This window comes from Nomascus leucogenys, chromosome 17 (genome assembly GCF_006542625.1).
Source record: "Nomascus leucogenys isolate Asia chromosome 17, Asia_NLE_v1, whole genome shotgun sequence".
NCBI lineage: Eukaryota > Metazoa > Chordata > Mammalia > Primates > Hylobatidae > Nomascus > Nomascus leucogenys.
The window spans coordinates 69,896,006-70,172,314 of record NC_044397.1 but is presented as its reverse complement, the minus strand read 5'-3'; the positions used below and the strand labels follow the sequence as shown (position 1 = coordinate 70,172,314).

Here is a 276,309-nt window from a genome sequence, read left to right as displayed (position 1 = left end):
CCATTTCCCAGTGCCTCTCACCATTCCTCAGTGCCCGATGCCCTCTCTTCCCTGGACATGCACTGCAACCTCCGCCTCCTGGGTTCAAGCGATTCTCTTGCCTCAGCCTCCCAAGTAGCTGTGATTACAGGCGTGCACAGCCACACCCAGCTAATGTTTGTATTTTTAGTAGAGACGGGGTTTCACCATGTTGGCCAGGCTGGTCTCGAACTCCTGACCTCAGCTGATCCACCCGCTTCGGCCTCCCAAAGTGCTGGGATTACAGGCGTGAGCCTTACCACACTGTTTTAATTGTCCACTTATTTGTCTGATTTCTTTGTCAGACTGTAAGCTTCTTGAGCCTGTAATGGGGTGAGGAAAGTGGAATTGGGCTGAGAGAAGTTGAACTTCAGTCCAATCCAACAGGGAATTCTGGGGCTAGGATGCCCCTTCAAACTCATTGCAAGTTGCAGTAAGGATCTCAAACCTTTGACATTCACATCAACTCACATCAACCTATTATCAGTGCTGACTGCTTCCAATGAGTGAGAGTAACCTCGGGAAGGCAGCTCCCTTCAACCGAGAGCAATTGCCAAAGAGGGACTCAGTTGGGAGCCCTCAGCCACCAACACCCCTGTCATGCTGAGGGGAGGCGGGCTTCAGACCTGAAGGAGGAATCCGGGTGGCCACCACAGCATCTGCTACCAATACCTTTAGTGGCTCAGGGCCACCAGATACACCATAGGTGCCTATTAAATCTTTGTTGATTAATGATTGATTACGTGATTAAATGAATTAATTAAATCACAGAAAACAAGTTTAATTACGTTAAATGACTCAAGATTCAGGACCTTAAAGATGGGCAAATGTTTTATTTAGAAATAAAAAACTAGTGAAGGTTCTTGAGCAAAACACTAATGGATTTTAAACAGGATTTGAGGAACATTTTGCAAGTAGATATGAGGGAGTAAATTTGTGACATGTGGGTGGTGGGGATGGCTGAGATGACAGCAAGAATGTGGACAGGGGGAGAAATCCTAGGGACTGGGAGGCTGCTGCTTTAACAGGAAGGATGAGGTATGGCACGCCTGTAATACAGTGTTTAGAGCATGACAGGACAAACATGAGACCAGCTGAAAGGTTAACTCTTTGGAAAATATGTATGATTCTGCTTGACCTCATTAATATTAATAGGTTCAAGGAAAGATTTGCCCATTTTGAATATATTAAGTATAGATTAGATGTAAATTCCTTGAAGGCAATACTACATCCCCAGTGCCTAGGGCAGTAGCTGCACACACGACATGCATAGTACATTTGTTGAATAAGTAAGTGAATCAAATCTTGATTGACAGAACTCTAATACAGATTCCTAAAGATTAGGAAACAGATTGGTGTAAGTCTAGACCTTCAAAGTATTCACTGTACATTTCTAAACTATAGTTACTTTAGAGTAATCTTGCAGATATATTTTAAAACTAAGAAATTTAGTTGTTTTACTTACCAATCAGGCATTAATTCCATTCACCTCCCCTAGTACCATGAATCATGGTTTGTTCTTAGGAAATGAACCTTAAGGAAATAGCTGGAAACATTTCATTGCCGTGGCAAGATGACCTGAAGCACACTCTGCTCAGCAACGCTGGAGTGGGTGAATTCCCTGCTTTTACTTTTGCCAGCCAAGAAGCTCCCTGTTGCTACAGTATCCAGTTTCCAGTTTGTAGCAGGCAACAGATTAGGGAGGAGTCTCTGGTAAGGAGTCTTTTGCTTTTAAAAGAAAACTAACTGACATGAATTCTAGCACCTGATTTTTGCACCTGGACTATGAACATTGTGTCTGGAGGAGTCAAGGCTGCTCTGGCAAGAGCTGAAGTATAAAGTGCAGTGAAATTGTGCTCCAGCGTTGGCGTCTTGCTTGCAGAGCCGTGTACACCATGCTAGGTTTCTAGCAGCTTTGGGAGGAATATGCCATGTGTGTTCTGTGCAGTCTCAGGAGGAATCAAAATAAGTGATTCCCAGTTGCCACTGGCCCTGAGTTAATGAGAGAATTGGAGGATAGAAGATTAAAAAAAAAAAAAGAGCTTATTCCCATCCTTTCTGGCCTGCCCAAAATGGCTTCTTTTATGGATGCAATGGACAAAAGAGGAAGTGGCATCAGCTAAGCACACAGCCCAAAATTCCATGGTTGGTCCATGGACTTCCACCTATGTTTTGAGGTGGGGGTGACTGGGGTTGGGGGGGGTGGGTAATGATGTTAATGATATTTTAGGGCCAGTGCTTTTCTTCATCCTGAGCCTCTCTCAATACTCAATTGTTCAATGTGTCGAAGTTGGAGAGAGTTAAGTTGGGCCTCTGGATTCCCCTAAAGAGATACCACAATAATACCCTCCAGTGATTGTTTCAAATGATGTGTCTTGCTTTGTGTGATCAGCATTTAGTCACACTTGGATCTTCAACAGCCTTGAGAGCTAGTTGGAACAGCCCAATTTATGCTTATCATAGCACTGCAATTCACACGCAGACTTGATGTTTGTTCTCCTTTCCTCATCTCTCATGATGAAAAAAAAAAAAAAACCACAACTAGGACTGTAAGAACTGACACACAATTCCTTCAAAGTTCTAATCTGCAATATTATTTTCTTCATGAGAATTAGACTTGCATGGAGAATCTGATGTTAGTTACTTTACATAACATAGACAACCATGTAATACAAGATTCGGCCCTCCATAGCAATCCTGGACAGCTAGAGAATGCTTGGCTATCTTTGAAGCCCACTCCATCCAAAGTGGGTGAACAATGAAATGATGGGATGCTAAACTTCCACTGTTCAGTGTGTTAAATGCAAACGTCCAAAAAAAATTGGTTTGCCTCCAACCTTATGTATTCTGAGTTTCTTTTCTTCTGTGATTATTTTGGACAAATGCATGCATTCCAGAAACCACTGAGCAAATAAGATGATTAAAGGAGAAAGAATATAGTGAGACCAGGGGACCAAGGACCTTAACAAAGGCAGCCTAGGGAATGAAGACATGATGGAGGGAGAGTAGGAAAGCTAAGGGATGGGCAGCTCATTGGAAGCTGGAGGCAGAGGTGACACTGATGTTTGGAGTCCCTCATGTGGCTGGGTATGATGCCTCGGGGAAACTTCTCTGGAGCCCCAGAACAGGCCACTGCTGAACCTCAAGCCTGCATCATCCTTTCACCTAGTTTATTTATTGGGATTCCAGGCACAATTTTATTTTAAAGATGGCAATGCTGCTATTTAAAAAAAAGGCAAGCAAAATATAAGCTTGCTTAAGATGCACTTTATCAACTCCTGTCTCTAGAGAATGAGTTTCAGGTGAGGTCTTTGTCTGCATTTCTAGCCAGAGGACCGTGATGCACATGGATCTTGACCACACCTTGCAAAATGCTGGCCTGAAAGGTGGTTTAAGGGTCATTACTCCAAAGGAATCAGTTCTGAGTGTTTGGAGGTCACACTTCCCACTAACTTAAGGGTTGTTTTTTTTGTTTTGTATATGTGTTTTTATAGATATGGAGTCTCACTATGTTGCCCAGGCTGGCCTCAAAATCCTGGGCTCAAGCAATCCTCCTGCCTCAGCCTCCCAGAGTACTGAAATTATAGGCATGAGCCACTGCACCTGGCAAGGGTTTTTCAATTTTTTTTTTACTTTTTCTCCTGTTTTACATTTTTTGAGGACAAATATTTTCTCATATTCCTCTATTAGGAATATTTAATAATCTATACACTCGTGGACACATTCAGAAAAAGTAAACAAAATTTTAAGGTATCATGGGAAAAAAATAGAGTCATATTTCCAGTTTATACTTCATCCCTTTTTTTTCTTTTTTTTTTTTTTTTTTTCGAGACAGAGTCTCACTCTGTTGCCCTGGCTGGAGTGCAGTGGTGCGATCTTGGCTCACTGAAACCTCTGCCTCCCAGGTTCAAGCGATTCTCTTGCCTCAGCCTCCTGAGTAGCTGGGATTACAGGCGCCTAGCACCATGCCTGTTTAACTTTTTTTGTATTTTTATAGAAATGGGGTTTCACTATATTGGCCAGGCTGGTCATGAACTCCTGACCTCATGATCTGCCCACCTCAGCCTCCCAAAGTGCTGAGATTACAGGCATCAGCCACTGTGCCCAGCCCCCCTTTTTTTTAGAGTCATATTTTGGAGGAATAGGTATTGAACGTCCATCGTAATTCTTTTTTAGTAGTTTAAGATGAATCTTGGAAACAAGTCTTAAAAATGTTGCCAAGAGAATGAGGTAGGTAACAATAGGACATGTACTATTTATAAAACTTTATTAAGAGGTTACACAGATACATTATTTTGGGATCTGTGGAGTTAGACTATTTCAGAGCTGGTGTCATCTAACCTTTTTTTTGGAACCTGAAAGTGGGGGGCAAAAGGAGTAATGACACTGCTCAGTGGATACCCATAGGCCGCTGCCTCTCATCCCTGCAGCTCTGGCAACATTACAATTACCTGGGAGGCTCTGAGAAATGCTGGTGCCCAGATGTCACTCCAGGAGAATGCAATCAGAAAAGGGTGGCATCTGTACCTTTTAGAAGTTTCTCAGGTGATTCTGCCAAGCGGAGAGCCTGAGACCCACAGCTTTAGGGAAAAGAGAAATGACCTCTTTGCTCATTCCTTATGATATGACAGATTTTTGACATATATTAATTTATTTTTACCCAGGGTCTGTACAATAAAAGGAAAAGATAATGAGGTAACAAGTAATGCAGAATGTCTCTCTGATCACAGGTCAAAATGTGGAAGTGGGTTTCCCACATCAAAGGTGGGATTTCGTTCCTGGCACTGGTCTCTATTTGAGCTCCTCTTTTGTAGCCTTTACAACAATTAGATTAGCTCATGAATGCTAATTTATCCCACTGGGCACAGTAGATATACAGTATTGGCTGGAAAATGATTTGAAACTTTAACCTGGGATGCCAGAGGTTTGCCTCCCAGACCCCAGCTTGTCTCCTCTGCTTGGTCCCAGCTTGACTGCAGTGCAGGCAACCTGAGCAGGACTCACCCCATCTCCCCTCTCCCTGGAAGAGAAACAGAAAGAGCGTGAAGATGATGGATGGAGGAAGGGAGATGTGAATCAAGGTGCAAGACTGAGAGCTGGCGAAGTCATGAAATATCTTGGAGAAAATCTCCTCAAATCCCCTTTTTTCCTGGAGTTACTCAAGCACAAGATGCATTTCTGGAGCCAGCCAAGAAAGAGGCCCATGGAATTTTAAGAGTCAAGAAAACAAAAGAAATCCAGGCTTATCCAGCCTATAGATTTGTGTATGGGTATGATGCAAGGCAGTAATGATACATTTGTTCTTTATGCCCCCAAATAAGAAGACTGATACACAATCAAGGAAAACCCCCAGAAAAGGGATAAGCCTTACCATAGCAAATAGAAAGAGCCCTACAAAACTAGCCTTTACCAAGTTCTAGGGATTGTCTAAGGATACCACATGTACTGCCTCGTTTAATTCTCACAGGAGCCTACAAGATGCATCCTTTCATTATCCTCAATTTGTAGGAGAAAGAACTCAGAGAGGCTGAGGAAACTTGCTCAAGGTTATATCACTAGTTAGGGGTGGAGCTGGGGTATGAACTCAGGCCACTGTTCCTAACCCTTGACACTACACTGTCTTGTGAGGTGGACAATTCATAAAAGATAACAACATGAGTTTTTTTCCCTTAAAAGCTAAAAATTTCTTCCTTGAAAATAAAGATGCTAAGAGCCCACCCTAAGAATCACAACCCATCCTAAGAAAGTATGTTCAGTGCAATTGAGTGTGGCAGATTATGGGGATTAACTTGAATTCTCTTTATATATTACAAAGTAAGTCATTAGCAGACTTTGGAACTCTGTTGTAGTAACAAATGGCTTACACCCCAGCCCACTGCAACACCCCAGTGTGCTGTGATACCACCATGGCTGGGAACAATTGGCCTGGAAAATAGACCTAGGCAGAAAGATATTTATGTAACTGAGTTGAAGAAGGTAGCTGGAAGGTGCATGAAGCTAGACATTGGCAGTGTGTGTCAGGTGCTCCAGCTTAGGGCCTTCCTGGAAAATGGGCAGGAAAAATAGATGGTGACAAAGCAAACACATCAGTGTTGTGAGTGAGTCTGCAGAGATAAGTTCTGGGGCGTTCTGCTGCCTGCCAAGACTACATAAGTCCCAGGAGCCACGGCATTTGTTGCATAAGATTAAATCACTCCAAGCTGAGAATTTCCCCCTTTAAAGGAACAAATGGCAAGGCACCGGGGAAAGAATGAGCCAACTCTTCTAGGACATGTGTGCCTCCACTTAGGCATTTTGGTCCCCTGACCCTCCAAGACATTGATGTGACTTTGGCCAAGTCACTGGTTGTTACCATAGGGGGATGAAATACATGTTTCCCTAAATCCCTTCCAACTCAAAAAATATGGAATACTTTCAATAAAATGAGATTGGCACAAAATTCTGATTCCCTTTGAGAATGTCTAGCTCTGATTGCTATATTTTCACTGCATATTTTCCTTTGGCCTTCAATCATCTCCCAGTAATTTACCCCCAAATCTTTGTTATTTCCAATGAATAGACTTTTCATAGAGCCCTACTGCATCTCTGGTCCACAGACACTAAGACATACATTAGCATTATTAAATTGTAAGCCAAAGACATATCTGTGTATCTAAATACTGTGTTTGCATACTTTACCTGATCATTATGTACTTTTTCCCCATTCCATTACCACCTAAAATGCATTTTGTGATATTTCATTAAAGAGGAATAATTATATTAGAGAAGTTTGTTTTCAGACATCAACATGCGCCTTTGGGTTACATTTCAAATTATCAAGATGGACTTAAAAGAGATAACACCATTTAGTGTGCTAATTTTCACAAGATTCTCAAAGTGTGCCAGAGCTCTAGGTGCTTTTGCTGTTTAAGAAATGTGACTAAAAACTTCCACTCCTAAAGCTTAGCATGCACTGACTACCTACTACGGATTGGGCTTGATATTAAGGATAGAGAAGAACAAGACAAGTCTAGTAGAGCAGGAAAGTGTGTGTGTAAATACGTTGTAGCCGCCACCCTCTGGAGTGGTTCTCCATTTCACCAAGAATCCCTTAGGCCCTCCCCAGCAGCACTCTTTCCCCTTCTATGCCCAGGAACCTGCAGCACAATTGTATTATGTGACATAGCCCTGAATGGATACTGGCCCCTGCACAACCAGGCAACATTGTCTCTCCCAAGAATTCGGACCTATAACTAAGAGTTTTAATTTAGCCTGGGCAAGCCTGGTGAATGACAGACTCAAAACTGAAGATTATGGAGCAGCCACTTCTGCTTGTCATGTTGGCTGAGAAGTAGAAATATAGAAATAATCAGTGTGCAGAGTAGAGTGCAGCAGACAGTGAGAAACAAGGATGGGGGAGGGAGAGAGAATGGATAATTAGATGACTGAATGAATCCTGGAGAGCCTTGCTTCCCACCAGCTGTTGGTTCCAGACCCTCCAGCCACATTCCAACACCCCAGTGCTTGAGGCCCCCTACATTTCCTTTTTTTGTTGTTTAAGCCTTGATTTTTTTTTCTTTGCAACCAAGAGTTCCAACTAATAAATGAGTGTAATAATTTGTTATTGGTATGATAATGGTAGTGGGTACAGAACAAATTTTAACCTATCTTATTTATACAAATAGAGTACAGATGTCAATTGTACTTAATGTTAAATAGGCCAATGACAACTCATTTTTGTTCTCAAATCCTTTCCACTATAAACATTTATGCACAGCAACATTTGCAAGACATTGAGCCTTGGCAGTGAGTGTAACAAGACGCATAGCAATGGTGGGCAACCTTATTTTGATCAAGAGCAAATTAGGAAAAAGCAAAAATTACTTACAGGCTATATTTCTCTCTCATTCAAAATGGCTTTATTGTTGATCTTATGGGGAAAATTGTATTTTTGCAACTCAGGTGATTTATTTATTGAAGAGAAGAATGCCAACAAGAAAACTTGTTAGGCCTCTGAAAGATTGTAACATGTTCCAGTTTAAGAATTTGTAACTCCAGACAGCTCTAATTGTCCATCTCTTATGTTTGGACTGCACCTTAATTTTCACCACATGAGTTCATCTGCATTAGCCCCAAGTATCCTTCCATCCCCCGCACCAAAAAAAATCTGGCCCATGAGGTATTATTATCCTCATTTAGAGGATATGAATAAATTAAGGCTCTGTTTCAAAGCAAGTCTGTAAATTCTTTAACATTCTTCCCATCAAGAAGAGAGACCTATCTCCTGCCCTGGAACGTGGGCAGCACTTTCGACTGTCTGCATACATATAATATGGTGGAAGTGACACTGCTTGACTTGTGAAGCTGGATCACAATGGGTGATTGACTTCCACCAGCCCATCTCCGGGGACAGGTGACTTCATGTAAGAAGTCCAGCTACCCTGACAGAGAGTCCACATGGAGGGAGCACGCTGTAATAGACAGAGGTGCCTGAGGAGCCCCGGCTGTTCCAGCCGCCAGCTATTTAGGTCTTCCCAAGTCAGGCACCAGAGAGTATAAATGGAAAGGCCTTCAAGAGAACTCTAGCCCCATCCATTGTCTGACTGACACTGCATGAGGACCAAAAACTGCCTAGCTGAGCCCCATCAACCCCTAAAGAAGTGAAAGATAGTAATGACAAATGCTTGCTGTTGTTTTATAGCACTAAGTTCTGAGTGGTTTGTTGTGCTGCAGGCTCCAAGAGAAGTAACTTTCTGAGATTACTCAGAAATTTCTTAGTGGAACTGGGGCTAGAATCAATTCGCTGCATTTAATGCAGTATATCAGACAACTGTGTTGGGCACTGGGGACCAGAGATGAATTAAGACACAGCCCAGGCCCTCCCCTGGTCTGAGCTTCCTCTTTCCACCTTCATATTCATGGCAGCTCCTTCTTGCTGGGAGTGGCAGGATAGAGGAGCCCTAGGGCTGCTGGCTTCTGGAAGGAACTGGCTCCAGGGCACCCTGGCTATTCAGCTGCTCCATGCTGTGTGCAGGTGGCTCTGGCACCAAGAGGTGGCACCAAACCTGCTGCCAGCCTTGGCTTTCTCACCAGTCCTGCTCTGATGAGTTGACAGGCTGTGTTTGGAATTGAGCATGGCGGTATTACAAAGGCAAGTGGGTACCACACAACCTGCCTGCAGTGTTGCTTTGTTCTGATGAATTACATCCAGTCCCTCGATTCATATTTGGCTGGATTGTCAGGAAAAATATGTGTTCTGGGTGCCAGCTGATCTTTTCATCTAGCTTCTGTCCTCAGGTAAACATTCCTGTTAAAATTCTAAATTTTCATCTGCTTCCTCTAAAGAGATTGGTAAAAAGGCATAAAACACCTAAGAATCAGTGTTACTTGTAATGAGCCCAGGGCTGCTGCAGGGGGCACCATATACATAGAATACCAGGTGAGTGGGGTCCCCAGGGCTGAAGTATTATGCTCTAGGCCAGAAAAAGGTTATTTTTTTTTATTCCTGGGATACAGATAATGTATTTTCACATAACATCCACATGTTTCATGAATTAAGCCAACAAATATTTACCAAGTATCCTTTAAATCGTTTAGTATTTAAAGTATCATTTTTTCAAAAAAAAAAAATATGAGGGCCAACTTATTTTTGCCTGTCATGAAATCAAAGGCCAATTAAATAATCACTTCCAAATTTATATTTCTGTTTTATAGGTTTTCTTTATTCAAGGCATTCTTGTACACTAAAGGGCAGGAAAAGGAGAGGGAGAGGGAAAGGGAGAAGAGGAAGAAGGAGGAAGGTGTGTGTGTTGGGAGTAGGGAGAAGTTTTGCAAATGGTAAACCTGGGTTATTATTTCACTTTTGGTTAAAAAAAAAAGTTGCATCAAATTAAGCAGTAAGCAATCATGAAGCAGGCAGTGACATGCATAGAGCAGATTTTCCTAAATCATCTTCCCCAGAACACCAATTCGCTAAGATGTTAATAAGCATTTTCCAAATAAAGACTTTCATTTTTCAGATAAATTCAGGACTGGCTGTATCTCCACTCCTGGTGAGTGACAATTCATTTTAGCATGTTAAAGGCTCGGAAAATGCTAGGGTAAAATCAAAATGAAACACAAAACAAGAAGCTTGATTGACTTCCTTTAGCCTGGCACCCTCCAGATGCTGGACCTCTGTTATTGAAGTCGCTAAGGAACAGAGCCCATGGCACATGTGGAAAATCCTCTGCTGGATGAGGTGACTGTGGGATGGTCTCTGCTGGCTCCCTGCTAGGTCAGAGTGGAGCACTGGAGAAACACCAAACTCTTACTCAGGAGGGAAAAGGTCTGTTTCTCTGGCATCCTGCCTTTTTGGTAGGGAGAAAAACTTCCAGTTTGAGTCTGAGGTGAAAATCTCTTTCCCCTTGCATCAAAGTCATGGAAACCCTGATGTGCTGTTACACCATTCAACATTCCCATCCCTGCAGTGCCTCAGCCTTTTGCAGTTTGCCCTCCTCATGCCCTTTCCTGGATCATGACCTTCTTCCAGCTGCCATTCCATTTTCACAGTCATTTCCATGCCCCCTTTGGCTAACTCACTGCTCCCTCAAAAGGAGATGCCCAGGTCAAAAAGCAGAGCTTTGCCCCACATCCTTCCTGGAGCCTAGAGGCTCCTGCCGAGTCCAGAGGGAGCAGCGAGCATGCCAGGGAAGGGCCCCTGCTAGGGACTCCTTCTGCTGTGAACATTTGGGTCCTGTTCCTGTGCTTTCCCACACCTCTCCCAGATGCTGCCGCAACCTTTACATGAATGCTCAGCCTCAGTTTCCTCCTGTCTCAAATGTCCTTATTTCAGGGTTGGGATAAAGAGTAAAAAAATATGTTTAGAGTATTAAGCATAGTGCCTGCCTGCAATAGGTGCTCAAGAAATGGCCGTTACTGATCATCACTATTCTTGCCTTATCTTCCCAAAGCGTCTCCATACTGAGGATACAAATGAGGTCAGGCTAACAGGACCAATTTAAATCTCACTGACTGCTTGGCCTCATTTGCACCTGCAGACCTTCACACCTCCTCCACCTGTAAGCTCCAGGCCAGTATTTCTGGGACTCTCCAGAGGGTGTCTCATGGGTGTGTAAGAACAAGCCCACTCTCTGTGCCACGCAAGCCTGCCCATGGCTCACTTGTCACCAGAATGCCCGCCACCAGCTGTCACAGCTCCACGGGGTGCAGGAGTGAGGCCCTGGCTCCACCTGGCACAGCAACTCCATGTTGGAGGTTATGGCCTGTGGGCCACCCGTCTGCTCTTCTGTCCTAAGAACAGACTGTGCTATGGTCTCTGAGCAGCCAGCTTTTTGTGTTACTGGCTGTTGGACGGGGGCCAAGTAGGGCTCTCTGAGACCTCCCATGTTAGAATTTACTGACAGAGTTTTTCTTTTTGGAATTCTCACCTTCTTCCTCCTTAGGAAAGGAGCTGGGCTGGGGACGGGGTGAGTCATTTCCTCCACAGGGAGCTTGGAGTCTCTGCTGTCTTCACCACTGAAGGCTTTGTTGTCAGGTCCAGCGTCTTGCCCTGGCACTGCCCCACCTGGCAGCTGTTCTCCCCTGGTGGTCTATTCCGTTCCTTACAAGCAGCCAGCCCCCATAGTGGGCCCAGACGGAGTCCTCTTCCGAGAGGCTCTTCTGCCTGTGCAAAGGGGCCACCGCCAGGCCCAGCCCTCAGTGCGCTGGTCTCAGTCTACATGACCCCACCATGGTGCTGCCCTATGGGAGCAAACTCTCCTGCATCTCCATCCTCCTCACAGCACTAGCCACTGTGGCGACCACGGGTCCCACCTGGTCCTGCTGGTGACTCCCTGCCACCATTGCCAGGACACAGCTCTTTCTGGCCCAGAGTGACAATTCTGGCAAATTTAACTTGATATTGGCTATCCAAGGACAAGTATATGGTGAGCACTAAGCGCCAGGCATTGTATCTAGCTTCTGGCTCTCATAGATTTGCTAGGATTCCCCTGTAATGGCGGAGGTGGTGACAGGAGCTTACTCTTCCCTGGGCAGGAGCCAGGCTGCAAACCCAAGTCTGGCTGAATCAAAAGTCCAGGCTTCCTAGAGACTCACTGTCTCTTTGTTCCTTACTGGAATCTTTGCTCTTATCCTCACACCTGTGCCACGCAAAGCCCCTCAGGAGCTAGGCTGGTCATGACTGGACCCCACACAGTCTGCCCAGCATGCTCCTCCCCATTGCCTCTAAGCTGGCCAGGACCCTGGGGGCCTTTCCCCATGCACTACCCTGACACCTTTCTGGGATACTGTAGTAACTATCCACAGCGCCTCCTGGAGTGTGTCTCTTCATCCTGAGGTCTAAAGTCCCGATAATCTCCCCCAGTGAACCTGCACTTTCTCTGAGAGGCCAGGTCCTCTGAGGACATAGGTCCCCTGGTGACTGCCTTGCCATTACTGGACCTTCTCAGATGAGTATGCAGACCACATCCCATGATCCCCAAGGAGCATTAGCCCAGAAGAAGCACCTGATCAATCCCTGCCAATTTACGCTAAAAGCTACCATAAAAAAAACAAAAAACCCTCATCAGGATGACCTCCTATAACACAAAACCTTGCCCTCATCAGAACTCTCTATAGGTCTCAAAGGTGACAGTATGAAGCACTGCTGGAAATTCCCACTCTCCTAGCATCCTATTTATTATCACATAGCTGCCTCCCAGGGGTAGAACCACTGGGAAATGTGTATGAACAGCACTCATCAACCATCACGTTTTTATTTGGCATTAGCTCCAAGCCCAGTGAAGTGCTAGGTACAGACTGAGCTTCATTTAAATAATAGAAAGCATGGTCCTGTAAATAATTTGAAATTAACCAGGGAGATACACTTATACTGGAGAATTGAAGAACAGCTACAAGTACGCACTGGAAGTAGGAAAGTTCTACAGCTTCCCTGGCTTCCTCCCACTCTCAGCCCTGCAAGCTCACCCCAGCCGAGCAGCCCACTGACTGCACCTCAAACGTGCCAAGCGACTCCTGCCTCAGGGGCTTCTCCTGGTTATTCCTGTGTCCTGGAAAAACCTTCTCCCAGACCTTCCCAATGCTCTCTCTCTCACTTCCATCCATTCTCTGCTTCAATTCCCCTTCGCAGAGAGGCCTCCCCGGTCACTGTCTCTAAAACAGTTCCTCCTCTTACTCTTCTTACTTTGCTTTAGTGTTTCTTCATAGCGCTTGTCACTACCAAATATCCCACTTGTTATTTACTTGTTTCTTTGTGTATTAACTACATATATATTTCAGTTGAAAGGTCTGTTCAAAACTTTGATCCTTTTTGAAATTTCTTTGTTTTTTATTGTTGCATTTTAGAGTTTTTGAGTTTATTCTGTTTTGTTTACTGTAGTATCTCCAGAGTCTGGAATAGCACCTGGCACAAAGGAAGCTATTTCCTGAGGAAATGAGGGAATAAATGAAGGGATGGATAAATGAATGAATGAATGAATGAGACAGACTGTACCTCGTGGTAGGATTTATATAAAATGAGAATAATATAAAAATAATGCAATTTTATATTTGCATATCACTCATTCCATATATGTGACTGTGAGTTGTATCCCATCTGTGTGGTGTGTGTCTGTGGGTATGTATGTGTGAGTGGTGAGTTTGTGCGTTCTGTTTAAGTGGATCTAGCCAATTGACCACTGTGCAGGAGGAAGAACTCAGACCTTGGAGTCAGAGGAATCTGGCTTCACATCCCTGCTCAGTCACTTGTTAACTATATGATAGTAAGTATGTTTCTCGACTTTGCAAACCCAGGTTTATTCACGTTAACATGGGGATAAAAGTACCTCTTTCATAGATTTGTTATGGGGGTGAAATGAGACAACATACAACATACTTAAAACACCTTACAAATGAGAAATGCTTCGAAAAAACTATTTTTGATATGATGCTTTTCTTTTGATTTCTTAATTTTTAATTTACATAAGGTAATATTCACTGATTTTAGTGTATAGTTGTATGATTTTGGATCCCAATCAAGTTTTTTTTTTTTTTTTTTTTTTGGAGACAGAGTCTCGCTTTGTCGCCCAGGCTGGAGTGCAGTGGCGCAATCTCTGCTCACTGCAAGCTCCGCCTCCTGGGTTCACACCATTCTCCTGCCTCAGCCTCCCGAGTAGCTGGGACTACGGGTGCCTGCCACCACGCCCGGCTAATTTTTTGTATTTTTAGTAGAGACCGGATTTCACCGTGTTAGCCAGGATGGTCTCGATATCCTGACCTCATGATCTGCCCACCTCGGCCTCCCAAAGTGCTGGGATTACAGGCGTGAGCAACCACGCCTGGCCCTCAATCAAGTTTTATGACCCCAAAGTGTTCCTTCTAACTCCCCCCCATTTGGGGCAACTTCTCTCACTCCAAACTCTTGGCAACCACTGATTTCTTCTTCTTTCCTGTAGTTTTTCCTTTTCCAGGGTAGCGTGTAAATGGATTACCATATGTAGCTTTTTGAGCCTAGCTTCTTAAATTTAGCATAATGAATTTGAGAATCTTCCATGTTGCATGTATCAATAGTTTGTTCCTTTTTATGGCTGAATTTGCTTATTCATTGTGTATCCATTCACTAAAGGACATTTAAGTTGTTTCCAGCTTTGGTTGATTATGGATAAAGCTGCTATATTACATTTGCATAATGGTTTTATATGAACTTAAGTTTTCATTTTTTTGGATAAATACCTTAAAATGAGATTGCTGGATCAGATCGTAAGTGTGTATTTAAGTTTCATATAAGAAACTACCAAACTGTTTTTCAAATGTTACAGTGGCCTGAATCTCACTAATATATTGTACTGTCATATTTTGTTTAAATTTTAGCCTTCCTAATTGGCAGGTAGTGGTTTCAGTTTGTATTTCCCTGATGACTAATGATGTTGACTGTCTTTTCATGTGCTTACTTGCCATACATATGTATTTTAGTTGAAGTGTCTGTTCAAAATTTTGATTCTTTTAAAAATTTCCTTGTGTTTTTATTGTTGCATTTTAGAGTTCTTTTTATATTCTGGATACAAGTCTTTTGTCCTATATGTAATTCACAGATGGTTTTTTCCTAGTCTGTGGCTTTTCTTTGCATTATTTTGACAATGTCATTTGCAAAGCAAATTCTTAATTTTTATTGAATTCTAATTTACCAATTTTTTTCCTTGAAAGTATTGTTTTGGTGTTATTTATATGAGAATTTTTGCCTAATTTAGGGATGTAATAAATTTCTCCTATATTTCCTTTAAAAGTTTATAGTTTTACATTTTATACTTAGCTCTATGATTCATTTTTAGTTAATTTTGTTAAAAAGACTATCCTTTCTCCACTGAAATATCTTTGTATGTTTTTAGAAATTCAGTTGACCATATTTATATAGGTCTATTTCTGGACTTTATTTTATTTGATTGACTTAGGTGTTCATCCTTTTGCCAATATCACACTTGATTACACTAACTTGAAATAAAATGGTATGAGTTTTCCAACTTTGCTCTTTTTCAAATTTGTTTTGCTATTCTCATTCTTTTTCTTTACCCTATACACTTTAGAATCAGCTTGCCAATATGTACAAATAATTCTGTGGAGATTTTGATTATAATTGCATTGAACCTATAGATAAATTCGGGGAGAATTGACATCTTATGAATATCCCATAAACACAGTATATCTTCCCATTTATTTGACCCTTCTTTGGGATTTTTTTTTAAATCAGGGTTTATAACATATAGATCCTGCTGATATTACATTTACTCTTAATATTTTATTTTATGGCGCTATTATAAATGGCATAATGTAAAATTTCAATATAAATTATTTATTGGTAGTATATAGAAATACTTTTTTTTTTTTTGAGATGGAGTCTTGCTCTGTTGCCCAGGCTGGAGTGCAGTGGCATGATCTTGGCTCACTACAACCTCTGCCTCCTGGGTTCAGGTGATTCTCGTGCTCTAGCCTCCCGAGTATCTGGGATTACAGTTGTGTGCCAGCATGCCTGGCTAAGTTTTTCTGTTTTTAATAGAGATGGGGTTTCACAATATTAGCCAGGCTGGTCTCGAACTCCTGACCTCAAGTGATCTGCCTGCCTCAGCCTCCCAAAGTGATGGGATTATAGGTGTGAGCCACCATGCCTGGCCAAAATTAATTTTTATATATTGATCTTTTTAGTTAATTATGATTATCAGCTCTAGGGCTTTCTTAGAGATTCCTTGGAATTTTCTACATCATGCCTTTTATTTCTTTTTCTGGCCTTATTGCACTGGCTAGACCTTCCAGAACAATGTTGTAAAAAAGTGGTAAGAGCAAAAATCTTTGTCTTGTTTCCTATTTTAGGAGAATGCAGTCTTTTTCGATTAAGTGTGAAATCAACTATACAGTTTTTTCTACATGCCCTTTATCAGTTTAAAAAAAAATTTCCTTCCATTATTAGTTTGCTGAGAATTTGTATCATGAATAGTTATTGAAAATTTCAAATGTGTTTTCTGTGTCTATTGAAGCAATCATGGTTTTCCTTCTTAACCTATTAATATGGTTAATTATATTGATTGACTTTCAAATGTCGAACCAGCCTTACATTCCCAAGACAAATCCTGCTTAGTCATGGTACATTATCCTATGTAAATATTGCTGGAATAGATTCACTAAAATTTTGTTCAGAATTATTTCACCTATGTTCATAAGGGATATTGGTCTGGTTTTAATGCTGGTCTAACTCTAGCCTAATAAAATGGATTGTGAAGTATTTCCTTCTTTTCTATTTTTAAGGAAAGATTATATAGATTTGTTACTTCTTCCTTAAATGTTTGGGAGAATTACTCAGTAAAACCATCTGGACGTGGAGTTTTCTTTTTTGAAGTATTTTAACTACAAATTCAATTTCTCTAATAGATATGAGACAAATCAAGTTATCTAATTTCTTCACCAAGCTTTGGTAGTTTGTATCTTTCAAGGAATTAGTCCATTTAATTCCTGATTTAACCCTGATTTAAACACAGATTTGTGGTAATAGTCATTTGTTTTTCTGTAGTGATATCCACTCTTCCATTCCTGATATTGATAGCTTTTGTCTTCCCTCTCTCTCTCCTTCTTGCTTAGTATAGCTAGAGATTTATGCATTTTATCGATATTTTCATTGGCTTTGTCTACTGTTTTTCTGCTTTCATTTTCATTGACTTTTGTTTTTATTTTTGTTAATTCATTTTCTCTGCTTTGGATTTAGTTTGTTCTTTTTTTCTTTGTTTTTTTTTTTGTTGTTGTTGTTTGTTTGTTTGTTTTATGGGGTTTCATTCTTAGCGTCCAGGCTGGAGTGCAATGGCACAATCTTGGCTCACTGCAATCTCCGCCTCCCAGGTTCAATAGATTCTTCTGCCTCAGCCTCCCAAGTAGCTGGGATTACAAGCGCCTGCCATCACGTCCAGCTAAATTTTTGTATTTTTAGTAGAGAAGGGGTTTCACCATGTTGGCCTGGCTGGTCTCAAACTCCTGACCTCAGGTGATCCACCCGCCTCAGCCTCCCAAAGTTCTGGGATTACAGGCGTGAACCACCGCTCTCAGCTATTTGTTCTTTTTTTCTAATATCTCACTGTGGAAGCTTAAGTTATTGATTTGAGACTTTCTTTTCTAATATGAGCATTTAGTGCTATAATTTTCTTCTCTCTAAGCAATTCCACAATTTTTTAAAAATTGTATTTTTATTATTAATTATTTAAAAATATTTTATTATTTCCCTTGAAACTTATTTGACCAATGGGTTATTTAGAACTATGTTGTTTAACACAGTTAAATTGTGTTGTTTAACTTCCAAATGTTTAGAAGATATTTTCTAGATATCCTTGATTTTTTATTTTTTTCTTTAACCATTTATGGTCATACATATTATTAACATATTTGGTATGATTTCAATTATTTAAAAATTGTTAAGGTTTATTTAATGGTTCAGAACGTGTCCTCTATAGGTACTTGAAAAGAACATGTTTTGCTGTTTTGGAGTGGGTTGGCACCTGTTAATGGTTTTTCCCTTGACTACTGGTCACATTTTCCTGGTTCTTTGTATGTTAAGTAGTTTCAGATTGTATTTTAGACAATCTGATATTATGCTGTGAGACTCTGAGTCCTGTTAAAATTCTCTAGAGAATATTGATTTTCCATAATGACCACCCTGTTATGCAGTTCCACACAACTGGAGAGACAAAGAGAACGAAAACAAAAATTTTCCCCCATCCACTTGGGGTGATAGGGAACTCTTTTGAAGATCCTCTGACCAGAGAGACAGTGGTTTGTTTGTTTGCTTTCTCAGTGTTTTAGGTGCTCATGCCACAACTGCTGCAGAGAAGCTCTGGACTGTGGCCACTCCTCGCTTAGAGATAGGAAAAAAGAGGGGAAAAAGAGAAAAAAAAAAAAAAAAAGCCTTGGAATATATTCTACACTTTTCAGCTTACAGAGGTCTCTGTATCTGTTTGGTTCAACAAAGGAGATTTCTCTGAGTTTTGACATCTGCTCCTACTACTCAGTTCCATAATTAGGGCCACTTTCATTTCAAAGCAGTGAGATAAAAAAGCAAAAATAACTCAGGATTCTCATCCTAATACTGGTTTTTCTTCAAGTTTTGACTTTCAAACTATCTTCTGGTGTTTACTTTTCAGAGTCCTTAAATAGTTGCTTTCTGTATTCATTTTTAGCTGTAATCTGTGAGAGAGACAGACTATAGAGGGCTGACTTTATCTTGGCAGTTGCAGTAATATTTAACATCTAATAATTATTGAATTCCATGTACAACTCGCATCTCCTATCCTACCCTCTTTAGGAGGGCTTTTAAGAATGCTGCATAGTGGGAATTTTAGAGACATTGTGGGATGACTTCTGTTTTCACTGGGAGAGGTGGGAACAGCTTTGTTAGGTAAGCAATTTCTGGCATCTACTTGGGACTCATTTGCATATTGGTAGCTCCAACTTCACACAAATCATATTGATCCAGTATCCCATTTTTATGTTCACACTCTGGAAACATGTACTACTACTGCCACCAATATCTGCAATACTTAGTGTAATTGCTGGTTTATATGTCTGTCTCCTCCTTGAGGTTTCTTAAGGACAGAGAATGTTCTCTCCCTTCAGAGCTCCTAGCACAGATTCTGGCACATAGAAGGAACATAATAATTTTTTTTAATTTTGTGACCTTGCTTTGAAATTGACTTTCATATTCTTGGAATGAGGGATAGCATTTTTCTTGTCTTAAACAAGTATGATAAAAATACCCCACACATCTCTGAGAACCATCTTGTAATTGCGGCCTTCTCATGCCTCAGAAAGGTAAACACTACACACAAGAGTATCATGGAGTGGCCACACTGTGTCTTCTCTGCTTCAGAGATAGGTAAATCAAGGCACGGGAAAGTCGGGTGTCTTTGTATTCAACCTCAGATTATTAAGCACCTCAAAGAAACTGAAATGGAGAATCTGTGTCAACTCTTTCTTAGAATGGCAGTTCTGATCTCAGTTTCCTTCAGCTGCATAATAGAATACACAACTCAGTATCTATTTACACATCACTGCTTTTTCTTTTTGCATTAAGACATTATTTTAGAATAGGTTTTCTGACTTCCTCTGTGTCTCTGACTGCATTAACTACCAAAAGCACGGCTGAGCCACACTTCACTGACATCATTGTGCCCCCACCTCGAATCATTTTCATCCTATTGTGAAGCAAAAGCCTTAAAAATGCTCTTTAGTTTTTTTTTTTTATTATTTTTAAAGGGCATTTACATCCAGCCATTTTATGAGTGCAGTCAAGGCAATTTCATGTTATTTTCCAAGAATTTTACACACTTGGAGAGCCTGGCAAAATGCATTCGAGATGTTTGAGCAAGAGGTCCCATCAGTCGTTCACCTGCATGTTTTAAATTGAGTGCATGCCCTGTCCGGCTGAACGCTCCATTCATCGAATTGCCTGGAACAGCTCCATGGCCCTCAGGAGCCTCATGCACATCTCACACTGTTGCAAAATTGCCTTCAGACAGGATTCTGATTTCCATCAGAGAATTTTAAATTCCAGCTAATGGAATGCTTTGAAGGCATGTGCCACAGACTTCTGCTCAGTGCAAGCCTGTATGTGAACAAATCTAGCAGAGACTCCAGAGCCTGGACAGCAGAAAGCTGCACTTCCTCAAGAGGACGCAGGATCCTCTCACTTTCCCAGTTATCCTACAGCTGACTAGTCAGCTGAGGGATTCACCTGGAGTCTGTATCTCCCCACTAGCTTCTTTCTGTGGGAAGAGAAAGAACAGGATCCTGCTGGAAGCCAGGAGTTCCTGGGTTTAATTAATGGCCTTTTGGCTTGCTTCCCTTGCCCTCTGCACCGTGTGCATTGGTGGACACTGGTCCCCATCCCTGAGGTTCAGTCCTGCCCTGGATTCCAGGTCTACACCAAGCTCGAGAAGGTTTTGGATGAGAAGAGCTAAGTAATTTGCTTGGTCAACAATTTTTGAAACAATGCTTGAGATAACCTTTGGAATCTGGGTTCTTCAACTGCAGAGTTTCTGTCTTACTTTTCTCTTGCAGGAGGGTCAGTGCTTTTATTCCCAGTGAGCTATTCCTTGTTCTTCATGTCCTCTACCACCTAGTCCCAAATATACAATGAGAACTCCTGGATCTCTTAGTTTCTAGGTGTCCAGTTCTACTTCTCCTTAAATTAATGACTTCCATCCAGGGCACAGTGGTTTTGTTTGATTGTATCAATGGATCAGACAGGCCCAAATCTAATTGCAAGTTTTGCCCCTGTCTAGTTGGAGGGCTTTAAGAAAGGTACTTGACATCTCTGAGACCCGATTTTCTCATCTGCAAAACAGTTTTACTAAGATGTCCTAAAGATTAAATTACATAATATATAAAGAGACTAGCAAACAGTAAGCCTGTAAATGATGGCTATTATTATTATTTTTAGTAGTATTTGACTATCCATTTCCTCCATGACTGTTGCCCAGGTTTCCAACGCTCTTCAGACTTATTTTTCTTTGATCACACATCAGTGAGTCCATGGCTAAATTAGTCTATCTTTGGCTCAACTCTCACATTCAGATATATTCTACGCTTTCACCTGAACTTGGGGATCCTCCATAGATCACTGGTCCTACCTCAATTATTTTTCCTGCTTGTTCTGTGCAGGACAGAACAAGCAGGCTTGTTCTGTGCTTATTTGTCCTTCTACTTCCTGAGCCCCTAATTTATTCATGTGAAAAAGCAAAATTGCACAATGTAAATTCTATGAGAACAGCTTCACTCTAAGGTAAATTATAATGTCTTGTATTATTCAGGAAATGACTGGATGTTGATGGTCACATATATCATCTACTAAAATGATAGAATTAATGTTTTAGACACTCTAGAAATAGTTTGTTCTATTTTTCTCTACTTGACTGATGATCTCTTGGGATCAGAACAGATATTCACGATATTAAAACTATAGTAAATGGTTATGTGGTTGTAACCAATGACAAATAATTTTTTCTCTTTGAATCTGACATCCTCCACATCTACTCTCTGGGATGGAAATGTCTTTAGTGATACTGCCAAAAGAAGCATCAGAGACAGATTAGATAGAGAGGACCTTTCCCTGAATTTTAAGAGGAAGACTCTAATATGGTTTGACTTTGTGTCCCCATTGAAATCTCATGTTGAATTGTAATCCTCAGGTGTCAAGGGAAGAACCTGGTGGGAGGTGATTGGATCTTTGTGGGGGTTTCCCCCATGCCATTCTCATGATAGTTGTCACAAGAGCTGATAGTTTTAAAGTGTGGTACTTCTTGACGCTCGCTCTCGCTCTCTCGCTCTGTCTCTCTCTCTCTCACTCTCTGTCTCTCTCTCTCTCACTCTCTGTCTCTCTCTCTCACTCTCTGTCTCTCTCTCTCACTCTCTGTCTCTCTCTTGCTTCTCTCTCTCCTGTCTCTCTCTCTTGCTGTCTCTCTCTCTCTTACTGTCTCTCTCTCTCTCTCTGTTGCCTGCCACATGTAAGATGTGCCTTGCTTCCCCTTCACCTTCTACCACGATTTTAAGTTTCCTGAGGCCTCCCCAGCCATGCAGAACTATGAGTCAATTAAACCTCCTTTCTTTATAAATACTCAGTCTCTGGTGGTATTCTTCATAGCAGTGTGAAAACAGACTAATACAGAGAATTGGTACCGAGGTAGTGGGGTACTGCTATAAAGATAACTTGAGAATGTGGAAGCAACTTTGGAACTGGATAACAGGCAGAGGTTGGAACAGTTTGGAAGGTTCAGACGAAGACAGGAGGATGAATGAAAGTTTGGAACTTCCTAGAGACTTGTTGAATTGTTTTGACCAGAATGCTGATAGTCATATAGACAATGAAGTCCAGGCTGAGATGGTCTCAGATGGAAATGAGGAACCTATTGGGAGCTGGAGTAAAGGTCACTCTTACTATGCTTTAGCAAAGAGACTGGCAGCATTTTGCACCTGCTCCAGAGATCTGTGGAACTTTGAACTTAAGAGAGATGATTTAGGATATCTGGTGGAAGAAATTTCTAAGCAGCAAAGCATTCAAGAGGTAATCTGGTTGATTCTGAAAGCATTCAGTTACATGTGCTCACAAAGAGATGGTTTGAAATTGGAACTTACATTTAAAAGGGAAGCAGAGCATAAAGATTTGGAAAATGTACAGCCCGACTATTTTTCTGGGAAGAAATTCAAGCCAGCTGCATAAATTTGCATAAGTAACAAGGAGCCAAATGTTAATCACCAAGACAATGGGGGAAATGTCTCCAGGGCATTTCAGAGATCTTCAAGGTAGCCCCTCCCATCACAGGCCCAAAAGCCTAGGAGGGAAAATGTTCTCAGGGCCCTGGGCCCTGCTGCTCTATGCAGCCTTGGGACATGGTGTCCTGCATCCCAGCCACTCCAGCTCCAGCTGTGGCTAAGAGGGGCCAAGGTACAGCTCAGGCCATTGCTTCAGAGAATGCAAGCCCCAAAACCTTGGCAGCTTCCACATGATGTTGGGCCTGTGAGTATTCAGAAGACAAGAGTTGAGCTTTTAGAACCTCCATCTGGATTTCAGAGGATGTATGGAAAAGCCTGGATGTCTAGGCAGAAGTCTGCTAGAGGAGTGGAGCCCTCATAGAGAACCTCTGTTAGGCAGTACAGAAGGGAAATGTGGGGTTGGAGCTCCCATACAGAGTCTCCACTGAGGTACTGCCTTGTGGAGCTGTGAGAAAAGGGCTGCCATCCTCCATACCCCAGAAAGGTAGATCCACTAACAGCTTACACCTTGTACCTGAAAAAGCCACAGGCATTCAATGCCAGCCCATGAAAGCAGCTGTAGGGGCTGTATCCTGCCAAGCCACAGGGGTGGAGCTGCCCAAGGCCATGGGAACCCACCCCTTGCATCAGTGTGCCCTGGGTGTGAGACGTGGAGTCAAAGGAGATCATTTTGGAGCTTTAAGATTTAATGACTGCCTGGCTGGATTTTAGATTTTCATGTGGCCTGTGGGCCCTTTGTTTTGGCCAATTTCTCCCATTTGGATGGGAATACTTACCCAATGCCTGTACCACTATTACATCTTTTTTTTTTCTTTTTGAGATGGAGTCTCCCTCTGTCACCCAGGCTGGAGTGCACTGGTGCGATCTCGGTTCTCTGCAACCTCTAACTCCCACATTCAAGCAGTTCTCCTGCCTCAGCCTCCTGAGTAGCTGGGACTATAAGTGCCAGCCACCACACCCAGCTAATTTTTGTATCTTTAGTAGAGATGGGGTTTCACCATGTTGGGTAGGCTGGTCTTGAACTCCTGACCTCAGGTGATCCACCTGCCTCGGCCTCCCAAAGTGCTGGGATTACAGGTGTGAGCCACTGCACCTGGCCCCCTATTGTATCTTGGAAGTAACTAACTTGCTTTTGATTTTACAGACTCATAGGTAGAAGGAACTTGCCTTGTCTTAGATGAGACTCTGGACTTGGACTTTCAAGTTAATACTGGAATGAGTTAAGACTTTAAGACTGTTGGGAAGGAATGGTTGGTTTTGAAATGTGAAAGGGACATGAAATTTTGGAGGGGCCAGGGGTGAAATAATATGGTTTGTCTCTGTGTCCCCACCAAAATCTCATTTCGAATTGTAATCCTCAGGTGTCAAGGGAGGAACCTGGTGGGAAGTGATTGGATCATGGAGGTAGTTTCCCCCATGCTGTTCTCATGATAGTGAGTGAGTTCTCATGAGAGCTGATGGTTTTAAAGTGTGGCACTTCCTGGTTCATTCTCTCTCTCTCTCTCTCTCTCTCTCTCTCTCTGTCTCACCTGCTGTCATGTAAGATGTGCCTTGTCTTCCACCATGATTGTGAATTTCCTGAGGCCCCCCCAGCCATGCAGATCTGTGAGTCAATTAAACCTCCTTTCTTTATAAATTACCCAGTCTCTGGTGATATTCTTTATATCAGTGTGAAAACAGACTAATACAGACTCCTTCCCTGGACACTAGAACCATGATGGCATTGGGGATGGAGTTATTAATGCATAATAGCAGAAAGCTCTTTACCTCAACATTATAAATATAATAAAGGTATAGTTAACAATGATTGTACACACATTGTAGATTCCATTACAGTATTAAATTGAGCAATAGTGTTTGCAGCAAACTATGGGCATTATTCTTTAATTTCCCCTCCCATTAAATTATTCTTTTACTTCCCCTCCCATTAAAGGAGAGGTTGGTCTCTTTTCAGGTAAGGATTGCTCATCTCTTTCTTCTGCATGCCTCATGCCATGCATGCCCCATGCAGGTGTAAGCTAGATGGCATTCTGTATGTCAGGACCATTTTTCATTACTGCAAAATACTCTAAGTTTTAAAGAAAAGAATTTCTATCATGTGCATTGCTATAAGGCTTTTTATTCCAACATATGGTATTAAATAGGAGTTATGTACTCAATTGTGAATTTATATGAAAAGGAGATTAGGACACAACAGGCATAGAGGAAAGATCTTGTGAAGACACAGGGAGAAAACAGTCATCTGCAAATCGAGAGGAAAGATCCCAGAAGAAACTAACCCTGCTGATAGATACCTTGATCTCCAACACCTGTCTGTGGTACTTGGTGATGGCAGCCCTAGCAAACTAATATAATTGTGATGAAACACAGAGGCCCAAGAGTGGCCTTTGTGTTTCATTTCAGTGCTCTGTGTTCTGGCCAATTGTCTGTCATCTTCCTTTGTGCGTGAATGAGTCCCCTGTGGGCAAAAGCAGAGGCCACCCTTGGGGGCATACCTAAATGGGTGGCAGGCAGCCAGCCACTATCTGTTATCTACCCAACCACCACCTATGTCCTTTTCCCTCCACATCCCTCCTCTTTCACCATCCCTCCCCTCCTACTCACCTTCTTCAGGTAGCAGGAGTGGGAGGTAGGAAAAAGCAATAGACTTATTAATATTAAAGATCCAAGCTGCAAACCTTTGCCTCTGATTAGCTTTTTGGTTTCAGACTCTTTCTCTAGGCAAAATTTTCTCAAAATTATCTACAAAAACAGGAATTCAGAGAAACATTTACAAACTCTAAAAGTAGACAGATACCACCACCTTCCCCATCCTCCACCCAACCAGGCTGTGACAGTAGGTAAAATCTATATACCTAACACCAATTCCCTTGATGGCATTTGGATCCATTTCCAATTGAGAAGCAGTCATCTATCCTTTTTCATTAGCTTCGCCTTCACTGGTGAGAAGTTGGTGGGAAGTAAAGACTCTGGAGGCCTGGAGTTGTTGGGTTTTAAAATTTTATGCCTGGTGGGTAAGTCCACTCTAGTAAATGTGAAGTTATTTTTAAACTTAAAGCCATAATACCACTACATTATAGTAACCAGCTATTTTGCAGTATAACCTACATTCATTCATGTATTGTTTGTATGAATGTTCTGTTTCCAGCATAATGGCTTTTAAAAATTAAAGATATAAATTAGCTATTATTAGAGAAACAGCACAATAGTAAAACTCCCCTAAATTGGCATAAGAAAATATTAATAATAGACTCTAGAGGGGACAGACCGTCTCTAAAGAATAAACAAACCATTGAGTAGAGAACAGAAATCCCACCCAACTGGTTAGTGCTCTATGCTGATCTTCAAACAATGGGTTCCTGGGTCTTAGCAATAACAACAAAAACAACTCACCACTAACCCAGTGCTTACTGAATCTCATATGCTTTACATGTATTACTTTATTTTTTTCTTCCAAATGTCACTTTTGAAGATGATACCTTTAATATTTCCACTTTACAGATGATGAAATTTTAAAATGTTATATAAATTGCCCTGCTAGTAAATGGTAGAGCAGGGATTCAAACCCAGCCTTAATACATATACTATTATTTTGATCCCCAGAGCACTCAATATAGTGTTGGGTACTTTAAAAAGAATTAAGAAAATGTTGAGCCATATGGGGGATGATTCAGCCATATTGTAGGGACAGAAAACAGTAAAAGTTACCCAAATACCCTATCTTTACAATTTCTCTATGTTTTAACCATTTATTTTCCACATGATTCTTTTGTGCAATGTTTGCTGAGCATCTACTATGTTCCAGGTACTGTGTTGGGTGGAAAACAGGAATAAATAATATACAAACCCTTTTATTAAGTAATTCAGAGTTCAATGAAAGACTTCAAAGGAAAACAGATCATTTTTAAATGATCGAACTATGTGACAGGTGGAGTGGCATTAGCAGATCACAGAGGGGATGGTCAGGACTGGCTGCTGGCAGGAGGGAACACCTGAGCAGGTGAGAGGCAGGGGTGTAGGAGGAAGACAGGTAAGACATTAACAGGCAAGGGTACAGTGTGAGCACTGGCAGGAAAAAGAGTTGCTGGAAATTTCCAGCAGTTCATTGTTGCTGAAGCAAAAGGTGTGATGCCCGGCGGGTCCCTGATCCTGGAGTGGAGGAGGGATGCAAAGCATGGAGACCCTTTTAAGGAACCAGATGAGGGAGAGAGATTGAACAAATAGGAGAGGTGGGTGGGTGAGAGAGAGAAGAGCCACTGAGATCATCACAACTCAAACAAAACTAAAACAAGTGTAGTGCATGTCCTTGAGTTCTCTTGCTTTCTCCCATTTCCCATGAAAACATGTGCAAACTAGCACCTTAACACTTTTTGTAATTTCATGACAAATGCTATCATATTTCATAGCCAGCAGATGGCACTAAGAATACATAAAATGAACATTTTGCACACCGTCACTTTTTTTTTTTTTCTTGAGACGGAGTCTCACTCTGTTGCCCATTCTGGAGTGCAGTGGCACAATCATGTCTCTCTGCATCCTGGGCTCCAGCGATCCTCCTGCCTCAGCCTCCTGAGTAGTTGGGACCACAGGCGCCTACCTTCTACTTATTTTAAAAGAGTTCAATCTAGTCTCTACTGTTCTCAAGGGACTTTTCTCCATACTAGGAACTCTAAAATTTGACAATGGTCTGGATCCCTGAGATAGGAAAGGCATCTTATAGGTACAGGGTCCTGTCTTCTGCCAGGGTCTACTGTGCTCTAGTCTCAGAGGGATTTCATCAGGGGATCAATGAATAAGGTCTTGGTGGTGCCATCTCTGTGTAGTGAGGAAAACTTATGTAAAACTGGAGCAGGATTGGGTGGGTAAAGCCTTCAGCTGTGAGGCCTGTTGACATCTATGAAAGAGGAAGAAAGCAGGAGAGCCTCCAGCTGCAAAGGACAGTTGACCAGGGCGTGGCTTGCTTAGTGAGCAGCTTCAGAGCAAAGATTGCCTGATGAAGCAGTTCAGCATTGGGCCGAAACAGCCAGGCCCTACAGTACCCTTCTTATCTGGTTTGGCTCTGTCCCCACCCAAAATCTCATCTTGAATTGTAATCCCCATAATCCCCACAAGTCAAGGGAGAGACCAGGTGGACTTAATTGAATCATGGGGGTGTTTTCTCCCATGCTGTTCTCGTGATAGTGAGTTCTCACGAGAGCTGATGATTTTGTAAGTGTTTGATAGTTTCTCCTGCGTTCATTTCTCCTTCCTGCCACCTTGTGAAGAAGGTGGCTTGCTTTCCCTTCACCTTCTGCCATGATTGTAAGTTTCCTCAGGCCTCCCCAGCCATGCTGAACTGTGAGTCAATTAAACCTCTTTCCTTTATAAATTACCCAGTCTTGGGTATTCCCTTATAGCAATGTGAGAACAGACTAGTGTATCTTCCTTGCTTGGTCATTGGCTGGGGGTTACCCAGGAAGAATGTGACCCAGCGTGAATGCCGTGCAGATGCTGATGGTGCTGCAGTTGAATAGCACAATAAGGAAGTCAATATCTATTTTAATCTCAGGCAAGCATACTAAGGAAGTCAGTAGCTGCAAAAGCTCCTCAAAAAATTATTCTAAGTCAAATATAAATAATCTTATTTGCTCTTTTGGATTATGAATACATCATAGCTTTTTTATTAACATCCAATTCAAAGTTGGCCTATTGTCTGGTGGTATTAAAATGGATCACATGTGTAGCCCTTAATAATGCACATTGAAATGGAACACCTTGCTTGATCCTCATAATTCTATGAGGTAGTTATTATCACCTATGTACAGATAAAGAAACACATCCTGAGAGATGTGAATTTTAACGTAATTTCTATGAATGACATCTTTTTTTCAAAATCCTATGAAACAATCTGGTAATTTTTAAGAAGCTGTACCACTCTTTCCTTACACCATATACAAAAATCAACTCAAGATGGATGAAAGATTTGAATGTAAAACTTAAAACTATCAAAACCCTAGAAGAAAACAAGAAAGGCCATGGACATAGGCCTTGGCAAAGACTTCATGATGAAGATGCCAAGAGCAATTGCAGCAAAAACAAAAATTGACAAATGGGATTTAATAAAACTAAAGAGCTTTTGCACAGTAAAGGAAACTTAGCAGAGTAAACACACAACCTACAGAGTGGGGGAAAACACCTGCAAGCTATGCATCTGACAAAGGTCTAATATCCAGCACCTATAAGGAACTTAAATCAACAAGCAGAAACAAACAACCTCATTATAAATGGGCAAAAAGTGTGAACAGACACTTCTCAAAAGAAGACATGCATGTAGGCAAAAAGCATATGAAAAGATGTTCACCATCACTAATCATTAGAGAAATGGAAATCAAAACCACAGTAAGATACCATCTCACACCAGTCAGAATGGCTATGATGAAACAGTAAAAAAAAAGAAAAAAAAGATGCTGGTGAAGTTGTGGAGAAAAGAGAACACTTATACACTGCTGGTGGAAATGTAAACCAGTTTGGCCACTGTGGAAAGCAGTTTGGAGATTTTTCAAAGAATTTAAAACAGAGCTATCATTCAACCCAGCAATCCCATTACTGGATATATACCCAAAGAAATATAAATTGTTCTACCATAAAAACACATATACACGTATGTTCACTGCAGCATTATTCACAATAGCAAAGACATGAAATCAACCTAAATGCCCATCAATGGCAGAATGGATAAAGAAAATGTGGTACATATATACCATGGAATACTATACAGCCATATAAAAAGAATGAGATCATGTCCTCTGTAGCAGCACGGATGGAGCTGGAGGCCAGTTTCCTAAGTGAACTAACACAGAACAGAAAACCAAATACTGTATGTGCTCCCTGTAAGTGGGAGCTAAACATTGAGCACACATGGACAAAAAGAAGGGAATAATAGGCACCAGGGCCTACTTGAGGGTGGAGGGTGGGAGGAGAGCGAGGACTGAGAAAATACCTATCAGGTACTATGCTTATTACCTGGGTGACAAAATAATCTGTACACCAAACCCCATGACATGCAATTTACCTATATAACAAACCTGCAAATGTATTCTAGCACCTAAAATAGAAGTTGGAAGGAAAAAAATACATTGCACAAATGGAAACAATAAAATCTACAATTTGAACATACATTTGAATAGCTGGACATGTCATCAGAACAACTCTTGATGCTTATTTATGCACCCAGAGTTACCTAAAGAGAACAGGAGGTTTAAGAACCACTGATGCGGAATCGAAGCCCTACTTTGAAGAGTATAAATATATAAGCATTATATACATATATAAACACACATTTTAAAGAATTATAAAATGAACACTTGTATACTCAACACCAAGAAATTGAATATTAACATTGAAGCACCCAGGGCTTCTCCTGTCTTGCAGTATTTCCTAGAAGTGATCACCAGCCTATGTTTTGAATTAACTATGCCTATACTTTTGCTGTTTTGTCACACTATATCTTGTATAATATTGTTGTCTTGTTTGCTTTTAGGACCTATGTAAATGGCATATATACTGACAGGCATACATATCCCCTTTGATGACTTATTTGTTATCTTTAACAGTCTATTTGACATTGGTTCCTGCTGATGCTTGTGACTGTAGATCACATTCACTCCTTTACAATATTACATTTTATGGAAATATTCATTTTATCCATTTTGTTGGTGGGCCTTTGAGTTGTTTTCAGGTTTTTTTTCTCAGGTACAAATAATGCTTCCATGAAGATTCTTCTAATTGGTTTCCTTGGTATATTTGTACCAACATTTCTTTAGGGTGAAACTATAAATTGCGGAGACTACATAATTTAAAACTTATTAGGTAATAACAACTTATCTTCTAAAGTGGCTGTACCAATTTACACTCCTCCTATAATTTCATGAGAATTCTTGTGGCATCCTGTCCTCACCAATTCTTTTTTTTCCCATTTATAAATATTTATTTAAAAATTTTTTTATCAAAAAGTAAGTTTCATTGGCATCTAAAAACAAAATTCACCCAACACTGAAACATACTTCAATATTTATGTTATTGTTTTCTTGTTTCTTTTTTACTCACTGTAGTGTGAGGAACAAATCACAAACATTTACTTTAGAGAAACAGAGACCACAGTGTAGATTTTATAAAATCACTTTTTAAAATCTCTGTATTGAGCTCCACAAATACCTAGAGCCAGTCTGTGCATAAAATGTCACACTATTGTCTAAACCTTAAAACTCTGCATCAGCCTAAAGATACGGGTAAGATATACCTCCACTTGCTCTTTTGAAATATATTTATTACCTTATCCAACCTAATGATAGTTAACTAAAAAATTCTTTTTTTATTATTAAAAGTTTTATGGTACGTGTGCACAACGTGCAGGTTTGTTACATATGTATACATGTGCCATGTTAGCGTGCTGCACCCGTTAACTCTTCCTCACCAATTCTTATCCGACATGTAAATGTTACCATGTGGGTTTAATCTGTATTTCCCTATTTTCTTCTAAGACTTTAAACATTTTACTTTCATTTAAGTCCTTGACCCTTTTAAATTTGACTTTTGTGCATGAAGTTATATATATATACCTGTCCTTTTGAAAAAGTCCTTATATTTCTCATATTAAGAATTTTCAAAGATTTTGCTTTCCCCTTGTCTCAATCCCCATCCTTTAGGAAGAGACTCAATGAATTAAAGAATATGAACTCATACAGAGCTTCAGAGATGTACACTTTCTAAAGAATATGGTGAGTTTTTCTGGACATAGAACAAATACAAATGAAAATAATAACAAATACTATTTTGGGCCTCACAAATTAGCAAAATATATTCTTAATAAGGCTAATTAATCCCAGTGAGAGTGTTGTAAAATGAGCATTGTTATACACTCTAACTTTTGGTGGTGCATACAATCCAAAAGGTGCACACATACCTTTGCAAAGGTAATTTGAGGCTAACTGCATTGAAGGTTTTAAGGGTGTCCACAATTTTTTTAAGGAAATTTAACTTTATGAAATGTATCCTATGGAAAAACTTTAAAATCATAAAGTATGCACTAAGATGTTCATTGCAGTGTCTGTATGTATATCTTAACCACTTTTGAGCTACTGCTGTTTTTGCTACTATGTGTATATATATAATTGTCCCCTTCTTTAAAATGTCCTTTTTTCTTCAAAACTAATTTTTCTATGAGTTTGTCCTTCATATATAATAGAAACATGTAATGTATAAAAATATAAATATAATTTTATTATTAAAGTACTCAGATTTTTGCTGTCTATCAGCAGCAAAGTGGTAGAACACAGATATTATTTGTTGAAGCTGTGCATTAGCTTTTGACAACTGGATGAAGCAGATGAAGGAATTGTTGCAGCTTGTGTGCACCTCACTTCTAGCCATAGTTTCAGATTAGTGTGCAAACATAGGATCCTAGAAACTATGGAAAAATCTTCACTGAATTAGGTGGAAGTCTTCTCATGTTTCAAAGGAATATAAAATATATACAGGCAAGAATTCAGTAGAAAAATTTGTATAAGAACAAGCTGCAGCCCAGTACTCCTATTTGTTGACATCAAATAAAGGTGAGACTATTTGGAATTCTGAAATGAGCTAACCTCACTCTGTAATTTGATATTACTGAAATGGTTATTAGTGAGCTGTAGCAGGGGCGGGGGCGGTGCAGAAAAAACTAGTGTTTGTTGAGTGCCTTTATGTGCTAGGTACTTCAAAACATTGTTTCACTAATCCTCATAATGACCCTGCCAAGTAGGTAGTGTGAGTTCTGCTTTACAGGTGAAGAAATCTCATGGAGTTAAGTAACATGACCAACCATAGCATGGTGCCTGACATACAGTAAGTGCTTAATGAATACCTTTTGAATAGATGGTAGGTACCTAACTAATGGAAGAAGCAGTATTCAAACTTAGATCCATCTCATTGCATAGCTCACACTATTTCCATCATAGTATATTGCCTTCTGTGTAAGACTATACAGAATCATTTTTAAATGGCTAAGAAAGAGCACTGCCAATGTAAACATGGCTAGTAAGCCCAGCAACCTATGATTTCTCTCTTTGTATGAGAACAATTTCAATTTCAAAATGTATGCATTGTGAAGGATGAGAAAAGACAGAAAACAGGATCTTCAAGGGCTTTACGGTTACTTAACACAGATAGTACATGAAAATAACATAAATATATATGAAAACATCATATGTGTATGGAAAATTTTATTAATACAGCTCATCCATTTTTTGTTGAGTTCTACTGACTTTTTAAAATTTATTTTACTTAAAGTTCTGGGATACATGTGCAGAACATGCAGGTTTGTTACATAGGTATACATGTGCCATGGTGGTTTGCTGCACCTATCAACCCATCATTTAGGGTTTAAGTCCCACATGCATTAGGTATTTGTCCTAATGCTCTCCCACCCCTTGCCCCCCACCCCCAGCCCCCACCAACAGGCCCTGGTATGTGATGTTCCCCTCTCTGTGTCCACGTGTTCTCATTGTTCAACTGCCACTTATGAGTGAGAACATGTGGTGTTTGGTTTTCTGTTCTTGTGTTAGTTTGCTGAGAACAATGGCTTCCAGCTTCATCCATGTCCCTGCAAAGGACATGAACTCATCCTTTTTTGTGGCTGCATAGTATTCCATGGTGTGTATGTGACACATTTTCTTTATCCAGTCTATCATTGATGGGTATTTGGGTTAGTTGCAAGTCTTTGCTACTGTAACGTCATCTGAAATGTGTTACTTTAATTTTATGAATGTTAGGTGTTATGTATCTTTTCCTTTTTTGCCCCACACATCACTGAAACAGATTATTTGAAAATGCTAAAATAAGTAAAATGTGCGGCATGCTTTCTTAGATGATTTGTCTCCAGTACCAAAATAATTTACAAATACAAAAGTTAGAAATAATTTTATTAGTTTTTTAATGCATAAATCCAAACATATATTTGTACTGAATATTTTATTAGCTAATACAGTACCATTTTAAAAATTCTACCAACTTATTTAAAATATTTCCTGTAAAAACATCATCCAAAATATACTTTGAGAATTTTTATGAATGTTAGGTGTTATGTCTCTTTTCTTTGACGCTTTCTTTTTTTATCCTGTGCTTACACCAAAAACAAATTATTTGAAAATGCTAAAATGTGGCATGTTTTCGTAGCTGTTTTGTATTCTGTTATAAAATATTTTACAACTTTGAAAGTTGAAAAATAACTTTATTGGTTTTGCTGCATATAACTGCCTGTCTACTATAAGAGAACTAATCTATAAAATTAAGGCATTTTGTTATTTCAAGTATAGAGGGGCAAGAATATAATGGAATTATAAAAACCCCAAGATGACTCATTTAAAGTAGATGCACATTAAAATACTATAGATCTGGCATATTTCATATTTTTAAAGCAGACAAAAAGAATGTTTATCTTTGCATTTGGCAAGAGTATCTTCAAGATAACTACCACTTTTCAAAGCACTATTGTTGGGTAGGTTTAATTAGGGGAGAGGACTTAGAAAACATGACTTTCCTCATCCAAAACCAAAAATAAATGAGGACTTAAAAATATATTATTTAAGAAGATAGTGGCCAGAAATAAAGACCATGACCAACAAGCTTTGGGGCCATCAAGATGAAAAGACCTTTGCTTTATTCAAGATCTAGGATCTGAAAATCTCACTTCATAAATTTAACTGAATTTTCTTTTCTGATTATGTTTAACCCCAAAATTTGGTTGTATACCATAGCAGTTTCTATTTTACTTGGATGTTAATAGAAAAACCACTGGAATCTAAAGAGAGATGAATAACCTCTTGAGCTTAGATGGAGAACTAACCAGTGGCAAATATGTATCTAGTGGGGTAAATACATCTCAAGAGATTCAAAACACTACAAAACAAGGTGTTTTTAAAAACACTTCAACTTGAAATTATAAAAAAAGTATTAAAAGGTATTAGAGATCTTTCTTAAGGGCTGGTAAAATAAAAACACTTTAAAAGACGCACTGTTATAATTTCCTCACAGAGGTAAAGCAGTTGTGACCAGTATCAGCATCTTAAGGATGTCATTTCAGAGCTTGCATTATTCTGCCCTAAGTGGTTCAAAGAGTTTGAGCAGGTACACTCTGGTACTAGAGAAAATCTGAAGCAATTCACCTAGTTGGATGAAAAAGGACTTATGTACCATTGATTTATTAAAATTCATTATTCTTTTATATACATTTCTCTTTAAAATTCTGAAATGAACATTTGTTTATGCAGTATGACATGAATGATTTAATAATTTATATGACAAGCTTAATAGGGCTGACATTCAATGAACAGAAAAGTAATTTACCTTTTAGTAATCAGAAAAACTTTCAATCCATTTTTATCTTATTTTTAAGTGTCTGTCATTAAAGCTTGTGATTTTTATTAATGTAAATAAGCCAAAGGGTGATTGTTTTTGACACACGGCATTGTGCCATAGTGTAATGGGTAGTTTCCTTCTCAGTTAACCTTCAATACTCTGTACACACTATTCTGAAATACTGTGGTGAAGTAAGGCCTGGCATCTTCTAGCAGGACGCTACATAAGGGAGGGTTAGCTGCATTGGAAGGGTCTTCCACATCCCAGATTTCAAGCATACTGCAACCAGGCCTGAAAAAAGATAGACATATATATCCATATTAGAAATGTATTCCTGTCTAGAGAAAATAGGTACATAACACAACATCTAGATTTTTCAGAGACAAATTTATTTAATAAGAAATATTTTTAAAGCGTCATTTCAAAAAACAATTTCAATGTTTAAAAATTTAAAAAATAGAATGAAATTAAGTATGTTGCATTTTCACATCTCATTTAACCAAATGAAAGACATATCCTAATAATAAAGCTTCAATATACATTCATAAATATATATGTAAAAGCACACTTTCAAGATGAAACAAACATATACTTTCCAAGTGCCATCACCATCTAAACATAAGGCCCATTTGTAGTAAAATAAGACAAATTAAAACCTAATCGAATTCCTGATGAATTTCATATTTTTTAGCATAAACTGCCTTGGATTAGCATGAAATGATCCAAGGCAGGGACGGGAGACTCTTATGGCAATTTGTTTTCTTCAATGCTTTCCCATTTTGGGTGGCTCAATGACTGGGCTAAATGAGACACTATTCCTCCCTAGAGAGTAATCCTGCATGACAGTCATTAAAGGGAAGGAGTCAGACAAAATTGATTTCTAATGTTTTAACATCTATATTGAAGTATAAGTTATACACAATAAAAATTTCACCTATTTTATGTGTAAAGTTTGCCAGGTATGGGCAAATGTGTATAGATGTGTAAGCACTACCACAATCGTTAATACAGAAAATTTCCATCAACCCCACAAGTTTCCTGTGCCCTTTTGCAATCTACCATCTTCCCCAAACATGGCCTCAGGCAACTACTGTGCTTTCTGCACTATAGTTTTGCTTTTCCTAGAATTTCATATAAATATATTATGTAGTCTTTTCATTTTTGGCTTCTTTACCATAGCATGTTTTTAATATTCACATCTGAGCTGTAGTTCCTACAACTTCTGTTGTGGTTCAGTAGTTCCTTCCTTTTTGTTGCTAAATAATATTTCATTGTATATAGAGAACACAATTTGTTTATCCACTTGCAAGTTAATGAACATTTGAGATGTTTTGAGTTTTTGGTGACCATGAACAATGCCACTATAAACATTCATGGACAAGGCTCTTTTTGGACATATGTTATCATTTCTCTTAGGGAAACACCTAGGAGTGGAATTGCTGGGTTGCATAGTTATGTATGATTAAGTGTGGATTTATCTTTATAAGCAAGTTCAAAACTGTTTTCCAGAGTAGATGCACCATTTTCCATTTCCACCAACAATGCATGAGAGTTTAAGTTGTATCAGTTTTTGTAATTTTAATCATTATAGTATGGTTATGGATGATTCAAAATATCTTCTTTTTTTTATTATACTTTAGGTTTTAGGGTACATGTGCACAATATGCAGGTTTGTTACATATGTATCCATGTGCCATGTTGATTTCCTGCACCCATTAGCTTGTCATTTAGCATTAGGTATATCTCCTAATGCTGTCCGTCCCCACTCCCCCAACCCCACAACAGTCCCCAGAGTGTGATGTTCCCCTTCCTGTGTCCATGAGTTCCCATTGTTCAATTCCCACCTATGAGTGAGAACATGCGGTGTTTGGTTTTTTGTCCTTGCAATAGTTTACTGAGAATGATGTTTTCCAGTTTCATCCATGTCCCTACAAAGGACACGAACTCATCATTTTTTATGGCTGCATAGTATTCCATGGTGTATATGTGCCACATTTTCTTAATCCAGTCTGTCGTTGTTGGACATTTGGGTTGGTTCCAAGTCTTTGCTATTGTGAATAGTGCCGCAATAAACATACGTGTGCATGTGTCTTTATGGCAGCATGATTTATAGTCCTTTGGGTATATACCCAGTAATGGGATGGCTGGGTCAAATGGTATTTCTAGTTCTAGATCCCTGAGGAATCGCCACACTGACTTCCACAATGGTTGAACTAGTTTACAGTCCCAACAACAGTGTAAAAGTGTTCCTATTTCTCCACATCCTCTCCAGCACCTGTTGTTTCCTGATTTTTTAATGATGGCCATTCTAACTGGTGTGAGATGATATCTCATCGTGGTTTTGATTTGCATTTCTCTGATGGCCAGTGATGATGAGCATTTTTTCATGTGTCTTTTGGCTGCATAAATGTCTTCTTTTGAGAAGTGTCTGTTCATGTCCTTTGCCCACTTTTTGATGGGGTTGTTTGTTTTTTTCTTGTAAATTTGTTTGAGTTCATTGTAGATTCTGGATATTAGCCCTTTGTCAGATGAGTAGGTTGCAAAAGTTTTCTCCCATTCTGTAGGTTGCCTGTTCACTCTGATGGTAGTTTCTTTTGCTGTGCAGAAGCTCTTTAGTTTAATTAGATCCCATTTGTCAATTTTGGCTTTTGTTGCCATTGCTTTTGGTGTTTTAGACATGAAGTCCTTGCCCACGCCTATGTCCTGAATGGTATTGCCTAGGTTTTCTTGTAGGATTTTAATGGTTTTAGGTCTAACATTTAAGTCTTTAATCCATCTTGAATTAATTTTTGTATAAGGTGTAAGGAAGGGATCCAGTTTCAGCTTTCTACATATGGCTAGCCAGTTTTCCCACCACCATTTATTAAATAGGGAATCCTTTCCGCATTTCTTGTTTTTGTCAGGTTTGTCAAAGATCAGATAGTTGTAGATATGCAGCATCATTTCTGAGGGCTCTGTTCTGTTCCATTGATCTATGTCTCTGTTGTGGTACCAGTACCATGCTGTTTTGGTTACTGTAGCCTTGTAGTATAGTTTGAAGTCAGGTAGCATGATGCCTCCAGCTTTGTTCTTTTGGCTTAGGATTGACTTGGCGATGCAGGCTCTTTTTTGGTTCCATATGAACTTTAAAGTAGTTTTTTCCAATTCTGTGAAGAAAGTCATTGGTAGCTTGATGGGGATGGCATTGAATCTATAAATTACCTTGGGCAGTATGGCCATTTTCACGATATTGATTCTTCCAACCCATGAGCATGGAATGTTCTTCCATTTGTTTGTATCCTCTTTTATTTCATTGAGCAGTGGTTTGTAGTTCTCCTTGAAGAGGTCCTTCACATCCCTTGTAAGTTGGATTCCTAGGTATTTTATTCTCTTTGAAGCAATTGTGAATGGGAGTTCACTCATGATTTGGCTCTCTGTTTGTCTGTGATTAGTGTACAAGAATGCTTGTGATTTTTGTACATTGATTTTGTATCCTGAGACTTTGCTGAAGTTGCTAATCAGCTGAAGGAGATTTTGAGCTGAGACAGTGGGGTTTTCTAGATATACAATCATGTCATCTGTAAACAGGGACAATTTGACTCCCTCTTTTCCTAATTGAATACCCTTTATTTCCTTCTTCTGCCTGATTGCTGTGGCCAGAACTTCCAGCACTATGTTGAATAGGAGTGGTGAGAGAGGGCATCCCTGTCTTCTGCCAGTTTTCAGAGGGAATGCTTCCAGTTTTTGCCCATTCAGTATATTGGCTGTGGGTTTGTCATAGATAGCCCTTATTATTTTGAGATACGTCCCATCAATACCTAATTTATTGAGAGTTTTTAGCATGAAGGGTTGTTGAATTTTTTCAAAGGCCTTTTCTGCATCTATTGAGATAATCATGTGGTTTTTGTCTTTGGTTCTGTTTATATGCTGGATTACATTTATTGATTTGCGTATGTTGAACCAGCCTTGCATCCCAGGGATGAAGCCCACTTGATCATAGTGGATAAGCTTTTTGATGTGCTGCTGGATTCGGTTTGCCAGTATTTTATTGAGGATTTTTGCATCAATGTTCATCAAGGATATTGGTCTGAAAATCTCTTTTTTGGTTATGTCTCTGCCAGGCTTTGGTATCAGGACAATGCTGGCTTCATAAAATGTGTTAGGGAGGATTCCCTCTTTTTCTATCGATTGGAATAGTTTCAGAAGGAATGGTACCAGTTCCTCCTTGTACCTCTGATAGAATTTGGCTGTGAATCCATCAGGTCCTGGACTCTTTTTGGTTGGTAAGCTATTGATTATTGCCACAATTTCAGAACCTGTTTTTGGTCTATTCAGAGATTCAACTTCTTCCTGATTTAGTCTTGGAAGGGTGTATTTGTCGAGAAATTTATCCATTTCTTCTAGATTTTCTAGTTTATTTGCATAGAGGTGTTTGTAGTATTCTCTGATGTATTTGTATTTCTGTGGGATCGGTGGTGATATCCCCTTTTTCATTTTTTATTGCATCTGTTTGATTCTTCTCTCTTTTCTTCATTAGTCTTGCTAGCAGTCTATCAATTTTGTTGATCTTTTCAAAAAACCAGCTCCTGGATTCATTAATTTTTTGAAGGGTTTTTTGTGTCTCAATTTCCTTCAGTTCTGCTCTGATTTTAGTTATTTCTAGCCTTCTGCTAGCTTTTGAATGTGTTTGCTCTTGCTTTTCTAGTTCTTTTAATTGTGATGTTAGGGTGTCAATTTTGGATCTTTCCTGCTTTCTCTTGTGGGCATTTAGTGCTATAAATTTCCCTCTACACACTGCTTTGAACGTGTCCCAGAGATTCTAGTATGTTGTGTCTTTGTTCTCGTTGGTTTCAAAGAACATCTTTATTTCTGCCTTCATTTCATTATGTACCCAATAGTCATTCAGGAGCAGGTTGTTCAGTTTCCATGTAGTTGAGCGGTTTTGAGTGAGTTTCTTAATCCTGAGTTCTAGTTTGATTGCACTGTCATCTGAGAGACAGTTTGTTATAATTTCTGTTCTTTTACATTTGCTGAGGAGAGCTTTACTTCCAACTATGTGGTCAATTTTGGAATAGGTGTGGTGCGGTGCTGAAAAAAAATGTATATTCTGTTGATTTGGGGTGGTGAGTTCTGTAGATGTCTATTAGGTCCACTTTGTGCAGAGCTGAGTTCAATTCCTGGATATCCTTGTGAACTTTCTGTCACATTGATCTGTCTAATGTTGACAGTGGGGTGTTAAAATCTCCCATTATTATTGTGTGGGAGTTTAAGTCCCTTTGTAGGTCACTCAGGACTTGCTTTATGAATCTGGGTGCTCCTGTGTTGGGTGCATATATATTTAGGATAGTTAGCTCTTCTTGTTGAATTGATCCCTTTACCATTATGTAATGGCCTTCTTTGTCCCTTTTAATCTTTGTTGGTTTAAGTCTATTTTATCAGAGACTAGGATTGCAACCCCGGCCTTCTTTTGTTTTCCATTTGCTTGATAGATCTTCCTCCATCCCTTTATTTTGAGTCTATGTGTGTCTCTGCATGTGAGATGGGTTTCCTAAATACAGCACACTGATGGGTCCTGACTCCTTATCCAGTTTGCCAGTCTGTGTCTTTTAATTGGAGCCTTTAGCCCATTTACATTTAACGTTAATATTGTTATGTGTGAATCTGATCCTGTCATTATGATGTTAGTTGGTTATTTTGCTAGTTAGTTGATGCAGTCTCTTCCTAGCCTCGATGGTCTTTACAATTTGGCATGTTTTTGCAGTGGCTCATACCGGTTGTTCCTTTCCATGTTTAGTGCTTCCTTCAGGAGCTCTTTTAGGGCAGGCCTGGTGGTGACAAAATCACTCAGCATTTGCTTGTCTGTAAAGGATTTTATCTCTCCTTCACTTATGAAGCTTAGTTTGGCTGGATAGGAAATTCTGGGTTGAAAATTCTTTTCTTTAAGAATGTTGAATATCGGCCCCCACTCTCTTCTGGCTTGTAGAGTTTCTGCCGAGAGATCAGCTGTTAGTCTGATGGGCTTCCCTTTGTGGGTAACCCGACCTTTCTCTCTGGCTGCCCTTAACATTTTTTCCTTCATTTCAACTTTGGTGAATCTGACAATTATGTGTCTTGGAGTTGCTCTTCTCGAGGAGTATCTTTGTGGCGTTCTCTGTATTTCCTGAATCTGAATGTTGGCCTGCCTTGCCAGATTGGGGAAGTTCTCCTGGATAATATCTTGCAGAGTGTTTTCCAACTTGGTTCCATTCTCCCCGTCATTTTCAGGTACACCAATCAGACGTAGGTTTGGTCTTTTCACATAGTCCCAAATTTCTTGGAGGCTTTGTTCATTTCTTTTTATTCTTTTTTCTCTAAACTTCCCTTCTCGCTTCATTTCATTCATTTCGTCTTCCATCAGCGATACCCTTTCTTCCAGTTGATCGCGTCTGCTACTGAGTCTTCTGCAATCTTTGCGTAGTTCTCAAAACTTGGCTTTCAGCTCCATCAGCTCCTTTAAGCCCTTCTCTCCATTGGTTATCCTAGTTATCCATTCTTCTAATTTTTTTTCAAAGTTTTTAACTTCTTTGCTATTGTTTTGAATTTCCTCCCATAGCTCAGAGTAGTTTGATCATCTGAAGCCTTCTCTCAACTCGTCAAAGTCATCCTCCATCCAGCTTTGTTCCATTGCTGGTGAGGAACTGCGTTCCTTTGGAGGAGGAGAGGTGCTCTGCTTTTTAGAGTTTCCAGTTTTTCTGCTCTGTTTTTTCCCCATCTTTGTGGTTTTATCTACTTTTGGTCTTTGATGATGGTGATGTACAGATGGGTTTTTGGTGTGGATGTCCTTTCTGTTTGTTAGTTTTCCTTCTACCAGACAGGACCCTCAGCTGCAGGTCTGTCGGAGTTTGCTAGAGGTCCACTCCAGACCCTGTTTGGCTGAGTGTCAGCAGCGGTGGCTGCAGAACAGTGGCGGCTGCAGAACAGCGGATTTTCGTGAGACCACAAATTCAGCTGTCTGATAGTTTTTCTGGAAGTTTTGTCTCAGAGAGTACCCGGCCGAGTGAGGTGTCAGTCTGTCCCTACTGGGGGGGTGCCTCCCAGTTAGGCTGCTCAACAGTGAGGGACCCACTTTAGGAGGCAGTCTGTCCGTTCTCAGATCTCCAGCTGTGTGCTGGGAGAACCACTACTCTCTTCAAAGCTGTCAGTCAGACAGGGACATTTAAGTCTGTGGAGGTTCCTGCTGACTTTTTGTTTGTCTGTGCCCTGCCCCCAGAGGTGGAGCCCACAGAGGCAGGCAGGCCTCCTTGAGCTGTGGTGGGCTCCACCCAGTTCGAGCTTCCTGGCTGCTTTGTTTACCTAAGCAAGCCTGGACAATGGCAGGCACCCCTCCCCCAGCCTCGCTGCCACCTTGCAGCTTGATCTCAGACTGCTGTGCTAGCAAGCAGCGAGACTCCATGGGCATAGGACCCTCCGAGCCAGGTGCGGGACACAATCTCCTAGTGTGCCGACTTCCAGGCCCGTTGGAAAAGCGCAGTATTAGGGTGGGACTGACCCGATATTCCAGGTGCCGTCTGTTACCCCTTTCTTTGACTAGGAAAGGGAACTCCCTGACCCCTTGCGCTTCCCAAGTGAGGCAATGCCTTGCCCTGCTTCGGCTCGCACACAGTGCGCTTCACCGACTGTCCTGCACCCACTGTTTGGCACTCCCTAGTAAGATGAAACCGGTACCTCAAACAGAAATGCAAAAATCACCCGTCTTCTGTGTCACTCGGGCTGGGAGCTGGAGACCAGAGCTGTTCCTGTTCAGCCATCTTGGCTCCACCCCCAAAATATCTTCTTTGGTGAAATTTCTATTCAAATATTTTGCCAAATTTTGTGTTGTTTCTTATTGAGGTGTGAGAGTTCTTTGTATATTCTGGGTAAAAGTCTGCCAGATTTTTTTAGCAGATGTATTAAGGCATAATTGGTCAATAATTACTCAATAAGCTGCACATATTTAGTATCCACTTGGATACATGTTAACATAGGTATACACCTGTAAAACAGCAGCCACAATAAAAATCATGAACATATCCATCTCTCCCAAAAGTTTACTTCTGCCGTTTAGTAATCCTAATTATTGCATGCTTTCTTTTTTGTCTGGCTTCTTGTCCTCGGTAGAATTATTTTGAGATCCATCCATATTGCTGTATCAATAGTTCGTTCATTTTTATTAGTGAGTAGTATTTACATTGTTTGGATATTCTAATAGTGTGTTTATACATTCATCTGTTGATAAATAAGTGGATTGTTTCCAGTTTGGGGCCAATACAGAAAATAAAGTGCTATGAACATTTGTGTACAATTACTGGGATGGATTATGCTTTCTTTTATTTTAATAAATATAGTAGTTGTATGTTTAACTTTTTATAAAATTGCTAAACTGTCTTGCAGAGTGGTTGTACCATAGTACTTTTGTACCACTGGTGTATGAGAGTTCTAAGTCCTCCATAGTGTCAGCAACACTTGGCAGTTTTTTTTTTTTTCAATTATAGCTATTTTATTAAGTGTTTAGTTACATCTCACTGTAATTTTCATTTGCATTTCACAAATCACTAGTAACATCAAGCATCTTTTTGTGTGATTATTTGCCGTCTGTCCTTTTGTCTTTTTCTTTTTTTTTTTTTTCTGAGACAAGGTCTTGCTCTTTCGCAAAGGCTGGAGTGCAATGGCAGAATCTCGGCTCACTGCAACTTCTGCCTCCTGGGTTCAAGTAATTATCCTGCTTCAGCCTCCTGAGTAGCTGGGATTATATGCGCCCACCATCATGCCTGGCTAACTTTTTGTATTTTTAGTAGAGATGGGGGTTAGCCATGTTGGCCAGGCTGATCTCGAACTTGTGACCTCAGGTGATCCACACGCCTCAGCTTCCCAAAATCCTGGGATTACAGGTGTGAGCCAACCACTGCACCCGGCCTATTTTGTCCATTTTTAATTGGGTTGTTTTCTTATTATTGGGTTTTGAGTTTTTTATACATCTAGAGAAAGTCCTTTATCAGACATAGGCTTTGAAAATATTTTCTCCCAGACTGTGGTTTATCTTTTAATTCTTCCTAACACTGTTTATAAAAAAGCAGAGGTTTACAGTTTTAATGAAGTCCTATTTATCAATGTGTTCTCTTGTGGATCATGATTATGTTACTGTGTCTGAGAAATCTTAGCCTAATCCAAGGTTACAATAATTTTCTTCCATATTTTCTTCCAGAAATTTTATATTCTTGGATTCTTAGTAGCAAGTTACCTTCTACTCCTAGTTTGCGGAGGGTTTTTAATCAGTTATGGATACTGAATTGTGTCAAATACTTTTTCCTGAATGTACTGAGACTATGATGCGGTCTTTCTTTTTCAGTTTGTTACTATGGTGAATTCACCTGATTGGTTTTCAAATAGTGAGACAACTTTGCATTCCTGGGATAAACTCCACTTGCACATTATGTATTGTCTTTCTTTAATATATTGCTGGATTCATTTGTAGCAATTTTACTTAAAAATTTCACATATGTGTTCATGATAAATTTTTATTGGTTGTTTCCTTTTATTGTAATGTTTCTCTCATGTTGGTATCAGGATAATGCTGACCTCACAGAACCAGGTGGGAAGTAATCCCTCCTTTTGAATTTTCTGGAATAGTTTGTAGAATTGGAATTATTTCCAGTGAAGATATCTGTCTTAAAGTTTTCTTTGTGACGATTCTTTTTACTACAAATATAATTTTATTAAGAGACATAAGGTCATTCATAATAAGGTAATAGATATAAGATTTTCTATTTCTTAAGTGAGCTTTGATTTTGCATCTTTCAAGGAACTTGTCCATTTTATCTATTTTGTCCTACTTAGTGGAATAAATTTGTTCCTAAAACTCCCTCATTATCCTTTCCATTTCTTCAGATCCTGTAGTGATAAAATCTTTCTTATTCTTGATATTAGTAATTTCTGTCCTCAATCTTTTAGTTTGGGTAGGAGTTTATCAATTTTATTAATCTTCTCAAGAATCAGTGTTTGGTTTTATTGACTTTTCCCTGTTTTGGGGGGAAGATACACACTTATTTTGATTCTAATCTTTATGCTTTGTTTTCTTCTCCTTACTTTGGAGTTTACTTGTTCTTTTTTTCTAGTTCCTTAAGGTGAAGCTCAGTGACTGATATGAGGCCTTTCTTCTTTTTCTATTATAGGCATTCGACATAAAAACAAATCTCTCTACTGCTGTATCTGCATCCCACAAATGGCAGGATGGTGTTCTCATTTTCCCTTAGGTCAACATACGTTGAAACTAACCCTCCTTTTTTTTCTTCTTGACCATGGATTATCTGGAAGTGTATTACTTAGTTTCTAAACATTTGAGGGAATTTCCATTTAGAATTCTGTTACTGATTTCTAATTTAATTTCATTGTAGTCAGAGATTGTACTTTACATGATATAAAGTAAAATTTTAAATGTGTCAATACTTGCTTGGTGGCCTACAAAATGGTCTTTTTTGATAAATAGTCTGTGTGTGCTTGAATGTCTATTTCGCTCTTTTAGGGTGGTGTGTACTGTAAATATCAGTTAGGTCATACTGGTTGATGGCGTCATTCAAGTCTTCCGTATTCTTGCCAAATTTCTTTTTATTTGTTATACAAATTATTTAGAGAAGGCTATTAAAATTTCTAACTATACTGTAGATTTGTCTATTTTTTCCTAAAGTTCTATCAGTTGTGTTTCATATTTTTGAAGCTCTGTTATCTAAGTGCATAAATATTCAGGGATGCTACATCCTCTTCAAAAATAAATCCATTCTTCATTTAAAAATCCTTGTTTTTTTATTATTATTATGAAGTTTTAGGGTACATGTGCACAATGTGCAGGTTTGTTACATATGTATCCATGTGCCATGTTGGTGTGCTGCACCCATTAAATCCTCATTTAGCATTAGGTATATCTCCTAATGCTGTCCCTCCCCCCGCCCCCCACCCCACAACAGTCCCCGGAGAGTGATGTTCCCCTTCCTGTGTCCATGTGTTCTCATTGTTCAATTACCACCTATGAGTGAGAACATGCGGTGTTTGGTTTTTTGTCCTTGCAATAGTTTACTGAGAATGATGGTTTCCAGTTTCATCCATGTCCCTACAAAGGACATGAACTCATCATTTTTTATGGCTGCATAGTATTCCATGGTGTATATGTGCCACATTTTCTTAATCCAGTCTATCGTTGCTGGACATTTGGGTTGGTTCCAAGTCTTTGCTATTGTGAATAGTGCTGCAATAAACATACCTGTGCATGTCTTTATAGCAGCATGATTTATAGTCCTTTGGGTATATACCCAGTAATGGGATGGCTGGGTCAAATGGTATTTCTAGTTCTAGATCCCTGAGGAATCGCCACACTGACTTCCACAATGGTTGAACTAGTTTACAGTCCCACCAACAGTGTAAAAGTGTTCCTATTTCTCCACATCCTCTCCAGCACCTGTTGTTTCCTGACTTTTTAATGATCCCCATTCTAACTGTTGTGAGATGGTATCTCATTGTGGTTTTGATTTGCATTTCTCTGATGGCCAGTGATGATGAGCATTGTTTCATGTGATTTTTGGCTGCATAAATGTCTTCTTTTGAGAAGTGTCTGTTCATGTCCTTTGCCCACTTTTTGATGGGGTTTGTTTTTTTCTTGTAAATTTGTTTGAGTTCATTGTAGATTCTGGATATTAGCCCTTTGTCAGATGAGTAGGTTGCGAAAATTTTCTCCCATTTTGTAGGTTGCCTGTTCACTCTGATGGTAGTTTCTTTTGCTGTGCAGAAGCTCCTTAGTTTAATTAGATCCCATTTGTCAATTTTGGCTTTTGTTGCCATTGCTTTTGGTGTTTTAGACATGAAGTCCTTGCCCACGCCTATGTCCTGAATGGTATTGCCTAGGTTTTCTTCTAGGGTTTTTATGGTTTTAGGTCTAACATGTAAGTCTTTAATCCATCTTGAATTAATTTTTTTATAAGGTGTAATGAAGGGATCCAGTTTCAGTTTTCTACAAATGGCTAGCCAGTTTTCCCACCACCATTTATTAAATAAGGAATCTTTATCCCATTGCTTGTTTTTGTCAGGTTTGTCAAAGACCAGATAGTTGTAGATATGCAGCATCATTTCTGAGGGCTCTGTTCTGTTCCATTGATCTATATCTCTGTTGTGGTACCAGTACCATGCTGTTTTGGTTACTGTAGCCTTGTAGTATAGTTTGAAGTCAGGTAGCGTGATGCCTCCAGCTTTGTTCTTTTGGCTTAAGATTGACTTGGCGATGCAGGCTCTTTTTTGGTTCCATATGAACTTTAAAGTAGTTTTTTCCAATTCTGTGAAGAAAGTCATTGGTAGCTTGATGGGGATGGCATTGAATCTATAAATTACCTTGGGAAGTATGGCCATTTTCACGATATTGATTCTTCCAACCCATGAGCATGGAATGTTCTTCTATTTGTTTGTATCCTCTTTTATTTCATTGAGCAGTGGTTCGTAGTTCTCCTTGAAGAGGTCCTTCACGTCTCTTGTAAGTTCGATTCCTAGGTATTTTATTCTCTTTGAAGCAATTGTGAATGGGAGTTCACTCATGATTTGGCTCTCTGTTTGTCTGTGATTGGTGTACAAGAATGCTTGTGATTTTTGTACATTGATTTTGTATCCTGAGACTTTGCTGAAGTTACTTATCAGCTTAAGGAGATTTTGAGCTGAGACAATGGGGTTTTCTAGATATACAATCATGTCATCTGCAAACAGGGACAATTTGACTTCCTCTTTTCCTAACTGAATACCCTTTATTTCCTTCTCCTGCCTGATTGCCCTGGCCAGAACTTCCAGCACTATGTTGAATAGGAGTGGTGAGAGAGGGCATCCCTGTCTTGTGCCAGTTTTCAAAGGGAATGCTTCCAGTTTTTGCCCATTCAGTATGATATTGGCTGTGGGTTTGTCATAGATAGCCTTTATTATTTTAAGATACGTCCCATCAATACCTAATTTATTGAGAGTTTTTAGCATGAAGGGTTGTTGAATTTTGTCAAAGGCCTTTTCTGCATCTATTGAGATAATCATGTGGTTTTTGTCTTTGGTTCTGTTTATATGCTGGATTACATTTATTGATTTGCGTATGTTGAACCAGCCTTGCATCCCAGGAATGAAGCCCACTTGATCATGGTGGATAAGCTTTTTGATGTGCTGCTGGATTCGGTTTGCCAGTATTTTATTGAGGATTTTTGCATCAATGTTCATCAAGGATATTGGTCTGAAATTCTCTTTTTTGGTTGTGTCTCTGCCATGCTTTGGTATCAGGATGATGCTGGCCTCATAAAATGTGTTAGGGAGGATTCCCTCTTTTTCTATTGATTGGAATAGTTTCAGAAGGAATAGTATCAGTTCCTCCTTGTACCTCTGGTAGAATTTGGCTGTGAATCCATCATATCCTGGACTCTTTTTGGTTGGTAAGCTATTGACTATTGCCATAATTTCAGAGCCTGGTATTGGTCTATTCAGAGATTCAACTTCTTCCCGGTTTAGTCTTGGGAGGGTGTATTTGTCGAGAAATTTATCAATTTCTTCTAGATTTTCTAGTTTATTTGCATAGAGGTGTTTGTAGTATTCTCTGATGGTAGATTGTATTTCTGTGGGATCGGTGGTGATATCCCCTTTAACATTTTTTATTGCATCTATTTGATTCTTCTCTCTTTTCTTCTTTATTCGTCTTGCTAACAGTCTATCAATTTTGTTGATATTTTCAAAAAACCAGCTCCTGGATTCATTAATTTTTTGAAGGGGTTTTTGTGTCTCTATTTCCTTCAGTTCTGCTCTGATTTTAGTTATTTCTTGCCTTCTGCTAGCTTTTGAATGTGTTTGCTCTTGCTTTTCTAGTTCTTTTAATTGTGATATTAGGGTGTCAATTTTGGATCTTTCCTGCTTTCTCTTGTGGGCATTTAGTGCTATAAATTTCCCTCTACACACTGCTTTGAATGTGTCCCAGAGATTCTGGTATGTTGTGTCTTTGTTCTCGTTGGCTTCAAAGAAGATCTTTATTTCTGCCTTCATTTCGTTATGTACCCAGTAGTCATTCAGGAGCAGGTTGTTCAGTTTCCATGTAGTTGAGCGGTTTTGAGTTAGTTTCTTAATCCTGAGTCCTAGTTTGATTGCACTGTGGTCTGACAGACAGTTTGTTATAATTTCTGTTCTTTTACATTTGCTGAGGAGGGCTTTACTTCCAACTATGTGGTCAATTTTGGAATAGGTGTGGTGTGGTGCTTAAAAATGTATATTCTGTTGATTTGGGGTGAAGAGTTCTGTAGATGTCTATTAGGTCCACATGGTGCAGAGCTGAGTTCAATTCCTGGGAATCCTTGTTAACTTTCTGTCTCATTGATCTGTCTAATGTTGACAGTGGGGTGTTAAAATCTCCCATTATTGCAAAAACTGGAAGCATTCCCTCTGAAAACTGGCACAAGACAGGGATGCCCTCTCTCACCACTCCTATTCAACATAGTGCTGGAAGTTCTGGCCACAGCAATCAGGCAGGAGAAGGAAATAAAAGGTATTCAATTAGGAAAAGAGGAAGTCAATTGTCCTGTTTGCAGATGACATGATGTATATCTAGAAAACCCATTGTCTCAGCCCAAAATCTCCTTAAGCTGATTAGCAACTTCAGCGAAGTCTCAGGATACAAAATTAATGTACAAAAATCACAAGCATTCTTGTACACCAATAACAGACAAACAGAGAGCCAAATCATGAGTGAACTCCCATTCACAATTGCTTCAAAGAGAATAAAATACCTAGGAATCCAACTTACAAGGGATGTGAAGGACCTCTTCAAGGAGAACTACAAACCACTGCTCAATGAAATAAAAGAGGATACAAACAAATGGAAGAACATTCCATGCTCATGGGTTGGAAGAATCAATATCGTGAAAATGGCCATATTGCCCAAGGTAATTTATAGATTCAATGCCATCCCCATCAAGCTACCAATGACTTTCTTCACAGAATTGGAAAAAACTACTTTAAAGTTCATATGGAACCAAAAAAGAGCCCGCATCGCCAAGTCAATCCTAAGCCAAAAGAACAAAGCTGGAGGCATCACGCTACCTGACTTTAAACTATACTACAAGGCTACAGTAACCAAAACAGCATGGTACTGGTACCACAACAGAGACATAGATCAATGGAACAGAACAGAGCCCTCAGAAATGATGCCGCATAGCTACAACTATCTGATCTTTGACAAACCTGACAAAAACAAGAAATGGGGAAAGGATTCCCTATTTAATAAATGGTGCTGGGAAAACTGGCTAGCCATATGTAGAAAGCTGCAACTGGATCCCTTCCTTACACCTTACACAAAAATTAATTCAAGATGGATTAAAGACTTATATGTTAGACCTAAAACCATTAAAATCCTACAAGAAAACCTAGGCGATACCATTCAGGACATAGGCGTGGGCAAGGACTTCATGTCTAAAACACCAAAAGCAATGGCAACAAAAGCCAAAATCGACAAATGGGATCTCATTAAACTAAAGAGCTTCTGCACAGCAAAAGAAACTATCATCAGAATGAACAGGCAACCTACAGAATGGGAGAAAATTTTTGCAACCTACTCATCTGACAAAGGGCTAATATCCAGAATCTACAATGAACTCAAACAAATTTACAAGAAAAAAACAAACAACCCCATCAAAAAGTGGGCAGAGGACATGAACAGACACTTCTCAAAAGATGACATTTATGCAGCCAGAAAACACATGAAGAAATGCTCATCATCACTGGCCATCAGAGAAATGCAAATCAAAACCACAGTGAGATACCATCTCACACCAGTTAGAATGGCCATCATTAAAAAATCAGGAAACAACAGGTGCTGGAGAGGATGTGGAGAAATAGGAACACTTTTACACTGTTGGTGGGACTGTAAACTAGTTCAACCATTGTGGAAGTCAGTGTGGCGATTCCTCAGGGATCTCGAACTAGAAATACCATTTGACCCAGCCATCCCATTACTGGGTATATACCCAAAGGACTATAAATCATGCTGCTATAAAGACACATGCACACGTATGTTTATTGCGGCACTATTCACAATAGCAAAGAGTTGGAACCAACCCAAATGTCCAACAACGATAGACTGGATTAAGAAATGTGGCATATATACACCATGGAATACTATGCAGCCATAAAAATGATGAGTTCGTGTCCTTGTAGGACATGGATGAAACTGGAAACATCATTCTCAGTAAACTATCGCAAAAAAAAACAAACACCGCATGTTCTCACTCATAGTGGAATTGAACAATGAGAATCATGACACAGAAGGGAACATCACAATCGGGACTGTTGTGGGTGGGGGAGGGGGAGGACAGCATTGGGAGATACACTATTGCTAAATGACGAGTTAATGGTGCAGAAATCAACATGGACATGATACATATGTAACAAACCTGCACATTGTGCACATGTACCCTAAAACCCTAAAGTATAATAATAAAAAAATAAATAAATAAATAAAAAAAAAAAAAAAAAAATAAAATCTCCCATTATTATTGTGTGGGAGTCTAAGTCTGTTTGTAGGTCACTCAGGACTTGCTTTATGAATCTGGGTGCTCCTGTATTGGGTGCATATATATTTAGGATAGTTAGCTCTTCTTTTTGAATGGATCCCTTTACCATTATGTAATGGCCTTCTTTGTCTCTTTTGATCTTTGTTGGTTTAAAGTCTGTTTTATCAGAGACTAGGATTGCAACCCCTGCCTTCTTTTGTTTTCCATTTGCTTGGTAGATCTTCCTCCATCCCTTTATTTTGAGTCTATGTGTGTCTCTGCATGTGAGATGGGTTTCCTAAATACAGCACACTGATGAGTCTTGACTCCTTATCCAATTTGCCAGTCTCTGTCTTTTAACTGGAGCATTTAGCCCGTTTACATTTAAAGTTAATATTGTTATGTGTGAATTTGATCCTGTCATTACAATGTCAGCTGGTTATTTTGCTTGTTAGTTGATGTAGTTTCTTCTTAGCCTCAATGGTCTTTACAATTTGGCATGTTTTTGCAGGGGCTGGTACCAGTTGTTCCTTTCCATGTTTAGTGCTTCCTTCAGGAGCTCTTTTAGGGCAGGCCTGGTGGTGACAAAATCTCTCAGCATTTGCTTGTCTGTAAAGGATTTTATTTCTCCTTCACTTATGAAGCTTAGTTTGGCTGGATATGAAATTCTGGGTTGAAAATTCTTTTCTTTAAGAATGTTGAATATCGGCCCCCACTCTCTTCTGGCTTGTAGAGTTTCTACCGAGAGATCTGCTGTTAGTCTGATGGTCTTCCCTTTGTGGGTAGCCTGACCTTTCTCTCTGGCTGCTCTTAACATTTTTTTCCTTCATTTCCACTTTGGTGAATCTGACAATTATGTGTCTTGGGGTTGCTCTTCTCCAGGAATATCTTTGTGGCGTTCTCTGTATTTCCTGAATCTGAATGTTGGCCTGCCTTGCTAGATTGGGGAAGTTCTCCTGGATAATATCTTGCAGAGTGTTTTCCAACTTGGTTCCATTCTCCCTGTCACTTTCAGACGTAGGTTTTGTCTTTTCACATAGTCCCATATTTCTTGGAGGCTTTGTTACTTTCTTTTTATTCTTTTTTCTCTAGACTTCCCTTCTCGCTTCATTTCATTCATTTCATCTTCCATCACTGATACCCTTTCTTCCAGTTGATCGCATCAGCTACTGAGGCTTCTGTATTCTTCACATAGTTCTCAAAACTTGGCTTTCAGCTCCATCAGCTCCTTTAAGAACTTCTCTGCATTGGTCATTTTAGTTATACATTTGTCTAATTTTTTTTCAAAGTTTTTAACTTCTTTGCCTTTGGTTTCAATTTCTCCTGTAGCTCAGAGTAGTTTGATTGTCTGAAGCCTTCTTCTCTCAACTTGTCAAAGTCATTCTCTGTCCAGCTTTGTTCCGTTGCTGGTGAGGAACTGCATTCCTTTGGAGGAGGAGAGGCGCTCTGCTTTTTAGAGTTTCCAGTTTTTCTGCTCTGTTTTCTCCCCATCTTTGTAGTTTTTTCTACTTTTGGTCTTTGATGATGATGATGTACAGATGGGTTTTTGGTGTGGGTGTCCTTTCTGTTTGTTAGTTTTCCTTCTAACAGACAGGACCCTCAGCTGAAGATCTGTTGGAGTTTGCTAGAGGTCCACTCCAGACCCTGTTTGCCTGGGTCTCAGCAGCAGTGGCTGCAGTACAGCAGATTTTCATGAACCACAAATTCAGCTGTCTGATCGTTCCTCTGGAAGTTTTGTCTCAGAGGAGTACCTGGCCGAGTGAGATGTCAGTCTGTCCCTACTGGCGGGTGCCTCCCAGTTAGGCTGCTCTGGGGTCAGGGACCTGCTTTAGGAGGCAGTCTGCCCGTTCTCAGATCTCCAGCTGCGTGCTGGGAGAACCACTACTCTCTTCAAAGCTGTCAGACAGGGACATTTAAGTCTGCAGAGGTTACTGCTGACATTTTGTTTGTCTGTGCCCTGCCAAGGTGGAGCCTACAGAGGCAGGCTGGCCTCTTCGAGCTGTGGTGGGCTCCACCCAGTTTGAGCTTCCTGGCTGCTTTGTTTACCTAAGCAAGCCTGGGCAATGGTGGGCGCCCCTCCCCCAGCCTCACTGCCACCTTGCAGTTTGATCTCAGACTGCTGTGCTAGCAATCAGCGAGACTCCATGAGCGTAGGACCCTTCGAGCCAGGTGCAGGACACAATCTCCTAGTGTGCCATTTTCCAAGCCCATTGGAAAAGCACAGCATTAGGGTGGGAGTGACCCGATTTTCCAGTTGCCTTCTGTCACCCCTTTCTTTGACTAGGAGAGGAAACTCCCTGACCCCTTCTGCTTACGGAGTGAGACAATGCCTCGCCCTGCTTCAGCTCGGCTTGTGCACGGTGCGCTAAACTGACTGTCCTGCACCCACTGTTTGGCACTCCCTAGTGAGATGAACCCGGTACCTCAGATGGAAATGCATTAATCACCGGTCTTCTGCGTCACTCACGCTGGGAGCTGTAGACTGTAGCTGTTCCTATTCGGCCATCTTGGCTCCACACCAAAAATCCTTGTTTAACCTTGATAATATTCTTAGCATTCAAATGTACTTTGATGTTATTACAGCCACACCAGCTTTCACTGACTAGTAGTAGCCTCACATGTCCTTTTCCTATCTGTTAACTTTTAAACTCTTTGTCTCTTTATATTTAAATAAATTTCTGGAAAGTAGCCTATAGTAGGGTCTTGCTTTGCTATGCAATCTGACAATTATTTTCATTTGTGGCGTTCAGAGCTATATTCGTTTCCTATTGCTGCTATAACAAATTACCACAAACAGTTGCTTAAAGCAATATATATTTATTCTCTTTCAAATTTTGGAGCTCATAAGTCTAAAATCACGGTATTGGCAGGACTCCAATCCTTCAGGAGGCTCTAGAAGAAAATCCACTTCCTTGCCTTTTCCAGCCCTAGAAGCTGGCCTCATTCCTTGGCTTGTGGCCTTATATCACTCCAACTTCTGCTTCCACCATCACATCACCTTTTTGATCTCTTACTCATTTGCCTCCTCCTTATAAAGACTTTGTGATTACATTTGTCCTACCTGGATAATAAGGATAATCTCCACATCTCATGAGCATTAATTTAATCACCTTTGCAAATTTCCTTTTTCCATGTGAGTAACATAATTCACAATTTCTGGGAATTAGGACATGGCCATCGTGGGGGGCTCATTATTCAGCCTACCACAAGTCCATTTACACTTAATGTGATAATTGATATGGTTAGATTTAAGTCTGTCATCTCGGTGTTTTCTCTTTGTTCCATCTGATCTTCATCTCCCTTTTCCACTTCTTGTGCCTTATTTTGGATTGAGTGATTTTTATAATTCCATTTTAATCTTGTCTGTTGCCTTTTGGGTTCCATCAATTTTTGCTTCATATATTTTGAAATTTTCTTTTAAGTTCATGTGCACTCAAATCGTTATATCTTTCTCCCGTACTGAACTATTTTGCATTATAAAACATAGTCATTTCTAGTAATATTCTTTGTCTTAACATCTATCTTCTCTAATATTTATATATTTTTCACTTCAGCTTTTCTAATGTTTACTCACATGATATCTTTTCCATTATTGTTCCTTCAGCCAATATACATATCTGTATTTAAAATGCACCTCTTGCAGGCAGTCCATAGATAGGTTTTGCTCTTGTATTCAGTTTGCCGCCTTTTGTTTGGAAGAATTTAGTCCTCTTTCACTTTGAAATTACTGATATGGTTTGATATAGGCTTCCTATTGTGCTCTTTTGTTTTTTTTTTAAAAAACTTTTTATTTCAAGACATTTGGAGATCCACATTAAGTGAGAGATAATGCAAGTAGCTCTTGTACAGTCTTTGGATCGTGTCTTCCACCATGGTAATATCTTGAACATTTGTATAATATCACAGCCAGATAATTCACACTGATAGAACGGTGATAGCATTTCCATAACCACAGAGATCCCTTGTACAGCCACACATACTATACTTCCCCCACATTCCCACCCCACCCTAACCCCTCACAACCACAAATCATCCATATCTATAATTTTGTCATTTGAAGACAGTTATACAAATGGAATCATACAGTATGTAACCTTTGGGGATTGTCTTTTCTTCATTCAAACAATTCTCTGGAGATTCATGCAGGATCTTGAGTGTATCAATAGTTTGATCCTATTGCTGAGCAGTATTCCACGGTATGAATAGATCACTATTATTTAATCATTCACCTTGCAAAAAACATCTGGGTTGTTTCAGGTTTAGGCTATTACAAATAAAGCTGCTATAGACATTTTTCTACAGAATTTTGTGTGAACACAACTTTCCACCTTTCTGGGAAAAAATGCCCAATACAATTGCTGGGTCTTAAGTTAGTTATATGTTTAGGTTTTTTTCCCCTTTTAGTTTTAGTTGACAAGTAATACTTGTACATATTTATGGAGTATAGAGGGATATTTCAGTGCATAATTACAATGTGTAATGATCAAATCAGGGTAACTAGGATATCCGTCACCGCAAATGTTTACCATCTGTTTGTGCTGGGAACATTCAAAATCCTCTGTTCTGGCTTTCTTGACATATAACGATAAATTACTGTTAACTAATATTCACTCTACAGTGCCAGAGAGCACTATAACTTATTCCTTCTATTTATCTGTAGTTTTGTATCTCTTAACCAACCTCTCCTTATCTTCTTCTCCTCCCTACCCTTCCCACTCAGACTCTAATTACCACAATTCTACTCTACTTCTATGAGCTACTTCTTTGAGCTTCCACATGAGTGACAACATGCACTATTCATCTTTCTGTGGCTGACTTATTTCACTTAATGTATCCAGGTTCATCCATGTCTAGGCTTGCCATTATGCTCTTTTTTTCCCCACTGTTTATTTTTTGAGTGGTTTTGATAGGGAAGACAACAAGCATCTTTAACATATCATGATTTACTTACCATTTAAATTGGGTTATTTCTAGTAAATCATACATTTCCACAGTTTACTCAATTTTTGTGCTATTGTCATGTATATTTATGTCATAAACTAAAAAATATAATGGTATCACCTTTGCCTTAAATAATGTCTTTTAAAGATTTTCAGAGAAGAAAAACATATAGTGATTAATATCCACATATTTACCATTTTCAGTGCATTTCAATATTTCTTGTATATCTGAGTTACCATCTGGCATCATTTCTCATCAGCTGATAGAACTTCTTGTCCATCTTGAAGTATAAATCTGTTTCCAACAAATTATCTTAGATTTTGTTGATCTGAAAAATGTATTTTTGGCCTCCATTTTAAAAAGATAGTTTCATTAAATATAGAATTGTTGATTTTTCTCTTCAGCACTTTGAATTATCATTCCAGTGTCTGATAATTTCCACTATTTATGTTGGGAAGTCAGATGTTTATATAGCATATCATTTTTTTCTCTTATTTTCAAGATTTTCTCTTAATCTTTGATTTTACCATTTTGACTATAATGTGCCTTGCTTTGGTTTTCTTTGGGCTTCACCCAGTTGGATTTGTTGAGCTTAGCAGATCTCTAAGTTAGTAGCTTTTATCAAACTTGAGAAATTTTTGGACAACATTTCTTCAATATTTTTTCTGTCATGTTCTTTTTTTCATTACACCTAATACTAAAATTATGCCTGTGTTGAACTACTTAATGTTACATAGGTCTGTGACTTTGGTTATTTTTCAATCTTTTTGGCTCCTGTTCTTTTGATTAACTATTCTCTCTTGATCTATCTTCAAATTCACTGCATTTTCTGTTCAAATGTTCTGTTTTCATCTCAAAATTGTTGTTGAGTGCATTTAAATAATTTTCATTTCATTTATTATACTTTTCAGCTCTAGAATTTCCATGGGGGCTGGAGTGTTTCTATTTCTCTGCTGAGATTCCATAGCTCTTCACTCATGGATACCATGTTTTCTTTTAATTCGTTGAATACATTTTTCTTAAGCCTTTGAATGTATTTGTAATAGTGGCTTTGCAGTCTTTGGCTGCTAAATCCAACATCTGGACCTACTTGAATCGGTTTCTATTAACTTATTTTTTTCAGAGTGTTGGTCATACTTTCTCATTTTAGTTTGCATCTCTGAAACCTTTTGCACATTGTAAATGATATTTTGAAGTGACTGTAGAACCTGTTTTGTTCTTCTGATTGCCAATGTGTCATTCTAGGAGACAATTAATGTGCCTGAATTTTCTGTCATGTGCAGCAGCTAACATCTGTGCTTAGGAGCCTAAACAAAGGCCTCATAAGATCAATTACACATCTTAGAATTTTATGATTTTTAGAGATTCAAAACTCAGAAATTAAAAAATTTTAATTAGGAATGTTTTCCTTATGTCATTTTGGGTTTTGTCACTTTTAAGTCTTACAAATCCAATGTAATTCAGCTATAATACAGAATGCCAATATCTCATTTTGTTGTAAATTCAAATCCATATTTCAGATATCTAATAAAAATTTTCATAAATATTTCAAAAATTATTAAAAAAGCTAAGTGGAAGATGTTAAATTGAAAAATCAGGATATTAAATATACTATAATGTTTGGAATTAAATTCTACTTCATTGATAGTATAGTTTTACTTCTCTAGATGAAATAATTTAAACTAAGGTACCAGGATAATATTTTAATAAATTTAAAATAAAAATTCTTAAAGAATCAGGACTACTGTAATAAAGTGAAACATTTGTTGCTTAAAAATATACCATATCAGATGGCATATGGTTAATACTCACTTAGTTCTCACAACACACCATGCCTCTTCTAAAACATAATAATTCACATGTAACTCCAACAATTTATCTCTTACTTCTTTGGCAGATTTTCGACTATATGTAGAATAAACTATTTTTGTCCGAGCCCTTTAAAGTTAAACAATAGTTTAAAAGATTTTAAAATAAATGATAATAGAATAGACTAAAAAAATCTTACTAGCATATTGAAATCTTAATAGTCACTGGATGGAACACTGATATACATGACTCAAAACAGCATCAATTATTTTGGGGATGGCAGTTTCCACATTCCTACTTATATTTTGAATGTAATAAAACTTATAGCAATTTAATTTTGCATATACTGCTCATTACTGTATAAGATAGTCTAAAGTTGTACTGGGTAGCAGAGAGCAGCTTAGGATATACAATTTTCTTCTCATAATTCACACAGTTTTCAGAGAATATATTCTGACAGAGACTGAATGTAGTGAAAACACATCTTTCAATGCTTAATTTCATCTAAAGAAGCTCTGACAAACACATGAATTGAAATTGAGTGTATCAAGTAGAACACTTAGACAATGGGCATCCAGGGTGTCAGAACAGGTAGGAAAAGCACCTTCACAGAATCTTGAGAAATGGGGATGGTCACTAAAATATGGTACAATAGGTGATTTGACCATAGTCGGAGTTCTTACAAAATCCTAACAAACTATCACTTATGCATTGGATGTTGCTTAGAATTTCAAGCATATGGGATGCTCAGTCACCACAGTGGTTTCCATGCCAGTTCACTGCAGTAGAAGAGAGAGAGCATCAGGTACATTTCTAAGGTGTCTGACTCCAAGCCCTGGCTCCTAGGCAGCAGACCTAAAACTTTTAAATAATTTAAACATTTGCCTCTAACAATAGGCCAAAAATCCACTTTTAAAAACGATTACCCTGACAACTACTAGAATAGCCAAAATAATTTTTTAAATCAGCCATTTAAGGAAAGCAAAACTTTTAGACATCAATGGAAACTAGAGTTCTCATAATCGGCTAGCAAAAATACTCTACATTTTCATGAAAGCATGTAATATATAATAGCAACTTTCATGTACTTTTTCTACCTGTCACAAAAAGCTAGTCATTGGCCACCAGTAAGATCTAGAAATCATTTCTTAAATCAGAGTGGGGCTTGTGGTGTAGAGCAGGGGTTGGCAAACCATGGCTGTGAGTAAAATCCACCCTACCTACTCTTCCAACTATCTAGTAGTTTTACTGGAACACACACACACATCATAAATATGTGACACATTTGTCACTTTGGGAAAAACTGGCTTTTGCATTTTTCAGTTTTCAGAGGTCTGCTTGCTCCAGAGGCAACAGGTATGTATTGTTATTTCTGGATGGTTATCATCATTTTTTTTTAACTTCCAGCACGAAAATGAGGATGAGTTTGTGTGTGTGTGTGTGTGTGTGTGTGTGTGTGTGTGTGTGTAAAAATTTTCCCAATTCCTAAGAATTGGGAGTCGCCAAGTGAGTCTTGAAGAAATACTCATCGGCTGCCAACCTCAAGTCTGCATCTTCATAATGTGGATGATTCACAATGGGATGAAGTGTAGACAGCTTGACACTTGCCATTGTAGGCATGGCACCTGCGAAGACAGCATCTGAAAAAAAAGGATATATTCTTCAATGAAATGTTTTAAAGAAAATCAGAAGTTAAACTTACCTCTAATATGTGAACCCAAATTAAGAAGGATGATGCCTATTTACATGACCATGGACCTCATTCTTTTTATTAACTCAATAGTTATTCATTGTCTACTATAATAATAGCTGACTTTTGTTAAATGCTATCTTCGTGCTAGAAATTGTGCTGCATATTTGAACAAGAAATAACTTATTTTTCACAATTCTAAGGGGTAGGTCTTCTGTTCTTACTTTGTAGAATCTACAAACTGAGCATGTGAGGGGTCTGGGTTGTGCACTCATTAGAATCTAATGCCTGGTGGTCTGAAGTGGAACAATTTGATCCAGAAACCACCCCCCACCCCCCAGTCCTGTGGAAAAAAAATGGTCTTCCACGAAACCAGTCCCTGGTGCCAAAAAGTTTGCAGACTGCTGTTGTAGATGATGAAGAGACACAGCCAAGTTAAGTGACTTGCCCAAGACTGCACAGCTAGGAAGTTCCAGAGCCTGCCCTCTCAGCTGCTTCACTAAAGCTTCCTGCTATGCTAGAGCACCATGCTAACAGCAGGACTACAGACACACATGAAACAAAAAGAATGTAAAATGTCATATCTGTTCCAGTAATGTGAAATGCCAGGAACTGAGAGACTGCAATGAAGGGCAAGTCTCATGGGACATTTTTTCAAATGACTTGTGGCTTGTGAACTGTGGTCCTGTGGATGTGCCATAAAAAAAGAAAAGCATTGTTTTCTTCCCTCAGATCATCTTTAATTAAGTTCTCAGAGTTACCATTTGACTTGACACCATTTATACATGCCATGAAATCATTTCATTACTTGCTAGTAGTACTTTTTGGAGTAATAACATGTATAAATTTGGTCATAACTAGAGATACATCAAAATCTATCTGGCTTCCATTTCATCTCTTGAAATACCAGAAGACCAAATGCTTACTTCCTGGTACTTTTGTATAAAAAACAATTATATAATTGTGAAGGTTACTATCATTTTTAATCAGCACAATAAAATCAGTAATAAAGATAAGACATATTATTCAGATCTACTATAAAAAACTATGTTGGAGAGAAGGTGGAGCATGATGACCAAGGAGAAGCCTCCACTGTTCATCCTCCCCTCAGGAACACCAAATTTGGTAACGATCTACACAAAAAGCACCTTCATAAGAACCAAAAATCAGCTTAGGTGCCAGCTTGGCCGCAGTGGGGAGGAGCACTGTGGTCCCTGATTCCAGGCCTTGGCTCTTGGGTGGCATTTCTGGACCTGCCCTAGGCTGGAAGAGAGCCCACTGCCCTGAAGGGTGAGTTCCAGGCCTGGCAGCACTCACCACAAGCTGACTGAAAGGCCCTTGGGCATTAAGTGAATGTTGGCAGTAGCCAGGCAGTACCTCCCATGGTCCTGTGGTAGTGGTGGAAATGGAGAGAGACCCCTCTGCCTGGGGAAAGGGGAAGGAAGGGTCGGAAGGACTTTGTCTGGTGGTTTCGGCACCAGCTCAGCTGCAGTAGAATAAGAGCATCAGGTAGATTTCTAAGGTGTCTGACTCCAGGCCCTGGCTCCTGGACAGCAGCAGCATCTCTGGACCTGACTATGACCTGGGGGATCTTGCCACCCTGAAGGGAGGGTTACCAGCCTGGTTTGCTTTGCCACCTGCTGACTGTAGAGCCCTACACCTTGAGCAAACATAGGTGGTAGCCAGGCAGTGGTTACAATGAGCCTTGGGCAAGACCCAGTGCTGTGCTAGCTGCAGGTCTGACCCAACATTCCCAGTAGTGGTGGCCACAGAGGTGCTTATATCACCCCACCCCCAGCTCCAGGCAGCTTAGCACAGAGAAAGAGAGAGAGAGAGAGAGACTCCACATGGGAGAGTGTAAGGGAAGAGAACAAGAGCTTCTGCCTGCTAATCCTGAGAATTCTGGATTTTATCCAAGACCACCAAGGTAATACCTCTAAGAGTCTGCAATAGCTTCAGCATTACTGGGCATGGGGTGCCTCCTAGTGCAGATACAGCTGCAGCGACCAGAAACTTAGATTACAACACCAAAGTCCCTTTGAATACCTGGAAAGCCTTTCCAACAAGGATGGGTACAAACAAGCCCAGACTATAAAAACTGTAATAAATACCTAACTCTTCAATGCCCAGACACCGACAAACATCCACAAGCATCAAAACCATCCAGGAAAACATGACCTCACCAAACAAACTAAATAAGGCACTAGGGGGCCAATCCTGGACAGACAGAGATATGTGGCCTTTCAGACAGAGAATTCAAAATAGCTGTGCTGAGGAAAGTCAACAAAATTCAAGATAACACAGAGAAGGAATTAGTAATCTTATCAGATAGTTAACAAATAAATTGAAATAATTAAAAAGAAGCAGAAATTCTGGAGCTGAAAAATGCAACTGACATACTGAAGAATGTATCAGTCTCTTAATAGCAGAAATGATCAAGCAGAAGAAAGAATTTAGTGAGCTTAAAGACAGGCTGCTTGAAAATACACAGAGGAGGTGAAAAAAGAATAAAAAAGAATGAAGCATACTTTCAAGATCTAGAAGTAGCCTTTAAAGGGAAAAATCTAAGAGTTATTGGCCTTAAAGAGGAGGTAGAGAGAGATAGCAGTAGGAAGGTTATTCAAAAGTATAACAGAGAACTTCTCAAAGCTAGAGAAAATATCAATATTCAAGCACAAAAAGGTTATAGAACACCAAGCAGATTTAACCCAAAGACTAACTCAAGTCATTTAATATCAAACTCCCAAAGGTCAAGGATAAAGAAAGGATCCTAAAAGCAGCAAGAGAAAAGAAACAAATAACATACAATGGAGATCTAATAGATCTGGCAGCAGACTTTTCAGCGGAAACCTTACAGGCCAGGAGAGCATGCCATGACATATTTAAAGTGAAGGAAAAAACCTTTTACCCGAGAGTAGTGTATCCAGAGAAAATGTCCTTCAAACCTAAAGGAGAAGACGTCCCAGTCAAACAAAAGCTGTGAAATTTCATTAACACCAGACCTATCCTATAGGAAATGCTAAAGGGAGTTCTTCAATCTGAAAGAAAAGGACATTAATGAGGAAGAAATAATCGGAAGGTACAAAACTCACTGGTAATAATAAGTACACAGAGCAACACAGAATATTACAGCAGTGTCATTATGGTATATAAACTACTTATATGATAAGTAGAAAGACAAAGAGATGAACCAATAAAAAATAACTACAACAACTTTTCAAGAGACAGAGAGTACAATAATATATAAATAGAAACAAGAAAAAGGTAAAAAGTGGGGAGATGAAGTTAAAGGTTAGAATTTTTATTAGCTTTCTTCCTTTGGCTTATTTGTTTGTTTATGCAATCAGTGTTGTCATCAGTTTAAAATAATGGATTATAAGATATTATTTGCAAGCCTCATGGTAACCTCAAGTTTAAAAACATACAATGGATGTACAAAAAATAAAAAGCAATAAATTAAAACACACCACCAGAGAAAATCACCTTCAATGAAAGAAAAAGAGGAAGGAAGACAAGACCACAAAACAATGAGAAAACAAATAATGAAATGGCAGGGGCAAGTCCTTAACAATAATAACACTGAATGTAAATGGGCTGAACTCTCCAATCAAAAGACAAAGAGTAGCTGAATAATAAAACAAAACACTAAGAATCTGTTACCTACAAGAAACACACTTTACTTATAAAGGCAAACATAGACTGAAAACAAAGGAATGGAAAATTATATTCCATGCCGATGGAAACCATAAAAGAGCAGGAATAACCATACTTATATCAGACACAATTAGATTACAAGACAAAAACTATAAAAAGAGACAAAGAAGGTCATTATATAATGATAAAGGGGTTCATTCAGCAAGAGTATGTAACAATTGTAAATATATATACACCCAATACCAGAGCACCCAGATATATAAAGCAAATATTATCAGATCAAAAGAGAGAGACAGATCCCAATACAATAATAGCCTGAGACTTCAACACCACACCTTCAGCAGTGGACAGGTCATCTAGACAGAAAATCAACAAAGAAACACTGAACTTAATCTGCACTATAGATCAAAAGGACCTAATAGATACTTACAGAACATTTCATCCAACATCTACAGAATACATATCTTCTCCTCAGCACATGGATCATTCCTCAAGGATAGACCACAAAACAAGGATAGGCCACAAAACAAGCCTTAAAACATTTTTTAAAAATTGAAACAATATAATGTATCTTCTCTGACCACAATGGAAAAAAACTAGAAATCAGTAGCAAAAGGAATTTTGGAAACTCTACAAACATAGAAATTAAAGAATATGCTGCTGAATGACCAGTGGTTTAATAAAGACATTAAGAAGGAAATTGAAAATGTTCTTGAAACAAATGATAATGAAAACACAACATATCAAAACCTATGGGATACAGCGAAAGCAGTATTAAGAGGGAAGTCTATAGCTATAAGTGCCCACATCAAAAAAGAAGAAAAACCTCAAATTAACAACCCAATGATGCATCTTAAAAAACTAGAAAAGTGCAAACAAAACCCAAAGTTAGTAAGAGAAATGAAATAATAAAGACCAGAGCAGAAATAAATGAAATTGCAATGAAGAAAACAGTATAAAAGATCAACTGGTAAAAAAATTTTGAGAGGGAGCCAAGATGGCCGCATAGGAACAGCTCCGGTCTACAGCTCCCAGCGTGAGCGATGCAGAAGATGGGTGATTTCTGCATTTCCATCTGAGGTACCAGGTTCATCTCACTAGGGAGTGCCAGACAGTGGGCGCAGGACACCGGGTGCAATGCACCGTGCACAAGCCGAAGCAGGGTGAGGCATTGCCTCACTAGGGAAGCCCAGGGGATCAGGGAGTTCCCTTTCCTAGTCAAAGAAAGAGGTGACAGACGGCACCTGGAAAATCAGGTCACTCCCACCCTAATATTGCGCTTTTCCGACGGGCTTAAAAAAAAGCACACCAGGAGATTATATCCCGCACCTGGTTCGGGGGGTCCTATGCCCATGGAGTCTCGCTGATTGCTAGCACGGCAGTCTGAGATCAAACTGCAAGGTGGCAGTGAGGCTGGGGGAGGGGTGCCCGCCATTGCCCAGCCTTGCTTAGGTAAACAAAGCAGCCAGGAAGCTCGAACTGGGTGGAGCCCACCACAGCTCGAAGAGGCCTGCCTGCCTCTGGAGGCTCCACCTCTGGGAGCAGGGCACAGACCAACAAAAAGACAGCAGTAACCTCTGAAGACTTAAATGTCCCTGTCTGACAGCTTTGAAGAGAGTAGTGGTTCTCCCAGCATGCAGCTGGAGATCTGAGAAAGGGCAGACTGCCTCCTCAAGTGGGTCTCTGACCCCTGACCCCCCGAGCAGCCTAACTAGGAGGCACCCCCAAGTAGGGGCAGACTGACACCTCACATGGCCGGGTACTCCTCTGAGACAAAACTTCCAGAGAAACGACCAGGCAGCAGCATTCGCGGTTCACGAAAATCAGCTGTTCTGCAGCCACCGCTGCTGAGACCCAGGCAAACAGGGTCTGGAGTGGACCTCTAGCAAACTCCAACAGATCTGCAGCTGAGGGTCCTGTCTGTTAGAAGGAAAACTAACGAACAGAAAGGACATCCACACCAAAAACCCATCTGTACATCACCAACATCAAAGACCAAAAGTAGATAAAACCACAAAGATGGGGAAAAAACAGAGCAGAAAAACTGGAAATTCTAAAAAGCGAGCACCTCCCCTCCTCCAAAGGAATGCAGTTCCTCACCAGCAACGTAACAAAGCTGGATGGAGAATGACTTTGATGAGTTGAGAGAAGAAGGCTTCAGATGATCAAACTACTCTGACCTACAGGAGGAAATTCAAACCAAAGGCAAAGAAATTAAAAACTTTGAAAAAAATTTAGAAGAATGTATAACTAGAATAACCAATACAGAGAAGTGCTTAAAGGAGCTGATGGAGCTGAAAGCCAAGGCTTGAGAACTACATGAAGAATGCAGAAGCCTCAGGAGCCGATGCGATCAACTGGAAGAAAGGGTATCAGTGATGGAAGATGAAATGAATGAAATGAAGTGAGAAGGGAAGTCTAGAGAAAAAAGAATAAAAAGAAATGAACAAAGCCTCCAAGAAATATGGGACTATGTGAAAAGACGAAATCTACGTCTGATTGGTGTACCTGAAAGTGACAGGGAGAATGGAACCAAGCTGGAAAACACTCTGCAGGGTATTATCCAGGAGAACTTCCCCAATCTAGCAAGGCAGGCCAACATTCAGATTCAGGAAATACAGAGAATGCCACAAAGATACTCCTCAAGAAGAGAAACTCCAAGACATATAATTGTCAGATTCACCAAAGTGGAAATGAAGGAAAAAATGTTAAGAGCAGCCAGAGAGAAAGGTCAGGCTACCCACAAAGGGAAGCCCATCAGACTAACAGCTGATCTCTCGGCAGAAACTCTACAAGCCAGAAGAGAGTGGGGGCCAATATTCAACATTCTTAAAGAAAAGAATTTTCAACCCAGAATTTCATATCCAGCCAAACTAAGCTTCATAAGTGAAGGAGAAATAAAATCCTTTACAGACAAGCAAATGCTGAGAGATTCTGTCACCACCAGACCTGCCCTAAAAGAGCTCCTGAAGGGAGCACTAAACCTGGAAAGGAACAACTGGTACCAGCCACTGCAAAATCATGCCAAATTGTAAAGATCATCCAGGCTAGGAAGAAACCGCATCAACTAACGAGCAAAATAACCAGCTAACATCATAATGACAGGATCAAATTCTCACATAACAATATTAACTTTAAATGTAAATGGACTAAATGCTCCAATTAAAAGACACAGATTGGCAAATTGGATAAGGCGTCAAGACCCATCAGTGTGCTGTATTTAGGAAACCCATCTCACGTGCAGAGACACACAAAGGCTCAAAATAAAAGGATGGAGGAAGATCTACCAAGCAAATGGAAAACAGAAAAAGGCAGAGGTTGCAATCCTAGTCTCTGATAAAACAGACTTTAAACCAACAAAGATCACAAGACAAAGAAGGCCATTACATAATGGTAAAGGGATCCATTCAAAAAGAAGAGCTAACTATCCTAAATATATATGCACCCAACACAGGAGCACCCAGATTCATAAAGCAAGTCCTGAGTGACCTACAAACAGACTTAGACTCCCACACAATAATAATGGGAGATTTTAACACCCCACTGTCAACATTAGACAGATCAATGAGACAGAAAGTTAACAAGGATACCCAGGAATTGAACTCAGCTCTGCACCAAGCAGACCTAATAGACATCTACAGAACTCTTCACCCCAAATCAACAGAATATACATTTTTTTTAGCACCACACCACACCTATTCCAAAATTGACCTCATAGTTGGAAGCAAAGCTGTCCTCAGCAAATGTAAAAGAACAGAAATTATAACAAACTGTCTCTCAGATGACAGTGCAATCAAACTAGTACTCAGGATTAAGAAACTCACTCAAAACCGCTGAACTACATGGAAACTGAACAACCTGCTCCTGAATGACTACTGGGTACATAACGAAATGAAGGCAGAAATAAAGATGTTCTTTGAAACCAACGAGAACAAAGACACAACATACCTGAATCTCTGGGACACATTCAAAGCAGTGTGTAGAGGGAAATTTATAGCACTAAATGCCCACAAGAGAAAGCAGGAAAGATCCAAAATTGACACCCTAACATCACAATTAAAAGAACTAGAAAAGCAAGAGCAAACACATTCAAAAGCTAGCAGAAAGCAAGAAATAACTAAAATCAGAGCAGAACTGAAGGAAATAGAGACACAAAAACCCCTTCAAAAAATTAATGAATCCAGGAGCTGGTTTTTTGAAAAGATCAACAAAATTGATAGACCACTAGCAAGACTAATAAAGAAGAAAAGAGTGAAGAATCAAATAGATGCAATAAAAAATGTTAAAGGGGATATCACCACCGATCCCACAGAAATACACACTACCATCAGAAAATACTACAAATATCTCTACGCAAATAAACTAGAAAATCTAGAAGAAATGGATAATTCCTCAACACATACACCCTCCCAAGACTAAACCAGGAAGAAGTTGAATCTCTGAATAGACCAATACCAGGTCTGAAATTCTGCCAATAATCTATAGCTTACGAACTAAAAAGAGTCCAGGACATGATGGATTCACAGCCAAATTCTACCAGAGGTACAAGGAGGAACTGGTACCATTCCTTCTGAAACTATTCCAATCAAGAGAAAAAGAGGGAATCCTCCCTAACTCATTTTATGAGGCCAGCATCATCCTGATACCAAAGCTTGGCAGAGACACAACCAAAAAAGAGAATTTTAGACCAATATCCTTGATGAACATTGATGCAAAAATCCTCAATAAAATACTGGCAAACGGAATCCAGCAGCACATCAAAAAGCTTATACACCATGATCAAGTGGGCTTCATGCCTGGGATGCAAGCCTGGTTCAGCATACGCAAATCAATAAATGTAATCCAGCATATAAACAGAACCAAAGACAAAAACCACATGATTATCTCAATAGATGCAGAAAAGGCCTTTGTCAAAATTCGACAACCCTTCATGCTGAAAACTCTCAATAAATTAGGTATTGATGGGACGTATCTCAAAATAAGAAGAGCTATCTATGACAAATCTACAGCCAATATCATACTGAATGGGCAAAAACTGGAAGCATTCCCTTTGAAAACTGGCACAAGACAGGGATGCCCTCTCTCACCACTCCTATTCAACATAGTGTTGGAAGTTCTGGCCAGGGCAATTAGGCAGGAGAAGGAAATAAAGGGTATTCCATTAGGAAAAGAGGAAGTCAAATTGTCCCTGATTGCAGATGACATGATTGTATATCTAGAAAACCCCATTGTCTCAGCCCAAAATCTCCTTAAGCTGATAAGCAACTTCAGCAAAGTCTCAGGATACAAAATCAATGTACAAAAATCACAAGCATTCTTATACACCAATAACAGACAAACAGGGAGCCAAATCATGAGTGAATTCCCATTCACAATTGCTTCAAAGAGAATAAAATACTTAGGAATCCAACTTACAAGGGACGTGAAGGACCTCTTCAAGGAGAACTACAAACCACTGCTCAATGAAATAAAAGAGGATACAAACAAATGGAAGAACATTCCATGCTCATGGGTTGGAAGAATCAATATCGTGAAAATGGCCATACTGCCCAAGGTAATTTATAGATTCAATGCCATCCCCATCAGGCTACCAATGACTTTCTTCACAGAATTGGAATAAACTACTTGAAATTCATATGGAACCAAAAAAGAGCCTGCATCGCCAAGTCAATCCTAAGCCAAAAGAACAAAGCTGGAGGCATCATGCTACCTGACTTCAAACTGTACTACAAGGCTACAGTAACCAAAACAGCATGGTACTGGTACCAAAACAGAGATATAGATCAATGGAACAGAACAGAGCCCTCAGAAATAACACCACGTATCTTCAACTGTCTGATCTTTGACAAACCTGACAAAAACAAGCAATGGGGAAAGGATTCCCTATTTAATAAATGGTGGTGGGAAAACTGGCTAGCCATTTGTAGAAAGCTGAAACTGGATCCCTTCATTACACCTTATACAAAAATTAATTCAAGATGGATTAAAGACTTACATGTTAGACCTAAAACCATTAAAAGTCTGGAAGAAAACCAAGGCATTACCATTCAGGACATAGGCATGGGCAAGGACTTCATGTCTAAAACACCAAAAGCAATGGCAACAAAAGCCAAAATTGACAAATGGGATCTAATTAAAGAGCTTCTGCACAGTAAAAGAAACTACCATCAGAGTGAACAGGCAACCTACAAAATGGGAGAAAATTTTCGCAACCTACTCATCTGACAAAGGGCTAATATCCAGAATCTACAATGAACTCAAACAAATTTACAAGAAAAAAACAAACAACCCCATCAAAAAGTGGGCAAAGGATATGAACAGACACTTCTCAAAAGATGACATTTGTGCAGCCAAAAAACACATGAAAAAATGCTCATCATCACTGGCCATCAGAGAAATGCAAATCAAAACCACAATGAGATACCATCTCACACCAGTTAGAATGGTGATCATTAAAAAGTCAGGAAACAACAGGTGCTGGAGAGGATGTGGAGAAATAGGAACACTTTTACACTGTTGGTGGGACTGTAAACTAATTCAACCATTGTGGAAGTCAGTGTGGCGATTCCTCAGGGATCTAGAACTAGAAATACCATTTGACCCAGCCATCCCATTACTGGGTATATACCCAAAGGACTATAAATCATGCTGCTATAAAGACACATGCACACGTATGTTTACTGCGGCACCATTCACAATAGCAAAGACTTGGACCCAACCCAAATGTCCAACAATGATAGACTGGATTAAGAAAATGTGGCACATATACACCATGGAATACTATGCATCCATAAAAAATGATGAGTTCATGTCCTTTGTAGGGACATGGATGAAACTGGAAATCATCATTCTCAGTAAACTATTGCAAGGACAAAAAACCAAACACTGCATGTTCTCACTCATAGGTGGGAATTGAACAATGAGAACACATGGACACAGGAAGGGGAACATCACACTCTGGGGACTGTTGTAGGGTGGGAGGAGGTGGGAGGGATAGCATTAGGAGATATACCTAATGTTAAATGAGGAGTTAATGGGTGCAGCAAACCAACATGGCACATGGATACATATGTAACAAACCTGCACATTGTGCACATGTACCCTAAAACTTAAAGTATAATAATAATAAAATAAAATAAAATAAACACACTTTAAAAAAAATTTTAAAAATTTTAACAATGTCCCTCTTGAAGTATTTTTTTGTTTTGGAAAATATAACTTAAAAAATAAGTACTGTAACTTATGTTTACATGCAACAAGTTTATTATTAACAAATTAAAAATAAACATTTTTTCACTTTTAATTTGTTATGATAAATATCAATTAAGTATAACTCACGAATAAAGCCCTTCTCGAACCTCAAAAAAAAAAAAAGATCAACTGGTTTTCTGAAAAGATAAAATTAACAAACCTTCAGCCAGACTAAGAAAAAAAGACAGAAGGCCCAAATAATAAAATCAGAGATAATAAAAGGAGACATTATAACCAATATTGCAGAAATTAAAGGATCAGTAGAGACTACCATGAGCAACTGTATGCCCATAATTTGGAAAACCTAGAAATGGATAAATCCCTAGATACATAAAACCTACCAAGATTGAACTATATAGAAATCCAAAACCTGAACAGACCAATCACAGGTAATGAGATCAAATCTCTAATGAAAAGTCTCTCAGCAAAGAAAAGCCCAGGACCTGATGGCTTCACTGCTGAATTTTATCAAACATTTAAAGAAGAACTAATATCAATCCTACTCTAACGATTCCAGGAAATAGAGGAGGAGGGAATACTTCCAAACCCATTGTATGAGACCAATATCACTTTAATACCAAAACCATACAAAGACCCATCAAAAAAAGAAAACTACGGGCCAAAATCTCTGATTAATGTTAATGCAAAAATCCTCAACAAAATACTAGCAAACTGAATTCAATAACACATTAAAAAGATTATTCATCATGACCAAATAGGATGTATCTCAGGGACACAAAGATGGTTCAACATAGCAAATAAATGTGATACGTCATATCAACACAATGAAGGGGAAAAATCATATGATCATCTCATCATAGATGCAGAAAAATCATTTGGTAAAATTCAATATAGCTTCATGATAAAAAACCTTCAAATAAAGTGGGTATAGAAGGAACTTTAATCAACATAAAGAAGCTATATACAGCAAACGCACAAGTAGTATCATACTGAGTGAGGAAACACTGAAAGCCTTTCTTCTAAGATATGGGACGACAAGGATGCTCACTTTTTACCACATTATTCAACATAGTACTGGAAATCTAACTAGAGCAATCAGACAAGAGAAGGAAATAAAGGGCATCCAAATTTGAAAGGAAGAGGTCAAATTATCCTTGTTCACAGAAGATATGATCTTATATTTAGAAAAACCTAGTCTCTACCAAAAAAAAAAAACTATTAGAACTGATAAATTCAGTAATGTCATAGGATACAAAGTCATACAAAAATCATTAATGTTTCTTATATGCCAACAAAGAACAATCTGAAAAAGAAATTTTAAAAAGTAATTCCATTTACAGTAGCCACACATAAAATTAAATACCTAGAAATTAACCAAAGAAATGAAAGATCTCTAGAATGAAAGCTATACAAAACTGGAGAAAGAAATTGAAGAAGACACAAAAAATGGAAAGCTATTCCATGTTCAAGCATTGGAAGAATCAATATTGTTAAAATGTCCATACTATTCAAAGCAATCTACAGATTCAATACAATCGCCATCAAACTACTAATGACATTCCTCACAGAAATAGAAAAAACGATCCTTATTTATTCGAAAACACAGAAGACCTAGAATAGCCAAAGCTACCCTGAGCAAGAAGAACAAAACTGAAGGAATCACAATACCTGACTTCAAATTATACTACAGAAGTATAGTAACCAAAACATCATGGTACTGCTATAAAAACAGACACACAGACCAGTGAAACAGAATGGAGAACCCAGAAAGAAATCCATACATCTATAGTAAACTCATTTTTTACAGCAGTCCCAAAAACATACACTGGGGAAAGGGCAATCTCTTCAATAAATGGTGCTGGGAAAACTGAATATCCATATGAAGAAGAATGAATCTACACCCCTATCTCTTGCCATATACAAATCTCAAATCCAAGTGGATTAAAGCCTTAAACTAAGACCTCAAACTCTGAAATTACTACAAGAAAACTTTGGGGAAACTCTCCAGGACTTTGGTTTGGACAAAGATTTCTTGAGTAAATACCTGGGAAGCACAGGCAACCAAAGTAAAAATGAACAAATGGGATCACATCAAGTGTAAAAGCTTCTGCACAGCAAAGGAAACAATCAGCAAAGCGCAGAGACAACCCAAAGAATAAGTGAAAATATTTGCAAACTACCAATCTGACAGGGAATGAATAACCAGAATATATAAGGAGCTCAAACAACTCTGTAGGAAAAGAAAATCTAAAAATCTACTTTAAAAATGGGCAAAAGATCTGAATAGACATTTCTCAAAAGAAAACATACAAGTGGCAAAAAGGTACATGAAGAGGTGCTCAACATCACTGATCATTAGAGAAACGCAAATCAAAACTAAAGTGAAATAGCATCTCACTCCAGTTAAAATGGCTATTACTCAAAAGACAGGCAATAACAAATGGCTGTTATCCAAAAGACAGGAAAAGATGTGGAGAAAAGGGAACTCTCATACACTTTTGGTGAAAATGTAAATTAGTACAACCACTATGTAGAAGAGTTTGGAGGTTCCTCAAAAAACTAAAAATAGAGTTACCAAATGATCCAGCAATCCTACTCTTAGATATATACCCCAAAGAAAGGAAATAAATATTTAGAAGAGGTATCTGCACTCCCGTGTTTATTGCAGCACTTCTCACAATAGCCTAGATTTGGAAGCAACCTAAATGTCCATCAACAGGTGAATGGATAAAGGAAATGTGGTACATAGACACAACGCAGTGCTATTCAGCCATAAAAACGAATGAAATCCTGTCATAAAAAAAGAATGAGATCCTATCCATAACGTGGATGGAACTGGAGGTCATTACATTAATTGAAATAAGCCAGGTACGGAAAGACAAACTTTGCAGGTTCTTACTTATTTGTGGGAGCTAAAAATTAAAAGAGTTGAACTCATGGAGATCAAGAATAGAATGATGGTTACCAGAGGCTGGGAAGGATAGTGAGGGGGTGGAGGGGAAGTGAGGATGGTTAATGTGCACAAACAAAATAGAATGGATAAGATGTAGTGTTTGGTAACACAGAAGGGTGACTATAGTCAACAAAACTGTATTGTACATTTAAAAATAACAGAGAGTATAACTGGATTGTTTGTAACACAAAGGATCAATGCTTCAGGTGATGGATACTCCATTTACCTGATGTGATTATTACACATTGTATGCCTGTATCAAAATATCCCATCTGCCCCATAAATATATACACCTGCTCTGTACCCACATAAATTAAAAACTTTAAGAACCCTGAGTGTTTACTTTCCAATATAACTAAGCATTCTAAATGCGACTTTGAATGAAAATTTCTTTATATGCCTCAAATTTGAAAATATGTAAGCCAGTCAAAGAATGTGTATTTATTATTGGAGACTCAATAATTAATGATGACAAGCTGTTAAGCTAGAGAAGTGGTTCTCAAGCAGGCGTGATTTTGCTCCCTAGGGAGCACTATCAACTTCTGGAGACATTTTTGGATGTCATGCTATGGGGAGGAGGGAAGATGCTGTTGGCATCTTGTAGATAGAGGCCAAGGATTTCTTGTAATACACAGGACAGCCTCAATGTCAACTGTGCTAAGGTTGGGAAATGCTGAGCAAGAAGAATTGAAAGCCCAGGGCCAGGGTCTTCCAAAAAAAACTAGGCACACCTGTCCAGCAAGAGCTGGACCCACTGAGTTGTCATCTATGGCAGACAGAGAGGAAGAAATACCTTCCCACTCCACCTTCTGTCTTTTTGGCTGTGAAGAAAATGAGCATAACAAGGAAAAATCAGATATTTTCCTATTACTGTATGGAAGTCTCCATTTAGCCTACTACACAGATTAGAAAAAGGTATTCCCCTGACTTGACAGAGCCCCATTATACATGGTTTGATGAGTGGACCACAAGCTGGATTTAAGCTTTCACTTATCCTCTCAATTGGTCACCTTTGTGCAGTGCACAAACTATGCAACCGTATATGGCAGACCTCAACATAAGCACTAGTTCCACTAATACTACAAAACTTCATATAGCTTTTAATATGTGGTAACCATGAGATAACTCATAATAAGAGTAATTAAAAGGAGAATAAGACAGATTGAAAAGAAGATCAAAGAAGAGGCATCTAAAAGTGAGACAGGGGTTTGTGGCAGTTATCTTAGAAGGATAAGTTGCCAAATGTAGGCTCTCTGTCAGGAGCCCAATACAAACACTGGAACAAAGAAAGACACAAGAAAAGATTAAAAGGGTAGATATCTTTAAAAGCTTGGGAAAAAATAGCTGTAACTGGGGAGAGGCAAGGGAGAGTAAAGAAAGGGAGTGATTACCTTGAGCTCCTATGTGGAAAAAGTCAGTTGGGGATTACTTTTAAAATTCTAATTAAACTGGCTTGGCAGTTTAGTGAGGCACTGTCACCTACACCCTTGGAAAGCTATAGACCAAATATCTCACTTAAAGCTTCTAAAGATTTACCTTAATGAAGGTTAATTAGCAAAAAAGTGGCTATCAAATAAGAAATAAAAGGAAATAAGCTCAGGAGTCATAAGAAAATTTAAATAAATCATAGTGAAGAACTTGTGTAAGTTTCTAAATATCAAAAATAATCTTTGATTTACAAATTTAGTTACAGAAAATGTTATAGACTTATTCTCTGGAAAGATATTTAAAAATATGTATCTGCTTGAGGTAGTTCTGAATAAAGACAGGAAGAAAAGAAGGTAAGCTAAAAAGAAAACTTTGGAGTATTTAAAATAGGATGCATACTATCTCTGTGAGATGATTTAGTGAAGAAAATAGAATATCCAAGATTTTAACTCCTCTGCCGACGACTTGTTTTACAGAATTAGAGGAGACAGCACTGATTGCAGTGACAGAAGCGGTGCCAGTTAACTCCCCACCATCAAAAGTATCTTCTGCTATAGCCTGGCACAAGGTGTGAAATTTCATTTTTAAAGATTTACTTCTTTGTCATTGTTATGGTTTAAAAGCTATAATCCTCTCTGAGAGTTAAAGGACATAACTTGTGAAAAATCATTAATTTCCTGGTGCTAATTTAAATTCTTTGATAATTATCTGGGAGGGGCTTAAAGGGGGTGCAAAATTGCCTTTCGGAAGGGTTTGATTGACATTGCAACAGTCTGCTCAAAGTCTGTGAGAGTATGAATGCCTATTTGTAAATCTGTGGTACACACATACACACATATATCAGAAATGACAATAATTATATATAGTATACACAAATATGTCTGTGAGTATGTTTGTATAAAACTAGCATATAACCAAATACCTACATACCTGATGTGGTATTGTATTTGATCCACTGTAAAAGTTCTTCCTGAGGCAAATTATTAAATTCTCCTATTATGCTCCATTGATTACGGAGGTTTGCATAACCTTGTATTGACATCACTGTTAGAATGCCAAAGATAACATTCTCAAAACGAACTCTGCGAAAAAGCCAGCCAAAGAGCTGAAACGAAATAAACCATTTATTTGTAGTTCTTATATGAAGAGTACTGTAGGGTCAACAATAAATTCTCACCTTGTTACTCAAACCAATGTGAATTACCCTTTGATAGCAGCACACATGTATACAGAATTATCATCTCCGATTGTTTCTAAAGCAACGAATATGTTGGCATTACAGGGCCCAGGTGAAAACGAAACTTTCTCTCCCCTGGGAAGAATTAAGGAAGATATACCTGATCCTTCTAGTACTAATTTACTACTAAGGATTAAAATAAATCACAACTGTGAAACATCTTGGAACTAAATCCTTTCATCCTTGGCTGCCTTGTGTGGACATGGTTAGTAGACAGGGAAGCCCTATTAGCATGACATATATAGATTCTTCTCAGGAAAACAGGCATTATGATATTTTAAGGCTATACACTCATAATCAAAACTAAGTAAGGTGTTTGTAGAAGTACCTTAGGCCCAATATTCTAGCAATTTATCTAGTTCTTTTGTATGTTAGATAACAGTGATAGAACCCCAGAATTTCTTATAGATTCTTCCAGCCAGACAGGACCATATTAGAGCAATTACTCTGCATCTACTCTGGTATTGGATGAGTATTTCAGGGTACTTTTGGTGAACCAGGAAACTCTTTTTCTTTTTTTTTTTTTTAAGACAGAGTCTCACTCTGTCTCCCAGGCTGTAATGCAGTGGTGCGACCTCAGCTCCCTTCGACCTCCACTTCCTGGGTTCAAGCAATATTCCTGCCTCAGCCTCCTGAGTCGCTGGGATTACAGGCACACACCACCATGCCTGGCTAATTTTTGTATTTTAGTAGAGACAGGGTTTCACCATGTTGGCCAGGCTGGTCTTGAACTCCTGACCTCAAGTGATCTGCCCACCTTGGCCTTCCAAAGTGCTGGGATTTCAGGTGTGAGCCACTGTGCCCAGCTACCAGGAAACTCTTTTTTTTTCTTTTTTTCTTTTTTTGAGACAGAGTCTCACTCTGTCACCCAGGTTAGAGTGCTGTGGTGCGATCTTGGCTGACTGCAGCCTCTGCCTCCCAGGTTCAAGCGATTCTCCTGCCTCAGCCTCCCAAGTAGCTGGAATTACAGGCACTCGCCACCACACCCGGCTAATTTTTGTATTTTTAGTAGAGATAGAGTTTCACCGTGTTGGCCGGGCTGGTCTCGAACTCCTGGCCTCAAGTGATCTGCCCATCTCAGCCTCCCAAAGTGCTGGGATTACAGGTGTGAGCCACCGTGCCAGGCACTCTTACACAAACCTGAACTCCAAAAGGTTATGTTCATGGACAGGATATTAACAGAGGGGAAATGTTTGCCTAATCACTTGTTATAGAAATATCAATTAAAATCCAGAAATACTTTTCAAAGCCACTTGAAATTGCTTTTCTTGCTTATAGTGAATCATGAAGTAATATTTTAAATCATTTAACTTAGTTAAGTTAAAAACACTTAGTGTGTTTATATTTTGAATTAGTCAGCAAAGCCACGGTAACTACTAAGTATAGCTGCTATAGTTTTTATAGTATTGTTATACAAGAATGAATCCCTTACCTGTCGAGAGCATATCAAGGAAGCCATAACACACATGTGCGGTGTCAAAAACATCTTTAGCCTCATAATTAAAATGGCAAGGGCAGTAAACGCTAACAACTGCAATGTGTGAAAAGCCAGCTATAAAAACACAAATAAGACAAAATCACATTTCTACTTTTCATATTTTTAAATTAATGAAGTATATTAAAACTATATTATTCATTAAGACAAAGATCTTCTAACTTAGTAATAAGCCTATCAGTATTCATTCAACAATAATTTATCGAATGTCTACTATGTTCCAGGTACTCTTCTGGGTGCTTCGGATACAACAGTGAGCAATTTCTGTCCTTGTATTACATTTAACTACATTTAGTAATGAAAGACAGACAATACATAGACATAGCAAATAAATAAATCCATTACATAGTCTACTGTAAGGCAATAAGTGCAGTGGGCAAGAAAATGGAGCAGGCAGAGGAGCCAGGGAGAGCAGGTGGTGGAGTGAGGAGGCGGAGGACCAACACAGTGGGCCTCACTGTAAAGTGACAAAGTTACTAATGCATCCCTGATCCAAAAATCTGAAATCTACAATGCTCCAAAATCTGAAACTTTTGAGTACCAATATGATGTTCAAAGATTATGCTAAAACAAATGCTCATTGAAGCATTTTGGATTTTGGATTTTCAGGTTAGGAATGCTCAACTAGTAACTACATTGTAAATATTCCAAAATTCAATAAAATCTGAAATCTGAAACGCCTCTGGTCCTAAGCATTTTGGATAAGGGATACTCAACATGTGTCATAAACTATCTCTATTAAGTTCAAATTCAGTTACCCACTCCTGTAAATTTGACCTTTACCTCAAGACCCACTTGAAATTCTATCAAACAGGAAATATTTCCAGCCCACATTGATCTTTTCCTTTTCATGCCACAAAATAATTTTACACCATATAAAATGTTGTCTTATTTGTCTCCTTTGTAAAATGACACATACTGAAGGGCAGGAACATGACTTTAGTATCTTTTGTATCCTTCAACACTTCTGAGCTTGTCGCTGACTGACCAGCATATCTACGTGGTGGCAGATGGCCACCAGTCACAGGGCCAGGGGTGCCTGCCCTAATGGACTATAGCTGATTAGCTCAGCAGGCTAGAAATCAAATGCTTGTTATTGTTAAATGAATGCAATTTAATTTAATTCTGTACTATAGTCATAAATCAGCCTTCTAGCTTTTAAATACTTATTACTATTCAAAAGTAAGAGCAGATGAAAGAGTGAGAAGGATCAGCAGAAATTTATCACCAATGCTGAACAACTCACTGCTGATGGTGCATCAGCAGCAAGGTTATACCTTTGTCAATTATCCTCAAACTAGAATTTAATACACAAGTCTACCAGAGATTAAAATGAAAGCTTTACCTCACTGTGTTCAAGGAGCTGTTTTCTAGAATAAAATAAAAATATTTTCCATTTACTGAAGGTCTTTTATACTATGAATACATAAAAATAAGCTTCATTTGTTCGATCTTAGATTTTTTAAATCTGACTATCTCTAAACTACTTAGGAACATACATAAAAATAAAAATATCAGATAACAGTACAAAAATTACAACAATTTGAAAGTCATAATTTATAGTCATCCTATTCAAGATATGTCAAAAATTTGTTCTTTGGTTAAGACAAAATAGATTTTACAGATCCCTGGAGGTTGTACCTCTATGAATAAATGAATAGGATGACCTTCTATTCAACCTATATATACAGTGTATACAATACTTTAGATGACCACTGTTAAACTTTTGAGTTATTTTCATTTTTCACAATTACAAATAACACGGATACTCATGCATAAAACTTTGTAAGCATCTCTAAATATTTCCTTAGCATAAATTTCCAGAAGAAAAATTTTTAGTTTCAGAAAAGTTGTCCCTTTGCAAAATACTTACAGTACACCTACTGTATTCTAGGCACTGTGCAATGAAATGAATACCACAGTCCCTGCTTATCCTCCGATCCTCACTTTCCACAGTTTCAGTTACCTGTGGTCAACTGCAGTCCAAAAATATTAAATGAAAAGTTCCAGGAAATAAACAATTCCTAAGTTTTAAATTGTGTACCATACTGAATAGTGAAATCTCAAGTCACCCTGCTTCATCCTACCTGGGACATGACTCACCCCTTTGTCCAGCATATCCATGCTGTATACGTCACCAGCCTGTTAGTCATGTAGTTACCATTTCAGTTATCAGATGGACTCTGGTGGTATCTCAGTGCTTGTTTTCAAGTAACCCTTTTCTGACTTAATAATGGCCCCAAAGTTCAAGAGCAGTGATGCTGACAGTTGAGATATGCCAAAGAGAAGCTGTAAAGTGCTTTCTTTAAGAGAAAAAGTGAAAGTTCTCAAAAGAAAAAACATCATATGCTGAGGTTGCTAAGATCTATGGTAAGAACAAATCTATCCATGAAATTGTGAAGAAGAAGAAAAAATTAATGCTAGTTTTGCTGTTGCATCTAAAACTGCAAAAGTTATGGCCACAGTCCATGATAAGTGCTTAGTTAAGATGGAAAAGGCATTAAATCTGTGGGTGGAAGACGTGAACAGAAATGTGTTCCGATGGTGGCAATCACATGTGTTACTCTCTGCAGTTTCAAGCATCCATTGGGGGTCTTGGGATGCGTCGCCCTGCAGATAAGGGCAACTGCTGTGCAGCATGAACAGTATGGAGACAATACTTATCTTCATGGAGTTTGTATTAGAGTAAGACAAGAGGTAGGAGACTGCCTATTTTATTGTTCTCTTGAAAAGACTGGGTATTTTACTTTTATGAAAGGCTTTATAGCCTGCCAGGGGCATTCTAATATGGATTTTGGGGGTGAAGAGAGAAACAGGTGTGGAAAGTAAGTTCAGGGGTACAGAGACCCATAGGTTTTTTAAAAGAGAAGTCGGGGAAGGTCTCTTAAGGTAGTAGTGGAGTCCGAATTATTCTATCTCCCTTGTAGCTCCTACCCTTTGTATGCAGTAGTTTTTTTTTTAAATCGAAGACAGGGGAAGGTCTCTTAAGGTAATAGTGGAGACCAAATTATTCTATCTCCCTCGTAGCCCCTTCCCTGTGTATGCAGTTAACTGAGTGGGGTTTCCCCACTTGTCCCGAAATCTTCTAGGCACAACAGATTCCTGTAGTGAGCTGCATGCAAGGAAGAAGCCTGGTAGGTGAGTAATTATTATAATCACCAAGAACCCTAAAAGTAACTACTGATACTTTATTTAAATCAAGTAGCTAATTAAAAATGTGAATATACAACCAAATCCCAAGACACAAATATCATGAAAAGGAAACATCAAAATAAATGAGCAAAAAACTTGACCTCTCATGAAACAGCTAATGCAAATGAAAACTCCAATTATTGTTTTCACAGAAGTTTAAGAGGATAATACATCCATATAATTAAAATAAGCTCCAGTGAAAAGAAGGAGTTTTCAGAAATTCTAAGAAAAATATATTTGCCTAATTTAAAGCCTCAAAAGAAAGTTGAAGAGCAAAATGTACACAGCTGAAGTTGACAATATTAAAGACTCAGTGATGATATTCTCTGAGAACACAGAAAGAAAAGAAATAGATAATATGATAAAAGCAATAACAGAAATCCAAAAAAGAGAAGCTAAAGTGAAAGAATAAGAGAACAACAACACACACACATCACCCCTCCAAACGTTATGAATTTCCAGAGAGAAAAGCTATGTAGGAGTTTTCATCTGTAATGCTCAATGCTAGAACACAAAGAAGCAATGTCAACAAAATGTTGAATGAAACCCACAAATATCTATTAACCAATCTATCAATCAAATATGAGGGCAAAATAAAGCCATTTTTCGGGTAAGAAAGCACCCAGAAAGCATGCCAATTCTACATGTCAAGGAAAAATAAATCAGTAAAATTTGAAGTCAAGCGCAAAGATTGCTGGTGTCTTTAATGTAAATGTTTAGAGACTTCTTAAAACATAACAGATAAGACAACAATTTAGAAAGTAAATTTCAGCATAACCTGGAAGGAGAGGGTGTGTAGGCAGGGACAAGTAAAAATATTCCGACAGTTCAGGGCTGAAGCAAGCAGGTCTCTAGGTACAGAGCCTGAGTATGAATTCTGCCACCACTACTCACTAGCTGTGTGCCTTTCAGAAAATTACTTACCTTCTTACTGACTTCCTCATCTGCAAATAATGGGAATAACTGACTCCCTTCTCACAAGGTGACTGTGAGGATTTATTGAGTTAATACTGGTAAGAAGCTTAAAATATTGTCAGACACACAGGAAATAATAACTGTTAGCTACTATCATTGGTGGTAACAGATTTTAGATGCTGATGAACTCTTAATATCAAAAGGAATATATTTGCTAATAATTTAAGAGAAACCACCAGGAAATATAGAAATGGGATATAGCTAACAATTCAGCAAGTATCAAGAAAATAATTTTTGAAAAGCATGATGAATAGAAAACATAAAATCAGATGGCAGGTAGAAGTACAAACACAGCAATTATCACAGTTAATATGAAAATGGGTTAAATTCACCAATTAGAAAATGAGTATTAGAGGAATTTGTATAGAAAAAATCTAACAATGAGAAATATACCTAAACCAAAATGTCACAAAAATGTTAAAAAAAAAAGCATAAATACAGGTAAACCAGGCAAATCTATAAAAAAGAAAGCAGATGTGGCAATATTAATTTTATACAAAGAAAAATTTACAGCAAAAACCACTAAGTAAAGCAAAGAATATCCTTTATAATAAAAGCATAATCCTATAATAATCATGCAATGAACAACAGCACTATCTATATAAAGCAAACACTATTAAAATCACAAGACAATTTTGAAAAATTCATTTTTAATGTTGTATGTGAAGATAGCATTCTAAGAAAACAGATAAAGTAGAAAAATAAGTTGATGTACTAGACCATTTAGAATAGCACTATTAATAACATGATACAACATGTAAATTTGAACTTCCCCTAAATAAGAAATGAACATTTAAAAAATCCTCACAGAGCATTTACTGAAACTGAACATCCATCTCAATAAGTAGCAAGTTAATTTTAAAGGCAAAATATACAACAGAAGAAACTAGTTAGACATTTTTAAAAATTATTATTATTATTATTGAGACCGAGCCTCGCTCTGTTGCCAGGCTGGAGTGCAGTGGCAATCTTGGCTCACTGCAACCTCCGACTCCTGGGTTCCAGCGATTCTCCTGCCTCAGCCTCCCGAGTAGCTGGGATTACAGGTGCGTGCCACCACGCCCAGCTAATTCATGTATTTTTAGTGGAGATGGGGTTTCACCGTGTTGGCCAGGATGGTCTCAATCTCCTGACCTCGTGATCCACCCGCCTTGGGCTCCCAAAGTGCTGGGATTATAGGCATGAGCCACCGCACCTGGCTTAAAACTAGTTAGACATTTTAAGACATTCTTCTAAGTGATTTTGGATTAACTGATCAAAACTCAAATCACAGACTACACAGAAATCAGCATTAATGGTAATGCTACACACATCGTGGGATACAGTGTGTGTCTTCTTCAGAGAAAAAGTTATAACTTTAAATGTATTTACTAGGACACAATAATGATTGATAATAAATGATGTGAACTTTAAACACAGGAAAACAACAAAAGTGCACTAAAAGAGAAACTAACGACATAAAAATATAAGCAGAGATTCATAAAATGGAGAACAACCTTCATAAATATAAGGAATAAAACCAAAAGCTGGTTTTATGAAAAATCCAAAAAAGAATGACCTTGTTATGGACTAATGCAGCTGGTGACTTTCGGTTGAAGCCAGTGTTCATTTACCACTTTGAAAATCCTGAGGCCTTTTTTCAGAATTATGCTAAATCTACTCTGCCTCTACTCTACAAATGGAACAACAAAGCCTGGATGACAGCACATCTGTCACAGCATGATTTACTGAATATTTTAAACCCACTCTTGAGACCTACTTCCCAGAAAAAAAGATTCCTTTCAAAATATTATTGCTCATTGACAATGCGGCTGGTCACCCAAGAGCTCTGATAGAGATGGACAAGGAGATTAAGGTTGCAGGAAAGGAGGCTGGATCAAGGAGTCATTTCAAGTCTTGTTATTTAAGAAATATGTTTCATAAGGCTATAGCTGTCATAGACAGTGATTCCTCTGATGGATTTGGGTAAATTGAAAATCTTCTGGAAATGATTCACCATTCTAGATGCCATTAAGGATATTTGTGATTCATGGATGGAGGTCAAAATACTGACATCCATAAGAGATGGGAAGCAGTTGATTCCAACTTATTTTCTACTTTATCTGTTATTTTATTAGAATGCTTTCTTCTCATATAACATTAAAAATGATTCCAACCCTCATGGGCGACTCTGAGGGGTACAAGACTTCAGCAGGGGAAGTCACTGCAGATGTGGTGAAAACAGCAAGAGAACTAGAATTAGAAGTAGAGACTGAAGATGTGACTGAATTGCTGCAATCTCATGAAAAAACTTGAATGGATGAGGAGTTGCTTCTTACGGATAAGCAAAGAGAGTGGTTTCTTGAGATGGAGTCTACTCCTGGTGAACATGCTGTGAACATTGTTGAAATGAAAACAAAGGATTCAGAAGATGACATAAACTTGGTTGATAAAGCGTGGCAGGGTTCGAGAGGACTGACTCCAATTTTGGAAGTAGTTCTACTGTGGGTAAAATGCTATCAAACAGCATTGTATGCTACAGAGAAATTTTTCACGAAAGGAAGAGTCAGTCAATGTGGCAAACTTCATTGTCTTATTTTAAGAAAGCTCCATGGCCACCTGATCAGTCAGAAGCTATCACCATTGAAGCAAGACCTTCTACCAGCAGAAAGATTACAACTCTAATGTACATGTCAGGATAGACATTATCCAAAAAACAAAAGGTAATAAGTGTTGGCAAGAATGTAGAGAAATTGAAATCCCTGCACAGGTGGAATTTCAAATGGTGCACCTGCTATGGAATACAGGATGGAGGTTCACCAAAAAAATCTTTAAAAAATTAAAAGTAGAACTACCAAAAAATCCAGTAATCCCACTTCTAGGTATTTATCCAAAACAGTTGAAATCAAAATCTCAACAAGATACTAGCACTCTCATGTTCACTGCAGTGCTATTCATAGTCGTCAAGATGTGGAAACCGACTAAATGTCCATCAACAGATGAATAATGAAAATGCAGCATACATAAACAATGGAATATTGTTCAGCCTAAAAAAGAAAGTAGGAACTTCTTCAGCGTGAGACAGCATGGATGAACCTGAAGGGCCTTATGCTAACTGAAGTAAGCCAATCCCACAAGATATATAATGCAAAATTCCACTTACATGAGGTATCTAAAATAGTCAGTCATAGAGTGAAAGAGTGCAATGGTGTCACCAGGGGCTGAGATGAGGGGAAATGGAGAGATACTAGTCAACAGGCTTAAAGTTTCAGTTAAGCCAGCTGAATAAGTTCGAGAGATCAACTATAGAATGTTATACTTATAGTCCACAATACTGTATTATACAATTAAAAAATCGTCAAGAGGGTAGATCACATGTTAAGCATTCTTACCAAATTTTAAAAACAAGTGTAGTTATTAATAAGGAGAAAAAATATATAATAATCCCCAAAATATTTTTAAAGCCATTTTTAAAAAATTTAACATTCATTTTTTTACTGCTTTATTGAGTTACAATTCACACATTATACACTTTCAACATCTATTTTTAATTTAATTTTTAAAATTATCCTGGTTTATATGAACCAAAAGGAAACTTTCTTTTTTCTTTTTTTATTTTTTATTTTTTTGAGATGGAGTCTCACTCTGTCACCCAGGCTGGAGTGCAGTGGCGCAATCTCAGCTCACTGAAACCTCCGCCTCCCGGGTTCACACCATTCTCCTGCCTAAGCCTCCCGAGTAGCTGGGACTACAGGTGCCCACCATGATGCCCAGCTAATTTTTTTTATTTTTAGTAGAGACGGGGTTTCACCATGTTAGCCAGGATGGCCTCAATCTCCTGACCTCGTGATCTGCCCACCTCGGCCTCCCAAAATGCTGGGATTACAGGTGTGAGCCACCGCGCCTGGCCAAGGAAACTTTCTTAATGAAATAAAGGCTATCTATTACATACTAACAGCAAATGGAACAGTGAGACACTAAAGGCATTCTTCACTTTAGACTCAGAAACAAAATAAGGGCAAGCCCATCATCACTGCAGTTCAAAGTTGTTCTGGAAGTTCTAGCTAATACACAAGACAAGAAAGTAAAGAAGTATAAATATTAGAAAGTTATTACTGTTTGTAGATTATATGATAACTTGCCTAGAAAATCCAGAGCATCAATGGAAAAACTATTAGAACCAGAAAGAAAGTTTGGTAGCGTGGCTAGATAAAAACGTGTTGCAAAAAAAAAAAAAAAAAAAAAAAAAAAGTAAAGCAGCTTTCCTATAAACTAAAAGATCAGTATAAGAGACAATCTAAAACAGACTCAAGTACAATGAGAATTGATAAATGATAAAAGCTGACATTTGGAAAAAAGATTTATGCAATACTGTGTTGGGACAATACCTCATTACAGGGGGAAAGGTAGACTCCTCTATGTCACTATAGCACAAAATTAATGCAAGAGTAATAAATCACCTATATGTAAATAGAAACTTATGAAAGAAAATATGAAAAAAATATTTTAATGTCTTTGGTGTAGGGAAGTGTTTCTAAGCAACATATGAACCCAGAAAAAATATATAACTGATTGTACAGAAATTTTGAAGTTCTACAAAGCAGAGACCATAAATGAACTATAAGTTGACATCTTGGAAGAAACTATGTAATACACATAAAAGACAAAATGTTACATCTATGGAAAAAGCAAAAACATAACACATGGCCGGGCACGGTGGCTCATGCCTGCAATCCCAGCACTTTGGGAGGCCCAGGTGGCTGGATCACTTGAGGTCAGGAGTTCGAGACCAGCCTGGCCAACATGGCAAAACCCCGTCTCTACTAAAAATACAGAAGTTAGCTGGGTGTGATGACGGGTGCCTGTTATCCCAGCTACTCCAGAGGCTGGGGCAGGAGAACTGCTTGAACCCCAGAGGCAGAGGTTGCAGTGAGCCGAGATCGTGCCACTGCATACACAGCAGCGAGACAAAACAACAACAACAACAAAAAAAAAAACCCACAAAACAACTTTTAAAGGTCAAAAAGAAACATAGTAAACAAACACATGAAAAGCTGCAAAACTCCACTGACAAAGAATTTATACAATAAAATGAATTGTTTTTACCTATCAGAAAAAATTAAAAGCTTGATAACGATGTTGGTGGAGTTGCAGAGAAATGGACACTCTCATCATTATAATTTCTCAGTTTTAACAAATTCTAAAATATGCAGGCCTCATAATCAGCAGTCCAAATTCACATATTTTATACTATAGAAATACTTAGAATAAGTGTACCAAGATACACGAACCAGGATATTCAATCCTTAAAATATTGGTTTTTATGACAAAAGTTATATATAATCTAAACTGTCATTGATATGGGAAAGGCAGTCACGCATGATGGTCAACAATAAAATCCTAAGACCATTATAAAATATAATGAAGATCAAGGCAGAGGCCCAAGACACACTATTAAATACAAGTAACAAGTTGCAGAATAAGAAGAAGACTACAATTCTATTTTTTTAAAATATTGTGTTTCTATATGTGTTTTCTAAAATAAAACATATAAAGCTACTTACAATCAGCACCCAGGGGAGCAGATCTAAGAGAGGGGAGTATTCCCTCTCTTTTTGATACATTGGTTTTTCAGAATATATTACTACTGGCCCCTGCTATTATTATTTTTGAGATTTAACCCAGAACCCTCTGCCCATACACAACAGGCCTGTCACTTTCAAATATGTAATCAATACATAAGACTTCCATATTCTGAGTAATTATCTTCCATCCACTGACCCCTCCGAGTCTGTTGCTTCCACATTACACCCTCTGCAATATATGAAGACAGTTGCCACATACCCTTCAATCTTCTATTATCCAATTAAATATCCCAAGTCCCTTCATGCACTCCTTATGGGAACAGTGTCCAGGGTTCTCCATTCATTCTTTTTAGAATGCCAAGACACATTTCCCTGGGCTCCATCTGTCCGGAACAATGTAGAATGGGTCTATTATCCCCTTTATTTTGGAAACAGTTTCAACAGAAGCACCTAAGAGCCTAACTAGCTCTTCTGACAACCATACACAGCTGTTTATTAAAAATACAAGCATGGAGTATGGAGTTCATGGAAATTCTTTCCACTGTCTTCACAATTTTTCTATAAATCTAAAACTATTCTATAAAGTAGAAGTCACAAAATCAAATAATATTCTACTTACAAATATAAAATGTAACTTGAAAATTACTATTAGGTACTATGCTCACTACCTGGGTACAATATACCCATGTAACAAGCCTGTACATGTGCCCCCTGCATCTAAAATAAAAGTTGAACACTAAAAAACATGTCATTTGAGATCATATTTCCCTCAGAAGGAAATTTTCTTCACAATTTACTTCTTGAGTCCTGTAGCAATTTACTTATGTGTCACTGATATGATACATTTTGCTGGCATCTGCTTATGCTACTGACATTACTAAAACCATCCAAAAATGTTATACAATAAATAGTTTTAACAATAAGTTTAGAAGAAAATTCATAAATATTCAGGAACACAAATAATTATACCCCCTCTGAAAGTTAAAAAAGAAAGAAAAAGAAAAGCCTGACCAACATGGTGAAACCCCCTCTCTACAAAAAAATACAAAAATTAGCTGGGCATGGTGATGCACACCTGTAGTCCCAGCTGCTTGGCAGAGCTGAGATGAGATGATCACTTGAGCCCAGGATGTCCAGGCTGCAGTGAGCAGAGATCACGCCACTGCACTCCAGCCTGGGTGACAGAGCAAGACTCTGTGAAAAGAAAAGAAAAGAAAAGAAAAGAAAAGAAAAGAAAAGAAAAGAAAAGAAAAGAGAAAAGAAAAAGAAGAGAAGAGAAGAGGAAAGACAAGACAAGACAGACAGAGAGAGAAGGACGGAAGGCAGGAAGGAAGGAAGGGAGGAAGGGAGGGAGGGAGGAATTCCAAAAATAAATCTTTAGCTTACTGACTTTAAATTCTAATGATATATTATAATTTATCAATTTAAACTTTGAGTTAGTTCACAAATATAAATATCTCCAAAACAAGTCCAAATACATATAAGAAATCTGTAAGAATAATATTTTTAAGGAAACATTTAAGTTTGGTTCATATCTCCTTTCTTAATCATAATACTAAAGTTTAATGCAGATTCATTTGAAAAATTAATGTTAAAGTAAATTATTTAATAATGGAATACTGTATGTTTTAAAAACAATGATATAATTACCTTAGATAAATGTTTGTAGCTAAAACACACGAAATATCACGAACAGTCTGTGAATAGAATCAAATCAATGAAACTTTTGTAAGGAATACTGCAATATTTGAAATGCTCTGATTCATTAATGTAAACACTCCGCCAAGGAAAGAAGTATTTTTTAATGTTTAAGGGAGTCCTCAGGAACAGGACGGTCATACTATAGATACCTTCCTTTTCTCCTTCCAATAAGTGACTTCACATCATTGAAAACTAAATGACCATCAGAAGTATCCTTGGGGTGAAAAATAAGCCACAATAGGACAAATAAAGACTGAGGGGTTTATAAGAAAGCAGAAAGGAAGGAGTGAAACTTGGCTGGCTGCAGGGATGAGAGAGAGAGAGAGAGAGAAGAGAGAGAGAGAGAGTGTGTGTGTGTGTGTGTGTGTGTGTGTGTGTGTGTCTATGAAACTTGGCCGGCTACAGGGATTTCTGTGTGTGTGTGTGTGTGTCTATGAAACTTGGCTGGCTGCAGGAATGAGTGTGCGTGTGTGTGCACATTTGTGTATGTGTGTATGAAACGTGGCTAGCTGTAGGGATGTTTGTATCTGTGTGTGTGCATGGGCGTGTGTGTGTATGAAACTTGGCTGGCTGCAGGGACGTGTGTGTGCGTGTATGTGCTATAGCACAGACTAGCACATGCCCCTGCTAGTGCACATGCATAGTTCAGGTTGTGGTGTGTCTGGAGACTAGTAATGTATTTATAAGTCTTGGATCTTAATTTTTTTAAATATAGCAGTTGTGGATCTAGCTATCAGTTTCTCTCACATTGGCTGACTCTCCACTGAATAGTTAATTCATGCATTGGCCCCTCTAAGTGGAGCCTTAGAAGAATAACTCAACATTTTGCCTTGATGGAAAAGAAACAGGCCAGTAGAGAAAATCTTCATTCTAAGCCAGCATGGGCCAAAAGGACGGTAAACCTGCTCACATTTTACTCATTCTTCCTTGTTTCCTTTATCCTGACCCTTTCCACGTGGTCCCCAGGGAACTGGATCAAGGGTGAAACAACAGAGATGTTGAGGGAGATACCCTTCTCACTCTTAAATTACTCACATCTCTGTGTAAACAAAGGAGTGAGAAGTGTGGCAACTAAAACTACATACAGAAGATATGCAATTTGACTGTAAATACAGAAAACTCCTTTCAACAAGAACACAACTGGTATGGTGGTAGGGAAATCGCATTATTGTTATCTGCTTAAAAGTATACAGTAAATACATACTGGCTTAAGACTTGATAGCTTGTAAATAATATAAATAAAGATGGCTCAAGACTGCTAAAAAAAAAAAAACAAAAACCCACTGTGTTAACCATGCTTTTAGATAAACTCCACCCAGACCAAGAAAACCTACCAGTGGTATTTTAAAGATTATTTTTTTCATTGAGATGTTCTTTTCTTCTGTCATGAAAACAGTGAACACGTAGAAAAGTATTTTTTAATTAGCTATACAAATTTCTTCTATGCAGGCCCACTCAAAATAGATCAAGACTTCACTGTGCTTTATATTTGAAAGATACTAACATTGTTGTCACTGGACTTTTCTTTCATAGCACCTATAAAAATTTTAATTCTTTAGACATTTGTGCGATTATTTGCTTCGTGTTTGCACCCCCACCCCCAATAATCCAGGATTGTAAGTTCCAAGACAGGAGTGGCCACGTTTTATTTGTCCGGGTGTACCTACAATGTTAATGTAGTCCTTGATATACAGTTGGTGACTGGTATATATCTTTTGAAAGAAAAAATAAGGATACCTTTTATTATGGCTTTTTATAAAAAGATCGATAATGAAAGATCTAAATAAAAAGCAAACTTTTAGAGACAGAAAGAGTTCATCCTAAAAATAACATGGAATTCTGAGCAATTTGCATTATTATAGTCCTTATATTGATGCCAAAAACAAATAATAATTTGTTTAAAAATACCTTTTTAAAGATAAAACATGTAATCACCATAACAACTGGAAGCAATAATGTCGTTGTGTATCTCAGCGGAGTCTGAAATATACCAAATTATTCAAAATAGTTACTTACAATTTTTACATTAAATTTGTAAACATCTATGTCAAGCTAAGTGCCATAACAACATTCCTTAAAAGTAAAAGGTTAAATTTCTTTGTCATCAACAGAACATATATTTATTGTCTTCCATGCCTTAATAAAATAATTAAAACTATAAAAAGTATTCCAAAAATTTAATGAAAAATTTATTATTTTAATAAAACTAGAATTGCTATATCTATTTTTTTCTCTTCTTTTTTTATTTACATAATACTAAGTTTTAAAATGTGTGTTTACCGATCCCTGGGTCCTACGTTGTAACTTTCTGTACTATACAGCTCCATTATTTTCAATAGTGAAACTAGAGCTAACAAGAAAAAAAGCTAACCAAAGTTAATGACTAAAACTATGAATAAGTACAGAAATAACATTGGCTAACTAATTCTGATGACCTGTTATTGTGAGAAGGAGTAATTTACCATGTAACTAAATTATACATTTCTTAAAAGCAAGAAACCAGTTCATTTTCCTCTTTGTCGTGCTATAGCAAACTGCCTCATGGATAACTAGTGGTCAATAATAGTTTTTGAATGAATGGATGACTGGTTGGATGGATAAGAGAAGAATGTAAAATTTTATTATTTACCACTAATTCAGAATTCATAATGATTACACAAGGAATAATCAATCCAGTAGCAACTTTGTCATGTTCTATGAAGAAAATTAAGCTACAAATAGAGGAAAGAGCCCTGGATTGAGAGTTCTAGAATCCATTAGCATCCATGTCCTGATCTTGGCTTGTGTGTGCTTTAGGCAAATCTTTTAAGCTTTTCTTTATCTGCAAATGAAAGAACTATACGGCTTGGTCTCTAAGAGCCCTTCCTGATCTTGTGTTCCATGATTCTACAAAGAGGCCAATTTTTTTTTCTTTTTTCTTTTTTCTCTTTTTTTTTGATACAGAGTCTCACTCTGTCACCCAGGCTGGAGTGCATTGGCGCGATCTCAGCTCACTGCAATCTCCGCCTCCAGGGTTCAAGCAATTCTCCTGTCTCAGCCTCCTACTCAGGCTGGGACTACGGGCATGCACCAACATGCCTGGTTAATTTTTGTATTTTTAGTAGAGATGGAGTTACCACCATGTTGGCCAGGCTAGTCTCAAACTCTTGATCTCAAGTGATCTATCCACCTCGGCATCCCTAAGTGCTGGGATTACAGGGATGAACCACCATTCCCAGCCTATATTTTAAAGCTTTATAACATGAACTTTTTAAAAAGAATAATACCTGGTATTTGTATAATTTAAAATGAATTTTTATATGTTCATTAAAACTCATCAGTAGCATACCTTTCTTGGTAACATCTTTTTAAAAATGTTATTATATTTGGGGTGTTAACTGTAATAAAACTGAATTTCTTAAAAACAGAAACCAGAATTTAGACTTTTTCCTGAATGTCTCATATTTCCAAGTGGCCTAGATTATTAAAAGTAATTGATTTGTAATAATAGTAATTATTATGTCATATAGTATGTTAAACACTGTTCTCAGATTATCTCATTTAACCATCATCAATAACTCTATAAGATAGAGGCTATCTTTTTTTTTTAACAGACAAAAAACAAGTGAGGAAGGTAGATTAGCAAAAGTTACAGTAAAAAAATATAAAATAAGTTGACTGTTTCTGAGCAAAAATTTTGAGTTTCAGATTTTAAAAAAAACTAGAGCAAAAACTCATATTAGTAGAGAAGGGAAAAAGAAACATTCATACCGCTTTTTCCATGAAGTCAAATTCGGGAGCACAGGTGTATATTAAAGTATCAAAATCTGTATACCTTAAGATTCTGGCTGCTATAAGATCACTCAAGCGAATCTGGGAGAAAATAAAGTAAAATGAATTAAAATTACACAAATGATTATAGCCTATAGCCAGTAATACTTTATTGGTGTAAGAATAACAAAGTTTATAGAGCAGATAAATCCAATGTATTTAGACATCCCTCTAAGAAAACAAAAAACTACAGTGAACCAAATATACCATGTGCTGACTTCTCAAGATAACTGAAAATAAGAGAAATATCAGGAAAAATGAAAAGTAGAAAGAAGTCAGAAAAAATAAAGAGAAGATGATAAAGAGTGAGCTAAAATCAATATCTGCTGAGAAGAAACCACCATGTAGTTAATTACATTTTATAATAAGACAATTTATCATGAAAAACTATTTTACTTAACCTCTTTCAACATACATTGTAGGTTGTAAGCTTTCTGTGCACTGTTATTTTCACAAAGCCTCACAGACTGATTACAATATTTGGTACTTCTTGATGTTTTACAGACATATATTCAAACCATTGAATATGAGACCTGATCCTCATAAGAATTACAACAATTATACATACCACTTTGATCTTTGACTTAGCTGTTTGATCTCCAAGGCTAAAAATAGATACCAACAACCAAACCCAATGCAGAACTTCTATTTTTCTACTGATTATTTACAACCTGCTCTTGGTGAGACAATTATTTTTCCACAGCATCCTCAGAAGGCCAGAAAAAGGAAAATATTTGGCAAGTAAACCCTTAATTCAAATTATTTTATAGTGACAGAAATTATTTTATAACAAGTTTGATGATTATGAGTGGTTTTCATTCAATTATTTTTCCTAATCTACCAGTACTCAAGGATAATTTAGAGTTGCACTTTATTTTTCTAATTTAGAATAGGCCTGGTGACTAACAGTAATCTAACCAAACCACTATAATTTCAAGTCTTCCTCATAACTGTCACATAAAGGAAGTCACTCAGGACTACCAAGGAAGTGTGTTTGTATTTTTTTTTTTAATTTGTAGGGCAGGCATGGTGGTTCACACCTGTAATCCCAGCACTTTGGGAGGCCAAGGCAGGCAGATCACTTGAGGTCAGGAGTTTGAGACCAGGCTGGCCAACATGCTGGAACCCCATCTCTACTAATAATACAAAAATTAGCCAGATGTGGTGGCACGTGCCTATAATCTCAGCTACTCAGGAAGCTGAGGCACGAGAATCGCTTGAGCCCAGTTGATGGAGGTTGCTGTGACCCGAGATTGGCCACTGCACTCCAGCCTGGGTGACAGCGTGAGACTGTGTTTCAAAAAAAAAAAAAAAAAAAAGATTTAGATTTGTAAAGAGCTGGGGGTCAATGTGGAGTAAGTGCGAAGTAAGGCAAGAAACATAAGTCATGAACAAACTTAACAGATAAATAACTTAGAAGGTCTAAATAAAGTTTATCATAAGACATATATAGTAAAGTTAAAAACAATAAAAAGGAAAGGAGAATGGGGAAATGTGTCAGACATGCCAGAGAACAGCAGCAACAAATAAACTAATAAACCACCATGCAAAACTAACAATAAATGGCAAATGCTTACATTTAGAAATTTTATTTAATATAAACATGTTGCATGTTATATTGCATAGAGATAGCATTTGACCTTTTAGAGAAGCAATACTATAATCCCTTGCCAAAGTACATAATTTCAGCATCAAACAGGGCCCTAATTGGATAGCATTAAATGAGGTAAATTTCAAAATTGATTATTGTATGATATACTCATGTATGCTTATTTCTAGAAATAAGTGCTAGAAATAAAAAGTAGATTCATGCATTGTTTTCTATTCCCTAAACCAGTTAGTTAAGCAGGGACTTAGGCCTTGAAAAGGGCTACTCTTTAAAACACTAACAAACAGCAGTACTACATGAGGATAAATGCGCTGCATGTATTTCCTAGAAAATGAACAGATCAACATTTTTTAACATTCTCTTTTTATATAACAAGAAAGGCCTTAAAACATCAAATCATACATTGATTTCAGTCCATAGTTATAAATAAACAAAACAATACTGAGATTTTAAGAGTTCTATATTTTCAAAGCTAAGGACAGCCTCCCATATGTTAACATCTGCAATAAATGGATAACTTATGATGTAAATAAACAACTAATTATTTGTATTTTAACTGAAATATAAACAAATAACTACTTAACAAACTATTAGTATTTTTTTCCTAAAAGGGCAAGTCAGCATTCATGAATATTCTTTCTTTTTAGTGGGTTGCAAAGATCACTGAACTGCAAGACTTTATTATTGACTCTGCCAATAACTCGTCTAGAGACCTTAAAGAAGGCACTTACCCTCTGTAAAATGAAGATATAAGAATAGATGGTTTCAAAGTTTTCATTCAGCTATGTATTTATAAGAACTTTTATGTTTTAACTAAAAAGTACTTACGTGGTCTGAAACGCCTAAGATTTTAGATGTCAGAAATTTCAAAATGATTGTTCCACACCACCAGGCACTACCTTGAATTAGCTAGAAAATAATATAGAAGTCCAGTATTTAAAACTACAAATCACCCAGCTAAAGTATTCAATTATATCTATAAATGACATAGAAACATTTTAATTATGTGAGGTATAAATGGTGAAGTTTTTTTAAAAAGTTCCTTTAGAAAATCTTGTTTAAAAGCAAAGAATTAAAACTGATGACACTGGTATAAAATATATAGCAACACTAGAATTCTACATATCCTAAATCTTTTTTTTTTTTTTTTTTTGTCTTAAGGAGTGAAAGGTTAACAGGCAAGAAAGAAAGAAGGAAGAAGAAAACAGCTACCCGTACAGAGACAGAGGAAAGGGGGATTTGAACAAAGAAAAAACCCCGTGTGCATCGGAAAAGTGGCTGCTTATACATATCCTAAATCTAAAGGAAGTTTTTTTTTTTTTTTTTTTTTTGAGACGGAGTCTCACTCTGTCCCCCAGGCCGGGGTGCAGTGGCGCGATCTCTGCTCACAGCAAGCTCCGCCTCCCAAGTTCATGCCTTTCTCTTGCCTCAGCCTCCCGAGTAGCTGGGACTACAGGCGCCCGCCACCACACCCAGCTAATTTTTTGTATTTTTAGTAAAGACGGGGTTTCACCGTGTTAGCCAGGATGGTCTCAATCTCCTGACCTCATGATCCACCTGCCCCGGCCTCCCAAAGTGCTGGGATTACAGGCGTGAGCCACTGCGCCCAGCCAATCTAAAGGAAGTTTTAAAAGGTTACTTCCTTTTGATTTCTGTTAAGAAAAGGGAGTATTTATGTGTTTGTTTCTAAATATTATTTCTCAGCTGAAAATTCATTTTTTAAAACACTACCTTAAAAGTTCTTCTACCACTCCTGTGGAAATATATGAGCCCATCTTCAAGAAATAAGAGTTTGAAATGTGAAAACTTAAGCTTTCCTTTAAGAAAGAGGAATATGAACTAGAACGGCAATGAGGCTTCTGTGTTGTTGTTGTTTATTTTTTGACTAGCCTTGATTAAAAAGGGAACAATTGTGTACTTCTGGTTAGCCTGGGGAAAGTTACAGCAGCCTAAATTCAAATCTCTGCATATATCAACCAACAAGTAGAGCAATACAACCACATATATGGCAAAAAACTTCAAATTACCTATGAATTGAAAAGGAGGCAACGAATATATAGAGTTATACCTCAAGTCCCTGACCTAAGCCTTTGCAGAGAATGAGGGGAGACCCATAAAAGGATAAAAAAGAAAAGGAAAGATGGGTCAAAATTGGAAATAAAATAACCCAAGAAAGAGAAAAGTCCATCCTATGTGTAAAAAGATCTCTGGGAGATTCGTAAATGGGAGTACAGAGCAGGGCCTAAGAGTGAGTAGGGACAAAAACACTGATGTTAGAAAGGCATCATTTCTGGAAAGAAAGGAGGATAAAAAGGGGAGTGTAAGAAGGAAAAAGTATCCAGCAGGAAAAATGAGAACCCAAACCAAAAGACTATCCATCACTACTGCCATCATGCACAAAAAAAGAAAAAAGTTATTCATTGAAAAAAATCACACTATGCTACATTTTCAGAAGAGGTTTGCACTTGGACTAGAAAACACAAAATAATTAACAGATGAAAAAATGCCTATATAAATATCCAAAGCTTCTTTAAGAAGACAACAAACATGAAAGTCAAGTATTTCAGCTAATGAAATCCACACCACTGAATGATAAAATCTCACAAAGCAGAAGAAAATTATGCAGAATTAAAAGTTGAGCTAAATATCCTCAAACGAGCATTCAGAAATATTAAAAAAGCAATTTAAACAAGAAATTCAAAAACCAAGAACAGAAATGGGGAAAAAAGCAGAAAGAAATAAAGAGTTTATTAGACATAGAAAGTGAATGGAAGGAGAATACTATAAAAAAATAAAAACTGAATCACAAGATGATAAAAAGAAAAATTCAAATAAGTTAATGAAGGAATTGAAGTAAAGGCACTAAAACAATGATGAAGAATGAAAATGATACCAGAGAAAGAAGTGAGAAGTATCAGAGAAAGTGGTAGAAATGGAAGAAAGGCACATACTTATAAATGGAGTGCCTGAAAAAGAAAACCGCAGCAATGAATCAAAACTAGTGTTTAAATTATAATCCAAGAAAACTTTCCAGAAATAAAAGAAGACCTGAATCGGCATTTGGAAAAGATCCAGGGGGTACTGGAAAAAATTAATCTAGTATGGTAAACTAACTCAAGACATCTTTCAGTAGAACTATGAAAAATGAAGAAAAATTCCTCAGAACCTCCAGGCACAAAAGTCACATAATTTATAAGGGACAGAAGAATTTGGCTAGCATCAGACTTGCTAAAAGAAACATACAAACCAAAGCAATGATGTAGACGCATTTTTAAAAAACTTTAAAAAGTGAGAACCAAGGATTTTATATCTAGCCAATCTGTCATTCAAGTATAGACATTATAAAAAAAGTTTCAAATATGCAACAATTGAAATAATAGTAACCTTCCTAAATTCAAAAAGTTTAAAATAAAAGAGAATCATATACAGAAACAAAGCAAATATAGTCAAATACACATAAAACTTACAACAAAGGTTTTCACATTATCTCACAAAGCAAAGACAGACTCAATTTATGCTACACAGGGAAGACCAACAAAAACAAATTCAGAAAGGTGAAAAATAGAATGATGGCAGCAGCATGGCAGGCAAATACCGTTTCCATATGGAAACTAAGGAAGACATTTAAAGCAAGGATAAGAAGCAAATTCATGGCCTCAAAAGCTTTATCAATAAAAATGAAAGAGTGAAAATAAGTGAATTAAATCCTTGACTTAAAAATCTAAATAAAGAATAACAAAATAAAGCAAAAAAAGTACACGAAAGGAAATTCTCATGAGAAGAATAGTCTATTATATCTACCCTCTCTGTATATCTATTTTGCTGTTTTATATTTCTTCCCTACATTCTAGGATTCCTTCTTGCATTTCCTTTTTGTTTTCAGAACTTTTAAAATTTTAAGTTCAGGGGTACATGTGCAGGATATGCATGTTTGTTACATAGGTAAACTTGTGCCATGGTGGTTTCCTGCACCTATCAACGCATTACCTAGGTATTAAGCCCAGCATTCATTAGCTACTTTTCCTGATGCTTTCCCTTCCCCTACCCTCCCCTGACAAGCCCCAGTGTGTGTTGTTCCCCTCCCTGTGTCCATGTGTTCTCACTGTTCAGCTCCCACTTATAAGTGAGAACATGTAGTGTTTGGTTTTCTGTTCCTACATTAGTTTGCTGAGAATAATGGCTTCCAGCTCCATCCATGTCCCTGCCAAGGACATGATCTCATTTCTTTTTATGAATGCATAATATTCCATGGTATATATGTATCACATTTTCTTTATCCAGTCTATCATTCATGGACATTTGGGTTGATTCCACGCTATCAAAGAAGAGCTCATATAGCCAAGACAATCCTAAGCAAAAAGAACAAAGCTGGAGGCCTCAGGCTACCTGACTTCAAACTATATTACAAGGCTACAGTAACCAAAACAGCATGGTACTGGTATAAAAACAGGCACATAGACCAATGGAAGAGAATAGAAAACTCAGAAATAAAACCACGTATCTACAACCATCTGGTCTTCCACAAACCTTACAGAAGAACTTCAATTAACCATTCTTTAAGGTTCTCTGCTAGCCACAAATTATCTTAATTTTCATTGATTAGAGAATGTCTATTTCCCCTTCAATCCTAAAGGAAACATCCACTGGATATGTAATTCATGCTGACAAATGTTCTGCCACAACCTTCTGGCCTCCTTAGTTTCACATGAGAAGTTGGCTACAATTCAGCTCAATTTTGCCCTGTAGGTGATGTGTCATTTCTCCATACCTGCTTTCAAGATTTTTTTCTTTTCGTTTTAAAAGTTAACTTATAATGTATCTTGGCATGGATTTCTCTGGGTTTGTCTTACTTGGGAATCACTCAGTATCTTCACTCTGCAGGTGTGTCTTTCACCAAATTTGGGGAGTTTTAGCAATTACTTCTTAAAATACTATTCAGCCGCACTCTCTTTTTCCATTGCTTCTGAAATTTTGATGATACAAATATTAGATCTTTTGTTACTACACCATAGGTCCCGGAGGCTCTGTCCTTTTTCCTGTGATTTTCTCTCAATTTAGATTGGGAGATTTCTATTGTTCTATCTTCAAGAGCACTGATTGCTTCCTCTGTAATATTCACTCCACTACCAAGTCCATTTATTAAATTTTAATTTCAGTTATTGTATTTTTCAGTTCTATAATCACCAAGTTGTTCTTTCTTAAAAAAAAAAAAAAAGACAATTCTGTGGTGAGCTTTTATAGCCTTTTCATTTGCTTCCAGAGTATTTAAAACTGCTCATTGAAGTGTTTTTATGAGACTGCTTTAAAACCCTTGTCAAATAATCCCCACATCCTATTCATCTCAGTGTTGACATCTGTTGACTGTCTTTTCTCATTCAAGTTGTTATTTTCTTCATTCTTGCTATGATGAGTGGTTTCTCTATTGTCTCCATTTTTTATATTATGTTAGAGACTGTGGATCCTATTTTAAATTTCTATTTCAGCAGACAGTCACTTTGTTTTTAGATTTATCATGCAAGCCCTGGCCTACTTCTGTGTGCTATAGTTACAATGACAGTTGAGTTTTCAGAGCCTTTGCAGTGCTAGTGCTATTCTGGTCAGCTTGATTCATCTGGTGCCCTGGTGCTCCGTCTCAGCCCCAAATCATGCTGCCAATGTAGGAAGAATGTACTTCCCATGTCCTGTTGCCATGAGGTGGAGGGTGAGAGACACCAGGATTGTGGGGTATGTGGTCGGCAAAGAGCAGAGGGCTCTTTCCTGGGCTGCCTAGTCCTAGCAGGGCACCTGTTAGATCCCTGCTGCTGCTACCTGCATGGGCAGCCTCCCTGGAGGGAATAGTAGATACCAGACCCACAGCATGGAGAGCATTTCCCTGGACCCTCTTTCTGAGTGTCTTCTGCCACTGGATGGAGTTTCAGGAGATGGCAGGCTGTGGTGTTTTTCTGTGAGTTCTGAGGTACCTAACTAGTCTGCCTTTCTATAGCATTGGGCTGGGATTGGAGCTACAGTTATGAAATCATTATTTCATACACACACACGTGCGTGCATACGTGCAGTGAAAGGGCCTAGAAACAAGGACACACTGGTAGTAATGAGTGCACATTCCACTCAGGTCTTGATTTCCAAATACCATTCTCCTCTAAAAGGAACCAGGGCTCCTTGGAAAAATGGCTGATTCCAAGGCTAGCACAAGGAAAATCAAGAAAAGCCTGGAGCATTATAAATGTATAAAGACATGTCAACAAGACATCCAGCTTAGGAACATTCAAAACGGCTAGGCCTGGGACTGATATTTGTGTATAACATCCGGTTTTTCTCATATAGATAGACTATTCCAGCATCACTTAGTGAAAAGTGACCTGCAAGACAATCCTGCTGAAATTGCTTTGAATCTGAACATCAACTGGGGAGAACTGCATTACATGAATATTCATACATATAAATGTGTTTTATTTTTCTATTTATATCTTAGAAATTTTAAAATAAATTTCCCCATACAAATACTGTATGTATTTTGTTAGATTCATTCAGATCCTATGCATTTTTCTTCCTAATACATAAGGCATATTTTTAAAAAATATGTTTTCTGTGTGTTGCCAAAGAATAGAAATGCAATTGATTTTTTAATATTAAACTTATTATCTAGCCATGGTATTGAATTCTTCTAATTTCTAATAATTTGTCTGTCAATTATTTTATTCTTTCTAGGTAAATATTGATACTATAATAAATTTTGCTTCTTTCTGTTTCTTTCCTTTTCCTATTATTTACTTTTCTTACATTACTAGGCTAGTTTGGACCTTTAATAAAATGTGAAAAAGCACATTTATCTTTATATTGATTTTAAACAGGACACTCTAAATACCTTATTATCGGTAAGACTAATGACTGCTAAAGAATTTTACTGGGTTGAGAAAACTGTTATTTATATTGTGTTAAATGTTTTCATTATAAATGGGTGTTCAATTTCATCAATTTTATTTTCTGCATCTAATGGGATGATCATAAGATATTTTTCTCTTTTAATCTGTTAGTGTGATAATTTACATTTCTGGATTTTCCAGAAAAATCTTTGGATTCCTAGAATAAGCCAGATTTATCACAAGTGGATTATCTTTATCAAATATATGGCTGTTCTTGAGTTACTAATCTTTTATACTTTTGTGTGTAAGGAATGTTTTTAATCTAGGTGAAAATTTGAATCTACGCTCATGAGTGAGAATATCCTTTCTCATACTATCCTTATCTGGCCTTAGTACTGAGCTTTAGATTATCTTGGAGGTTCCATTTCCCTTCTTGTAATGATTCTCATGCCTCATGATGCACACAAAGTTCCCCTTTGTAAATTTCAGCATGAGCTCAATTCAGTAATTACTTTGTCACCAAAAATTGGAGTCTCCCATTAAACAGTGAATTTGCTTCTATTGATGTTAAACTCGAAAATGAATCACTTAGATCTAAAAATACCGTGTTCAGGTTGTGTATAATAAATACTTATTTTTCCCAAAGATATACAGAGCTAAAAACAGAAAATAATACCTAGGGAGGCTTAAAAAACATGTAAGCTGAACATTTGGTTAAATCTCAACTTTTCCCTTCTTAGATTTTTTGTTTCTTTGATATTCTTGAATTTAAAACTTAGTCAATTCATGTTCTTTCCGGTCTACTACTGAAAATGTTGTTGAAAATGAAGACAGTAAATTTTCCTTTGAGTGCAGCCTTGGCAGAATTTTTTTGATGTTTATGGACACTCTTCTATTTATTGTCATTTTGTCAACAGTTTGCAACTGAAATTCTGACCTTCTTTTGAGTTATTAAATTGCTCAATTTTTCTGAAGTGAAAGAATTACATATTACAAGTGTAATGTCGACATGTGAATTTCTACAAAGGCTGCATGCCTAAGGACAGGTGGCCTGGGTAAAGAGTCAAATTGGTAGAACCAACAAAGAATAATAAAAAGACAAAAAAAGCATCATGTCATTCATTCAACAACTTAGTGGACAAATCTTTCTACATTTTCACCATAAAGAATGGGAGAATGCCTCCAACAAGGAGAAAATAGCAACTCCTTCCATTTTGTTCTCTTGTATTGTGGGTAGGAACCTACCTCCTCAACTTGTAACATTTCCAGACTTATCCTCTCAATATATAACCTGTAAACATACAGTTCATTTCTTCTGTCACCCAGGGTGGAGTGCAATGGGGTAATCATGGCTCACTATAGCCTTCCTGGGCTTAAGCGATCCTCCCACCTCAGCCTCCTGAGTAGTTGGGATCACAGGCTCATTTTTCTATTTTTTGTAGAGACGAGGTTTTGCCATGTTGCCCAGGCTGGTCTCAAACTCCTGGGCTGAAGCTCTGTGTCCACGTTGGCCTCCCAAAGTGCTGTGATTACAGGCGTGAGCCACTGTGTGTGGCCCAGGGTTTATTTTTTAACAGAAGTACATCACAGACCAGAGAAAAAGAATATTGTCTGTCTCATATTAAGAGAATTTAGGAGTTGCACTACCTGCCTAATAACTTACTTTACTAGGAAACCATGGAGGTAATATTGGCCATCCATCTGCATATTTGGGAAGAAGCCAAACAAAAATTAGGTAGTGGCTGAGTTCAAATTAGAAGGGGCTGGGAGACCGTAAGGAAAATGTTAAAAGGACAAAAGTAACAGAGTCTAAAGTTGGAAGCAGAAGGAAAGAGAGGCAGATGATGGATAGATGCAGAGGAAAGAAAAGGAGAAGGCTGGAAAGAAACTACAAACTTGAGTTATGTTGAAGGGAAGTTTAACTGAAGCTAAAGAGAGAAACTCAAGACAAACAAATTTTAAAAAGCAAGGCTGTATGGATATAGCAGAATGAAACATAAAGGAAGAGTGGCCTGAAAGTTAGCTGTGAAATACGTGAGCTAACTTCTTGAAAATGATTTCTAGTCCTTGCTAAGGACTATTTCCTTACATATCTGTCTACCTTAGATAGTAGCTATTTTTAAGACAGTAGCTATTTATTAACTATAAATCATTTGCATTTTAAAGCATATTAACTGTGTTCAGTTTATAGAAATAAAAAGTAGAATTTAAATAAGCTGCATTAAAAACATTGAATCTTACCCAAAAGTTGAGTTTAGATACTCCCAATTTTTGAATTTCATTTCTCTTTAGAATTATTGCCTAAAATGCACATAAGGGAAAATGAAACAATTCAATACAATTAACATTTATATTTTGTATAAATGGTACATTTCAAAAATTATATAGCCACCCTGTTCCATCTCAGCTATCACCAGCCATTTTCCTCCCTAACTGTTGATTTTTCAAATTTTGGACAAATTTTGGCAAATTTCCTTGAGGTGAGAGTTAAATGGTTTATGTGTCAAAAAGCTGCCTCTTGAATCAAGTTATTTCCTCACTTAGACAACCTGGCCATTTTCTGCAGGATAATTCCTCTACAAAGATAAATGGTATGTGAGCAGATGAGAGCATCCATGCAAGTCTGTATGTGAGTTATCCAGCAACATTAGTGAACTAAACTAACATGAAAATCCTTCCTCTCCAAACTGCCGAATAAAATATTTAAACATGTTTAAAAAATGTATACTCATGTGAAAGAGAAGGAACTTCTCCGATGCTAGAAAAAATATTATTTTTTAAAAATACAATATTAATCAGCAGAGAACCACCACCCCTGGCAGTCTTTATAAAGGCCTGTAGAATAAGGTTCCAACTATAGGCTTGTATTGTAAGGGGAGGGCAGCAGAAGAGGCCTTGGGTCTATGCAAGGTAAGAAGTTGGAATTGAGACTAATACATAAAGCTAGGGTCCTCAAAACTATATCTGCAGTGCTATGGACTGAGTATTTGTGTCCACCTCAAATTCACAGACTGAATCTTTAATCCCCAGTGTGATAGTGTTTGGAGGGTGGGCCTCTGGGAAGTAATTGAGTCATGAGGGTGAAACCCTCATGAATGGGATTAGTGTACCTGTATTACAAGAGACTAGAGAGTTGATGTCTCTCTCTACCATGTGAGGACACAGCAAAAAGGCTTCTGTCTGCAAACCACAAAAAGGGCTTTCACCAAAAACCAAATCAGCTGGCACCTTGATTTTTGAACTGCTCAGCCTCCAGAACTGTGAGAAATAAATTCCTGTTGTTTAAGCCATCCTGTCTGTGGTACTTTTGTTATAACAGCCCAAACTGACTAAGACACACAGTGACTAAGAATACTTCACCTATCATCTCTACAAGTTGATAGGTTATTTGTTTATTCCCAAGTTTGGGGTGAAAACAGTGCTCTCATGAGAAACTGAATTCTCGGACTTGCATATTATTTAGACTTGGATTCCAATTTTGTATCATTTAGTTGGTGTAGAAATTCCCAAAGTGAGCCAGGATTACTAAACTTCCAATAGGAAAATATAAATGTATCAGATTATTCATTGCAACATTATTTGTAAATGCAAAAGTTAGGCAACAACCTAAATGCCCAGACATGGGAGAGTGACTGAATTACAGTAAATCCACAGTAGAACACTAGGAAACTACCAGAAAGAATGAGGAAAATCTCTATGAACTGCTATTCAGGATAGGTTGTTAAATGAAAAAAAAAGGCAAAAGACTATCTTTAATATAAAAAGAGGAGATATAAAAAATATACATGTAACAGTTATTAGTACTCAAAAAAGCCCAACTAAATGGGTCAACCAGAAAACTAATGAGATTTCTTACCTACAGGGAATAAGCAGTAACAGGGTGAAAAGAAAGGTGGAGAGAATGTGCTGGAAGGAATACTGGGAAGTATTTTCTGAGTATAATTTTATATATACATATATATGTATATATATATGTGTGTATATATATGTATATATATGTGTGTGTATATATATGTATATATATGTGTGTATATATATGTATGTGTATATATATATGTGTGTGTGTATATATATGTGTGTGTGTGTATATATATATGTGTGTGTGTATATATATATATATCTTCCTCATTGAAACATGGTAATGTTTCACCCAAAGTAACTAAAATCAATCAGAATGAAACTTCTGCTTCTGTCCAAGTTTGTATAACAGGAACCACATTTACTTTCTCACCCTAAAAAACTAAAATACCAAGCAAAATAGATTATAGAGACAACTATGAACAATTATATGCCAAAAAATTAGATAACTTATAAGAAATAAATTTCTAGAAACATACAACCTACCAAGAGTAAATTATGAAAACACAAAAAAAATCTCAACAGATCTATAACTAATACGGAGATTAAATCAGTAATAAAAATTTTCTCAACATAGGAAAACCTCGAACCAGATGGCTTCACTGGAGAATTCTATGAAATATTTAAATAAGAATTCACACCAATCCTTCCCAAGCTCTTCCAAAAAACTGAAGAGAACACTTCTATACACATTTTATGAGGCCAGCATTACTCTGATACCAAATCCAGAAAAAGATACTACAAGAAAACTACAGGCCAGTATCTCTGATGAATATAGCAAAACACACACACACACACACACACACCACACACACACACACAAAAAAAAAATATTTCTATTAACAATGAGTGAAGGACTTGAATAAACATTTCCCCAAAGAATAAATACAAATGTCCAACAGGTATTTAAAATGATGTTCAACGTCACTTATCATCAGGGAAATATAAATCAAAACCACAATGAGATACCACCTCAAACCTGTTAGGATGGCCATTATAAAACAAAACAAACAAAAATTAAAGCAGAAGTAACAAGTCTTGGCAAAAATGTAGAAAAATTGGAATGCTTAATGCACTGTTGGTGGGAATATAAAATAGTGCAGCCAAAGGGCACATCAGGTAGTCTACACAGAAGAGTTTGCTTTAGAGAGCAGCAATATTAGCCATAAACTAACCACTACTTTAATTCCAGCTAACAAATCTTAAAAAATCAGCCTATGTTCAAGTGGCTTAACTGCATCACAGAAAAAAGCTCAAGAATATCTATAGGAATAAGAAAATAATCCAGCAGCTAACAAGGTAAAAGTCACAAAGCCTGGCATCAAAGTAAACATTGCCAAGCATGCAAACACTTAAGAAAACACAACCCCGATATGAGGAGAAGTAACAATTAATTGAAACTGACACAGATGACAGAATTAGCAGGTGGAGGCACCGAGGCAGTTAGTATAACTGTATTACACATGGTGAACAAGCGGTAACAGAGAAAGAACATATTAACTAGAGACACAAAAATACTTCAAAGATCCAAAATGAACTTTCAGATATGAAAACTACAATGACTTAAAAGAGAAATACACTGGATGTGATTAACAACAGGTTAGATACTGCAGAAAAACAACTAGTGAACTCTTGAAGACACAGCAATAGTAACTATTCAAAATTAAATAAAGAACAAAAATAAACATAGGCTCCATGAACCACTGAACAATTTCAAGCAGCCCAATATGCATGTAATGAGAGTACCTAAATGAAAGTGAGGTGGGGAGGCAGAAAAATATTTGAAGAAATAATGGCCAAAGTTTTTCCAAATTTGATAAAAATTGTAAACCTAAAGATCTAAGAATTTCAATTAATCCCAAATTCAAGAAACATAAAGAAAGCTATAGTAAGGCACATTATATAAACAAACTGCTCAAAATCAGTGGTAAAGAGAAAATCTTATCTCTAGCTAGGAATAGCTAGAGAAGTAACATATTATTTACAGATGAAAGCGTAGGGATGTCAACAGATTTCACAAGAAAAAAATGCAAACAACAAGACAAGTCAAGCAGCATCTTTTAAATTCTTAAAAGAAAATTGCTGTTAACCTGCAATTCTACACCCAGGAAACATACCTTTCAAAAATGAAGGCAAAATAAAGACTTCATGACCAGGTGATCTGCACTAAAGGAAATGTTAAAGGAGGTCTTTCAGACAGCAGGAATACAGTAGGTCAATCTGGCTGTACACAAGTAAAGGGCACTGAAAATTGTAACTACAGGGTAAAGATATAACATTTTAAAAATTTCAAATACTTTTAAAAGGTAATTTACTGTTTAAATAAAAACAAAAATTTATTGAGATTTCTATATCACATGTTTAAGTAAAATGTATGACAATAACATGAAATAAATTTTAAAATGTACTTTATCAAAATCTGTGGGATGCTGATAAAGCAGTACTTTGAGAAAAGTTTATAGCACTAAACACCTGTGTTTAAAAACAAAAAACAAAAAACAAGAAAGGTCTCAAGTCAATGACCTGGCTTTATACCTTAAAAAAAAACCTAGAAAAAAAGGAGAGCAAAACCCAAAGTAAGCAAAAGAAATGAGGTAATAAAGACCGAGCAGAAATCAATGAAACAGAAAACAAAAACAGTACAGCAAATCAATGAAACCAAAAGCTGCTTCCTTGAGAAAATTAATAAAATTGATATACCTCTAACCAGACTGATCAGAAAAAAAATAGAGCACAAACATCTAATACCAGGAATGAAAGAAGAACTATCACTACAGATACTATAGATGCATAAAAGAAATAAAATATTATGCCTTTGTCAATAAATTTGACATCATAAATAAAATTAAAAAATTCCTTGAAAGATGCAACCAAAGTTCACTCAAGAGGAAATGGATAACACGAATAGCCTTATACCTTATTAATGAAATGGAACTTGTAGTTAAAAACATTCCTACAAAGAAAGTCCTAGATGGTTTCACTGGTAAATTCTACCAAATATTTAGGGAAGAAATCATAATGATTTTACACAAATTCTTCAGAAAATTGGAGAAGAGGGAACACTTCATAACTCATTTTATGAGGCCAGCATTGCCATGATACCAAAAAAGGCAAAGATGTCACAAGAAAACTGTGAACCAATTATTGTCATGAACTTAGGTGCAAAATCATAAGTACAATTTTAGAAAGCTGTATCCAACAAAAAATAATAAAACAGCATGACCAAAGTGAGGTCTATTCAAGGAATGCAAAGATGCTACAACATTTGAAAATCAACCAATATAATGCAGCACATTAACAAAACAGAAAAGAGAAACTATATGACTATATCATATCTTCAAAATTCATTTTTGAAAAAACTCAGCAAGCTGAACATAAGGGAACTTCTTAACCTAATAAAGGGCTTCTCTGCAAAATCCTGTAGCTAACACAGTTACTTAAGGATGAAAGACTGAACAATTAAACAAAACTTACATTTCAAAATGAGCCATTTAAAATAAGACATTTAAAAATACTAAAATATGTGAAAGAATGACACAAATCAAAGTTAGAAAAACTGAGAAATGAGCTGACAGAAATCAAATAATTTGAAATAAAACAAAAATAATTTCAGACATAAAAAACTAGAAGGAATATGAGGAAATGAACATAATGCCTTAAGAGCTATAGAAGGTGAAGAGAAGAAACTTTTAGAAATAAAAAAGAAATAAGATAAAAAGTATTCAAGAGAAAGTGATACGTTTATAACCTATCAAAACTTATAACACTTTTAATAGCAACCCTTTTGGACAGAAGTAAAACAAGTACTCAAAGCAAAACATAAAAGAGACAGCCAGGCGTGGTGGTTCACACCTGTAATCCTAGCACTTGGGAGGCAGAGGCGGGCAGATCACCTGAGGTCAGGAGTTCGAGACCAGCCTGGCCAACATGGGGACACTCCATCTCTACTAAAAATACAAAAATTAGCTGGGCATGGTGGCAGGCGCCTATAATCCCAGCTACTTGGGAGGCTGAGGCAAGAGAATCTCTTGAACCCAGGAGTTGGAGGTTGCAATGAGCCAAGATTGCACCATTGCACTCCAGCCTGGGCAACAAGAGCAAAACTCCGTCTCAAAAAAAAAAAAAAAAAGAAGAAGAAAAGAAAGAAAAAGTAAAAATAAAAGAGACAAGAATTTTACATAGAGCCAACTTCACTTTCAAGTAAAAGGCGACAAAACAAACTGTGACAAACACATCAGAATTGAAGGAATTCTCTTGTAGAACAAGACTAAAATAACCAAGATAACTAGGAGATAATGACGTAAAGACTGATGATAAATAAATGCATATTTGTTCACATAAAAACATGAAATAAGGTTGATAAGGCAGAAAGTACAGTATGCAATACTCTATGTTCTGACAATATAGATACAGAATTAGTAAAAAAAAAAAATGGGTGAAGAGAATGAAAGAAGGATATGCAAAATGTCTTTATTTCTCATAATCATGTGCGTGGTGCAGTATAGCAATTCTCATGCACACACTTTGGGAGAAGGCAAATGGATATATGATATTCTATCATCCTCTGGCTTCTTGAGACCCAAAAGAAACAAAAAAACAAATACAGGATAGAAAGAGTTAAGTAAAACCCTATATTCTTGAATTTGATTTGGAAATACCCATCAGAACTTGTGAGCTAGTTTACCATAAATGCATGCACACACACACATGCACACACACATATTTTCATGGTAGATTTTTTAAGAAAGAGAGAGAGCCTGCAACCTATAATATTTCCTAGCTCTGCCCACTAATAAGGCCTAGAAACAATGACCTACTCAGTAGCAATGAGCAACCTTGGGTTCCAGACTGCGGTCTTAAAACATCATTTCCCCAATAAAGGCAAGGAGGGTGCCTTGCAGGAATGGCTTCCTCCAGGTTTTGGGCAGTACACAAGAGAAACCTGGAAAAACTTGTCATACATGACACAAGTATGCTATCAGACCACCAGTGTCATGTCAGAGAACTTAGGAGAAACCTAAAGAGGCTCCCCTGGTCAACAAAGAAACAATCTGAGAATGAGTAAAGATATTAATTTCAATTAACTTGAAATACATCAAAAATGTTTAAATCCCTATGTTCCTAATGAAACCTAAACACACACACACCCAGCCCAAAGAGCCCACATTTGGAAGATGACAGGGAATCAATTCATTATTTTTAAAACTTGCAAATAAAGAGGTAAATCAACACTTACTTTACTTTTCCTAAATGAACTTTAGATGACAGATTAGAATGTGGCCACTTTGCAATCCCTAATGAATTAACAGATCCAGCATAAGGCACTGAAGGCTAGTACCATAAAGAGAGACATTATGTGCCTTTTAATGAAAGAACAATACTATAGACTTGCCAAAGTGATCAAGCCTGAAGCAATCCAAGTTTCAGATCCAATTTCTAATATATTAAGCTATAGCATGAGACAAAGGAACACACTTAGCTACACCACAAGAACTCAAAAAGCAAAATTTGGACCATGAAATCCTCCACATGTTCTATGACTCCAGTTCCTCAACAAATAAATTTCATGAGGATAAAACCAGGCAGGTATGCAGGAAACTTGCAGCTAAAAAGAGAAACTTAAGTGATGAAACTATAAAGGAATGCTGGAAAGTTACTATCATAGCAGTCAAGACAGTCATTATTGTTTTAGGGCAGTACAAGGGAGTGCTTTGGGACAGGTCACATGGAGGGCTTCTACACTCGTTTAGAAAGTTATAATTTTGATATAATGGTAGTTTAAGAATGTTTGCCACATAATACATAACACAGTCAGCCCTCCACATCCATGGGTTCCAGTTGCTGCAGATTCAACCAACATTAGATAGAAAATATTTGAAATAATAATAATACAGCAGTTTAAAATATACAAATGAAAAAACAATACAGTATACAACTATTTGCATAGTATTTATATTGCATTAGATGTTATAAGTAATCTAGAGATGATTTAAAGTACATAGGAAGATGTGCATAGATTATATGCAAATAACACACCATTTTATATAAGAAACTTGAACATCTGCAGATTTTAGTATTCACAGGGGTTGGGGGTGTCCTGGATTCAATCCCTGCAGACACGGAGGGGAGATTGTACTTATCAGCATTAGCCAGCACTAAGTCAGCACACAAAACATTTGCTTTATGCAGTTTTATCTGTACTATATTTCAAAATAAAAAAGTTTTCATTAAAAGAGGTAGACGAGCACACTATTAGGAGTCCTCTACTCTGTAATGGTGAAATAGTTTGACAAAATGTTGGAAAGAAAGAGCATTTTTTCTGGGAGAGAAAGAAAAGGGATTACTATGAGGGGAAAAGGATATGGAAAGCAAAAATGTTAAAACATAAGGGCAATCCTAAAAGATTAAATCACTGCACCATACATGGAAAAGTGCTATATTTTGGCATTACCATAGTTGGTATCATTTCTGATCAGTGTGGAGATGGGAGGTACAGGAGAATATTGCAGGTTCTGGCTTATAGGTATCAGAAGTATAACTACAATGTAACAGAACTGATTTACTAAACCACCCTTCCAAACACACATCCAAAAGAGTGTCATTCCATGTAGTTCCCGTGAGGAGACTGCACACTTATTCTAATTATTTTGCCATTGCTCAAAGTAGTTTGGAACTACACTTTCTAAACTGCCTTCAGAAATAATTTAGTTATAGGTGCAAAATAATCGGTCTTATGACTTTACTGTCACACCATCGTTCGAGCAAGATTAGTATTACCCAGCCCAGTCACACAAAATATTCTCAAAATTTTGGTCATTTCCAAAAATCAAATCCACTCTTGAAAGGCAAGACATACTAAAGAACGTGCCATAGTCTGTGAAGGAAACTCAGAGGAGCTCCAAAAATGTTCTGGGCAATGGCAGTGTCACTGCAATGAGTACTTAACCTCCTCAAGTGACTTAGGAGAAAAGAAGTCATTTTTATCATAAAATGGGATATGATTAAAGTAAGTCTTATTACTTTATGATCATTTTTAAATATTGGGCACTGTCTTAAAAAGAAAAACTTCCTACTATAATATTTTTCAAGGATAAGATAGATAAAAAGCTTTGCTTGGGAAGAATTTTGTCATGTTGAGTGATAATCAGGAAAGGGCCTATTTATTCTCTTATACCTGTTTTAGACAGGAAGACATGCTATTTGGTAGGTTAAAAAAACCCAACTTTATGAACTAAACACTTACCCATGTTATTAACAAAGATGAAGAATAATAAGAAGATAAGTACATTGAATTTCCAAACATCAATATGAAACTAAGGGTAACTGAAATCTGAAAAAAATGAAAAAAATGCATTTTATGGTTATTACATATCTTGGCATAATGCATATTTTGTAGGTATATAGCCATTTCTAATGCAAATTTATTTGCATAAAGATGAATGACTCTTGGCCAAATGATAATAGAATTTCAAGTCACTGCTAGATTCTAAGTATTAAAATTCAAGACCATAAACTCTATCTGGCAGAATTTAACTTTTTCTCCATCTGCTACTTGGAACAATGAAAAATAAGTCTATGATTTCTATTGTTTTATCAATGGAGTAATATAACAAGAAAGACTTAGTTATAAATACCAGTTTTGCTAATCGTATTTTTGTTAGACTTCAGGACTTCTATTATTTATGAAGCTTTACTAACTTTTTATGTTTTTAAGGAAGGTATATTTGGGACCTAAGCCAAAAACAAAATTGCAAGAATATAAAATTTCAGTTAGAGTGTCATATTCAGGCAAAATGCTAAAAATCTCATGTCTGAAAAAGAAAAGGTAGTTTTAAAAGTAGTAATAATAATAAGTAAAACATAAACATAAAAGTTCTAGAGAATAAAACACATCTACAGTCTAGTTGAAAGTATAATCTGTTATAATATTACATCTATAATATACATTTCCAGTTTTCCTTCTGGATATCACCAATACCATATGTATTAAATCTTACCAAAGAGGAGGTACCCTACAAAACAGAATCACTTCGATTTTATAAACTCTGAGAACCTATCTTAATATTTGACTTATATATATCAAAAATGTTACCATGTTCATATAAACGATCTTCTGAAATTTGCTTGGTTCAATGTATCCCACAACATACATGGGAAATAATGATGCTATCTGAAATAATATAAAAAATCAAAAGTGAAAAAAAGTATAGAAAACTAACACTTTACTATTCACAGGCAAAGTAAATATAAGAGGAGGGCTACAGTTCTAATAATGGTAAGCAAAGGAATTTGAACCAACCTTCCCACTAAGAACTAGAATGGCTAGGAAAAATATAAAGATATAAATAAACATATTTTAAAAATATGTACAAAAGCCACAGATTATTAACAAAGCAAATGAGGAATAAAAAAGATAGATGGCAATCTATACCGATGAGCATGATATTTTGGGCCACTTTTCTCCCAGAGGTATCTGCCAATTTCAACAGAGGCAGATGCCTGCCAGCTGAGAGGCAGTTGGGAGACCAACAAGCTGAGCAGGCATTTCAGCAGATTCAGCAGTCAGAGTGCACCAAGAAGCGTGCTTTAGTTTGGAGTTTCAAAAGGCCATACTATAATAGTGGACCAGAAATCAAGCAGCCCTCAGAAAGACTGAAACCCATCTACGGATCATCTCAATCTGATTGCATGAAGGTGGTTCAAGATTTATTAGTGCTTTTTACTCGCCTCTCCAGTTTTTCATGTATAATGTCTAGCACCAAATCAAAAATAACCCAGCATGGATGGAGATAAGACACTATCACTAACACAATAGAAATAGATCCACAAAAGATTTAGATCAGGGATCAGCACATTTGTTATATAAAAGGCCAGATAATAAATATGTTAGGCTTTGTTGGTCACATACAGTCTCTTGTATATTCTTTTTCTATTTTTGTTCTATAACCCTTTAAATATATAAAAAACTATTCTTAGCTTGGAGATCACTCAAACACTTGTCTGGCATAATCAGATATGTCTTTAAACTATGCTTCAAATGTTCAAGGAAATAACTGATAGGATTGAAAATTCCAGGAGAGCACAGAAGTTATAAAAAAAAAATTGGGCCAGGCATGGTGGCTCGCGCCTATAATCCCAGCATTTTGGGAGGCCAAGATAGGAGGACTGCTTGAGCCCAGGAGTTCAAGAGCAGCCTGGGCAAGATGGTGATACCTCATCGCTACAAAAAATTAAAATATTAGCCAGATGTGGTTGCGCAATGAACTAATTTTAACCTTAATCTATGAAAAACACAATTAAGAATAAAATCTTAAAGTATTCCCAGAAAATAACATTGAATTATCCCTCTGTAAGCATGAAACACACACATACAAACAAAACTATATACATTAGTAAAGAAAAATAAAAGCCTAGTATATATCCAGAGAATGGCTAGAAAATCATTACAGCAATATCAAACTTACCCAATGACTTCTTTTTTTTTTTTTTTTGAAACTGAGTCTCACTCTGTCACCCAGGCTGGAGTGCAGTAGCGCGATCTTGGCTCACTGCAACCTCCACCTCCTGGGTTCAAGCAATTCTCTGCCTCAGCCTCCCAAGTAGCTGAGATTACAGGAGCCAGCCACCATGCCCGACTAATTTTTTTGTATTTTTAGTAGAGACGGGGTTTCACCATCTTGGCCAGGCTGGTCTTGAACTCCTGACCTCAAGTGATCCACCCGCCTCAGCCTCCCAAAGTTCTGGGATTACAGGTGTGAGCCATCGCGCCCAGCCCCAAAGAGCTTCTTAGTTTCATCAGTATCACTGGATTAATAAATTTGCTTGCAATGAAATGATGCTCACTAAAAATCTATTCTACTCTGTTGGCATGTGCAAATAATGAAAACCATAGAATAATGTCTGTTTTTATAACCTGAAAGGGGCCAACTATTATGAAGTAAAACAGAGAGAATACTTAAAACATGCAGCACCAATTGAGCTGGGGTTATAATTTCATTCTTTGTAGGCTATTGGCAGAATGAGACTTCTTGGCAGAATTTCTCACTTCTAATATAGAAGATTATTATTATCACCAGCATTTGTTATGTAGGAAGGAGCTCTGATGGAAAATCTTAGTATCATGAAATGTCATCAAAATTCTCCATTTACTCTCTGCTTCCCCAGTTCAGTTTCTTGTTACTAGTTATGTAGTTGCTTTAGAAAGAGGATATGGGCTCAGCTCACTTAAGCAATGGTGAGCTTTATGATTAAAACTTGCAGAAATGGTTCCAGGTAAAATTCTGCTCCACAGACAAAACAGCCAACACTTAGCTGAATTAGAAGCAGAACGTCCTGCTGTGAAGAGTAGGATTGGCCCTTAGCATGCTATGTAGCTTGGCACCCAGAATGATTCCCAGGACAAAAGGAAAATCTATAGGTAGATATACACAGATATTATCTCAAACACCAAAAATAACATTTGTGAATAAAAATAATAGAAAATCTCTTTCACATGTTGAGCCTTAAAATCTGTCAAACTAACCAATATAGTAAAAGAATGTGGAATTATATTATTTCACAAAAATCATACCTTTAAGTAAACTTTATTCCCTATTTTGAAAATCTTTTACGGCATAAATGTAACCATATTTAAAAATTTCTATGGAAACAACCAAGTACATCTTGCATTCAACTTAATTAATATACGCAAAGGAATATAAATCATTCTATTACAAAGACACGTGCACCCATGTCTTCACTGCAGCACTATTCACAATAGCAAAGACATGGAATTAACCCAAATGCCCATCAGTGATAGACTGGATAAAGAAAATGTGGTACATATACACCATGGAATACTACACAGCCATAAAAAGGAATGAGATCAGGTCCTTTGCAGGGACATGAATGGAGCTGGAGGCAATTATCCTCAGCAAAAGGAACAGAAAACCAAACACCACATGTTCTCACTTATAAGTGGGAGCTGAACAATGAGAATACATGGACACAGGGAGAGGAACAACACACACTGGGGCCTGTCAAGGGATGGGGTGGGGAGAGCATTAGGAAAAACAGCTAATGCATAGTGGGCTTAATACCTAGGTGATGGGTTGATAGATGCAAAAATCACCATGGCATACATTTACCTACGTAACAAACCTGTACATCCCACACATGTACCCCAGAACTTACAATAAAAATAAAAATTAATTTAAAAAATCATCTTACCTGTGTAAAAAGTATAAACTGAGCAAATTGCCAGGGAAGCATAAAAGCAACATTGGAAAGACAGAGTGCAATGAAGGGCCTTCTATCATTGCTTGAGGTCCTTAATAGAGAGAATTGATACCAGTAAGTTTCACCCTAAAAATGGGCTGTCACTGAAAAGAAAGACTAATTGCAAAATGATAAAATCTAAATTATTCCATTACCTTTACTCTAATACAACAAAATATAGTTAACTTTTTAAAGTATACTAAAAAGAACTTGAAATACTTCATTCCTTGCATGAAGCAATCAAAATTAGAGTTTTAAAAATAACATTGTAATTTACCATTAAATATTTTAAATACAAAAGCTCTTTTTCCTTTACATATGCATGACATTAGAAATTTAATACTCCAGCAAGGAGGTCAGAAAATAGGACACGGCACTGCCCCTGCACACCTCAACATGCTTCTCCTGTATGTGTAGCAACGACTTTTATATACCACCACTTTTGTGCTTCAAAAAACATTGAAGAGAAATATAAGTGCTGACAAGGTAATAAGTTAAAAACTATGGGAAAAATTTAAGGAAAAGGAATCTAAAAAAATTAAAAAATCATTCTAGAATTCAGTTGAAGCATGTGGAAGTTTAAATTGTCCATTCTGCACTACTGAGATGTACTGGGAACCAATATCTTTTACCACAGAGAATTACAGTAAGTTTTAGATATGAAAAAAGAAACACAAACATTTTACCTAAATAATGAAACTGTAACTCTTCCTTTTATAAATGCTGTATTGGATTTTGATGAATCTTTGTACAATCGTATATAAATTTTCAAAAACAAAATTCTAAATGTTCATATTGTTTACTAATGTTATAAAATACTCATTATGTACTTTGTGATCTTGTATTTTTCAAACAAAAATTACTTTTGACTAAGACACAAAGTATAGCACATGCCCTCAGTGATACAACCTTAAATGTTCTAATTAAGACATTTTATTCCATGAAACCACTGACTGACCAGACTGATATCACTTCAAAAAATAAAAATAACCCACCTTCCTAGGAATTAAACTGGGAATGAATAGCAAGGGGTGATGAAGAATGGGCAGTTTCCATCACCTAATCTTTGAGAGAAGGCAAAGTGTAGAGCAAAGATATAGAAATCTGAATGAGGAGGAGGTTCCTAAATCCAAATTCAACCCGAGAATATACTTGTCAGGTTGGTAAGAAATCAGAAGTTAGCCTGCTCCATTCTCAAGGTTTGTGCCACCCCACTACACTACTATTTACCACTCTTCAATTAGCTTTATCTGAGTGCCACAAATATTTGCATGGACGTGTGCAGTGTTCTGTGGTTAAAGAGAAATATGGCATGGTCCCTGTTTCCAGTGGTACTTTTAAATACATATAATTGGCCGGGCACAGTGGTTCATGCCTGTAATCCCAGCACTCTGGGAGGCTGAAGCGGGCAGATCACTTGAGGTCAGGAGTTCGAGACCAGCCTGGCCAACATGGTAAAACCCTGCCTCTACTAAAAATACAAAAATTAGCTGGGGGTGGTGGCATGTGCCTGTAATCCTAGCTACTTGGGAGGCTGAGGCAGGAGAATCGCTTGAACCCGGGAAGCAGAGGTTGCAGTGAGCCGATCGTGCCACTGCACTCCAGCCTGGGTGACAGAGCAAGACTTCATCTCCAAATAAATAAATAAAAATTTGTATATGTGTGGATGATTCATAAATTTACTGTTTTAAAAAACAAGGAAGACAAACAAATGATTTTTATATAAGGCAGAATCTGCCAGGGACTAGTAGGTGAAGAATGGGGTCCTCTGGGAGTTTGGAGGAGATAGTGATCATTATTTCATTCAGTGAGAGTTCTCATTAGTATTCTATCAAACTTATTTCTCTGATAAGGCTATTCATACTATTCTACCACTTATGGGGTTTTTTGTTCATTTCTCAGACCTCTTAAATATCTAAAATGCTTATAAATGTAATCCCTACAAAAAAAGTGTATCCAAAAAAAAAAAAAGTTTGAAATGAAACTGGTTGTCTCTTAGAAACATTGGTTGTTCGGACATGCTTCATAAATATGGGAATATATGTACTCCTTATCTGTCTAACTCCGCATTTCCCAAATTCATTTGCACACAGAACACTTTTTTCATGGCACAGTTATCAAAACCACAGGTTAGAAAACAATGTCAGAGTACTTAAACTTTGAAGAGAAAATGTAATTGTTTCTCAAAAACTTTTGAATCTTGGCAAACTACATACAAACACATAGCTTTTGGTTTATTAAAACATAATGTAGTTATCTAAAACCTGTAGCCTACACTCTTAAATGAAGAGCAATTTTTACATAGCAATTTTGAATTATTTTCTTAACTCTATACACAATTTACTTTTAAAACAACTAAAAAATGGTCTAAATTTGGTAATTACAACTTCCTAGATTGAAGTATATATATATTTACATTTTTTTAGAGGGAGTCTTGCTCTGTTGCCCAGGCTGGAGTGCAGTGGCACAATCTCAGCTCACTGCAACCTCCGCCTCCTGGGTTCAAGCAATTCTCCTGCCTCAGCCTTCCAGGTAGCTGGGATTACAGATGCACACCACCATGCCCGGCTAATTTTTGTATTTCAGTAGAGATGTGGTTTCACCATGTTGGCCAGGCTGGTCTCGAACTCCTGACCTCAAGTGATCCACCCACCTCAGCCTCCCAAAGTGCTGAATTGAAGTATATTTTAAGAAACTTAAATTATAATTTATTTGCCTTTATTTTATAAATCGAAGTTACCTGAGAATCAAAGTTAAAATATACATCTGAAGTACAAGGAAAGGATAGGAAAAACTTTCACGGAGAGGTGGTGTCCACATCACACGGGTGGCCTGAAATAAACAAAATGCCCACTGTACATCATGTTTACTACAACAAACATATTTAAAAACCAGGGGTGAGTTTGTTTTAGTAATTTTAATACTAGGCTCACTAGATCCCATTTCTGAGTGTCTGGCATAGCTTCTCAGTTTTTGAAGCTCTCTTAACGCATGAGGCCATTAAGTAGAGAGCAATTAACTATCATGTCCAGAAACCAGCAACAGATATATCAGACCGAGTAAAAGGAAACCCAAGGGACAAACAAGATTGTACGTATAAGAGTTGTGAGAATTGTGACTGACCAACTAGATCCACAGTCCAGCCCTGCAGTATGATCCTGGCATATGATCCTGGCATCCCAGGCTTTGGGATATATGCATGCCAAGACAAACAACTAAACAAATGTCACCTAGGTCATTCACAAGCACCATGAGAGTTTCTACATAACAAGTATCAATGAATATAAATACACACTTTGAATAGCTACGATTGCCTCAGAATTTGTAAAATGTACCTTAAAAAAGGTTAAGTATATATTTTAAAAACAACTAGAAGTATTTGGGAACTACAAATGTGATGCATGTAATGAAAGTATTAAATTTTCATACAAACTTTAAAATTACTTCTAAGACATATGGGTCAGAGTATTAGAAAAATTTTCCATCAAAAATTCTGAAATTCTAGAAAGAATGTGAACTCTTATTACTTTGCAAGAGTCTTAAAAGTTATTGCTTCTCTTCCAAGATACCAAAATTGTAAATGTTGGAAGAGGAATTATGATACATATAAGAAAGTCAACTTATACCAACAGTTGTCTGGAACACTCAGAGAAAAACCTTTGTCTTTATATCAGCACATTGTTGAATGACAATGCATTTGTTTGCTTTAAAATAATATATATATATAAGGCTTTTATGTGTAATTTTTATGATTCCTTTATCTAACTGATCTTTAAAAATTAACCCAAGAGCAATGGATAAAAGTACTTCTACCCTGGCTGGGCGTGGTGGCTCACGCCTGTAATCCCCAGTACTTTGGGAGGCCAAGGCGGGTGGATCATGAGGTCAGGAGTTCGAGACCAGCCTGGCCAACATGGTGAAACTCCATCTCTACTAAAAATACAAAAATTTAGCTGAGCATGATGGCACATGCCTGTAATCCCAGCTACTCAGGAGGCTGAGGCAGGAGAACTGCTTGAACCCAGGAGACGGAGGTTGCAGTGTGCTGAGATCGCGCCACTGCACTCCAGCCTGGGCAACAGAGCAAGACTCCATCTTGAAAAAAAAAAAAAAAGTACTTCTACCCTATGTAACCTGTGTCATAACATATTAAATAGTTTGCTCCCAAGAGCTAGTAGTCAGAATCTCTCTTTTTCATTGTCATATCCTCAGCATCTAACAGAGCATGGACATGCTATGTACCAATATTTTGTTGAATGACTCCATCATATTTGAAACAAGCTTCTATGAGCTCTTTTTTAGGTGGACTATGTTTCATTGGGCTGAATTAGTAAATTAATGTCTATTTTGAATTCAGCATTTTGCATTACTGAACAGACAGCATGACGTAACAGAAAGAAGTGAGGGAGCAGGTGGCAGTGTCTTAACCGTGTCCCTGCTGTCAGGCCTGAGGCCTCTTTCATTATTGTTAAGGGGAGTGCAATGTATACAAAGTTTCAGTTAGGCAAGATGAATAAGTTCTGGAGATCTGCTATACAACATTGTGTTAATACTATATTGTACACTTACAAATCTGTTAAGAGGACAGATCATATGTTACTTATTCTGATCACAATAAGAAGTCAAATATATATGTTATATATATGCTATATAAGTTTTTATAAAATATAACTATAATTTTATAATTTATAAAATATAAATTAATATATATGTGAGGTTTTAGAGGCAGACAGACATAGAATGGGAAATCCAGCTTCATCATGTAGTAAATGTGGAATGTGGATAAGTAACTTAACTTTCTCTAAATTTAAATTTCATACTTGTATGGTGAGGCTACCACAACCCACAAAAAAACTTTAGTGGGAATAAATCAGATAATGTGCATGATGTGATTCAACTCAACAAGTACAGTACTTCCTTTTCTCTACAGAGTATATGTATATGTATATATTTACCAAAAATAAGGCAAGAGATTTCATGTTTGAAATTCTAGCTATTTAAACATTTCAATCAACATGATTAAAATATCAGCTTATAACACAAGGGTCTTTAAAATATTGTGAAGTCATAAATAGTATACAATTATATATTGTTTTGATGAGTATATTTCCTTGTTCCTCTACAGCCTCTTCTATTTCTTAAAAATTGCTTTCTAGAAAACAAACCTCTCCATGGTTGAAAAAGAAGCACAGTACTGTAATAAGACCTCCTAGTTGAGTCCCACTGTAAAAAAAAAAAAAAAAAAAGAGTATACAATCAAAACTCATGTAAAATACAGTGAGTTTTTCACAAAATTACCTCAGAACTTAAAATCACAGTTTTCTATATTTAAAACATAATAGTACTAAACCATACCCATGTGGTTGATGTTTAATCCTGAATGTACAATTCTAAAAAGTGTACATATAAATTAATCTCAATTTTATAATTTATTATAGCTAAAATACTTTCTAAATAAAATACATAAGGTGTGAACATAATTTTTTTTTTTTGAGATGGGGTCTTGCCCTGTTGCCCAGGCTGGAGTGCAGTGGCGAAATCTCAGCTCATAGCAACCTCTGCCTCCTGGGTTCCAACAATTCTCCTGCCTCAGGCTCCTGAGTAGCTGGGATTACAGGTGCATGCTGCCACGCCTGCCTAATATTTTTACTTTTAGCAGAGACGGGGTTTCACCATGTTGGCTAAGCTAGTCTCAAACTCCTGACCTCGTGATCCACCCACCTTGGCCTCCCAAAGTGCTGAGATTACAGGCGTGAGCCACCGCGCCCAGCCACATAAAATCATTTTTAAGAAACAGGCTAGCACTTTAGAGTCTAGATCACATCCTTTGAATACTCTGAATAAAAGCAAATTTTTATCTTTTGAAATTGGATTTAAGGGACTGAGAGATGAAGACAAGATTCTAACAGTTTCATGTAGCATTAACTTAGAACTGTCTAAACTACTGCAAATATTCTTTACTTGAGTGCCAGAGAAGCAATAATGCAGAATACAAAAATCAGATGAAAGAGAAAAACCATTTCTTTTGTTGTTGTTGTTGTTGTTGTTGTTTTGTTTTGTTTTGTTTTGAGACAGAGTCTCGCTCTGTCACCCAGGCTGGAGTGCAGTGGTGCGATCTCGGCTCACTGCAACCTCCACCTCCCTGGTTCAAGCCGATTCTTCTGCCTCAGCCTCCCAAGTAGCTGGGATTACAGGCACATGCCACCACACCTGGCTGATTTTTGTATTTTTAGTAGAGACGGTGTTTCACCATGTTGGCCAGAGTGGTCTCAAACTCCTGAGTTCAAGTGATCCAGCCACCTCAGCCTCCCAAAGTACTGGGATTACAGGCGTGAGCCACCGCACCTGGCCCAAAACCCAAAAACCATTTCTTAAATTGCCTTTTTGTGACCATGTCTGTGTATGAGAATGCAGATGATCAATCCCACATCTGTGTAGTGTTTCTATGCTTCCATTTATCTTCCATATACCACTTCCCTAGTCTAACACATTCTAAGTCTAACACATTCTAAGCACCATGAGGACAGGGACAGGTTCTTTATCTGTCTTGTTCATTACTATATCCCCAGCTTCACAGTTGGAAGATTAATAAATATTAGTTGAATTAATGAAGAAAGAAAGGAAGAAAACAGCAGAGGAAAGTTAATGGGAAATTATTTACCATTTAATAAAGTTTCACACAGAAAATCCAAAGGATGAACTTCAAAGAGGAAGAAACTGAAAGAAAGAAGGTGTGAGCAGCAAGGACCAATTGTACATGGAGGAACTGGGGACATGTGGATAAATCAAAGTAAGATGAGTTGGTGGGGGGTGGAGCCAAGATGGCCGAATAGGAACAGCTCCAGTCTACAGCTCCCAGCGTGAGCGAAGCAGAAGATGGGTGATTCCTGCATTTCCAACTGAGGTACTGGGTTCATCTCACTGGGGAGTGTCGGAAAGTGGGTGCAGGACAGTGGGTGCAGCGCATTGAGCATGAGCCGAAGCAGGGCAAGGCATTGCCTCACCTGGGAAGCGCAAGGGATCAGGGAATTCCCTTTCCTAGTCAAAGAAAGGGGTGACAGACAGCACCTGGAAAATCGGGTCACTCCCACCCTGATACTGCACTTTTCCAGTGGTCTTAGCAAACGGTACACCAGGAGATTATATCCCGTGCCTGGCTTGGAGGGTCCTACGCCCACAGAGCCTCCCTCATTGCTAGCACAGCAGTCTGAGATCAAACTGCAAGGCAGCAGTGAGGCTGGGGGAGGGGCACCCACCATTGCCCAGGCTTGAGTAGGTAAACAAAGCAGCCCAGAAGCTCAAACTGGGTGGAGCCCACCGCAGCTCAAGGAGGCCTGCCTGCCCCTGTAGACTCCACCTCTGGGGGCAGGGCATTGCCAAACAAAAGGCAGCAGAATCCTCTGCAGACTTAAATGTCCCTGTCTGACAGCTTTGAAGAGAGTTGTAGTTCTCCCAGCATGCAGCTGGAGATCTGAGAATGGACAGACTGCATCCTCAAGTGGGTCCCTGACCTCCGAGTAGCATAACTGGGAGGCACCCCCCAGTAGGAGCAGACTGACACCTCACACAGCCGGGTACTCCTCTGAGACAAAACTTCCAGAGGAACGATCAGGCAGCAACATTTGCTGTTCACCAATATCCGCTGTTCTGCAGCCTCTGCTGCTGATACCTAGGCAAACAGGGTCTGGAGTGTACCTCCAGCAAACTCCAACAGACCTGCAGCTGAGGGTCCTGACTGTTAGAAGGAAAACTAACAAACAGAAAGGACATCCACAGCAAAACCCCATATGTATGTCACCATCATCAAAGACCAAAGGTAGATAAAACCACAAAGATGGGGAAAAAACAGAGCAGAAAAACGGGCTGGAAACTCTAAACATCAGAGTGCCTCTCCTCCTCCAAAGGAACACAGCTCCTCATCAGCAATGGAACAAAGCTGGATGGAGAATGACTTTGATGAGTTGAGAGAAGAAGGCTTCAGACGATCGAACTACTCCGAGCTAAAGGAGGAAGTTCGAATCCATGCCAAAGAAGTTAAAAACCTTGAAAAAAAATTAGACGAATGGCTAAGTAGAATAACCAATGCAGAGAAGTCCTTAAAGAACCTGATGGAGCTGAAAACCAAGGCACGAGAACTATGTGACGAATGCACAAGCCTCAGTAGCCAATTCGATCAACTGGAAGAAAGGGTACCAGTGATGGAAGGTCAAATGAATGAAATGAAGCAAGAAGAGAAGTTTAGATAAAAAAGAATAAAAAGAAATGAACAAAGCCTCCAAGAAATATGAGACTATGTGAAAAGACCAAACCTACATCTGATTGGTGTACCTGAAAGTGATGGGGAGAATGGAACCAAGTTGGAAAACACTCTGCAGGATATTATCCAGGAGAACTTGCCCAGTCTAGCAAGGCAGGCCAACATTCAGATTCAGGAAATACAGAGAATGCCACAAAGATACTCCCCGAGAAGAGCAACTCCAAGACACATAATTGTCAGATTCACCAAAGTGGAAATGCAGGAAAAATTGTTAAGGGCAGCCAGAGAGAAAGGTCGGGTTACCCACAAAGGGAAGCCCATCAGACTGACAGCTGATCTCTCGGCAGAAACTCTACAAACCAGAAGAGAGTGGGGGCCAATATTCAACATTCTTAAAGAAAAGAATTTTTAACCCAGAATTTCATATCCAGCCAAACTAAGCTTCATAAGTGAAGGAGAAATAAAATCCTTCACAGACAAGCAAATGCTGAGAGATTTTGTCACCACCAGGCCTGCCCTAAAAGAGCTCCTGAAGGAAGCACTAAATATGGAAAGGAATAACCAGTACCAGCCACTGCAAAAACATGCCAAATGGTAAAGACCATCGAGGCTAGGAAGAAACTGCATCAACTAATGAGCAAAACAACCAGCTATCATCATAATGTCAGGATCAAATTCACACAGAACAATATTATCCTTAAATGTAAATGGGTTAAATGCTCCAATTAAAAGACACAGACTGGCAAATTGGATAAAGAGTCAAGACCCATCGGTGTGCTGTATTCAGGAAACCCATCTCACGTGCAGAGACACACATATGCTCAACATAAAGGGATGGAGGAAGATCTACCAAGCAAATGGAAAACAAAAAAAGGCAGAGATTGCAATCCTAGTCTCTGATAAAACAGACTTTAAACCAACAAAGATCAAAAGAGACAAAGAAGGCCATTACATAATGGTAAAGGGATCCATTCAACAAGAAGAGCTAACTATCCTAAATATATATGCACCCAATACAGGAGCACCCAGATTCATAAAGAAAGTCCTTAGAGACCTATAAAGAGACTTAGACTCCCACACAATAATAATGGGAGACTTTAACACCCCACTGTCAACATTAGACAGATCAATGAGACAGAAAGTTAACAAGGATATCCAGGAATTGAACTCAGCTCTGCACCAAGCAGACCTAATAGACATCTACAGAACTCTCCATCCCAAATCAACAGAATATACATTCTTCTCAGCACCACACCATACTTATTCCAAAATTGACCACGTAGTTGGAGGTAAAGCACTCCTCAGCAAATGTAAAAGAAGAGAAATTATAACAAACTGTCTCTCAGATGACAGTGCAATCAAACTAGAACTCAGGATTAAGAAACTCACTCAAAACCGCTCAACTACAAGGAAACTGAATAACCTGCTCCTGAATGACTACTGGGTACATAATGAAATGAAGGCAGAAATAAAGATGTTCTTTGAAACCAACAAGAACAAAGACACAACATACCAGAATCCCTGGGACACATTCAAAGCAGCGTGTAGAGGGAAATTTATAGCACTAAATGCCTACAAGAGAAAGCAGGAAAGATCTAAAATTGACACCGTAACATCACAATTAAAAGAACTACAGAAGCAAGAGCAAACACATTCAAAAGCTAGCAGAAGGCAAGGAATAACTAAGATCAGAGCAGAACTGAAGGAGATAGAGATACAAAACACCCTTCAAAAAATCAATGAATCCAGGAGCTGCTTTTTGGAAAGAGCAACAAAATTGATAGACTGCTAGCAAGACTAATTAAGAAGAAAAGGGAGAAGAATCAAATAGACGCAATAAAAAATGATAAAGGGGATATCATCACCAATCCCACAGAAATACAAACTACCATGAGAGAATACTATAAACACCTCTATGCAAATAAACTAGAAAATCTAGAAGAAATGGATAAATTCCTCGACACATACAGCCTCCCAAAACTAAACCAGGAAGAAGTGGAATCTCTGAATAGACCAATAACAGGATCTGAAATTGAGGCAATAATTAATAACTTAACAACCAAAAAAAGTCCAGGACCAGACAGATTCACAGCCAAATTCTACCAGAGGTACAAGGAGGAGCTGATACCATTCCTTCTGAAACTATTCCAATCAATAGAAAAAGAGGGAATCCTCCCTAACTCATTTTATGAGGCCAGCATCATCCTGATACCAAAGCTTGGCAGAGACACAACCAAAAAAGAGAATTTTAGACCAACATCCCTGATGAACATCGACACAAAAATCCTCAATAAAATACTGGCAAACCGAATCCAGCAGCACATCAAAAAGCTTATCCACCATGATCAAGTGGGCTTCATCCCTGGGATGCAAGGCTGGTTCAACATACGCAAATCAATAAACATAATCCAGCATATAAACAGAACCAATGACAAAAACTACATAATTATCTCAATAGATGCAGAAAAGGCCTTTGACAAAATTCAACAATCCTTCATGCTAAAAACTCTCAATAAATTAGGTATTGATGGGACGTATCTCAAAATAAGAAGAGCTATCTATGACAAATCCACAGCCAATATCATACTGAATGGGCAAAAACTGGAAGCATTCCCTTTGAAAACTGGCACAAGACAGGGATGCCCTTTCTCACCACTCCTATTCAACACAGTGTTGGAAGTTCTGGCCAGGGCAATCAGGCAGGAGAAGGAAATAAAAGGTATTCAATTAGGAAAAGAGGAAGTCAAATTGTCCCTGTTTGCAGATGACATGATTGTATATCTAGAAAACCCCATTGTCTCAGCCCAAAATCTCCTTAAGCTAATAGGCAACTTCAGCAGTCTCAGGATACAAAATCAATGTGCAAAAATCACAAGCATTCTTATATACCAATAACAGACAGAGAGCCAAATAATGAGTGAACTCCCATTCACAATTGTTTCAAAGAGAATACCTAGGAATCCAACTTACATGGGATGTGAAGGACCTCTTCAAGGAGAACTACAAACCACTGCTCAAAGAAATAAAAGAGGACACAAATAAATGGAAGAGCATACCACGCTCCTGGATAGGAAGGATCAATATCATGAAAATTGCCATACTGCCCAAGGTAATTTATAATTCAATGCCATCCCCATCAAGCTACCAATGACTTTCTTCACAGAATTGGAAAAAACTACTTTAAAGTTCATATGGAACCAAAAAAGAGCCCGCATTGCCAAGACAATCTGAAGCAAAAAGAACAAAGCTGGAGACATCACGATACCTGACTTCAAACTATACTACAAGGCTACAGTAACAAAAACAGCATGGTACTGGTACCAAAACTGAGATATAGACCAATGGAACAGAACAGAGCCCTCAGACATAATACCACCTATCTACAACCATCTGATCTTTGACAAACCTGACAAAAACAAGCAATGGGGAAACAATTCCCTATTTAATAAATGGTGCTGGGAAAACTGGCTAGCCACATGTAGAAAGCTGAAACTGAATCCCTTCCTTACACCTTTTACAAAAATTAATTCAAGATGGGTTAAAAACTTAAATGTTAAACCTAAAACCATAAAAACCCTATCAGAAAACCTAGGCAATACCATTCAGGACATAGGCATGGGCAAGGACTTCATGTCTAAAACACCAAAAGCAATGGCAACAAAAGCCAAAATTGACAAATGGGATCTCATTAAACTAAAGAGCTTCTGCACAGCAAAAGAAACTACCATCAGAGTGAACAAGCAACCTACAGAATGGGAGAAAATTTTTACAATCTACACATCTCACAAAGGGCTAATATCCAGAATCTACAAAGAACTTAAACAAATTTACAAGAAAAAAAATCAAACAACCCCATCAAAAAGTGGGCGAAGGATATGAACAGACACTTCTCAAAAGAAGACATTTATGCAGCCAACAGACACATGAAAAAATGCTCATCAACACTGGCCATCAGAGAAATGCAAATCAAAACCACAATGAGATACCATCTCACATCAGTTAGAATGGCGATCATTAAAAAGTCAGGAAACAACAGATGCTGGAGAGGATGTGGAGAAATAAGAACACTTTTACACTGTTGGTGGGACTGTAAACTAGTTCAACCACTGTGGAAGACAGTGTGACAATTCCTCAAGGATCTAGAACTAGAAATACCATTTGACCCAGCCATCCCATTACTTGGTATATTCCCAAAGGATTATAAATCATGCTGCTATAAAGACACATGCACACATATGTTTATTGTGGCACTATCCACAATAGCAAAGACTTGAAACCAACCCAAATGTCCATCAATGATAGACTGGATTAAGAAAATGTGGCACATATACACCATGGAATACTATGCAGCCATAAAAAAGGGTAAGTTGATGTCTTTTATACGGACATGGATGAAGCTGGAAACCATCACTCTGAGCAAACTGTCCCAAGGACAGAAAACCAAACACTGCATGTTCTCACTCATAGGTGGGAATTGAACAATGAGAACACTTGGACACAGTTTGGGGAACATCACACATCGGGGCCTATCGTGGGGTGGGGGGAGGGAGGAGGGATAGCATTAGGAGATATACCTAATGTAAATGACGAGTTATTGGGTGCAGCACACCAACATGGCACATGTATACATATGTAACAAACCCTCACATTGTGCACATGTACCCTAGAACTTAAAGTATAATAATGAAAAAAAAAAAAGATACGAGAGGATGTTTTGAAGAAGAGCATTCCAAGATTCCTTGTTTGATTGGAAGAAGGGGAAAGATATCAATGTATTTTACACTTGAACAAATATCTGCATGTTAACATTTTATGGTTAGCCACCAAAAGAATAGAAGTAGAATATCTACCTTCCCAGTTAGTGTCACTGGGGAGGGTAGCCATGGTAATAAATACAAGTTTTCCCCAGATTTCTATTTCTTTTGTTCCTCAAATGCCAGTTTCCAATCTCCTCACAGTTTTGATGACACCTCTACAGTCAATATTGGTTGAATCTGCATATCCTTCTTAAAGACTAGATAGAGCCTAATAGTGTATTTTATATTCCAGGACTGTATAACCAATTTAGAGAGACTAGCACCTCTTCGGTAGCCCTCCTAATGAAATATACTGATTTTTAAAAGTTTTAGTCATTGTTGTGTAACATTTTCCACATGAAAAAACAAAAAGGATAAGAAAAAACAAACTATTTTCAAAAACAGAACTTATTTATTTATTTATTTATTTATTTTTAGTTTTGAGACTGAGTCTCGCTCTGTCGCCCAAGCTGGAGTGCAGTGGCGCGATGTCGGCTTACTGCAAGCTCCACCTCCCAGGTTCACGCCATTCTCCTGCCTCAGCCTCCTGAGTAGCTGGGACTACAGGCACCTGCAACCACTCCCGGCTAATTTTTTTTTTTTTTTTTTGTATTTTTTTGTATATTTAGTAGAGACAGGGTTTCACCTTGTTAGCCAGGATGGTCTCGATCTCCTGACCTCATGATCCGCCTGCCTCGGCCTCCCAAATTGCTGGGATTACAGGAGTGAGCCACTGCTCCCAGCCCAAAAACAGAACTTTTTTAAAAAAATAGAACATTTTTAAACCTGCCCAAACAATCTCAAAGCAATCCTTTTCCCTCAAAATACTTTAATGAGCTCATATTTTTTCTATATGGCATATAGAAAAGTGCACAACATTTCTAGCTCATAGAACTACTGTAAAGGGAACGTCCATGTAGTCACCATATAATTAACTGAAATAGAGAAATTATTATACTGAGTCTCCACTTGCCAGCCTCCAAGATAAGAATCAGCTACTGACCTGATTTTTGAGATTATCAACATAACCATTTCTATATACAAATCAACAATGATTTACTTTAATCTGTTTTTAAACAACATACAAATGGAAGTATGGAGTATTTTTTTAAATTTTGTACCTGGATTCATTCATTCAAAATTATATTTGTAAGATTCAACCATGTTGTGTGTAACTGTATAGTTCATTCATTCTCATTATTGTATACTGTTCCACCTTTTAATAAACCAAAATGTATTCATTTCTCTATTAATGGATATTTGGGTTGTTTCCAGTTTGAAGCTATTGCAAATAATGTTACTATATTATTGTATGTACTTCCTAGGACACATGTGCAAGACTTTTTTGGGAATATATACTTTAAATTAGAATTACTGAGTTACAAGGTATCTATATTTTGAAGGTTATCAGATAATGTACACTGTTTACCAAAATAGTTGTACCAATTTTTATGTCCACCTGTGGTGGATGAAAACTCCTTTATCAATATATTAGATGTGAGTTGGTATTTCACTGTGGTTTGAATTTGTGTTTTCTTTATGACTAATGATGGTGGTCAACTTTACATAAGTTTATTGACCATTTGGTGTTCTTCTGGGAGATATCTGTTCATAAACAATTTGTCCATTTTTCTATCAGGTTGTCTTTCTTATCTTCCCACTCTAATATAAACTTCACAAGGACAGAGATTTCTTTCCTGTATTCCAAGCACCTAGAACAGTGCTCCTGGTCACAACAGTCTTTCAATAAATATTTATCAAATTAATGAATGAAATTTCTGGATAGTAGGTGGGGTATATACTTCGTAAATATCTTCACTCACTTTGAGGTTTATTTTTTATCCTACAGTTCTTTTGAGGAACTGAAGTTCTTTTCATCAACTTTATCAGTTTTTCTTCATGACTGGATTTTTGTATGTTGTTTATGAAGTCATTTCTTATTCCAAGTGACTTTTTCTATATTATATGCTGAACACTTTATAAATTTGTCTTTCATATTTGAGTGTTTAATCCAACTTGGATTTATTACTTATATAGCTCCAATTTCTCCTTGTCCCATATGATCTCCCAATTATTCCAGCACTATTTATTAAAATTCCTGTCCTTACCCACCAATCTGCAATACCCACTCTTCCATATATCAAATGCCTTTAAATGTACATTTCTGCTCCTGGGTTCTACTCTATTGCAGTTATCTATTTGTCTATTGCTGTGCCAATATCATAGTGTCTTTTTACACTAGCTTTATAATACAGCAACAATTGATAGTGCAAATCCTTCTTTTTCAAGAATACCTTGATTGTATTTGGCCCTTTGCATTTCTGAATAACTTTTAAATCAGCTCATCAAAGTCAACAAAAAATATGTTGGAATTTTGACTGGTAGAGCATTGAATCTATAAATCTTTTTAATATCAAGTCTTCAATCAATGAATGTGGAATATCTCTCCACTCAGATTTTCCCAGACATATCTCAGGAATGTTTTAATCATTTTCCCATAGCTGTCATATGTATCTTTTGTTGGATTTATTCTGAGGAAGGCCATGCTTTTAATGCTATTCTAAATAGCATCCTTTCAAAATTTCATTTTGTATTTGATGCTAAAGTACAAAATTTATAATTTTTAATTTTAATATTAATGCTTACATCTAGTAACATTGTAAATTTTCTTATTATTGCAAATACTGTATCCATAAACTTTTAAAATTTTTCTAGATACATGATGTAATCTACTTTTAAGAACACTTATTTCTTTTTTTTTCAAGTTTTCCAATCCTTATACTTATTACTACTTTTCTTTTTATGTACTGTGCTGGATAGTATCCCTGGCACAATACTGACTATGTCACTAGTTTTCATTGATTCTATGCTAGTCTTTTTTATGCTGAAAACTTCCTAAAACAAAGAGTGCGTATATTTACTAATCTCTATATTGACATAAGCCCTATGAAAACTCAATAAATATTTGTTGAAAGAGTAAAGCTATCAATTAATTTTAATTTTAATTTTAAATGTTTTGCATGACAAGAATAACATTGTAAAGAAATCTGATGATTCAGCTAGGAATATGCTCCACTGAAAGAAACAGAAAACCTAACAAAAGTGGCTTACACAATATGGATGTTGTTTATTATATCATTCAACAAGAAAATGAAAGATAAGTATCTGTTGGCATTGGTTCAGCAGCAGAAGGATGGTAGGCCAGATATATCTGCTATTTTTATGACCTTTCCCTTATGGTCACAAGATGACTGCTGCACTTCTGGGCATGACATCCTAGTGTAATAAAAGCAGGAAGAAACAGAGAAGGGGCAGCTAAGTCTGTCCTTTTGTGAGAAAGGCAGATACTTTACTAGATGTAACCAAAACTGACTTCGCCTTAGTTTTCATTGGCAAAAACTAGCTGATATGGCTATCTCAAGGAGCAATTAAGTGTGGGAGCAAAACACATGACCGTTGAAATTAATTTCAACTTATCACCTGAGACCGGTCTCACTGCTGCTTCATCGTGGTACTCTTATCAAGATAGACATGCTAGCAGATGTAAGTGCCTGCCACATGTGATTCACAGTTTTTCCTACTGCTTTCTTAATTTCATCCTTAGAGAATACAATTAGAAATAAGCTGCTATTACTGCTAACCAAAGATCTCCTCCAATGTTTTATTAATTTTACACATGAACTAGGAGATATTCCATTAAAGCCTTTGTTAGGAAATCTGTTTAAACAACACAATAAAAGGGATGACTTTGAGATAGAATTTTAGTGACATCTCCAGTTTCTGGTTACATGATATTGGTTAAGCTTCTGAAAAATCAAATAAATCCACAAACTTTCCTGATATGAATCTAATCTCATTAATTTTCCTTTTCATTTAATCAACAAATATCAGCCAGTCTGTAAAAGCCTACTGAAAGGTCTCTTAATTCAGTAGTAGTCTTACCTCAGGTATGCTCCATATATGAAGAACAATCCCATCATTAGTCCATTTAAAATAAAGATTACACCAACATAAAAGCAAGCAGGATCTCCCAATCCTTTGAAAAGATACAGATAATCAGTGTTTAATGAATATATGACTCTAAAGCAATTGGGCATAATTATCTCAGTGCTTTGCAATCAAGAGCTCATGAATTTGCTGAAAGCATTTGCTTTCCAGATTGCTGCTGTGTTTAATTCTTTACCCTTATAAGAGTTTGTGTGTGTGTGTGTGTGTATGCAGACACATATACGTGTGTGTGTATATATGTGTGTGTATATATATGTGTGTATATATACACATATACATATGTAATCTCACCCTTAATGAGCGATTAGTTACACTTATACTTTATACTTTTTATAATTGCATTTATACTTTCCTCTAATGAATTACTATTATACTGTAATGATTTGTTGGGGATTCACATTTATTTAGATGATGCTGCTAGTGTTCAGTGTCTGGAACTGTCTGTAGAACCACTTAATGAATACAAAAGAAAATCCATTGCATTATTTTTATCTTTTGCTAGGCTCTAGGAAGAGTTAAGATATGGTTTTGACTTTAGGGTACAGCTTTAGTCTATATGAAATGATCCAGTCATTTGATCCATTATTATGTATAGCTAGAATCTTAGTATATTCCATGTAGAAGATCGTGCGTGTGTGTGGCAATATGTACTTTACAATCATCCCACATTTTTCTCAGAACAAGTTTATGATATTAGCTGGAATAAAAATACTTTTATTATGGTTGAGAAAACAGAACATTAGATATTCAACTTGTCAAAGGTTATTTCACTTTAACTGGCTGGAGCCAAGGTCTGAAGGCTGGCCTTCTGATTTCCTCTGCCTCTCTGATCACTCCTTTCAGTCAGTTCCAGTAAATTCTCTTGTTTTATGTACCACTCTTTAATACTGGACCACCTTAGGCTCTGTTATATCCCCCCTTCATTTCTCCATCTGCATATTCTCCATAAGGAAATTCTTCCACATCCATGGCTCCAATGATTTACATACAGATGACTCCAACTCTACATTTAACCCAGAACTTTCTCCTTATTCTTATACCCAGATAGCCACTTGATGTCCCCACTCTGAGGTCTCTCAAGTACCTCAAATTCATGCATACACAGTGAAACATAACAATACAAACCTGCTGCTGTTCAAATGTTTCCTATCACTCAAAGGAGCTCAGTTACTTAAGCTAGAAACCAAAGTGTGTTTCACATGATTCTTCACTCACCTTCCCCTCTCTTACCAAACAATCACCAAGTCTTGTCCATTCTGCTTCCAAAATCTCTCTCACACCCAGGCATTTCCACATTATCTTTCCTGCAATCACTTGCTGAGAATATAGTTGTCTCCTACCTGGCCTCCCTTAACCTACTTTTGTTCCTTTACTAATATTCTTTCCATACCATTGACTAAATAATGTTTTAAAATGAAACTCTGTTAAAATTCTTCAATGGATAAAGTATAAAATCCTTCACCAGTGCACCCCTTTCATGATCTGATCCTTGCTTATATTCCCAGCACCATTTCACATCATTTTTCTTCTCTATCGCTTCCAGGAATTCTAGCCTTCTTTCAGTTCTCTCTTGCTTCAGGATATTTGAATATGTTATTCCCTATTCTTAAAACACTTATCCTCTCTTACTCCTAATGTCCGTAACCTTATTTTCTTATTTGTAATATCCATAACAGTTGTAACTGCTAACAGCCCCCTTACAGCATAAACTCTATGAGGGTAAGGCCCCACATCTAGCTGGTTCATCTCTGTGTCCCAAGTGCCAAACACTAACCTAACACTTATTGGGAATGTAACTAATACCATACTTAAGTGATCATTTTCACCACTCAGACAGGGTCACACCTTCTAGCTGATTGAATCGTTGCAAAGTCTTTCATTTTATGAGGCATTTTCTCCAATCCTTTACATTGTACACAAAAAGGTATAATTGCCCCTCAAACATCCTCATCAATTCTATTTTTACTGACGGAATCAGTAAAAAATGTAAGGAAAATAGATTTAGTTTATATCCCAAGAGTTGAATGTTGTTACAAACAAGTCTAAAAATTTATTCATAAAATACAGTAAGTCATGTTAAGAATTTGAAGAAATAAAGAAAAAACAACAGTGTTAGTGTTATGAAAATAGATACAAGTGGCTCTGAACGAGAGTCTAAAGGGACAGCACCATACTTGAATTGTAAAAGTGCTGAATTGCAAACATCTTAAATGCAAGTGACCACTATGTATCCTGGAAAGCTGTTAGATGATTCCAAAAGCGGTTCTTTGACAAAGAAACCAATGTAGAAGATAAATAGGAAGAGTTTTATTAATACTACTTATGGACTATGAGCATATATAAAAAAGTAATATTTCTAAATCAATCTATTATTGCATATCCGATTTTTAAATATGTATGCATAATTAAATTTATACATTAGCTATTACAAATAGATATTTGACTATTTAATGTATCCTCAAAATTTACATATTGAAGCTACCCCAAAAAACATCTTTCTGTATCTTCTCATTCTGAAATAGAAGACTAACTTATAGTCAAGATTGCCTTACAATGGGATATGTTAATACTCAAATTCCAAAATTTATACTCAAATTTGTAAGTACACAGCCTTCTCAAAAAAATACTTTAAAATGTAAAATACTCACTGAGGTGAGTCAGTTCTAATTTTTTTTAAATCAACAACAGAATTTTACAATAATTCTTAAAAGTGAATCATAATATTGTTAAATGTTTATGAATGTTTACAAATGACAGCATTTTTGGAAGAAACATGCCTTCACAGCTTTGAACTTCATTAAGAGGTTCTATTCTGGTGACATTCCAGCAGGTCTTAGTTTCCAGTCCAAATAAATTCATTATTCCCATGAATGTGCGATACCAGAAGGCTATGATTACCTTTAAAAAGATAAAAACAAAGAGATAATGGAGGTAAATACATTCTCTTCATAATAATAATAATAATATATACCATGGAATACTATGCAGCCACAAAAAAGGATGAGTTCATGTCCTTTGTAGGGACATGGATGAAGCTGGAAACCATCATTCTCAGCAAATTATCACAAGGACAAAAAACCAAACACCGCATGTTTTCACTCATAGGTGGGAATTGAACAATGAGAACACTTGGACACAGGAAGGGGAACATCACACTCCAGGGCCTGTTGTGGGGTGGGGGGAGTGGGGAGGGATAGCATTAGGAGATATACCTAATGTAAATGATGAGTTAATAGGTGCAGCACACCAACATGGCACATGTATACATATGTAAGAAACCTGCACGTTGTGCACATGTACCCTATAACTTAAAGTATAATAAAATAAATAATAATAATAATCTTTCCAAAATACAATTTTGTGATGGTTGCCTTAGACATTATAAACTCTGACAAATTCATTTACATCATTTCACTTGGGAATCAGTCACTTAAAAATTATACATTATGCTTCCATATAGAAAAATATTATATATGTGGTAACCAATTCTGTAATATAAATAATAGTAACTGTAAGTCAATATAAAAGTATATAATTAAAATATGGTGATTAATAGAAAAATAAAAAGATTTACAGAAACATTTCATAATTCATTTCATTTAGATCCTTGAATTTCTTCATAAAATATAAAATATATTATAAAAACTGGAACAGAATGGAATAATAGCTCCTGTGCCCATTACAATTTTAACCAAGCAGAAGATTTAATTGACCAATTCTTTCCTATCTGCCAGTTATTTTTAAAATTTCAAAGACAAAGAAAAAATAACAAGAGAAAAAAAATTCCAACAGAATGTTCATGTCTCAGAGGTTTTTTAAAAATAACATTATACATTCTGGGAAACTAATGTGAGATCACTGGGGGAAAAAGTCAAAAAATAAAGAGTTGAAAAGAGAAAGTAAGCACCTCTTAGAGTTAACCATTTTTAATATTTTGGTGATTGGCCAGGTGCGGTGGCTCACGCCTGTAATCCCAGCACTTTGAGAGGCCAAGGGGGGCGGATCACAAGGTCAGGAGTTCAAGACCAGCCTAGCCAACATGGTGAAACCCCATCTCTACTAAAAATACAAAAATTAGCTGGGCGTGGTGGCGGGCGCCTGTAATGCCAGCTACTCGGGAGTCTGAGGCAGGAGAATCACTTGAAATCGGAAGGCAGAGGCTGCAGTGAGCCAAGATCACACCACTACACTCCAGCCTGGGCGACAAGAGCGAAACTCCATCTCAAAAAAAAAAAAAAGTTAGTGATTATCTTTCCAGTCCTTCCCCTAGGCATTTAAAACATGAAATTAGAGTTATTCAATACTACCTAATGAGATCATATTATCAATGTTAATGTAATGTACATCACTAAACATCAGAAACATCTTTCCACATCTCACAAGTGTAGATTTATTATGCAGCTTGATGTAGTAGGAAAAGCATAGCTTTGATGTCAGAATTCAACTCAAATGCTGACTCTGCAAGTTACAGTTTCTATGGTCTCAAGTAATCCTTCAATGGCTGTCAATCACTTCATCTCTCAAATGAGTTTAATAATAACCATTCTACAAAAGAAGTGAGATGAGAGCTCACATATACAGTCATATATGTCCTGTATATCCTAAGTATGGCGCTGGCATATAGTATGCAGTGAATGCTTTTACCTTTGTAAAACATTCTGTTCTAAACTTACATTGTTATTTGCAAATGAGAAATTTATCTCCTGTGAACACAAAAAGTGTGAACATAAAATTCAACATTGCAGTACTACATAGTGTTGGCAGTAAATCTAGATCCTCTCAATTTTTTATCTCTGTGATGTGAAAAGACTGGGAACAAGTCCTGTTCTTCATAATGCTATCAAGTTTTAAAAACAACTGAACTACATTATAATTACTTTTGACATTTTTCATAATGTTGAAGAAGAAATTAAAAACTGTGCTTACTAATCATTCAATAAATACTGTTGAATAAGTAAAAAAGAAAGTTGTCACTGAGACCATACTGTTAGAAATTAATGAAACAAGAAATAGAGAATTTTACTATATAATTAAAAGATTCACGTATAACCAAAAAATTAAAAATACTAATTATCAACCACTGAGAGAAATAGGGCTAGTGTAATAAGTTAAACCCTTATTTTATATATACAGAGTAAGCCAACATTAACTGAAATTGAAGATACAGGAAATAGGTTTTTGCGTTTGGGTTTTTGCATTTACTTTAGAGTTATGAAGATAGCCATTAGAGTACATAAAAACAGAAGAGTGCCTCCAAAGAGTAAGCAGGGATGCAGAGAAAGTTGGTGCAGAAAACTGCAGCTTTAATCTTAGGCAAGTGTACATTATCCAATTGTTACTATTACGAATTACATTTAAAAACTTACAGAAATCAAAACCTGAGAAATTTTCCAAGTAGCTGGAAATTAAGCAACACAATTTTATTTTATTTTGTTATTTATGTGTGTGTGTTTCTAGAAGGTTTTTAAAAATTATTATTATTTTTAAGTTCCGGAGTACGTGTGCAGGATGTGCAGGTTTGTTACATAGGTAAACGTGTGCCATGGTGGTTTGCTGCACCTATTGACCTGTCATCTAAGTATTAAGCCCAGCATGCATTTGCTCTTTTCTGTAATGCTTTCCCCTGCCCTGCCCTTCCCCTACAAGCCCCAGTGAGTGTTGTTTCCCTCCCTGTGTCCATAATAACACAATTTTAAATTGCCGATGGATCAAAGAAGAAATCACATGAGAAATTAGAAAATAATTTGAACTGAATGAAAATGAAAATAAAATATATAAATATTTAAGTAATACAAATGTTTGCTATTGGAAAGATGGAGTGGATGTACTTTTCCTGATTACTCCCATGAAGTACAACTGAAAACCCTTTGAGTTATATACAAATCAAACATAAGAAGACTCTGAAAAGTAGAGAGAAGGCAGACTTGAGACCCAAAGAACAACATGGTTATGAGTTCCGTGGGCTCTCTTTGTGCCTTATTTTCTCAGATTTGGAGTTAAAGAGGCTGGCAATCCAGAAATGCCAATGGGCACTGCTATAGTTTGAATGTGTCCCATCCAAAATTCAGGTATTGAAACTTAATGGCCAATGTGATAGTATTAAGAGATGGGACCTGCAAGAGGTGATTAGGCCATGAAGACTCCCACCTCATGAGTGAGATTAAAGCTCTCTTACTCTCCTACTGTCTGCCATGTGAGGATACAGTGTTCCTCTCCTTCAGAAGATGCAACATCAAGGCACCATCTTGGAAGCGGAGAGCAGCCTTCACCAGACACCAAATCTGCTGGCGCCTTGATCTTGGACTTCCTTGGACTCCAGAATTCTTAGACTCCAGAATTGTGAGATATAAATTTCTATTCTTTATAAATTACCTAGTCTCAGATACTTTGTTCAAACAGCACAAAACAGACTAAGACAAATATACAAAAAGTACCCAAAAAGTCAAAAGTAAAAAAAATGTGGCTCTACCCCTACCATATAAACAAAGGACAAGTTGGGAAGCTAGACTTCCACCTTCCCTGGGCTTTTTATTTATTTATTTTTTTTTTGAGACAGAGTCTCGCTGTTTTCACTCAGGCTGGAGTGCAGTGGCGTGATCTTGGCTCACTGCAACCTCTTCCTCCCAGGTTCAAGCCAATTCTCCTGCCTCAGCCTCCCAAGTAGCTGTGCCCACCACCACATCTGGCTAATTTTTGTATATTTAGTAGAGATAGGGTTTCACCATGTTGGCCAGGCTGGTCTCAAACTCCTGACCTCAAGTGATCCTGAAAGCAACAAGATGGTGCCTTCCCCCTTTTCCCCTTCCTTTGCTTGAGTGATGCCAGAGGTATCTAGTTAAAATAGCAGGTTTAAATAAAATCCAGTCTCATAATACTCAAAATGTCTAGGTTTCAAGTGAAAATCACTCAAGAACCAGAAAGATCTCAAACTGAATGAGAAATAAATGGATTCCAATACTGAGATGAAAGAAATATTAGCATTATCAAGGATTTTAAAGCAACAATCATAAATATACTCTAATGAGCATGCTTAAAACAAATGGAAAAATTGAAAAGTTTACCAGAGAAATAGATAGTCTCAGGAAAAAACCAGAAATCAACACTAAGAACATCTCTCAAAACCACACAATTACATGGAAGTTAAACAACCTGCTCCTGAATGACTTTTTGAGTCAACAAAGAAATTAAGGTAGAAATCAAGAAATTCTTTGAAACTAATGAAAATAAAGATACAACATACCAGGATCACTGGAACACAGCTAAAGCAGTGTTAAGAGGAAAATTTACAGAGTTAAATGCCCACTTCAAAAAGTTAGAAAGATCTCAAATTAACAACCTAACATCACACCTAGAGGAACCAGAAAAATAAGAGCAAACCAACCCGAAATCTAGCAGAAGGCAAGAAATAACCAAATCAGAGATTAACTGAATGAAATTGAGACACAGAACACCATACAAAAGATCAACAAAACCACAAGTTGGTTCTTTGAAAGAACAAAATAAATTTAACGGACCACTAGCTAGACTAATAAAGAAAAAGAGAGAGAAGACCCAAATAAACACAATCAGAAATGACAAAGGAGATATTACCATTGACCCCGTAGAAAAGCAAAAAACTCTGAGAGACTATTACGAACAACTCTATGGACACAGACTGGAAAACCTAGAAGAAATGGCTAAATTCCTGGAAATATATAACCTCCAAAGATTGAACCAAGAAGAAATGAAAACCCTGAATAGACCAATAACAAGTTGCAAGACTGAATCACCAATAAAAAGCCTACCAGCCAGAAAAAGCCCTGGAACAGATGACTTCATAGCCAAATTCTACCAGACATATAAGGAGAGCAGATACCAATCATACTGAAACTATTCCAAAAACTCGAGGGATTCCTCCCTTACTCATTCTATAAGGCTAACATCATTCTGATACCAAAATGTGGCAAAGCCACAATGTAAAAAAGAAAACTTCAGGCCAATATCTCTGATGAACATAGATGCAAAATCCTCAACAAAATACTAGCATACTGAATCCATCAGCACTTCAAAAAGCTAATCCACCACGATCAAGTAGGCTTTATTCCTAGGATGCAAGAGTATTTCAACACAGGTAAATCAATAAATATGATTGATCACATAAAAGAACTAAAAAAAACCCCACATGATTATCTAAATAGATGCAGAAAAGGCTTTTGATAAAATTCAACATCCTTTCATTTTAAAAGCCTTCAACAAAGTAGGCATTGAAGGAACATACCTCAAAATTATAAAAGCCATCTAGACAAACCCATAGCCAACACCATAATGAACAGGCAAAAGCTAGAAGCATTTGCCTTGAGAACTGGAACAACAAAAGGATGTTTACTCTCCCCATTCCTATTCAACATAGTACTGGAGGTCCCAGCCACAGCAATAAGGCAAGAGAAAGAAAGAAAATAAATGCATATAGGAAGACAGGAATTCACACTATCTTTTTTGTAAACAATATAATTTTATACCTAGAAAGCCCCATAGTCTCTGACTAAAAGCTCCTAGATATGTCTTTTTAAAACTTCAGCAAACTTTCTGGATGTAAAATCAATGTACCAAAGTCAATAGTATTTCTATGCACCAACAATGTCCAAGCTGGGAGCCAAATCAAGAATGCAATCTCATTCACAATAGCCACAAAAAAAGTAATAAAAAACATATAAAAGAATACCTAGGAATACAGCTAATTAGAGAGGAGAAAAATCTCTACAATAAGAATTACAAAACACTGCTGAAAGAAATCAGAGACAATAAAAACAAATGGAAAAACATTCCATGCTCATGAATAGGAAGATCAATATTGTTAAAATCACCATATTACCAAAAGCAATTTACAGATTCAATGCTATTCCTATCAAACTACCAATGACATTTTTCACATAATTAGAAAAACTATGCTAAAACTCATATGGATACTCCTTCAACGTAAATAAGGTTAAAATAAATAAGTAAATAAAATAAAACATATATGAAACCAAAAAACAGTTCAAATAGCCAAAGCAATCCTAAGCAAAAAGGACAAAGCCAGAGGCATCATACTACCCAACTTCAAACTATATTTCAAGGCTACAATAACCAAAACAGCATGGTGCTAGCACAAAAACAGACACATAGACCAATGGAACAGAATAGAGAGCCCAGAAATAAAGTCACACACCTAGAATCATCCGATTTTCAACAAACCTGACAACACAAGTCAAGAGGAAAAAGGACTTCTTATTCAATAAATGATGCTAAGATAACCGGCTAGCCATATGCAGAAGACTGAAACTTCACCCTTTCTTTTCCCCATACACAAAAATCAACTCAAGATGAATTAAAGACTGAAATGTAAAACCTAAAACAATGAAAACCCTAGAAGAAAACATAGAAAATACCATTCTGGACATAGACCCTGGCAAAAATTTCATGACGAAGATGCCAAAAGCAATTGCAACAAAACAAAGATTGACAAATGCAACCTAATTAAATTAAAGAGCTTCTGCATAGCAAAAGAAACTACCAAGAGAGTAAACAGACAACCTACAGAAAGGGAGAAAATATTTCCAAACTATTCATCTGACAAAGGTCTAATATCCAGAATCCATAAGGAACAAATCAAAAGTAAAAAAACAACCCCATTAAAAAATGGGTACTCCATGCCACTCCCAGTCACAGCCTCCCGTGCCTTGCTCAGCTCCAACATGGCAAAAATCTCCAGCCCTACAGAGACTGTACGGTGCATTAAGTCCCTGATTGCTGTTTTCCAGAAGTATGCTGGAAAGGATGGTTACAACTGCAATCTCTCCAAGACGGAGTTCCTAAGCTTCATAAATACAGAGCTGGCTGCCTTTACAAAGAACCAGAAGGACCCCGGTGTCCTTTACCGCATGAAGAAACTGGATGTCAGCAGTGATGGGCAGTTAGATTTCCCAAAATTTCTTAATCCGATTGGTGGCTTAGCTGTGGCTTGCCATGACTCCTTCCTCAAGGCTGTCTCTTCCCAGAAGTGGACCTGAGGACCCCTTGGGCCTGGCCTTCAAACCCACCCCCTTTCCTTCCAGCCTTTCTGTCATCTTCTCCTCCTCACAGCCCACATGTCCCCTGAGCCCAGCATACCCACCACATCATGCAGGCCCCACCTGTGGATAGTAATAATACAATGTCACTTTTTTAAAACATGAAAAAAAAGTGGGTGAAGGACATGAACACAAATTTCTCAAAATTAGATATTTATGTGACCATCAATCATATGAAAAGTGTTCAACATCACTAATCATTAGAGAAATACAAATCAGAACCACACTAACCCAGTCAGAATGGCTATTATTAAAAAGTCAAAAAATAACAGATGCTGGTAAGGTTGTGGAGAAAAGGGGATGCTTATACACTGCTGGTGGGAATGTAAACTAGTTCAAACACTGTGGAAAGCAGTTTGGAAATTTCTCAAAGAACTTAAAACTGAACTACCATTCGACCCAGCAACCCCATTACTAGGCGTATACCCAAAGGAATATAAATTAGCCTACCATAAAGACACATGCACATGTATGTTCACTGCAGCACTCTTCACAATAGCAAAGACATGGAATCAACCTAAATGCCATCAATAGTGGAATGGATAAAGAAAATGTGGTGATACATATACTCCATGAATATTACGCAGCCATTATAAAGAACAAGATAATGTCCTTTGCAGCAACATGGAAAGAGTTAAAGGCCAGTATGCTACGTGAATTAATGCAGGAACAGAAAACTAAATACTGTGTGTTCTCACTTATAAGCGAAGCTAAACACTGAGTACACAGGGACACAAAGAAGGGAACAACAGACACTGGGGCCTACTTGAGGGTGAAGGGTGGGAAGATGGTGAAGACTCAATAACTGCCTATTGAGTACTATGCTTATTACCTGGGTGACAAAATACTCCGTACACCAAACCCCACTGCATGCAATTTACCTATATAGCAAACCCACACATGTATCCCATGAACCTAAAATAGAAGTTGGAAGAAGAAAAAGTGTCAGCAGAAAAATAGAACACATAAAGAAAAGTCAAAATTTTCAGAACTCAAAAATAAATAATCAAAATAAAAAACCTTAATGGATGGTACAAGAGGAGAATGCCAGAGATAGAAGAAAATAACCAGTAAACTAGAAGACAGAACAATAGAAATTACTCAATCTGAGCAAAAGAGAAAAAACAGATGCTAACAGAATAAACAAACAAAACAGCCCTAGGGACCTGTGGAACTTTAACAAAGGATCCTACATTCATGTCATTGGAGTCTTGGAAGGAGACGGGAAAGAGGCAGGGCTGAAAAAGAATTCAAGAAAATAATTAGTGAGGCTGGTCACGGTGGCTCATGCCTGTAATCCCAGCAGTTTGGGTGGCCAGGGCAGGCAGATTGCTTGAGCCCAGGAGTTTGAGACCAGCCTGAGCAACATGGTGAAACCCCATGTCTACAAAAAATTCAAAAAAATTAGCCAGGTATGGTGGTTGCCCATCTCAGGAGGATGAGGTGGGCAGATCCCTTGATTCCAGGAGTCAGAGGTTGCAGTGAGCTGAGATTGCACCACTGCACTCCAGCCTGGGCGACAGAGTGAGATCCTGTCTCAAATAAATAAATACATAAATACATAAATAAATAAAAAAGAAAGAAAAAGAAATAATGACTGAACTTCCCATATATGGCAAAAGATATAAACCTAAATATTCAAGGAGCTGAGCAAATCTCAGACAGAAAAAATCTAAACAAATCCACACTAAAACACAACATACTTTAGAAAACGTTTGAACTTTGAACGTTATACTTTGATACACTTTTGAAGACTAAATTTAAAAAAATACTGAAACCAACAAGAGAGAAACAAAACCTTACCTAAAAAAGAAAAAGAATTCAACTAACAGCGGATTTCTCATTAGAAACCATGGAGGGCCAGAACAAAATGGCACAACACTTGCCGAATGCTGAAAGAAAGGAACTATCGACCCAGAATCCTATGTCCAGCAAAAATATCTTTCAGTAATGAAAAGATACTGCATTCTCTGAGTTAAGAAAAACTAAAAAACAAAAAACAAACAAACGAAAAAATGCAGCCAGCAGAACTTTTAGAACAGACATCTATTCTAAAAGTGTAGCTAAAGAAAATCCCCTAAACTGAAATGAAATGATAAAAGAAGGAATGCTGGAACATCAAAGAGGAAGAAATAAAAAACATGGATAAAATAAAACAGGCTTTCACTTTCTTCCTGAGTTTATAAAATATGTGTAAAACTTGAGTTTAAAATAAGTTTGATGACTAAAACATACAGTAAAATGACAGCAGCAACAGATTGTAATAAATTGTGTTAATACAATCGCTAGAACCACTAAAAAAAAGCTTTGTAAAGTGATATATTTAAAAAGTAGATAAATCAAAATATAACTCTAAACAGTGTTCAAATAAAATGTTCTGCCTCAAGAAGGTTAAAACAGAAATTGAAAACCAAGAATAGAAACCACAAAAAAAATCAGACTTAAACTCTAACATATTAATAACTATATTGAATGTAAGTGGCCAATTGGTAAACATACCAATTAAGAGATACATTGACAAATTGGATTTAAAAATATTACCCAACCATTTACAAGGATCTCACTTCAAATATAATAATAAAGTCAGGCTGAAAGTGAAAGGATGGAAAATGATGAATTTATCATACACACAGTAATGAAAAGAAAGCAGAAGTGACGATGCCATTATCAGAAAAAAGCACACTTCAGAGCAAACAAAATTATCAGAGAAGGAAGAAAAAGTCATCATTAAATTATTTTTTAAAAAATTCAACAAGAAGACCCTGAAATCCGAAATGCATATGCGCCAAACATAGAGCTACAAAATATGTGAAGAAAAACAGAAGTCAAAGGAGAAATGTACAAATACATAATTTTACTAGGAGACTTCAGAATCCCTCTGTCAAAAAACTAGAATTAGTATTTTCAACTAGTTCTTTTAGTTGATAGAAGAACTAGACAGAAATTCCCCCAAAATTGAGACCAACTCAACAATACTATGCAAAAGACCCTGTTTAAGAGAATGAAAAGGCAAGCTACAGACTGGGAAAATATATTTGCAAGCCATATATATGAAAAATAATTAGCATCTATAATATATAAGGAACATACTAAGATCCAAAATTCATAAAACAAACAATTCAAATAGAAATGGAGCAAAATACATAAAGACATGTTTCACATACAGATGGCAAATAGGCACAAAAAGATGTACACCATCATTAGCCAACAGGGAAATGCAAATTAAAACCATAATGATATATCACCACATATGTGTAAGAATGAGTAAAATAAAAAATAGTAACAATACCAAATGCAGGTGAGGATACAGATAAACCTAATTTTGGTTGTGCTTAGGTTGTATCCATTGACTACTGAGTATGTAGCACAAGGAAATTTGCATAGTTTCATTCATTCAACAAATATGATATTGAATCAACTCCATATTCCAGGAAGTAGGCACCTGGGATACAGCTAGGAAATACATAATGGGCACGGGAAAACAGTAGAAAACAAGGTCATTTGCTGAGAGTGAACGGGGGACAGGAGGTTTGGGATAACTGGAGAGAGAAGATATGAAACAGGCATCAAGGGGTTAGCAAAAGTAAGGCTCAAGGACCATATCAGGATCTGTGGCCTATTTTTGTACCAGTAATGTGAAAAGGACAGTGTTTGTTACCTTTCCCCCAGCAGTTTAAGATAAGAGAGTATAAGACTTACAGGGGAGATAAGGAAGAGGGGGGTGGGTGGGTTTCATGCCTTTCTCTAAGTGGCTCCTGTTCTCTGAGGCTTTACCATGGAGGATGCTTTCTGAGCACTCTTGCTAATCTTTTGTCAGCACCTTATGAGATCTGTGTAAAAATGTCTGTAAGCAATTGCAAATTCCCTTGCTAACCCATACTAGGCATTTACCGACTGACTGGTGAACAATTTGAGCTGAATTCTTTACCATTGTGTCTAGTGGCATGACCCACGTAATTAAATGCTTGTTTCTGTTCTCCTTGCACATGCTTTTTCTTTTTAATTTATTTTGGGTTATTTGATTTCCTTGTGACCTCAGCTCCCTGACTGCTTCAGGAGAAGTAAATTTGAAGACTGTCTGGCTTTTGTTGTTGTTGCTGCTGACATTGCTGGAAGGCCACGAGCAATGTTCTTTTTGGCTTTCTACATCCAAGGGAAAGCTGACCCAACATGATTAATCCACCTCTCCATTTTCTCCATGTTTGTACTCAGGAATCTGATTACAGCTGGAGAAATACAATTCTGTTGGCTGGTTTTGTTCTCAATTCAAGACCATCAACCTCAAATGAAGCCCTTGGTGCTGCCCAAGAAACTCACATTATATCCCTAGTCTATTCATTCTCTTAGATAAGAGGTCAGCAAGCTTTTCCTATAAAGAGCCGGACGATAAGTATTTTAGGCTTTGTGAGATAGTCTCTGTCTCATACTCTTTAATGTGTTTACATTTACCCCTAGGTTTGCATATGCATGTTTGGTTTGTTTATCTATTCATTCATGCATTTGTTTGATATTTATCCTTTTTGATGTTCTCTGAGTTTCCTGGATCTGTGGTTTGGTATCTGTCACTAATTTTGGAAAATGCTCAGTCATTTATTTTTCAAATGTTTATTCTTCCTCATCCTTTCCTCTCCCACCAGGATTCTAATTATGCATATATTAGAATATTTGATATGGTGTCACAGCTCTTAGATGCTCTATCATTTCCTTCCTCCACTTTTTTTCCTCTCTACATTCCTATTGACCTATCTTCAAACTCACTGATTATTTCTTCTGCTGTGCTGTGTCTGCTGATGAGCTCATCTAAGGCATTTTTTACTTTTTTTTTTATTTCTAGCATTTCCTTTCGATTCTTATAGTGTCCAACTCTGCTAAAATTATCTATCTGATCTTGCATATCATCTGTCTTTTCCATTTGGGTCTTTAAAATATTAATCATAGTTACTTAAATCTCCTGTCCAGTTGTTCCAGTATCTGTATCTTCTTTGGGTCTGGCTGATGACTGCTCTGCTCTTCGGACTGTGCTTTTTCTTACCTTTAGGTATGCCTCATAATTTTTGCTGAAAGTTAGACATGTTGCATAAGACAGTAGACATAGAGGTCAGTATTTTTATGCTTGAAAATAAGAACATCTTTCTTACCGTTAGGTCTTTATTGTAGGGATTTGTGTTAATCTAGTTAGGGGGGGCTGGTTTTGAAGTTTGTAATTGCTATAGTTACCAAAGCTGGAGTTTGTTGCTGCTATGGACACTAGTGATTTCAAATTCCTCTAGTGGTACCTTGTTTTGAACTTGGTTTTGGGTTTTCCTTTGTGCTGCTCCCTAGAAAGAAAATGCCTTGCAAAACTCACTCAGTCACATTCCACTGTGATTTTTACCAAAGGCTTGTTAATGTAATGGGCGAAGAGTGACAGGTTTTCTGATGTTCCAATTAAGCTTCAATCTCAGACAGGTACTATGAATTTGGGACTTGGGGGCTGTACCCTTCATAAGTGTTCTCTCCTCAAGGAATATGACTGTTTTTTAACATTTAGGTTTTTCTTTTTCCTGCCTGTTCTCTTTCACCAGCTTCACTGGATACCCACCAGTGTCCTCAGACAATGGGTTGGATACTGTTCTCCCTGCAGATCATGGCTTTCTTTTCCTTAGGAGAGATTTCACAACATGGGTGTGAACAGAGTCTGAGCAATGATTGCTTTTCCTGTCCCCTAGCCAGCACATAGGGAAAGCTTTCTTTAAATACTTCCCCAATCTTCCCTGAGAGAGCCTGCTCACCTTCACATTTCATACCAGCTCACACTAAGCCTGTAGCATGTCATTAAAAAATTTCTGGTTTAATCTTTGTGCCAGCTTATATGGCATTCAAAAGCATCTATCTCAGTCAAGCAGTTCCTATTCCAGAATACTCAGTTCTTTGTGCTTTCTGCAGGCACCTGTCCTTGTTGAATTTTTGCATTGGTTGTCCTCTGACCTCAGTTTTCTGAAGGGTTCAAGAAAAGGTGTTATCTTGCAGTTTGTCCAGCTATTTTCCTTGTTGCAGGAATGAGAGTGCCATCATTCCAGCTCTCTTCATCACCAAACTGACACCTGAAGCCTCCAGACGCTAAATATATAAAGAGTTCTTTATATATTAGGTGTATTAGCCCTTTATCTATGAGATATATTACAAATATTTTCTCTTGGCTGGGCATGGTGGCTCACGCCTGTAATCCCACCACTTTGGGAGGCCGAGGCAGGAGGATCACTGGAGGCCAGGAGTTTGAGACCAGCCTGGCTAACATGGTGAAACCCAGTTTCTACTAAAAATATAAAAATTAGCCAGGTGTGGTGGCGCACATCTGTAATCCCAGCTATTCGGAGGCTGAGGCTGGAGAATCGCTTGAACCCAGGAGGCAGAGGCTGCAGGGAGCCGAGATCACGCCACTGCACTTCAACCTGGGCGATGAAGTGAGACTTTGTCTCAAAACAAACAAAAAGAAACCAAACAAATATCTTCTCCCAGTTTGTCAACTGTCTTTTGATTTTGTTTATTTCTTTTCTTTTTTAAACTCTGCCCGGTTTTGCCTTTCCCATAGAAACCCCAATAAAAACGATGACCTAGGCTTTACCCTCAGTCCTGCTTCCGCCTGACCAAACTGTCTGTCTCCTGTGGCTCTGTGTGATGTGACTTGTCCTCTTCTCCAAGGAAGTATTACTCATAAATTCTTCTTTCAGCGGCACTGATCTATCTGTGTCATCACTCGGTCAACCACATACATTAAGACCTAGGCACAGAACAACTCTGTTTCTATTTCTATAAAATTCTAGAAAATGCAAACTAAACCATAATGACAAAAAGAATATTAGTGGTTTCCTAGGGATGGGATGTGGGCAAAGAGAAATGAAGGAAGGAGGGATTACCAAGGAGCACAGGGAAACTTCGAGATGAGGGATATACTCATTATCTTGACTGGTGATGGTTTTACAGGTGGGCCAAAACTAATCAAACTTTACACTTCATCTATATGACCAGCTACCATATGTCAATTATACCTCAATAAAGCTGTTTAAAAACATTTAGTGTATACCTACTGGAAAGTAAAACTGCTTTTAATTACAGACTATATCATCATGTGCATAGAAAAATCCAAAGGATTCTACAAAAAAGCTACTAGAACCACTGACTTCATCGAGATTCAGGTACAAAGTTAATATTCAAAATCAACTATATTTCTATACAAAAGCAACAAAAAATGGAAAAATAAAAATTTTAAAATAATACCATTTATAAGAAAAGAGTACTGGGGAAGACTGTACATTGAAAAAATACAAAACATTGCTGAGACAAATTAAAAATAATCAACAAAATGGAGATCTATACCATGATCATGGATTGGAAAATTCAGTAACATAGAGATGTCAGTTCTTCCCAAATACATATACAAATCCAACATAATCCCAACCGAAATCACAGCAGGTTTTTTTTTTGAGAAATTAATAAGCTGACCCTAACATTTAGATAGAAATACAATTTTAAAAAGGAAAAAGCTGGAGAACTATCTACTTTCAAGATTTATTCTAAAGTCACAGTAATCAAGACAGTGTGGTATTGGCATAATTACAGATCAAGAGAATAATAGAGTCCAGAAACAGATTCACATATAATGTGGTCAATTTTCAACTATTGTACCGAGACAATTAATTCAATGGGGGAAAAGACAGTTACCACAATGGAGCATTTTTTGGCATTCCGAAAATGTTTTGTAACTCAATTGTGGTGATGGATATATAGCTTCATACATTTGTCAAAACTCAGAGAACGGTACACTCAAAACTGGCACATTTTATTAATGTAAGTCATACCTCAAAAAAGCTGATTTGGTGACAAAGATTTATATATGTTGTTGACAGAAGAACAAATCCAAATGCTTATTAAACATGGAAATATATTTATCCCCATAAATAATAAGGGAAGTACAAATTAAAACAAAAAAGCATATCACAGCCATCATAAGAGTAAAAATCACAGGGTCTGACAATTCAAAATCTAATAAGGATATGAGAAAATTCTAGACAGCAGTGTGAACTGCTACATTTGCTTCAGACAGCAATTTAGCAATATCTGGTAAAGCTGAAAAAGCACACACTCTATAACAGCAATTCCACTTCTAGGTATATATCCTAGACAAAATATTGCACATATACAGAAGAAAACCATACAAAAGTGTACATTTTAGATTACATTGCTTGTAATCAAAAAACTGGAAGTAATATATTAAGATGGGGAAATACATAAACTTTAGAATTCATAAAATGGTTAAAATTAAAGAAATATATATATCCAGAAAGTTCAAAAACACAATTTTGAAGAAAAAAATCCTACAGTGACACATTCAGTATGAGATCATTTATGTGGACTTAAAGCACATAATAAAACAATCTCTGAAAACAGAGATTGGATGGATACACACACCCAATTTTAATAAAGGTATAAGTTGGACTAGAAGCAGAACAAAGGTGATTTGAACTATATTTATAAAATTTTAATTATTTTAAAATAGCTGATGCAAAAATGACAAAAATTAGCATTTATTTATTTTAGATGGTTGATCACACATATTTGAATATTATTTTCTAAGTCTCTGTAGTTTTAAGCATTTCAAAATCTAAAGAATAATTTTTAAAAGCTATAAAAATATGAATAAAGGACTAGAAATCAGTAACTTTTCATTAATATGCTGGATCCTGAGACAACTTTAAACTCAACAGTAGTATTTGCCATGGTGTCAAATTTAGCATTTATCTTGAGTTCACAAACTGAGTTCACTAATTTTGTCTCCGTTTTTCAAATTTCTAGCATTTATAGACTACTATAACAACCATACTCTTTTAGGCTAAGTGTTGGAAAATAGTAATAGATTTCTGGCTGTGTGACTAAATAAATCTTACTTTACTAACATAACTCCAAGATCACTATTCAAGTTCATCCCTCTCACTGTCCCTTCACGTGGTCATCGTGCCCACCTACGAGGTGTCCAAAGCCAAAAGCCCATCCCCATTTAGAACTTTTTGGCTCCCATGACTCTCTTTTCCATTTGGCTTGTCTATTACCCTGGCCATTATTTACACACTAAGGTTCATTCTTTGAGTTCATGCGAGAACAGTTTCTGGGGTCTTTAAATTTTAAGAGAGGAACTTACGATATTCTGCTCAACTATAAGGATACACACAATAAACCTGAAAGGTCCCCTCCCTTTCTTAACAAGATTGTGCTTACTATTTTTATCTGATAAAGAGGATTATTCTACAAATATTATTTGTCTCAAATTATGACTCACCTCTGGATAAAGATGGAAGCGTTTTACTGTATTAATTACAAGAGGATATTCAGTAAGCCTGTCATTCATAATCGTCCACAGTCCTTCCAAAAATGAAGGTGCTTCAATAATGGTCTTGAAGTAGGAATAATAAAGTCCCTTTTTTAAAAAAAAAAAAAAAAGCATATATTGTCAATGTAATTAAAACTAAAATATTTATTTTTATCACTTCTTTAGAACTTTTTTTCTGAAAAAAAAAAGGTTAATAATAAGACTACCTAATTCTTCCTAATTACTCCTCGCTATTTTGCATTCTTGGACTTTAAAGAGCACTTATTTTCAGGTGATCACTGTACTATTCTTTCACATTTTCTATAGGCTTTCAAACTAAAGAGTTGGAGGGATGGTCGATTTAAAGAGTTTCTCTAATAATGTCTTAAAATGTGTAGACAGTATATGTTTGATTTTCCCAAATCTGGTTTTATCCCCCACATTTGAGATGCTTGAAGGTTGACATCTGATTAATTCTATCATCAACAGGGATGCCTTCATGCCTCTGTACAACTTTGCATATAGAAAATTACTTCTTTTTTTCCCATGCTCTTAGGAAATAAAATATAATGACCATAAGCATCATGAGCAAGGAATCCAGTGCTTCTAGCTTATTCATAGCTCCATCTAATCCTCTGTGCAAAGGGAAAGCTCAATGTCGAGTGACTATTGTTGCTCACAAATGCTACGTACTAAAAAGCAGATTATTTTAGTGTCTTACACTTCAGCATATAAAATAAAGGCTTCACTAGAATAGTAAAAGTGCTGTTGAGTTAAAATTCATGGATTAACAACAGCATGTTGTGTCTTATTTCCCCAACAATTTCTTGCTTTCGCTCCTAAAATCTAAAAGCAAAAAAGGGCCACATTGTTTAAAATGGGTTCTCCCTAAAACATGCTATATGCTATAATCATATCTGCCTCATCCAACATGAGTAACTACTAAATTACAGGTCTGTTTTAGCTAATGTCTGAAAGGCCATTACCTCATAGTTGATTGGCAAAATATGAATTCATAAAGAATTTTCCTTTCTGCTTAGGAGGATAAAGCAATACAATAATTAAAGGATATCTAATATGCAAAAGTCTATATTTAGGGAAATATTAAATATATAAATAAGTTACTAATAACAGCTATTGTTTTGTGTTAAGTATTCCGCTATGTGTTGCCTTTCATTATCTCCCTTCATTTTCCCTAAACCCCTCTAAGGTTGGCATTATTTCTATTGAGCAGATGAGATCACTGAGAATCTGAGAGGTGACCTGACTTCCCGTCATATAATAAAGCACAGAACTGCTATTAGAATCCAGCGATCTGTCACCAAAGTCCAGACTCTGCCACAGTTACACTCTTTATTTAATAATATTTTATATTCTGTCTTTGGAAATACCTTTTAAATGTTCAAACGTCATACATATGTTAATGTATCCAATGCTTTGAAACTTTATAGGGGCAATATAGGGATGAAAATTTAAAAGCAGTGACTGAGGGGCCTGGCATAGGCAAAATCATAGAGACTGAAAATAGAGCCGGGTGTCATTAGTGTTTAGTGGGTGGAGTTTCTGTTTGGGATAGCAAAAAGTTCTGGATGTGGACAGTGGTAATAGTTGCAAGACAACAAGAATGTACTTAATGTCACTGAATTGTACGCTTAAATGATAAACATTGAAATTTTTTATTACAAATTTAAATCTAAATTTTACCATAATTTAAACAAAAAGCAATGGCTAGACTGAGGAGAGCCAGTTTCAATGCTTCACTAGGCGCCCAACCAGCTGTGAGCAGATCTGGAAGATGGACGGTTGCGGTGTCTTCTAAATGTAAAATTGCGCAATTTTGGCATTCGCTATCCCACTTACTCCTCACAATAATTATGTGAGATATGTACGGCAGAAAACTCCATTTTAAAGATTAAGTATTGAAAAACAGAAAATTATTTAAAAATTGTATCAAAAGTTATCTCTGAAAAGAGATTATCTTGAAATCAAAAGAGAGCCAAATAATAATTGTCATCATTAAAAGGCCCAGGTAAAACATGGGATCTCCTAACCGTAGCCAAAGAGAAAGCAATTTCTGGTAACATCTCATTTAATTCCCCTTTATCACTTCTTCAGTGCTTTCTTTGTCCTCCTTCCTCAGCTATTATAATTCATCTTTATTATCTTAAAAAGAAGTCTGCATTAGGAAAGGGTGAGAGACAATGAAGTAAGTAACAGAAAAATAATCTCAAACACTTTACTATTTAAATAATAAACCTGGGTTATAGCTTATGAAACACTGCAGTTCACCAAAAGTTCGTTCCAGTTCCTAATACATTTCTACCTCATAGTCTCGCTATTCTTACACCACAAATTAATTCATTAGAAGAAGAAACCTAACCATTTCAGTGCGAAAAGTCATCTCCCGTTCCAAAGATGAGAGGTGAGAGAAATGACGATCATTTTCAAAAAGTGTTACTAAATGTAACCTAGAAAAAAATGAAGTATCATATTACAATAAGAACAAGTTTCAAAACTAACAGTAAAACAAGCAATAAGAAAGCCATAAAAAAGAAAACAATAAATTGTTATAATATTAATTTTATAATTGGCTTACTAACTTGTATGTTTTTCGGCATTTATAATCCAGTATGGCACACACCTGAAATTCCTTAACTCAGTGGTTTTTAAGCTTAATTGTGGCCGGGTGCGCTGGCTCATGCCTGTAATCCTAGCACTTTGGGAGCCCGAGGCGGGCAGATCACTTGAGGTCAGGAGTTGAGACCAGCCTTGCCAACATGGTGAAACCCTGTCTCTACTAAAAATACAAAAATTAGCCAGCCATGGTAGGGCATGTCTGTAATCCTGGCTGCTAGGGAGGCTGAGGCAGGAGAATTGCTTGAACCCAGGAGGTGGAGGTTGCAGTGAGCACAGATTATGCCACTGCACTCCAGCCTGGGCGACAGAGTGAGACTCTGTCTCAAAAAACAAAACAAAACAAAACAAAACAAAACAAAACACACACCTTAATTGTATATCTAAAATTCTTGTGGCTTTTTTCACCCTTCCTTCCATCCCAGGCCTCTAAATCAGAACAGAGGCAGGTTATTGTTTGTTTTTTAAGTTTCAAGTGATTCTAATGTACTGGCCTTGGGAAATATCTCCATAACTGTTGAAAAGGGTTCAGAATATAATTTTAAATAAAATTACTTTAGATCAAAGCAGACTTACAATAAGTATAATATCACATAAGGGATCAACTTTCAAGTGCCAAAGAATACAGGTGTGTACTTGAAGACCTTTTAGTAGTGAAACTCAACAGCTGTAGGCAGTGAAGAAAGGAGTATATGTGATAAACAAAATTAGCTGTGGTCGACAATTATGCTATAGCTAAGTTATGTAGTCAGTACTTTCCAGTGAAGTTGAAAATAAAGCAAAGTTCCATACATTAACCCTGTTTTCCACTAACCCTTCTTTACATTTAGGCCATATGCCAGGGTACCAAAAGCTGCAGGAATATTCCCTACCATTGCAGCCTCAGTTCTAACATCAAAATCTCCCTGCAGACTAAATGTCTAGAGCAGCACTGTGTCAATAGAACATAGGGGCAGATCTCATACCTCCCAAGGGTAGAAATCACTGAGCACAGGTAAAAATAAAATATTCCAGAGGGAAATATTATTTTACAAATTTTTATAAACACTTTTGTAAAATAATGTACACAGGCTTGCACATTGAAAGACTCAGAACCATTTAACTCTGTATAAACACTGCAGAATCTTTATCTTCTTTTTTACCTGATTTCCAATTGGCAGGTGTTACTAAAACTTTATCAACAAAGTTATTTCACTGGCTGAGTGTGGTGGCTCATGCCTGTAATCCCAACACTTTGGGAGGCCGAGGCAGGTGGATCATTTGAGGCCAGGAGTTTGACATCAGCCTGGCCAACATGGTGAAACCTCGTCTCCACTAAAAATACAACAAATTGGCTGGTTGTGGTGATGCACACCTGTAATCCCAGCTACTTGGAAGGCTGAGGCACGAGGATCACTTGCACCTGGGAGGCAGAGGTTGCAATGAGTCAAGATCGTGCCACTGCACTCCAGCCTGGGAGACAGAGCAAGACTCTGTCTCAAAAAAAAAAAAAAAAAAAAAAAAAAAAAAAAAAAAAAAAAAGTTATTTCACTAGCAACATATAATTACCATAAAATAAAGGAAGATTTTAAATGAACTACACATGCAAAATACACTAGAAAAGCTATATATTTAAAGAAACGTGTGGTGAATTATTTGGTAAAGCAAAAATACTTTAATTCATAAGTTACTATTCCCCCAATGCATCTATTTTGTAAATACTGTTTCACATATGAGGTTTGTAAAAAAGCAAAATACATGTATAAATTGGTGCACATAAAGATGTTCTACAAATACAGCCAGAAGTTATTGTTTTACTGTATGCAAAGAGTGATGGCAATTTTTAATTCAAATGTTTTTAAATATTTCAAACTGAAACTAAATCTTACCAATGTAAAATTGCCACAAAGACGGCTGGAATAAAGAAAAAAAGGAAAGTCATTAATAGCTGCTTTATTATAAAATACCATTAAAACAAGTATTTCAAATGTATTATTTTACATGTCTAGAAAGATAACACACAAAGCAAGACGGCCAGCTAATCCTGTCTCTAAGAGCGTAGGAAAAAATCCAGGACACAAAGTAAATTCTGAACAGAGCTTACCTCTCTGCAGCGGGGCTTGACAAGCAAAGGGAGAAACTTGAGAGGGTTTTTTCACTTCAGGTAATTGGTAAGACTGGTGGAATTATGGAAGATTGTGACCTTTTTTGTTTTTTTTCAGTATTATTTTCTATTCCTTTATATGAAATTTTTAAAAGAAGTAAGTATACACAGTATGCTTCAGCTAGTTCTAACCAAGAGGAGCCACTCTAGATCAGTTTCTCTAGCATTCATCAGAAGATGATTAAATGCAGGCAATCACATCCTCAGCAGCACATCTAAAAGCCCCATTGTGCAACTCAACCCTTGATGAATTGCAAGCTCTTTGCAAGAGCCCGGACCTAGGAGCTACTAGATGGCCTAGGAGACTAATCTGGAGGCACCTGTTCCAGCGTCCCATGTATACATAAGACTTCACCAGGGAGCTGGGAGACACTGCTCTGGGTATGGAGCTTTTATAGGAGCTGCAAACGCAGCCTGTGCCCCTGTTTGGTTGGGGAATTGCTTGTTTTCAAGGGTACCATGGAGCTGGAGAGAGAAGAGTGGGAAATAGAACAAGTTAAAACACCACAAACTTTGCTGTTCTTACAGAGGTTCAGCAGCTTTTCTTGAATTAATGCCCTTTAGATTGTTGTAAACCTTCGGCTAATTTCCAAAGTTTTGAAGAAAATGATTTTGATAATTATCCAAGTATTTTCATTGTCATCATGGAGGAGTTCATTTCCTTGGCTATTCCAGAAGTCCCACCTCCCTTCTGAGATTTTATAATGGTATTTCTTATGGTTATCCCAAATATACTTGGCAAGTCGTCTTATACACCACCAATAATAGCCTCTTAAAAATTCAAAAATTGCTTCACTTGGCTAACAAAATAAATGCAAATTAATTCAATAATTATTGAAGAAATTAAATTTAAAAAAATTTAAAAATTGCAATGTTGAAATTCTCAACCATGCTTATCCAGATCTTTTCCTATATTACTAACTGTCCTGGGCTTATCTTAAATACTTATTGGAAGATTTACTTGTTTTATACCAGGATAGGCAAAGTATGGCCCATGGTGTATTTTTGGACTGTCTGCAAGCACAGTTGCTATATTTTTTAAAAGGTTGAAAACTTTAAATGGTTGTAAAGATGGTCATTAACTGTTTATTAGGCTTCATTAATTTTAAAATATACAGAGACTATCCTATTCAACTATATTTCTATCCGATTTCTAATTCTCCTAACAATTATATACACTGGCAAAAACTCTTCAGATGATATGTAAGGAAAAGGTCAAATATACTACCAAATTCATCCAGCTTTCCAAAGATGCTCAAAATCTTTCTGTTCTCTCACTCCCTCCCTTAACCCACATACCACATCTGAAAAAAAATGATATGGTGTAACGATGCCAGTATTCTAAATGCTTGAAGGGCTTATCACATGCCCTTTCCAAGCTGTGACAGAAGCATGTCCCCTGGACCCCGGCATCCTATCAATCTCACCTCTGAAGGTGACCCAGCCTCATACTTCACTGAAACAAAGACCATTAGACGCCAGCACTCCCAATTTCTTTTATCTCCACTTTAACATTTCTCCATATAGTAACCCTCGCTTTTCTACTCCCTGCCATCTCAGAAAAGGAAGTCTCTCTCCTTTTTTCCACGGTTAGCTTCTCAAATTTGTGCCTTTAATTCTACCCCTCCCAAATATTCCAAGACTTGCTCCACTAATTATTTCCTCTCTTGGAATCTTTATCTCATCCTCTTCCCTTGATCCTTCCCCTCAGCCTTTAAAACTCCTAGACCTTAAAACACTCTCTGCGATCTGACAGCCCTTCAAACCAATATACTCCCTATCTCTCTCTTCCCTGGTTCAATGACAAGATACTTGGCCAACTTCTTTCTACTCGGACCTTGCTATTATTTCCTACTAGGCACCCACAAACCCTTGCTTGTTAAACTGATCTCCTTCAAGACTCAAGAAAAGCGCCACGGGGCTCCCTCCTAGGGCTCTCCTGCCCTCTCCTCACCGATGCCGATAGTGGTCCTGCTGGAGAAACACCGCGCCTGCAGTTCGTGCACCTTTTCCCGGAGCTGCGCCAGGGAATTATGGACGAACTGGAAGGGGCCGAGAAGAAGGGTCTTGGCCACCACCTCTAGCTCCAAGCCTTTTCGTGCTTTCAGATTTCGGATCCTCCGCGGGGAGGACCTCCGGGCGCCCCTTGGCAGTTTCCCGCCGCACTTTTCCACCTCCTCCTCCACCTCCGGCTCCCAGGCGGGGGAGGCCCCGCGCCGCCGCTTAGACTGGCTGGGGCGGGAAGATTGTAGCGGCTTTGAGCTTACTCCTTGTTTTCTCATAATCCCTGGCGGAGCTGGGTCAATTTCAGGCACAGCCCAGCCGAGTCAGGCGAGGTCCAGAAAGGCCTGACTCGCCTGGCAGCCTCAACTGACTTGTCCCCGCAGCCGTTGCGGACCTCCCGGTCGTCATGGCGACTGTGAAATGTGGGGTGGGGCGCATGCGTTCGAAGCCGTTCGTGCGGGCAGTCCCTGCGTGTCCCCCCACGTGCTCCCCAGCGCGCGCAGCACCCCCGCCTCCGCGCTTCCCCGAGCGTGCAGCTTCCGGTGAGGGCAGCCCCACGCACAGCCCCCCACACCCTCTCCAGCGCCTGCAGCCCCCGGTGCGCGCAGTCCCCAAGCCCGCACGTGCAGTCCTCACCTTGCGCGCAGCCCCATGTACAGCCCCCCACACGCTCCCAGCCCCACTGGCGCAGAACCCATCACCGCTTGCCCTTCACGCGCTTCATTGGGAGTGCAGCCCCCACCCCGAGCGCGCAGCTCCACGTAGCTTCTCCACACTCTCCCCAGCGCCTGCAGCACCCCCAGTGCGCACAGCTCTGCCAATCGCTTCCCCGCGCGCCGCCCCTGCACCCTATAACCTTGCTGGCGACTAAGTCTGAAGAACTTCCCGTGGTTTCATTCTTTTCTTCGGATTTAGTCTTAGATCTGACATTTTAACCAAAAGGTTACACGTTAACGAGGTGTTAAAGGGGAAGATCTCAGCTGAAAGAAATGACTGTAGGAAGTGTGTCAGGGAAGCCAACGGAACCGCCGGCCAGCTCGTGGTGCGCCCGGCCTTAGGAACGTCTCTGCTCTCCTAGGATCGCTGAGGTACGGGACAGTCAGTGCCCGTTGCCAACGCGGAAGGAACGGGCCGAGACTGCGGGCAACACGTGGCAGAGCCGGCCTGAGTCCGGTGGGTCTGATCCCAGAGCCTCAGGTTGACGCCACTTCCTTGGCACGGGACAGCGTTTACTGAATCTTAAAGCAAAATGCTTTTCTAATAAGGTTCCTCAGAAGTCACCAGCCCTAGGAGCGGTGTGCTCAAGCGCTTTCAGCACCAGCCAGGACCAACAAAGAGGGGAGCGCTTAGCTCCCAGTCACCGCGCAGCCCTACAGGAGGCCAAAGCGGCTGGCACAGATGCACTGGGGCCACTGACATTTTCCATGTCCTCTGTCACGGGCCACATGCTGTAGCTCACACCGCTTCACTTCCCATCTGTTTGATGATGGATCAAATTGAACTCCCATATCCTAACTGACCAGTCTAAATCATGGTTCATTGTGGCCAGGTTAATTTTTCCTGATGCAATACAGCACAAAAATGTTCATGGCCCACAAATCACGTCCTAGGCTTGCTCACCAATGCCTTCAATATTTGCCCAATATACCTTTTCAACTTTAATTTACCACTTCCTCGGGCACAAAATCTTCCATCTCAGTCATTTCAGGTGAGGTCCACAGCCTGAGACATCATAACTGCTGAATTCCTTTATTCATGTGGAAAAGCCGTCCCTTGGCTTTTACATCCTTTTCTCCCTGCCCATCTAATGCTATCACCTTCCAAGCCCCAGCCCATTTCTCCAGCCCATATTAATTATGCTTTTTCTGAAGGTCTAGAGCACGTAACTGACACTACTATTTATCTTGTCACTCAGTTAAATTCAGTAAGTGCTATTACTGCTCATTTTTTGTTTTGGGAGATTTTTTTCAAGGAGCATTTCTACATTCCTGGCATTGTGTTTGGTGCTCAAAACGTTTTCTCACTTAATTCATGCAATAACTATACGCAAATTTTAAAATCAAGCATCAGGATGTAGTTATTTCCCCAAGTTTTAACAGCTAATAAATTCTATCTGTCCAATACTGCATTTAAAATACAAAGTATTTATGGTGGTTGATAAGAATATATTCTTGAATGGCTAGGCAAACTCAAAATAAAGCACCTTATTTTAAAATATGACTATTTTAATGTCTTTTGGAACAATAAGTGAAGTGGAGTGATTGTTTTTCTTTTTTTGGTCAGTTTGTTTTTTCTGGAGTTTCCAATTGCCTTTTGCATCACTTGGTGTCCTGGTGGGATACAAAATGCTCTTACCCGTGGTCTAGCCCTTGAAAGTACAAATCTGGTCATTTTTATCATTTAAAAAATTAATCTTTTTATAAGAATGTTCATTGTGCTATTATTTATATCGTTGAAAAATAGAAGTGGCCTCAGTATCAAACACTAAGTTATGAAACATTCATATAGTGAAGCATTACAGCCACTAAAGTCATTTTGCATGGATATTTAATGATATAGGAAAATAGTCATGATATAATGTTAAAGGAAAAAAGAAGCAGGATATATTCTATGATTCATATGTTTAGTAAACACATAAAATTAACTGTGTGCCATGTGCTGCTCTAAATCTTTTACACAGGGGACTCATATAGGAAGATTACCAATGTATGACCTTGAGCTAGTAATTTAGCCACTTTAGGATTAATTTCCTCATCTGAAAAATGAAGACAGTTATATTTGTCTTACTGATGGTATGATTGAATGAATTAATGCTTGTAAAGCATCAAAAACACAGCACGTGCTTAAACAAATTTTCCTTTATTATGTTCTAGACTGGCCATCCTATAGTGTACTCGTGAGTATTTTTAGGTTGATGCAAAAGTAATTGCTATTTTTGCCAATACTTCCAATTAATATGTTGCTCACTTGGTTTCTTTTGTCATCAAGTGATATGTTTAGTAATTATTAAACAGTGATACATGTTTTAGGTTCATTAGTTAACTGAGAGATAGTTGCCTAAATCATTATGTATCTACTCCCGCTAAGGAGAGGAGTAGATTTGTGTATAAGAGGGAAATCATGACACTTAGTTTTATGTGCAGTTGAATAGAATCATGGATGTTTTCATGTTTTTACAGCTTCTCTAACAGTGGTCACTTATTTTGACCTCGTTATTTTGAATGGTTATTTGAGTCACATTTTAGCTGTATACTAACTAATGACAATAACTTAAAGCAGTTAGGTTGATAATTTAATCTATGATTAATTGACAATTAAAATAGCACATTATAATTAGATAAGATGCAATATATTCTTGCATTATCTTATCATCTTTGAAACAGAGATGCCTCATGATTTAGCTTTTTTATATACATATTTTTATTATACTTTAAGTTCTAGGGTACATGTGCACAACGTGCAGGTTTGTTACATATGTATACATGTGCCATGCGGGTGTGCTGCACCCATTAACTCATCATTTAGCATTAGGTATATCTCCTAATGCTATCCCTCGCCCCTCCCCCCACCCCACGACAGACCCCAGTGTGTGATGTTCCCCTTCCTGTGTCCAAGTGTTCTCATTGTTCATTTCCCACCTATGAGTGAGAACATGCGGTGTTTTTTTGTCCTTGTGATAGTTTGCTGAGAATGCTGGTTTCCAGCTTCATCCATGTCCCTACAAAGGACATGAACTCATCATTTTTTATGGCTGCAGAGTATTCCATGGTGTATATGTGCCACATTTTCTTAATCCAGTCTATCATTGTTGGACATTTGGGTTGGTTCCAAGTCTTTGCTATTGTGAATAGTGCCGCAATAAACATACGTGTGCATGTGTCTTTATAGCAGCATGATTTATAATCCTTTGGGTATATATGTCCAGTAATGGGATGGCTGGGTCAAATGGTATTTCTAGTTCTAGATCCCTGAGGAATCGCCACACTGTCTTCCACAATGGTTGAACTAGTTTACAGTCCCACCAACAGTGTAAAAGTGTTCCTATTTCTCCACATCCTCTCCAGCACCTGTTGTTTCCTGACTTTTTAATGATCGCCATTCTAACTGGTGTGAGATGGTATCTCATTGTGGTTTTGATTTGCATTTCTCTGATGGCCAGTGATGATGAGCATTTTTTCATGTGTCTGTTGGCTGCATATGATTTAGCTTTTTTTTTTTTTTTTCTTAAGATAGGGTCTCACTGTCATACAGGCTAAAGTGTGATGGTGTTCACTGCAACCTTGAACTCCTGGGCTCAAGCGATCCTCCTGCCTCAGCCTCCTGAGTGGCTAGGACTACAGGTGCAGGCCACCACATACAGCTGATTTGTTTATTTTTGTAGAGATGGGGTATCTATGTTGCCCAGGCTGGTCTAAAACTCCTAGCCTCAAGCACTCCTGCCGCCTCTGCCTCCCAAAGTATTGGGATTACAGGCATGAGCCACTGCACCTGGCTGCAAATTATCTGTCTTACATAGAGATCTCTAATCCGGTTATGGATATCTAAAACTTGCCTCAGTTTTTCCTTTGTCTTTTAGTAAAACAATTGGGAATTTTAAAAAATGCAATTAAACTATGTAACCAGCAGATGGCAATAATGATCTGTAAATCAAAATTTCAAACCCGTTACTTATTAAATTCATTCTTTAAAAAAATCACTGTTCTTACGATAAATCAATTTACTCAGTATGAAATGTAGGAAAATTCCAAATGTAACACCACATAAAAATTACATTGCATATTTCATATGTCAAAATAATTAAGATATTCATCATGGCCAAGATGTAGTTTTCCAAATAATAATGACTTTGTTTTAATTGATTCAAATAATTTATTAGATTGAAAGTTTTAACTTTGCACAAATACATAGATATAATTTAAGTGGATAGTTAAGTTCCATCTCTAGCCTCCAGGCTAGATAGAGGTAGTTCAGTGAAGACCATTTTGAAAACATTACAAACTTTTCCACTTATAATTTGCTAATTTAAAATATGAATTTCACTTTAATTGAAACTTTCTGCATAAAAGATTGGTTTTTATTTGTGCTGTCTCATAATTTCTTATGCATTAAGATACTTTCCCCCCTTTGTACAGTGCAAGGAGTTGGAATTGGCACCAAAGTATTAGTCTCTAGTTTATCAGCATTAGTTATTCCCAAAGATGGTGGCAAAATTTTTAGGATCTCATAGTTATTTTATTTAGTAATTTTATTTTCATTATCCTGCTCTAAGACTTCTACAAATTCAAACATGAAATACATCCTTTGTTTAATTTTGTAGCTCCATTTTTGTCTTCAAAAAATAGGATAGCCATAGGTATGTTCTTCTTGGAGCTTGCTTATTTTCTAGGTAATTTCAAATTGGTCTGTTTATAAATGTTAAAAGATCCTTTCAAATTCTTCTTCAGCAAGTTGCCTCCACTAAAAAAGTGTCTTTGGACATGTGTATTTATAAAACAACTGCTTCAGTCTAAAACCTTTCTTGGATTTACATATCTTAGATTGACTCATTTTTAAATAGCATATTTGCTGCTGTTGAATTACTTTACAGAGCCTCTTCAAATTCATATTGAATGCAGGTGCTTCATCAAGGAGAAAGTGGAAAGACACCAACTTGCTGTGAAGCATACAGCAAGTTTAGATGTAAATACATCTGTAAGTGATACTTTGCATAATGCTGTCTTTTGGACTATGGGAGAAAGTCATCTGTAATAACAAGTTGGAATTTCCAAGAGTTCCAATCTATTTTCTGTGTCCATGAGGGAGCTATCCACTCCCCACTCCTAACCCCCCCAAAAAAACCCCCAAACCAAAACCTAGAGCTCTGTAAGCCACCCATGCCCTGGTCGTGTAGTGCTCCAGGCCTATGTCAGATACAACATACCTTATAAACAACTCCAGGCCTTTATCAGATAAGACATGCCTTATAAAGGCGTGTCTTATTCAAAGGGAGGGAGGTGATCCATAAATTAATTGGGAGATTCTTTCAGTTCCAAGTAGAGAGACTGCACAATTGCATAGTATATGCACATTCATTTGAACCAGCTTAGTACTCAGTTATCACTGTTAAATGACTTAACCAACATATACACAACTATACTTATATACATGTACCACATCCCCAAAATCTACAAAATCCATTTTTCCCTGGATTTGATGGTAATATACCATGTACAAACTCCATCATATTGAGATTTTTTTTATTTACCACCAAAGTAATTAATATAAGAATTACTATATTCAATATTAGTAAGCAAAAGCCTCTACTATATTAGTCCATTTTCCCCATTTAGTAAAAAAAAAAGTGCAGCTTGCTGCCAGTGCTCATTTAATTTTACATAAACACTTTATTTGAGGCTGAAGCAAATCTGACTAATTTTCAACATGAAAATAAAATATAAAAACTGTTCGTGGAGTTATTTATAAACAGAATTTGTCTCTAATCCTAATGTAACAGAAATGTAGATGATGATGTTACAGTAGAATTAGACATGAGTATTTTTGGGGCAAACAGGAAATGATTTAAAGAATGAGTTTCAGAATATTTATGGGCGGATTAAGTGCAAAACATAGTAAAAGTGCCAATGATACATAATGAATCTGTGTGCTGTATTTTACATAATATAATATTTTAGGTTGATTTAAGATTGAACTTTGATTATAATATAGAGTTGAAGATGTATCACTAGACTAGGCCCAGTATGCTTTGGCCAATTTACTTTGTTTCTCTGGTTCTGATTTCCTCAACTATAAAATACTTTGGATGACATGGCCTAAATAAGGTCTTTTAAACTTATTTGATTCAAGTTGGTATTTGTACAAATATTTAGGTAGATGCACCTGCTAAGTCATACAGTGGCCTGTACTAAGATCTCTTTTTACCACTTTTTCCCTTCCCTCCTCCTCTGCCTCCAGCTATGTGTTCAGACTCCACCCTGAGGGTCTTACTCTGCAATCTATCCCACAGTTTGTCCTCTAGTACCTACACTTGTCATTGCTCACCCAGAGGGCTGAGCTCATCTCTCTCTCATCTCTTTGGCCCAGCCCCAATCTGGCCTCCCCCTTATCCCTGACCTTTATGCACTGCCCAGTCTCTAAGTAGGGTGGGCCTCCTTGTTCCTATTTTCTAATTACTTCTATCTACTAGTAGCCTAAATGGCAACTAGAGAATAAGCAGGAAAGTGAGACAGCCCTAAATAAAGTGTTTATATCAAGGCCACCAGACTTGTTGGGGGCAGCAGAGCTCTGCTTTCGCATAGGTATGGACCCATCCCCTAAAGATAAATATGGAACTTTAAAATGCTCTCATCTTTGCTACCATCCGTTGAAACCCTTTTTGAGATACTTATTAGTGACAATTTATAATCCATTAATAGAAAAACCATTGAGTTTTGCAGCTTTTATATTTCTTAATTAAGGCTGTATAGCCGGGTTCAAAAAAAGCAAGGTGGACTTTTTTTAAAAAATTAAAATTTGGAAATATTTAAAGGGCTAGTGCAGTTTCTTAGTTATAAGTGTAAACAGAATTTAAATCTTCACTATTCCTAAAAGAAACCCCATACCCACTTGCAGTCATTTCCATTCCTCCCTCCTTCCAGCCTCTGGCACGCACTAATCTACTTTCCATCTCTATGGATATTTCTATGCTGGACATTTCACATGTATGGGATCATATAACATGTAATCCTTTATGACCAGCTTCTTTCTCTTAGCATCCTGTTTTCAAGGTTCATCCATGCTGTAACATTTATCATACTTCATTTTTTATAGCTGAATAATCTTTCATTATATGGATATGCCACATTTTATTTATCCATTTGTCAGTTGATGGGCATTTGGGTTGTCTCCACTTTTTGCCTATCACGAATGATGCTGCTATGAACATTCGTGTACAGGTTTTTGTGTGGACATATCTCTTCATTTTTCCTGGGTGTACACCTAGGAGTGGAATTGCTGGGTCATATAGTAAGTAACTTTTTGTTTATCCTTTTCACGAATGGCCGGACTACACCATTTTATATTCTTACCGACAATATATAAGGGTTCCAATTTCTCCACATCCTCGCCAACTTGTTATTGTAATTATAATTATAGCCATCGCAGTGGTTGTGAAGCAGTATCTCACTGTTGTTGCTGTTTTACTAAGAGCCTATTTTTAGAGCAGTTTTAGGTTTACAGAACAATCGAGTAGAAAATCTAGAAGTCCCTTATATCCCCTCTCCCCCACCCTGGCAGTCTCCCCTATTATTAAACTATTGCATTATTGTAGTGCGTTAGTTACAACTGATGAACCAATATTGGTGCATTATTGACTAAAAAGTCCATAGTTTACATTATGGCTTACTCTGAGTTGCACAGTTGTATGAGTTTTGACAAATGCATGATTTCATGTATCTACTACTACAGTAGCATCACAGAGTTATTTCACTGGCCTAAGTATCACCTGTGCACCATCCCTTCATTTCTCCCTCTTTCCCTCCAAACCGTGGAAACCACCAATCTTTTTACCATTTCTGTAATTTTGCCTTTTCCAGAATGTCATATAATTAGAACTGCCCAGTGTATAGCTCGTTTTTCACTAGCAATATGTATTTGAGATTCCTCCAAGTCTTTTCACAGCTTGATAGTGCATTTCTTTTTATTGCTGAAAAATATTCCATTGTATGGATAATGGATGTACCACAGACTGTTCATCCATTACCTATTGAAGGACATCTTAGTTCTAAGTTTTGGCAATTATGAATAAAGCTGCTGTCAACAGTCATGTGCAGATTTTTAAGTGAACATAAAATTTTAACTCACTTGGGTACATACCCGGGAACATACTTGCTAGATCATATGATAAGACTATGTTAGTTTTGAAAGGAATTGACAAACTATCTTTTTAAGTGGCTGTACCACTTTGCATTCTACCAGCAATGAATGAGAGTTCCTATTGCTCCACATCCTCACCAGCATTAGCACTGCTAGTGTTTTGAATTTTAGCTCTTCTAATAGGTATGTAGTTGTAACTCATGTTTTAATTTGCAACTCCCTAATCACACGTGATGTCCAGCAACTTTTCACGTGCTTATTTGCCATCTGTATATCTTTAAGTATCTGTTCAGAGAGATCCTTTGCCCATAATTTGTTTTTTTCCTTACTGTTGAGTTTTAAGAGCTCTTTGTATATTTGAAATACGAATCCTTTATCAGGTATGTGTTTTTGCAAATATTTACTCCCAGAGTGTGGCTAGTCATTTTATTCTCTTAACAATGTTTTTCACAGAAGTTTTTAATTTTCATGCAGTCCATCATGTTATTTTTTTTGTTAATGGATTGTGCTTTTGGTATTGTACCTAAAAAACCAAAACTACCTAGATTTTCTCCTGTTATTTTCTAGAAGTTTTATAGTTTTGCATTTTGTATTTAAGTCTATGATCCATTTAAGTTAATTTTTGCAAAAGATTTAAGGTCTGTGTTTAGACTTATTATTTTGCATGTGGATATTCAGTTGTTCTAGTACCATTTGTTGAAAAGATTATTATTTCTCCACTGAATTGCCTTTGTTCCATTGTCAAAGGTCATTTAACTATATTTATGTGGGCCTAGTTCTGGGCTCTCTGTTCCATTTATCTAATTGTCCATTCTCTTGCCAATAGTTCACTGTCTTTATTACTACAGTTTTGTAGTAAGTTTTGAAGTTGGGTAGTGTAAGTCCTCTGACTATTTTTCTTCTTCAATACTGTGTTGGCTATTTTGGGTCTTTTGCCTTTAAATAAACTTTAGAATCAGTTTGTTCTTAGCCACAAGTAACTGGCTGGAATTTTGGTTGTGTTTGCATTGAATATATAGATCAAGTTGGGAAGAACAGACATCCTCACAATATTGAGTCTACCTATCCATGAACATGGACTAGCTCTCCATTTATTTAGCTCTTCCTTGATTTCTTTTGTCAAAGCTTTGTAGTTTACCTTATATAGCTTTTGTGAATATTTTATTTATACCTATTTGTTCTTTTTTCTTTTTTTAGTGATGATATTTCAACTGTTTATTTCAAATTCCAATTGTTCATTTCTGGTATATACGAAAGCAATGGTCTTTTAAAGTATTAATCTTGTATCCTCTAACCTTGCTATAATTCACCCTTGCCATAATCACTTATTAGATCTATGAGTTTGTTGGAAGCACATTATTTTCTATTTTTTAAAAAAATCAATAAAAATAGGAAGGAAAAGATCCATTAAAACTCCAAACAAACCAAACAAATAAACCCACTTGTACTGTGCATTGAGTAACATAACTATCCAGGAGGACAAAAAATGAATTAATCAAAGTAACTGCTGAACATATCATTTGGCTATATACTGTTAGTTGAGTAGCACGGAAACAATGCAAACAAACCCTGACCTCTTTTTAGAAGGTTTGTGTATTGCAGTTGTACAGGTGAAGCAATCTGAAATTAGTTTTAAGTGTATGGTAGAGTTGAGTAAATAAATACGTTGAGGTAATTGTTGAGCCTTCTTCCACTGTATTCCATACAGATATCGAATGGGGCAAAGCAAGAAAAGAGGACTCTGTGGGAGTGCATTGGAATTGGAGGTATCAGTATGAATTCATGATTTCTAATACAATAGGAATCCTTTTGCTATGAAAGACAAAGACAGGCTGAAGAGCTATACTATAGACTAAAGTAGCATGATGACTAAATGCAATATGTGATCTTGAAGTGGATCTGTACTGAAGAAAAGATATGCTACAAATGACATTACTGGGTAATTTGACAAATCTGGAATACAGATGATACATCACAGTACTGCATCGTTGTTAAATCTCCTGAAGTTGCTAACTCTACTGTGATTATTTAGTGGAATCTTGTTTTTAGGAAATACACTTTCAATTATTTAGAGATAATGGGGCATGACATGCTACTTACTCTCAAGGGGTTCAGAAAAATAATTTGTATATATTACATATCTATGCATGTGCATGTGTGTTTATGCACATGCTACTCACTGTAAATGCACATGATAAAGTAAATAGGGCAAAAGGTTAACAATTGTGAATCTGCATAAAGGGTGTACAGGGTTTCTTTATGGTCTTCTTGCAACTCTTCCATAAGCATGAAATCCTTCCAAATAAAAGATTTCTAAAAGGTTGGTGTTAAGCATGCACAAAAAAATTAAGGGTAAGAGAGTAGACTTTTGAAAGCAGGGGGTATGATAACATCAAATATTTTGAAGGACTGTCATGTGGAAGGAGGATTAAGACTTATAATTTGGCTAATCTTATTTGGTGTCATTCTGCTTTGTGTAGTATCATTACAGCATATCCAAGTGCTCATGGCTGAAATGAGATACAGGAGTTTAAGTTTTATGGAGTCTTCAGTATAATTCAGTACAGAGAGGTGCAAAATCATGATTCTGAGGGTTCATTGGGTAGCATACACAAGTGAAGGGGACTGGGTGCAGAAAATGGAAAATAGTGGGAACTTGAGAGCAATGTCTTTTCCAAAGGCTTTCAAATGCAACTAAAGACAAACCCAAAATACTGTGCAGTAATCCCGGGCTGTGTCCAGCCTGTGAGTGGCCAGCTGGGACCCACAATCTTATCTAATCCTTTTTGTCAGGTGAGGAAACAGATACCAAACATCATAAAACAGTGTAAGTGAATGAAAGGTGTAAATGGGTGCATATATATTTTTAAAAAAACACCATTTTTAATGAAAGAAACTAATATCCACACATTTGTACTTATGTACAATTGGGGTAATATATAATTTTAAGCTGTTTACAAATAATATGTAATGCTTCAAATATTACATAAGGTTGATAATATATTTCTAGCAGAAATAAATATATTGCACTTAAAAAGAACTGCATTAGATGTTACTTCATAGTATTAGGCTTATAACTTTTTTTCATAAAACATTTCCCATGCCCTTCCCCCCACCCCCCAGCACACACATTTCATTACAGTGACTGTTCTCACGCAATTCATTAAACAAATGAACACAGCAAACAACAGAACTGTGATAGTGTCTACTGAAGAGGCTATATCCAATTTTATCCTTTAGGAAATAAAACAATTTCTTTTATGTTTCTGAAAATAAGGGAGGAAAAAATCCAACTAAACACAATATTTTAACGAACCAGAAGTAAAATACAACTTGTATTTTTTGTCCATATGTATTATTTCACAAAAAATGATTTTGTTTTCTTATTATCAAGATATTTTGTTTAAAAAGGAGAGGGTAATGAAGTTATTTGAGGGAGGGACAGAGAAAGAAGGGCTAGAAAATACATATGGAATATTTACCTATCAAATACTTATAAATAAACCTTTCCATATGTAAGCATTCTGAAGAAAGGTAAGTCTTGGAATATTATAATTGGCATAGAATATAAGTAGCAAAGAAAGGATTTGATGGTTTTCTAAAGTTTAAGGAGTTTGTAACCTTCCCTTTGCGTGTTTACAAAAAAATCCGTACATTCTGAAATAACATAAAAACTTGTATAAAACCCATCATCCAGCCAGGCACAGCTCTTTAAAGGACAAAGCTGAAAATCTTATCATCTGTCCAGTGATTTGTCTAGATTTAGGGTAGAGTATTGCTTTGTTTGTAATAATTATCAATTTCCTACATGTTTAATAGTGACAACAGTTTTTCTTACTTAGTCACTGGAAGATTAAGTTGTTTTTCTTGCAATTTGTTACTCTGCACATTACATAACTGGATTTTTTGAACTTTTTAGTTACTGAGTCATGGCTAAGCTTGACTGAGTATTTAATGGGGTGTAAAGTCATTTCATCCTCTTTATTCAAAAGTGATTTTTCTCAATATAAATCAGCTTATATATAAGCAGGACAGCCTGAAAAGCTACTGTGAAATACAGAAATAGGATAAATATCCTAACACCTCTTTGAAAAAGGCAGCAAGGGATGAGGATACTTTACTTCTAAGAATATTTATTCTTTGGCCTTTTAGAGGGTTTCTTTTTTGGTGGGGAGGGAGCAGTTGGAGAGGAAAATGTGTTGTCGTGGCTGGAGAAGCAAAATGACAGAGATATGGATAAGGAGGGGAGACCTTGGAATGCCCCAGAAGTCAATGTAACTCCTACAATATAGCCCTACACAGGGCCCTTGCTAGATGACGACTCATCAGGAAGCTTCTTAATATCTCTTACTCTGTGCCCACCTACTAGGAATGATGATAGGCCTTCTGGACAAGTGACCATTGTTATTAACTCAAAAGATCCAGCAATACAATATAAGCTCATTAATCTACACCTTGTTAACTAATAATCTGTGATGTATTAGACAAGCTGGATATGTTTACCTATATATTGCTAAGGGTAGACAGAGGAGAAGACTAAGTTAGTAAAAAAAAAAAAAAAAAAAAAAAATTGAGGCCAGGTGTGGTGGCTCATGCCTGTAATCTCAGCACTTTGGGAGGCCGAGGTGGGTGGATCAGAAGTTCAAGAGATCGAGACCATCCTGGCCAACATGGTGAAATCCCGTCTCTACTAAAAATACAAAAATTAGCTGGGCATGGTAGCACGCACCTGTAATCCTAGCTACTCAGGAGGCTGAGGCAGGAGAATTGCTTGAACCCAGGAGACAGAGGTTGCGGTGAGCCGAGATCGTGCCACTGCACTCCAGCCTAGCAACAGAGTGAGACTCCGTCTCAAAAAAAAAAAACAAAAACAAAAACAAAAAAAAACTTGAATCTACTCAGAATCATTGATATTTTAAAAACAAACCACAACTGTAAAACCTATTAAGTTCTGAATTAATTCCTCAGGATTAGATAAGCAGGTCTGGCAGGACCTCTTTTTAGCAGCACTTCCCATTAGCCATGCTTTTTGACACTATAATATACTCAGTGGGGGGGGGGGGTGTGGGAGGAACCCTGAATATATTCTAAATATATTATAATTCATGGCCTTTATTATTCAATTGGCTTTCCCATTAAATATGTAGTTCTTGAAATTACTTTTGCCAGAATGCACTTTGGAATTTTAAATACTAAACTCCCAAGGGTTTAATAAGAATCAATGACCAGGATACCTCAGAAAGGCCCAGGGAGGGGAAATTTCTACCCCTTGGTTTCCATGGCTCAAGTGACTCTGATGAGGTTAAGCTCTATTTCACTTGTGCTTCTTTTCTCTGGTTCGAATAATACTTAAAAATATATATCCAATTTAGAATTTTAGGTCTGACTAGTCTTTGTTTTCTCTAAGCACTCTTATTTATGGTCTTATATTGCTTAATTACAAAATAAAATTATGAAGTCAGGAAATACTAGGTAAAACCATATTCAACAAAAACACACAAATCTCTTTGAGACACACAGATTGGTAGAAATGTCAAAACAGTATGTATTAAAACAATCTTTTCATCCTCTTTGCAAATAAAATTCAGACACAGATTCACCTTAGTAGACCAGTAATTTATCAGGGTATTGAGTAGCATTATGTAAAACAGCATCTTTTGTTATTCCTGCTTTAAGCAGCAGTACTCTATATTCAAAGGAGCACTGGCAATAGGCCAGCTATTAAATAGTAAACCCCTATCCTAGCTCTATGGATAGTTTAAACATTACTCATAACTGCTTTTTTAAAGAAATGCACACCCGCACTTTGTTTGAAAACAAACTACCTGTGGATACTACAGCATAACATGCAACAAGTTAAAAATTGGCCCACAGTGTTTGCTGTAGGATCGTGAGATGCTTTGTTAACACAGCCCGTGCTTTTCCGTAAGTAAACTTTGGAGTATAGTGGAGAATAGCAAGTGCAAAATCCAACAACAGCATCACCTGGACAGGCTGTGCCATGATGCCTTGTTTCATAGGCTGGAAGTGCCCAGAGAGACATGTGATATGAAAAAGGCTAACATTAAAACCACCAAATAAAATCCCACGGGAGTCTGATGTGATAAGTATATTGCATTTCCCCCCAAATACATTTCTACTGTCAGTAGAAATATTGCCCATCCCTTTTAACACATTTGATACTTTTGGAGCAAGAAGAGTAGAATGAATATTACATACAAAAATTAAATTAGAGTTTTGGAGAAATTTGCTAAGATGACAGGTTACATCCTGTAGTTGAAGTGCATTAAATCTAAAGTTGAAAAACTATTTATTTCATTAAATCTATGTTATTAGGGAAATAAATTGTTGCAAAATGCCAAATGTGTTACCCTGACTGTAAATGCTTTTATATATATATATATATGCTGTTCAAAAACAATATACAGGTCATATATAACTAAAATATTTGTTACTATTATAAACATTAAAGGAAGGCTTAAGAAGATAGCAAAAGTTGAAAATAAAGTAGAAGAATGCTTTAGATTACTTATAAGAACTGCCAATATTTCAGTTATGGAGCCATTATGTTATCAAGCAATTTAAGATTACAGACCTAGCAAAATGGTAAAGGAGTCACTAAATGTAACACAGTAAGGAAAAAGGCCAAATTAGATGTATGGACACATTTCCACTCAGGAGCATAAGTTAAATCATGGCTATCCTGGCATTTAGAATGGTCATTCTCAAATCCTTGTCAATCAGCGGCAGCAACAACAAGGCAGATTTACTTAAAATGAAAATTTGTCCAGATGCATTTTAACATCCACAAGGTCTCCCAAAACTGAAGTGAAAATGAAGGGATCTCTGGCACCAACGGCAGAGAAATCCTTCTGGAATAGAACAACCATCCTTCTGTTGCAGCTGTAAGTGAAAGCAAGCCTCACATAACATCATGCCTAGGCTTTGGAGTGTTCCTCAGTGAATTAGTCAGTAGCGTGTTTAGAATGCAGCCCAGAAAAATCACACTTCAGTTTTACCATGTAATATAGAGAGGCTCTTGCTTCAAAACTGTATATGGAAGATTTTTCCTCCATAACTCTAGCCCCACCCCTAACTCTGGCAAGTATTTGCAATAAAGAGAACTAGGAAGAAAGAAGACTATGAAAACTGAGCTTGTTGGTTACTGGCCCTTCAATATTACAAATAGAACTTTGTGAGGTCATTACCATGTGTTCATCCACAAAACAGGATGCATTAGCATTATCTCAGCTCCTTCCCCAGCAGACTAACACAAAAGAAAACTAAACATGCTTATGCTACAGCACTACAAATATTTCTCTACTGGCTCCCATTTTCTACAGGGGTAAATTGACTTCAGTTAGTCATTATGGTCAGTATGCTATATAGCATGGCCTCTTTGAAGATTCTTTTATCCTGTGAAAAGCAGGAAGAAACCCTATACACAATGATTTTATACATTACTGCATCAACACAGCGTTTTAACCATGAGGAATAATGCACTTTAAGATTCATCAGCCTTGTGTCAGTAAACTTTCAGGCTGGCTGAGAACTTTACACAGATTCTCTCCTGAACCCAAGAGCTGTCCCTCAGATGAATCCTGGTCCGTGGTGCATTCCCTCAGTGGCAGGTTTTATTGTGAGTCCGGCTCTCCTCTTTGATAGGTCCTGTGTCTCCTGGAAAGCCCCTGCTCCAATACCCCACATCCCACCCACCCAGCCCTGTCCTATATTTCCATACCCACTTGCACATTCTGGATCTGGATTCTCCCATTTTTAGAAGAGTCATACAAATGGCGTCATCACAGCAGAGGAATGGCGTAGTCCTTGAATGGCAGCATAGGGCCCCTGCTGAAAATAGTGATGGTATCGCGGCATGTGGAATGAAGGGAATGTGGGGCCACTCCCTTGCATGGAGCTGGCAATGGCCGATGGGGTCAGAGGCATTCCCAGTCGGCTATATGGTGGCAGAGAACCCTGGATGGGGTGAGGAATGGGTGTTGCTATGGATGCTGTGCTGGTGCCAAGAGCAGTCAGGGACTGTGGGTGCTGAAACCCAGGAAAACTGGAAGAAGATGATACCCAGGAGCTGAGAGACAAATTATCAGATGTTGTAAAGGCTGACCCTGTAAGAAAAAACACTCATTAGACTGGAAACACTGTGTCAATGTACAGATCAAGAATTAAATTATCTGTAAAGATCAATTTGTTTTTAAGAATATTTAATACATCTGTAATTTAGAAAGGCAAATATACATGAGATCTGTTGCGAGGCAAATCTACCTTTCTAGGTAAGAAGATGATATTTACACCTTGCAGGGAATAGAGAATTTACTAAATGGAAAAAGACAACTCATTGGATAGCCTGTACACTCCCACAGACTGGCCAAAACATTAATACCCTGCCTGCAGTTAATGACCTGATTCTCTTTAAAAAAGCTGCAAATACCTGATATCTGTTCTGACCTCTGCAGTGTCATAAGGAAGGCTGAATGTATTAAATCTCTACCAAGCTGTCTGGTTTCCAAAACTGTTGTGAGAACCTAAGAAAGTAAGTTTTCCTACCAGAGCATCCAGAAATTTAGAATAGAATTGACACTGAATTTTCTGAGTGTATACAGTTGTCCCTTGAACAACAGGGGTTAGAACTGCACGGGTCCACTTACGTGCAGATATTTTTCACTACAATTTACATGGAGTGTGCCTGACCCCTCTTGCCTCACTTTCACCTCCTCCACCTCTTCAGCCTCTACAGCCTCCGAGACAGCAAGACCAACCCCTCTTCCTCCTCTGCCAACTCAGTGTGAAGATGAGGATGAAGACCTTTATGATGATCCACTTCCACTTAAGGAATAGTAAACATATTTCCTTTCTATGATTTTCTTAATAACTTTTTCTCTAGCTTGATTTATTATTAGAATACAGAATGTAATATATGTAACATACAGAATATGTATGAATTGACTGTTTATGTTACAGGTAAGGCTTCTGATCAACAGTAGGCTATTAGCAGTTAAGTTTTAGGAAGTGAAAAGTTATATGCACGTTTTGGACCACATAGGAGTTGGTTCCCCAACCACTGTGTTGTTCAAGAGTCAACTGTAACACTAGTGGTTCACTTGGATTGAGTAATAAGAAATGTCCTATGTTTTCACAGACTATATAATTTCATATTAAGGACATAAAACAATGCAGAGGACTCTCTCCCCATACGAACTTTCCTGTTCCCAGAATGGAGCCCCTCTGGGCTCTTTTCTCTGGACTCTCTTCCCAGATGCAGACAGCTGCTCTCTAAGCCTTGGGTACAGAGAAACTTTGTTCAGTTCCTGCTGTTAACATTGGGGCCACTTCCTCTATGTAATATCCTTCGTTAGGACAGTCCTCTTTTAAAAGTGTTTTCTATTTTGGTCTTTGATTCTAACAAATTATACCTGACATAGATGGAACAGGTATATTCCCTGACTTTCAGATTATGAAACTGAGGTTCAGAAGGACTTGGGGACTGCCCCCAAAGTTCAACAGCTCTTATGTACTAAGTCATGGACAAGTAACTCCTGATCCCTGACTCAAAGGCTCAGTATTCTTCCACTTAAAAAAAAAAAAAAAAAAAAAAAAAAAAACCATAGGAAACCTGCAGGCAGCATCATCGCCTATGATTCAAAGGCAAAATAATGAAATCTGTGAGGATCAGTGTCGGGGCTCTCCCTTCCCAGGGAGGCTCCTGAAATCCTTTCCGGGCATCATGTACTCTGAGGACTGGCCGTCTCATCAACGACCTGCCCCCATTCTCCTTTAGGTGCTCTGCTTCCCAGCAATTCCATGGCCTTGGAAGCTACCTTACCTCGATTTGGGGTTGTCTGACTCTCATCTCCCAAGACATCTTCTTCTCCTCCGTAGGTACGGATGGGTGAGCGCGCATAGGAATGCTTTTGAATCAGGCTCTCCACACTTTCCCTAGGTTAGAGTGACACATCACGGGTTAACTAAAATGTAAAGGACTCAGAGATAGAGGTCTTAGAGGTAACTTAGTAATCAGTAAAGCCATTTTCTCAGCCAAAAAGCAAACACTGCACAGAAAGATGAAATTCAAAACATGTACATTTATTCTGTTGTACAGTGACTCCTCAGAGACATGACCTCAGGTGTATGAGTGCAAGCAAACATGACTGACTAGGACAAGGACAATCCCCTGAAATACTTTAAAATGAAGGACAAAGGGGTGAACAGGAGCTATGAAACCTGACCACAGGAATATGGAATTTCATGATGTGAAAAATAATGAGTGAATGAATTTACTACAAGGAGCTGCAATGACTCTTCTTACTGACTTCATCAGCTAACAAATACAAAACAAATACTCAGTTGATACAAATTGCACTGATCCAACAACAGATGAAATGTTGGCAAAAAGTTCAAATTATCATTAGTCATAAAAAGACTCTAATATTCACCAAGAAATCAAACAAATTCATAGATTATAGTACAATATGGATAGTTTGGATAGTGAACACTAAGACCCTTGTTGCTGTAAGACTGAAAATTACAAAAAACCCATGAAGAAAACACAAATGACCAATAAGGAGTTTTAGCCTCTAGGTAAATTGGTACATTGTCTTGTAGATGGTCTTCCTCCTGTAACATAGTCTATCAACCAAAGAGTGAAGTTAACTTTAAAAAGTAAAAAAATTATTTTGGCATTGGACAATTTGACCTTCTGCTTTAAAAAAAAAAAAAAGCCAGTACAATTTTAGCCAATTTGTTTGCCAAAAGTGCATACTGATAACAGATTAGTCTGCATGGCACACATTTCTGGAACAGCTGTGGCCCGAAGACCAATGCCAAACTGACCAGCAAAGGACAAAAGAGGACTTATAAAATATGTGTTAAATGAGGAAGGACAAACAAAACACCACATTTCATACTGAGGGAATAAGCAAAGCAAATCAAATGTCATAATAACTTTTTAAAATCTTAACACTTGTCAACATTTCACATAAATATGCAAACTTTACCTGTGAAAAATTACTACCTAATTCATAGTAAATCTGGTGTTGTAGAAAGCTTATATACCCACATAGATGAAGGCATTTTATAATATATAGTGTGATTATGAGGACTTAAGGATATGCCTAAAAGGAAAATTAATTCTGCAACTATTTAAGTTACATCACTATTCTCAAATTGTTTTAGAGTAAGAATAAAGTACCACCTCTTATAGTCAAAATAATCAGGATCCAGATCCACTGCATTAACACATAGCTGTCAAAAAGAATGAGGTCATTTCATATGTATAGATATGGAATAATTTTCAAGATACAATAAGTGAAAAAAGTAAAATACAGAATGATATGTAAAGTATGCTACCATTTGTGAAGTTAGAACACAGGATATGTATGTTCATATATGCCTGCATGTGCACAGGATTTCTAGAATGTTCCAGTTTCCAGAACAAGAAACTGCCTAGAAGAGGTTGCCTCTGCAGGGTGAAATCAGGGACCTGAAGGATTGGAGTAGTGATTCTCAAATTTGTGTGTAGTTTGAATCAACTAGGGATCTTGAAACAAACAAACAAAAAAACTATATTGAGATATGATTAAAATACAAAAAGTGGCACATATTTAAAGTGTATGGGGCCGGGGCCGGGGCCGGTGGCTCATGCCTGTAATCCCAGCACTTAGGGAGGCCCAGGTGGGTGGATCACCCAAGGTCAGGAGTTCAAGACCAGCCTGGCCAACATGGCAAAACCCTGTCTCTATTAAAAATACAAAAATCAGCCGGGCATGGTAGTGGGCACCTATAAACCCAGCTACTCAGGAAGCTGAGGCAGGAGAATTGCTTGAACCTGAAGGCAGAGGTTGCAGTGAGCTGAGATCGTGCCGCTTCACTCCAGCCTGGACAAAAGAGTGAAACTCCATCTTAAAAAAATAAAATAAAAAAGTGTATAGTTTGATCAGTTTGGGCATATGTACGCACCAGTGACACCACTGCCACAAGCACAATAACGAAAATGTCTAACACCTACAAAAGCTTCCTCGAGCTCCTATGCTCCATGGTCCCCATCACAACAAACCTTTCCAAAGAAACCACTAATATATTAGTCCACATTTTCTAAACTTTTACAAAGATGAAATCTTACCTAATATATTCTTTTTTATCTGGCTTCTTTCACACAGCATATTTTAAGATGTATCATGTTGGCACATACATTAATATTTCTTGCTCTGAGTAGCATTATATTGCATGGATATATTATGGTTTATTCACTTATTGATGGATATTTGACTTGTTTCTAGTTTTTGAATGTTCAAATGAAGCTGCTACACATATTCATGCATACTTTTTAAAAAATGGACATATACTTTTATTTATCTTGGAAAGACATCTAAGGATGAAATGACTAGATTGCATATATGTGCAGTTTTTAAAGAAACTGCCAAACTATTTGTCAAAGTAGTCATACAATTTAGCATTCCCACCATCAGTGTATGAGAATTCCAGGTCCTCTATACTCTCACTAACACCTGATATGGTCAACGTTTAATTTTAGCTATTGTAATAGGCATGTGCCGGTATTCCATCATATTTTAATTGTGTTCCCCTAATGACTATAATGTTGAACATCTTTTTCTGTGCTTATTTGCTTCCATATTTCTAGCTGTTAATATTCTGTTCATTTAAAAAATTAGGTTATTTGTTTTCTGAGTTTTGAGATTTCTTTTTATATTCTGGGCACTGGTGTTTATAGAATATATGATTTGCAAATATTTTCTTCTAGGCTGTGGCTTGCCTTTTCTCTTGCCTACACAGTTTCTTTTTAAAAGCAGAGTTTTTAATTTTGATAAAGTGCAATTTATCCATTTGTAATTCTATAGATCATGCTTTTGGTGCCATATTTTAAGATCTTTGCCTAGCCCAAGACCACAAATTTTTTTCCTAATATTTTTCTGAAAGTGTTATAGTGTGAGGTTTTATGTTTGTGTCTAAGATTCATGTTGAGTTAATTTTATATATGAATGAGTTATGAATTGTTCATTTTTGTGCTTATGAATATTCCATTATTTCAACATTACTTGTTGAGAAGACTGTCCCTTGTCCATCACATATGTGTGGGTCTACTCTTGGACTCTCTATTCTATTGATGTGTTTGTGGAACTTGACACCAAAACTATACTGTCTTGATTACCCTAGCTGAATAAAAGTATTAGTACTTTTGACATTAGGTAGTGTTAGTACTCTATCTTTTTTTTTCAAAGTTGTTTTGGCTATTCTAGTGCTTTGTATTTCCATATGAAATTTAATATTACTTTGTCAATCTCTACAAAAAAGACTCCTGTGATTTTGATCAGGATTATTTTAGATCTACATATCAATTTGTGCATAACTGACATCTTAATACTGCATCCTTCAGATCATGAACCAGTATATCCTTCCATTTCATTAGGTATTCTTTAATTTCTCTCAGCAATGTTTTTGAAGTTTTAAGTATATACGTCTCGCATATCCTTTGCCAGATTTATCCCTACTTTGTATTATAGCAAATATTGCTTTTTAACTTCAATTTCTGATATTCATTTATAATAGATAGAAATACAATTTATTTTGTATATTGATCTTGTATTCTGTGAACTTGCCAAACACTTACTTGTTCTAGTGGGTTTTGGAGATTTGGGTTTTCTGTATAGATAATCATGATGCCTGTACACAAAGATAGTTTTACTTCTGTCTTTCCAATCACAATGACTTTGATTTTTCCTAACTTACTGCAATGGCTAAAACTACCTGTACAATGTTGAATTAGCAGTGGTAAGAATGGGCCGGGCACAGTGGCTCACGCCTGTAATCCCAGCACTTTGGGAGGCTAAGGTGGGCGGATCACCTGAGGTCGGGAGTTCAAGACCAGCCTGACCAACATGGAGAAACCCCGTCTCTACTAAAAATAAAAAATCAGCTGGGCATGGTGGCCCATGCCTGTAATCCCCGCTACTTGGGAGGCTGAGGCAGGAGAATCGCTTGAACCTGGGAGTTGGAGGTTGCAGTGAGCCAAGATCAAGTCATTGCACTCCAGCCTGGGCAACAAGAGTGAAACTCCGTCTCAAAAAAAAAAAAAAATTGGACATCAATAACTTGTTCTTTATATTACAGAAAGCATTCAATTTTTCACCATGAGGTATAATATTCATTCTAGGTTTTTTGTACATACAATTTACCAGACTAAAGGTTCTCTTCTATTCCTAGTTTGCTGAGAGTTTTTAAGAATAGAGGTTGAATTTTGTTAAATGCTTTTTCTGTGTCTGTTGAGACAATCATATAGTTTTGTTTTTAGTTTGTCAGTATGATCATTACATCCATTGAATTTCAAATGTTAAATCGACCTTGCATTCCTGAACTAGGCCCTAGTTATTTATGACATATTATCGTTTTTTTAATTCAATTTCCTAAAATTCTGTTTAGAATTTTTCCATGTATATTCATGAAGAATATTGGTCTTTCTCTAGTTTTAGTATCAAGATAAGGCTAGTCTCATAGAATTAGTTAAAACTCTTCCCTCCTCTTCAATTTTCTAGAAGATTTCAGGTAGAATCGTCATTATTTCTTCCTTAAATGTTTGGTATCATTCACCAGTGAAACCATCTGGACCTAGAGTTTTCTTTGTAAAAGTTGTTTAACTACAAATTCAAAACTATCAGAGTATCTGTTTTCTCTTGAATGAACTTTGGTAGATTCTGTCTACAAGAAATTTGTCAATTTGTTTAAATTGTTAAAATTTTAATTGTAAGTGTTCATAATATTCCTTTATTATCTTTCCTTTTAATACCTGTAGAATCTGTAGTGATATTACTCCTTTCACCCTTAATTATGGTAATTTATATTTTCTTCCCTTATTTTCTTGGTCAGTTTGGCCAGCAAATGATCAATTTTATTAATCTCTACTTTTTGTTTCATTGATTTTTCTCTACTTCTTCCCTGTTTTCTATTCCATCAATTTCTACTCTGATATTTATTATTTTCTTTCTTCTACTTGCTTTGGGGTTTCATTCACTCTTGTCCTAGTTTCTTGAGATGGAAGATGAGGTTATTGATTGGGGACCTTTCATTTCTAAAGCAGAGATGTAGCACTATAAATTTTCTGGAAGTAATGTTTTAGCAGAATCCTGCAAGTTTTTATATGTTGTATTTTCATTTTTATTCAGTTCAAAATATTTTCTAATTTCCCCCTTGATATCTTCCTTCCCCCAAGGGTCGTTTAGACATGTGTTATTTGACTTTCAAATATTTGGAGACTTTCGAGATATCTTCCTGTTATTTTCTCTAATATAATCCTATTACGGTCAGAGAGCACACTTTGTATGACTTGAATGCCTTTAAATTTAGTGAGACTTCTTTTGCACAGAGTGTAAGATCTTTATAAATGTTCTGTGTATACTTGCAAAGAAGGCATATTCTGCTAATTTTAGATAATATTTTCTTTTTTTTTTTTTGAGACGGAGTCTCACTCTGTCACCCAGGCTGGAGTGCAGTGGCGCGATCTCAGCTCACTCCAAGCTCTGCCTCCCGGGTTCAAGTGATTCTCGTGCCTCAGCCTCCCGAGTAGCTGGGACTACAGGCGCCCACCACCACGCCGGGCTAATTTTTTTGTATTTTTAGTAGAGATTGGGTTTCACCATTTTAGCCAGGATGGTCTCGATCTCCTGACCTCGTGATCTGCCCACCTCAGCCTCCCAAAGTGCTGGGATTACAGGTGTGAGCCACCGCACCCTGCCTAATTTTAGATAATATTTTCTAAACATCAGTTGGGTCAAGTTAGTTGATACTGTTGTTCAAATCTTCTGGGTCTCTACTCATTTTCTGTCTACTTGCTCTATCAATTATTAAGAAAGGGATATTAAAATTTCCAACCATGATTGTATATTTGTCTGTTTTTTTTATGCTTCTGTCAGACATAAAGATGTAGGACTGTATATTACCCTTGAAGAATGGATGCCTTTAGTAGTATGAAATTATCTACTTTATCTCTAGTAAAATTCTTTTCTCTGAAATCTACTTTGATATTAATATAACAACTCTTAAGTTTTTCAAAATTATTGTTAACATGCTACTTTTTTTCTTTGCTTTACTTTCAACTTATGTCTTTACATAGCACATTTCTTGTAGGCAACATATAATCAGGTCTTATTTTTTAATTCAAACTGACAATCTCTGCTTTTTTGAGATATGTAGTGCATTTATATTTAATGTGATTATTGATATAGTTAAGTTGAAGTCTGGCTATTTGTTTTCCGTTTGTCCCATCTGTTCTTTTTTATCTCTTTCCTCTTTTTTGCTTTCTTTTGGGTTTTCTTCAAATGATTTCATTTCATATTCTTTGTTGGTTTATTAGATATAACTTTCTTTTGTTATTTTAGTAAATGACTTAGGATTTATAGTAAATATCTTTAAGTTGTCACAATCTACCTTCAAGTGATACTAAATCTTTCAAGTTAGTATAAGACCCTCAAAATAATATATTTTCATTTCTCCCTTCCAGCCATTGTGCCATTCTTGTCAAACATTTTATTTTTATATAAACTCCATTCTAATTGTTATTATATGTTTAAAAGGTTAACTATCTTCTTAAAATATTTAAATAATAAAAAATTAATCTACTTATCCATGTAGTTCTTATTCCTGTGCCCTTCATGCCTTTGTTTACACCCAGATTTATATCTGGTATAATTTTCTTTCTGGTTGAGGGACTTCCTTTAAAACACCTGTACTGCAGTTTGCTGGTGGTGAATTCTTCGCCTTTTGTATGTCTGAAAAAGTCTTTATTTTGCTTTTGTTTTTTTGAAAGATATTTTTGCTGGGTAAAGAATTCTAGTTAACAGACTTGATTTCTCTTTCAGTACAGATGATCCCCAACTTGCAATGGTCCAACTTACAAATTTTCAGCTTTACAATGGTGCAAAAGCAGTGGCATTCAATACAGTCCTCAGCTTATGTTGGTGTTATATCTGGACTTAGACAATTTTGACTTATATTTTCAATTTATGATGGGTTTATCCAACCATAACCCCATTGTTAGTCAAACAGCACCTGTACTTTAAAGATGTTGCTTCATTGTCTCCTCATTTACTTTGTTTCTAATGAGAAATCTGTACTCATCCTTATCTTTGTTCCTCTTATGTAATATATCTATCATTCTCTGGCTATTTTAACTTTTCTTTATATCACTAGTTTTGTGCAATTTGACTATAACATAATTTGGTATTATTTCTTCATGCTTTTTGAGCTTGGGTTTGTTGGGCTTCTTTGGATTGTGTTTACAATTGTCATTAAATTTGAAAAATTTTTAGATATTATTTCTTTGGGTATATTTTTTGTCCCACCTCCCAACCACCTTTAGGGCCTCCAATTACACAGATATTAGGCCACTTGAAATTTTCCCACAACTGACACTCTTTCAATTTTTAAAAATTTATCTTTTCTCCTTGTGTTTCATTTTGTGTAGTTTCTATCACTATGTCTTCAAGTTCACTAATCTTTTCATCTGCAGTGTCTAATCTGCCACTAATCCCATCCAGTATATTTTTCATTTTATACACTGCAGTTTTCATCTTTAGAATTTTGACTTTGATTTTTGGTAAATCTTCTACATCTCTCCTTAATTTCTGGAATGTAGGGAATACAATCATAGTAAGCGTCTGAATGTCCTTGTTATTAATTAGAATATCTACGTGAGTTCTGACTTAGTTTCAACTGATTATCTCTTCATTATGGGTCATATTTTTCTGCATCTTTGCATTCCTGGTAATCTTTAATTAGATACTAGGCATTGTGAATTTTGTCAGGTGCTGAATATTTTTGTATTCTATTTATAAGGACATAAATATAAGACATGTCTTGAGGTTTCTTTTGGGATATAGTTAGTTACCTGGAAATAATTTGATCCTTTGGAAGTTTGCTTTCAAGATATTTTAAGTAGGACTGGAACACTATTTAGTTGAGGGCTAATTCTTCTTCACTACTGAAGCAAAACCCTTCTGAACAGTCTACCAAATGCCTCCTAAATCACAGTTTTCCAGTCCAGCTGATTACATCAGGCCTTATCCCTGGGTGACCACAAGGTACTGTTCGTTTCCCCCTAATCTTTTCAGGTACTCTTCCCTGCAGCCTCTGGTAGTTTCATCGTATGGATTCCCTTAGCAAATCTCAGCTGAACACTCAAAAGGGATCCTCTATAAATCTTTGGAGTTCTTTAGGGATCCTTCGTAGCTCTTTGAGTGCTTTTTCCATGCAGCTTTCACCTTTTCTATTGTCTGTCCTATGAATTCTCACTGTTTTGGTCTCTGCAAACTCAGCTCTGACCTCTCAACTAAGGGAGTCTGGTGGGCTCTGTCTATATTCTCCCCCACTGCCATGGTCTATACTCTCTCAGGAAATAAGCTGCGTCATCACAGGGCTCACCTCATTTGTTTCCCATCCCTCAGAGATTATTGTCTTTTGTTGCCTGATATCCAGTGTTATAAAAAACATTGTTTTGCATATTTTGTATGTTTCTTAGTTGCTTCAGGAAATAGGGTATATTTGGCCCTTGTGGTTTTACCTTTACTAAAAGCAATGTCTCTCCAGGGGAACTTCTAAAAATTCCAAAGCCGACACCACACTCCCATACCAATTAAATCACAATCTTTGGGAGTGGGAGACAGGCTTCAGTAATCGTTAACATTCCCCTCTGGTGATTCCAATGAGCAGGCAAGTTTAGAAATGGAAGACAGGTGTGTGGATGGATACTCTTCACCATATACTCCTGTATAACTTTTGAATTTTGGATGTACATATTATTTATTTAAAATTAATCTCACATTACAAAATGAGACTATGATAACCCACCAATGAACAAAAACAAAAGAACTGCTGGTCTAACATTGGTACTTTGGGAACCCATTATAATGAGTTGGTTAAAAAATATAATTATGCTGATTTATCAATGTAATTTATGTATGGTAAGCAGTGCAATATATTGGAAACATCATGGGCTTTAATGTCATTTATCAAATGCATGAATGAATAGATGAGTAGGTGATCATCTACAACCATTTTCACATTCTGACTTTGTTACTTTCTTAACCTCTCTTCATCTGTACATTGGGGAGCATAACATCTGCCTCACAGGGCCACTCATTCATTGAAAAAAAAGTATTGAGTCACTACTATGAACAAGGAATTGCAGAGATAGCAAAAAAATAAAAATAAAAATCCCTGTCTAATGAGTGATGAGGGTAAAGGGAAGACTGGGAGTTGGGGTGAAAAGTGGGGGAGAGAATAAGAAAAACATGTAGTATGTTACATGTTGATAATAGTGCTATGGAAAATAAAAATAAAACAGAGAATAACAATAAGAAGTATTACTATAAGGATTAAATGAGAAAATGCATTTGAATTACCTAAAATAGTGTCTGGCACATAGAAGATGGTAAATATAAGTGCCTTTAAAAGTATATCTAAAACAGGTAAAAATATTTTATCCTCTTAGATTATATTTTTTCCAATTTATTCTACCTGTCTGTATAATCCTAATTCAGAATAATGTGGTCCAAACAGGATTTTTCTCAGTGACTGAATGCTAAAGTCGGTAGAGAAATTGACTAGAATATTACTTGCAGTTATATTACAAAACTATATCTGACATCAAAGAGAAATGTTTAAGCTTTAGTGAGTCCATTATCACTTGTTTAAAAGTGTAACCTATTTTTAAATATCCCTTGAACAGACTTATTGAATCCCATGAGTTAGGCTTGTTGAAATGAAAACATTTTATCATTCACTGAGAGGTACTGGTGAATATATTCAAAGCAAAAGTTAATGGGGAGGATAATCTGGCATAACATGGACCCTAATTAATTTACCAACTGCCATATATTTTAATCTTTATATACAAACACCTGATAATGTTGAACCCCAGCAGCCTAAACAGCTGATGTTATTTACTCAAAGGCTTAATTTACTACAATATTAGAGAGTGACTGTCTTTTGAGATCATTAAGAAGAAAGTCAAGTGAGCTGAGCAACCTCTAATAAAACGACAACTATAACATACATTCAAGCTGATGTCCTTTAAGTCTGAACCGTAAGTCATATTAACAAAATTTTACATGAACGTAGGAAATAATTAGGTGGTTATTTTCACATGTAAAAGAACTTGTTTCAATATCCTGGAAGATATTTTTTGTATATTTATAAAGGATTTGCTGTCCATGGGCCCAAATTCTGGATGGTGTTTTTCTAAGGTGTATTCCTCTTCCCACAAATTGTACATAACTGCTAAATTCGTGCACTTAATTTTTTTTTTAAAAAGAGTGCAATAGTTACATCTCTAAAAAGCACACTTAATAAGATCATTTAAATATCTTTCACATAACACACACAAGACAAGTAATTTCCCAAGTAACACAGTGAAACATTTTGCTTTTCTGAAAGAACATTATATTCATTTTGCCCTTGCTAGACCACTGGTATCATTACTTATGCTAGTCTCTAGGAGGAGAAAAAAGGGATTTTATTGAAGTGATTTACTTGTGTCAGGCCTGGAAGTGAACTGAAAGCAATGGCAGTTCTTATATAAAGGATGGCATAATTGAATTATTGCCTTTTAAGTGATTGAAAACAGTGGTGCATATCAGGGCCATCTCTTCGAAGCTGTTACAAAGAGTAGTCAGGCCATGTTGTTTACTTTATGTCTAATCCCTGTTTCCAGCAGAACAAGAAGTGCAAAGAATTTGTTTAGCCTGGAAGCCCACTGTGAGAATTTCTAAAATGCGGTACCCTGAAAAATGAAGATGACTCACCGAACAGGTCAGGTGATTTAGGTATCACAAGCTGTGACAGTATCTTGTAATGCTAATTCTATCACATCCCAATGCAAGAGACTGTAGTTTTATTAGACTTAACTTTGGATTTAATAGGTAGATAAAATGGGTACTATTATTGAAGATCAGTCTTTCTAACATCTAATGCTAAGTATTTTTTCTAGGCAAAAAAAAAAAAAAAAAGGGCATCATTACCTTATTTGATCTTTAAAACACCTCCTCTGACTACTTTGTAACCATCAATTTCAGAAATAGTACACACGTCAGAGACACAATCATGGCCAGAAAATGGGCAAAACAGAGGATCGCTACAATGATTATCCTGCTCTGCCAAAACATTCAGAACCATTTGAAGTCATTTGGACTATTTATTCAACCTCTAAACAAGCAAAACCAGCACTCTATCAGTACTGAAACTGGTTGCCCTTCCTCCATCTTTGAAACTAAAGTGCAAATTTCTCAATGCTCAAAAAGCAAAACTTTCCCTTCCCCTCACATTCTCCTTTGCAACACCACTGTTCCTAATACATTCCTCCTTTACTGCAATTACTAGACTGATGGCAATTACATGTTTTCAGGTCTGTCTCCACTACTACGCTGCTGGCCCTTGATTGAAAATACTACTACTACTTTCTTGATCTAGGCAGGGGTTCTCAGACTTTAGTATTCACCAGAAGCACCTGGAGGGCTCATCAAAGGACAGATTGTCAAGCACCATCCTAGAGTTTCTGTCTCAGTAGGTCTGGGGTGTGGCCTGAGAAGGTGCTGCTCAATATGTTCCAGGTGCTGCTGATGCTGCTGAGATCCACTGCCCTAGTGAAGTGGTTAGGGGCATGTTTGCTGGAGCAAGTCTGCATATCTTGAACCCTGCCCAGCTACTTGCCAGCTGTGTGCTCACGGGCAAATTACTTCACTTTTTCCATGCCTCCCTTTTCTCATCTGTAAAATAAGGATATCAATATGATAAAGCTCTTAGAGTTATTAAGTGAATTAATACACAGAGAGCTTAATTGGTACCTGACACATAAGTGCTCAATAAATGTTTATAGATAACAAAATTAAATTATCTTTATTGTTATTATTGAGCATTGAGATTATGTGTTCCAGAAGCTGCTTACATGATGATAATCATTTTAGATGAACCTGAGACTACCAGTCTCTATAACTTGCCATGCTTTGTTTAAACCTTCCTTCCTTATACATGCCAGAGATGAAATTAATATTAAATGTTATTTCAATTTACATTCTCATTTTCTCTCCTAAATAGAGACCTGGAAAACTGTGTTCAAAGAGAAAATGTCAAATCCATTAAAATCAAATATAATTTATAAAAAACAAAATATATAATGTTGTTTTTGCTCATTAATTTGTTCATTTTTACATCACATCTTACTGAGTCTTTGTAAATAACTCCTTGTCATGACATTTTTCTAAAGATTGATACAGATATAAATTACTGGAAGACAATGTATCAATATTCATAACTTCCACAAAATACTTAATAAATGAAAACTATAGATAATACAATTTAGGAGGTATTATAAATCATTAATTTTAATTTGAGAACTGAAATATACAATCCATTTTGGAAAAACAAAATGACTCTAACTTAATCTTTTAAAAAGCTTTAGGCTTTAGTTTATTTTTAATTATTTGACTTAATCTTATTGATTTTTCTTTTCAGTAATATACATTTCTGGTTTTGTATTATCATTAGAAACTTAAATAAGTAAACTGTACCCCTGAAAAAAACCAAAAACTATTATGCTTAGTTTTCTAAGTTGTATGGCTGTGACAACCATATAAAAAGTCTGACAAAGTACAGATTACTCAGCTTAGAAATAAATGTCAGTAAACTGTGAGGCAGGCAACAAATATTCTTCATACACAGATAGAAAGAAAGACACAGCAAGAAAAGAAGGATAATTTACAACCGTAAGTTAATTGTGAATAACTCTACTCTATCAGACTCACTGGTCCGGCACTTCCAGTTCATATGGTTTTATAAAATAAATGCTTCCTCTAAAAAGCTGTAGATAAATGAGTAGCATTTTAAGTGCAGAAACACATCTTGCTAACTAAAAAATTTTGTGGTGACCCCTTCTATAATTTGAAAAAAAAATTAGTTCTGTTAAACGCCATTCCTTCTTTTTTGCTGTTGTTGCCAACAGCTTTTGATTTTATTAAATTAACATACTTTATTTAAAAGCAGAATTTTTTTTTGAGATGGAGTTTTGCTCTTGTTGCCCAGGCTGGAGTGCAATGGCACAATCTTGGCTCACTGCAACCACCACCTCCCTGGTTCAAGTGATTGTCCTACCTCAGCCTCCCAAGTAGCTGGGATTACAGGCATGCACCACCACGCCTGGTTAATTTTGTACTTTTAGTAGAGACGGGGTTTCTCCATGTTGGTTAGGCTGGTCTCAAAATCCTGAGCCCACGTGATCCGCCCACCTTGGCCTCCCAAAGTGCTGGGATTACAGGCGTGAGCCATTGCGCCCGGCCCAAAAGCAGACTTTAATCTGTCTACCAAACAAATTTGCTTCCATTTTATGCATGAAGACTTTTATACTAAGTCTATCTTTGCTAAAGGTTTAAAGAAAATTATTTCTTTCCCAAGAAGCTGTGCATTCAGATTCTTTATCTGGGCTTTGGTATCTTCTATAAAGTAAGGAACTTCTATAAAATAAAGACATGGTGGAATGGATTAGACAATCTTGAAGATTTACTATGGTTTTAATGATTTATAAATCTGTAAATATATAAACAAAAGTAAAAATTTTAAAACAACTGTTTTGAAACATCCCAGTACTAGTTGCAAAAAACCCTGAGTTCTAGCCCCAGGTCTTCTATTATTTGTGTGGCACTGGGCAAGTCACTTGAGCTCCTGGGGTCCTAACTGCTGTGTTATTATAATGACAAGGATAAACTAGGTAACTCCTAAATTTCACTCTAACTTCAAAATACATACTTTCTAGAAAACCAATTAATTATACTCTGGAAGTTTAAAATCAAAATACCAGGGTACACTTTAGTATATAATTTTAAAATATGTTTTTGCTATTTGTTTATATGTGAGAAAGAATAAAGTACATACTAATAATTAAAGTTATTTCAATTTTTACAGGATTATAATATTATAATATGTTGCTCTATATTCCAGAAATAAAATTCAATTTACACTCCTTGATTTCTGTCTCTTTGTTCTGACATCTGCTATATTGGGAGATGACTAGGATGAGATGGTGGAGCCCTCATGAATGAGACTAGTGTCCTTATGAAAGAGCCTGAGGAAGTTTACTTGCCCTTTCCACCAAGAAGGCACCATTTATGAAGCAGAGTGCATGTCCTCACCAGATGCTAAACCTGCCAGTACCTTGCTTTTGGACTTTCCAGCCTCCACAGTTGTAAGAAATAAATGTTGTTTATAAGCTACCTTGTTTATGGTCTTTTGTTATAACAGCCCAGATGAACTAAGATACATCTAAGCACCACTGTATTCCTGGATCCTATCCCTCCAAGCAGAGGTGATACAGCTGTCCTCCTCTATCTCAGAAGCCTAGTCTGCTCTGTGACTCCTCTTACAGAATGTGGGTCTCAAGGGGAACACTGTGGGTCAGTGGGAGCAGGGGGCAGAAAACTTTTTTCTGTAAAGGGCCAGATAGTAAATATGTTAAGTTTTACAGGTCATATGGTCTCTGTCACATATACTCCACACTGTCATTGTAACACAAAAACAGCCACATACAATACTTAAACAACAACAACAAAAAAATAGACCGTGTTCTGTTTGTATTAGTAAGCAATACTGTATTGGTAAGCAATAACTGTATTGGTAAGCAATAACTGTATTGGTAAGCAATAAAATTTACTTTCATATTATTTTCCCATGTCAGGAAATATTACTTTAAAATTTTTTCCAACCATTTAAAGATGTAAAAAACCATTCTTAGCTTTAGGCTGTACCCAGCAGGTGCCAGGCTGCAGTTTGCCAACCCCTGCTCTAGGCTATTTACCTGATTAGATGTGTGCCCCACTGACCCTGCACTGCTCCTAAGGAAACATGCTTTGAAAACTCTACAACCCAGCCTAGAGCTGTGTTAGAACCAAACACCACTTTCTTTCCAGCACCATAAATTATGAAAGACCCAGGAATTATTCACAACCATGAACTTCTTTAGCAACTCTGCCAAAATGTTTACTTCTTCATTATGTTGATGTAGATAAAACTTCCACAAATTCCCAGAATATTAGATTTGCAACTTGCTTTCCTAAAGTCTCCTTCCTCACCTAAACTAATAGAGTACACTTGAGCTCTGAGCAAAAAGGGCCAAATCCCACTGGGCTTATGTCCAAACTTCATGTGTTTGAAAGTTTTATTCAGTGCAAGTGGTTTTAAAGTCACTTTCATAGAGACTCTTAGTATGAATTTTCTACCAATAGGGTGATATAAGCCTTTATATTTAATTCGCTGACCTACTAATATGAACAAGAAAACAAGAGAAACTCAAGAAATGAGGGAGGGTGCCAACTATATATTAAAATATTTCAGCCACAGACAGCTAAAGAGTAAGGGCAGCAGCAGCTGGCATGCCATCCATCAGCACATAAGGAAGAAAGATACCCGGGGTGGAAATAAACAAGGCTTCTGTTGGAACTTCATCAAAACCCCAACTTGGAGCAAATGGGGTTAAAGATGAAAGCAGATCTTTGAGCAGTTCTTTGGGGAACAGGTTGCCACACAGCTGTAGTCTAGGAGGAAGGAATCCCACGGCAGCCCTCCCAGCCAGCACATGGTGTATTTGGCACACTGAACAGTGTGGGCCATCACCATGGCCAGCTCTGGAGGAGGGCATGAGGCTGCTGTGCTATGTGAGGGAACCAGCACAGCCCCAGCTGGTTTCTAGCTGCTGAGACAGAGAGGGTAGCCATATCAATGCCAGGTCAACACTCCTTTTTCAGAAACTACTTCCTTATCTATCTGCGACAACTCTCTAACTTAAACAGAATTTCCACATTGGTAAAATGACAATAAATATATTGCCCCTTCTTCAGTCTATACTTGGAAGATCTAACAGCCTCAGGGTTTTACTCAGGATCAATTTCAGCTCCTAATATTAAACAGACATTCTATTCTACAGATGAGCTAGAGAAAAATAACTGGACATTACAAAATATTCAACAGTTCAAAAGAAGAAAAGTCATTAACAGAGCAGAACAAATGACTTCTTCTGAAGCAGACTTATTGCAAGAAACAGAAGGACACATTTTAAAATCTCTAATTTGTGCTTTTAAAATTTTAGTAAGACTTAAGAAGACCCTGTATTAATAAAATAGGGACTAGTAGCCATGAAAAGCAAACAATCTGAGCATGTAAAATTACACTTACAAATAACACAATAGAAATTCTCACATTTTAAAGGAACTCAGTAAAGACAGAAGACAGAATATTAGATGCTGCAGAAAACAGAATCAGCAAATTAGAAGATATAAGAAGTTCTCCCAAAATTCAGAGTAAAAATCTAAAGACAGAAGATAAATGGGGAATAGATTAAGGAGATGCAACATATGTTTACATTAACTTTAAGAAGATAATTTCTAAAAGTGATAAGAAAGACCAATGAATAAAATTCTAAGATTATTTAAGCAAAAATTATTCATTGAGGGAGGAGAAGTACAAAAAAAATCTCTATTTTCTATGTATAGGACAACAAAATATACACTTTCAGTCTTGGCAAAAAAAAAAAAAAAACAGAGAAATATCAAAAGAAAAATAAAAGAATACAATTTTCCTGAGCTCAATTAAGACTTGAATTTTCAATTGAAAAGGCTCAATTATATTTAAATACTAATAAAAACACTACAACTGAACAGATACTGATACAATTTCTGAATTTCAAAGATTGAGAAAACTTTCTAGAAACATTTTGTCCAGACAGAGAAGAAACAAGTAAGTTTCCAACAAAGAAAGACAATGGGTTTGGCATTAGCTTTTACTCCCCAATACTTCAAAACTAGATGACAATACTTAAAAGGAAGGTTGAAAGAGTTCTAAGCAAAAGGACTGTGACTCTACTCAGGTTCATACATAATGGCAATGGAGCCTCTCAGTTATGCAAGAACTCATAAAGAAGATGACCCACTTACATCCTTCCTCAACCAATTACTCAATGTTTACCAACAACTGACAATAAAGTCAGAACACAATTCCAATAATTGAAGAGAGTGCAGAAGAAATGAGCAGTAAACAGTGAATATGCCTGCAATTAAATTAAAAATAATTGTGGCTAATCTATCACAATCCTGATGTTCATTAAGAAAATAATTTAAGAAAGGTGATAAGAAAGACCAAGGGCTAAAAATCTGATTTTAAGTCCCAGATTATTTAAACAAAAATTACTGGCTGAGGGAAGAGTAGTATCCTATTTTATAGGATAACAAAATATATACTTTAATTCTCAGCAAAAAATTGAGAAATATCAATTTTACAATGATGTCCTATTAGAATTTAAAGGCAATAACTATTAAAAAGAAATACAATGAAGATTAAAGATTTTGGTTTCAGATGAACTAAACTGGGTTTAAGGTTCAGCTATCACAAATCATGTGAATTTGGATAAATTATTAGTATCTCGAAGCTTTCGTGATCTCATCTACAAAATAAGTTTCTTTGTTATATGATTATTTTGAAATAAAATATATATATCTAGCCCATTGTCTGACACATGGCACATGTGGAGTGTTGGCCATTATTGTTCATAATAAAGGGAAAAAAACTTGATAAATATAACAAAAGACAGAAAAAAATTAAAAATTAAAGCCAATAGCTATATTAAACAGAAAGCAGAAATGGTTCAAAGGAACACCACCAAACATATCAGTTATCATAATGCTTGAAGCTGGGTTAAGTTTTTCTATTGAAAAATAAAGACCCTTAGATAAGACTTTAAAAATACAGCTACTCTGTATGCTGTTTTTATAAAGACACATCATTCACTCACTCAACAAATATTTGGGTGCTCACTGTGTGCCAGACACTATTCTGGGATCTGAGGATATGGTCAGGAAACAAAATACAAAGGCTTTGACCATTGTGCAGGGCAGCACAATCCAGTAGGAAGATTAAAGACCCTCAGGCTGGGACAGGCCTCGCCGCGTTCAAGAAACGTAATCAGGTCTGTGTGGTGAAGCCAGCAAGCAGAGGAGAGTAGAGTTCAGAGAGGTAACTGGGTCAGGTGGGGTAGATTCTACAGAACCTTTGAGGCCTTGTCTGGACTTTGGACTGTACCCTAAATTAGAAGGTGAGGAATTGGAGGGCTCTGAGTATGAGCAATGTGATCAAACTTCCTTTCTTTGGAAAGATTATTCTGATGGCTGTATTGAATAAAAATAAGGCCAATATTGAATGAAGGCCAATAAGAGTGGAGGCAGAGAGATCAGTTAGAAAATTAATGTAATAATCTAGGAAAGAAAGGACAGTGGCCTAGATAAGAGTGGTAGCAGTGAAGACAGTAAGTAGTTGGACTCCTCTGGACTACAAGGATTAGTTGACAAGATGAGTTAATTGGTTGGATGTGTAAAATATGAGAAAAAGAAGAGTCAAAGATGACTCCAAGTTTTTCGGCCAGAACACTGGGAAGGATGCGGTTATGAGCAGCTATGATGGGAACAGTAAGGGAAGAGTAGGTGTGGAGGAGTGTGGTTAGGCAGCCAGTTATAGGTGTGTGAAATCTGAGGTGCTCTTAGGGGGACAGGGAAAATTAAAAGCAATAGCCAGTCAGATATTTGAATCTGGAGAGGCCAGAACCAGAAATGTAGGTTCAATAGTCATCAGCATATAATGGTACTTAAAGGCATAAAACCGAGACAGAGCACCCAGAGACCAGATGTAGACTGAGAAGAGAAGTTCAAGGACTAAGGTCTGGAACACATGGTGTTTACAGATGAATGAGATGAGGAGAAGCCAATGAGGGACACACAGAGAGCATGGTAAATGAAGTGGAATAAAAACAGAAGACTGAGTGGTCTGGGAAGCCCAGAAAGGAAAGAGGGGAGAATGAACAACTGCACCAAGGGCTGCTGACAGGCCAAGGAAGATGAGGTCAGAGAACTGACCACTGGGTTTAGCAATGAGGAGGTCACTGGTGACTTTGACAAGGGTGAACTAGAGGGTAGTGGGGATGAATGTCTCAGAGGCAGCATAGAAGACAGAAAGGGAGGAAAGAAATGGGAAAAGAGAACATACAAAACTTTTTCTGAGGAACTTTAAGAAGGAGCAGAGAACTGGGAAAGTCAGTAATTCAAAACACAAATGGGGTCAAGAAAGGGTTGTTTTCTTCTTAATGAAAATGACAGGATACTGATGAGAGAGAATATTGCTGTAGTCCTATAGATTTTTAAAAATTAAAGGATAAAAGAAAGCAAAAATTTAAAAAGGGTAGCCATATAAGATTAAAACAGAACTTGAGACAAAAACAATTACATGGGACAGGCATTAACATATATTTGACCAATAAACAATGAAACAGACTAAGAAAGTTGTTAAAGTGGTATTCCCCAAAAGAATACTGCACCCAGGTGAATTTATGGACAAGATTTATAAAATCTTCAGGTAAATGATCATTTCTTTGCTTTTCAAATGGGTTCTGACAATAAAAGGAAGGAAAAGATTTCAATTAATTTGAACAAATTAGCAGAAACCAATAGCAAAAACTGACAAGAGAAGGTACAAAATCAACTAATTGTTTCAAGATTGATACAAAAGGTCTTAAATAAAATATAAGTAGTTTAAATCCAGTAATTTAAGAAAAACAGATAAAATCCAGGCAGGAATATAAGGATGGTTCAACAGAGACAATATGACTATATTATAATGTCATTTAAAATTTTAAAAAAAGGAAATAATCTCAATGGATGTTAAAAGAGCATTTACTATAAATTCAATTAATGTTAAGATAAAAATTATTAATTTAGGTATGAAAGTTATTGCTTTGGTATAATAAAGAATATTCTTCTGAAACCAACAGCCACCAAAAACCATATTCAATGAATCAAGAACAAGAGAAAAATACCAACTATTATTATCCTTCAATGGTGTCCCAGAAATTTCAATCAGTGTAATAAAACAAGAAAAAGATATTTTTAAAAGTATAACTACTAGAAAGGAAGAGATAAAATCATCATTTTTGCAAATGATATAGCAATTTAACTAGAAAACACAAGAGACTAAAATGAAAATTTATTAAAACTGATTTTTTAAGTTCAGTAAAATGGCACAATGCCAAAGACACATAGGAATCAACAGCTTTTTGCAGACTAAATTAGGCAGATTTCTAATTTAAAATTCTCTTTACAAAAGTAAGCACCTCCAAAAAATCTCTCTAGTGTTTTCCAATAACAATGTAATGTGAGTCACATATGTAATTTTAGATAAGCCCAGTTGCCACATTAAAAAAACATTAAAAATATATTTTATGTAACATAATAACCCAAATTATTATTTCAATATATCTAATTGATATTTTTAAATGATTTTTTTCATACTGAGTCTTCAAATTCTAGTGGTTTTTGGTAGTTAACCTGTTTGTGTGTTTGCACACTTAACAGTATATTTCACATCTTCACTAACCACCTGTGGCCAGCAGTTATTGTATCAGACAAAGCAGCTCTCATAGGCCTAGATGTGTGTCTAAGAACATCTGTGCAGAACTTACAACCTCGAAAATGGCAAAGTGCTACATAACACAGGAGATTTCAAAAAGAGGACAAACATATTACATATTCATAGATGAGAGTAGGAATATGTGTCTTTGAATACTGATATCACTGTAAAGATATCAATTTTCCCTCCCAGGTTATTATATAAATTCAACACAAGCCTAAGCTAAATTCCCATAACATTTATGTAGAAGACCTGACAAAAAGATTTCAAAGACTGGAAGCATAAAGATCAAAGAGTATCAAGAAACTTTTAAAATGACAAGTAAAAACGACTGGGATTTGTCATATCAGGTATTTAAATATCAAATATTTATAATTTATGAAAATTACAACAATATGACACCGGCAGCTCAACAAAGAGACTGTGAGAACTAGTATGCATAAGAATTTGGTACAGCATGTGACAAAGAGAGAATGAAAAATAAGTGGGAAATGAATACATTAGTAAATATGTATTAATAGTATTCAGGCCACTTGTAAAAAATATAGTTATATGTCTATTTTATAATGTTTACCAAAATAAATACTACACAAGTCAGAGGTTTAAATGAAAAACTAAAAAGCAGTAAGATGATTAAAAAATCTATAGTAAATATTTGTATTATTTGGCAGTGAGAAAAGTTTTCTAGGATAGAAATCAAAGAACGAGAGCAACAGATTTGGTGATAAAACTATCTATGTATCAAAAGCATAAATAAAAAGCTAATTTTCAAACTGGTAAAATGATTTCAACATATATGAACAATAAAATACTAATACCCTTGATACATAAGTAGCTTTCACAGCTCATTTAGGGAACAAGGTGAACAATCCAAAAAAAAAAAAAAAAAAGACCTAAGGACATAAACAGGCCAGTTCCCAGGAGAAAATACAAATGTTCACCTGTGAAACTGGCAAAGATGAAAAGACGATGATCATGCCGGACAAAGGTGTAAAGGAATGGTAACTGCTGTGAACAATCTTTCCTGAAGGAAACTTGGCAGTATGCATAAAATGCCTTAAAAACATATACAGTCATGTGCCACATAACAATGTTTCAGCCCACAACCCACAACGTTTCACACATATGAAAGTGGTCCCCTAACATCAGAATGGAGCTGAAAAATGTCTATCACCTAGTGACATCATAGCCATCATAATGCAGCAGCACAACACGTTACTCACATGTTTGTATAAAATACATCATACTTGATTAATGATAATAAACAATGATGTTACTGGTTTGTATATGTACTATGCTATAATTTTTATAATTATTTCACGGTGTACTCCTTCTACTTATCAAAAAAAAAAAAAAGTTAACCGTGAAACAGCCTCAGGCAGATCCTTTGGCAGGTATTCCAGAAGAAGGCATTATCATTACAGGAGATGTGTGTTATTGCCCTTGAAGACCTTCAGTGACAGAAGATGTGGAGGTGGAAGACAGTGATATTGATTATCCTGACCCAGGGTAGGCCTGATGTGTGTGATCATGTCTTGGGTTTTAACAAAAATGTTTAAAAGGTAAAAAAAAAAAAAAAATTGAAGAAACTTACAGAATAAGGATATAAAGAAAAAATGTTTTTGTACAGTTGTACAATGAGTATGTTTTAAGCTAAATGTTACATGAGAGTCAAAAAGTTAAAAAAATTAAAAAGTTTAGAAAGTAAAACAGTTACAATAAGCTAAGTTTAATTTATTCTTAAAGAAAAATACTATTTATAAATTTCATATAGCCTAAGTGTACAGTGTTTATAAAGTCTACAGTAGTGTACAGTAATGTCCTAGGCCTTCATATTCACTGACCACTCACCCAGAGCAAATTCCAGACCTTAAGCTCTATTCATGGTGAGCGCCCTATACAGGTGTACCATTTTTTATGTTTTACACTGTATTTTTACTGTGCCTTTTTAATGTTTAGTTACATAAATACCTACCCTTGCATTACAATTGCTTACAGTATTCGGTACAGTAACATGCAGCGCAGTATGGTTTATAGTCTAGGATCAATAGGCCATACCAAATAGCCTACATGTGTAGTAGGCTGTACCATCTGGGTTTGTGTAAATACACTCTATGACGTTTTCACAATGACAAAATCTCCAAACAATGCATTTCTCAGAATGCAGCCCTTCTGCTAAGTGACTCATGACTATACATCTTTCCACTTATATGAGGTACCCAGAATAGATAAATTCATAGATGCAGAAAGTAGGATACAGATTACCAGGGACTCAAAGGGAGAGTAAATTGTAAGTTATTTTAATGGGTACAGTTTCTGTTTGGGATGATGAAAACATTCTGGAAACGGATAGCAGTGATGGTTATGTGACATCATGAATGTACTTAATGTCACAGAATTGTACACTTTAAAATGGTGAAAATGGTCAATTTTATGTAACATAAAATTGTATATTTTACCACAATTTCTAAGACCTCCATTGCATGACTATGAAGTTTATTAAACCATTCTCCTATTATTGAATATTTGGGTTCTTTTTCCAAATTTTTAAACAATTAAAAATAATACTATGATAAAAAAAATACATCCTTTAACTCAGCATTTTAATTTGTGGATATTTATCCTATGGTAATAATTAAGATGTGTAAAGATATGTATTTTCCTCCTGACACTATTTGTAACAGCAAAAAATCAGAAACCTAAATAACTAATGTATAGGATTAGTCAAATAAATTACAGCACACAATGGAAAATTAGAAAGCCAATAAAAAGTGTACTGCAGACATGTATCTATCTATATTAAGGGGGAAATAATTAAAAATAATATGGTTGGCAAGATAAACTTTAAAAGAAGTAAATGTTCATATATGCATAAGAAAGTATCTGAAAGAATATATAATGGGGTTTTGCCAGGGGTCATCTCTAAGGCAATGGGGTTTCACTGCTTTTTTATGCTCTTTTTCTTTCTGATTTTTGGCAATGCACACAAACTCTTTTAGTAAAAAGAAAAAAAATTAACAAAAGAAACTTAATTTTGAATAAAACATAGATAACTCCTCCCAGTTATTTTTCTTTTCTCAGAAGTAACACTGTGCCTTTGTGTACTGGACAAAGTGAACCGCATCCCCCCAGAAAAGAAACACAAAATATCCCTTTGGGCTTTTGGTTTGCTTCTTGGTTGACCATAGTAGGTATATTACAAAGCAGTAATGAAAACACTTTCTATTTTTGCCAGTGAGGTGGGTTTTCTTTTAGAAATGAGGAAGACGATGTCCCTGAAGAGTAAGGCTACACACAAAGTGAGACATTCAAGTACCTCAATGGAACCTAGTAAAATTAGAGCAAGAAAACTTAAACACCTTTAAGAGTATCTCAAAAGCTTGTGTAGCTGTAGAAGGATTAAAACTATGAATTTAGAGGTACAGGCAAACAGATCCAATCCTAAAGGCATTTTTGTTTGGGTGTCCCACACATTAAGCTGTAAATCTGAAACAGGAAACTTGAAATCATTAAGGTCACATATTTATAGCATCATATTCAATTAGGTTAGAAAAGTGCAATATCTGTCATCATGTCATAAAAAGATGTGTTTTTCTCTCAGATCTCTTATAAAGAAAATCTCCCTATATTGTTAAGGATAGGGCTGTTTTCAATCAGTTACAAGGAGCAATTCAATTACTAGATGGTTTAGTGCAGTAACTGACTCCAGACTAATTTAATTTCTTTAGGTCTCTAAAGATCAATTGATCTGATTTGTCCCATCCCCAAAGGCTGTTTATGAAAAATTCAGACTTAAATATCTGGAAATGAAATCCAAAACCTCGGCCAATTTCACACTACTTAGGTCATCTTGCAAACTTTCAGCTAGTCATGTAAGAGTGCTGTCTTTGCCCTCAGACCATTGAAAGCTACTTAGCTTCATGTACATGTGAGTGCTCCCACATCAGGATGCTTATCCAATAAGTGGAAAATGTGGCCGCATGCATTATCAAATCTGCCGTTCTAAAGAGCAGTCAGACTGAGTACCTCCTATCTTGTAAACCAATGTGCAACTACAAGGCTATTTTTACTCTAGGAGTAGTTTATTAAGACTATGAAACATAGAGTTACATGGGATAAAAGTTGTTAGATGAAATACTCATATAACAAGATGAAGAATTTATAATTATTTTACATTTTTAGATTTATAAAATGCTGTCATAAATGCCAGCTTATTTGATTCTCAGAATAAACCTCTGAGGTGAGCAGGGTTATTTTTTCCATTTTCTAGATGAGGGTACAGACTCAGAAGTCTGGTGACTTCTCCAGGATCACTCACCCAGGAAAAGGCAGAGGTGAGACTCTAAGCCCTAACTTTTTTTTCTCCCATTATATCATGCATACCCCCATGGTCTGAGACAGAAAATATGACACACACTATAAAAACAGATCACTATCACCCCACTTCATCATTGTCTCCACTCTTACTTAATACCTGAATAAAACTGAGAAAAATTTCACTTATAACAATCCCAACTGCATAAACCCGGCCTGCAGCGGGGCTTTTGGCCCTCAGAAACAGGAAATAAAGTCATGCCTAAATGAAGCTGCCTTTTGCAAGTGGACTTCTTTGTTGCCCACACTGCTGGTACCACATTCTCAGTGACTTGTATCCCACCTAATCTGAGAGTTACCACTTGCCTTCTCCCTGCACTTTGCAATGGATTTTCAATCACAAGCTCAAGTTTCTTTTCCTGATCTCAACACTTCCAACCAACTTGCCAAGCTCTCCAACTATTTAATCTTTCTTTTCTGCTCAAATCCCATAGTTCCTGGCCAACATTCAGCCTCTCCTGCTTGCTCCTCTGCTTCCCCACTGAGCCTCTAAGTCTGTTCCCCTAAATCAAACCTCCACCTCACATTCTGCCATTTGGGAAGGCTTAGGAAGGCTGAGACAGAGGTTGTTAAAATATGTAATTATCTTTTAATTTGAGTTGCCAAGATAGATTAGACAGAAGTGCTGAGGTCAGGAGATGTGGCTATGTAGGTAACAAAGAGTGCAGCAGAAATGTGCAGCAGTTAGTAGGGAAATTACACAGATGTAGAGATAAGAAAATCAGTGGTTCTGGTGGCTACGGAACTTCCCTGGTTAATCAAGACATTGGGCCACATAAAAGAATTAGTGTGTTTAAGAAGTACAAATAATCAATTAGGTTTAAAAATCTTCTCTTTGAAAAACAATTTTTGACATTCATACTGGGCAAAATATGTATCTCCATATAGTCATTACTCATCACCTCAATGGTCTCAAACTGCATGAACCATTTTAATTGAGTAAAAAGTAGAGTAAGTTACAGGCACATGATTTCACTTGTCTTCTTAGAGGTCCTGAGGCCTGCCTGATGTCTCTCCTATTAAATATAAGCAGTCTACTATATTGGTAAAATTATGTGACCTTGAATTAAATTACATCTCCTTGTTTTAAAATTCCAAACTACCCTTACAGTGTGTTAGCAAATATATCTACTTGGGAAGGTAAAAGGCTATCACGGTTCTGTTTCTCTACAGACTGCCACTCATTGAGACACGAAGCTTAAGAATGTCAAGAGGACTAAGTCTTTAATAAAAACAAAGCCCTATTTTTTATAGTAGAATAAATGTCCTGACCAAAGAAACTATTTCACTCAGAAATTAAGCATATAATAGCTCCAGTCACAGTAGCTGTCAGACTTAAGCAGTTGCATATGTACAAGGAATGGGGTGCAGAGAATAGAAGACTATATATAGTAAGCTTATGATTCTCTGGTGTCGAAAGGAGTGTGTTGTTACAAACTCCCTCTTCTCTTGATCTTATCTGAACAAGAAAGTAAACAGAAAATTCTCATTACCTCTCAATGTCAGTGAGCCTGGAGGAATCCCGGAATCCTTTGGCAAAAGGATTGCTATCTATTTTCAGCTTCGTTATCTGGAGAAAGAATGGGTACAAAACAGTATCATTTCTGAGGTCAAGGAAGTAAAATCAGAAATAGTTTGTTCATTCTCCATAGCACACCAAGAATATCTTAATGTTTCTCAGTGTCATGAGAAGGGTGGAAAATGCTGCACATGTTCACAAGAGGGACAAATCCCAGCCAGGTGGGATGGTAAGGGAAGGCCTCAGAGAGGAGGTATTGAGGACAGGCTGGAGGTTGACAGACAGATACAATTAGGGAAGGGAGCCTTTGAGGCAAAAGTAGATGTGAACTGGGGTGTGCAGTATTTAATATATTATATAATATGTCAAAGGCTAGGGCTGAACTGAGGAATGGGAGAACCACCTAAATGGGAGAATTATGCAGAATTCCAGCATTGATAGAGAATAAAAGTAAGAATGCATTTGACTTGGTGACATCTTTTTTAGTACTGTGAGTACATATACATACCATAATAGATAAAAGGTAAAATGGCCAATAATAGCCTCATGTTCAATATGATATTGATATACATGACATAAATACATGACATAAAGCCTTCTGAATATAAATTTTCTCCTATTTCCCTTTCCATTTGATTAAATCAGAATCAAATTAGTCCATCTTTTGTTATCCTTCCATGAAATGTTATTTATAAACTCTATGTTTTTATGGAAAAACACATGCTAATAATAATCACAGTCTGAAATATTAAATGTCCATGCTGTGGTATTCAGAATTCCCATAGTACTACTATTAGTGTAGAAAGATCCATGAAATTATATGCACCATGCCTCTGAAGGAGAATACATTAAGTTGTAATGAAAAAATAAAGGAAACACTGATTAAAAGACACTCGACATGGAAAATACTGGAATTGTTAGAGCTGAAAGGAAGCTGAGAGACCATCTAGCCCATGGTCTTATCCGACAGATAATCACACACAGACTCAAAGAGCACAAGGGCCAAGATTCAGCTGGTCAGTAACTGAATTAGAACCAAGAAAACCTTTAAGGAATCATAGCTTCTCAGTATCAAAATTAGAACCCATGTTCATCTCTAGAGAGAAATGCGTGCTAAAGATTCTTAACAGGGGAAAAAAAGTTACAGGCATGTCTTCTTCTTTCAAAGTAAGGAGTATACAGTCAAAACAGATAGTTTGAAATACTCTTGCCAGGCCGGGCACCGTGGCTCATGCCTGTAGTCCCAGCGCTTTGGGAGACCGAGGTAGGCAGATCATGAGGTCAGGAGTTCGAGACCAGCCTGACCAACATGGTGAAACCCTGTCTCTACTAAAAATAAAAAATTAGCCAGGCATAGTGGCATGAGCCTGTAATCCCACCTACTCAGGAGGCTGAGGCATGAGAGTCACCTGAACCCAGAAGGCAGAGGTTGCAATGAGCCAAGATCGCGCCACTGCACTCCAGCCTGGGCGACAAGAGCGAGAGCAAGACTCCGTCTCAAAAGAAAAAAAAAAGAAGAAGAAAAAAAGAAACACTCTTGCCAAAAAGCAACTTTCTCCCCAGTCAAAGTATATCTATAGAACACTTTAAACTGTTAACACATGAGGAATTTCTTTTTTCATTTCAAAAGAAATGTGGTTTTTTCTTTTTCATGGTTTCTGAACACTTTCAGAACCAAAGCACAAGCTGCAAAGAAGCTATTTATGCCTTGCTTAAAATGAAACCCCCCATACTAACCCAGCCAGAAAGACTCCTCTATCAATAACACTGGCAAATTATAAGATTAACTCTTTGATAATATTAATTTTAAAAAACATTTGACAGTGCCTCAGAAATGCTCATTTTTAGCCCATGAACATTCACTATCGAGCAGCTAGAAGAAAATAGCTATGCTGTGAGCATTGGTAAACAGGGAAGCAAATAAGCTACACAAATCAGAAACCTGTTCTCATGGACAGCAACAGCTAAGACGTGTATGAAGAGAGATACAGCAAAGGGTTTATAGAGAACCTTCTCTCACACACAGCTACCACTCTCTGAAGAATGAAGCCTTGTTTCATCCACTTATTCCAACTAGGACTTGTTTTTGGAAGTCAGTTTTGGGAGGGAAGGAGAAAATATTTTTTTGTTTGAAATAAATTATAAACATCCTCTAAAGCCCAGGCAATCGATATAGTCTACGATTACAAATACCAACAAGATTTTAAAATCCTCCAGGACATGAGCTATGTCTCTTTGTAATGAACAACTATACTTAAAATACGTTCTACTTCTGAAGTACTTTATAGTTCATTAATATGCTTTCACAATAATTCATCAGCAAATAACGAGGATTAATCACCATGCACATGCACTGCGCTAGATGTCGGATGACAAGCACAGCTAATCAGAGCTGGAACTGGCTCTAAATGATGCTAAAGAAGGTGGCACCACCTCCAACACACAGTTAGAGACATTAAGGGTAAATCAAACCCACATGAAAATTTCAAACTGAAACTGTGAGGTGGAGCAATAAAGGTAAGGCTGCCTTTAAATAGCACATTTATAAAATTGAAAAGTAAATAGGCTTGCCAATGGATAAAATTTTCTACAGACAACAACAGATAATATATCTGAAGAAAAATTCATTTTGAAAGAACTTTTTACAGCCATCTCTCTAAGATATGAATCATATCAAGCTTTTTCTGAGTCTTTACAAATGAAAAGGGTAGAAGGTATTACCTATCTGTTCTAATGATTAAAGATGGACTTTTGACATATTTTATCTCTGAAAAGAATTTTGAAAATCACATTTCTTGTTCTTTTTTCAAAAGATAAAGACTATTGGCTCAGAATATGATTGAGAAGTTATCTTAAATTCTCCAGTGCTCTAATACCACAGAAAATACATACTCTCAAAACACGTGTTGCTCAATTGATGTGTCACCATATCTAATAATACTGCCATACTTTGAGCAAAGGAGTAACTTAAATTCAATATGAGTTTTCAGATGTCTTTGAATTTTCTCTCATTGTGAGAATTATCTACTTCTAATATCATTTTAATCCAACTTTCATAATTCCTAGGAATATCAGTGGAAATTTCTTTACATTTTGATATAATTTCAAACTTCAGGAAAGTTGCAAGAATAGTACAAAGTGCTCTTATACACCCAGATTTACCAATTAGCTACAGCAATGATTTAATTTTAGTGCACTAATTAGAAAAAGAATTCAAAACAATTCCTTTCTCTATTTCTATTTAATCTAATTCTAGGGAAAATAATTGCTTTTGCACGTGAGAGCAGAAAAAAACTGAATGGATCTATTATCACTAAAATTGTATGGGAGCCCTGGGTTGATGCTACACGTTCCTGAACAGCTTTTATGGGGTATTAATAATTAGCAGCACAGAGATTGTGGATTAAACTTCTTCGTGAGCCCACCATGTTCCTTGTAGCCCACTGTCACTAGACTCTGAATCCACTAGGGTGTCCACAGTAAGAACCCCACAAGTATTTGTTGAGCTTTACCTCAAGAACAAGCACAGTCAGAAATATGATCTCACCTTTCACCAATTATGAACTAAGTGAAATCATGAATTTACAGGAAAAGCATTTCACTTTTTAAATTTTAAGATAAAATAATTTTTAAATAGCAAAATTTTAACATTCTAGGTAATCATACGTTTTAAAAGGTCAGACATAGAGTTTATGCCACAATATTTAAATAAAGGCCAGTAGCTATATACAGAAATTCATTTTTAAGGTGTAGTTTTACATCTCTTTATCAAATTTGGGATAACTGGAAAAAAAAAAAAACACTTGAGAACTGATGAGAAAAAGAAGCTGAGTTACAGACAGTGATTTCAGGTGGCCACCATTTCATTCGTGTCCGAATAGAGGATGCCTGCAGCTTGTAATGTTGTTGAACAAATCATGTTTATCAAAAGTAATCCTAAAAGAAGTATCAAAAATAAATCAGCTACCAAACATTGTATGTACAGAAACCAGAGGTATGGCTTCTTTATAACTCACAAATTCTTAAAAGCAGCAATGTTTCTCACTTCACCAAGAGAAAACAATAACAAGCAAGGTTAGTAGTATGTGCTTAAGAAATGCTACTGTTTAGTGCGGGTCTACATATATCCAAGTTACTAATTCGTCCAAAACACAACACTGCTTTTTCGTGTATTTAAATAATATAGAACATAATGCAATTCCTAACCAAAATGTTCACTATTTTGGCATCTCTATTATCTTTAAGTAAATGTGTGGAAGGCAGATTTTGACACTACCTGCTGTGCAAAAGAGAAGGGGACCTTTTGCAGTGGTTATTCTGTATAATATCACTGGACTCTGAATCCAGCTAGGGTTCCCAGCCACAAGGTAAAATTGGCCCTCAGAGACCATTTCTCCAATTATCAGGAAAATATCTGACCAAAGCCATTTTAAAATGAAACTTGACCTACACTTCAACTCTACAGCAATGGTCTGCCTGCTCAAAAACAATGCATGACCTTTCAATCTTAAATTATAAAATAGTTTGTTGAAAGTGTAATGTATTTAGCTTTTATCCAATAATGTAAAGAAATGCAATCATTCCCTTGCAAAAACCAGAGAAAGAAATAGCAAATAAAAGGTCCTATTTTCATTACTTATAAATGAAACTACAAGGCACAATAAATGAGGAATTTTTTCACAAATTGTTTTGGAAACTCTGACTTGGATTTCAACAGACATAAAAATAGCAGTCATATCCAAAGCTTAAGATATATGAAAGTGGTCCTAAATGTGAATTTTTAAATCTTCCTCTCTTTTCTCCTCCCTCTTTGTTCTTTGTATGTGAAAAAATTCTAATACTATACCTAGTATATATTCGCTTTATTTCTTATATATTTATTATATGTTATAGGCTATTATATGCTGCAGGATATATTATTGTGTGCTATAGGAAAATTACTACACAAACTTGGTGGAGCAGTGAAGTCACAGTAGATGGTAGAAGGCCTAGAAAGAGTCAAGGATAACTTTAGAAAATGACATAGGACTAATGAAAATGCTAACCCACAAATTCATTTATTCACTGCACATATGTTTACTGAGCACCTACAAGAGGAATTTTGATTGGTCTTACGAGGTTTATAAACCATTTGCAAAACTGGCCTGTTAGGATACCAAATCAAATTGTTGGCTATTAACTGGATTTCTATTTTAAAGGCATATGGCTTTGTGCAAGGGGCTATGGTTTTAAAGGTGGATATCGAAAAATAAACTCAGACATAGTAGAATCTATGAGAAAATTAATTCTGAATTTAGTCACTTCCATTGTGGTTACTCAGCAATGAAATGACATACTAATCATATTAATATTTATACTTAATGCAAGAAAGAATAGCTGGGCACTGATGGCTGGATTTTGATCCCATTTATGATATTAATTAGAAACAAACCTTCGCCAAAGGAGCAACTTGTGTTGAAATGTGCATATTAGTATCTTCACCTATTTTCATTACCCGTATTTTCAAAGTCAGTTTTTGATGACACTGTCAGTGATCACCACTTCCTTGGCCCTGCAATCTATCATGATGCCACCAAAAAGGAGGAATTAAAACCCAGAAGATCAAAACCTCGTACTGGTTCTGTCACTTACCAGATTTGTGACCTCGGGTGAATGTCTTAACCACTCCGACCTCAGTTTCTAATTCTACAAAATGGGACTCGTGGGGCCTTCTTCAAGGCATACAGTGTGAGAATTAAATGAGGTGTTTAGAAAAAAATGTGGAAAGATTTTTCTAAATTAAAAGTAATAAATCCAAACCATGAATTTTAGCTGGATCCTAGTTCAGAGGGGGTTTAGGGGCAGTTGGTCTATCCTGAAAATTTTAATATAAACTGAATATTAGGTGATATAAAGAACAAATTCTTATAAATTTTCTCAGCTGTGATAAAGATGTTGGGATTACAAAAATAATGTTCTAATTGTCAGAATAGGCTTACAGAGTGCTTAGAAGTGTCAGGAGACATGCAACTTAGTTTCAAAAGGGGAGGGAAGAAAATGGGAAGGAAGAGGGGAAGTACGTATGCATATAGAGAGGAAGAGGGAGGAAAGAGAAAATTTGGGGGAAAAGCAAATTTGGCATTGCTGAATCTGGGTGGAAGGCATGTGAGGTTCATTTTACTATTTGTTTAGTTTTTTGTATATCTGAAATTTGTTCTAAATAAAAAATTGAGTGGAAAAACAAGAATTAAATTAGAAAATGTCATTAAAGATGTGGTTCCAGTTGGATGCAGCGAGTACTAGCAGATATTCTGACCTTCTGTTTAGGATGATCATCATCGTGTTACACTTGCTGATGTGTGGTGTGAGCAGCACATTTGTTTAAAAAAAAAAATGAGCATAAAGAGGTGATGCTCTCTAAAATCGATGTCTCAGAGTCTATCAGGGCCAAGACCTGAGAGAGGGTGAAGTTCTGCTTCTTTGGGAACAGCAGGCACTCACAGCTTAGGGGTTAAGGACACTCCCTCTTGAATCTTAACCACATGAATTCAAATATGCAATGGGAGGAGCAAGGTCACTTCAGATGACTTATTTAACTCCTGCCTCAATTACCCCAACTGTATGATGCTGAATAAAAATACGATTGTTCCTATCTCATGATATCATTGAGAACATCAAGTATGATTACGAATTCAAGTGGTGCCTTGCACATAGTAAGTACCCAAATGTTAGTTATTGTTATTTGTATTATGTAAATAAGACCCTCCTATGATATGAGCGGTCCCGGCAACACTTACGCAGTCTTGCTCTCTCACCTATTAAACCAAATCTCAGGCATTACACTTTAAAGTTTACTAGAAACTTTAATTTTTGTTTGTCTCTATCATTCACTAAAAAAAAATAAAGAGGAAAACAATTTACCTCCTCCTGCTTTGGCCCTCTTTAAAAAGAATTATGATAAAAGCAATGAGGTTTCCACATGACAAGTGTCTATGTCATTCCCAAACATCAATAAGGTTTCTTAAGTGAGCATAAATTTTAATCGTTATAATATATTAGCATGGTGTATATTATAAAAGCTATGAAATCAGTTAGTATAAACGAATGGAATGTTTTAGGAATCTTTTTGGAGCCAATGATATTTGCATTCCACGTGCCCTCAAATAAATTAAAAACAGGGGCCAGGCGCGGTGGCTTACGCCTGTAATCCCAGCACTTTGGGAGGCCGAGACGGGCGGATCACGAGGTCAGGAGATCAAGACCATCTTGGCTAACACAGTGAAAACCTGTCTCTACTAAAAATACAAAAAATTAGCCGGGCGTAGTGGCGTGCGCCTGTAGTCCCAGTTACTCGGGAGGCTGAGGAAGGAGAATGGCGTGAACCTGGGAGGCAGAGCTTGCAGTGAGCCAAGATTGCGCCACTGCACTCCAGCCTGGGCGACAGAGCCAGACTCCGTCTCAAAAAAAAAAAAAAAAAAACAGGATTGCTGGTTTCAGTGTTCCAGATTCGCAGAGAAACAGCATTAGTGCTTTAGGCCTTTGGAGGCTTCCATCTAAACCCCAACTTTTAGCTTGGGCATCCTCTGAATGTTTCCACTCCTGTGTTATCATCTTGGAGAGAATTCAAAGGTTACAATACTTGCCTTTACTATAAGATGATCAGCATGATAACAAGTATGCATTAATTTCTCTATCTCATTAACTAATATACCACTAAAATTTTAAAATCCAAATGGTGACAAATTCTTTTTTTGACATTTCTGAGATAGCCCCATCATAACCACATCTTATTTACAGAGCACCTTACAGCTTCCAAAGGCTTAAACAAGCCTACACACACTACTACATTTGATCTTCACAGCAATCCCCTAAAATGGTCTGGTCAGTTCTTGGCCCTAATATCTAGGTAAGGAAAACAGCAGCCACTGGTGAAATGAAATCTACTCAAAGTTGTATAGAAATCCTAGGAGAGTAAGCCTTATATACATCCACTCTGGCCATCTGCCTTCATCCCTTTTCCAGGCTTCTACTATCTCATTTGTGTGAGGCTGGCTGTGATGTCAGCTTCATCTTGCCTTTAGCGAGGGTCTCCTCACCACCTCGCTTCCAGGTGACCATCCTCCTCTGGACTTTGAGCCATCTACCAGTCTGCATCTAATAGCTACTCACTCAGAACCCAAAACCTAACAACATCAAGACAAGAGGAGAGCAATAGTCTTGGCTGCCTACGACCAATGAAACAAACACAAGATACAAAGACACAGAGAGGTCACGAACAACTGAATGTGTCAAGTAAACTGAGCATGTGACTTCCTTTTATATTGAAGTGTATGAAAAGGAATTCTATTTCTGGTCCTTTCTGATGGACAGAAGTTACTCACCCTCTCCTAGCTTCAGCTTCCTCACCTATGGAGTTTAGTACTGCCACAGCCCCTTAAGCTTACGCTGGGCACAAAAGAAGAAAATGTATGGGAAGTGTCTATCAGTACATGGCCCTTAGTATGGCCTTGATAAATATTTACTAAGTTGGAATAAGCCCTATGGATGAAGAAATGCATTAACTTAAGTTTATTTTTTTTAATTTTATTATTTTTTTCAGGTGGGGGGTCTCGCTTTGTTGCCCAGGCTGGAGTGCAGTGGTGAGATCTCTGCTCACTGCAACCCCCGCTTCCCAGGTTCAAGCGATTCTCCTGCCTCAGCCTCCCAAGTAGCTGGGACTACAGGCACCTGCCACTAGGCCCAGCTAATTTTTGTATTTTTAGTAGAGACAGGGTTTCACCATGTTGGCCAGGCTGGTCTTGAACTCCTGACCTCAGGTGATCCAACCACCCTGGCCTCCCAAAGTGCTAGGATTACAGGCGTGAGCCACCGCACCAGGCCAGAAATGCATTAATTTTAAATGTGATGTACAACAGAGAGTAAAAAATACAGGTTGAGCATCCCTTATCTGAAATGCTTGGGACCAAAAGTATTTTGGATCTCAGATTTTCTCAGATTTGGGAATTTTACATTATACTTACAGGTTAAGCATCCTCAATCCACAAATCTAAAATCTGAAATCTTCCAGTGAGCATTTCCTTTGAGTGTCATGTCAATGCTCAAAAAGTTTCAGATTTTGGAGCATTCAGATTTTGGGGTTTTGGATTAGGGATACTCACCCTGCATATAACTCAATAATATAAATTAGATATCTTGACGTTACATACTATAGTTTGCTATCTAAAAAGACATTTAAAATCATTTTACAAGAATTATCTCACCTTAAATTATAGCTGAATAAACCTCACAAAATATCTAAAGTATCAGCATTTTGGGCAGTCGGATAGAACAGGGGTGTTTAATTCAGCAGAGAAACTGAACTTTTAAATTTTATGAAGCAACAAGAACATGGTTATACATGTTACCAGGAGGAGGAAAAGGAGGCAAGTAACTTTCTGCAGAAGAAAATGTGAGAAGGCAGATTGGGGTAGCTGTGGGTGGGGAAGTGGGCAGTTAAAAACCTGACCCATAATATAGAGATTCCAGAAAATATAGTGTAATACACAGTCACTCAACACACTCTTAGAGGTCCTAGCACTGAAACTCAATAGCTCTCTGCAAAGTGAACATCCATTTTGAGTACTGGGATATCTCTTCTCTCCAAGAAAATGTAAGAACCTCCTAAAATTCTTCTCTTACACGGGAATTAAATTGTGAACTGTACACTCACCAGTTGATTCTGGTAGGCAGTGACTGCCGTAAAAACTGTTTCTGGAAAGATGAAAGTTCTAAATTCTTCAGACTTCAGGTTGAGCAATGAGGCTGTGTGGTCTTTCTTCTTAATGATGTGCACCCTTGGCTGGTACTTATGCATTGAGTTCAAAATTATCTACAACAAAAAGATGGGAAGTACTGAATTTTACATACTTATAATGCTAAACAGGCCAAATTACAGTGAGGCAAGAAAGAACCACATGGTCTACAATTTCAAAGTCAATTTTAAGATATGGATCTACCCTTTCCAGCCTTAAGGCAAATCATTTTCACAAGATACTGCAGAGTCATTGTTGTGAATCACATTTTATCAAAACAACTGCAAACCACACAGGTTGTTTCAAGTGTCCTTTCTAAAATGGTAGGGGGAGAGGTCATCTGAAGGATAAGTTTTACCTATTTTTAAAAATCAAGTCTTTTAAATACTTTTGGTTTGCTAGTCTAGTTAGACCAAAGGACGCATGTCTAAATTTTCTAAAATAAGAAATCATATATTCTAAGTGGCCAGATTATTATTTATGGAGCAAAAAATAAAAGAGTTTAGAAAAGCAGTGTGGTGTTAGACAGACTTGGGTAAAAATTTTGAATCTGTCAGTTTCTAGTCCTTTAATCCTTAGCCAAATGATCTCATCTCCCCAATTCCTAGTTTTCTCATATGCAAAAACAGTACTAACCTCATAGGGCTGGCACAGAGGAAACAGGAAGTGCTCAGTAAATGTAAACTGTATTATTAGTAGTAATAGAAGGAGTATTTATGACAGCTTCCTTGATTCCTAACTTCTAGTTATTAAACCAAACTTGAATCATGATAGCCATCTTCCATTCTGCAGCTAGTAAAAGTTGCCAAGTACTCAGAAATCATAAACACACCCTTGTTAAGGCAGCCAATAGGTAGTATTTTTCATATATCTTTTAAATAAAATATAAAAGCTAGCCATTATGAATCAGGGCAATAAAATTCAATTTCAGATATAAAAGGTTTCCCATATCTTCCCTCCTGTCACCCAGACAGCTATCTAAGTCTGCAAAATTTGGGGGTATGTCTTTCCGGGGATGAGAGGGCTCACATTGTATGCCCTCCTCTCCAAGGAGCTAGCAGACAGCGCGACTCTCAGGAGACATTCGACTATAAACAGCCCGGCAGGACCAATGGCACTCTCTGCTGGTTGCTGCTGCTAGTCATGCAACTGATGGCTCTCCGGCTTTCTTGGCTAACCTGGGCATGGGGCATGAGTGTTTCTGCTGATTGACTTTAGCAGAGTTGAATACTAGTCACTGTGGGATAACTGATATATAATTGCTCGCTCTCTGTGCTGAGATGTAAGCCAACTTAAAGTTACGGGGTTTTAACTGCGATTGAATTTTGAACATGCTGCCTTTTTATGATCTCAAACTGGAACAGGAATAACTGAAACAAAGGAGATCTTTAAATGAATCAAAATAATGTTTTTGAATGATAATATGATCTCTTTGTATAATGCATTTATTCAAAGGATTTCAAGCGATTGATCCTCAGCCAAATACTTGAATAAAGTTGAAGCAGCAAAACCAAACATTTTCCTCCTATCACTAATATAAGAAAAAAATTAACATTCATCATATATTCTACTGAGAAGATAGGAAGAATTTTCAGATCACACCCACCCACCCATACATACACATACCAAAATGGAACAAGCCCTAAGCTTTAAATAAGCTTCTTTTTTCCCCACTTCTACCATCTGAAGGTTAATTTCCTTTGGGAAAGGTTACTGGATAGACTCAGACCCCAGACTGAGCCTCTAAGACCCCAGGGCTCCCTGACTCTCTGCTCAAGCCCTCCTGTGACTTGAAGACTAAGGAACACTAATAGAAATGTGGACTCTGCTTCACTCAAGAAATAATTCTTGAGAATAAGAAAGTTTCCTTTTCTGAAACTAAAACAGCATCTATAAGAGAGGCTTCTTCAGAACCTATTCAAAGAAGTTAGCTTAAAAATGCAAGATCTAAAAATCTTTCCTTGTATTAATAGGTTTCAGAACACACTAATTCTGGTGACAAAGGGTTATATTAAATATAATTTTTTTTGAGACAAGGTCTTGCTCTGTCACCCAGGCTGAACTGCAGTGGCACAACTACAACTCACTGCAGCCTCGACCTCCCAGGCTCAAGTGATCCTCCCATCTCAGCCACCCAAGTGGCTGGGACTACAAGTGCATGCCACCACATCCAGCTAATTTTTTGTTTTGTTTTGTTTTCATAGAGATGGGGTCTCTCTGCGTTGCTCTGGCTGGTTTCAAACTCCTCGGATCAAGCAATCTTTCCAGTTCAGCCTCTCAAAGTGCTGGGATTGCAGGTGTGAGCCACTGTGCCTGGCCAGTATAAAAGTTTTAAAGCTAAAATGCATATAAGCAACCATCTAAGACTAACCAGTTTTTTAAGGTATAATCTTGGTACAATCAGGCTAGACCCTAGAGCTTCTGAAATCTGGTTTAGAGCTATTACTACCCAATGAAGCTGATGCTAAAAGAAGAGCATTTCAATTATGGACAACTGATCTCAAAATGACTCTCAAGTCTTTTTGGAAAGACTCAAATAATTCCTCTAAAAGCTTCACATATAGAAAATTCTAGAATCATAAAAGAATTTCATTTTTCCCTGCAAAAATTTCCATTAAAGTTCAAGAAATTTTAATATAAATGACATTAAGAATGATCATTGACCTACAACAAAATCACTCCATACTTCATAAATTTTAACCTGAAAAAAATTTGTCAGTGGAAGCATGTTTAAAAAAAAGAAAAGATAATTATGCCAATAACCTTAAAGATAAAGATCAACTATCTTACCTTTTCAATACACAAAAAAACAGAAGCATATTAAGCTACTTCCAATAACCCAACAGCACCACCAGTAGAGTCATGAGTTAAGTGGCTACCCTGACTTGGTTGTAATAAACACAGTCTCCTGTGGGCAGAGGGATAGTGCTAGCGCTTAAAGTGATTTATTTGGTTCCAGGTTTAATCCAACCATATGAAACCAAACCTAGAACTTTCTTATTATCTACTTATGACCATCTTTATTGAGAAAGGTCTTCAAACACTTCCTCTAAATTGCACAGATTTGATCCTTACACATTGTATATGTGTATCCAAATATCACATGTACCCCATAAATATGTACAATTATTATGTATCAATTAAAAATTATTAAAAGAAGAAAAAATTATGGAAGTCTATCTAAAGTTTTCTTAGCATAAACTCTAAGACAAAATTTTTATGTGTATCTTTATTTAAGAGCATGAAGTAACATCCCAGCAATGCCTTAAAAAGGCATTTTATCAAATATGTAAGGACCTGCATCATTGACTATTTGTTCTGTTAAACTACTGATAAGAACAAAGTTAATTTTTCTTTTTTCCACATTTTCATAAACTTTATACTGACACAAAATCAAATTGTTTTGTTTTTAACTACAGGGCTTCTTTATGCTTTAATATTCATGAAACTCTCCAAAAAAAAGAAAAAAAAAGTTACATAATGAGTAAACAGCACTTTCCCAAACTGATTTGGACATAAAATCCTTTTGTTATTTCATCTCACATACATATGTTCTATAGACAACACTTTGGGAAACCCCCATCAGAGGTCTTAGCCCTATTCTCTTTAGGTTTTATTATCTGATATGCTGCTGACAGAAATTAAATGCTTAACCCAACAACAGGCTGTAGTAGCCTCCAAAAATGTATATTCCCTTAGTTTAGTTGGCTTGGGTGGTATAGCAATTTCAGAAGCCTTAGGAATTCCATGGGACAGAAGATCCCTGACCTTTTTGCAGAGAAATGGCAGACAGCATTCCCGTAAATTACCTATTAACAAAATCAGTCAAGGTCCCCTGAAGAACACATAAATGTTCCCATAAAATGATTCAGAGATAGAAGGTGGGAAGGGGAGAGGGAAGGCAGGAAGGGACTCAGAGAGAGACAGTTTTGTGTGACTTGTCCATTCTATCTCAGGGAACCTGCACAGTCCAAGGCATGGTACCTACATGGCCATGTTGATCCAGTTCATTGTTGGTGAGTTTCACCTTTTCAAAAGACACCATCTGTTTGAGTAGTTGCTCACCGGTAAAAGGAGAATCTGGATGCACATAGAGCCTAAGAAAGTTAGGAGAAAACTTTATTGAGACTTCTTTAAAAAGTCTGTCTCTGTGGGTTATAAAATGTCTAATTCTAATGGAACACATAAACCATATATAAGTGGGAAATTTTATTGCCCCATATACCTCAAATTTATTACTATTGCAACGTCAAAACAACTCTAAAATGTCTAATTATTTCTTCATGTACCAATTATCTAAATGAGATAATACTTAACAAATTTTCTATTAAAAGCTGAGCAAGCCATTTTTTAAAGGGGTGTGTGTGTGTGTGTGTGTGTGTGGGTGTGTGTGTGTGTGTGTTTTCATCTATCTAGTCAACTACTGGTTTGCTTCGATCAAATGCAAAATCTTCTTGTTGAAGGTGCTTTCAAAAGAAAAACTAGCTTACACTAATCGCATAAGTTCCTATTATAAGCATCTCTTAAATAACAGTGAAAACGTAAATAATTTAAAAGAGAAAATAATTTTAGAGAATCCATTTATTTAAACTTAAAGGTTTAAAGTTTGTGTTCTTTGTAAATATAAGATGGAGCAATTTTAATATAGGGACATGGAGAACTCCCAGTAGTCCAGAGATCAGCTGGGATTCTGTTCTTCCTGTTACATTAAACACTACTGCTTTCATCATTATCTGTTTATGTGCTCACTAAATGAGAGTTAAAACAAGCTAGACACACTTCACATTATTTAATTTATTTATTCATAAACAGTGTAAGCCAAAAAAAAAGCTCTCACATCTTTTACGCACTCACAGTTAAATGCAGGTCACTTTTTCTACCTGTGACAATCGCCTTAAATGCAGCTCTTTGTAAGTCCATATCCTGGTATCTTCTTGACTTAAGTCTTTCTGAAGTCAGAGAGAGACTACAGAACTAATGAAGGGGAAGCAAAATCCTTGATTTAATAGGACAAATTCCTTTATCTACGTTAATAGGTTATTTACACCTAAATTTTATATAGGATCTTTATAACTACAATTAAACATAAATATTTTTACTAGGGCAAAAGCAAGGGATAAGAAGTCATAAAATTTTCCTTGCATTATTCATGTAAAGAACAAGAAATCTGTTCCATGGTTTGTCACACAGAGGACTAAGAATAGAAGAATTCTGTACAAATGCTGAAACTCACAAAGCCCACCAGGAGCAATGCACAAAAAAGGTTGACAGCACCAAAGACTCTTACCAGACCTACAGAGAAACTGTAAAGGCTTCAAGCATTTGTCTGCCTGTTAATTCCACTGTTTTTAGGAGGAGTGCTCACAGTTGCCTTTCAATTTTTCTTTGATAACACAACCACTTTTCAAGTACCATCCTTCCAAGACTGTAGCATTATAGGTGCAGTTGTTTTACTGATCAGAACCACATTCCTCCCTCTAAAAAAGTCCAAAATTATTTAAAGTCCTAAAGTTGATGAAATGTTCCCTAAGAATCACATTCACCACATGTAATAGCTATTAATAAAATATTAATGTATTTAAATATTATGTTCTTTAAAGAAAAGGAGATGTCCTATATGAAAAGGTAACATTATTTTAGATCATAAGTAATATCTTGCTTATTATTACAATCAAGTGATACTATCAGGCATTATTTTTCCTGATTAGGAATGACTGACCAATGAACTTCAGCCTGAAATAAAATGCTTCAAAGTCCTAAAACCATGGGAAATTTTTGCCATCGGTACAAAAATTATCACCTCCCAAGTTCTTCATTTTTCTCTTATGGAGATAGATAAGTAGCAAACTATTTGAATAATAATAAAGAATAGTTGCTAAATTATCTATTTTTATCCCATAATAAGCTAAACGTTTTTATTTAATATCAATCTAAAAAAGCTGAACTAGGATTAATGAAAAAATATACAGGAAGCCCCTCCTCTCAAGTCCCCCAGAGACTTAAAATTCCAGCAATAGCTTAAACATGCTTCAGTTAAGATAGTGTATTGGTACACACTTTTCTTCTCCAACCAGAACAGATTAGTAACATAAACAAGGCATGTCATATTTCCAAAGTCCTGCTGGCCTGCATCAGCTCCCCATACCTTCAGATAGGAAGAAAATGTATGTTTAATAAGAGTGATTAACTTCTTAGAGGAAAGACTAGAGGGGAAAAAAAAAAAAAAAAAAACAGAGGGTTTGCTTGTAGAAAATGGTTAGGAATCTGCCAAAATACTCTCTCTGGTTTAAAACGGTATTGAAAAGTTTGGAAGGTAGCTCAAGAATAATAGTAAACTATTTAATAGTAAATAGAAGAGAACACTGATTTTATTACTTTTAATATCTATTATAAACTGGTGAATCTTGCTCAACTAAAAAAAAACTAACAGCAATTTTTTTTAGATTTTCTTAGTCTTGACTGTTATTTAATATACTGATTTGAAAGGGCTGGGAAGACGCCCTTTCTAGTCTCTTCCGAGAATGGAAAACTCTGAGAGATTGCTTTTAATCTCTTTTCTAGTGCACTTAGCATATGATAAGCTCAATAATATAATAAACTACTAATTAAGCTGAATATTCTATCTGAACCATATGTGTAATTGTCTGTTGATTCTCTGCCTTGACTATGACTCCAGACTAGACACAAAGTACCAGCTGTGACTTAACATTTCCCTAATCTGTACATTTAAATAAATTCTTAGCTCTGATACGGACTTTCAATCAATCACAAAAAATTAGTCATTAAACAACAAAAATTAGTCATTAAACATAAACAACAAAAATTCGTCATTAAAGAAAAGCTATGAGGCTGAGTTTTAAAATCCCAAACATAAAGTCAGCTAATATATTTTCTTTTGTACTAAAGTAGGCAGTTACATTCCTGTAACTTCATCTATTATTCTTCATATAAGCAAGTATATGTTTTCCTGTTAGAATGCTCATTTGGTTAAAATAATAACAGTAAAGGTTTGCATGTGCTTTTTTAAGGATGGTACTCCTGGAAAAACTGTATTACTAGCAATGAATTTCACAAGAGTAAGTATTCATGATCCCTAATATGTTAACTGAGGAATGTTTCATGTAAAAGAACTGGTTATTGAATTACATTCATCCACTAAAATTATAAAGGGAGAAAAATAAGACTTGGCTTTTTAAATTCTTTTACTTAAAAATCTCTGAAACTTTATTGGTCAAAAACAACTGAATTTTACCTAAATGTTGTTTATTACATGCAGTTATAACCATATGATTAACGAATACTTACTATAAGCAACTCTTCTAAAATACACTCTTCTAAAAAGGATTTTAGGACAACCATTTCATCAGTAGGTTTATTCACTCTAGTTTTAAGCAGCAATTAGAGAGGATGTCTATATTTCTATTTATACAAAATGAGTCCACATTTCCAATGAATACTCAAATTGAAATTTAAGGAAAACTTTGAAATGAATTACTGCCTAACGAAACATAAACTTAAAGACAGTGTTTTCTCTATGCACAAACTACCTTTCTCAGAGCCTAGCCCATATTTTGTGTAGTCAATCCTGGAGTGTCCAGGCTTAGAATGCTCTCTTGCCAGAGCCCGCTGCTTTAAAAACACACTTGCTTAAAATTCACACAAGCCAGAAACATTCTGACAGAAGCATTAACAGTTTTCTCAGTGAAAAATCCGGAGGCACGAACCTGGCTGGCAACGGCGGGTCAGCCTTGCCAGCCACCAGCCAGGAGGACCGGTGGTAGGCATAGCGGTACCTCTTGTTGTCCACAGGGACGATGTCCATCAGGACTATGTACTTGGCCTCAGGATCCACCCCCGAAAAGGACACCCGGATGGTCGGAAACATCCTCCTGACAGAGAGAGAGAGAGAGAATGGGCCCTGTTTATGCTGCCTAATAAACTGGCCTGAATTAGGAAGAGAGGAAGGGACGGAGGGAAGGAGGGAAAGGGTCTGACTCCCCTCTCTATCAGGTCCACAAACCCCTCTTTTGTTTTGTTTAAAGCCTCAGAGAAGTGAATACAGAGACAGGGTTTTCTTCCAAGCCTAGATAATTTTAAGTGTCACCTTTAAGCAAGTGTTAATTGCTAGGTGAAAAGGTGGGGGTGGGGGTGGGGGTATGTGTTAACACCAGAAGGTCTGTGATTAGGGAAAACCCCATGCATTTTAAGGATCAAGCACATTAAGTGTCCCAGGACCCGAAGTCCCTGGAGCTGACCCAGTCACACAACTCACCCGCATCCCAGCCAGAAAACTCTGCTCTTGCAAAATAAAAGCCAAAAGCAGAGGTTTCTGGGAAGGATTTCTCAGATACCCTGCAGGGATTTTCTGCAGTCCCAAGAGCTAGAGCCACCAAGTTTTGCCGGCCTCTGCCCCATCCCAACCTCCCTGCAGCCCTGCAGCTTCCTGCCTGGCCAAAGCCCGCCCGGCTCTGGCGCCAAGAGGCCCCCGAGCAGTGCTCCTTCCTACAGGGAATTTTATGGTTTCAAATTTCATTCTTCCGCCCAGGTTTTAATTTTGGTTTTTAATGGGAGCTGGCAGCTTTTGCAAATTGAGGCTGATAAAAGGGAAGCTACTCACCTATCTAGAAGCACCCAGCAGCTCACCAGGCACCCCGGCACAAATTCCTCCTCCTTCCAGATCCCGATCCTCCACCCGCCAAACCTTCTCCAGCTCCAGGGAAAGCAGACCACACCCTTCAGGGTTAGTGTGTCTCCCTGGTCCCTGTGCCCTTCTCAACAAAGCCAGGGTGGGACTTCCCATGACCAAATCCTGAGAACGCAAATGACTAGACATCCTGTAGCTCCTAATGCAAGCTGGTGGAAAGAAGCTGCCCTGGAGCCAAGCTGTCTCTCTGCTCCATGACCAGCCAGTTCTCATCCAGTTCCTGGAAGCACCCTCAACTACCCAGGGAGTGCCCTGACTCTCCACCTCCAACCCCCCACGTCCCAACTACCTGCCCGACTTGGTGATGATCATCTCGGTGCCCAGCTCATGGAATTTGTCCCAAAGCTCCTTGGTCTCCAGGCTGCAGGCGATTTTGGCCATTTCCTCACTGGGGATGATGGGGGTGGTGGGGATCAGCGGCTCAGTGCACAGAGAGGAGGAGGATGGGCTGCTGCCACCGCCTCCACCAAACTCCCCATGAGCATCCAGGCTGGTCAGCTCACCCAGGGGCTGGGCACAGGATGACTTCTCCACAAATTGCTCTGGAGGTAAAGAGAATTGTGAATGACAGCTGACACTGTTCAACAAGAAAAGATCTGGAAAGAACAGCATAACGAAAATGATCACTTGGATTTCACTCAGGAAAAGTTAAGCTCAGAAACTCCAAGCAAGGCTGTAGGGATGACCCATCACTGTATAAAATTACCTGGGATTCCCATGGAGTAGCATGCCCAGTGTTTCCTGACCAAGCTAGTGAGTTCTGGAATGACTGCTTTTCACCACCAGTGCTGCAGCCCACTTTGGGAAATAAAAATGTAAGAGTGGAAGAAGGGAAGGGTGATGATCATGAGGGATGAAAAGCAAATATTTCTATTGTCACTCCTCCCAAATTACAGACTTTGTAGCTCATGGAACCGATGCCAGTCCTGCCTCTTTGACAACCAGGAGAAATTTTTCTCCATGGAGACAAAGGGAGCGAAGAGATCAGCACCTTCCTTGGAGAGGAACTTTCCTTCCTTCCTGGAGCCCTCTCTCCATAAGAGAAAAGGAAACGAGGATAGGAGGGTAAAAGAAAAATGGGGAATGTGGTTTACAAAAAATCAGTCACTTCACCTCTGTGCCTGACTTTCAGTTTTCTAGGCTTTATGATGAGAGTTAGAACATTTTTATAATATTCCTCCCAGCCTGAAATCTTATGAAAGATGCTAGCATACAGCTTGCTAAATCACAGGAGCAGGTTCTGTGGGCCATTTTCAGAAGAGGCTTAGAACAATTACTTGAGGGGTAAAGTATAAAATTTTTCTTTCTCCCAAAAAGGTCCTAGAAGTGAGGACAACAACCTCAAACCCAGACCAGCAGTGTATTAAAGTGAGAAGAATGCTCTGCCATCCACCACCAGGTTGGAATACTGCTGCCTATGAACCAAACATTCTCCCCACAGCTGATAAGGGCCTCGGACTACACCAGTCACTTTGATGGAATACAGGGAGACTTTTGTAATTGTCCCAATTATCTTCCATCCCTTAAAAAAGAAACTACTTGAATTTGCAATGTGAAGTTGATCTCTTAAGTGCCCTCAAGAAATCAAAGCCAGTTCTAAATGTATGTATGTATATGATGTGTGTGGGCATATGGGACACGCACAGATCATAAGGTGTTTTATTTCCTACACATCCGTGCATGAAGAAAACAGGAAACAGAGTGGTTTTACTTTTACTTCTCATGCAATGATAATCCAACCCATGAAAATGTTTTAACTTAAGAATTATCAAATTAACTGCCATCCTGATTTTTTTCAGATTAAGGAAAGGAAACTATACCATAATACAATCTTATTTTCTACTAATATTTTCAGAAACACATTCACATAATGTCTTCGGAGGGAATTAAGAAGTAGTCTTAACGATTTTTTTTTTTTTCTGACAACTGAAAGAGGCAAACTCCCTAAGCCCCAGACTGACCAATGCATCAGGATGGGAAGTAGGAGAGGAAGAAAATGAAATAGAAATGCTTCAGCAGACTGAAGCTGTTCTTTTAAATAGAGTTTGTATGTTTAAATGGGCAATCCTGGGACACACTGGAATCCCCCTCCCCACTCCATAGTTTGCTTCAACAAAAGTCCCACATTCTCTCTTAACAGAACTTTTAGGTGTTTCTCTTACTAGAGTCCTTGGCTTGCAGTCACCTCTGTTGAACTGGCCAGTGTAAGGGACAAGAACGCCTGCTAGTTCTTTCAGAGCCCATCTCAAAAGCCAGGAGAGGGACATGCATTTTATACTAGTGCCTACATGTGTGTGTGGGCATGGGGGTAGGGTTGGAGTTGTGAGCTGGGCATGGCTTTAAAGTTCAAGATTTAGAAATTTCAATATAAGGTGGCTTTTCTCAGAAAAATAAAAAGAGAAGGAAGTAATGTTGAAATGACAGTGCAGCTGGGGCTGGCATGTTTCCCAATTTGCTGTCTACACTTCTGTCAGGAATCCTCTTTTCCTGCTATGTAACAAACTGAGATGTTTACAAAGAATTCAGGGGCCCCTAAACAGCAATGCATAATGTTGAGAAGTCGCACAATATAACTCAAATTGTTAGGTATATTTTTCTAAACAATTGGATTTTGTTTGATTGATTGTCTCCATTCTTTGGCAGGTTTAGATTTAGATGGGAGGTGGGTGGGAAGAACCAGGGGAAGGGAGTGAAAACTTAGAGGACAGATTTTTTTTTTTTTTTTGACATTCTGTTTTCTAGAGATCTACTAGTTTCTTTTTCCTTGGTTTCAAGTAGCTACAGGAATTTTACTTCTCTCATCTTTAAGCCCAAGCACCTTATTTTTGATCTCTAACACTTCCTTTTTTTCATGTTATCATTATTTTGGATGTGATATGTTAAAGTGTTGGGAAGGACAGAGAGAAAAAAGGAAAAATTGGGGAGGGTTAAAAAAGAAAAATTAACTAAAGTTTGCGATCTGATTTTCACATTGTAGTGATACCAGATGATCAGGCTATGTAACAATTATTTCCTGGGGATCCATGAGGCAACGATGAGAACACTTCTTTTTCTCTCAGTTGTAAAGAGATTCTTAAATATTTACCTTGGGCTGGTTCTTTTCCATGTAATTCACTAGTGTTAAGAAGAACATAATCCCTATTCTCCCTTTACTCCTAGCCTAGTGTCTTCTATAAATGGTAAAGGTTGTTAAACAAACAATATAACTAAAAGTACAGGAATTTGAGAAATGGTTACTGGTTAGTGTTTTTGCCAACCTCAACTGAAAATGACGACAGTTATAAAACGATGTCTTGGTGATAAGTCTAGAGCTTCAGTGAATAAAATGGTTCGTGTAGGGAGAACTGGCTTATTCTGCTTTATAGTGGTTTCAAAGAGCTTGCTCAGTTTTATCTATTCAAGTCAGAGGAAAACCAAAATTAAACTGGTTTCTTATGAAGTCCTTTAGCGTCTCCTTGGTTTCAAACGCACAAGCAGGTGTTACATGCACAGTAAATCCTGTTGAGCCTTAAAAGGGGTTTTATTATTATTTTTCCATGAATGTTTTTACCCCAATAAACACACACATACACCATATGTCCGATCTGATATATGGATTCTAGACAACCGAGGAGACCGACGGGCCCACATATAAGATGCACATTCACAGCATTCAACAGACTGAAGCCTCCAAAGAAAACCTGGACCCAAAAGAAAAAGATCTCCCACCCGCGATGTATGGCTCATGGCTTGAGCATCAGACGTTGCTGCGAGCCGCCTGCAGCCAGGGGCACAGACGGATGCGCAGCATCCCCAGTCCTCGGCGGAGGTGGCCCAACTTACCCAGGGGTTTGATTGTGTTCTCCGTCGCCTCCTTCTCCTTAGAGCCGCCGCTCGACATGAGCGCGGCAATGGAGAAGGCGTTGGCCCGGGAGGAGAGTTGGGGCTTGGGCGACGCCGTGAACTCCATGGTCCCCAGCACGCGGTCCTGGCCAGGGACGGGGTCGTCCGAACTGCCGTCCAGATTCCCCAAGGGAGACAAAGACCCGAAACACAGCTCAAAGTTTCCGAGAGCAGTCACAGCGGGGCCAGGACTCCAGAAGTGTCAGCTCCAACCTCTCCAGAGCTGCTCACTGGCCTCTATCCCCACCGCAAAGCCCCAGAGCCGCAGAGACTTCGAAGGCAGCCGGAGAGGAGAGGGCCCACCCGGCACTACAGCGGGTGCGCACGCTCCGGGGCGCTCGGCAGGACGACAGTCTGCACAGCCCGAAGGCGGAAACGAGCATCAACTGCACAAAGTCCTGGAGTCCTGGAGCATCCACTCCGCGTCCTTCCTCCCTCTGGGGCTGGGGACAGCCGCGATGTCCCAGGCTGAGGTGGCCACCAGCCGAGCGCGGCTGCTAGGACGCTGGTGTGGGGAGCGCGGCGCTGAACTACGGACACTGAGCCCTGGCGCTCGCTGCCCTGCGCCTTAATTTGCTGGCGGCGGAGATCCCGGAGGCCCGCAGCCAGTCAGCGCCGTTTCACGTCACCGCTTCCTGATTCCGCCGCCGGGGGCGGGGCCGCGGGCCAGGCGCGGAGGGCGCGCCCAGGGTTCCGCTCCCGCGTGGCCTGTCGCACAGGCTGTACGGTAGCCCAGCACAGGTTCAGGGAAAAGGGTGCCACCACTAGGCTGACGCAGAGGCCATGGACACCCCCACCTGGTCTCGCAGCCCCGGGCGGTAGGGCGGTGCGCGCTGTCGGGAGAGGACACATCATCGCGGCCTAACGCCCGAGATCCGGGCATGGCCCAGTTGGGGAAGCTATGACCAGACCAGGGGAAGCCTCGGGAGTTCTCGCTTTTTCCATTCTTTTTCTTACCTGCGCTCAATGTTCCAAAAGAAACTAGGGAAGCGCTCAGTAGAGCGGAATCCGGCGCCTCTGAGCCGGCGCCAACTGGCCAGGTCCATACTTGGGGCAGATCCCAGGGCTGGGACTCTCATTCGATGGTCCCAAATTTGATCTCCTTGACAGTGGGGCTGAGCAAATGCAGCCCTGAAAAAGATAAGCTTAGCGAGAGCTGAGAGCATTTGGCAAAGGATGCTGCTCTCAGAACCGTGGCTTCTGCTCCTCACCAGAGCGTCTCTAGCCTGGGGCTCCTATTTTCCCTAGAGGGACCTTGGAAAATGGGACGGCTGCCGAAGGGAAGGCGAAGGTCAGGGCGCGGAGCTCTACGGTAACCACACGACGCGTAGTGGGAGAGTGCGAACCTTATGGTAGCGCCCGGACTAAGCGGACACGGACCCCTCTGGTTTTACAAAGGCGGCTGTGACCAGTACTTCCCACGGCCTTGTTGGAGGGCGTCCTGTTAGCCCTGCTCAGCCTGAATAACTGAAATTCTCCGAATTCGCAGGGTAATCCGCTTCGCTTGGAGCCGTGTAAACTCAGGCTGACATACACACTCAAGCTGTACATGTAAATATTTGTTCTCTTTTCCAGCCAGTCGGTCTGGCTATTAGAAGCCTCTTCGTGGGTCTTAAAATTAAAAAATAATAATAATTTTTAAAACTCCAACTTTTCACTGCACCACCCCTTACTACTCCTGAAATAAATTTGTGGGGGAAAACGGCAAGTTAAAATAGCTGTCGAAAACGTTTGTGTGAACAAAATGATGACATCTGGAAGAGTCGTGATTTCAGCCTGTCTTGGTCATCGTGTGTCAATAGTTTTTAACAAGGTGCTGGATGAAGGTGACTAAAAAATGCATTCTGATATCACTATCGAAGTTCGAAGTGTCGATTTATAAATGTTTGAAGAAATTCGTAAAACCATAGACTTTGGTGCTGGAAGGAATTTACGCTGTCGTCTCTGCGGTCTCCATGTGCGTTTGAGAGAGAAAAACAGGGCCCGACGTGGCAGAGAGCGCATCTCCCCTCAGTCCACCCCAGCGGCTAGAAGCAGACGGAAGGGCAGGACTCACACTCCGGGCCCCGACCCTGATCAGTCCCTGGCCCTGCAGCTGTATCTGGGCTGTTAGCTGAAGAGCCAGAGTAGAGTTAACGACGGCTGGCAAGCAGAGGGCTTTCAGATTAAACCGCAGGGTGCGTCTGAGGATCCGTTTCTATTCTTGAATTTTTTGCTGGTTTTGGACAACCCAGACCCAATCCAAACCCCCTTTTGGTTATTAAAGTCCCCCACCCCAACCTATCTCTCCCCAGACACACCTTCTCAATGTAAGTGACATTTCTTTGTATTGAGTGGAAGGCGCACACTGATTCCTTTCCTATATCAAATACTTAGGATTTGTCCAGAAAGAAAGATTTCCCTCAAGAAGTGGGGATTTTGGAAGGTCGGGGAATGTTATGGTTAGTCTAGACCTTGATATATGCTTCAACGGGGTGTGGCAAACCTTGTTAGCTGAATTTAGTTTTCAAAAACTTGCCGCAAAATTATACTTCATAAAAAAAAACCTTTTGATTGTCTTTCTACACAGAGGAAAACTGTGTCCTTTCTTAATTATCTCAGTGATTTTGACTGGAATCTGAGTAATATCATGAGAGGAACATTTTCAGAAAATTTGACGAAGCAAGGGGAAAACTGAATTGCCACAAATCTGTTTCCTCCTCCTTTCCAAGTGCCTACGCGGCCTTAGCCCAGCTCTGTGTCTCTTGTGTGCAGGAACCCCCGACTGCGCATCCTACTACAGGTAAAATACTATACAAGAAAAGATGAGTGATCGTTAGGAGGCAGGCGGCAAACGAGAGGTATTGAAAAGGCCACTTTAAACAAATCCGGGTGACCTGTTTGGGGATCTCTAGGCTATGCATCTTGTTGGTGTTGAAACCTCGGCAGGAAAACATATGCTGCAACATTATTATCGGGGGCACACTGTCCCTCCTCCTAGATTTATTGCCTTTGCAAATCAATATGATGCCATAAAAACGGGGAACCGGTTCTGGGCAGAGAGGTGCTGTCGAAGGATGATTCAAAGCCTTCCCAAAGCGGAGGGTGGGGAGTTTTGAGGTCCCTTCAAAATCCCACTGATAGCGCAGGTTAACACGTAAAACCACCCGGGGGTTGGAACAAAACAAGCACGTTAACACATCTCTCTAGGCCCTTCTCAGGCTGACCGCTGGCAGCGGAGGCTGCTGAAGTCTGAATGTTAGCTCGGAGACTTTGTGTAGGTTACTAAACCTCTCAAAGCTTCAGTTTCTTCATCTGCGTTAGAATAGGGCCAATAGGTCATTCCTACCTGGAAGATAGCTCTTTGGATTAATGCCCTAATGTGTATAAAAAGCCTAACACGCACAATAAACCCAACATAAGTAAAGCATAATACAGAATTTTAATCATATTTAATTTTGAACTGCAAATTCGCGATCGGAGAGACATGTCTCTCGGGTGCTCATATATAATGTAGATAGTTTTGGAATGTACACAGAGCATTGGGGCCACAGGAGGGTACTGGATTGTTATTTACATCCCGTTTAAACTTTGGAGCCTAAGAATGTAAAATTTTGTTATACATCTGAGTTTGGTTATATGGAATTTGATTATATGGAAGACTGGAAGATGTCTCCTTATATACACCACTCTTTCAAATTCTCATTTGTAGCTCCCGGAACTCAGAAGACAGTCGACCCCCAAAACTGTCCAGGAAGTAATCGGTTTCCGGCTTTTGGACAATGGTCCCTCGCTTAACGAATGCTAACGAATGCCCCCTTAGCTGGAAGCTGCGGGGACCGGTCCCGGCAGGTCTAACCAACTGTCCGCAGGCGCCGTGGTCGAAAGCAGAGCCGAGACGGCGGGGCGGGGTGCCAAGCGGAGGGCACAGCCTGGCAGCCACCGTTGGCGGCGGGAGAGAAGGGGAGAAGGGAGACCCCCTTCTCAGCACAAGGGTATCTGTCTACTCCCGAACATGGCCGGAGATTCCTGTCCGCAGCCTCCCTCCAGCTCTTTCTGGTAGACGCTTTAAAAGCGACAGTAACGGGCTTCGGTGCCTTTGGATTCCTAAATTAGGTTTACGGAAAAGGAAAGACTCCTCAAGCACAGTGGGAAGAGGAGCTGCAGCCCTTCCAAGGCCGCTGCGGCGCGTTCCCGGGGCGCGCCGAGAGCAGCGCGCGGCTCCGTGCCCCATGGCGAGCGCGCGGCGCGGCCTTGGATTTCACCGCGAGGCGGGAGGGCGGGTCTGAGCCTTTCCTCCCAGGATCCTTCCGACGCACACCCCGCGGGTTTTAGTTTCTCGAGCCAAAGTGGTCCCGGAGAAGCGCTCCCTCGCAGCCAAGCTGCAAGAAGTGGCCGGGAACCTCCAGGCCTCGGACCGACCCAGGAAGCCTCCGCACCAGAAAGCTCGAGGCGCCCTTGCCCAAGTCTTGCTCGAAGGGCAAAGCAAAGAGCCAGCTCCCCTGAGTGTCACTGAAGTTCCTGGGTGGGGTGTGAGTGCGCGCGTTCCGCCCGAGACCTCAGTCTAGCCCAGCTATAGAGCCGAGAAAGGGATGTCTTGTGGGCGTAAGGCGCTTCGCGCCCATCTCCAAGGCCGATGTGGTGAGGAGGTGAGGGGAAATGTCTTTCTGGCAGAAGCCCGCGGTGCTGCGACGTTGACTGCCTGGCCTCAGGCTCAGGGCGGCGGGCAGCCCAGGGCTCATGTAGTTTCAGCAGCCGCGCTACGTGGGCGCGGGACCCCAGGCCACCCCACGTGTCCGCCCTGGGCCTCCTCCGGGTCCCACGGCGCGGCGCCTCCAGGCCTTGTAGCGTCTTCCCCGGGTCCCTGCGCGCCAGGCCCCGCAGCCTGCTCACAGGACCGCCCTCGAGGCTGCTACCCTCTCGCTCCTCCCCGCGGCCACTCGCTCCCCGTTCATCCCCCACGAGCTCACTACCGCAGGGACCGGCCCTCAGGGCCCCGGGCCTCTTCCTGGCAGTGGAAGAATCAGCGTGCTAGCATTGTGTGCAAAACTCGCAGCGTGATCAAGAACTGCAAAGGAAAAAGGAAAAGAAAAATCTCTTCCGATCCTGTGGGCTTGGAAGCCAGGCCTACTCTCCTCACACCCCTGCACCCTCCTTTCTCCTCCTTCCCCTCCTTCTCCTCCTCCACGCGTGCTCCCACCTTCCTTCTGCAACCTTCCTCTTGGGCCATCGCAGCCTTCCCATGGGCCCGGCTACTGACGTATACTATTTATTTTGTATATCATGATTTTTGTATGAATTTTGACTTTTAAAATTACTGCATTAAAATATTATTTTCTTGACAACTGAGTTTGTTGACATCTAAATTGTGGGTTCTCACCCCGGTCCCAGGCCTGTCAGGAAGGTTAATAATTTCATCGAAATTACACAGATCATAAGCAGTAGAACCGGGCTTCCAATGCAAATCTGTGGCTTCGAAAGCGTCGTTCCTACCGTTACATCGCGCATGGGACTATTAACCTGGAACCCCACGAGGGGGAGAAAAGCGGACAAGGGACACGTTTCCTGCTTCGAGATGAAGGTCTTGTTGGCTGGGCGCCCTGGCCTGCCCGGGCGGACGCGTGGGGCCTGCGTGGATGGCGCACGCTGCAGCCAAACAGGCGGCCCGAGGGCGCTTCCTGAGCTCCAGTTCCTCCGGTGTTTAAAAACAAACTCAAACTAAGTGAGAGTTTCACTTTGGAATCGCTTCACTTGGGAAAATGATCCAGCCTTCCACCAGCAACTGTGCACTGTCCCCTCTGGTGACTGCTAGAGCATCTCCACACATCCTGCTCTCTCCTCTCACCTTCACTTTTCGGGAGCCAGAGTCATCTGTTTTTGTAAGGAGGTTTGAGAGCTCAAGGTGGGGAACACCCAGGCAGGAAGCAGTCCCGCAGGGTCTCTGCTGCTAGCTCCCGCAGTAAGTCATTCCAGAAGCAGTTGATTGAACCTCATCTTACTCCCAACAGTGGCAAAATTCATACTGTAAGCACTTGGATGCCTATTCCCAAATGTCAGCGTGCTCCAGACGACTTGAAACATGTCGTATGCAAGGAAACAAAGATGTATGCGTGTAATAAAAAATAACGAACGCAGAGGATTTGTTCAGTCATCCAGCATTACACAGCACCTACTCTGAGCTGGATACTGTCCTAGGCTCTGGGAATAGAATAGAACAGTGATCTGGACCCTAAAATGCCTGCATTGTGCAACTCACAGTCTGGTAGGAAACACTGATAATAAACATATAAACAAATACAAGAAGTACAAATTGTGATAAAGACTTGAGGAAGAATTCACATTTGTTGGTATTCATTCATCAGGCACTGGCTTGTTGGGGATGGGGACAGAGTTGGACAATTTGCATATAATCCATGCCCCTCAAGTGTTCAAAGCCTAGCTGGGAGATGTATTTTAAAAAGTGCCCTTATAGCAATCATACATTACATTTCCCTCAACATTTTTGCTAAAGAACTCTTAGACTGTTGGGGTGTAATGGCTTAATGGAAATAAACAACTTTAATAAAAGTTGTGGAGGAAGATGTTGGGGTCTAGCACTAGGCTATGCTGCCTCTGTTTTTACATCTGTCAAATATGTTTGCTGATAGTCATATGTCCTTACATCAAAGAGTTTGTTGTGAAGACTAAATGAAACAATGTCTCCGTGTAAGGGCAAAGGACTTCACAGACACTACTATCTGCCAGCCCTGGAACTGGGGAAAGTTTCCTTTTCGATTTAGGGATGATATAAATTCGATCTGATCAAGGAGGTGTGTTCAAGAGCCACAATGTCAACCCTGCACTCAAGGAGTTTGAGAAGCAGCCTTCTCTGGGGTCTGTAGGTTGGTCTCAGAAGCTCTGCAGTGGGGGAAGAAAACCCCGTGCCACTAAGTAGAAGAGCGGCTTTGTGCAGATGTACAGACAGTGGGGCTGTTTTTTGTGAATGCCCTGGCTAGAACTGCTGGAGGCCCACAACAGCCCTCAGGGCTGGATTTTCCTTCTTTAACTCATGTACTTTGAGGGTGTCTGCGTACATTTCAAGCCCTGATGTCAGCTTTTCAGTGCATTACAGAGAGCAATGAGCCACGCTTAGCATGTGCCACGCACTGCACTAGAGGCTTTCCATGAAATATATAATGCTGATAATAATATAAGTCAGGTACCATTATTGTGTGCATTTTTAAATTGCAGAAAATGAAGCTCAGAAGGCTAAGGAATTCACTTGCTCAAAAGGGCACACAGATAGACAGTTTCAGGGTGGAGCAGGAAGCGACCCTGGTCTGTGTGAACCAAGCTTGTTCACTTCTCAGTCTTCACCACCATTTCTATCTTAACCTCAATTAATCTTATTCTCGGTTTCTAGCAGTAACTTGGTCAAATTTCTGTTCTAGAAGAAGCTGTTCGGAGGAGAGGGCTGGATTTTCTTGGTGAGTTTGTAAATAATATTAGCAGCCCCAGAGCCCAGAAACATGTACATTTCTTTGTTGTCGGCCCATAGGGACTCTGGACTTTAGAAGAACAGAGGCAGCTGTGACCCTCAAGTCCAGCCCTTCACTCTCCCGGCGAGCAGAGGGGAAGAAGAAGGCGGGCCAAGTAAAGGTCTTTCCCTGCCGCACGTGGACAACGGGCCTGGGCGGCCTTTGTAATGTTCTTTTTTCTTTTCTAAAGATAATTACCTAGTATTCTGCAAGTTCCTCTCATGCAACAGAGACTGCCGCGGGGCGGGGGAGAAGGTGGTGAGGGGAATCGCGCATCGCTCAGGGCAGGTCTGTGCTTTCACTTGGCCTGCGCTCAGGTCGGTGCGCCCCTTCCCGCAGCACCCACGGCCTCTCTCGTTACCCCCAAATTTTGTAGGCAGACTGTCAGGGTTCGAAGCCAGCTCTGTTCTCTGCGAGCCGTGTGACCCTAGGCTATCTGGGCTGCTCGGAGCCTTAGTTTCCCTAGTTGTGAAGAGGGACCGTGTGACCATGGTCCGGAGCTCTCCGAAAGGCTGTGCGGATTGCTCGGTGGCGGGATGTGGAGCGCGTCTTCTATGGTGCCAGGTGCTGGCCAAGCGCTCGGTGTAGGCTGCTCCAGTTAGGTCGATGCGATGACGGGAAGCACTTTCCTCTGCGATGGAGAGGCGCCGACACCCCGAGCCGGAAGGCTTGCAAGGCGCGCTCTCGCCACTGGCGTCGGGGATCCGCGGGTTCTCTATCCCGCTTACCCACTCCATCCTTAGCAGCCGTCGTCGGTCCCAGACCTCTACCTTGGAGAGACCAAGGCGGCCCAGAGCCCAGGAGACTACTGCGCCGTACGCCAGGATCCAGAAGTGGATTCTGACTTCTAAAGACCCCTCCCAAGCCAACGCTATCAGGGTCCCTGCAAGCGGCTGACTGTGGGGGAGGCAGAACCAAACCCTTTGCTCTGCCCGCGGCGCTCCAGCCTCTCCCCCAGGACAGTGCTCTGGGCTCCAGCCGCTGCGGTCCCTGGGGTCGGGACACAGACGCCGAGTTAGAGGCCCCGCCGCTGCAGGTCCCTGCTTGGTCGGCGCGGTGACGGTGTCACTGGCGGCGGCGGGGGCCTTCCTTTGGCTGCCCCGCCATTTAATCAGAGCTATTATCAGACAGGGCTTGCAGGATGGCGCCGGCCGAGCTTTACCCCCATTAGCACAGGGCAGGCTGGGGGCTGGGTCCTGAGGCCACCGCCGGTCCCGGCCAGCTGCAGCTTTTCTGGGGAGCTATGAGAAAGGCAGGCCTGGCGGCTCCGGCCTTCTCTACCCGGCCACTCTCAGGCTGACGTGTTATTAGAATTTTATTTTCTAGCTTCCCATCTGACCCTGACCAACTTCTGTGCCATTGGAGCAAATCACTGAACTTGTCTGAATCTCAGTTTCCTCATCTGTAAAATTGGTCTCGATAAATACATAACTCGAGGTTATAGACATTAAATAAGATGAGGCATCTGAAGTGTAATGCGGGGGACCTGGCGCGCTAAATGGTGTTATTACTACCAACGCACTAGAATTGTATCTGCTTTTCTTTTTAAAGTCCCCCTTTTTAATTAAAAAGGAAGGGAAGAGAAAGACCATGGTCAAATGTTTCAAAGAGGTCCAGTGGTTAAGGATTTGCTGGCTTTCCCCGCAACTGACTGGCTTCAGGTTTTACCCCCAGCATCCACTACCTATGTGACTTTGGGCAAGGCATTTCAAAGGATGAGCACTAGAACTTCATTGGACCGTCGTGCACGATTCACAGCGGTGCCAGTAGAACAGTAGAATGCTGAGCACAGATTGGGCTCTCCATGTGTGTTATTAGCAAAACGTTTATGCAAACCACAAACATCAGACTTTTTTTTTTTTTTTTTTTTTAGATGGTGTCTCACCCTGTCGCCCAGGCTGGAGTGCAGTGGCACAATGTCGGCTCACTACAACCTCTGCCTTCCGGGTTCAAGCTATTCTCCTGTAGCTGGGATTACAGGCGCACACCACCACGCCCGCCTAATTTCATGTATTTTTAATACAGACGGGGTTTCACCTAGTTGTCCAGGTGGTCTCGAACTCATGACCTCAAGTGATCCACCCACCTCAGCCTCCCAAAGTGCTGGGATTACAGGCATGAGCCACTGCTGCAGGCCAACATCAGATTTTTAAAAGATCTACAAGCAGGCAACTTGTCTCCTAATCCTAAAGGGTATTTATTTCAGGAAGGGGAGACCGTCCAGGTTTAGACTTAGAGGAAAGGGGATGCGATTCATCAACAGCATCTTCTGGTCCCCATTTTTCTCTTTGCATTTCCAGCGCAATGCCCTATTGATGCCCCACTTAAAGATAAAAGCTCAGCATCAAAATCAGTCACTATTATTTTCAGATGTCTGGAAAAAAAAAGAAAGAAGCACTCACAGCAACCCCAGTATTGTCAGCATAGCTTCTAATCAGTAAAGTGTAATTAGCAAAGCAGGGCTAATTATTAAAGTGACCTTCTAAGTAGTGAATGTTTGTGAATGGTCGTTAAGTGGGATGTGCTGGGCACAGGGCCCAACCCTAGGAACTGCCTGGGGATTCTTGTCATGCTCAGCTTGAGCCAGGACTGGCTCCAGCTCTCCAGTGTCCCCGAAAGCCTAGCCCTGTTTTTGGATTGACTCTCCTTCTGACATGTAAAGCAAGTGACTTACAATAATAAGAGCTTGTATGTGTCAGGAAGTAGCCTAAGCAACTTACCTGTATTATGCCATCTGATGCTCCTCATTTTATGGATAAAGAAACTACAGCACAGAGATGTCATGTAACTTACTGTAAATTACACAGCAAATATGTGGTGGAGCACAGACTGAAACTAAAGTCTGCCTTTCTCCCAAGGTTCCTATGTTCCTACCCCCCAGCTCTATTAGTCCCTACTCTTCTGCACTCTGAAAATACTTTGAAACTGATGGCATCTCAACTACTTGGGAGGAAAACAGACAGAAAACCTCAGAACATTCCTCTGCATCTAACGAGGCACCTAGGGGTGGAGGCGACCATACCTGGTAGGGGTCTGAGGACATTTGCTAGTCAGCATGACTTCTTGTGATTTACCTTTGGGTCACTTCTTAATGTTGTATAACTGTTAAATGTATCATATAACTAACATCTGATGAGACCTAACGTATATCAAAGCCTGTAGGAGGGATTTTTATATACATCATTTCATTTTCAAATAAATTTCATAAATTTTATTTTATAATAAATACTGTCTACTTTGCAAGGATGATCCAATGAGCCACATTTTTGTAAGTATTTAGAACAGAATTTATTAGAAATGACTATTGTTTATTCTTAAAATTCTGAAGAAATACATTTCTTAGAACAGTGATTTTTCAATGCATGATTTAAGGTCTATCTGAATCCAATGCACCTAAGAATTTTGTGTATTTCTTGGCTCCACCCAGAGCCCCTGGACTGTGGGCCCTAGGAGTTGAAGTGAAGAATGGGGGGAATTTACATTTTAACCAAGCACCCCTAAGAGGCTGCTGAACTCTGGCCGGGCGTGGTGGCTCACACCTGTAATCCCAGCACTTTGGGAGGCTGAGGTGGGCGGATTGTCTGAGGTCAGGAGTTCAAGACCAGCCTGACCAACATGGTGAAACCCCACCTCTACTAAAAATACACAAAAATTAGCCGGGCATGGTAGTGAGCACCTGTAACCCCAGCTACTCAGGAGGCTGAGGCAGGAGAAGTACTTGAACCCAGGAGGCAGGGGCTGCAGTGAGCTGAGATTGTGCCACTGCACTCCAGCCTAGGTGACAGAGCGAGACTCCATCTCAAAAAAAAAACAAAAACAAAAACAAACAAACAAACAAACAAAAAAAGAGGCTACTGAACTCTGAGTCTTCCTTATGGCACCAGAGTCTTCCTACTGGCCACATTTAGCTTTCTACTTGACTAGAGAAAAAGAGAAACAGGAACTCCCCATCTCTGCTGAGAAGCTTTTGGGATGACACAGAAAATACCACATTGCAACTTGTAACTTTCATCATTTCTTATCACACCCTTAACCCGAAAATGTGGCTTCTGGTTCTGATACATCTGTTGTTTCTCTCAAGAATGGATACTGCAGGAGCATGAATGACTGCAGAAAAGCTACCAACAACACCCCCCTCCCTGCCCCCATACACACTCTACATAGAGGGCACTGTTGAGGTGACTCTCCTTAGCTTGTCTTGCTACAGAGCAAGGACCAAGACATTTCAGAATGTTTGAAAAGACCAGAAGGGTCAGTAAAATCCACCCCACCTCTCATCTTATGGATGAAGAAATTGCAAATTGAAGCCTAGGTCAGGAAGTAACAAGTCCAAAGTCACACAGTTTGTCAGGTTTTTGAATTCTAACTTCAAATTAATGCTTGACATAAGCCCTTCTACATGAACTCTCCTTGGGAAAAGCAGAAAGCTCTCTCGTTTTCTATCTCTGGTTTCCTAATTTGTGCAACTATACCTCTCTTGTGTTGGCTCACACATAATGGGCTTTTTAGTGATCATGGTGAAGATGGAAAAACTGCTCTGAGAACTGAAACTGAATTTTGCACCATGGTTTTATTTGGCCTTGAGCAGGGAAGAAAATTTGGAGTCTTGTCCTTGCTTGCCTTCAAGGATTCAACTTCTGGTGGAGCTTTTTGTCATCTGGGTTGAACCACAGTCATCTTTGGATTTTAAGTTTGACAGAACTTCACTGGGAGTTCACTCTTTTGGAAGGGGGAAAATGGGGCAACACTTACATATGATCAGATAAAATGTAAATATTTGAAACAAAACTTTTAAGGAAGAGGAGTTAGTTGAGATAATGTGTACATCAATTAGGATTCTATATTGTGAATAGCGACAAATTATTTTCAATCTGGTTTGAATAATACAATAAATTGTTGGCCCATCCACTTAAATAGTTTAAAAATAACTTCAGGTGAAATGTGATCCAAGGATCAAAGGAAATCCTCTCTATTTCTCATCTCTGGCTTCTTGGAGTTGGTGCTATTTTTAGTCAGGCTTCTCTCTGGGGTCACAAGATGGCTTCAGCAGTTCTCATGGCCATATTTCTTCTTGTTTGTACCCATTAGAAAATAGTTTCTCTCTCACAGAAGCACATGCAGAGAAAGGAGTCCAAGAAATATAGCTTTACATCTTATTGACCCTGATTTGGGATCAAATCAAATCAGTGCCTGCACCTAGAATCTGGGGTAGAGGAAGTCCTCCAAAACCACAGGACTGAGACCAGACAAGGGGTGGATTCGTTTAGGAGAAATGAGATCACTGTTGACAAGAGAAGGGACAGTGGCATTGGGGAGACCATCGATAGTGGTTCACCAGCATGTGCAAGGGACGTGGGAAAGGCAGGAAGGAATATCTATTCACCAGCATAATTTAAAAAAGACTGGAGTAACAGACACAATGCAAATCCCCACAATGACCAAAAACGGCAGTCAGTGAGGACTTGTCACAGCAGACTCTATCCTCCAAACCTTCTTTCTTTCCGGAACAATTTAAATGGCCCTTTGCTAGCGGGAGAGAAATTAGGAGGCTGAGAATTAAAGCAAGGTGAGGGAGGTGGTAGGAAGAGAAAATGTCTGTGCCGAAAAGGGATCTCAGAGATAATGCAGCGAGGGTGGGGGGGTGGGGGGGGTGGCGTGCAGTGGCTCACACCTGTAATACCAGCACTGTGGGAGGCCCAGGTGGGTGGATCACCTGAGGCCTGGAGTTTAAGACCAGCCTGGCCAACGTGGTGAAACCCCATCTCTACCGCATCTCTACTAAATATACAAAAATTAGCAAGGTGTGGTGGTGCGTGCATGTAATCCCAGCTACTCAGGAGGCTGAGGCAGGAGAAGCGCTTGAACCTGGGAGGCAAAGGCTGCAGTGAGCTGAGACCACGCCACTGTACTCCAGCTTGGGTGACTCAACGAGACTCCGTCTCAATAAATAAATAAATAAATAAGAGATAATCTAATGTCAAACTCGTTTTAGAAGAATCTGAGGCTCTGGAAGGTCACAACCATATCCAAGATTGAGAAACTTTTCATAAAAATATTTTTTTTTCTTTTCAGGAAACCTGGATTGTATTTCTCAAATGAACCTTTGCAGAACACAGGTTGGTTCAGATGTTGCCTGTTTCTGTACTGTTCAAGAGCTAAAAATGATTTTTACATTTTCAAATGGTTAGGAAAAGAATCCAAAGAAGACTAATATTTTGTGACATATAATAATTATACAAAATTCAAACGTCAGTGTCCACAAATAAAATTTTATGGGAGGGATTGGCAAACCTTTTCTTTAAAGGGCTGGATAGTAAATATTTAGCTTTTGCAAGCCATATGATTTCTGTCACTATTGTCTGCCTCTGTCTTTGTAACGTAAAAGCAGCCATAGACAATATGTAAACAAATGAATATAGCTGTGTTCTGATAAAATTTAATTTGTCACATGGAAATTCAAATTTCATATAACATTCAAATATTACAAGATATTAGTCTTCTTTTGATGTTTTTCAGCCATTTAAAAATGCAACAACACTTCTTGGCTAGTAACCTACACAAAAACAGGTGAGTGGCCAGACTTGGCCTGCATGGGCCATGCTTTGCAGACTCCTGTCGTATTGCCTGCCTTGGCACCACAGTGGCAAAGCTGAGTAGCTGTGACAGAGACCACATGGCCTACAAAGCCTGAAATATTTACTAGTTGGCCTTTTACAGAAAATGTTTGCTGACTCTGACTCAAGAAGTTTCTTTTAAATTGTAATTTACATGCAAAGCACCTGGGGATCTTGTTAAAATGCAGACTAAGTCTGGGTCAGTCCAGAGATTCTGCATTTCAACAAGTTCTCAGGTGATGTTGAGTTATTGATCCACGGACCGCATTTGGAGGATTTTTCATTTACTCTTCTAATATCCTGTTATAAAATGCCTCAGAGGATCTCCTCTCTGATCATTCCCCCACTTGTTGAATTAGAATCATTTTTGCAGGGGGATGAGAATCTGCATGTGAAATAAGTTCTCCTCTGATTCTTTTGCGAACCATTGATCCATTGATCTAGGTTTTTTGTTGTTGTTGTAATTTGTTTTTTGTTTTTGAGATGGAGTTTTGCTCTGTCACCCAGGCTGGAGTACAGTGGCATGATCTCGGCTCACTGCAACCTCCACCTCCCGGGTTCAAGGGATTCTCCTGACTCAGCCTCCTGCGTAGCTGGGATTACAAGCTTGCGCCAGCATGCCTGGCTAATTTTTGTATTTTTTTAGTAGAGACAGGGTTTCACCATGTTGGTCAGGCGGGTCTCTAACTTCTGACCTTGTGATCTGCCTGTCTTGGCCTCCCAAAGTGCTGAGATTACAGGCGTGAGCCACCACGCCCAGCTGATCTAGATGCTTTAACAGAGATTCAATGACAAATTCATGGAGGACTGGGTATTATTAGCCAGACAGTTAACCTTGGTGCTGATGGGATTTGGGTAACTTTTGTTTGACAAAGAATTAACAGCATATTTTAAAAAGTCATTAATTATCTAATTATTATGGCTGAAGGATTATTTTTTGGTTAATCTCCAGAGAATGAATGCTGCTTATAGCATCTTGATTTTACATGAAGGCAGTGACTTAGGCATGCTGATTGCAAGCAAGGTGATGCCATCTTTCCCATTTGAATTGTGCATTTAGGACCTGCCAGATCTATTCATGTACAGATAGGTTTAAAGAGGAGAGATTGGGTTTTATATCCTCCATGTAGTAGCAAACCAATCCTTTCTATAAAACTCCATTAAGTCCTTTTACTGTTTCATTTCTCTTTCCTTCCTCCCCCCATTGTCTCCTTTCTTTGATGGACAATCATTTCGAATTTTTTATCTTTATTTCCAACTGTGGAAATCTTCTGAAGAATTAACCTTTCAAAAACATGCAACTCTTATATTAGAGCTAAGAAAGACAGGAATGAAGGGCCGTTAGTGAACATGGGGCTTGGGGTTTACAGAATGTGAATCAAAACTTTGGTTTCAGGTACAGCAAGGAGCAGACAGCCTGAGAGCCTGGAAGGATGGAGAATTGAGCAGCTGTGGAAATAGAACACTCATGTACCTAATTGAGTGGGGAATCTGCACTGTGACGTGTGATGTGTCAGACACCCTGTTCAAACCACATTCGTGACGCTGTGGATCACATGACTGGAAAAGCACTACCCGTTTTCTTCTTTTTTTATGCTTGTTAATGACTGAAAGCCAGCTCTCTCATTGATCTGTGCACTTGATTGTGTAAGCCAGGACTGTAAGGACCATCTGCTTCTTACACGACAGAAGGTGAGTGGAGGGAAACATTTTATTTAGAGGTTACATAGACGTTCAGGGCATGGTGAGGAATTACCAATTTACCATTATTCTAGGTTTTAGTTGCTTCAGATGAGGTCTTCATAGGCATTTTTATTTTCATTTAAATTAGCAGAATTTCTTTGGAAAAGAGAAAGTCAAGTAGATGGAACTTAATGATGACAGTCTTTCTTTGGAAATGGAGGACTATCTTGAATGTTCTCAAATAGTTGGTGACAGCGAAAAAAGTAATATTCTCCTATACACACACACACACACCCTATCTTGTCAGGGCTGGGAATGGCGAGTACAGAGAGCCTTCTCTTCTTGACTTGATGCTAACCACAATGCAGAATGATTAGCCTTCTAACTTAAAAGGCCTCAGAGTAAAAGAAACCTGAAAATGAAAATCCCCTTAGACCTCTTAGAATAAATTATGTGGGTTTGCTAAGTACACAGACTGGCCCTCTTAAAAGGGAGATAACCAGTTTAACTGTTGCTTTGGAAAGAGAATCCAGGAGACCAATTATGAGTCTTATTTTACATTAGTGATTTTACACCAATAAATAGAACCACCTTGAGTCCTTTGTGGAGTGTTGTTTTAAAACAAAAACCAAACAAATTTGAAATCTGTTTACATTTAAAAGATAAAGTAGCAAAGTGTAGTAAAGAGGCTGCCAGACTAGGAGTCAGAAAACTGGGATTCTCCTGGCTCCTTCTGAGTGACCCGAGCAGGTCTGGGAGCCTTAGTCTTTTTCATCTGTGAGAGGCAGAGAAAAACATCTGCGTAGCCTTCCTCATGGTATTTTAAAAATTAATTGTAGTTAAAGTTCATGGCACTTTTGTGAGGCACAAATGAAATAACAGATATAAAGTTCCCCTTTGAAAATTACAGATGCTAACGAAGGATATTTCGGAAGGTTACAATAGGCATATAGAAACTTTAGTTAACAGAATTTACATGACTATTTTGACATCAAAGCATGTTTCATTTCACTTTCTCCTACTAGCCTCAGCTTTCTTGATATAAAAAATTATATATAATGTCAAAAAGGCTTAGAGATGGATTTTTCTTGATGACTAATTATAGGTTCTGTAGTTGCCAGCCTCCAAGATAGCTCCAATGAACTCACTTCCTGGTATGACATCCTTGTGCAGCCTCCTCGTCCCTACATAATACCAGGATTGTCTTGTGTGACCAAAACAATACAGTAGAGGTTGGCCAGGCACAGTGGCTCACGCCTGTAATCCCAGCACTTTGGGAGGCCGAGGCGGGCGGATCACGAAGTCAGGAGATCGAGACCATCCTGGCTAACACAGTGAAACCCCATGTCTACTAAAAATACAAAAAATTAGTCGGGCGTGGTGGTGGTTGCCTGTTGTCCCAGCTACTCGGGAGGCTGAGGCAGGAGAATGGTGTGAACCTGGGAGTTGGAACTTGCAGTGAGCCGAGATCGTGCCACTGCACTCCAGACTGGGTGACAGAGCGAGACTCCATCTCAAAAAAAAAAAATAAAATAAAATAAATAAATAAATAAATAAATACAGTAGAGGTGATGGCATGTCACTTCCAGGATTAGGTTATAAAATACTGCTATATATATGTATATATATCTCTCTCCCTCTCTCATCTCTACATCTGTGGGAAGCTATCTGCCACATTATGAGCAGCTCTATGCAGAGGCCCACGTGGCTAGAAATGGAAGTCTCCTGCCAGTAACCTAGCTTAGAAGCAGATCCTCTAGCCCAAGTCAAGCTTCTAGATGATTTCAATCTTGCCAATCAGCTTGACTGCAACCTCATGAGAGATCCTGATCTAGAACCAACCAGGCAAATTGTACCCAGGTTGCTGACCCTAAGACACAGTATGAAATAATAAATGTTTATTATTTTAAGCTGCTAAGTTTTGTTATAATTTGTTACATAGCAATAGATAACTTATATAGGTTCTATCAGGGAAAGAAAATGGCAGAAATGCAGCCGATAAATTCTTTTGACCAGAAAGAACTTGACCAAGAAAGCCTGTTGGGCATATATTTCTTTACTCATCAGTTTAGCTATGATAAGGATTTGAGAGGCAAAATGTCAATGTATAGTAGTTTAAACTAATGACGTGTTTTGATGTTGCTATTGCCCCTGATGAATCATAGCACACAGTTGAGGCTACGGTGCAGCATGAGAAGTGGAATTCACTGAGGAGCAACATATTCACATGTTTTAGCTATGTTCTAGTCAGGAAAACAGAGCGCATACAATAGCTCAATAGAGGGAATTTAACATGTGGATCCAGCCACAGAGATTGAAAAAGCTAAAAGCCAAATAGGGAATGGGGAGGCAACCCAGATTAGTAATACCAAGAAGCTTCTATCACTTCTATCACTGGAGAAATTAGGTGAGCCATGTAACAGGGACTGGAATGACAATGAAAGCTATGAGACTAGAGATGAATGCACAGAGAAGCAGCCACTGCTGGAGATGCTGCCCTAATTGGAGAGAGATGGAGAGAAATTCTTCCACAGGTGGCCTAATCTTCTGCCTGTCTCCACTATTGGTCAACTAACCCAAATCCATTTATAAAGAGAACCTTGGAAATGTAATCTGCCAAATTTGCCCCCTTGTGAAACAGAGCAGGAGAAGGGTGGGAAATGGATCAGAGGGCAAACAAATGAGCATCACCATCTGCCTCTTTTGCTACTCAGCATCTGTTCTCACATTCCTACCTACATTTATTTCCTACACCCTACCTACATTTATTTCCCAGGCGTGCTTCCATCATTCATACGAATGATGACTCTTACCTGTCCTTGAAAGGGAAACACAAAGCCCCATCAGTCATTTCAAAGTCCATGACTACTCATTTCAAAGGGTAGAATCACCAGGTAATATATTCTACAGTCATTCTAAGTAATGCAGCCACCTCTTCCATATGCCTCCTGCAGTCAACCTCATTCTTTCTAAGCTTTTGATTAATTGGGCAATATTGCTACTGCCTTTGAATAAGAGTAGATCTATACCTCAGGACATCTCTTAAGCAAAGTAAACAACAGAATGTACTGCTTAAATTTGTTTTTCCACTGAGAGTTCCCTTCTTCACTGTCCGTAAGGCCTCCCTAGAGTGGAACATTAATGTCTTAGCTGGAACTCACAGTTGGAAACAGCTGATCATACAGATTTATATGTAGACCAGGGCCAAGCATTTTCTTCCTTCAATGACTGGCATAGGGAATTCTTCATGCAACCATAAAATGTACTAAAGAAGAAGTGGTGATTCACTGAAAAAGTGCCCAGGTACTCTAAGACACCTACTTGTTCAAGCATTTTACTTGAGCTTTCCAGACCTGCTCAAGTCCAAACCTATATATACCATTCCCACTCAATGGTGCACTACGTTTGTGCCCTCCCCAATTTATGGCTTCATGGGATACACAACACTTCAGTTCATTGTGAGTGGCTCTGTAGCATAGTCATTGGTGTCCTATACTTAAGCATTCAGTCTCTTCCAGTACCCATTAGCAAGTGAGAAGCTATTTTCAAAAGGAAAAAAATATATATCAGCAGAATAGGACTATGGCTATGTTCCAAGATTTAGGATCTATACAGGATCCTTCTATTGTGGCTTGCCAAAGGGCCACGGAGCATCCTAACTTGCAACAGACACTTTAAGCATTATTTTCTCTGCAAGTTCAGAAGATCTGAATTGCAGAGCAGCTTACACTCCAGCTTGGACAAACTAAAGAGGCTTCTCAAAACTAGCAGTCTTACAAGTAACTCAGTAAAAGACTTGAAGCATCAAATTTAAATGGGGGACCTACTGCCTTCAAGATGTAAATATGCCCACTAAGCATTTTTACTACCAAGCAAAGTGAATGAACTTGTCTTTCATTTACACCAAAATGTTCTACTGTCTTTCACCAGTATGTTCCTGAACATCTGAAACTGGCAGGAATTATGAATTTTCATGGGATTTATCTTCCACCTGCTAGAATGCCTACGTCTTACTAAGGCAGCTAAGATACTTACACTTATTGCTTGCCAGGTCCAGTCAACTTGGTATTATCAATATCATGGGGCAGCATGATGTTCTCTGGAGTGTCAAAATGATCAGGGACCTAGTGGACAATATTATGATGGAAAGCAGGAGAGTTCTCATGGCCCTGAGGAAAGACAGTGAAGTTATACTCTTGCTCCTACCAAGTGAAAGCTAATTGTGTCTTGCTATGATACCAAAACCAGACAAGGAAACTACAAAAAAAGAAAACTACAGACTAATACTCCTGATGAACATAGATGTAATAATCTTCAACAAAATACTAGCAAACCAAATCCAACAGCTTATCAAAAAGATAATACACCATGATCAAATGGGATTCATACCAGGGATGAAAGGATGGTTCAATATATAAATCATAAACATGATACATCATTCAACAGAATGAAGGGGAAAAAAATACGATCATCTTAACAGATGCAGAAAAAGCATTTGATAAAATTCAGCATCTCTTGGTAAAAACACTCAACAAATTAGACAAAGAAAGAACCTACTTCAACATAATAAAGGCCATTTATAACATACTCACAGCCAACATCATACTAAATTGGCAAAATTCCTCCTAAATTGCAAGCATTCCTCCTAAGAACTGAAACAATACAAAGATGCCCATTTTCACCACTCTTATTTAACATAGTATTGGAAGTCCTAGCCAGAGCAATCAGGCAAGAGAAAGAAATAAAAGACATCCAAATTGGAAAAGAGGAAGTCAATTATCTGTTTGCTGATGATAGAATCTTATAGCTAGAAAACTTATATTAGGCATCTTCAAAAGTTTTCTAGATATGATTTGATAAATGTCTTCAATAAAGTTTCAGGATGCAAAATCAATGTACAAAAATTAGTAACATTTCCATACACAAATAGTGATTAATGTAAGTGATTGATGTAATAAAGAACTCAATCCCAGTTATAATAGCTACAAAAAATACCTAGGAATACATTTAACCAAGGAGATGGAAGATCTCTATAAAGAGAACTACAAAACACTGATGAACAAAATTATAGATGACACAAACTAATGAAAAGACATTCCAAGAACTAATATTCTCCCAACCTATGATAAAACAACCATATTGCCAATAGAAATAGAAATCTAGATTCAATGCAATCCCTATTAAAATACCAATATAATTCTTCAGATAAGTAAAAAATAAATCATCCTAAGGTTAATATGGAACAAAAAACGCCAGAATAGCCAAAATAATCCTGAACAAAAAGAGCACAGCTGGAGGCATAACATTACCTGACTTTAAAATATATTGTAGGGCCATAATAACCAAAGCAGCATTGTACTGGTAAAAAAAAAAAAAATAGACACATTGGCCAATGGAACAGAATAGAGAACCCAGAAATAAATACACATATTTACAACCAATTGATCTTCGACAAAGTCATCATGAACTTTCACTGGGAAAATGACATCTTCTACAATAAATGGTACTGGGAACACTGGATAATTGTATGCAGAAAAATGAAACTAGAACTGTCTCTCACCAATACAAAAATCAACTCAAGATGGATAAAGACTTAAATGTAATACCCAAAATTACAAAACTACTAGAAGAAAACATAGGGAAAACTCTTAAAGGCATTGGTCCAGGCAAATATTTTATGACTAAGACCTCAAAAGCATAGGTAACAACAACAAAATAGACAGTTGAAACTATGTTGAACTAAAATGCTCCTGCATAGCAAAAGAAACAATCAACAGAATGAAGACACAACACTTGAATGGGAGAAAATATTTGCAAACTGCTCATCCAACAGGGGTGGTGTAGATGTATATACACATCTGGAATTTATTGTAATTAATACACCACTTTATTAATTTAAGGATAATCTCAATCCAAATGGAGTCATTCTGTCTCTGGCCTTTGCTCAAGCCAGAAAAATGATGAGTTAAAATGGGGATGTATAATGAATCACCATCTCTGCATCTATTAAATCTTTGATGTTGACATTAATCTCTGCAAGTGTTCCAGGTATATACTATTACTTTGGTTTGCTATTTTGGCAGAAAGGGATAGTTTCAGGTCTTCAACTTGGCCCTTCTTACCACAATAGCCCTTACATTATTTAGGGAGCCAACAAAGATAGTCTCCAATTCCCTAGTATTACGTCTCCTCCAACTATGCAATATGGGTGAAGCGGTGGATCCTCTAGGTCTATTCTAAGGCTGACTAGGACCCAAACTTCATTTATCACCTTAGGGATAACTTTCATAAACCTCTCACTTGGACCAGTGGACCACAGTGAAATTTTGGGTCCCTAGAAATTAATGTAAACTCAAAGCCAGTGTCCAATAACTTCTGAAAGGTCTTGGTATTATTGTTACTTTTTCCATTCCTGGTGCATTGTCACTAAATTAAGTGGTCATAGGTCCCTTTGGGAAAAGTGTGAAGAAAGAGTTACAATATATACTTACGGCAGTGGGACCTGCTTTTCCCTCAAGCCAAAGACTGGATCTGTCTTTACATGTGTCACAGACCCAAGACAGTATTATTGATATTGTTTTAAACAATCATTATTTTTCAATTTCCTACACATTTACCTTTTCCCAGGTAAATATCCCTGGGATATCACATTACATTTAAACCTAATTCTTAGTCTTCACGTGGCTGTGACAGTTTCATTGTTATTTTTGAAGGTTATTTCCACCAACTATAAAATTCCAGGTTGATCAGGGTATTTTTTTTCATTCAACATTCCATTGCAATGTTGGATGAAATTAGAAAGTGGAATATCAATGATAATGCAATTCTGTTGTCTTCTAATATCTAAAGTTTCTGATGAAAAGTTAGACAAGTTTTGCTAATAAAATGAGTCCACTTAATTTGTATCCAGACCTTCTTTCTATAACCAGCAACACATATTTAATAAATTGAAAAGGAGATATAATTATAAATTAAAGGAATCAATTGTTTGTGTATGTGACTTGTAAACTGATCTAATGCAGACTGCTATACTTTGCTTAATATTGTGATCTTGGTAAATAAATAATATAATATCTAAAATATTCTTATGTAAATTAACTTATGTAAGATGAGGGTGGTCAAGAAAGGTATTTTGTAAAACAAGTTTGTGTTAAGTGATAATATAATTTACTTGTATGAATCAGTCTTATTAATCAACAGGACAATATGTGCTCCAGATAGATCACCCTTACATTCAATATATCCTCATACTATAATGTAAAAATACAATAACTAGCCATGATAAGCAACACATTCAAAAGAACATGAAATCAGACATAGTAGAGTGTGAATCCTCCCTCCCTCCCTTGCTAGCTGTGGAAACTCTGTGACTCAGTTACTTAGTCTCTCTGAACTTCAGTTGTCTTACCTGTACATTGGGGATACTAGAACTTACCTTGTAGAGTTGCATGATGAATAAAACTATTTAATATATATACAGTCTCCGACATTCAAAAGACAATAAAAGGTAACCGTTAATAATGATAATAATTGTCATAATATTGTTCATAATTACGGTTTATACTCTTTAATACACATGAAATATTTTTACAGTATCTGAAATGTTTTATTAATGTCCTTTGTGGTTTTATAGATACTATCTAATAATGCAGCAGCCCAGCTATGCTTCAGGATGAATTTCTGCCATGATTTTTCCCTTCCTTTTATTTCACATTCCTTTGAATAATACTCTCTCAGGACAGTCAATGCAATCCTGCAAATGCTGTGGAGAGAAAATTAGTGCTAAGGAAGTTCTCCTGAATGTGCTTGGCTCTTGAATTTGTGGTGACAAGTTAGCCACAGGACACTCATCACAGTGAAATGCCTCCACCTCTCTGTCAGATGAATAGCAGTGGCTTATGAATAAGTGAGGAAAATGATAGCAGCCCTAGAGCATGAAACTTCTTACTCTATAAGGCATGCCCTCCGGATAATCCAGAGTTGTACAGTGTCAGCATTTGAGGAATTATATGAACACAAATATGAATTACATAAATCTGGAATTACATGAGTTACATGAAATCAAACCCCACCTCAGATGCTGCATCTCAGGTGCCAGCATGTGGATGTATTCAGTAAAAGCTTGCTGAGTGAATGATACATAACTGATAGATGTACTAGGCATCCGGAAATGAAAGAAGGGTAGGACTTTGCTCCTGCCCTTGGTGGATGTATCATTGAACACCTAGTAATATAAAAGTAGAATGTGATTAAATTGTAAGAGTGAGGCTGGGGAGATCATAAGTGGACTTAAGTTGGAAGTGATGGATGAATAGGATTTATGGGTGAAGAGAAATAAGGAGAAATTCCAGAGAAGGACATAAGCATCAAAAGGCAAAAAAGTCAGGTTGAAGATAATCAAGATGGAAGGTGTTTTATAGAGAGTTTTATCCTGTTGGAATAGAGTTGTGAACTTTGCGGGTTTTAACCCAGCACAGGTGAAAAGTGGGATAGACAGAGTGGGAACTGTGGGTGGGGAACAGGGTGGCTGTTTGGTGGTCTAGATTTCAGGAACTGGGGCCACACAAGAAGCAGATGAGGGAGAGGTCTCTAAAGAAGGACTAACAAACCTTTGGTTACAAAGATGTTTTTCGGGGGAGTGGGGTGAGGTCTGCAAGGGAAGGGAAGGTGGAGAGGTGACTGTCCAGACAATTCCCAGTGTTTGTACCTCATTGAATAGAAGAATGGCTTTACCATGCATAGAAACATGAAGTCAGGATAGAGAGCCATTTGTGGGACAAATGGCAAGTGTGGTATGAAAGTTTGTGAATGTGTGTTAATCAGAACATCTGTACATAAATGAACCACAAGCTAGAGTGGGACTGCAGTGAAGCCATATAAACAGAGTAGAAATAAGAGTTATCAGTGTTTTGGGGTAACCTCTGGGGATTAGTGGTGGGAAAAGGCTATTACAGTCCTCTCCTTCTTCCCCCCAACCTTCTTTAAGATGGTATGGTACAAATGGTACAACGAAAGTAAAGTCTCAGATAGGCTTATCTCAACATTTAAGCAGGTGCAAAACAATTATAAAGGCTTTTCCTGTAAGCTTGGAGAAGCCCTGTTCTGTCCTTAGGCACTAAAAAAATTCTTTATGAGGTAGATGCAATGATATTCTGATGCTAGGAGCAGCCACCCTCTGGACTCTGTTTTTGCAGGTAACAAAGTCATCTATTAAATGTGTGTGGAGGTGGATGCAGGGTGGGCAGAGAGGTAAACTGAGGGTCAGCCAAAGAGTTCATTGTACTTCATCCCTGCAAGGGTAGTGGAGCCCATAAAATCTCTCTAGCCAACCATTAATCTTGTATGCCACGTTTTCCACAGATTTAAAATGATGTTTAACAGCACTTGTGCAAAACAGTACTCCCTTTAATGTGGGTTTAATAACAACGTTAGAAGTGTTTGTCATGCACTCACTCCCTTCACTAAGTGTGTGAATTGTTCATTCGAGCTCTTCAACTGCTAGCTAACCACATGCATATGCATCATAGACATATACATACAGAAATATTTTAAAGTAAGTTACTACACAGAGAGGCAGGCTCAAAGAGACAAAAGCTGGAAACCACATGAGCTGGTGAGACATTTGAGGGAAAGGGTCCTAGGGGAAGGACACATTAATGGAAAGAGAGCATTTCAAGACACTCAAGGGTGCCTACTAGCAGCAAATGCTCAAAGAAAAGAATCAAAGACTTGGAGATTAGGGAGGTAATTGGTGACCTTAGAGAGAACAGGCTGAAGTGAGATGATGGGAGTGAGTGTGGGGTTTGCCAGCAAGTGGAAGTGGCAGGTGTGACCCCCTCTGTGAGAAGCTTCATCCCAATCCCAAACCATTCTCTGGGGGCAGGTGAGGCAGCAGGGTTGGAGTATAGAGGGCCATGCTGAGGCCCTGGAGCTCTATTTTAATGTTGTCCCAAGAGGCCCCTTTGCCAGGCTACTTTATGAGGAGATCCTTTCAGCACTTGGGTAACTCAACCCCTTTGGGCAGGCCCATAGTTGCCCCATCAAAATTAAGTATCTGGGCAGTGCAATGGAAGAGCTTCAGAGTGTACAGCTTCTGTTCTTTTGTAGCAATGATTAGGTCCACATATGTGTATCTGTGCTTCCCTCTTTTCCTTCCTTGGGCGAATGTAGTGACTGCCTCCAGATGTCCCAGGCTGCACAGCTGGTACAACAGAGGCCCTATCTTTTGGACCCACAGGTGAATTTGGCATGGAAGGAAATGGTCACCTGAAGGTACTATGCACTAGAGACATGGGGAAGGTGTTGTGGAAATGTTGCCTGGGAAGGCTTCCTAGGCATTTGCAAACTAGCTAACTAACCCACAAAGCCAGCTAGAATTGGTGAGGCAAGCGTTTCTTTATTGAGTGGCTTTATCCAGCTGTGAAAGAGAGAGTTGGGAAAATGAAGGGAGGTCCCAGAGGAAGGGACTCTTATGCTTTGCCTCTCATTCTTCACACTATGGGACACCCTGTATGCATCTCTGCTTAGCAATTTAATGCCAAAAAAACTGTGCCTGTCTGCTTGTGGCTCTAGGAAAGAGAGTCATTTTATACATGATGAGCATGAATTCCAAATAAGAAAATAAGTGACTAAAGTTGCATTAATAGTCATGTGGTCACAATGTGCTTGGGTCAGGAGCTGCCTGCAGAGAGAGATATGGCTTGCCCAGAAAGCTGAGGCTTGAAAGGAATAAAATACAAACGCACTGCGGAATGCCAAGCCATCCCACTGTGAGAATTGAGGCAGTAACTAGATATCATCATACCCACTCCGAGCTTTCTTCCTAGAGCTCTGGGTCTCAATGACCCCTCCAAAGTAGGAGAGTTGTTTCTGCAATGCCTGGAGCTGCCTTGGCAAGGTGCTGCATGGACATCTTCTCTAATCTTTTCTGACGACAGGTCTGGTGACCTTTAATGGCACTTAAACTTTTTAAGGGAAAAATTATATAAAGTGTAGAAGCTTAAACAATCCAGTCCCCAGGGTTAGCAGCCCATGTCCAGCCTTCGTCTTGAATCCTTCATCTTGCTCAGTTTCCCATTAACATGAGACAAGGTATTCAAAAGTTTGGGGTTTTGAACAGTGTGCTCCGTTTTCTTCATAGGTCCATTTTTGCAGCGTAATTTAAAGCCTCACTTCACAAATTCCTTTGCAACTCAAGAAGCCCCCCGAAAAATCTGAAAGTAATTTTTAGAGGAATATTTTGTGGCTCAGAGAGAGGCACTCATGGTATTAACGTGAAACTACCTGTTCCCCATCCCTTTTCAATAGCATGTCAGGGAGCAAAGCCTCCCTTATAAGATCTGACAAGCGTATGTTCTTGAGGAAGTGGAGGGGAAGCTCTCCGTTCATATGACTAATTAGACAGACTTCATGCTGTGTTGCTCTTTTTTGATGCAGGTCCTGGTCCTAATTGTCAGTTTGTTCCTCTGGAAAGTAAGGTTGAGTTCAAATGCTAATGTGGCCTGTTTTCTCTTAGCATTCCTGACCTGAAACTGATGCGGGGTGACAGGGAACAGACGGGAAAGAAACTCATTGCACTCAGAGTAAACCTTTTCAAGTTCCCCACAAGGAAGACTGGAACGCTAGAAACAGCTCCTAAGGGCTGTGTTTATCACTTAAGGTGGCTCACATCAGCTGGGAGTTCTGCCCAGGAGATGGCTAGCCCCTGTGATGAGCACCCAAGCCCAAGCGAAGAGACAAGAGAAGCTTACTGGGCAAGTCCACTTGGACAGTTCTCCAAAGGGCAAGGCACTTATTAGCAATGGACATGGTCAACGTGTTTGGGAATAATGCCAGAAAATGGGGTGTGAGGAACTGATTGCAAGAATGGCTGCAATTCCCTCCCGATAGCCATGCCCTTTGCAATGTGGCCTTGTAGCTCTTCCTAGTAAGAGGTGGGATGTTTCCTTACTCTTATTTCTGGGCTGGCCTCCTGTTTTGGCCACTTGAGTGCAGTAGAAGTAATTTTATGTAAGTTCCAAGCCCAGATCTTGAGAGGCCTGAGCACTTATAGTCTATCTCTTGAGATAATGCCATGTGTACAAACCAGAGGATGAGAGATCACATGCAGAAAGGCTGAAGTCTCCCAACTGAGTCATCTACAACCATTCTGTGCCCAGTTGACCCACCATCTGACTGTGATGCATGAGCAAGCCCAGCCAACATCAACCGCCCAGCCAACCTGTAGACTTACCAAAAAAAAAAAAAAGAAAAAAAGAAATGCTTGCTGGGTGAGGTGGCTCATGCCTATAATCTCAACACTTTGGGAGGCCAACGTGGGAGGACTGCTTGAGCCCAGGAGTTCAAGACTAGCCTGGGCAACATAGTAAGACCCCATCTCTACAAAAAAGAAAAAGAAAAAATAGCCATATGGTGGTGCGTGCCTGTGATCCCAACTATTCAGGAGGCTGAGGCAGGAGGGTCGCTTGAGCCTGCAAGGTTGAGGCGGCGGTGAACAGTGATTGTGTCACTGCACTCCAGCCTGGCTGGCAGAGCACGATCCTGTCTCTGGGGAAAAAAAAAGGCAATGCTTATTGCTTTAAGTGATTTAACTTTGGGGCAAGTGTTAATTTAGATCATCTGAGAAGCAGATGCCAGCCAACATGGAATTATATGTGCAAGAGATTTTTTGGATGAAATGCCTGTGGAGGATAAAGTGGAAAAAGAGAGAGAGGTGAGGAGAAACTTCAGCCTGAGATGCAGGTCTTATCTCTGTGAAGAAAGAGAGGAAAGGAAGGATTGAGTAGAAGAGTCTCAGACTGCAGCACAGTTCTAGAAGAATTGTGGTCAGCCTGATGGGTAGTCCTTGAGCAGAAGTCACTGCCTGAGGAACCCTGCATATCACAGATGTTGGCCTCACTGGGCTCAGTCTCTGGCTGGGAGCGGCCTGGGGGAGGCATGGCCTCCACGGGAAACTGGGGATGGATTCAGAAGGGTAGCAGCTTAGACCATTAGTCCCCTTAGCAGAAGATCTGAGCAGCACAGGGTAGTTTGCCATGCAGCATTATTGGGGTAATAGAAAACTGGTCTGTAGAGCAAATAGGTTTCTGAGCCTCCAGGGATTTTTATTGTATCCTATGCTTGATCTCTTTTCACCAAGCATGCCTCTTTGATTAAAACTAGAGCAGAATGTTTTCCTTGAATAACATCAAAGTTTTAAAAAGTTCTCTGCTGACTACAGTCCCTAAACTGGAAATATCCTAACAAAAATGCCACAGACCCAACATTCCACTTCCCTACAAGGCAGAGAAATATGCAAGTTGTTCATCATTTTGCCTAAAAAGATGTTGCATGGTATCCTCCACAGCGTGTCAGGAGGAAGCAGAGTCCTTGGCTAAGAGGCTTTTAATTATCCAGATTTGAAATTGGCTTCAACCTGTGAGATAAAATTTATGAAATATTGTTGTTGATGACAAATCCTTTATGTATCTGTGTGGCCTGGATTAGCATGCCTCAATATTACTGTTTTCATAAAGCAATTTAATTACTAAGCATTTGCAATTACTATTATTAATTAGTTTTTTATAGACATCTGGGAAGAAGATACAACCTCAGATTCAATTAACATTTATGGAGCTCTATTTATGTGCTAGGCACTTTGCCAGGGGTATATTTTATTGAATTCTCACCAAAACTATGGGAGGTACTTATTATCTCCATTTGTCTTGATGATCACACTGTTGTAGAACACAGATTTGATGGAGTCAGGTCTTCTGACTACAATTCATGTACTTGGTATTCGACAAACATGCGTTGAGCATCTAGCAAATTCTAGGATCTGTACTAGAATTGTTGATGGTGATATCAACACATTTCTGTTCTTGAATTGCTCATAGATTACTAGAGGAGACAGATATCATATTCACACGTACTCACTGAGCTCTGTGCTTTATCTGAGAGAAGCACAGGGCACTTCAGATACTGAGAAATGACACCTGTTACGAGCTGAATCGTATTCCTCCAAATTCAAATGAAGAACCCTAAATCCGGCCGGGCGCGGTGGCTCAGGCTTGTAATCCCAGCACTTTGGGAGGCCGAGGCGGGCGGATCACGAGGTCAGGAGGTCGAGACCACGGTGAAACCCCGTCTCTACTAAAAATACAAAAAATTAGCCGGGCGTGGTGGCGGGCGCCTGTAGTCCCAGCTACTCGGAGAGGCTGAGGCAGGAGAATGGCATGAACCCGGGAGGCGGAGCTTGCAGTGAGCCGAGATTGCACCACTGCACTCCAGCCTGGGCGACAGAGTGAGACTCCGTCTCAAAAAAAAAAAAAAAAAAAAAAAGAACCCTAAATAAATCCCCCAGTACCTCACAATGTGGCTGTATTTGGAGTTAAAGAGGTAATAAGGTAAAATGAGGCCACATAGTTGGACCCTAATTCCTATGACTGGTGTCCTATTGAAGAGAAAAGTGGGACACAGACAGGTGTGTGCACTGAGGAATGACCATGTGAGGACACAGCAAGAAGACAGTCATCTGCAAGCCAAGGAAGAGCCCACCTAACAAGCCAACCCTGTCAACACCTTGAACTTGGACTTCTAGCCCTCCGAACTGTGAGAACAGAAACTTCTATGGCATAAGACACCCAGTCTGTAGTGTTTTGTTATGGCAGCCAGAGCAGACTAATTCAGCACCTAAGTATACCGGGCGGGGTTGGGAACCGCAAGCTGATACAGGAGCCTCCCAAACAGAGAGGCAGTGGGATGTGGTAGAGACAGCATGGGACTGAGAGGAGTGAGCAGGCTTTTAGTCTCTGCTTCACTGTCGATGGACAGAAAAGCCTGTAGCAAGGCATGGCCTCTCCCTGGACCTCAGTTTTCTATCTGTGAAATGGGGGAATGAGCCTTGAAGCATGTTTCCCAATATGTATTTCTTGGAACACTGACTCCTTGAGACACTTCTCGAAAAAGGGAGTGGTGGCTCTGTGATCCGATATATTTGGGATACTCATTCTTGGATATTCAGAACAAAGAGTTGCATATTATAGGCTCTGAAAAGTCCTGCAGGGAAAGAGTCCTGTTTTATGTAGAGTTCACTCAACTTATTTAGCCATAGAACCCCATTTCCATGGCATACTCAATACTTGCATTCCAAGAAACCCGGTTTGGGAGACTTAAGCCCAAGTGCATTATGTCTTTATTTTCCAACTCCAACACTAAGTGACTTAAAAAGAAAGAAAACATTAAAAAAAATCTCAAGTATAAAATATTCTAAGGCTAGCAGTTAGACCTGTGACTTAAACTACAAACCCAAAGAAGTAGTTATAACAACAAAGACAAACAAAAAGGAGATGACATTAATTTGGACTATGCTTTACTGCCTGATTCTTTTTGTTTCTAACATTTACACTTAGTTTTTTCTGGACTTACTTATTTGGCCGAAAGTCACTGGACAGTGTTGAATAACAGTGTTGAGAGTGGGAATCCTTGGCTTGCTTCTGACTTTAATACAAATACTACAGTGTTTCGCCTCAATTTGTTGTTTGCTGCTGATCTGGAAAGCTTTCCTTTACTACAGTAAGAAAATACCTTCCTATTTCTAGTGTTGAAAGAGCTTAAAACAGGAATGGTTGTCGACTATTAACAAAATTCTTTTTGTCTTTTATGGGGATAATCACACGATCTTTTCTCCTTTGAATTTTTAATTTAAAAATTATATTAATTGATAAAATGATCCTTACATTTTTAGGATAATTGTAATGTGGTCATGGTATAGTGTGATGCATTAACTGGTTTCAGAATTTCAGCCTAATACACTTACTGGCTTTCAGCTGACTGTAGTTAGATGTATATATTACAAAAAACACTTAAAAGAAAACAGATTTGTGCTAATGAGAATTTCACCATATCCTATCAGGGTGCTTTAGTTCCCATTAGATAATCAAACTGCCCAGCTCTGGTTCAAGGTGACATCAGTCAACTGATAATCTATTTGAATATTCAGTAATGCATGCATAGAATTTAATAATCTCCAGAGAGGATCTTCTAAGGAAAATTCTGTCATACAAATTTTAGTTTATACACAAACAAATATTATGGAAACAGTTGTTTTTTTAAGGTTAAATTATAAAATCAGAGCAAAAAAAGGTTCTTTAAAAACATATGTTAGCATTTTTCTTTTGCAAATTCTCCTTTATTAACTTAAGTTTCATAAAATACTGGTATATAAAAAATCTTTTTCTGATACAAAGTTGCAGTTCTAGCTGTGAAAACACCACATCTGATATCTATTAAAAAATGCACTTACCTGTTTCTTTTCACATGATCCTAGGTAAAAAATGTGTTATCTTATCTAAACCTTTTCTCAGATTGACTTTTAGAATATGTAAACAAGAGAGCTGGGCTAATTATTATGATAAAGTAAAGTGGAAAAAATCATTAGGACTGATACTCTCTATCTCTTATCTTAATAATGTAAAACAAATAAAGAAAATAAAACACCAGGGGAAATTGCATAGGGCTGATTTATTTGGTAGTTAACCAGTTTATTTCACATTTATTTTTGATTTAAATGCTTATTCAAATCTTGATAGTAATTTTCAGATACACATCAATGTCAAATTATTAATTTATGCTCATCTCAGCAATGTTACTCAGCCATGGAGATAATCAGGCTTTGGAGATCTTCAGAAAAACACACACATTAAGTCTGGTAACATCATTAACCTCTTTTCTCCTGCAACCATAGCAGTAACTATGGAGCTCAGCCTGTGTAAAATCACTGCTACCAAGACCATGAGAAAAAACCTACATGATTTTTCTAATCCAAGGAATTCTTAGATAACTTCTCTGCTAAATGAGGAGCATGATTCAATGGATGATAGAATACTAGGGCTAAGAGGGACTTTTGGTTTGCTGGTGATAGCCCAGCTGGCTTTATCACCAGTATTCTCTTAATTTTTTGAATGGCAGTTGAAGACAAATGCCATATCAAGAAGTTGAAGAAGAGTCTCAGATAATAGCAGAGTAGTGGTACCCTTTTTATGACACCTAGCAGATGTATGAACCCAAGCTAGGGATATTCTCATCTTTGAGAATCACAGAATGCAAGAAATGGGTGTGAACTTAAAGATCCTTTTGTTCCACTAGCTCATCTTAGATAATGAAACTGAGTGCCAGAGGGCTTGACTGACATGCTTCCTCACTACGGCAGACAGGCTAGATGCTCATCTGTCTCATTTCTCTGTCTTGGGAGCCCAGGAAAACTACATTTCCCAAACATGTGGTTAGATTAGAGTATATGACTGCCCATGGGATGCGGGCAAAGGTGAGGTGAGTCATTTTGAGCTCGACACAGTTCTCTTCTCTCACTCATTAGCTGAATACAGAGGATCCTGTGGAAGACTCAGGAAATCCTAGAAGATGGTAGCACAAGATGAAAAGAACTGGCATCCTTGAAATACCACATGGGAGGCTAGACACATGAGTGAAAAATATATATTTACAGTGTTATGGTCACATAATTTGGTGGTGACAAAGCTAAACCCAACACTTCTAACATCCTGTCCTTGATCCCAAGTACATATCATCCTTTAGGCAGAATTATTTACCTCCAAAGACCCCAAGGGATTTTTTTTTTTTTTAAATTGAAAACCTTCCAGAAGAGGGAAAATTTAACATTTGCAAGGGAGGAATGTTACAGTTGCGTGTATTTTTATTCTTTCAGATACAGCTGATGCATAGTTGGGCAATTACTCAATGTGAAATGAACTGTGATTTCTTTTTTTTTCTATTGCTTAGAAGACATGGAGAAACTTAGCAATATCTAGATGCCTCCGGACACTTCTCAGGAATCAAGGGAAATGACTCATTTGTTTTAAGTGATTGCTCTTATACTTATTATTAGCTTGAAAAATGATTAAGAAATGATTAATGATTGAGGGGAATATTCCACACGACTCTGGCCTGTTGAATGAGTGTTGACCTCATATTCAGATCTGGATGGCCTCTCTATATAAAATCATGAATGAGCCCTACAGCCATATCACTTTATGTTCATGGAGAGGTGAAGAAAATGTCTGCTACTCTTCTAGCCACTGTGGTAGACTCATTGATATACCTTACTGTGCCAGAAGGAGTGAATCCTGTTTCATAGTTTCAGATATTGAGATTTTTAAAGATGTCTCCTGTGAATTTTTTTTTGGTCCTTCTTATTTTTTTCTGATATGTATTTCTGATTTAAAAAATTTTCAGACTGGGACACAGTATGATTTGCTGTTTGTCTTCTCATGTCATTTATTTTACATTGTTTTCTTGGAAAAATTGGAATTTTTTTGAAAGATGAATTTTTTTTTTTTTTTTTTTGAGACAGAGTCTCGCTCTGTCCCCAGGCTGGAGTGCAGTGGTGCGACCTCGGCTCACTGCAACCTCTGCCACCTGGGTTCAAGAGATTCTCCTGCCTCAGCCTCCTGAGTAGCTGAGACTACAGCTGCGTGCCACCATGCCCAGCTAATTTTTGTATTTTTAGTAGAGATGGGGTTTCACCATGTTGGCCAGGATGGTCTCAATCTCTTGACTTCATGATCCACCCACTTCAGCCTCCCAAAGTGCTGGGATTACAGGCATGAGCCACCACACCTGGCCAGAAAGATGAAATTCTTGGTGAACATTTTTAACTTGAGTTGAGCAAATTGACATGTTGTTCAGTTCCCAGACAGATGAGTTGTAATTGACTTCCTCCAGGGACTGCAGCATAATTTTCAGGGGAGATTGAGAAGCAGTTTGACTTAAACCAATATGTATTTTAAGAAGTTAGAAAAAGGACAGCAAAATAAATCCAAATAAAAGTAGAAGGAAAGAAATAATGAAGGTGAGAGTAGAAATTATTAAGATAGAAAACACACATAAAATAAAAAGGATAAGCAAAAGCAAAAGTTTGCTATTTGAAAATACTAACAGAATTGATCAAGAAATCAGTTGGCAAAACTGATCAAGAAAAACTAGCGAGGTTGCTCTTATTTTCTACTTTATTCATTTAAGGCTATAATTTTCCCTCTTACAAACTACTTTGGCTGTAGCCCACAAGTTTTAAAAGTACATTTCTTGTTAGCATTACATTCAGACTTAATTTCCAGTTCCATTATGATTTCTTCTTTGGCCTACAGATTTTTTAGGAGTATATTTCTTAATTTCCAAACATTTGGGTATTTTCTTATTTTCCATGTGATTTCAATCATTTCAAATTTGATGAGAGTTTCTTTTTGACCTGTCATATATTCCTTTTTAAAAAAATGTTTCGTTTGTGATCAAAAGACATGAATTTGGTAGAGTTCTTTATATGCCTATTGGTGTAAGTATATAATAATGTTGTTAATGTCTTTTATGTTTTTCCTAATGTTTATCTGTCTATAAAAATACAGAATATTTCAATAACATAATCACAAATAACAATCAGTTTCTGAGACAGATGACTGTAGATTTGTCTGGTTCTCCTCTTTGCTTTGTAAACATTTCTCTACATATTTTGAGGCCACATTTTTAGGTGTATACATGTTGGTCAAATAAACCTTTTATTGTCATATAGCATATTTTTAATGTCTAGTAACATTTTTTGCCCTAAAGTTTACCTAGTTTAATATTGATATAGTAGTCACACCAACACTCCTTTGGTTATTGTTTTCATAGAAGATATGTAAACACTATATATAAGATGGTATATATATTGTATGTAACTATCTTTTACTTTCTATCTTTTTTGTTCCTTATGTTTTAGACATGCGTGTTATAAATTACATACTGTATCTTTCTTTCTTAAACCCAATATGACCATCTTTGTCCATTAATTGGAGCATTTGACCCATTTATGCAGTGAAAGCTATTATGTTAGAGTAATAAAACTAAACTTGTGAAAACAAAGTTAGACCCCAGTTAGTAGCTTGGCTTAGGGTTGTAGACAGTAAGATTTATTTGAGCTACTGGCTGGAAAAGCCCTTCCTATATCTCTGGATGGTACTCACGCAAGTCAGAGACAAGACAGTCCTCTGGGGCATTGATTTTTGCTTCTGAGACAGTCATCTTATTAGATGGAGCACAGAAGATGGCAGGCAGGGGAGACCTGCCTAGTCAGCCAGATCAGCCCTATTCACCTTGACTCCTTACACATGAGAAATGTCAAGCCAGATTGCCCTCACACCCGGAATGCCCTGAGGGATGTTCTGTTCCTTCTGTAGTCCCCAGTGACTGGCAGCAAAGTGGCCATGTGCAGATTTTCAACCTTCTATGCACATTTGGGACTGTGATGTGGGAGAGAGTATTTTTTTCTATGTTTGGCCTTTATATAAGGATAATTTACTTCTGAAGGATGACAACCTTTTCCCCACTTCTATCCCAGATTTTAAATATCTGCTGACATGATTCCAGTTCATCTGTAGCCTGTTCAAGGTTAGGGCTGATAAAGCTCCCAGTGTAGTCCTAACTATACTATTTTTATGAACCTGTACCTGTTTGTTTCTTCCAGGTGGACTCTCAGCATGATGAATAAGACTGCCTCTTGTTGATCTTTGATCTCCCTTGTATCCCGGCATGCCATCAAATGATGGTGATATGAAAATTGAATAAATAATCTAGGCAATAGGTATTTTATTGGTAGCATGGAAGAGTTCAGTAATATGAGATAAAAGATTCTTTCACATCTATTCACAGACTTTTCTTTGGGAATTTATTTCTCTTAAGAAGTAAGACAGGCTTAATTATTATTTATAACTTCAAGTTTAAAACTATGTCTTGTTTTGTCCCTATTTTTCCATTAAATTCTTCTCAGCAGCTCTTCGTGTTTTTCTTCCTTCTGAGAGGAGTTGGCAGTGATAATTACTCAACATGGCAGTTACCTGGTTTGTGTCTGTTAAAATCTAACCATCTCCATGATGTTCAGGTTTCAGTAGAACGATGTGTCACCAAGAATCTTAAGCCCTTGTGGCTCAATTCTTCCTGCCAGGTAGGAGATAAATGTCTTTCAAGACATAAGATGCTTTAAAGCAAGATTATATCATCTACAATAACACTGCAAGCTGTCCAGCTATTGGCTGACATTGTTTTGAACGTGAAAGAAGCTCAACATCTCCTCCAAGCATTTAAATTATAAAGTGAGATCTGCGCCCCTTCAACCAAAACAATCACAGTATCCATGAGGACTCTGCCCTGATGAAGATAGCTGCTTGGCAAATGGGGAAGGACTATTGGAAACCAAGTGGACAAAGGCAGCTCTTTCTAAATAATGGCCTCTGAGAGAATCATGACATCATTGGTGATCATTTGGGATGCGCTCTGGGCTTCGGGTGTATAAAATGATTCATTCTAAGTTTTCAATTCATAGAGTGCTGGTAGATGTTGGGGACTTAGTTTTAGTAGAATATAAGTTGGCATCCATCCCCATGGTTGAAACAAAAAATAAATCTGGAAAGTTCTTATATGTTCTAAAGCAAAGCACTAGAGACAGGACAGAAACTACCACATATTTGATACAGTTTCGGGATACTCTCAAGGCCTTCCTCCCTGGTATGGAACTGAGGCTGTCTCAGCCACAGACACTATTTGGGAGGTCCTCCTTTTCTGGCATTTAGAGGAAAGGAATTCATTCTGGAGTTAGAGAAGAAAGGGAAATTGATCTTGGGCACTGAGATGTTAGCAGAGCTTTACAAAGAAGCTGTAAGATTATATTTAAAAAAACTGATAATAGTAGTGCCCACAGACATACCAGGGGAAAATGGTCATAAGAAATCAGCATGGTATGGTGGAGGGAGGGTTACTAATGTCAGTGTTTCTCCATGGGAACCATGTTGGCATCTTTGGGAGGACAACTCTTCTTCCGAGGAGTGCCCTGAACAGTGCAAGACATTTAGCATGCCTAGTGGTTAGGGCAGTAACACCCGCTTAGTCATTGTTTAACAGTGCTCTCTGGGGGGTGATGCTGTCCTCCATCTAGGGCCACTGGTAGGTATTCAAGAATCCTGTACCTGACTGGGCTTTGCTAGTAATAGACTGTGAGTCTCTAGACAAATCATGTTACCTACGTAGATCTTTATTTCTTCATCTGGAAAGTTAAAAGGATTGGAAGTTCTATTAAGATTTCTTTCAGCTCCAATGTCCCTTGGCTCTCTAATGTCTGAGTAAAAGAAATAGTAATGGACTTTCTGGATTCTAAAAAGAAGACTAAGTGCACCCCCAAAAATCATAAGAAAAATTTAAGTCTGAGATGATTAGCAAAGAAACTAAATATGAGTAGTAATATTTAGTGAATTATAGGCACTGTGGCTCCTCCAGGGCTGATGAGAATCTTTTTTCTTCTTATTTTTTTTCCTTCCCCGAATAGTGGCTCATTTCTATTTGTATTGGGTGGGAATGCGAAGGAGATCAAATAAAAGGGGAGAGTAAAAAGGTTGTATAATTTTAGGTGAGTTGGATAAGAAATAATTTATAATGTCATTGCTAGCCTACTGTTTATTTCATTTTTAACATCTCCCCTCTTCCACCTTAGCCCTCCCTCCAAGGGCCAGGCTTTTATCACTGGGATCATTTGATAAAAGTCCTGCTTTGCTGTGTGAGATTGCAAAAAGGATCTGTGTACCCAGGAACATTCTCACCATTTCCAAAGTATCCAATTTTTGTCTCACTTTCTTGGTAGAAACGTTTCCCCTTGGGGTGTTCTTACTCACTTGAGTGCTTTAAGTCCACATTAATACACTTATTTAACTAGACCTTTAATCAATATTTCATGTGATGTATTGAGGAGACCCATTTAATGTCTTTTAGTCTCTGCAGGTGCAGGAGTGAGAGAAAGCACTGGCCTGAGAAGACGGGCATCATTTACACACAAAGGAAGATGTTCCTATCGATCATGGGCTTGTTGGGATAATAATACTTGTGATGAATCATTTATAGGAAAGGGACAAGGCATTTTATGTTTTACAGAATGGGATTTTTGGATCCTTAAATATGTATCAGAGTACCATTATTGAAGGAGTCAAGTATGACCACTGGATTGACTTCCTGGCAAGAAAAAACACTAATAAAAATAAAACAACTTAAATAGCCAGAAAAATTGGGACCACAAATGATTCCACTATTTGTAAACTGGGATATTCTGAAGAGATCTTGGACTTCTATCATCCATGGACAAATAAGACTCAATGAGTGGGAAGGTTAGAGTGGTGTTTAGAATGGTAATTTCTTTTTGGTAATGTTTATAGTATGGTGGTATGTAGCCTGGGATTTGGAATCAAGAGGTCTTAGATCAAATTCTCGTTCTAACACTGATTATCTAGAGTGGACGTTTTATTTTACATCTTTCAAATGTCACTTCCTGAGCTATAAAATATTTGATTAATACCTACCATGTGTTAAGCACTTATGGTGTGCAAGGTACCCATCTACATTCTTAACATATATTATCTTTTGTAATCCTCAAAATAATCTTCAGAGAAAAACACTATTGATTGCTGTAGCCATGTAGGAAGTCTGTAGAGTGGATTTTTTTTCACTTTTTTCTTCTATTTCAAGTTTTAGTTCCTTTGTCTTTTCACACAAATTTTAGAATAAGTTTGTCTTATTACCTTACTGGGATTTTGATAGAAATTGCATTCAATCTATGGATCGATTTGGGGAGAAATAACATCTTTACCATGTTTAGTTTTCCAATCCATGAAAATGGTATGTCTATTTATTTCAATCTTTGATTTCTTTCATTAGCTTTTTGTAATTTTCAAAATACAAATCCTGTACATTTCTTGTTAGATTTATATGTAACTACTTCATTTTTTGGAGTAATTATAAATGGTATTGCATTTCCTAATTTCTGTTTTTACGTATTCATTTCTATAGAAACATGATTGATTTTTGTTTGTTGTTCTGGAATTTTGCAACTTTGCTAACCTCACTTATTAATTCTAGGATTTTTGTCAGTGAATTCTTGGGATTTTCTATGTAGACAATCATTTTATCTGCAAATAGGGAAAGTTTTATTTCTTCATTTCCAACTCATATGTCTTTTATTTCCTTTTCTTACCTTATTGTGCTGGCTAGGACTTCTAGTATTATATTGAGTAAGAGTGGCAAAAGTTGATGTATTGTAAATATTTGTTAATTTCCTGTATATTATCATAATGTTTTCATATCCTAAAACAAACAAAAAACCCTTTTTGACCAGGGCCAGTCTGCCCCTCCTGGGGCTAGCCAATTTAGTCAGGAGCATGCCTTTGATATGCAAACTCACTAATTCATGGCCACATCTCCTCTAACTGGCTGTACACCCCAGATGGCAGTATTCCTCTGTTTTAACCATCTGAGAGCCAGGTGCCAGGCAACTAGGGACCACCCCTGTGGCTTAAAGCCTGCCAACATTATTTAAGGTAGCCAGTCCTAAACTGTTCATTCTGCTCTGTCTTGGCTTCCTCTCAAAAACCCCAATGAAGGCAGTGGCCTAAACCTTTCCCCTTCTCCTATCTTCTGCCTCCTGACTACTCCAATGCCTTTCCCATGTGACCCTGCATGGATTGCCATGCCTCCTATCTCTAGGACCTGAGAGTATAATAAACTTTGCCTTTCTCAATCTCTCCTTTGTCTTTCATATCTATCTGAAAATCTCATAAAAGAATACAAAACAACCAACATCCTTGCTATGTTTCCAATCTTAGGGAGAATGCATTCAGTTTTTTACTATTAAGTATAATGTTAGTTGCACGATTTTTGTAGACATTCTTTATCAAATTGAGAAAATCCTCCTCGATTTCTGGTTTGCTGAGAGCTTTTTATCATAAATGGATGTTGATTTTGTCTAATTTTTTTTTGCATCTTTTGATATGAGCATAAGCTTTTCCTTATTTAGTTTGCTAATATAATGAACTGCATTAATTGGTTTTTAAATGTGAAGCTACATTTGCATTATTGGGAAGAACTCCACTTGGTTGTGCTGTATTATTGTTTTTACATATTGCAAGATTTGATTTGTTAATACTTTGCTGAGAATTTTTAAATCTATCTTCATGGGAGATATTGATCTGTAGTTTTCTCATAATATCTTTGATTTCGGTATTGAGATTTAAAAAATTTAAATGTCACATTTTTGAGCTGGTGTATAGTAAAGCTATTAATTTTTGTTCTGTGTTGTTCTATGTCAGCCAGCTCCTTGAAATTGTGTTTTAATTCTAATACTTTTTAAAGTGGTTTCTTGAATGTTCTAGGTAGACAATTGTTAGACAATTATAACTTTTGTTTATAAAAACACTTTGGGGCCAGGTGCAGTGGCTCATGCCTGTAATCCCAGCACTTTGGGAGACCAAGGTGGGCGGATCACCTGAGATCAGGAGTTCATGACCAGCCTCACTAACATGGCGAAATCCCCTCTCTACTAAAAATACAAAAATTAGCTGGGGGTGGTGGTGCATGCCTGTAATCGCAGCTACTCGTGAGGCTGAGAAAAGAGAATCACTTGAACCCAGGAGGTGGAGGCTGAGGTGAACCAAGATCGTGCATGGCACTCCAGCCTGGGCAACAAGAGTAAAACTCTGTCTCAAAAAAACAAAACAAAACACTTTGGTCTCTCCCCAATTCCCAACTTGATACACTTTTTAGTTGTTCTTGTATTTGTGCATTATCTAGTGCCTCTCAAATCTTTACAACAATTTTAGTAATTTAAAGTTTTACATGGTATTTGTACATAGCATTTACTGGCAAAATTAACCTCCTACCTACCTGTAGTTGTATTTCTGTTTTCACTTGTAATTTTTGCAACTGTGCGCTCACCCTTCTGTCTCTCTCCTGACTGGACACATCAGAACTTTAACTTTTTAACTGACCTTAAAAATAACAGCCTTTAATTTTATCATGATCTATTCTTTTTGTAGATTTTTTATTTTATTAATTTATGTTCTTATTTTTAATTAATTTCTTCTTTAGGCTGGCTGTGGTAGCTCACACCTGTAATCCCAGCACTTTGGGAGGCCTAGGCAGGAGGAACCTTTGAGGACAGGAGTTCAAGACCAGCCTGGGCAGCATAGCAAGATTCTGCCTCTATAAAAAATTTTTAAAAATTAGCTGAGCGTTTTGGTACGAGCCTATAGTTCCTTGCTATTCTGGAGGCTGAGGTGGGCTCACTTGAGCCCAGGAGTTTGAGGCTTCAGTGAGTGAGCCATGATCATGCTAGCACCCTCCAGCCTGGGTGACAGAGTGAGACTTTATCTCAAAAAAAAAACAACAAAAAAACACCTCCTCATTTAATTTTTTAGCTTCATTTATTGAATGTTTAGTTTATTTGTTTTCAGGCTATTGATTTTTCTTTGAGCACTCTTTGGACACATTTCATAGATATCAAAATATTATGTTTTTATTATCTAAATAGTTTAGAATTTCAATTTTGTTTTTGTCTTTAATGCAAGAATCACTTAGACGTTTTTAAAAATTTGTGAGTGGATAGTTTTTTTGTGTGTCAAAACTTAAAATAATCCTGATTTCATTGCTTTGTAGTCAAAGAATACGGCCTGAGTGACTTCTGTTAATGGAGTTTATAGGGATTTCTTGTGGCCTAATACAAATCAATTTTTATTCCCATAGATATTTGCAAAGAATTTTCCAATTTGGAGATAGAAAATTCTATATATACGCAGATATATATAGATATACATTTCCATGTTTATAAAAATTTTAAGAACAGTCACTCAAGTTATTAAAAGATAGTGCTCACCAAAGAAGATTTACAGATGGCAAAGAAGCATATGAAAAGATGCCCCACATCATATGTCATTAGGGAAATACCAATTAAAACAAAACATACCTGTTAGAATTGCCCAAATCAGAACACTGACAACACCAAATACTGGCAAGGATGTGGAGCAACAGGAATACTCTCTCTATATATATATAGATATATAGAGATACATATCTGCATATATATCCAAATATCAAACTAAATTGTTCAATCCTCTGTATACTTACTTTTAAAAAGTCTTTCAAAGTTTTTCCACTACTATTGTAATTTTGTGAATTAGTGCTAATACTACCATCAGCATCATTATATATTTCAATGCAATACTTTTTTTATACACAGCTATTTTATCTATATTTTGAATTTTTGTCTTTTAGCATTGTAAAAAAATCTCATTTTCTTATTTAAAGCCATTTGCCTCTAAATCTATTTTGTCTACCACTAAAATTGTCATTTCTGTTTTCTTTGTGTTAATGTTGGCTTGGCATCTCTTTGATTATCATTTTATTTTCAGTTCCTCTATATGGGTTAGTTTTAGTTGTATTATAGCATAAGACAGTTTTCTAAAATAGGAATTTGATCTATTCACATTTATTTTGATCATTAATATACTTGGACTTAATTACTTCGATGTTATTTTATATATTCTATTTACCATGTGTCTCTACCATTTTCACATTTTTCTGTGTTTACTGGTTGCATGGAGTTTTCTTTTTCTTTTTCTTCCCCCTTAGGTGAGTTGAAAATTTGCACTATTTGCTTTCCTTATAAACAGACTTTATTTTTTAGTGCAGTGTTAGTTTCCTGGCAGAACTGAACAGAAAGTACGGAGTTCCTGTATGCCCTCTGCCTGCACACATGCACAGCCTTCCTCACTGTCAACAACTCCCACCAGAGTACTGCATTTGTTACAACCGATGAACCTACACTGATGCATCATTATCATCCAAAGTCCACAGTTTACATTACGGCTCACTCTTGATATACATTCTGTGGGTTTTGACAAATGCATAATGACAGGTATCCACCATTGTAGTATCACACTGAATAATTTCACTCCCTAAAAACCTTCTGTGCTCCACCTATGTATCCCTCTCTGCTCCTTAGTCTCCAGCAACCACTGATTTTTTTTTTTTTAACTGTTGCTGTAGTTTTGCGTTTTCCCAAATGTCACACAGTTGAAATCATACAGATGTAGCCTTTTCAGATTGTCAGATTGGCTTCTTTTACTCAGTAATATGCCTTTAAGTTTCCTCCAAGTCTTTCCATGGCCTGATAGTGCATTTCTTTTTAGCCTGAATAATATTCCGTTGCCTGAATGCACTACAGTTTATATTATCCATTCACCAGCTGAAGGACAACTTGGTGACTTTCAAGTTTTGGCAATTATGAATAAAACTGCTATAAACATCCATGTTTATAGTTTTTGTGTGGACATAAATTTTCAACTCATTTGAGTAAATACCAAGGAAACTGATTGTAGTAAGTGAGTATGTTTAATTTTGAAAAAAAAAGTCAAACTGTCTTCCAATGTAGACACACCATTTTGCATTCCTACCAGCAATGAATGAGAGCTCCTGTTGCTCTACATCCCTGCCAGTATTTGGTGTTGTCAGTGTTCTGATTTGGGCAATTCTAACAGGTATGTATTGTTTTAATTGGTATTTCCCTAATGACATATGATGTGGGGCATCTTTTCATATGCTTCTTTGCCATCTGTAAATCTTCTTTGGTGAGCACTATCTTTTAATTACTTGAGTGACTGTTCTTAAAATTTTTAAAAACATGGAAATGTATTTATTGCATACTTAAATTATAAAAGCAGCACAAACTTGTTTAAAAATCTATTAATATAGAAGTCTAAACAGTAAAAGTGGAAGTCTGCACACCCCGGGACAATCATTAATAAATATACTTCCAAACTTACTGATGCATAAATAAGTATACGTATAATTTTCTATATAAATATGACTATACTACATATGGTATAATATATTTAGTCTCTGCCCCTACAAATTTTGTGTGTAGTTGAAATCATATCTAATTTATTTCAAGACTGCTCACCTTTTAAAAATATTTTGCCTTAATATTACTAACAATGGCATCAAAATCACAGCCACATTACAATTCTTTAGCCCTAGTTAATCTTCTGCCATTATGTTTACTTACCAGCAAGGCTTTTATTTGAAGTCTTCCTCTTTGTTGATTTTACTTATTGTTTTGCTGAGGAATTTTCTTGCATTTTTTTTTTCAGAAAGGGCACATGTATGATGAACTTTTAAAGCCCTTGCCTTTCTTTAAACATATTAATTTTAGCCTACATGCTAAGTAATAATTTCATTGTCTTCTAGCATTCTGTGTTGCAAAAATAAAGTTGGGCATTGGTCAAATACTATTTCCTTTGTAAATAACTCATTCTTTCATCTTCAAGATTAGTTTAGAAATATAATATACAATTAGGTAAATTTCTTTATTCATCACTTTTGTTCAGTAGTCAATAGTGAAGTCTTAAATCTTTATTCATTTCAGTAAAATTGTCCTCTATTATTTCTTTAATTTTGTTCCCTCTTCTCCAGTCTGCCTTTTCTTTCTTCTCTTGCTGTTAAGTAGATAGTTTGGTGAATTTCTATTAAGTGAATCTTCTAAATATATTCCCTAAGCCTTTTTTGTAATTTTTTTTATTTCTTTGTTTATTATTCTATTTTCTGGGATATTTCTTTATATTCCAGAGCTCTAATTTGGTCCTTGGATGGTCCATTTTATTACTTTACATTTTAGAATTTCTTTTGACCAATTACTTCTTTTTTTTTTATTACTACTTTAAGAATAGCACCCTGCTCTTCTTCCATGAATAAAACATCTTCCTGAGAGCTTCTGAGGATGCTATTTAGAAATTTCTCTTCTGTTTTTCATATCTTTTGCTTTTTTCAATTTCTTCAACATTTTTTCTGCTTGTTCACTTTGGCTCTTTTCATTGGTGTTGGTGTTTCTCAAAGGTCTAGTAATCTTTAATTGCCCGTTTTTATTTATAAATGCATGGATTGCATTTTTTCTTGGGCATATTTGTATTCATACTAGATTTCTCCCCGAATGGAAGGAATGAGTAAAGGTTGGGCCTCATAATGGGCATATTTCTCTTTTAGAGTGAAAGAGGGAGGGAGGGAAGTCAGGGTCTTATAACCTTGCTAAACCAAGGAAGACTTTACCCTGCTATTAGAAAACTTTTTAGTGCTTTCATTCCTGAAAGAGCCCCATTTCTTACCTATCTACCTACGCTGCATGGTCCATTATACAGGACTAGAATTTCCTGGAGCTCTGCTCTACTTTTCTCTTTTTTTCCAAACTTTCTCCATCCCCTCCTCCCAACAGAGACGTCTTGCCTCCACGGGAAGCTGGCAGACACCAAGGCAGGCCTCTCATCTACATGCAGAGGTGCATGGGGACAGCAGCCCCACTGCTCTGCCAGCAGTCTTTTACTTAATTTTTCTGAGGATTGCCCTGCAGCCAGGGACTACTCCACCTTCCTATGCTAGTATTCTCTTGAGTTTGGAGGTTCTAGAATCCTTGGGAAGAGCAGCTCTGTTCCCTGCAACAGCCCCTTTTTATTGTTGCAGTTTGTTTCATTCTGATTTCTCTATCAATTTGATCTTATTAGTTTTCTAACTTCCAGAAATTCTCCCAAGCATATGGTCCACTGGCGGTATCCTTTCCTGTTCCCCAAGCTGTTGCAAATTTATTTTTTAATTATATCATTTGTGTCATTTCAGATGAATTTTGGGAGAGAGAGGAGGTAAATATTTGTCATCAGTCTGTCACATTGAACTGGAAATCTTCACCTAGTTTTAATCCATAAGTAAGGTTCTGCAGGCTTAGCAATTGGAAGCTGTCACCAGTATCTACATTCTGGTTTTAATTGTCTTTTAATTTCTAATGAAATGTCTATATCAGGGGTTCTTTAATTTAAATTTCTTTTAATTTCTAAATGAAATGTCTATATCAGGAGTTCTTGTTCTAGGGTCCATGGATTCCCTAGAGATCAAAGAAGTCCCAATCTATCCTCTAGAGGGCTTTCAGAAGAACGAATTAGAATAAAACCCTTTAAAAGTATTTATTCATGGACATCTTAAAATGAGATAAATAAGACCTAAAACCACACATATTCTTCAGGGAAACTTTATACTAGGTGATTGTCTCCAGCATTATACTATGAACAATTTTAAACATATAGAAAAGTTGAAAGACTTGTACAACAAACACCCATATACTCAGTCAGATTCTATAATCCATTTAACTTTATGTGGTTTATATTACATCTATCTATCTCTCTATCCATTCAAAAATTCTTTTTTTCCCTTTTTATGTATTTCCAAGGAAGTTACATACATTAGTGCACTTTAGAAGATATTTTTAAAATGTCAGTCCATATTCTCTGACTTCCTTTCCACTCTTCTTTCTTTCTGTCATCACATTCTCATACCAGCAAGAGGTGAGCTTCTCTCTGGACACCAGGGCGGTCCTTGCTTCGTTGGCTAGGGTGGATGTTTAGACATGCAAACCAAACCGGCTGCTTTAAGGGCCAGCTGAAGGTCAACTCTTCTATAAAGACTTGACCAGATGGGTTGGCAATCCTTTCTCCTGTGATCTCAGAAACTTCAGGCACATCTCTGTGCATAGTGGATGCACTTGACAGCAATAACTTAAGAAATGAGGATTGCCACATGAAGGTTGCTGAGAGGAGGGTGCTAAGTGAAAATGCTATATAAATGGCATGCTTCTTATAAGAGTAGATAAGAAGTTGCAGTTCTCCTGTCCAGCCTGGCACCACTGGACTGCCCTGTAAGTTCCCCCAAATAAACTCCATGTTTCATTCACTGGCTCTGGGTTCTCTCCTTTCACCTCTTGAACCTGGTGCCATCTCTATTGAAGTTAACAGGGGCCCAGCAGGACACTCTGTTAAGCTAATCATCAGACTGGTGTTGTGATTCTTCCTTTATATGAACATCTTCCCTTCTGACTATAGTATACTATGCATGTACGTGTCTGTGTGTTTACATGTGCGCTTGTGGGGAACAGTGGGTTAGTGGCTAGGTCTTATTTATCTCTGTATTCAAGTGCTAAAACAGTTCCTGGAATATATTAAGTGAATAATCAGTGGATGAACAAATGAATCAATGCTTGCTTGACTAGAATAGACAAATCAGTTCAAAACTGTTTTTGTGATCATCGCATTTTGACTTGATAGGTTAAATTAGAATGATTGCTTTGCCTAAGAGTGTTGTAGTCTACACAGTTGGTAAGGTTTTGGCATCATGTCTAAAGAAAGTAAGAAGATGGCCCATGTGAGACTCTTTACATGATTCCAGGTTTAACACTCAACATCCAGAGTAGATAATACTGAAAGAATGGAATGAATCTATCAGATCATAATCTCAGGCTCATGGCCAAACCTAATGTTGCCTGTTTTGCTTTGCCAGTGTCATCAGAAACTTTATATGTATATAAATATATATATATATATATTTTCATTAGGAATAATAGACCCCATGCCATTGTAAAGAAATTGTTTCTGATTTTCACTTTTCCTCATTGATATGGTTTGGTCCTGTGTCCCCACCCAAATCTCATCTCAAATTGTAATCCCCATGTGTAGAGGGAGGGACCTGGTGGGAAGGTATTAGATCATGGGGGGCTTTCCCCCCTGCTGTTCTCATTATAGGGAGGGCGTTCTCATGAGATCTGATGCTCTAAAAGTGGCAGTTTTCTCCTGTGGTCTCTCTTGCTCCTGCTGCCTTGTGAAGAAGGTGTCTTGCTACCCCTTTGCCTTCTCCATGATTGTAAGTTTCCTGAGGCCTCCCCAGCCATGCAGAACTGTGAGGAAATTAAACCTCTTTCTTTATAAATTTCCCAGTCTCAGGTATTCTTTCCAGAAGTGTGAAAATGGACTAATACACTCATTTTTAAAAGTTTTCCAAGGTTAATTTTAGTAACTGA

General features: G+C 38.0%; 2 protein-coding genes and 1 pseudogene across 2 annotated transcripts; 1 reads left to right on the top strand and 2 right to left on the bottom strand.

Annotated features, from left to right (window-relative positions):
- Positions 1-33,701: 33,701 nt before the first annotated feature.
- DPY19L2 (dpy-19 like 2) lies at positions 33,702-160,644 on the bottom strand. The gene is made up of 22 exons (XM_030795780.1): positions 160,142-160,644; positions 157,913-157,937; positions 155,791-155,878; positions 153,381-153,518; positions 136,757-136,877; positions 133,914-134,007; positions 122,084-122,141; positions 119,659-119,750; positions 116,871-116,970; positions 113,755-113,832; positions 112,906-112,992; positions 104,046-104,105; positions 95,770-95,850; positions 93,273-93,374; positions 91,431-91,502; positions 89,472-89,518; positions 79,436-79,460; positions 78,028-78,147; positions 76,289-76,463; positions 59,962-60,061; positions 58,425-58,550; positions 33,702-35,433 (listed from the first exon to the last, which is right to left on the bottom strand). Exons 1-22 carry the CDS (start codon positions 160,467-160,469, stop codon positions 35,283-35,285), a joined length of 2,268 nt encoding a protein of 755 aa, XP_030651640.1. The 5' UTR covers positions 160,470-160,644; the 3' UTR covers positions 33,702-35,282.
- LOC105737741 lies at positions 143,693-144,007 on the top strand (annotated as a pseudogene).
- Positions 160,645-176,826: 16,182 nt separating the features above from the next.
- On the bottom strand, positions 176,827-228,389 carry TBX20 (T-box transcription factor 20). The gene is made up of 8 exons (XM_003268935.2): positions 227,738-228,389; positions 224,205-224,457; positions 222,936-223,100; positions 219,200-219,308; positions 215,130-215,288; positions 205,416-205,492; positions 178,883-178,995; positions 176,827-177,167 (listed from the first exon to the last, which is right to left on the bottom strand). Exons 1-8 carry the CDS (start codon positions 227,862-227,864, stop codon positions 176,827-176,829), a joined length of 1,344 nt encoding a protein of 447 aa, XP_003268983.1. The 5' UTR covers positions 227,865-228,389.
- Between the last annotated feature and the right edge of the window lie 47,920 nt (positions 228,390-276,309).

Bases quoted from the DNA above. Each gene is read 5' to 3' on its own strand.
- TBX20 (XM_003268935.2), bottom strand. From the start codon at position 227,864: ATGGAGTTCACGGCGTCGCCCAAGCCCCAACTCTCCTCCCGGGCCAAC. The intron at 223,101-224,204 runs GTAGTTGGGACG...TCTCTCTGTCAG, and splicing joins ATCATCACCAAGTCGGGCAG to GAGGATGTTTCCGACCATCC. The intron at 215,289-219,199 runs GTAGGTACCATG...TTTTTGTTGTAG, and splicing joins AACTGGATCAACATGGCCAT to ATAATTTTGAACTCAATGCA.
- DPY19L2 (XM_030795780.1), bottom strand. From the start codon at position 160,469: ATGAGAAAACAAGGAGTAAGCTCAAAGCCGCTACAATCTTCCCGCCCC. The intron at 95,851-104,045 runs GTAAGATTCAAT...ATTATTTTCTAG, and splicing joins TATCTAAACTCAACTTTTGG to CTAATTCAAGGTAGTGCCTG. The intron at 93,375-95,769 runs GTAAGTACTTTT...ATTTTCTCCCAG, and splicing joins TCTTAGGCGTTTCAGACCAC to ATTCGCTTGAGTGATCTTAT.